Source organism: Muntiacus reevesi, chromosome 11 (assembly GCF_963930625.1).
Source record: "Muntiacus reevesi chromosome 11, mMunRee1.1, whole genome shotgun sequence".
NCBI classification, from domain to species: domain Eukaryota; kingdom Metazoa; phylum Chordata; class Mammalia; order Artiodactyla; family Cervidae; genus Muntiacus; species Muntiacus reevesi.
In genome coordinates, this window is record NC_089259.1 from 71,246,243 (window position 1) to 71,534,600 (window position 288,358).

At 41.9% G+C, this 288,358-nt stretch overlaps 2 protein-coding genes across 5 annotated transcripts; both read left to right on the forward strand.

Moving 5' to 3' along the window:
• Nucleotides 1-12,916: 12,916 nt before the first annotated feature.
• MBNL2 (muscleblind like splicing regulator 2) lies at nucleotides 12,917-177,300 on the forward strand. 4 transcript variants are annotated; one of them, XM_065902263.1, is made up of 9 exons: nucleotides 12,917-13,139; nucleotides 62,696-63,473; nucleotides 121,876-122,040; nucleotides 130,653-130,853; nucleotides 133,561-133,824; nucleotides 139,410-139,463; nucleotides 140,105-140,258; nucleotides 149,149-149,243; nucleotides 174,475-177,300. In XM_065902263.1, the coding sequence occupies exons 2-9, from the start codon at nucleotides 63,300-63,302 to the stop codon at nucleotides 174,487-174,489; spliced, it is 1,122 nt and encodes a 373-aa protein (XP_065758335.1). In that variant the 5' UTR covers nucleotides 12,917-13,139; nucleotides 62,696-63,299; the 3' UTR covers nucleotides 174,490-177,300. The 4 variants fall into 4 exon arrangements, with proteins under 4 accessions (XP_065758335.1, XP_065758334.1, XP_065758337.1 ...); XM_065902262.1 differs by lacking the exon at nucleotides 149,149-149,243 and having other exon boundaries at nucleotides 12,918-13,139; XM_065902265.1 differs by lacking the exon at nucleotides 139,410-139,463 and having other exon boundaries at nucleotides 12,919-13,139.
• A 49,455-nt stretch (nucleotides 177,301-226,755) lies between these two features.
• RAP2A (RAP2A, member of RAS oncogene family) lies at nucleotides 226,756-268,067 on the forward strand. The gene is made up of 2 exons (XM_065902201.1): nucleotides 226,756-227,338; nucleotides 263,421-268,067. The coding sequence occupies exons 1-2, from the start codon at nucleotides 227,025-227,027 to the stop codon at nucleotides 263,656-263,658; spliced, it is 552 nt and encodes a 183-aa protein (XP_065758273.1). The 5' UTR covers nucleotides 226,756-227,024; the 3' UTR covers nucleotides 263,659-268,067.
• Nucleotides 268,068-288,358: the final 20,291 nt, after the last annotated feature.

Sequence of the window (288,358 nt, forward strand, 5' to 3'; positions counted from 1 at the left end):
TACAGAAGAGTAGGAAAAAGTCAGAGGAGAAACACAAAGATTATCTAAAATTGGCAAATCTGTGACCAGCCCCATTGGCATCTACCACTCCAATCTTAATCTAAAGAGGTTATCTAGATAGACATGTACAGTTGAGCAGGTTGTGTACTGCCTAACTCCAGTGGAGCATGTATTTTATGTGTTCTGCAGTCACCTGAATAACGCCCTGGAATAACACCCTGAAAATTTGCCACGCATAACCTCTCTAGTCATATACAGTGGTCCTGGCCATTTACCTCAGGGACTAAGTAAACTAACTGAAAATGTGTGCTTACAAAATACTTGTTTGATCTGTCAAGCTGTATCTGGTTCGTCCACTAAGCAGTTCTTAAAGTCTTGGGGCAGTAAAATCAAACAGGCCACCCAAGCAGCTAAAAACATATAAGATATGAATTCAGAATACCATAAAGAAATGATTCAAGTAATTTAATTATGCATTTTAAAATTAAACCTCTGTGTTTTCTTTAGAACATTCAGGAAGTTCTCTGTATTTCCATGTTTCTAAAACAAGCCTTTTCCTCTTTATTTTCCTCTTCATGAACAAGAGAACTCACCAAAATTTCACTTGCCACCTCTCTGCTAAAACATGGCAATTGAGTCTGAATCTTTGCTCAAGTTTTAGGATTAGACTATGTCTAGGGTATTTGTGCCACTGAAGGGCCTACATTCTACACAAAATCTGGGTTCACCACCCACCTAGCTTCTTTAGAGACTCAGAGTGAAGCCTTCGTCCTCTGGTGCCTCAGTTTCTCTACTTGTAAAATGAATGTAAATAAAGTGGACTCCCAGATTGAGTATAAGTATGAAGTAATGTTATTGTAAAGCACTTTTCAAAAGAGAGTATATGAGTGCTTAATAATAATCTTTCCACTATTAAAGACATAAAGATAAATTAGACAGCCCATTTTTCCTCCTCTGAGAACAACAATAAGATTCATATTGGGGTGTCAGTTAGTTTAATTAGGGCAACGAGTACTTATTAGTTGATTCAGTATGAAAAACACATTCTAATTGCCCATTTGGTGAAGCTTACATTTCTAGAAGGTCGGAAATTTTTTGTTTTGCTGTTTTCAATATTAAGAAATCCTTTCAAAGGGAAATGTTGATTTCCAACCAAAAGGCAATTTCTTCATTATACTTAAACATGAAATCTTGAGAATACAGTTTTTAAAAGTGTGGTGCAAATTATTAGCTCAGCAATGTTATGTAACTCCAAGTATATATAAAGCAAAGTTATAAGTGCTTAATTATGTTAAAAATAACTTTAAGATTAAAATAGATTAAAAATATCATCTGTGCTTCTTAGTCAGGGATCCAGCAAATGGAGAACTTTTGAAATTACTTTTGGAACACGACAGTTAATGTGTGATGAGAGCTTATGAAGGAAGTCTTTGTGTTTGTAGCAGAGCTTGTGGTTTTGAAAGCTGAGAGCCTAGGTTAGCCAAAGTGTCATATGTATGTGGATAGTTTTCTATTCATTGATAGCAAATTTCTCCGGTCGATATATACAAATGTGTATTACTGCAAATAACATAACTTAAACAATCTCACACAACTGTGAATTTTGAAAAGTTATTTATTTTGAGACCACAGTCAGTATTTAAACTTCTAAGTGGAGGAGTTTCAGACCAGTATCTGGTACAAGAAGGATTTCTTGTTCTTGTAATTCAGCCAGTTAGGTGTCTGGAATTTTTGTGTATTGAGAAGGTCATGGGGAAGGGCCTGGGGAGGGATGCAGGGAATTCGGGTCCAAGTAGTCTATAGTATTCAGTTCAGTCCAGTTCAGTCGCTCAGTCGTGTCCGACTCTTTGCGACCCCATGAACTGCAGCATGCCAGGCCTCCCTGTCCATCACCAACTCCTGGAGTCCACCCAAACCCATGTCTATTGATAGATTACCTATACCCAGTGTATAGTATGACCCCCTGTAATAATCCTCAAGGAAATTTTGAGGAAGTACAAACTTCTAGAGGTTAAAATTTCTTCTGCTTTAATAAAAGTCAAGCATTGTGTTTCTGTTTCCTTGTCTTCAAATAAGGGGCTAGAATCTAGATGCATAGTAAGATATCTTTCAGCCCTAGGCTCCACGATTGTAATCTCACGATAATCGCCTCAGGGTCTGGGCTGCTTTGCAAAATAAAATAATTACATTTGTAAGTGATCAGGCTTGTTGGCTAGGCTGGCCATCCGATGGGCTGGGGGCACAGAGAGGGAGTGCGTGGGCTTCAGCTCAGGTGGAGAGATACAAGGAGGCAGGCAAAGTCGTGGCAAAAATTGGAGTGAGTCGAAAAGGAACTGTTCTCATTTTGTTTGGTTGTAGAAAGGAGACCGGCTTAAGAGAGTTCAGGATTATGACTCAGTGAATATTTAACTATGGTGATTTCTTCCTTTCTCATCAAGCCTTTTCAATGCAAAGATCTATAAAGCGTTGGGATTTAAAGGTTTAAGATTTTAGAGAAAGAACACAGTGACATGAGACCAGAATGATGCGAGGTGATGACATCGGCATCAGAATTCTGTTGCTAAGGTGAACCTGTTTTTCTCTCTGATTCAGAAGGAAGGCTAAATAATTGCCCATTTCTGGTAAAAGAAAAAAAAAAATCTACCCATGGCATGATCCCTTTCCTGTAGCAGATAAAACAAAGCCAGATACTTTCTTTTTGGACAAATTATTTTTTTGAACAAAGATAAAATTTTTATTACAAAAGATGTCACATGGCCTTTGAAGAAAATTCAGAACACTTTATATAAGTTTGAAATTTTAATGATTGAGAATATACAGAGAGGATTGAGAATATACAGAGAATATACAGAATGGATTATCTGCATGAGATGATGATTTGATGAATCAGCCTAAATTTAGTGAAAGGGCAAACAAGGAAACATTTAGAAGCCAAAAGAAAGATCTGTTCCCCTTCTGATGGTTAACAGAGGGAAGGCAGCGAGGGGAGTCCTGGGTTGGAAGTCAGAAAAACAGAAGCCAGTGGAATGGACTGATTTGAATAATGGATTATGACATTAGTAAGGAGAGAACAGGGGGTACAGTGGTAAAGAATATGCCTGCAAGTGAAGGAGACACAGGAGACATGGGTTCAACCCCTGGGTCAGGAAGATCCCATGGAGGAGGCAACCCACTCCAGTATTTTTGCCTGAAAAATCCCATGGACGGAGGAGCCTGGCGGGTTATAGTCCATGGGGTCTCAAAGAGTTGGACATGATTGAGCGACTCAACAACAGAAACAGCAAGGAAGAAAACAGGACAGAGCTGAGAAAAACTACGAAGAAGGAAGGGGTGGGATTCACTGACAAACTGGAGGCCAGAGCACTTGAACACAGAAGTCCCTCCCACGGGGAGGTCTTCCAGAGTGCTCTCTGGAGTTTGCATCTTCGGCTTGGAACAGGCTCCTCCAGCAGCCCATGACACACTCCCTCACCTCCGCAAATGTCAGCTCAAAGGGCACTGTGTCAAGAAGGCCTGTCCTGCCTACTCATTGTAAGGTTGCCTGGTCCCCCGTACAGTGTCCTACTTTTCCTTCTTTTCTTTTTTAAACACTTGACACCTTCTCATTTACTGTATGATTTTTTTTTCTCTGTCACACTTAGAGCCAGCATGCACTAGGGGCAAAGAAAATGAACTCTGAAGCCAGCCTCCTTGGGAGAGATGGGCTCCACCAGTGTGTAGCTGTGTGGCCCCAGAAAGGTTCCTTCACTGTGCAGGTGACTTTTCTCCTCTGTAAAATAAGGCTGGGATAGGAATGGCATGTATTTCACAGTGCTGTACACAACACATAGTAATTACTATGTAAATATTTAATAAATTGTCTCCACCCCTTTGGAGGGCTTTCCAGGTGGTGCTAGTGGTAAAAAATTTACCTGCCAACGCAGGTAGACATAAGAAATGTGGGTTCGATCCCTGGGTCAGGAAGATCCTCTGGTGGAGGGCATGGCAACCCACTCCAGTATTCTTGCCTGGGGAATCCCATGGACAGAGGCCGCAGTCTATAGGGTGACTCAGAGTCAAACACGATTAAGTGACCTCTCATGCAGCACGGACCCTCTCCGAAACCCCCAAGACTACGGGAACTTCTGAGAAACACTTGTCATGAGTGGTATTTGATGGAGGGAAGAGATGAAGAACTCATTTTCCAGAACTTGGTGTTTTCATTGAAACATAGAATTTAGATACAGTTATGATTTGGAAGGATATTTCTCCACACAGGTCTCTATAGAACCACCAAGGACCCTCTGCTGGCCAGAAAAACCTGGGCAAATGGTCTCCAAGGTTTGAACAAGAGGGACAGCTGTGAACACATGGTCTATCCAAGATGTCCTGGAGCCACGGGGATGTCCAGGTAACGTGGTCCCAAAGAATGAGCAGCAAGTTAGCCCTGGGGACATGTTGGTCTCAAGTTGGTCACACGTTGCTAGCAAAGTTGAGGACCTCCATAGAGTAGGAAGATCTGGCATCTGATAAAAGATGTTGGGGACTCCCTGGTGATTCAGTAGATAAAGAATCCAACTGCCAATGTGGGAGATGCAGGTTCGATTCCTGTGTCAAGAAGATCTCCTGGAGGAGGAAATGGCAACCCACTCCAGTATTCTTACCTGAGAAATCCCATGGACAGAGGACCCTGGGTGAGCTGCAGTCCATGGGGTCACAAAGATCCGGACATGACATTGCTGGGTAGCACAAGGTTTCACCGGCAGCCACTGGTCTTGAGTCAACCCTGGTTTGCACTAATGACCCTTGGAAGGCCCCCAGGAAGTGCCGCTCCAACCTTGCTGGTTGTGTCTCATGCACAATTTCCTACTCGCATTTCAGGCCTCTCATGTTTTATTCATTTATCTAATGGATATTTATCATCAGCTCCACATCAAGTACTATGATAGGCACTTGGACTATACTAATGAACAAAACTGGAAAAGCTCCCTGCCCACTACATCCTAGTGGAGGAAATGGACAATAAACAATAAATATCAAGTAGATTATATATGACGGCGAAGTGGCAGGTGCTATGGAAAAGAAAGGGAAGGAGAACCAAGTAAGTAGATGTCCTTCCATCCAGTTCTTATTAAACCCCAGTCCAGCTTGATTCCTCACTCAGAAGATGGGTAGGAGTAATGGATGGGAGATTCTTTCAGGCAACCCAACAGGGGAGCCTGCCAGCCCCCTCTGGAATTTCAGGTCTGGAGGATTCTTCTCTCTGACAGGCACGCCACTTGGCTACAAGAAGGTAGAGACAAGGTCTAAGGATACTCACCCTTTCTTCTAACTGAAGGGTCAAGTTATGGTGGACACAACAGGAAGTGGAAGGGAAGCATGGTGATCTCACAGCCGGCCTGGAAGAACCATGGGGATGAGCTGCAAAAGACGTGTGTGGTCTTAATAAAGAGAGATTATAGGAAAAAGACTCATTGTTCCTTCCTCTTTCCATTTGTTTTCCGAATTCATCATTTTGAAAGGCAACTGGTCACTATCAAGTTCTCCCCATGAACAGCTGGGAGCATCAGTATCCTCTTTGATCCAACACGTTCTACTCTCTTTGACCCACAAGCAGCTGAAATTCTGAGGACCATAAGGTTCACCCACTCCTTAGAAGTTTGTTTTTAAAGCCCTCAGTTTCAGAAATGGACATGACCTGACCGTGTCTCTGCAACTATTAATGTCCTTGAACCTCAGGACAAGAAGCCTGATACAGCTGCCATACCAGAAGGAAAAAAAAAAAAACCCATGGGGACAGGTGATGTTGGCCAACCTATCTCAACTCTTGCTTTAGTGCCATGGTTCCCAAATTGAACCACGAGTCACCCTGGGAGATTGCAGTGAACACAGGGCCTTCCATGGGATATTTCATATTTCCAGGGGAAACACAGAAATATTTAACATTTGTCAGATACTGTGCCAACTATTAATTCAAGGTAATTCAATTCCAATGATAGAATCACACTTCATTCCTTTCAATGATATCATATATCTTTGCAAAGTTAGACTTTTAGCACTTGCTAAGAAGAAAAGCAAGTACCACACAAAAGTCAATATGGAGCAGGAAACCAGAGCAGGGCTTTTCAATCTTATTGCAAGCTTTGAGAAATGTAGGTAGTGCCCAAAAGGCACTCACATTTCATTAATAACTAATTAGGGTTATTCAAGAATGAAATAAAAATATTGTTTTTTCTTTCAAACTTTTTATAGCAACTTTTCAATCAGCTAAAAATTTGTGAAAACCTAAACACTAAGTTGTTAGAACCTAGTTAATAAATAGAACAATTAGATGTTTCTTTGGCCTAGCAGCACAGTGAAAAAAATACTGCCACAAACCAAGAAAGGTTGGAAATCTCTACTCCATAACCACGTGGACTCCTCAATGAAATCTTGCTAGAATTCTAGAAACTAAAGATGATGATAATAATAGCAGTAGTAATAAGAGTTGTAGTTAACATATATGAAGCATTTATGTGCAATGTTCTATGCAAAGGATTTCTCAGACAGTATTTCATTTACATGCTTTAGGCAATTCATGTTTTTTTAACCCAGAAGTGTTAGTTTTAATTTTTCCCAGAGTCTACTGCTCCTGGAGCTACAGAGAAAATGTAGGAACCAGTTGAATTTTTTGTAATAAATTTAATTGAAAACACTATAATTTTTTTCTAACAATTATAAAACAAAGTCTCTATCTCTTGCTGCATTTTCAACAACCTGCATATTAAAAAAAAAAACCTATCCATTTCTTCTAATTATGCAACTTTTTCTCCAGATTCATAAATAAAAATCCATCAACCAAAATTAATTCAGCACTACTCCATGCTAGGCAGTATAGAGGATACAACATGACTTAAATGCATGGTCTGTGTCCTCAAACGACTTCTAACAGGATTTATACATAAAACTGTGCTTAGTCATTCTATTGTGTCCAACTCGTTGTGACCCCATGGACTGTGGCCCGCTGGGCTGCTCTGTCCATGGAATTCTCCAGGCAAGAATACTGGAGTGGGTTCCCATGCCCCCCTCCAGGGGATCTTCCCGATCCGGGGGTTGAACCCAGGTCTCCTGCACTGCAGGAGAACTTAACCATCTGAGCTACCAGAGAAGCCTGTGGATACTGGAGTGGGTAGCCTACCAGAGGAAAATAAAAGCCGTATCTACAAAGGACCAAGTAGGGAAGTATAGAGTAGAAATATTACACTGAGAGAGGAATGTGCCCTGAGGTTGAATTGTCATGGACCTGGCCCATCTGCAAGTTGTCATCCTGTCTCATTTCTCTTTTGCTATAAACAAACTTCTCCTTTCTAGCCATCTCTTCCGGAAACTCAACACTTGCACCTGTTCTAGGACACCTATCCATTTCCACTCGAAGGAAGGCTTTGTTTCTATGGAAATCACCTCCATTTTGCACATCATCAAAGATTAATTTTCCTCTTGCCTGTAAGCTTGCTAACTCTGATGTATCAACAAAGAAGATGATTATAACTACATGGCTTTTTTTGCTTTTATAATATTTCAACTTTCCCTTATTTAGAGAAATATTTTTTAATATATAGATCAAATCCATTGCCTCTATCATTATCTTTTTTTTTTTTTTTTTGCCTGAGCCCTGAATTTGCCTTTGCCACTTTATTACTAGTGCTATTTTCAAGTTTGGGCACACCAGGTGGCTCAGTGGTAAAGAATACACCAGTGCAGGAGAGTCAGCAGATGCAGGTTCGATCCCTGGGTCAGGGAAATCCCCTGGAAGAGGAAATGGCAACCCACTCTAGTATTCTTGCCTGGAAAATTCCATGGACAGAGGAGACTGGGGGGCTACAGTCCAGGGAGTCACAGAGCGTTGGACACGACTTAGCAACTGAGCACTTTTAAGTTTATCCGTTTAACCATTACACAGCACTCAGGCTCCTCTGTCCATAGGATTCTCCAGGCAAGAATACTGGAGTGGGTTGCCATGCCCTCCTCCAGGGAATCTTCCTGACCCAGGGATTGAACCCACGTCTCTTATGTCTCCTGCATTGGCAGGGGTGTCCTTTACTACTAATGCCACCTGGGAAGCCCTCAACCACTTAATAACTATTAATAAATGTCTGTTATATCACTACATATTCTAGGTATTGGGATAAACTAATGAGTAAGAAAGACATGGTCACATCTCTCTTGGAGACTAGTGAGGTACATAAACAAGTAAGACCTATTTAATTGCTAATTGATGTGGTAATTGCTATAAAGAAAAAAATATCAAATTGTCAGGGACGTTACAGGGGTCAGGAAAGGCTTCCTGGGAGAGGTGATGAGTACATTAAATGTTTCTGGATGGAAATGCATTTGATAAAAGTAAATGAAATAAAAGATGTTTCACGCAGAAGAAATCCAGGCTCTAAATTAAAGAGGGAAGGGGCTTCCCTGATGGTCCAGTGCTTAAGAGTCCACACTTTCACTGCAGGACATGCAGGTTTGATTCCTGGTCTGAGTATTAAGATCCTTCATGACATGGGGCAAGGCCATAAAAAGGGGGAGGGGACGTAACACAGTCTAGGGAATAAAACTAACATTTACTAGATGTGAATAGGAGGGAAGTGAGTTCTGGAGGAGTGTTGAGAGAATCTATTCAAGTCTTAGTCATTTCATCTGAAGGTAATAGGCAGTCATTGACTGACTGTGCAGTAATGTCATGATTCAATTTGTGTTTTTAAAAGATTAGTTTTGTTGTGGTGTTGTGAATAAAGTGAGAAGTGAGGGGCTAGACTGGAGGCAGAGAGGTGAAGAATAGACAAAAAGTGATGGGGATTTAAATCAGGCACAAAGCAGAGGAGGAGGAGAAAAAGGAAAAAAAAACCCAGAAGTCCAGCTTGGATCTGCAGTACATTGTATTGATCAGTTCATTCATTCCACACACATTTCTTATTGAGGCTCTCCTCTTCTGCGCCAGGCACACTCTAGCTTAGATGCTGGAGAGGCAGTGATGACTCTGACACTGACAAGCTGGTTGAGAAGACAGAGCTTAAGCAATTAACCAAAGAAATGGATCACCATGTCCTGTAAAAAGTGCTATAAGGTGAACAAGACCTATAAAGTCTTGCTACTCAAAGAATAGTCCATGGACCAGCAGCCGCAGCAGCATCACCTGGGAGCTTGTTAGCAATGCTTAGCATCTACCTAAAAACTACTGAACTAGAATGTGCATGTTAACAAGATCCCTGGGGGGGATTTACATGCGTATTAAATTTGAGAAGCACTGCTCTAGAGCGAGAGAAAACAACAGGTGGACCTGAGCTCATCTTGGGGGTTGGGGAAGGGTTCCCTGAAGAACTGGCCTCTGGTTAGGCTGGAGAGGTAGGCAAGAGCTGGATAGCTCAAGACCTTGTGGGCCATTTTGAGAACTGTCACCTCTTCCTAAGAGCAACTCAAAAGGGTTCAAAGGTTAGATTAGTCAGTCCAAGCGGCCGTAACCAAATACCATGCAGACTGGTAGCTTAAACAACATAAATTAATTTTCTCACAGTACTAAAGGCTGGAAGTCTGAAGTCAGCATGCCAGCATGGTTGGGTTCTGGTGAGAGCTCTCTTTCTGACAGCCTTCTTGTTGTATTCTCAGTTGGCTGAGAGAGAGAGAAAGCAGAAAAATCTCTCTCTTTGATGTCTTTTCTTATGAGGACACTAATCCCATCATGTAGGCCCCATCCTCATGACCTAAGTGAAAGAAAGTGTTAGTTGCTCAGTTGTATCCAACTCTTTGAGATCCCATGGACTGCAGCCAGCCTTGCTCCTCTGTCCATGGAATTCTCCAGGCAAGAATACTAGAGTGGTTTGCCATTCCCTTCTCCAGGGGCTCTTCCAGACCCAGGGATTGAGCCTGGGTCTCCTGCATTGCAGGCAAATTCTTTACCATCTTAGCCACCAAGGAAGCCCCATGACCAAATTACCACCCAAAGGCCTCATCAGCAAATGCCATCACACTGGGGCTTAGGGCTTCAATATATGAATTTTGGGGGTGGGGACACGGTTCAGCTTGTAGTAAAGGTTTTTAAGCAAAGGAATATGGAGTAGTCAGAATTCAATTTTTAAATTGTTATTATTCTAGCTGATGTGCAGAAAAGGGATTGAAGGGATTAAGAATATATGCAGAACACCTGCTAAGAGGCTATTTCAGTAGTCATGATGAAGAACACTGCGAGTTGGGACAAAGCTGCACAGGTGGAGATGGAGCAGAGTGAAACATTTCAAAATATTTAGGTGCTAAACTTGACCATTAGGCTGAAGCTCCAATATTTTGGCCACCCGATGTGAAGAACTGACTCATTGGAAAAGACCCTGATGCTGGGAAAGATTGAAGGCAGGAGGAGAAGGGGACGACAGAGGATACCATAGTTGGATGGCATCACCAACTCAGTGGACACGAGTTTGAGCAAGCTCCGGGAGTTGATGATGGACAGGGAAGCCTGGAGTGCTGCAGTCCATGGGATCGCAAAGAGTCGGACACGACTGAGCAACAGAACTGACTGACTGAAACTCGACAAGCTTTGATGATAGATTTCATATAATGCCTGGGGAGAGGAGGGTCAAGAATGACTGCCAGATTCTTGGCTGGTACACTTGGATGGACATATCAATTCTTGAGATACAAATTATGAATTCAGCAAGTTTGTGCATGGCATCTTGCTACATGCAATGAACAATATAGAAATTAAGATAAGAAGAACCATCGGTTAGTGTTTATCATCCATCAGCCATGGTATAGACACTTTACATACAGTAACTTAATTAATATACTATCAAGCCAAGCCTTCTGAGATGGGAACGTCAGCTCTTCACTAAGGGTTAAATGGTCTGGTACAGCAAACATCGCAGATTGCTTTTACAGGAGAGCATCAGAGAAGACAATGTGAGCAAGGAAGCCATCAGAAAAGAAAGAGGATTCAAGCAGAGATCTAAAGGTTGGGGGAGATTTTGTTGAGTGAAGCTCTGGGGAGTCAGGTCTATAGATGGGTTCTAGGAGCCAGGAGACTCAGGCATGACTCCACCAGAAAGTACTTAGAAAAACAGCTCAGAAAAATTTGGGTAGAAAGGAGGGCCCAGATTATGAAGGACTTTGAAAGTCAGTCATTTGGATTTTATAGAGAGAAGACTTGACTAGGAAAGGAACAAGACACTACATGACTTTGGAAAACCTGTCTGGCAACTGGGGAGTGTGAACATGGGTAGGCTTGAATCTCAGAAGCCAGCTTATTAGCATTTGTATTAGCTGGATAATAGGTCAGAGTTGTGAACTAGCTAGAAGGAAAAAATCATCCAGATTTAGTTTCACTGCATGCAAATAGAAAATGAGTCAAAGAAGACTAAAATTTCAGGATTGGAATCAAGGGAAAGGTAGTTTTACAATCATAATCAGAGGGGGGTCAGGAAGCAGATATCCATAAACCTGAGATATTCCATTTACATGAAGCATGATACTAAGGATATTTAAAAATAGTGGTTTAGCTATTCAACCACAGAGATCATTAAAATTTTCAGAAAAATTATAGTAGATGATAGCCTGCAAGTTATGTTTATGATGGATTTACACTGGGATGAAATGATAAATATAAGATTCGAGGGGAATAAAGTATGGTATTCTATTACAAGAAACAGCCTACAAGCCATTATGAAATATTGTGATTTTTAAATGAAATTGGTAAAATCGAAAGAAACCATTACATTCCACTCCAACTGTCACTTCATCACAGATGCAGCGAACAATCACTTATAAACAATAGTGCCAAGGATTCAACCTTTCAGATGAATGGGGCTTTGTTCCTGCCTTGGACTAGCTTTGTAATCATAACACAGGTTTTCCAAAAAATTCAAAATGTTGTGTTTAGCGGAAGGAAATGTACACTTTTTGTGTTTTCTAAACACCATACATATATGTGTGTGTGTGTGTGTGTGTGTGTATCAAAACAGTAACACTGACTGGGGAAAATAAATAACATTTACCAACCTTTCTGTTCCTTTCTTGCTTTATCTCAGGGAACTTCAGCACCTCCACATTATCCTTTGTGGGGTCGCACCTGATGGTGACCCTAGGATCTCGGGACAAGTGTGTTCAACAGCAAACAGCCTCTGGTTAATGGCTGCTTCATTAATGACAATATGGACCAATGCACGGTATTTATCAAGTGGTACCTGAGGAACCTTAGAGTCAGGTGAGGGCACACCTAATCCTCTCAGGGGGGCCTGCCAAGGGTGAAGCAGAGATATCAACTCTATTGTTCAGAATTTCTCAACTGAAGGCCCCCAGGAGTCTGAAAACTTAGAGAAAAGGTATATGGGCTCCAGTAATTAAGCACTGCCCTAACAGATGTTATACAGGAAAACTGTGTGCGGGACACAAGCCTGTTTTGAATTGTGACCATGCACTTGGGTTAACTCGTTCCTCCTCAAGAGTGAAAATCAGATGCAAATGTTTTGCAAGGTGTATTCATTTCCACAGCAGACACGGAATTGTTTGCCTTTAAAAAAAAATAGATAGATAGATAGATGCTTTGTCCAATGGGATAACGACTTCAGTTTCATGCACAACCTGGAGGTCTCCTGAATCTGGCCGAGTTTTGTGTTTTCCGAAGTCTTCGCAGTGCCACCGCGGGCTCTGGGCTGGCTAGGCTTAGAGGGTGTTCTCGGGGAGCTGCCCCCTCTCTGCTCTGCCAATGACGTGCCACTTTGCCTCGGGGCTCTGACTGCCTTCCTCCGAGAGGGAAATTCCTCTTTCATCAGTATGGATGCACTGTTTTCACACACCGCAAGTGCAGTGTTGCTGTGTCCGTCGTCCAATGAGCGCCCGGTTCAGACGAGCAGCGCTGACGAGCTGGCTGGCGATTGGCTGCCCGCGGCGGGGCGGGGCTTGTCGGAAGGAAGGGCTGCAGCTTACAGCAACAGAGTTTAGACTGTCTTTGCTTCATCATCTGAAGGCAAAATTTTCCAGATACGGCAGACGGCTCCCAGAGTACAATCAGCAGGGAATGAGAACTATTTACATGGAAATTTCTTCCCCAGGATGCAGCGAAGAAACCGCGGCCGCTTGATTCTACCAGATGTTCCTGGGGTTACTGTAACAGAGAAGCAGAGCCAGAGCTAAACAAGGTAGGGAAATCGTCCCCCCGCCTCTCCTTTTTTTTCCCCCCTGAATGTTTGAAGAGTTTGCTGCAGTATGCTGCATTCCGTGTGTGTTGCTTCAGGAAGCCAGGGAAACCGGGTTCCACTAATTCAAACGAAATACTTGCAGGGGGGGACCCTGGAGTTTTACGTAACGTTTTGATTTGGAAAAAAAAAAAGAAATGGCCAAGCGTGAATCTCTGCCGCCTGTTTGGGGTGAAGCATAAAATGAGTTTTTATTTCAAAGAATAGAACCATTGATTACTCAACAGAAACCATTTGAATTCTTGGGGGCATTCTTATTTTCTGGTTCTAGAAAAAAATATTTTCAGACTGCCATAGTTAGCTCCCGAATAAATAAAGTTTACGTTGATCCTGCGATTTGAAACCGGGCTCGTGATTAAGGGGGTGGGGGGGGGGGCGGGAATACTTCCTGGTAAAGAATTATCGATGAAATGTTTTTTAAAGAAAAAAATACATCGACTTAGGGGATATTAGGGACCTACCTAGCTCTCCAATGCCATGGCTTTTAATTGAGTTTCAAAAGCACATTTTTAACAAGCCAGCTAGAGGTAGCTTTCTGACAAGTTTTCGATACTGTAGTTCAATGTTTACATTTCTTTTTCTGGCATGTCTGAGCCTTTGTTTCCAGCTTAAAAGTGGAACCATTATATTCAAAAGTAAAGCTGGGTTAATAATGCTTACTGCAATTATCTGATCTTTATGCATTTTTAATGAGAACACACAGCCAGCAGAATAATTTAATGAGGGCAGGCTAGCTTTTTAAAGCTGTGTTTTCACTGTGCCGAACCATATCAACTTTCTTGCCGAGAAGCAGCAGTGAGAAATGATGGAGAAGATTTATTTTTAACACACTTGGCCCAAGAGAAGGAAAGGATATATTTGTTAAAGAATTCTTTCTGCCCTTTTCCGTTTTAAATTTCTGCCAGGCATGAGGAAACTGTGCTTTTTTGTTAGGCCTCGGAAGCATATGTTTACAATAAATGTGTAACATTTTTAGAATAGTTAGCAAGCACTGAAGCGAAGAAAAGGAAAAAATTTGACTTGCCTAACCACTACTACCATGGTGAATGTTCTTTAAGAAACACCGCTGGCCTTTGAAAAAGACAAAGGTTAAGTGGAAAGATATTTGTTGACCGAATAGTATGTGCATTGCGAGGATAATAAAGTAGTAATAATAATAATAATAAAGAGGTTCTTAGAGCCTCTAAATAAGATGAAGTTTCTTCAGCCAGCTTGTCTGTTTTGTAAGGAGCAGTGGAAGTCCTCATTTAAATAAGGGCAATGCCACGTAGATTCTTCTAGACCCACTGTTTTTACTTTCAAGGAGAAGTGCAGGACACTCGCCCAGAACTTCTGACGTCATCTCCCAACTATTTTCTGCTGTGTGCTCTTTTATTCCAGCTCGTGGAGAGGAATATTTCTTTATGTCCTGGCTAGGAGCGTTCGGACTCTTCCTTGGCAGGTCTTGAGTTATGTCTTCATTTTCCCGTCCTTTCTGAAATCCTGAACCGATTCTCCAGCAGAAATAGGGCATCTCCTCCTACCTGCCTGCTCACGTCGGGCAGGTCGTTTGTCGGCAGGGCTCTGGCTGTGGCGGGGAGTGGACCGGCTCTGCTTCAGGCCTCGGTCCCCTCAGCTCAGCCTGTCTCTTGGCACCTGGGCGGACACCACCACCCAGGGGCCCCGTTGCCAGCTTCCCCCGGGGCCTCTCTTTAGGACCCAGGCTATGCCACCAAATTCACGGCTGGCAGTGATGGGGGGATCGGCTCCTCTGGTAGAAAGATCACCATGCGGTAGTGTCGATGGACCCAGGGAAGGGCGGTCCGGTGCAGCAGGCGCTTCGCCCCATGTCACAAGTGGCAGCCTTGGTTACAGCGATCCAGGGACGGTTCGTTTCTAATAGGGAGCCTTTCGGGGAAAGAATTTCCATTAGAACAGCCTGGAGTTCTGGGGAGTTCCCAGCCCTAGTTTGCACCCTCTTTAGGACTGCTTGGGTTGTATAGCCTCTAACAAGCACCCATCTCGTTTTTTTCTCTCCCTTAATAGAATTGATTAATACTTGCTAGACTTCCCTTTATACTTCTAGCATTTTGAGAGACCTTGACCTTGCATCCAAAAAAAAAAAGTTGTTTGTCTCTTGACACAGTGAGCTAGTTAAAAGGGATAAAACCACCCTATGAATGAAACTGTGGAAAATGCCTTACGGTGTTAAGATACAGAGTCATGGTTACAGAGCCCTTCACTCTACTTCACGTTCACGTAAAATTTTCTAGGGATATTCATCCTCAGACCACGACATAATTTCCAAGAAAATCAGAGCAGCGCTTGTGTGCGTGTTCTCATTTGATCTTGTGCAATATTACTAGAAGCTGTGCAGACCAGATCCTTTCAGACACAGGCCTTGTAGTACCCAAAGCATTTAGTGCTCTTTTTGCTTTGACTTGGGTAGGAAATGTGTGCAAGTGGAGTAAGAGAAAATGAGAGGAGGGGAGAAAAATACGCTTGTGAAATCTACTGGTTGTGTAGCGTCCCTGGTTAACAGCCTGCCTTCTGCCTGCTAGTTGTTTTAATTTGCTGTTGCTATGGTAAAAACAAATCAATATCACATGGCTACCAGCCAGTCCCGCTCGGGGCGTGCCATAGAGACTGGAGATCAGGTACTCACGATTCCAAGCAAGAACTGGGAGGAGAGGTTTTAGGTTCTGGGTTAAAGAGAATTCCTTATGGGGGACCGATGAGGCTCATGCTTGCGTGTGTTCTCTTCCTTTCTTCCGGCCGATAACAAGAAAAGATGGGTATTGTATGTCAACTGGACTAAAAAAAAAAAAAAAAAAGGAAAGGCATACTGGTTTGTTTACATTTTCCAAAATGACAAAACATGTCATCAACTTAGAAGGAGGTGGCTCCCGTGGGAAGTGGTAAAGGATGCTGATTGCTGAGGAGGTGGGACACCTTCAGGGCATGTTGGTTGTGAAAACGGAGTCTGGGGTCTTGAGCAGCTCCAGGTACAGCGCAGAAGAGCCGGTGGGTCACAAGCCATTGCGGTTGCCGTATCAGGCAGAGAAAGCCGCCTCCTCTGGGGAGCAGGTGGGCGGTGTTGGGTGGGTGAGGGGTGTTGTGGAAAGGTGGGAGGTGGGAGGCACCAACCGATGTCAGCCTGTAGCCGAGTCCCCAGAAAGCTGGATGTCCAGGGCAGAAGCTGGAGGGCAGAGCAGCACACACAGGGGCCCGGACACTGACCTCGTGTAAAACCTGCCTGAGCCCCAACCTGAAGGCCCAGCAAAGAAAGAGAAGTGGCTGTGAAGATGTCACGTGCCTGGCCATCCTTTCTGAAATGAACCAGTGGGCACAGATGTGCATGTGTGGAACAGGAAACTTGGTTCTCCATGCTCTGCTTTCTTGCAGAAGAAAGAGGCAGGAAGACTTGGTGGGTCTTTGTAAATTAGTTGCAATACTGTTTTTTTTCTCTCCAATAGTGTTAAACATAGTTGTTTCTTATGTTTGTTTTTTGTTGAATTTTTTTTTTTTTAATATGTGCAAACGGTTACTTGTAGCTGTGATGATATTCATGGTGAGAAGCCCAGGGTGGCGTCATGGCTGGTCTGCGTCAGGCGTGTGCCTCCATAGCTCAGCATTGTTGAGTGGAAGCTGGGCCCGGCTCTGTTGCTGAGAGTGAACACAGGTGTGAAAGAAACAGGGTGTCTTCTGTGAGCAGGAGCCACATTGCTGATGGTTAAGTTTTTGGCTGGCTTGCTCCCTTCAATATGGCAGAAATGCTTGATAATAAAAATGGACCCACCGATGTTACCTTAGCGCACAAAGAATGCATTGTCTCCGAGATCCTGGGTCGGTGTGTTCCATCAATCAGTCAACAAGTGTTTATTAAACACCTCTTGGCTCTTCTGGCTTTTGCTGTTTGGTTAGAACAAGTCAATTACCTAATACCTGCCTCTGAGTATGTGCAAAATATAGGACAGAAAGAAGCGATGCAAAATTGTAAGTTTCAAAGACTTTAATAATAACTTTATTGGGTAATGTTAATTTCACATTGTTAACCATCAGACGTTAATTGTAGGTTTTGAGACAGTTTTGGTGTTTGGGGGAGGATTAAGAGAAGGAATTTTGAGTTTTAAATATCTATCTGTAATTTCTTCACTTCTGCTGTATTTCTCAGCATAATATTGTTTAAATACAAGATGAGGAACAGGCATACTAGAATGCTGCCATCCAAATCCAAAATAGTAGGCCACTGAGAGCGATCGCCCAAGTCTCAGCAAGCTGAGAGTCAGCCCCGAAACGACTCGGGAACATGGGCTCATCATCTGAAAGCCTCAACCGTCAATCAGCCAGAGGAAATCCTAGCCCCTCTCCCACACTCCTGAGCCTCAGGGTGGCTGAGATCTCACTGTCCCCATACCAGCCAGGAAACCTGATTCCTGATCCTGGAGAGTTAAAATTCCACACCCCCCACCCTGTCCTTTTTTAAAAGCACAGGTACTTTAAAAAAAAAAAAAAATCAATTTCTTTTTTTAAACACAAAATTTTGGTTTGGTTTTGTTTTTCACCCTAACATCAAAATTAATGTAAATTCTCTGGGCACTGAAAAGCTGCGAGGGAAGGAACCCAGTTTGGGAAGAGCTCAGAGAAGACAGTGTAAGTGAGCCTCAAGAATTCTTTTTAGCAATGGGTCCTGGCAGGTACATAGACAGGTTCTGAGGTCTAGGAACATCGAGGCAAGCTGGATGCCGCAGAAAAACTTTGGGGCAGCGCAAGTGAAAGTGAAAGTTGCTCAGTCATGTCCGACTCTTTGTGACCCCATGGAATTCGCCATACCAGAATACTGAAGTGGGTAGCCTTTCCCTTCTCCAGGGGACCTTCCTAGCCCAGGGATCAAACCCAGGTCTCCCGCATTGAAGCGGATTCTTTACCAGCTGAGCCACAAGGAAGGTCCAAGAACCCTGGAGTGGGTAGCCTGTCCCTTCTCCAGCTGATCTTCCCGACCCCAGGAATCGAACCAGGGTCTCCTGCATTGCAGGTGGATTCTTTACCAACTCAGCCACTTCAGAGGATAGCAGGAAGAATCAGGAGACACCAAAGAGAGTAAAGGTCCCCGGGCCTGAGCAGTGTGCAGCCCATTCTCACTGGGAAACAAGACATTTACAAACAAGATAAAAATAGTTCTCAGTCTTGTCCGACTCCTTGCAACCCCATAGACTGTAGCCCACCAGGCTCCTCTGTCCATGGGATTTCCCAGGCAAGAGGATTGAAGTGGGTTGCCATTTTCTTCTCTAGGGGAATCTTTCCGACCCAGAGATCAAACCCGCATCTCCTGCCTTTCCTTCATTGGATTCTTTAGCACCGAGCCACACAGATCAGCACACAGATGCCTTCAGAAGAATGGTTAGCCTATGTACCTGTCCGTACCTTCTACGAAGGTCTTTCACAGACTTTATCTCAATTGACAGTTCCAATCTAGGTTTAGAAACTGGGAGCCTAAAATTAGAGCACTCCTGTGGGGACATGCTAGGTAAAGCTCCTGGCGGAGATGAGTTATAAACCGGATTTTTAAAACTTTTATTCACTGATTTTTTTTTTCAGTGCTTAATTGATTTGAATTTTGAAGAACAGGAAAAACTTACAAGTGCCCCTGGAACATGTGTGCACGTCTCTCTCTCGTGTCCTCAGATGCTTTCATGGACAAGGGCATTTATAACTAGTACAGTAGGCAGCCAGGTGCGGCCACGGAACAGGAGGGGCGGATGGTTGGCTTCGCTTTCCCAGCTCTGGCTGCTCAGAAGGCATTAGGGAACAAAACCGTACCCTGGCTGCATGCCCCAACCCAGCCACACAGTCGCAGCGTGAGCCTGGCTGCGACTGGCAGGAAGGTGTTCTAGGACATAAAATTCACAAAATCATTGTCAGTGGCTTACAGGTCAGAGAAGAACCAAAGTCGGCCATGAAAGCAAAATTCAAAGTACTCCATTTTCCTGTGAGAGCATCTCATTGAGTTCTCTTAAGCCTGTTAAAGGGGTGGGGGCAGAAATTAATATTTTAGTGGCAAGTGTTATAAGCTGTTTTACACACGTATCTTGTGTATTTTGAACCTTAAAGGACGTCCATGAATTAATGTTATCCCCACCAAGTTAGGGCTTCCCTAACTTTCCTAACTGGTGGTGCTGGTAGGAACCCACCTGCCAAGGCAGGAGATGTAAGAGATGTGTATTTGGCCCCTGGGCCGGGAAGATCCCCTGGAGGAGGAAATGGCAACCCACCCAGGATTCTTGCCTGGAGAATCCCCATGGACAGAGGAGCCTGGCGGGCTACAGTCCATGGGGTTGCAGAGTCAGACACAGCTGAAGTGATTTGGCACGCAGGCACAAACTGCAAAGTTAACGCTGACCAGTAGAAGTTCCGAAAGGTTCTGTAACACGCCGGTGATCCCACAGCTAGCATTTGGTGGAACCAAGATTTAAACTCAGACCTGATCATACCTCCGAGTCCTATAGAGAGACAGCACTATGTTTTTTCATCTGAGCAGTTAAGATTGAGAAGATAAAAATAATCTGCAGAAAGAAATGAAAGCTCAAGGTGAAAGGAGGAGGTTTATTATTTTAGAAATCTCAGATATACTTTACATAGTTTACATTATGATACCTAGATAATAGGTATGATAATGCTAGCAGTATCTTACGTCACATATCATTTCTGTTTTTATCCTTATCATATATCTTTTAATGGCCTTTTGTCCCCATCTTATAAATTCAAAACCAAATTTGCATTTTCAGTTAATTAATTGAGGTTAAGCCATGTGTTAAAAATCTCACTAACCAAAAATGCAAAAGTTGATCCTCAAAACTATGGGGATCTGTGCAAATGATATTTAATGAGATAAAATAGTCTTTAAATGAAATTACACTGCAGTCTGACTTGGAGTTTTCTTGCAGTGGATGTTGTGATGTGGACTAGAGCCCAACCCAAGCAATTTTGGGGAAGATAGTATGTTTTTAATTAAGATACGGAATTGTTTTCAAAAATCTATAAATTTCTGGCATCTCAAATGCAAGCTCCAATTAATCAACTAAAAAGTATTGGTGAAGTGTATATTGTATCAGTGATTTACTACTTATAATTTAAAATTTTGGGGGAGTTCAGGAAGGTAGAACTGCTTTGGGGCTGGAGAAGTAGATGAGACTTCAAGGTGAAGAGATATGTCCTCTGGCTCTGAATAGATGTGCTTTGTCTAGATCAGTGTTTCTAAAATGGGATGTCTACACCCCAAGCCTAGGGTCAGATCATTCCTTCGGTGAGGAAAGGAAACAGTTGAACTTAACATCTTATATATTATTTAGCTCATCCTTTTAAAATGTCAATTTCCTTGTATGTTTCATAATGTATGTAACATATTAGTATTATTATGCAAGTATAACATTTAAAAATAAGTAGATAACCTTATAGTGGTTGTTCCTGCACAGAAAGTATTTTTCTGATGGGATGGCATGCTTGGGTGCTAAGTCGTTCAATCATGTCCGACTCTTTGTGACCCCATGGACTGTAGCCCGCCAGGCTCCTGTGTCCATGGAATTCTGCAGGCAAGAATACTGGAATGGGTTGCCATGCCTCCCTGCAGGGGATCTTCCCAACCCAGGGGGGATCAAACCCACGTCTCTATGTCTCCTGCACTGGCAGGTAGGTTCTTTTCCACTAGCACCACCAGCGGTATGAGATCCAAAAAGTTTGGGGAGGGCAGTAGTCAGAATTAGAGAAAGGAAGATTATCTCAAGGAGGAACAGCTTGATGTGAGGGCCAGTGTAGAACTGAACTTTGAAGAACAGGGATTAAATATTGGGGAGTAGGGGAAATAAGTTTATTTTTTGACTGACTTTTATTGGAGTGTAGCTACTTTACAATGTTGTATTTCTGCTGTGCAGCAAAGTGAATCCGCTGTGTGTATACACATATGCACTCTTTTTTAGATTTCCTTTCCACTGGGGTCAACGCAGAGCATTGAATAGAGTTCCCTGTGCTATGCTGTAGGTTCTCATTAGTTGTCTACTTTATACGTAGTATCAACAGTATGTATATGTCAATCCCAATCTTACAATTCCTCTCACCCAGAAATTAGTTTAGATGGAGTCAGAGAAAATCAGAATATGAAGAACTACAGAGCCCTGTGGTGACTCAGACAGTAAAGAATTTACCTGCAATGCAGGAGACCTGGAAAGGGAATGGCAACCCACTTCCAGTAGTCTTGCCTGGAGAATTCCATGGACATAGGAGCCTGGTGGGCTGCAGTCCATGAGGTCACAAGAGAGTTGGACACAACTGAGTGACTAACATTTTCACTTTCACTTTTCAAAGAGCCATGTGGAGGAGTTTCATTTTTGTTAACATCATATCTAATGCTTTATATGGATTGAGCTTGTGAGATCAGGTCAGAGGTTAGAAAATTTGTAACAAGTGATGCCACCGGCCAGAAGACTTCTGCAATATTTCAGATGTCATGTGGGAAAGGAGTTGGATTAGAACGGCAGTGGGAGAATGGAGGAGAAAGGGCAAATCTGAAAGGTGTCTTGAAAGATAGCAGAGACTGGTGAGAACTTAGAAGAGCCAAAACGATGTTGGAGTTTCTGGCAGGAGAAATATCCGTGGATCCCAACAGAAAGTGGAGATAGGTGGGAAAGGGGACCGGTCAGTGGGAATGGGGTCAAGAGAGGGAGAGAGGATGAGTTTTGAGTCCTGATCATGGTGTTTTAGCTAATGATGGGTCACCCACGTGGGTCATCCATAGACATCTGACAACATAAAATGGAGAAAAGCTTAGGCACCAGGCTGCAAATGTAAACTTAGACACACCCGTGTGGAAGCCATCGTGGAGGCCAGGAGTGCTTACCACGTCCAAGAAGAAGGGAGCGTCAGTGGAGGCAGGCCGATGACCAAGGATGAGCCTTGGGGAGACTGCCAGGGCCCAGAAGAGAGCAAGAGGTAGCAAAGAACCACGAAAACAAGTACCCACAAAGGAGCAAAACTGTCTATCAGAAATGAGTAACTGAGACGGTTAAGCACATACCTGGTAAACACGGCTCCCGGCACATTGTCCTGCCGTGGATTCCCTCTCTGACGCGAGTGCTCAGGCCATGGCCCTCCTGGAGGCAGATATCAGCTCACTGCCATGGTGAGAGCAATAGAACACCAGATGGGTAAAGAGAATCTCCTCCTATGTATGTATATATATATATATATACACACACATATATATATGCACACACATACATATACACACATATTTATATATCTCATATCACATATATATCATATATATCTCATATATATCATCCTCTGCCACCCTCTTCTCACCCTTGCCTTCAATCTTTCCCAGCATCAGGGTCTTTTCCAATGACTCAGCTCTTCACATTGGGATGAGATGGTTAGACAGCATCAGTGACTCAATGGACATGAATTTGAGCAAATTCGGGGAGAGAGTGAAGGACAGGGAAGCCTAGCGTGCTGCAGTCCATGGGGTTGCAAAGAGTCATACACGAGTTAACAACTGAGCAACAAAAACAACACACACACACACACGCACATACACTTGAATATTTAGAGTGAGTCTTCACTAATAATCAAAAGAAATCATTTAAAACTGACAATTATCAACATGCATGCATCTGTATCTCAAAATATACATTTTGAGGGTCTAATTGGTTAGGACAGTCATTCCAGAGTGATTGGAGGTACCGCTGGACACTAGGCTCCCTGTCGTTGAAGACCCAGGGTCCATTCATTCCCAGCTCCGAGGTCTCAGTTGAATCAGCTGTAAGGACTGCCTTGAAAAAACTGAGAAGGTACCCACGTGCCTACCATGAGAAAATCAGAGCGTCACTCCTCAGACCGTCATGTGCACACCACTTCCCTGGGAATCTAAGTGAAATGGTATAGAGTCTGATCCAGTCGATCCAGAGTGGGGTTTGAGATGCTGCCTGCCTAACAAACTCCGAGGTGAGGAAGATGACCCTCATGGCTCGTCCGGAAGGCTCTATAGCACTTTGCTGGCATGAACATCGATGGTGGTGGATTTCTGAGTCTGAGATGGTTTTTGTGGAGCCTCTGCAGGGCTGAGGGCCGGGACTTGCCTCCTCCACACAGGAGACCTTTCCAGGCTGCCCGGGCTCAGACTGGAGCTAAGGTTGAGCCTGTCCCACGAGGCTGGCCACAACGCTGCTATGGTCCAGGCTCTGAAGGTGGACCTTCGGCGTTTCCAGCATCTTTGTGGTCACAGCAGCCGATGTCTGTGGATGGCCCCCATGCCCGCAATGGCTGTCTCTTCTTTGTGGACACAGACTTTCACCAGTTCCCTAGGAGACTTACTCACAGCCTCCAGGGAAGGCTGGTTTGTCTGTTTACATGTCTGCTCCAGAGATATTTTTTTTTTCCTACCAAATATCCATGTTCAAAATCAGCCATAGACTTTTCCCTCTTGATGGTGGTCAGAGCCAGAGCCTGCAGGCCCGACGGCCTCAGTGGATCAGTCTGGGGACCCCTGACCAACTCAGCATTTCCCTTAAGATAATGCTGGTTCTTCCTCCAAAGAACAGGAAGAGTGTAGAGGAAGTGTTATGTGCAGTTAACATTTAAAAAAATGCTAGTTCTGAAGTTGTGTGCAATGAGTAAAGACATTAAGTGAGATGGCAGCTGTCTTAGATGGTGGCTTCAGTGAACATCCAGGCCTGATCATGGACAATCTGAGGTCTTGTTTCATGTCCGTCTTTCTTTCCTGCCCTTGAGGGCTTCATTTTTCTGTTTGTTCAGCCTGGGGCCTCCTCTTTCCTGGGCCAGGAGTCCTGCTAACCTGATTTAGAGGAAGTCTGCCCTGCCCAACTGCCCATTTAGTCCACACACAGATGGCCAGTACTTTTATGCATTTTTAATTTACCCAATAACATTTGAAGGCCGAAAGGCACCAAGTTTTTATTGAGTTTATTGAGTGCCTACTATATGCCAAGCCCTCTGCTGAGAGCTTTATGTGCATCAAGTCAGTTAAACCTTTTTATGAAGAGAATGAAGTCCCAGGAGGCTGTGTGCTTTGCCAAGGTCACACATGAACAAGCGACAGAGCAAGGCTGAGAGTCCAGCTGGCGCATCTCCAAACACCCAGACCTTTTCCAACGGCACTTCCTCGGGGGGTAGCAACAAAAAAGGGATTTGCTTTAGAAAAACTTCTCTCACGTTTGCATGAACTGTTAGCAGAATTCACTAAACGGTTAAGTAACACGCAAACAGGCAAGTCCTGGCAGGCTGCTCCAGCATGAGTTTAGCGTTAGCCGTGAATCAAGTCCTCACGGAGGACCTGGGAAATCACCCAGGACACTGGAGCATCGTCTCCGTGACACGCTGTGAAGAGTGGACCTCTTCCTCACCCCGAGTTTTCGCCATGTCTGAGTGCGCACGTGCAGAGGAAGAAGCTTAAGACCTTGGCCGAGGTGTCCTCCAGACGCTGTCAGTGGATAACGTGCAGTGGTGAGGTCTGTACAGAAGTGAGGTGATTTGTGTTGTTGTGGTTTTACCACCCAGACTTTGCTGTTGTTGAGTCGCCAAGTCACGTCCGACTCTTTGCGACCCCATGGACGTTCCTCACCATCTCCCGGAGTTCACCCAAGTTCATGTCCCTTGAATCAGTGATGCTCTGAGGACCTGGAAGACCCTTTGCCTTTCCATCAGTGTCTCCGTTTCCAGGCAGGGCTGTTCCACTCACGTGGGTCACGCATTCTCCAACAAGGATGCGTGGTCCTCTCTGGCTGCATCCCCTGACCATCCTCACGTACCAGGCTCTCCTGTCTTGCTCTGCAGGCTCCTGAGCTGACCCGTGGCCTCTTCTCTCTGCCAGGGTTGTACCTGGCATCCCTACTAAATGGCATACGGAGGCCCCACGTCTCTAGGGTTCTGGTCACACCTGGCTCTCACCTGGGGGAAAGGATGGTTTATTTACCGCCTCAGGAAGCCCATCATTTGAACCCTGCAGTATCAGCTTCCTGGCAGCCACCACAAAGACCATCCCCTCAGGAAACAAAACAAGCCCTATCTCCAGAGTTTCCTTGTTTCTTTTCTTCAAAGTCCCCTGTTGCAACTAAGCTGCAATTAAGAGGCAGGATCAAAGGGACTGGCGGCCTCTGGGGCTGTGGGACCCATGCAGAGCTTTGCCCTTTTTTAACTCTTTGCTTTCTGTGACCTGCTCCTTCCACCGTGTCTTTGTTCCCCTGGGTGTTCAGGTATCAGAAGGGGGAGCCGAAGGGAGACGGGTGAGAGTCGGTGGAGCAGCTTTGCACACCTTCCCCGATTCTGAGGGCCACACAGCTGACAGAACCCCAAGCGTCAGATGAAAGCAGTGGGGTGCCCCGTTGGAAGGAGTTGGTGGGGTTCCTGTCTACCCTCCACCACGGTGCTGCCCGGCAGTTTCTAACTGCGGCCCGTCCGTCTCGATGATCACGACCCCATGATGCGTGCAGACCACAGCCTTTCAGTATTAAATCCTTCCCTGTGCTGAGATGCGAGGTGACTCCCCAAGCCCTCCACTGCTCAGCCCGTGTTCAGGCCTTTGGGATGCCCCCCCGAGAATCAAATACCCCGTCAGCGGGTGAGCCCCTTCATGTAGCTTCCTCCGATAGGAGCGCTTAGCGCCGCCGGTCATTTTCAGGAAGTGATACTTTTCTTTATGCAACCTAAGACCCGCAGTTTTTCTGGCAGCTTTGTCGTATTGGTGAGCCTTATCGCTGCTGTACTTGAACCTTGAACCAGCTGTAGGGGAGAGAAAGGGGTGAGGTTCTCCCTGTTCCCTCAGCTCTGTTCAGGCCTGAGTGCAGTGGGGAAAAACTGATGGATAGGGGCAGGATGGGGGAGGGACAGCCAGCTTCCCCGATGGCATGGAACGATTGAAAATTGACTTCCGTTCCGATGGGGGGCTTTAGGCACTCCTGAAATAGCAGGCGAGTTCCTGGGCATTGACCTGCAAAACTACCCATAGAATGATTGATAAATATAGATAAGAGATAGATGATAGATTTAGATTAATATAGAGATAACACACTCATATTATCTATATAATACATCACATCTGTTAATCTAGATGGGGCTTCCCTGGTGGCTCAGATGGTAAAGAATTCGCCTGCAGTACCGGAGACTGAGGTTTGATCACTGGGACGGGATGATCTCCTGGAAAAGGAAATGACAACCCACTCTGGTTTTCTTGCCTGGAGAATCCCATGAACAAAGGAGTCTGGTGGGCTACAGTCCATGGGGTCGCAAAGAGTAGGACACGACTGAGCAACTAAGCGCGCACACACACACACACACACACACACATTGATCTAGATATAGATTAATAAAGATACAGATACAGATAGATATAGATTTAGGGTAATATATGTAGATCGATGGTTATAGATATAGATTAATAATTATATACACAGAAGAGATAGGTAGATAAAAATATAGATAAATGTATATACAAATAGCTACAGATATAGATTAGTGTATATATATAGATAGATAGGTCTAGATTGATGGATAGATGACAGAGTGATAGATACACAGCTTGAACACCACACTGAGGCCCTTTTCAGAGGTAAAGTACCTGGTTTGGGCTTGTGCTGTGCTGTGTTTGTCTGGCCCAACAGAAAGGTGATCATTTTAGCAGTGGCCCCGAGCCCTCCCAAGTTTCTCTGCAGCTCCCAGCACAGTCCTTAGCAGCTTAGACACACACTCAGCCTTCGGTAGATGCCAAGGTCACCGAAGGAACTAATTAATCCCAGCTCCCGTCGACAGCAGGCTGCACTAACCCGCCCTCCTTCCTCGAGCAGGAGAAAGCGGGAAGGATTTACTCCCTCCATTCTGCCCAGGCCTACTCAGGGCCGCCCTGAGCAAATAAAGAGAAGGGGGGAGGTTGGCAAACCGTTTTCCCAATGAGCTGACCAGGCTTCATCTAGAGAAAGCCCAGAGAGGGCCTGTTCTAAGACTTTAAGACTTGAGGGGAGATAAGCCCGCCAGTTTTTCTTAGGAAAATTCCCAGGTTGATATTTAACCTGAAGGTCCCTGGGTTCCTACTCCATCACAACGCTGCTTTTTTTTTTTTAAACTACTAGTTTCACTAATGTCCTTTAAACTCAGCCAACCGTCTTCGCTGCACTGAAAATTTGCCTTTTTAATTGAAACTGCAAATTTTCCAGCTGACCACGAGGGAACCTGAAATTTGTTCCCCCTCAGGGTGAAGCTGACGTTGTATAACCCAGACCACACTAAATAATTGATCAGAGAAATTCATTGAGGGGAGGGGTGATTTTTGGCAACACCGATGGGCCAACCGCTCAAAATGGGAGGCTGGGGAAGGTTGCGATTCAGACATCGGGGATCCACGAGTTAATATCCATCCCCTTAGCCAGATACATGTTGGGTCTTGAGTTAATTGTTCTGCGGCTGCGGATTTTTATTTGAAGTTCTGATCCTTTCCTTTAGCGCAGAAAGTCACCGAGAAGCTCTGACATGGCCCGCGTGCTTTATCAGGTCAGCAGTCCATGGTCAGTGGGTCCTCCCAGGCCCCCCGAAGCTTCCAGCACAGGACGGGCATCAGTCTGGAGTTAGTCTCCCCTTACACAGTTTGGCAGAACCAGCAAATCCTGGAGTTAGGTTTGTGACACTCTCCATCTTGTTCTCTGGTTCAAAACCAGAAAAAAAAAAATCAAAACCATATGTGCAATACAGTATCAGGCTTCCAGTGAACATTGTGCTAGGAAATAATGATCGGAGACCCAGCCACGAATCCGAAGGCTTGGGAAGGGGGAGCCGACCTGCCCCAGCAGGTAGGGACGGGCGATGCTGCGTGCTTCCTTTCTCAAAATGGCACGTCGCTGGAAGGCGTCCAGCCTCTAATGGGGAAAGCAGAGAGGCTTCATCTACTGACTTATTTCCCTCCTTCACATCTTCCTTCTTCCCCTCACATTTTCAGGATTGAAAATTAGAAACACTTTTCTCCTACACACAAAATTACTCCCTCACACACACTTTTTTTTTTTTCTGCTTTGAAATGGCAATTGCTGCCAGAAAAGGTCTCTCTCTCTCTCTCTCCCCCTTTTAAAGTATTTTTAAAGTATTTATTTATTTGGCTGAACCAGGTCTTAATTGCAACACGTGGGTTCTTTAATCTTCATTGCAGCACGTGGGACCTTTTTAGTTGCGGCATGTGGGATCTGGTTCCCTGACCAGGAAACGGACCTGGTCCCCCTGCACTGGGAGAGTGGAGTCTTAGCCACTGCATGGCTAGGGAAGTTCCCAGAAAAAGGTTTCTCAAAAAACACATGCTCTCCTGGCCAGAACAGTTGAAGGGTTGACTTCAGCTGTAGCCAGCTCGTTAGACATGACTAGCGAGGGAGAAGGCTCACCCTTTGTGGAAAGCAAGATATGACGGAAAGGGAAGCCAAAGGTATATCCAGGGTCCTGCTAGGAGTTATTGCCCAATCTGGGTGTGCATTATCCAATGTGCTCAGCTGATGGAAATCCAGCGAGCTGGACACTTAGGATAAGGGGTGAGGCCTTTTGGTCTTTCCTGCCTTTAGGAAGAAAGTTTTAAATGTAGCTGGTTGTCTGGCACTGTTCTAAAGGGAGAACTAGTCGGAAGGTTCCCCTATTTCCTTCTTTTATTTCCACTCGACGTCTCCCCACCTTGGGCTTCCCTGGTGACTCAGATGGTAAAGAATCTGCCTGCAATGCAGGAGATCCGGGTTTGATCCCCGGGTCGGGAAGATCCCCTGGAGAAGGGAATGGCAACCCACTCCAGTATTCTTGCCTGGAGAATCCCATGGACAGAGGAGCCTGGTGGGCTACAGTCCATAGGTTTGCAAAGAGTCGGACATGACTGAGCAACTAACACACACTCCCCACCTTACCTCTTTCTCTCCTAAACTTCTGAACTTCCGAGATGGGGCTCCGTCTCCACCAATAACAAGAACCGTGAAGCCATATAATATCTTACTCCTTGGCCAGTGGAAGTTAATGCTTCAAATACAAACTTGAAATCATCAGTGAATAATAACGATGATAATCATGATGGAAATCGTAATCATAAGGCCACTTTGTCATGGTGCACATTGTTACGTGCACTTTTCTCTCCCTGTTTTTGCTTTGTTTACAAACACATGAAAGTTTTGCTTCAAGGACTTTTTGAAAAATCTTATTTGTTAGTCAAGATTAGTGGAAGAAAGGGACACCCTGGGGACCCCAGATGAAAGTGCCCTTTGCCCTTTCAAGGGAGTGCAGGTCTCAAAAGATAAATAAGGGTGGCTGAGAGTAGCCAGGATCCAGAGCTTGCGAATTGTTAACATGAGTCGGAATCCTGGGTTCCCTTACTTAATTAGAATGAACAGGAGTTACCAGGTCACTTGGAACTTTGATCTCCTGGTTGGCATAAATCAAGATCACCATGCCGCATCTCGGGGCTTTTGTGACGACCTGGTGAAACAAGGTAATCGGAAGTACCCTGCACAGCGTGAAAGCCCCAGTGTCAGGGGGAGAGAGAGGATTGCTGTTAATTTAGTCTTCACCTGTTTGGCCAGGGCACATGTATTCTATTGAGTGAAATTTTCTTGGTAACAGAAAAATCTGCAGAGAAAAAGAATGCTGTGTGTAAGGTCAAGGTCTTTGGTGTTCCTCATTTCCTTTTTTCTCATGGAATTTATGCTCTAGAATAACAGATAAGATATATAAGTAAATCTTCACGGTGAAGGTAATCCGTGCCTCATGGGAGGTATAAGGTGCCTTCCCAGGAGATTAGCTGTTGCCCACGTGAGTCAGGGAAGGCTTCCTGGAGGAGACAGCCTCTGATGGGCATATGAAGGAAGGGCCAGACCGCGGGTGCATGCATTCGAGGAGCACCCAGGCCGGTGTCCACAGAGCAGGGGGCAGAGTCCAGGAAGTACTCACAGGGGCACAGCTGAAATGTTTGAAGGACCCTGAATGCCATACTATGGATTCTGAACTTTATTCAGAGTGTGAACCGTTTGTGAGCAGGTGAGTGATGGGGTGAGACCCTGCTTGAGGGGGATTGTTCTGTGAGCATAGCTTAGAGCCAACACTACGGGCACCCCAGCGTCATGGAGGCACGAGCTGGAGTGGTGGCAGTGAGACTTGGTGGGAGGTGATGCCCAGAATCAGGGGCAGCATCCTAAGATGGTGGGGAGGACTCACGGAAGCCGAGGGAGAAGCAAGGACTCTGTGAACTGGGTTGCAGGAACCTTCATGATGCCAGTGAGAACCCCGCAGAAGGAGTGGGGAGGGAAGGAGATGGTTCTGGATCATCGGAAGATTGAAGTGAGGCTGCAGTGTTCTCGTGGAAGCGTCGGTCATGGAGTGCAGAGCTCCGTGTCATTTGGGACTCATCCACAGAGGAGCCGTACCTGGGCTCATAAAAGGAGTTGAGATCCCATAAGGAAGCAAGTGTGATCTAGAAGGTGGGTGACAGCACAGGCTTAGGGAATGCTTACAGTTGAGGGGATTTCCTAGACACACTCCCACAGGCAAAGAAATCCAACATGAAGACCATTTCAGAGGACAGGTGCTTTTTGGGACAGGTGTGTGGGCCTCTGGACATCTCCAGCTGCCTTTAGGTCTGTGAGAAGAGATTGGGATGTTCACTCTGCCCAAAAATAATGCTAATCAGTGATAACAGTGATAGCAAGGCTTCCTTGGTGGCTCAGACAGTAAAGAATCTGCCTGCAGTGCAGGAGACCCTGGTTTGATCCCTGGGTTGGGAAGATCCCCTGGAAAATGGGATAGCTACCCACTTCAGCATTCTTGCCTGAAGAATCCCATGGACGGAGGAGCCTGGCAGGCTCCAGTCCATAGGCACAAAGTCAGACATGACTGAGTGACTAACTCAACACAATGATAACAGTATGAATGTGTATCACTGTTCATCATCCTGAGACCAGACGATAATGGAAGATAATGCCAGATCCTAAACAAAGTTCAGGAAAGATGAGTACTGAGGCAGATGTCACAAGAGGCATTTTTGGAGCGTGGTGACCGGGCAGCTGATCAGCAAGGAACCAGAAGAGCGGAAAGTTAAAACATCCAGGGAGGGGGTGTGGGGAATTTAGAGCAGCCAAAGGAGAGATGAAGTAAGCAGAGGGGAAACAGGGTTAAGATAAGAGGGTCTCTGTTCGCAGGAAAGTGGGCTGGGCAGGCGATGGCACCTGGTGTGCCTTGAAGCCAGACGAGGCTGCAGTGGATAGACAGGCTGAGACTGCCAGGGAGTAATAGTGTTTGAAAATGTGTAGAAACAGGTCTGATCCTGCTGTAACAGGAAAGGGGGAAATCATCAGATATGTTTGAAGGAAGGTAGGTATAAGCTGAGGTTTAAATGCTTCTCCAGGGAGACTCTGAGAGACCTTTGCCTTGAAATGAATCTTTCTCTATTCAAAGCAACCATCATGGGGTGATGCCAACACACTGCATCGATCCCCAACTATTAATTAAAGATGAGCCTTGCATCATTGAAGGCTTAACTAAAATACAGTGACAGCCACTGCTTTCTAAAGTGCCCCGCCGATGTTCTTTGTTGTTCCTTTGTTATTTAGTCGTTCTTCTTAGCTGTTCCCTTTATCTCACTGGGTTCAGCAAACAGATAATTCATGGGCCTAACACTCTTTTTCAAGATCACAGTCTGTCAGTAGAGATGGTCACATGTGAAGTATTTTTAAAGCCTCCTTATTTGAGCAACCTCCATGCAGTTGAAACCCATGTCTGGTAAGAAGTAGGTGTTCAATAAATGTTTGTGGGACATGATTCAGTGAAATATTTTTTAACTGAGACAGTCCTTTCTAGAGATGATTATTAACCGTGAGTCATACTTACAGAAATGCATAGTCCATCATCCACCCAAATATACCCAGAAGTTTCTGTCACAGACGCAGAGAGAATTCATCCCCTGCCCCCCGCCACCAGATTGTGTACATTTGTATGAAATTGTGTTTTAGTACTGAAGAGGGGCCAGCTAAACCTCGACCCCTTCAGCCAGAGCTCTTTTTTTTTTTTTCATTTAAACATCAGAGAAGAAGTATTGCTGATGAAGGCAACAGAGAGATATCAAGGGTGAGATGCATCAACCAGGGAGTTATCTGGAGCGCCCTAACTTTTAAAATAAGTCTCAGTTGCTTAATTGCTGTAGGACAGAGCCTTCTGATTACATTCAGCTGCACAGAATGTACAGCACGTCTCACAAAATGGATTGGCCTATTTATTCGCCCTTGAGGGCCACTTGAAAACTAAGTCAAAGATAAACATGCCCACAGTCCAGGCCAGAATGAGCTCTTGTAGCCATTGGGACAAGGTCAGATTTCTGTAACCACATGGACTGCCCCACCCAGCTCTGTCCATAGGAGAAGAAAGAGGTTGTTCTTTCCGAGTGCATCTCAAAATCCCTTACTGGTTACTCCAAACGCTGGTTTCACCGGCTGCACAGACTCTTGGGAAGCTTGTTAAAAGAACAGATAACAGATTCCTAGGCCTCAGCCTCTGAGATTCCAACTTGAGACATCCTGGGTTGGGACCCAGGAATCAGCATTTATTGCAAGACCACAGAGTGATTTGTACACAAATGAGAGAGAGAGACCTCCTGGCCCAAAGGTTAAGAGAGAATTCAAGCCCTGCGTTCATATTCTGGCTAGACCACAGACTAAATGCACAACTTCAGGCAAATTAAAAAATGTGTTTGAATATGTTTTCTCATCTTTGAAATGAAGGTAGTCATTTCCACTTCTCGGGATGATGGGTAGAGCTATAGATTACACAAATAGATAACTGGGTTTATTCTCTACTGCACAGAATAAACACTCAGTACAGAATATTTGGGTATATTTCTCTGGGTGAACATAAAGCTAGAGGGGACTAATCTCCAGTTAATGCTACGGACCCTCTATACAATTCCGGAAAGAGTAGGGCTTCACCATGATTTTTTCTTCAGTTTCTCCAAGTCTTGATATCACTCACCAGGAGTTAGTTCACTGTTTTCTCAGCAAAATGCAAGAAGGCTTTATATTCTACAAAATAATACTATACCAGACTTTTGGAGAAGACTTATATTTGGTAGGGATGATAAGACACTGGAGCATGTTACCGTGGACTAAAGGAATGTTTTTGCTTTGAAAATGGGAGGACTAGGCCACTTTCGAGAACTTTCATACTGTGAAGCTCTCAGCCCAGCTCCTGATCACCTGTGCCTTGAGATGTTTCGGCAAAGATAAAAGTGATTCTGTCCCCACTCAGGCTGCTGTTAGGTCATTCAGACAGAAGGTAACTGGCCCACATGGGGACCAAAGTCCTGATCTTACACTTTTGGAATGAATGAATGAGCAAATGAATTTCCTCTGAGACCCAGATATACACCCAACAGCTGCCAGTCCATTTTGGTCCTCTGGTCCCTGAGGAAAGGATGGTCCTTTGTTGCTTGGAGAATAAATAAGCAGAGATTTCTCCAAGGTGTTTCCTGCAACCACACACTCCTTCCTTCCTGGATGTAGTGACCCAGTTGCCTGTGTTGGAAGGCTCAGTGTCACATGTCCAGTTTTTTTCCCACCGAGAAGCCATCAACAGCAGAAGTATTTTCACAAGTTAGGTGCTTGCTGGCGCTCCAGGTCATGAGATCTGGGTCACACACAGACAGGAGGAGAGAAGTGTGGAGCTGAGTCCATTTGATCTATACACAGGGAGCAATCACAGAAAAGTGAAAAAGAAATTTTAAAAGTGGGGGTGGAATGCAGAGAGAAATTTATGATACTCTGGGATAGAAAGTCTCAGTTTCAGCTCAGGATATCTACAAATCTTCCAGTTCATTGTGAATCATTTTCAAGAGGCTCATTCTCTCTACTTAGAGCATACTGATTAAAAGCCAACTGTGTGCCTGTCCGCAGATGCTTCAGAAAGCAAGCAAAACAAAGATGATTGATAGCCAGCAGTCGCACTGAGGTGTTAAGACACACACATGCATACACATCTTGAACACACACACACGAGCGCACAATGGAGAATCTGACTGTAACTCTGTTTGGATTAAGGGCCCCAGGCACTTACTGCTTAATCTGTGGAGGGAAAAGCCATCAGAGTTAGACCAACTGGGCCTGACTCCAATTGGAGGGACCCCGGGTTGAGAAGGATGCCTGGATTTAGATAACTTCGAAGGAGAGCGGAAGACGTCCCATATCAAAGGAAATGGTTCAAACAAAAGCCAATAGGAGGAAATGAGCTCTCATTGTGTGTACACATGGGGCTCCACAGAAAGGAAACTGCCTGATTCAGGACACTTCCGACGCCTCCTGAAGCTGCGAGGAAAGACGTGTGTTCCCACAGCCCGGAGGAGGTGTCTCTCAACCCAGGGCTGGCCACAGTGAAAAATGGGTAGGACTTTCGATTACAAAACGTATCCTTGGAAGCCTAGACAGTATTTTCCTATGCTTCTATGGATGTTTGTAGATAAGAAAACCTAGGGAGCAGGCACATGGGTAAAGCTCATTCACTGTTCAGGGTCCATCAGCCATCTGAGACATAGCCTCTGCCTTGCAGGGCCACCTCCTTTCCACAAGGCCGCTGTTGTCTCCCTGGGGTGGATCAGGCCAACTGGGATGAGGTTCCTAGATCAGTTCAGGCCCCTCTGTTAGACAGTAGTAGCATCAGCAGTCTTGCAGCCTGCTGTCATCCATCTGAACTACAGTCCTGACCATGAGCTTTTGATTTCACAGGATACAGTGTGGTCCTGTCTGGTGCTTGTTCTGGGCCCCATGGGGAACATAGATGTATATATGACATTCCCAGTACTCAGGGACTTTAGTGTCCCGAAGAGGATCAGTCATTCTAGTAAACAATAAGAAATAGGAATTTCCCTGGTCCCTGGAGACCCTGAAGTAGGGGTGGAGTGGGGCACCTAAGAATTGTTTAAAAGGCATGGAATGAGCAGGACTTGTTTTTTTTTTTTTCACCTTTGTGTTATTTGATTGACACTTTGAGTACAGTCAAGCTTGAGTCCGTGAGATACTACTGTAAGAGGCATGTATTACTCAGTCATCCTCTGAAAGTGGTGCTGGTGGAATGAGAAATGACAGAAGACTTAAGTAGGGCTCCATGCCCAGCGCCCGGCCAGTCCCTCTCCCCCAGGCTGAGAGGATGCGCTCCTCTGGAGGGGTCGCCATTGGCCTCCACCTCAACCCCCAGAGCTTTAGCACAAGCTCAGGCAGCCTCTGCTCCATCTTCCCCCACGTGACTGTCTGCAGCCGTGGCCAGGAAGCAGGTGCAGACAGTGGATGTGGGAGAGAAAGTGGATCACAGGCCAGTGCTCCTTGAATACATCAGGTTTCACTGCACCTTAGGCAGATGGATTTCCAGTTCACTGTGGAGAACGGAAAATTAAGCCCTTAAATTTCCTTAGCAATTGCTCTCTACCCCTCGGGTCCTTTATTTCTTTGGTCCGTCCATCAGTCAGCAGACCCCAGGTGAGCACCCAGATGCTGTTCTGGGTGCTGGGCTAGAAAGAGGTGTTAGCCTGGCACCTGGGCTCAGGTGGCTCATGTTCTAACTGGATTCAACATAAAGGTCAACATCAAGGACAAGAGGACTCAGGTTAGCGGGGGGTACAGTGGGCAGGAAGAGTGTCTTTCTGGGGCAGTGGGGGTGGGGGAACAGGGCCGGGAAGGACTTCCCAAGAAGAGACATTTGAATGGGGGCCTTGTAGGAAGCATCCAATGACAGCCAGCGAAGAAGGGGGAGAAGGCTGTCACCATCTCCTCATTATGAGCTCCTTCTAATTAGTGGCTTCTGAGGCTTATCAAGGCTCATCTAGATACTAAAACTAATAGGCAGTGAGGTTTTTGTTTCATTTTGCCTCTTTCCTCCTACCTTCCAAGGGGAAAAACACATGAATTAAACAGTTATTTTGCCAGCAAATAGTATAATATGGATGCACCGAAATAAGGCTGTTTTATTCAGCATGGATAGGGCTAAATATTTAGGGAAAATTTTTGTCCTGCAGCCTAGATCTTGTTTTGTTATCATTTGTCAGAAGCAGCAGGGGAAAGAGTTGAAGTGAAGCTTCTCTACAGATACCTACTTGTTCTCCACACACCGTCAAAAATGCAAGAAAAGAAACCGCACCCTTCTGCTCCATTGTGGTGTAGACTCTCTCTTGCCCTCCCGGCTGGCCCAAAATGACAAAATAAAAAAAAACACAGTCCATCTCACATGACATTGGATAATGCTGGTTTCAAAATTCCTCATAGTTTAAAGGCCTTAGCGTTACAGGGTTAGGTCCTAGAAATGCTTGTAAAATTCCAATGCGATTCTTCAGTTGTGTTTGCTTTCTTTCAAATATTACCACACGCCCCAAGAAAAACCGCACTCGTGAAAATAGATGCAGCAAATTTAAGTTTACTCGTGTTTCAAACAGGCTGATTTTTTTCTTTTTTAATCCTGAATAAACACAGGCTATCATTTTAAGAGCAACAAATTGAGAGAGAAAGAGAGAAAAAGAGGCCAGAACCCAGTAATACTGCTGAGTAGATCCTGATCAGACAGGGGAACACGCCGTCTGGTAAGGAAAATATGGAAACGAAACAGAGACAAGTCAACTTAAATTCAGGTTGATCCCACCAGCCATTGAAGTTCACTGAGAACCGTGAAACTTTGGCTTTTTCGTGTATTAACAGCGCTTTTGTGCCTTTGTTTTACCATGTAGACCAGCTGATAATGTGCCTTGCTCCTCACTGACTTTGCAATCTCATTCTTTGCCACAGATATAATGGCCTGTTTGTTTTGCCACTGATGCACACTGGCCAAAGAATCAGACATTTGTTTTGCAGTGCTTGTTTTGAAGAAATCAGCTCTCGGTACATCTTCCCACTGCCCTTAAAAACAGAAGCTTATCTGGGTGACAGGCACCCCAGGTAGCCTTCCATTTATCCACTACTATAGAAAATGAAATTGAAACATAATAAAAATTCATTTCAATCTAATGACTGAAGAGCCCGAATTAGAGACCACTCATAAAGATGTACACTTTTCTTAATTATAACGACATAACAGCAGTGTGAACCGGCCAAGACTATTTTATCTCATAATGACTCTTAAGAAGCTCTTATTAATGAAGAGATAAGAGTGATTTATAAGTAGTATTCCGGGTATTTACATCTAAATGAATAAATGAATGGTAACGAAATGCCTGAGAAGTTTGTGCTCGCAAGTAGGGTAAATACTCCCATTAGAATTACATGAAGACGGTTCATTTATTCGGCAAGCACGCACCCTCTGCCCTTGTTTTTCACAAGTGGTTCAAAGGTAACCTTTAGCCTAGTCTGGGGGTGGCTTCAGCTCACAAGGGAACTCTGATCGGCCGGTGGTGGCTGCCTGCCTGGAAACTTGTTTTGAGAAATTTTCGAGTGCCAAGTGTAGGCTCACAGGGGAAAAGCACTGGTATCAATTGGTCATGCCTGCCATGGATGAGGACGGTGGGGAGAGGAGGCCTGAATGACATCCATTTGCTAGTCTGGCATAGGCCCTTCCAAGGTGTTGCAAAGTTGGAATCCTCACAACCATCCTCTCCGGATTAGACCGCAAGAAGATCGTAGCTTGCATGCCGCAGGTAATACTAACTTTCTGGGTGTCTCCAAAATCCAGCACTTGAAAGTTCTTTCTACAAGGGTGGTATCCATGGAACCGTCCTAACTCAATCAAACCCTAAGGGAAAAATTAAGTTGCCTTGACTAAAGGTAGCTATATAAAATGCACTTTTGTTTTTTCTAAGCTTGAGGAAACAAAATGATTTTACAACTCTCCTTTTCTCTCCTTGCTCCTGAAAGTGATATTGGGTGAGCCAGGGCGGTGGGGGTGGAGGCTGTTAATGCGAATAAGCCCTGTGAGATGGGATTCTGATGTGTTGTTATAGTTTAATTTGTAGTCATTTCTCTCTCTGTTTTTGAAAGAAAGTGAACAAGTGCTTATGTCCCTCCACTAAAACAAATCGGGAATTCAGGGCCAGATCCACAGAGCAGCACAATTTTCTTTGATTTCTAGGTTAAATAACAGATAATGAATAGAGCAGAAGAAGGGAACTAACTCTTTTAAAGCTCTTGCTATGTTCTAGGCACTTTGACAATTACTTTCAAAACATTAATTTTTTTTTTCTAATTTAATGTGCCCTGAGAGAGATGTATAATACTTCCTTATTTTACAGATTTAAAAAAAAAAAAACCTGAGGTTTAGAGCATTTAGACTGTTAGTTCAATATGGAACTTAAATTGCAACCAGCCTCTAAAACTGGCTGAAATTTCTGTTTGGAGTTCAAAGTTTAAACATAACCACTTATCCCAACTTTCAAACAGGACTTTGGCAGTGATATTTCAGGCATTGACTAATAAGAATTTTAGAGCTTTAGCATTTTGAGAGCCCTCAATCAATGTTGGTTACTATTATTTCTCTTTATCTGCCTATACATACACATATTCATATATATACATATATATTCATGGGCCAATGCCTGTTGAACTTCAAATGTTTATGGCGAACCACTTTGCCTCATTATTTCAAAAAGAAAAATGTGAATGCCTACTCTTTATGTTAGAAAATGATCTAAACCTCGAAAGGGGAAATTTTTATAGGAGGAAAAGACTGTAAAGTATACAATAAAATCAGCAGTGTGTATAAGGAACCAGAATATCATCCTGACATTTTATACAGTATGTAAATTGCACTTCTAATCCAGGGGAAGTCTGCTTTGAGTTAAGCACTCTGAATAAACTCCTGTTTCTAAAATTCTCTTTCTCTATCTTCTGGTGGGAGGGGGTAGCGGGGTTGGCGGTAGAGAGAGGTTTTTTTTTTTTTTTTTAATCTGAGAAGGCTTTTTATTAATTTCTTTTGCTGAATTTTTGACCCTGTAAAGAAAAAGAGAGCTATTGTACTGAACCACACCACAGGACAGGCTCTCCCCCAGACGGGATTTTTTCCTTCCTGCTGAAGGACACAGATACCAGCTTTATGAGCTGGTTACAGTCAGCTTTATCGCAAAGCCAGTAGATTTTCTTAATATACTTATTGCTGTTCTGTAAATAGCACGGGGGCAGTCGTGAATCCAAATACTTATGGGGTCACAATGAGACTGATATTTGATAATCTGGGGAAGACAGTGTTGAGTAGCCTAAATAATGAAACTCGTAATTGGAAATCTTTCTTTTTGTGCAGGCTGACAGTCTCCAAACCAACCTTTTGAGTACCTATTGTCCACGTCTGAAATTTAATGAGATAGTGCATGCTGGAAGCACTTTATTCACTAGATAAAATTCTATGTAAATGACAGCTGATGATATTAATGAGAATAATTATATTGAGGCTTTTCACTAAGACATGAAGAGAGCTTTAAGATTGCCCACCATGTCTTTTTTAAAAAGATGATTCATTAAAGACTGCCGTCTGCTTTATTCTGTTTTTTATGTTCACCAATACTAGGAGGAACAGGAACCTGAATCCTGGCTATATGTTAATACAGAAGCCATCAGAGAACACGCTATTTGTTTTTCCTTTAAAATAGTTTGCTGCCCTGATTTTTAAAATTCCAAATTGTCTTTTGATTGGATTGTCTTTTGAAAGAGGGACCAGGAAAAGAGATTCATTCTAAGGTCCAGGACAGAAAACCTCTAGCTTTTCATTCTAGAAGAACGTGACTATGGTTATTCTCAGAGCTCTTAAGGAAGGCATCATTTCTCTTGTATCTGTTTCTCGTTGATCAGTTGAAGTTAATGATACATTTTGGGATATGCATCTGTGAATTCAAATATAGAGTATCGTGGATTTTGAGGCAGTGGTGTTGCTTATATGAAAAATGTTTAGAACTCTAGATGTTTCCTTCAGTTCATTCATAAAGTCAGATAGCTTTAAAAAGCAATTAACAATGCCCCCCTATATTTTAATCATGTTTTGATTTAGTGGCATTATTTTTGTTTTAAATAGTTTATAAGCAGTTTAATATTTTGGATCTGCTGACCGATTGCTCTGCTTGTAACTGTTATCCCCAAACCTAGGTGGACCCATACCTAGGACACATTTAGTTTCAATCAAAACATATATCGCAAATCCTTCATCACACTTTCTCAACCTAAAATATTCTATCATCAGACAGTCTTGTTCTAGTTTTAATGTTGCACTGGAAACAAGGTTTCTTGGCAAATATTTCTTCCCATATTTATTACTCCTGGATTTAACGTGTAATTATTTATTCTTTGCATAACAATTTACTCCCCATAACATTTCGTAGTCATGTTTGACACTCCTGAACATGGTTGAATAGCTTAGTTGATTAAAGCGTGAGATGGTGATTATGGGTCCCTGATACCGCAGACTCATGTTTCATTCCAAACCTTAGCCAGTCCTTCTAAAAATGCATGCTCCAAGTCCCCAAAGAGACCAAACCGTAGCCCAATATCTTTAGCCATTTGAAGCACAAAAACAATCTCTGCGTTTACTGCTGCTATTAAGAAAAGTAAAATTCAGATACCTTTTGTTTTCCTTAGAAACCCCTCTCTTTTTATCTAAAATCCTATCGAATCAAAAGAGGTAGTGAGACAGTGGAGCCATAGCCTAAATGTCATGCTTAAACTGTCTCATTTGGTGCCTTAGTGGTTAATTTTCCATTAGTTATGTCTTATTATTAGAAGTAATAACCAGCAGTTTTATAATGTAACATTTTTATTCCCAAGTTCTATGAAAAGTGCTATGCAAATTTTACTATTATTGGAAAGCTGCAATTTGCAAGCCATTGTCACTCTGTTCTTTCTTCCCTTTAGTCTCTTTTCTTAAGAGTTGGCCAGCCCCTCTACCACCACCCACTCACTGTGAGTTTGAATTATTCAAATTAACATCAAGTTGTTGAAATACTAAACTGTATTTTACCTTGTGACTTGTTTTTCAGTAACACTGATTATTATAATTTCTGCTGATCAACTTGGACAACAGACTACGATATATGATATGCTTATTATCTCATCTAACTGAGCAAAGTTCACAATCATGAAAGTATGACCAGACTTAGCAAAAGAATGTAATTTCCCGATCTTGCTACTTTCTAGCATTTGAGGCTGTTCAGGCTGGGAAGCGTACCTGCAGCTTATACATGATTGTCCCTAGATTTTCATAACATTTGACCTATTGTTCAGGAAGTGAGATGTTGGCAAGCATAAAAGCCCAGGGGGCATTTTTAGAATTTTTGTCTTACAATATTTTTTGTTTTGTTTTCTGGTAATAGAACATTTGCTTCCTAAAGAAAAAATATAAAATATTTATATCACACGAGAAGTGTTTGGATCTGATATTCTGCATGGTTAGAAAACATGGTTATTAAGAGCTGCTTAATGTCCGATGATATGACGATACCATCATTTATTTAGCATTTCCTCTCACTTAACATTTGCGTTGTTTAAGCAAACTAATTGTTTGTTCTCATAAATCATGCAGTGATTAACATCCTAATACATAAATATTTAATCCCAATGCCTGATTTTTTTCCTTCAGAATCTAGCTCTAGTGGTATTCCTGGGAACTGCTGTAGTTTTTGATCCAGTATATATTTGAGAATATTTTTCACTTTCTGGCAGGAACTAGGATATGATTGAGTGTATTTATTTGGAGTAATACATTTTTCACTGAAAATTCAGTAGAGATGTTTCTATTGACTTTTATTAGTGTTTTATACTGCCCAAGAGAAGTCAGAAGCCAATGAGTTCATTTGTAGCTAACTCTTTTGGGGGGGCAGAAAGGCTAATAATTTTAGAAATCTCCCTTTATCTCCATAATTGCTAGGATGTTCACAGGCCTCGAGCACCAAATTCTCTTTGGATCTTCTTTCTCAGTTCCTTTCTGAACTTCCCAAGGCTTTGTTACCTGTACCTTTTAAGTATCGCTCCTATTTCGTTTCTTCCTCTCTGTCTCTAAGGCATTAGTAGTTCTTAGGTTGTATCGCTCCTATTTCGTTTCTTCCTCTCTGTCTCTAAGGCATTAGTAGTTCTTAGGTTGGATCTTTGTTTTCCAGCCTCCATAGCTGTCACTAGCTTTCTGATCATTTTCGTTTTCCTCTTTCAGCATGTTGTATGAATACGTCTGGTGTATCCTCCACCTCATTCATTGACCCATTTTGTACACTGACAGAACTCTTCAGTACATAAAATTAGGTTTTTGGGTTTTTTTTAATCTGCTATTGAAATGTTGGTTTACTCAGATTCCTTTCTTACGTCAACCAACTACTATTTTTATTTCTGGATAGCTCTCAGTCCCTCTTAAGTTCAGTCTGTTGTCTTTTCTTCCCATCTTTCCTTTTTTAGTTCATATGTCCATGAAGAAAGCATGAATTTTACTCAGCTTTACTGAAAACACAAAGCAAGATGGTATCTTAATATTTCTCACTTTTTTATGATAAATCTTGAGCGTTCCGTCTTGGTCTTCTTTTTAGTGTGAAAAATCTTTCGATTGGTCTCGTGTTGGATCTTCCTTACAAGTCTAGTTTTTTTGCTTTTTTTTTTTTTTAATTCATTTATTCATCTTGAATGAAGTCTGCTCAGGCTTGGTCAGAGGGTGCCGGGTAGGGATATGTCATCTCTGCTCAGTTTCTTGTTATGGGGGTTACTTCTGTCTACCCAACTTTGCCATATACTCAGCCTGTATGCGAAGTATCCAACCTGGCCAGGCCGCACTGCTGTTGCTGTTTCTTTGACTCAAGGGTCAGATCATTGACCTGTTGTTTTTTGGTTTAATATAACTCCTGGGCAAAAGCTGGGTGTTTTCAGTATAACTAGTGGTAGCACAGACTTCAAAACATGTGGCTGATACACTTTCCTTGTTTCTAACCCTGCTGAAAGTTTTCTCTTTCCCCATTTCTTAAATCAACCTTTAGTTATTTTACTAAGGATTTTGTGGGAGACGTTAGATAACTACTTGTGCTCAAGTTGACACTGAACCAGAAGCTTCACGTCACCACCGATTGAAACCATAAAAGATCAAGCTTTTTGTTGTTCTTTTTTGTTTTCTTTGTATACATTGTTTTTTAATTCTTCAAAAGATATGCCTGCCTGTTATTGCGGAATGATTTACCTATATTTTCTTTTGCCGTTTTGTGGATTATCTTTTTTAATCAAATCAACATAGAATTTATTTTGAGGGATGGTACGAGTTTACAAATTAATTTTTTCTCTTCAATTTTTCTAAACCTTTTTCAATACGAATAAGGCATCTTTTCCCATGTGCAGCACTTAGCTTGAATCTTGAGTTCTTGGTGAACTGGGGTCTCTCTCAAGATACTTTTAGTCAATTTCATTGATTTAGCTATCTATTCCTTCATTAGTAACAAACTGTTCTGATTGTTTTAGATTAATAGCATATGTATCTATCTACTTGTGCCAATTCCACATACTGTGATTCTTTTTCAGAAATTTCTCTTCTGTCATCTATTTCTTCTTCAGATAAATTTCAAAATCACTTTTTAAGTTCTTTCCCATAATCATAATAACCTCTTCCAGCAACAAAAAATCCTTTTAATATTTTATTAAAATCATGTTGAATCTATAATTTTGTAAGATCTAATATTCTTAAATGATAAGAACACTAATCTAGAAATCTCTCTCAGTTTTATTCACTTATTACTTTATATCTCCAGATAGTTTGTTAATTTTTATATCTGTCTAAAACATTTTCAGTTAGCATTATTCTCATTTGTTTTATGTAGCTATTATAAATGATATACTTTACTTTTATGTATTCTATGTGATTATTGCTGTGCTGGAGAACAAGAAGACTATTGGTTCCATTTAACTCTATTTAGTTATCTCATTTCTGGCAGCTCAACAGAACTCACTTTTTCCTAGTGAGAATTAAATTTAATTCTCTTGGATTTTCTAGGTACATAATCATATCATCTGAAGATAATGACAACATTTTCTCTTCTTTTCCAATAGTTATGCCATATATTCCTGTTACATATTAGGGTATCGGCTGCACTGTTTCCTGACTGTTTGAAAATTTTGAACAACTGATCTTCTGAAACTTCTTAAAAGCAAAGAGTTAGTGACAGATGTTTCTCTTTATTTTATATCCTGCTATGAATGCAGGCTTCCCCAGAGAATTTTCAACTAATAATGCAACCAGCAGTAGATATTTCATCTTACTAACTGAAAGTTCAGACCCTTACACATCTCATAAATATTAGTTTTGATGTATTAAAAACACAGTTCAGGCTAGTATATTTAGACTATAAAAGGCACAAAAGTTTCCTGCTTTATAGAAAATATAACTGATATATGCATTTAAAATAAAGAGAATTATGTTTTTTGTTTTGTCCCATTTATCCATCTATTCATTTATCTACTCAACAGATATTTATTGAATCTTGTAATTAAAGAAAAGAAATGAAAACTACTCATCCCAACCATAGGGAATCTCAGCTTAGACTTATTAGGGGTGTATAGTTCTGTTCATAGTAGTGTACCCTCAAAAGTTCATGACTTGATTAAATGATATCAAGTGGAAACAATAAGTTCATGTTATATTCTAAAGATTCCTTATGAGTTAAAACTTCATGTTTTTGAGATAGAAACACCTCTGACACCTGAGTAAAAGCTACCATCACTTGTGGATCTTGTTCCTTTGTTACCAAGGAAAGTAAATGTATTCCAAGTTTACTAGTTTTCACTCTCATTAGAAGAAATCCTTAAGCTAACCCTCCCTTTAAGGAATAATGATGCACAAAAATTTTCTTTTTACAATTACATTGTACTTGTTTTTATACTTATTACAGAAATTATCAGATAGTGTTTTTTTAAGAAGTTTACATTCTAGAAAATGTGCTAGATTTTTTTCTTAGGGGTTTTCCAATACAGTTTTTTCAAGCATATAGAATTTTGGTTGATAAATGTTGCTGAGTAAGAAGCATTTAGATATCTAGATTAAAATGTTGTAACACTGAATCATTTCTAAATATGTTAACATTTATGATTTCCCTTTGAAAAATAAATCACAATTCACACCTAGAAATCTGAAAAGAAAATTCCAATTTTTGAAGCATGATGGAGGATTTTGTTACATTATGATTGGAAAGGAAGGCATTTAGCAAATATCAGGAGTAAGTAGCTAATGAAAATTTTGGTTAAAAAAGTTTAAGATAAAAACTAACATTATTAACTTACTATAACTTATCTCTATAATAGCCTCTGAAAAACATATGCCTCTATTTTGAAAATACTTTTTCAGTCTAAACATTTGATTTAAACTTGCATTTTGACTTCTTTTGACCTTAAACCTAGTCCCCCATTCTATCATGTTTAATTCTTATACGTGTGGGGATATAAAATGATCTGCAATTCCAAATCTGCGTTTTCATTACCATATTATTCTTAGTCATAATGTAAATTCCTAAGAAAAATAGTTAATTTGTTGGATTTCTTAAAGTAAGATTGTCTCTTGTCCAAGTGAGCAAATTGCAATGGAAATGCAATGGACACCACTTTTCAGCGACATGAACAGTCCAAGTGCTTTTGACCGGCTCTGATGTAGTATATTCATTGGTACATTAGATTGCCCAGCCCCAAAGGTATCACTAAGTCCAGAGTACACCCCCATGATCATTTTAGGCAGGTGAATGGCCTGAAGAAGCATTCTTTTCTTTGAGGAGTGTTAGTGATTCAGATGAAATCTTTAGCTGCAATGAACTTTGTGTTCCTGCTGCAGTTAACAAACCAAACCCCACTGGATCACAGGTCCCTAAAGATTGCTCTCACTACTAGGCAAGAAACACAGTCCCTAGATGTTAAAAGTAGAAGCATCAGCCCAGGAGACCCTGTCCTTCAGTATTTCTCAAGTTTTTCCATTGAGGCATCATGATAGCAGAGGAGAGAGGAGTTGGTCTCCTGAGGCTTAGAAGGACTGACAGAACAGGTCTCCTTACTTATTTGAAGTCTTCTAAATCTTGTCTTCTCTGTGTGTATGTGTTAGTTGCTCAGTCATGTCAACTCTTTGCAACCCGACTGCCTGTGGCCCACCAGGCTCCTCTGTCTGTTGGATTTTCCAGGCAAGAATATTGGAGTTGATAGCCATTCCCTTCTCCAGGGGATCTTCCCAACCCAAGGATTGAACCCGAGTCTCCTGCATTGCAGGCAGATTCTTTACCATCTGAGCCACCAGGGAAGCCTGTATATGTATGTTCTAATATTTAAAAATAACTTTAAATGACTCACCCCTTTTACCCCCAAACTTTTAAAGTAAAATCAATGTTTCCATAAACTATACTACGTGTTTACTTTGGCCTCGTAACTGCCCACACCCCAGTTTGCAAAGCACTGCTTGGTCGTTTTTTTATGACTGAGTAAACTCACCCCCAAGTCTCCTGGCTCACATGTCACTGTGCAAAAGCTCTTCTGACTCCCAGCCCTACCCATTTTCTAACAATTAGGCAATTAGGCTACTCCCAAAGGGCAGGCAAGTACATTTCAGAGACTCTTTTTAGACTTTTCCAGTTTGCAAAAAGAGATGCTGGTTGCCCTTTCCTTCTAGAAACTGCCTGGAACCTGATGAACTAGCTGTGTTTTGGGTGGGTAATGAGGAGAGCTGAGCTAATTATCCATAGTTGGTCCATACTCTACCCAAGGGCTTGTGCATTCAATCACTCCATCTTCTTTCTGACGCATGGTAAGCAGAGTGCTTCTCTTTCTGAAGGTCACCTTTGGGTAACCTAAAGCATCCACTTAAGTAAGAGGGCTTCCCAGGTGGTGCCAGCCGTAAAGAAGCCGCCTGCCAATGCAGGAGCCTCAGGAGATGCAGGTTCGATTCCTGGGTCGGGAAGATCCCCTGGAGCAGGGCATGGCAACCCACTCCAGTATTCTTGCCTGGAGAATCCCATGGACTGAGGAGCCTGATGGGCTACATGCAGTCCATGAGGTTGCAAAGAGTCGGACAGAACTGGAGCGACTTAGCAGCAGCAGCAGTAGCAGCAAGACAAGCGAGAGGGAACCCTTAAAACTGCTGGCCTGGGGCCAGGGATCTTTTTTATCAGCTTTCTTTGGACATATCGGAACTACCGTTTGAGAAGCTAGATGAGACCTGGGAGTAGCTGTTAGAACTGACGAGGAGTTATAGGGCCAGGCCCAGGGAAGAGCCTGGAGCCAAGCCTAATAAACGTTTGCTGCTGCTGAGTCATTCTTCCTGGGAAAAGCGGTGCAGACAGGCTCATCCCTGGCCGGTGCTGCAGGAGTGCCACTGGCCTTCACCGAAGTTTCCGGCATCAGTGGCCATCTTCCCACCATCGCTCAGGAAGGACCCTGGGAATGAAATCCTGACACTGGTGTCCTGCACTCAGTCTTCCAAATGATTTCATGGACAGCTGATCAGTAGAGTCTTGGCAACAAAGGAACGGGGCAAAGGAAGTCTGCATTTTAAAGACTGGCTCAAGGGCACGTGGTTGTGTAAGCTGTAATGTCTTCGACTCTCAGCATCGTGGATTTGGGTAAACCATCCGTGTCTGCCTTAGATGCACACTGATGTTCAGTCCTGAGAAAGACATTCTGATTGCTGCCAGGAAGACCCATTGCAATAAGCAAAACCCCATTTACATCTACACATAAAGTTTTATTGTCATCATAAAAATTATTTCCAATTTCATCTCTGTTAGAAAGAGACTGCATTAGGAAAATAATATTTTAATTGTAAAAGCTTTACTTTGTGGTCAAGTTGCTTTTTTATGCATAGTGTTAATGACCAAAAAAAAAAGATTTTGGGTACTGGAATAGGCAAAGACTGTTAAGTGGGTAGTCATGGGATGATCTGCATATCAGAGAAGGTATTATTCAGACTCCACCTTTTTTTTTTCTCTCTCTTATTTTATCTTGTCACATTTGGTTTGATTCAAAGCCATTGGTTCTCTTTGAGAAGGAGGTCAGACTGGTTTCAGGAATAACCAGCGTTAGAAGAGCATTTGAAGCATGCACATGGGAATGCAGGTGATAAAATCATTTTGAAAAATAATGAACAGGTAACTTGAGAGCTTGTCGTGAGGGTGGTATCACAGGTTATACCAGGTTATTAATTTTCCGACTCAGCAGTACACCTCTTAAAAAAACACCTAAAGGGAAATGGATCTGTTTTGGAAAGAAATGCAAGGGCAGAGAAGAACTGAGGAACTGACGGAAGTCCACAGCTTGGGTAGAGCTGGGAAAGCAAACTGCTGCTGCTGCTGCTAAGTCCCTTCAGTCGTGTCCGACGCTGTGCGACCCCACAGACGGCAGCCCCCCAGGCTCCACCGTCCCTGGGATTCTCCAGGCAAGGACGCTGGAGTGGGTTGCCATTTCCTTCTCTAATGCATGAAAGTGAAAAGTGAAAGTGAAGTTGCTCAGTCGTGGCTCCTCCCTCCATGGGATTTTCCAGGCAAGAGTACTGGAGTGGGGTGCCATTGCCTTCTCCAAAAGCAAAACTACTTACATTTAAATAAAAACTGTATGTCTGGAAAATAATGTGCAAAATATGTAGTTAAGAGAGCAATGATTAGTGTTCGTACGTTGAAACAGATGCCTAAGGAGTTCTTGGTTCACCTACAAAATACCGAAGCACCCACCCTGTCTGGTGTTTGCTTGCTCGTTTGTCGAATGACTGAGCGACCACCACGTTGGCAAGCGAGCATAGAGCCTTGCAAGGTGTGGTCCTAAGGTTTGGCGGTTTGCTCCTCCATTCCCAGGAAGGTAGGAGAGCCTTTGTCAGCTCCTCAGTCTCCCCTTCCATAAAATGGGAAGAAGCACGCTTGCCACCCCAGAAGTTGCCCGTGACTGGGAGCGGTTCAGCACGTGACCTGTTTTTTTCTGGCCCCGCTTCCCCGTGGCACTCCTCCGAGTGGTGGCCCGCTGTTGCCATGGTGACACAGCACAGGGTGACGTTGCTTAGGAATAATGACAACTGGCGGCAGCGGGGAAGCAGAGCCACAGTGGTGATTAGCCTCCAAGGAGTGCCCTGTCTGGGCGGAGCGCAGCAGAAGGAGGAAGGATGGCTTTAACAAGTCGTGGGCGATGCCACCTCCCTCCAGCAATTAGCAGTTGTCACCCCTGATAATGCCTGGCCTCAGCATGCCGGACATTTTTATAGAATATCCCTTTGGTTGCCAGATTTGTCCATTTTTTTGTATTACTCAGAACCCCAGGTTGTAAGTGCAGTAAGTATTTGTTGTCCATTTCAATTCTAGCAGTTAGCTCAATTTCCTGAAAGATAAGAGGAGCTGTTGACTCCCACCGTCTTTTGTCGCCTGCTTTGAACTTGGGACTTGAGTCTTGCCTTATCAATGGCGACTTTGAAAAGTGTGGCAGGAAATTGATTTTTTTTTTTTAAACTTCTGCGGTGAGTGAAATGACAACAAAATTAAAATCTTATTTGAATAGATTGATCTCTCCCTGATCCTGAATTCCTGGGTTTGGTTGTTCAGCTGAAATCAAATGGTGCTCTGCAGGGAAAAGTTTTGGGGGGTTAAATAGTGATGAGATACCATCACCTGCATGCCTGACCCTGCTGGTATCTTTCCCACAGGGCTCAAAAAAAAAAGAGTAGCATTCTGCATCCTTCTGGGGCCTTCTGAACCCTAGGAACATCCAATCCAGATAACCCCTGTGTCTGGTTCTGTGATTGTGTTCCCCGAAGTTAGTGGGATGTGATTGGAAGTGAAAAGAAGTCGGTGGGCTGGGAGGATCTTCCCAGCAGAACCTCCCTGGGATATATTCAACACCAGCTTGCAAATATCACAAAGAATGGGCAACTAGCAATGGCCATTACTTAAGGGGACCATTACTGCTGTCTCTAGTTTGCCTTCAGAGATGCGTTTACCCCCAGGGTATCCTCTGTTGATGGTCCCTGCATGTATGCTAAGTTGCATCAGTCGTGTCCAACTCTTTGCAACTCCATGGATTGTAGCCTGCTAGGCTCCTCTGTGCATGGGATTCTCCAGGCAAGAATACTGGAGTGGCTTGCTGTGCCCTCCTCCGGGGGATCTTCCAAACCCAGGGAATGAACCTGTGTCCCTTAAGTGTCTCCTTCACTTTTAGGCAAGTTCTTTTCCACAAGCACTACCTGGGAAGCTCCATGTGCCTCAAAAACTGGGCCTTCACCTGCTGGAAATACCAGGGTCTCTTGGAGCCCAGTCTTACCAAGAAATAAATTCACTTCCACTTGTAGCAATCTTTTTTTTTTTTTTTTTTGCTGAGAGCCTTCAGGAACCAGTAGTGCTCCCATTCAGAAAGTTCCAGACCCCTCCTTGAGGTCTGAGAGCAGAGCAGCTCCCACCAACACACCGTGAAGGCAGGCCTGGGAGTGTTGCTGAGTTCCCGGTGCATGGTAGCACTCTACATGCTGTTCTTGTGGAAGAGAAGACATGAAGAAGAAGACCTAAACCTCTGGGATCCCGAGACCTAGAACTGTGTGCTTTCCGCCTGGGACTGCAGTGTTTAACACCTGCTCCTTCCTGGGTGCTGAGTACAGAGCCTGCACAGAGCCCCCTTGAATCTGAACTCTGGTGCAGGAACACAACGAGCTCCCCAAAGACCCCCTCTTCCCCTCTATTCTCCCCTCCCCACCTTTCCCCACCCCTCCACCAACACACACACACGCCATTGCTCCTGTTAGATCCCTGGGCTCAAACGGCCAGCTAACAAATCTAGGCCAAACCCAGCCGGGCTGATAAGATTTCCAGAAGAGGTCCTAAAAATACATTTCTCCTTAAATCAGCCTTGCCAATCATTGTGCAATCACAGAACGTTAAGGGCAGAAGTGGCCTGAGAAATTGTTGCGCCCTCTCGTTTTTAAAGCTAAGAAATCAGAGTCCCAGAGAGCTAACAGCGAGAACAACTGTGGTTGAGGGATGTTTCAAATCACATCATGAAGATGGAACAAAGCAAGCCATACAGGCGGTACAAACTGTGAGCTGCGTCGTCTGTTCTTACTTATTTGTCTATTCAGCCTTTCACTTATTCAGCAAATATTTATTGTGTACTTGCCCGGTCCTGAAGTTTTGATGTTGCCCTAGCTGGCAGGGATACAGACAGACCCTGCCCTCAGAGACCTCACATTGTGCTTGGGGGAGAGCTTGAGCAGATAGGTAAGTAAATATGTTGAGTGTCAGACAAGGAACAGGACTTTGGAAGGGCATAAAGCAGGGTGAGCTGGAGTGAGGGGGTAGGACTGGTGCAGTATCACACCAGGAACTTGGCGGCATCCTGTCTCTGCTCCTGCTCTCCGGTTGCCGAGGGCAGTGGAGATATCATGTATTTCAGAACAAGTTCACGCTGTTGCACTCAAGTGGTGCTTCCTGGGCTTTATCTCTCTGCCCTTGGGGGACATCTCAAGCCCTACCTCAGCCTGTCTCAGCCTGTACCACATCTCTTCACGGACTGAGATATAGGGGCCACAGCAAGAACTACCGCACTCCATCTGCCTGCCCTCCACCCGGAGACCAGCCTGCTGCCCTTGCTCCCTGCTTCCCTTTGCCTCAGTCTCAGAGCCTCCCACTCCACCCTGGCCAGTGCCCAAGTCTCTCCTCCTCCTTTGGGTGCCTCTTCTGGCCCACACCCCCATCCTGCCGTTTTTCCATGCTCCCGTTGTGTTTCTTCTCTTTCCACTCAGAAGAGGAAGGAAACGGGGGAGAGTGGTGGAGAAGCAGGTTCTTGCCTCTCTGCTGGGGCTCCACAGAGGATGGCCTTACGATGCTGTGAGCAGATCTCAGATTCACAAAGGTCGCTTCCCCAGGAGCCCACAGGTGATCAAGGGCCATCTGCCCACTGTGCACCAGAGTCCAGAGCTCTCCTGGCTGCTCCATGATGTTCTTGCAGCCCCAGGTACTCTGGGGAGCCCCAGACACTGAGCACCTCGTTTCCCAGCACCCCCCTCCTCCCGTGCTAAACTGCTACCTGCAGAGTAAGCGGTGACATCCACCACCACCAGTTATCCACATACCCTTGATCTCACGGCACTGAACATTTTTGACTGCTCAGTCCACCCTGAAACTGCATGTCTCTCCCGGCACCTGGATATAACACTATTCAGAAAACCCTTTGTCTTTTTGTTACTCTTTTCTTCTGGTTTCACCTGCTCCTCTTCTTTCTCTCATCTTTAAATAACTGAACAAAGTGTCTTTGACCCTGTCCAAATCTTTCTTTTTTCTCTCCTACATATATGCGTGCGCTAAGTCGGTTCAGTCATGTCCAACTCTTTGAGACCTCATGGACTGTAACCCGCCAGGCTTCTCTGTCTGTGGGGGTCTCCAGGCAAGAATACTGGAGTGGGTTGCCATTTTCTTCTCCAGGGGATCTTCCTGACTCAGAGATTGAACCTGTGTCTCTTACGTTTCCTGCATTGGCAGGTGGGTTCTTTACCACTAGCACCACCTGGGAAGCCCCTCCTAGATTATACACACAGATGTAAATATCGTTATAAGTATTTCTCTTTTCTCTCTCATTTTAGCCATTCTGTGGTGTTAGCTATCATTTCTATGAATAGTAATTCCAGCTATATACACATGACCACGACCTCTATGCCCCGGTTTCCAATATGCCTCCTCTCCCTGACGTCCTTCCTCCTGGGCAGGGCATTTTGAAGTCCTGGGACCCGCATTTTGAAGTCCTCTTTGACAGTTCCCTTCCCTGTATTGCTCACTCCCAATCCCGCAGGCTCCTCTGTCCATGGAATTCTCCAGACAAGAATACTGCAGCCATTCCCTCCTGCAGGGGATCTTCCCGACCCAGTGATTTTCCTGTGTCTCCTGTACTGGCAGGAAGATTCTCTCCCACTGGTATAACTTTGGGCCTGAATTGTTCCTTTTCTCCTGGACCCTTGCTCAAATCACCAGCCAACTTCACCAGCTGTGAACTCTTCTAATTCTAATGCATCCTAAGTGATCCTCCAGCTGGGGATTTGTCTAGATCTCAAGCGCTCCCCAATATCTACATTACTAATGATCCTGATATTTTATAATGCAGTCTACTTCGTCAGACCTACTCAGCACTACCATCAGTGGAGATAGCACTGCCCCCTATAGAGAACCTTGGAAATTTAAAGGAGCATTATTCCCTCATCGTTCTGATGACCAGGCAACATCTCCGGAATGTAATGGGTGGAAGTAATGGATTTTGACATCTTGCAATGGATATGACTCTGTGGGATTGAAAAGCTAGTCTGTATCTAGTGAGTGCTGAGTGTACAGCTGGACATTCACATAAGTAAAAATGCTATTCTGGGCAATCTGGGTCAAGATCTTAACTCTGTTTCACATATTTGCACGAGTGTTTTTTTCTAATTGATTTTTTATTTTTTGGACAGTCGATAGAACTGAATTTTTCGAGAATGCAACTATGTAAATTGGGGCAAGATCGTTCTTGAACTTGTTAGGAACTTTGACAGGAATTGTTTGGCATTCTGAAAAGCCACATCACCTGTCACACCTACGTCAGTTTGCATTTGTGTGCCCATCACACAAGATAAGTCGTGGATATCCACCACTTCATTTTGTTTTCTAATATACTTGTGTCTAAGCTTGGACATTCTAAAACACACATTTATTTTACAAATAGCTTTGTTGCTGTTCAGTCGCTAAGTCGTGTCCGACTCTTTGAGGCTCCGTGGACTGCAGCACGCCAGGCTCCTCTGTCCTCCACTGTCTCTTGGAGTCTGCTCAAATTCGTGTCCATTGAGTCAGTGATGCTATCTAACCATCTCATCCTCCGTGGCCCCCTTCTCCTTTTGCCTTCAATCTTTCCCAGCATCAGAGTCTTTTCCAGTGAGTCAGCTCCTCGAATCAGGTGGCCAAAGTACTGGAGCTTCAGCTTCAGCAACAGTCTTTCCAATGAATGTTCAGAGTTGATTTCCTTTAGGATTGATTGGTTTGATCTTCTTGCAGTCCACGGGACTCTCAAGAATCTTCTCTACTTTTTTTGATATTTAGTTGTGTTTCAGTTATGACAATATATTGATTTTTCTTAAATGTGTGTATGTTGGTTAGATTATGTATGATTTTCATCTGTTGGTAACAAAAGTTATGTTACGAAAATTTTGTTCAAAAGGCATTGTACATGTACAGGCAGATGAACGAGGCTTTCGGCTGGTAATTACAGAAAGAGAAAGAAAAGGAAAAGGGTCAAGTGAAAAGCAGTCCGGGCCACCAGAGGCAGGAAATGGAAGTTCTGACAAAGGATTCCGTGGCTTTCAGGCCTAGATGGCTGGGTAATTAAACGGACTGCACCCACTGGGTCCTGGACTTCCAGGAAACCGGTAAGTGCTGTCAGTCTTAACTGGTATCTAATACAATTGCTTTTATTCTAATAAGAGTAGCTCCTAACTGAATTATAAATGTTTAGATAGAATACACAGGCACAGCTAAAAAAAAAACCCCATAATTTGAATACAAATATGTGTTGAGTCTGTTCTATCTAGCTGTAGTTTCAGGAGTATATTTAGAAGTCTCTCATTTTCTAACTGAAGAGGGGATTTTTTTCTCTGCCCATTCCTGGAAATGACAGTGAAAATGGGCTGGAAATGTTTGTGCAGGAAAAGGAACTCTGGATTTTATGAAGTTTTCACTTGTACTGTAAGATACCAGGTCCAAGACGAAACTTTTTAGTGGGGAATTTCTCCTTTTATTTCTGTTATTATGAAACGTTGGCTTATCTGACTTACTGCATGACCTTGGGTGCCCCAGTGTTTAATTTCCCCCATAGAAGTGGATTTGAAAGTATGTTCAAAAGAACAAGTATCATATGAAATGAAGACATCACTGGTAGCCCTGCTTGGAATGAACGAGGGTTTGGGGTTAGTTTTTGAAGATCATCCATCAAAGGGTTGTCTAACATTCTCTGAAGGACTTCTTACTTTGCACCAACATCATGGAAAGAGGCTCTACATTCTTTAAGCTACAGTTCATTTGCTTTGCAAAAATGTATAACAGTGACTAGGAGTCCTTTCCACCAGTGTGTGTGTATGTGTGTATGTAGGAACACAGATGTAAGGTAAGTTGATATATCTTATCTAGCGCTGATAAGCGTTAGACACCAAACAGAGAGTCATTAAAATATACTAGTAATTATACTTTGGTTGCAGTACATCCATTTATGGTTTACTGTTGAGCCACCTGGGAAGCCACATATATACTGCTAATTATATTTTGGTTACAGTACATCCATTTATGGTTTACGTATTGGTTGGCCAAAGAGTTCATTTGATGTTAATGGAAAAACCCAAATGAACTTTTTGGCCAGTCCAGTGTTTTCAATCCCCATGATTCCAAACAAGGAAACCAAAGCTCAGAGAGCTTAGGTGACATTTCACAGCTATTCAGAGAAGCAGAGGAGCAACTGACTGGAATCCAGGGTAGAAAATTTCATTCTTACCCACGTGTGTGTTTAGTCACTAAGTCGTCCCCGACTGTGACTTCATGGATTGCAGCATGCCAGGCTGCCCTGTCCTTCACTGTCTCCTGGAGTTTGCTCAGCTTCATGTCCACCGAGTCAGTGATGCTATACAACCATCTCATTCTCTGTCGTCCCCTTCTCTTCCTGCCTTCAATCTTTCCCAGCATCAGAGTCTTTTCCAGTGAGTCAGCTCTTCACATCAGGTGGCCAAAATATTAGAGCTTCAGCTTCAGCATCAGTCCCTCCAGGGAACAGTCAGGGTTGCTTCCCTTTAGGATTGACTGGTTCTTACCCATAATCTGTGCCAGAGTTTCAAAGCACATTTCATTTACATTTCCAATATATTTTTTAAAAATCTTAAAGGTGTCTGGAAACAACAGTCTTTTTAAGGACAATCACTTTGGCTGCTGGCTTCACTCTTTTTCTTGGAAAAGTCAGCAAGGTTCTATACGGCTTTGGCAGTTGGGACTGCGATGGTTTCTGTATTTTTATTGGTCATCTGTGGTTCCCGTAGGAAGGAACCTCTTCTCAGGGCCTGTGATTAGGGTGGGATTACACCACTCCTGGAGGTCAAGTGGCTCTTAGCCCAGTGCTTCGGATGGCGCTGCCCTGGGTCTCTCTCCAGCCCGGGTGTCTTCATCTCCCACTCAGGATGCGCTGAGTCAAGGACCAAGGGAGTGCACACGTGGAGAGCTATTTTAAATTAAGCTCCAGAAATAGAGGTGGGGATGTTCAGATTTCAAGCCACTCACAGGAAGGAAAAAAAAATCATTCTTTTAAATGATGTATTTTAAGAATTTAAAGATTAAAAATAGGAAATCCTCAAGATTTTCTCCACATTAAAATTTAGGAAACTCTAGGAGACATGGTTTCTTTATTGTAATTAGATTTATGCAAAATGAAATTAAAGGCATCCCATAAATTACTTAATGGATAATGAGTCCTTGACTGTCTGACTCAGAAATCGGTTTGTTTTGCAAGGATCCTTTAATCAGCTCCCTAGGAGGCCGTTGTCTGGCAGACAGCTGAAATACCTTAGATGACCAAGAGCCAGCTGGAGGGGTTGTATGCCACACAACTATTTTCCTTGAGGCGGTCTTACGTTTTGATCAATCTCAGGCTCAAGATCGGACATGATGAATGTGTTTCCCTTCAGAAACGTACAAACTGGCTATAAAGTGTTGGTGAGGCGAGGACACCTGGGGTCCTCAGCCTGAGCTTGTCTGAGGGATGTGGCCTGGGGGGAGTTCGCCAGGGTCGGGGAGGAAAGGACCTAAACTCTCCCAGTGACATCATGACATCACAGAGCAGCTCTAAGAAGCCAACGTGAGCAGCGAATTCTTGCCTACAGTCAAAAGTCACAGCTTTCTGAAAAATCTAACACCTACAAGAGTTTTCAATATGTTTTGAAAAATGAAGTGTCGTGTAAGTGAAGACCCTAAAAAGAGCTTAGGATTCTTCAGTGCCATTGAACAGCAAGTCCACTGGCATTTCAGGAAATACTACAGAACCTTCTTGCAGTATTTTTGAACTTCAGTCTTGCCTTTTCTTTGAAGATGGGTCCAGCAGTGATGGTCCATGTTCATCATGTCTGGTGCTGTCTAGAGAAGGTGGCCCCTCTGTAAAGAGTTCTGGCCTTATGGGACTTGGGACCCAGCTGTTGGTCACCAAGGACCGCCAGCGCCCTAAGACGGCCCTCTCTCAGACAAGGGTCCTGGAAACAAAACTCTGTTTATCCCCACCAAAGGCCTTCTTCATCCTGAACAAAACCCGCAAGCTGTGAGATAGTCTATTTTTCAAATTCTCATAGAATCGCATCGTATCTGGGGCAGATCTCCCAAGTGTTTGCTGTGTCATCTAGTTTTATTTTGTTTTGACTGATCAGAAACACAGCCACTGGGAGAAGCCCTCAGCCAGCCCTCCTGAAATTGCTTGTGTGGGAATCAGTGACCCCAGGACCTGGCCATTAACTCAGGGCAGACATCCGGGTTCCCTCAGAACCCAGAGGATGGCAAGAAATGCTTACCCCGGTGGTTCTCCAACTTGAGAGCACTTCAGAGTTAGTCCTGGAAGGCTGCTTAAAACAGAGATTGGTGGGCCCCACACCCAGGACTTCTGATTCAGGGCCTCAGGGCTGAGACCCAGGGATCTACATTTCTAGCAAGTTCCCAGAGGCTGCTGGGACTGCTGGCCCATGTACTACACTTTGAAAACCTTTGGGCTAAGGATTCAGGGTTTTGAAGCTCAAATAATTTATCCCTGGGGCATCTTCTCACCTTCACCCTCAACTTACTTGGCAGCAGCAGGGTAAGCCCGTGGCACTTGCTGGAATTTTCCTACAGGATAATACTGGCATTCTCTATTCAGAGCCTTATTCCTTTAGGTTAGAATTTGGTCCATGTGTTACTCACTCAGTCGTGTCTGATTCTTTGTGACCCCGTGGACTGTAGCCCTCCAGGCTCCTCAGTCCATGGAATTCTCCAGGCAAGAATACTGGAGTGGGTTGCTATGCCCTTCTCCAGGTGGTCTTCCAGACGCAGGGATCAGACCCAGTTCTCCTGCATTGAGGGCAGACTCCTTACTGTCAGCCACCCAGGGAGTCCAACTTTGGTCCATATTAAAGTGCAAATGGACCAGTATGAAGACCAGGGGTTTATCTGACAACGATTTGTTGAGCGTGTTCTATATATCAGGCACGGAACTGAACTCTGGGGATTTGAAAATAGTAGTCTGCTGTCTCAGATGGTAATGCGGGAGCCCTGGGTCTGATCCCTGGGTCAGGAAGATCCCCTGGAGAAGGGCATGACAACCCACTCCATGTTCTTGCCTGGAGAATCCCATGGACAGAGGAGCCTGGCGGGCTACAGTCCATGGGGTCACAGAGAGACAGAACTGAAGTGACCCAGCACACATGCGCAGCTTCTCCACAGACACCTTTTAACAGGGGCCCCTCTGGGCAGATGAACTGGAAGATGCCACTCCCCCCAACTTTCCCCTCATCCAGGGCGCTGGGAGCTCAGTCCGAAGCTGTGTTCTCACCAAGCCCTCAGGCCACCTAGCTTCCCGTCACTGCGACCCCGGGGATGGGGTGGGGGCCCTCGTCACACCCAGGGTGACTGCTGGGCCCTGGAAGTGTCTCCTTCAGTTCTGGGTTAGCAGGGGCTGGAGGAAGACAGCAGGCTCAGGCCTTTGTAGTGACACCGTGGGATCTGTGCTTGGGGGAAGCGTCTCTGGGGCTTCCCTTCGGCTGCAGACTGAAGGCGACCTGAGACACGAGGGGCGCTCTGGGTACGCGGCCCCGGGCGAGCGCCCCCTGCAGGCAGTTCTGTGATCTCCACGGCACCGCCTTGCTCTCAGAAGCTACACCTGGAGCAGATCCACCCCAGGCAGGACCCGGGTCATTGATAGAGAACCACTGCAGAGAGGAAGCTTGGGGGAGTGGATTTCTTCAATAAATATTGATAGAGTAGCTTCTCCTTTCATCACCGTGCGTTGGGTCAGCACTTTACTGTTCACAAAGTGTCTCTATGTTTCTTTTGTAATCAGTCCTTCATGACAGCAACCATGTAAAGTAAGTAGGAACTACCAACATTTTACAGAGGAAGAAACTGGATCACAGAGAAAATTGACTTACCCAAGGTCAGGTGAAGGAGCCTTGGCAATATAAGGACTAGAAGCTGGCTCTTAGGGCAGGGTATTTTCACCATTCCAGAAAGTTCTCTAATAGAAGAAATAAAAAAACCCTTACAACATCAGTAGAACTATAATGCAAACTACATATGTAATTCTGAATTTTTTTGGAGAGGAGTTGAAAGGAAGCAAGTGAGTTTAATTTTAATAATAATATTTAACCTAATTTGTTAATAATATTATCAATTTACCATGTAGTAAATATGAAACAATATTGAGATTTTTCATGTTCTTTTTTTTTTATACTAAAAGTGCTTGAAATTGGTGTGTATTTTATACCTGAGCTTTCCAGGTGGCTCAGCGGTAAAGAATCTGCCTGCAATGCAGGAGCTCCAGATTCAGTCCCTGAGTGGGGAAAATCCCCTAGAGGAAGAAATGGCAGCCCTCTCCAATATTCTTGCCTGAGAAATCCCATGGGCAATTTTATACTTAGAGCACATCTCAATTAGGATGCTGGATTTTTATTGGAAAGATTAATACTTGATCTGTATTTAGATTCTGTGAAATTTACAACTGAAAAGTAGATTCATAGTTGGTCCGAGCATACTGAAAAGTTTTCTAATAAGTATTACTGAGGATCAGTTTTTAAGTTAAACTTACATTAAGAAGAAATAAAAAAATTAAATTTAGTTCCTCAGTGGCACTAGCCACATCTCAAGTGTTCCATAACCATCTGTAGCTAGTGGCTTCTGTATTGAAGAGCGAAGCCCTAACAAGTAACCCTGCCTCGCTGGAGCCTCCAGTCTGGTACACTCGGTATGTAATTTGTTCTGTGTGTTCGTATAGTTTAGTCTTGCCCCTTGGCCACCATGTATCATCCTCGCCCATCATTGCCCATCTCCTTCGGTGGGCTCCCCTGACCTGATTTAAATCTGCTCTCAGTTCCTCATTCCCAGAGCTGCTAGCGGTACCGATTCCTGAAGAGGGAGGTTGCGATGGCCCGAGGGAGGCGGTATCTTTGATAACAGTAGTTCTGGAACTTTTAGGATTGAAACAGAACAAGCTGGGAGAAAGAGCGGATTTACTAACAGTTAGGATAGCAGTATATTTAGTTGCAATCTGATGCACTTTCTGGTACATCTTTGACTTACACTGGACTGGCCATCAGAAACTTGGCTCCTCTGTTTTTAAAAGCAAGTTCATCTTGATAGAGTCTGATGGTCTAAATTCTGATTGGATTTTCACAGTAGAAGGAATGGCACTCTGGTTCTCCCAGGGTGGGGGGTGGGAGCAGGGAATTGTCTTCTTATCTAAAAGTAGGGAACAAAAGCAAAAGCAAGGAACTGTCTTCTTATCTAAAAGTAGCGAAAGTGTACCCCATTCACTGGACTGGATTAAGAGCATTGTTCCGGTGTGGTTTTCAGGAATACTTGAGTAATTATTCATTGGTACTTGAATACATATTTGCCTGTCTCTTTTCCTCCATGTGAAGGGTTGGCCAAGACTGTATGGCTTTGAGGAAGAGAATCTATCTCTTGCATCTTTGTTGTTCTGTGACCCCAGTAAACCCAGGTCCTCAGGACTCAGGGACGCTGTAAAATATTTTGCAAGTATCAACTCCATCTATCCAGCCCCTCACTGTGTCTCCAACATTATTGGTGCCTCAGCTCCACTGAACACACCGGCAGAAATGTTTCCTTGTCCATCACTTCACTCGTCCTTTGTTCTCATGGGGGTTAGAGGTGGGGGTTGAGTTAAGGGTGCAGGTCCAGGCTGGTCGGTGAAACCTGACCTAGAGTCAGCTTGGTTATTAAACTCATCTTCTTAAACTCTTGAAGTTAAGATGGTTGAATGTTAGCTTCTGGGAACACAGTGCTGCCAAACAGACAAGCAGGAGCCTGTCAGGCCCCTCAAATATTTCACAATTGGAAGTTAGGAATGTGTCACAGCTTCCCAGGTTGCCGATGTCCTTCAATGCACATACAGTTATATCTCATTCAAACACTTCTGCTGACAAGTAAGAGAAGGATTGTGATGAAGAAGCATCCCCCCCCCCCCCACCGTCCCAGGAGATGTCCCACTAAATATTAATAAACGATCCACAATCAGATAAGCTTGGCAGATGCCATTGCAGGCCCTCCCCCCATCAGAGACATTCAAGGCTGAAAAAAGCCCTATTGCAGGTAAGCCTTGTTCAGCTTGGTTTACCTGGAGTTAACTAAACCTAATTGACGGCCAGACCTACTTTTTCAGGGAACACTTGTGAACCACTCAAGGCTTATTGCTCTCTGAACTTATTTGGTGTATGATGATTTTAAATAACCTACTTCCAGCCTCCATTAAGTTTTTAGTTATACATTTTTTAAAAGGACATCAAGACTAAGGAAATAAGTAAGGTAGCCTGTGGCATATTCAATATATGAAAATGACCAACTTCTGTTATTTAGTCTTTCATTCATGGTTGCACTCAATATTAAATTTTTTAATGTTTTTATAATTTCATAATCCTTAGAGATATTAAAAGAAACTAAATGGGTTGATTTTAGAAGTCTGAATTGACCAGTCATATTTTTGTGGTAGGTCTGTGATTCAACTCCAGCATTCTGCAGAACCAAACATTTTTAAGTTGTGACTCTGCTAAAAACAAAACTGCCCTAAAGTAAAATGAACTTGCATTCATTCACTTAGTCCGTGAGTCAGTCGTCAGCTAAATTGCTCGATAAATATTTTTTGAGGACCTAATAGCCCTGATCTAAGGCACTAGGGAAACGGAAATGAAAAACACGAGCAGGGAAGAAAGCAACATTACCATCAACCGAGTATTAAAAGTGGAGGGAAAGTATGAGAGATCTGAGAATAATCTCAGGAGGGGTCTACCTATCCCTGTCTAAGCTCAAACCTCTGTAAACTGGAAAGGACGTATAGGGTGAGGAGTGCACACTTCACCCAGAATGACAATATCCGTATTATATAGAAGAGACACATCCCAAATAATTGTTTATAGCATTTTCAACAGTAAAATCAATGGCCTAAATGTGAAATTAATTGGAAGCCACGGTTCTAATACACTGTTTTGGCGATTAAGCACATTAGATTGAATTGTCTCAGAATGTCTAATTATTGTGTCTGCCACACTCATCTGTTTGAGTCATCCCTAACTTTTGGACTGCTGCCTGGATCATTTCTGCAATACGGTTGCAGTTTCGTATTCTTCTCTCTCTCTCTTTTAATGCATAACTTCTCTTGCTATATTCAAAGCTCAAAGCTCTAAACTGCACTTTTGCAAATTCGAGATAAGAGCTAAATAGTTTGTTCAAGTGTTGAGTCCATTGAGTTGGGGTGTGAGTTGATTTTATTTTTTAATTGAGAAATGTTTTATAGTATAGGATAGTTGATTCACCACTTATTTATGTTTTGCAGCTTCAAGATTTAAAAGTGCCTGTGTGAAGTCACTTCTGCTGGAAACCAAGTCCGGGAGCTTTTAGTTCAAATCTTGTTTTTTCTGTCAAATATACATTACCCTGACCTTACGAGTGGATGAAGATACCTCAACTGTCTGACTTTGCCAATTGCTTGATTTCAGAATTTTAAACGGTGGAAGGAAAAAGAAATCCTGCTAAGATCTGAACATCTCAGTGGCTTATTTTCCAGCATCGTCAATAGCTGTGAGTGTCAGGACTAAATATTCTCCCAAGGAGTGCCATGATATTGGGGTCACTTTATTAAAAACAGTTTTGTCTGCGAAACGATCAGGAGACTCGGACGTTTGCAGTCAGAGATGACAGTGAGCACGCTTTTATTGCGGCCCGCAGTCTTCCAGTGGGGCATCTTGATTGATGAGTGACTGCCTGCCGATAAATTCTCTCTGCACTCTGTTTCCTGGATTGGACTTCATTAAGCAATTTATCACTCACCTTCAGACTTACATGTGGAATTTTTCACAACAATAGTTTTGGAATCATTGGAACTTGGGTTGATTTCGTCATTTAACAGGGAGGAACAGGATCCCAGTCATTTCCTCATCATGGCTTTGAATGTTGCCCCCGTCAGAGATACAAAATGGCTGACCTTAGAGGTCTGCAGACAGTTCCAGAGAGGAACCTGCTCCCGCTCCGATGAGGAATGCAAATTCGCCCACCCCCCCAAAAGCTGCCAGGTTGAAAATGGAAGAGTAATTGCCTGCTTTGATTCCCTAAAGGTAAGAGAATACGTTTTAGGTAGCCACATCAATGCCACATTGGACTGTCAAAAGGAACGCTTTTCATTGTATTTCTACCAAAGTCTAACAATCGATTTTCAATCCTGTTTTTCTTATTTGTGGGGATTATTGGGAGATTTGCACTCAGATTTTTTTCAAGTCAGGCATATATAAATTTTTTACAGGTCCATGTTTAAATTAAAAATACATGATGGTGTATTTTTGGTCTGGCATGACATTCATGTACTCAAGAGTTTTAAATCAAAGTCTGGCTTGTGACAACTGAAGATAAATATTTTATTAACGTTTGATCTTCTGGAGGTTATATAAAGGTGAAGAAATTGAATGTGTCACTTTTATGTGCCAGTTACTCTGATTCACCTCTTGAAGAATTTCTACTCTTGTGGTTTTCTTTCTTGACCAAGGGCTTCCTAAAATACTTCTTAAGAGGTTCTTCACTCTCTTTGGAAATTTGCCATGGCTAACAGGAATTATTAAATACATACTCAGTACTCCTTGAGAACCTACCATGTGTAGGTTAACACATAGCACATCAGAGAAGAAATGAATGTGCTTCAGGTTGGTATCCTTGAGCCCACTGTCTGGTAGGGAAAATACAACAAATGGCTCTAATGCAAGACAGAAAGGGTATGTGCTTAGTCGCTTAGTCGTGTCCAACTCTTTGTGACCCCATGGACTGTAGCCCGCCAGGCTCCTTTGACCAAGGGATTCTCCAGGCAAGAATACTGGAGTGGGTTGCCATGCCCTCCTCCAGGGCATCTCCCCAACCCAGGGGTCAAACTCAGGTCTCCCACATTGTAGGCAGATTCTTTAACATCTGAGCCACTAGGGAAGCCCAAGATAGAAAGGGCCATGTGCCCCAAGAGAAGGATAGAAAGCAGACTTCTGTGATAGAAAGCAGATTCCTAGAAGGGACAGCTGGCTTCCACCTGATTGTTTGAGAAATATTTTTGGAGGCTGTGGCACCTGAGTTGTATACCAAGTTGGGTAGAGATTAGACTTGAAGAAATGGGAGAATTATAGTGAAAGATCTCATTGAAGAAAATGGGGATGACTTAACCCGTAATTCTTTGAGGTGGATTTTTTCCCTAAAATTATGGATCCTATCAATCCCTGACTGTCTAGGATAGTTCTAACATAATCGTGATATTGTTTTCAATGATATAGGTAGGATACATAGCTAAAAAAAATAGAGCTTAAATTTTACATCTCTGAAGAACTTCATATAAATAAGCTTTTCAAACAATAAAAAAAAAAAGTTGATCCATGCTCTTGATACATAATTTGGGAAATCATAGTGCTATGAGTTTACGAAATAGTGACCTTAGCCTATTTTGGGGTATTGAAGGGACTGGGTATGTTTCTTGCGAAAATTTCTTCTTAAAGTAAAAAAAGAAACTATGTCTTGTTTGACTTACAAATAAAAATTGAAATATAAGACTTCAAATCATATTTTAATGGGAAAATTTGTGTATACTAAAAGCAGAATTTATAGCTCAATAGAATAAAATTAAAATTTGAAAAAATTAGATATGCAGTTTACCTCAATAACTACCCCTCTTTTCTTCCTTTTTTATCTCTCAAAGCTTATTAGTTTAGACTTTAAAATTATAACTCATTTTGTCTACATAGAATTGAATAGATGGGCGATAAATCATAATTCATATAGACTGCAACAGCATGAGCACATTTTTATATTAGTATGTATTTTGCTTGTAGTCAAAAAAGTAAGTAAAGTATGTATTCACTTCTGTGATTACCACAAATGACAGCATTCTCTGTAAAAAGCAGTGTAGATTAAAAACTAGAATGTAAGAACTTTAAGATATGGAGTCAGGTCAGAAATGAGAAATTCATTTTCCAGGTCATCCCCAAGTCCTTTGTTTTATTAAGCCAACCCTTTTTTGGTTGGATATTTACTATTAAACTGAGGTTTTAGTAATTTCTTAAAACTTTTAATTCTTTTAACTAGTTAGGGAAGTATGCCTGACCTGTTAAGGCTCAGTATTTTTTGACTATCAACAGCTCAACTCCCAGATTGTTATACATCAATATCTTACTGGAGATTCCCCAAGATCACAATTGTTTGAGAATTCCCACCCATGAGAAAGAATTGAGAACAGTTATGTTTAGAATAAAAATGTAGATCAAACTGTGAGAATGTTGAATACTATTCAGAAAGAAACTTTGAAGATCATTTTCAGAAGTGTCTAGTAAAACCGTTTCCAAGTGTGGAAGCAGAGTTGTATATTGCCTCAAGTTATTAGTTTCCTTTCAGAATTGTAAATTTTTAGTTTATTTAATTTGAGTGCAGTGTTATAGACTTGTGACATTGTCAAACTGTAAACAATGTGGAAAGACCCCACAGGCACAGGAGTAAGACGAACCTGAGTCTACCTGCTCAACCACTTCTCAGCCTTTGGTGGGTCATTTATCACCTCTTAGCTTTGTTGTCTCATCAGTAAAATGAGAAAATTCACCAGGAACATTGGCTGAAGAATTTACAGTGCCCAGCACCATGCTGGCCTGTTCACCTTGAAAGGCGGCTGTAAGGAGTACAAGTCCTTACAACAGGAACAGGTAAATAAAAGAGACGCTCAAAAATAGCTAAAATGACAGATGATGATGGTGATCATAATGAAGCTAATTTAATTTTATTTCGTGTATTAAAAAAGGTGACTCTGCAGCAGTAGAACCAGCCTAGGGTAGAAAGAAGGGCAGAGTTTTGAAGTCAAGACAGGCCAGGACTTGAAGAAACCCTGGAAGGGACACGGGCTAATTATATCATTTGAGACAAGTTATTTTACCTCCTTGACTTCAGTGTCATCCTATTTTAAATTGCTACGATAATTCCTACTTCATAAGGCTACTGCAAAGACCAACTGGCCTAAAATATACCTGTTGCCCAGCACAAGCCGGATGTGGTAAGGACTAGTGATATTAGTGTCTTTCCCTTCCTAATAAAGTATCATATAGTATGGACCTTGAATTTAATGCCTGGCTTTACAAGCAAAACGTGGCCAACTCTTAAAGCATCCAGTTCTTAATGTGTCCAAACTTCATCTATTGTAATAATACCTCAGTGTTGCAAATTAGTCATGAGGTTAAAAGAAATCAAGTTTGAGGCAGACATCATTTTTGTTGTTGTTATTTATTGCAAGATATCTTCTGCAAACACTGTAGGGTACTTTTATTCATAAAAGTAGGGAAAAAAAGAATGTGTTGGCTTATATAGGTACAAGTTAATTTGTGAGCCTTAGATACTCCTTTTTTGGTTTTGTTGTGAGTTAAATTTGTATATGTGACCAAACTTCCATAAATACATCTGAAACAAATTTGTGGGTGTTTGGAAAAGAGATTTGCTGAGGTCTTTGTCAAAAGAGGTGTACGTATATAGACGTTATTATAACAGAGATTTTGTAAAACGTACAGAGTTCTCACAGTGACATTTGTAATTTATTCACGACTGTTACCACGCTTTGTTTTATGTGAAACCACTGGACATGCAAGCATTTGTGATTTTTTTAAAGTTACAGTGTTATTGTGAACAATGGAACTGCTTAAATCTTTTACAGAAGGCCAGAACATTCCAGAAGACCCTTGCATCCCTGGAGCCTAGAATGGTGTCTCATACCCTGTGAAAGTGAAGTGAAAGTCTCAGTCATGTCCGACTCTTTGCAACCCCATGGACTATAAAGTCCATGGAATTCTCCAGACCAGAATACTGGAAGGGGTAGCCTTTCCCTTCTCCAGGGGATCTTGCCAACCCAGGGATCGAACCCAGGTCTCCCACATTGCAGGTGGATTCCTTACCAGCTGAGCCACAAGGGAAGCCCCCTCATGCACTGTAAATGCTCACTAGTGGTAGAGTACGTTCATCAGGAAAATTCTCAAGCCTCTCAGATAGGGCGGCTGCATGTGGTTGCCTAGGGCACGCTGTACAGTAGGGGCATTCTCATCACAGTGAGATGGGCACCCTCGGGAGTTGTGCAGTGCACGACCTGTGCAACCATGCGCTGTGGCTCTCTTCTTCGCATCCCAATAGATTTCAAACTCAGCGGGCTCTGCAAGAGTTGAAGACACAGACTGACTCCTGAAGTACGATACAATGCTGGAAAATTGACAGGACAGTTATTTCACTTTCTCTGAAACTGCATGTGATGCAAAAGCCACTTGTTTTTACTCTCCTATTCTATGGGATGTTGGCTCAAAGTTGGCTGATGACAAGTAAAATTTTAGTCTCTAGAGTTACGGATGAAAAATTTAAAAATTAGAAGTGGTAGATATGTGACAATTTTGGACAAGTTTTTTAAAATATCCCCCCAAAGGCATCAAAATATGTCACTGGCCTCAACCTTAACCTCACATTTTTGAATTACCACTGAGTGCTTCAGTTCAGTTACTCAGTCGTGTCCAACTCTTTGCAACCGCATGGACTACAGCACGCCAGGCCTCCCTGTCCATCACCAACACCCGGAGCTTGCTCAAACTCATGTCCATCGAGTCGGTGGATGGACATCAACCATCTCATCCTCTGTCGTTCCCTTCTCCTCCTGCCTTTAATCTTTCCCAACATCAGGGTCTTTTCCAGTGAGTCAGTTTTTCGCATCAGGTGGCCAAAGTATTGGAGCTTCAGCTTCAGCATCAGTCCTTCCAATGAATATTCAGGACTGATTTCCTCTATGATTCAGTATGATTTCCTTTACAACTGGGCTCTTAACAGAGGCTAATTCCTTGAAGAAATTGCTTGAGTATTTTGTAAATTATATGCCTCATTTTGGCCTGATTTAGAAATATAATCTCAGGTAATTATTTCATTATCAATGGAAATCACTGTCGTCCTAGAGAGCCCGTCAGCCAGGCATTTTTCATGCAATTACCTATTCTTTCCAACAACTCTGGAAGGTAAATATTACTCAGGTAACCATTACTAATGTGGATACAGATTCAAACATATAAGTTGCTCTCCTATACCTTATAAATGGTGGAGCAGGGATCTGATTCCAGGTGTGACTCCAGAACTACTGTCATCTCTTCCCTCTTCCTAATTCCACTGTAAGGACAGAATTATTATTCTGTAAGAATAATCATCGATGTAATTAATTCTAAAGCTCCATAGCTTAGTAATATTTATGTTTAACAAGTCTAGCATATTGAAGTGTAAAAAAACACTCCAAAATAGAAGCCCCCAGGAATGAACCTATTTAGGTTCTTGAATATTAAATATATTTTTAAAGTGAGAAACTGCGAGAGAATGCAAGGCACATGTTGTATTTGTTTTTGCATCTGCACACAAATATTATATCATCACTTACGAGGTCTCAGTAACAAAAATGGTTTGGATTCAAGGTGTTGGAGTGTGTGTGTGCCCCCGTGATTCTGAAGTACATGCTTTCAGATATATGATGTGAGAAGGTGCAGGACAGCTTTGCTCTTTAAGAATTCTTGGATCCGCTGATTAGACTTCTCTCTTTTGAGAGATCGGTTTCCTGACCATGGCTTCCACTCTCTCCTGTAAATCAACCACTTCCTGTTTGTGTCCTCGCTCGACACCATTCAGACCTGCATACATAGTTTACCCCTCTGAGTACGTATCCCAGTACACACGGTAAGCTTCCTAAAGGCTAGACTGTGTCTCATCTCTGTGCCCCAACACCTAATGTGGCGTCACAGCAGAAATCCAACCATGACCACTCAAAGAATGCATAAACCAACAAAGAGTCCTCACAGCTTTTCAAAAGGGATTTATTGCTGATCATCAGTGCATTTCGGATCCAGCACTGCTCTCTGCATGAGCGTTCACCCTTTTCTTTTTCATTTTGCGAGCCTGGTCAGCCTCTCCTTGGAATTCTCTCCTACTCTTTCCCCCACGGTATACTCTTAGTTCTTTCACCACTCTAACCTACCTGTCTATTCTGCCTTTAATTCCACCTCGTCCTCCTCTTGCTCCCTAAGGTAGATGCTCTCCAAGACCCAGTGTTGGTCCTTCCTAGGTCAAGTCCAGTGATCTGTTCTGAAAGGGGAGGTGCAAATGAAAGTGTTAGTTGCTCAGATGTGTCCGACTCTTTGCGACCCTATTGACTGTAGTCCACCAGGCTCTTCTGTCCATGGAATTCTCCAGGCAAGGATACTGGTAGGAGATGCCATGCCCTCCTCCAGGGGACCTTCCCCACCCAGGGATCGAACCCAGGTCTCCTGGATTGCAGGCAGATTCTTTATCATCTGAGCTACCAGGGAAACCCTCTGAAAGGGGACCTGCCCTCAAATATTTAGTTCCCACCTCTGTACTGATCAGTCCCAATTCTGGGTTTGTGCTCTTTCCTTGCCAACTTTGAGACTCCGAATTCCTACTGAACACTTCACATGAATGGTTCATTGTCTCCTACAGTTCAGGATATTTAAATCCACATTCTTCACCCTGTCCCCACCCTGATCCATCACCCACTCCATCCCCATGCCTTGTTCCCCAGATGCAAAATCTTAGTTTGATCCTCACCGTCATGCTAAGCACCCTTAGTGTTGGGTTTTTTTTTCTCCTTGTCCTGATAGTGGGAAGCGTGCATCTTTCATAAGTAATCAAGACTATGGAATCTTTACCCAGAAAAGTGGTCATACCCTGAGACTATTGGCACACAATCTCAAGATTGCAAAGGTTTCATGTTTACCTCTAAAAACTTTCTGTGGACTGTGAGTTAAGGAAGTCTGTCATTCACAGAGAAGTCTGACACATTAAAGTGGGCACAAGAAGACCAGAGGACCATTAAAGATAGTTTTTAATTGTTTCCCAAATTTTCCTAGAGCCAAGATTAGCACCAAATTCTTCCTAATGCGCAAGATATTCTCTGCTCAGGATGGATATACTTTCAGCTTTCCAGGACAAGAGGAGGACCATTACTTCCTGTCTAAGAGCAGATGGAATGAGCTTTGGTACCTTCAGTGAGCAAGGGAATGAGGATTCTCAAGCTCTGCAGCATCTGCCTAAATGTCTTACTTAGGGCCCGCACACCTGCGGCATTTATTTTATGGGTGATGCCACTTTCCTGGGACACAGCTGCTACCTAACAGTTTACAATGATGAATCAGACAAGATCGCCTCCGTGTTAGTTTCCTAGGGCTGTGATTATGAAATACCACCAACTGGGTGGCTTAAAACCACAGAAATGCATCCATCATCTCCTAGTTCTAGGGGCTGGAAGTTTGATCAAGGTGTTTGTTGGACCGTGTTCCTTCTGAAACTCCTACAAGAGCAGCCTTCCTTGCCTCTTCTGGTTTCTTATAGCGTGTGCCGCCCTTGCCTTATGACTGCGTAACTCTGATCTCTGCCCTTGCCTGCAGATGTTTGTCTTCCTGTGTGTCTGTCTTTGTATCATCTTCCCTCTGAGTCTGTGTCCAAATTTCCCCTTCTTACAAGGGCATGAGTTATATTAAGGTAGGGCCACTCCCCACCTCCAGTATGACCTCATCTTATCTAATTACTTCTGCAGTGACTCTGTTTTCAAATCGAGTCACAGTCTGAGGGACAGAGATTTAAGATTTCAAAATATCTTTTGGCAAGGGGTGGAGGGGGACAACATGAGGCAATCCACAACAATAACATCTAAACATCAGAAATCAAGTACCACGGTCTAATTCAATGAGTCCAAACTGGATTTCGGAGTCCATCTCCACACACTGCCCTGGATGGCCTCTAGCCAGCATCGGAGCTAGCAAAAGAGAGGAGGCTTAAAAAAAACTCCAGTTTTTGATGTTGAGTAAGAGGAGGCCTGATGATAAATTGTCACTCAGTGATTATAACATTCTGTGTTTAAGCATGAAAGAATAGATAAAAATAATTCACAGAGAAAAATGGCAAAACTTCTCTAAAAATAAAACTAATGAAATAAAATACCAATTGTAACCTTAATTATATTTCTTAATAATTACATTTGTTTATTTACTCACTTTGCCTTGGGCAGTGATGGTAACTTCTGTTAGTCCGTGTGGCAGTTCTTGGGAAACCATTTCTCTACATTTATGATAATAAATAATTTGTTTCATATTCTGTTTTTCTGAAGATGGAAATAGCATTTTGTCAGTACCCTTCTTCCATGCAAGCTCCTGCTTTTATTTTCCGATGTTTTAATACAACGACAAACTAGGAAGCAAAGAGCTTAGGTAAAAGTCCTGGCCTGAGAAACTGTATTGGTTCTAAATTACGACATTGCTGCATGCAAGCTTACATCATTTCACCTCCCTGGGTTTCAGGTGATTCATCAGTGAACATTCACTAATTCATTCATTTGTTCATTCATTCCCTCTAAACAAAAGGTACAAAGTCAAGATCTGTAGGAATCAGCAAGTAATATGAGTGAGTGATTCAGCACTCTCTGTTGGGGAGACCTAGGCTCACTGGAGACAGCAGGAAATTAGCCTAAGAGCACATCACCCCTCTAAAGATGCCAGCAGCCACCCAGCCACAGACAGCTGTTGCCTGCCTTTTGAGAATCCTGGGGATTTAAAAAAACGAACAAAAGAAGCAGGGATACAAGTTTTGATGTGAAGTTTCCCAGTTTCTAAATCTTGGCAACCAATTAAAATATCTTTAAACCCTGAAGTTCAAATAGAACACACCTACCGGATGGATTCAGCCTAAAGTCTGCCACATTTAGCCTCTAAAATAAACAAGTATTGATCCTGCGACAGACGCCGCTAAACACTGGGAGTAGAACAGCATATGCAGATTCTTCCATCGATAGAGCTAATTGAGGGTGGAGTGAATTTATAAACTGCTCTTCGTCATCCTTGAAAGACTGTTTTCACACCGCTTCGGTGATTCACTCTCTGGTTTTCCCCTTACCTCACTGGCCTCCCCTCTGTCTCTCTTCCTAAGTCACCCTCCTCCTCCGGACCTCGAAGTGCTGGCGTCTCTCCAGGCTTCGTCCTCAGGCGTCTTCTCGACGTTTGCTCACATCCATGGTGGGCACCTTAATCTTCTGAACACATTCTTGCCTCGGGGACTCTGGGCTTTCTGCCCATCTACCCCAAAACTGGACTTCCCTCAATGACCTCATCCTACCCAAAGACTGTAAACATTTCCTATATGCTGAAATTTTAAAATTTCTGTCTCTAGCCTTGATTTCTCCTCTGTCTAGGCTCATACATCCGATTGCCAACCTGCCACCTCTACCTGGATATTCAAGTGACTTCTCAAGATTAATATATCCACTAATAAGTCTTGAGTCCCCCCCTTCGGTCTTCTGTTCCCATGATACCTGTTCTCAGTAGATGGTACCATTTATTCAATTGATCAAAGTAAACATCTTAAAACTCGGCTGGAATCTTCTGTTACCATTACCACCATGTCCAATCTTTCTCTCTGTTATATCGGCAAGTCCTAGTCTCTCTGCCCTCAAAAGACATCCTAGATCTGAGCACTTTTCAGCACTTCTGTGATGACCGCCTTGGCGCAAACTACCATTATGTTTCAAATGGATTGTTATAATAGTCAACCGTAGCCTTCACTTTGCCATTCCTTACTCTGCTGACTCAACAGTCATGTCACTCTCTTGCTTAAAACTTTTCAGTAGCTGTCCATTTCATTGATGAAACCCAAAGGGCTTTCCCTAAAGCCCCATGTGGTCTGGCCCTCAGCTGCATTCCTGGCCCCACTTTCCCCCACTTTCCACTGGCTGTTCCCTCTATCTGGAATGCTCTCCCCACAGGTAACTACAAGCCTCAGTTCTTCACTTTGGTCCAGACTTTGCTTAAATAGCACACATCCCTCCACAAAAGCAAACTCAGAACTTGTCCTTAAGGGATGTTATCTGCCTATATATCTCTTTCTTAACCATCTCCACTGCTGGAAGGTAATGCTGTAAGGCTAGGGTCTTCATTGCTCTATCATTGTACCTGGCAGCGTCTGGGTGCTCATTCATATTTACAAAAGAATTAAGTATATCTTTGGGCTTCCCTGGTGACTCAGTGATAAAGAACCCACTTGCCAATGCAGGAGGCGTAGGTTTGATCCCTGGGTCAGAAAGATTCCCTGGAGAAGGACATGGTAACCCACTCCAGTATTCTTGCCTGGGAAATCCCATGGACAGAGGAGTCTGGTGGTCTACAGTCCATGGGGTCACAAAAGAGTCGAACATGATTTAGTGGCTAAACAACAAATATATCCTTAAATCTTTAAAATACCACTTAAAAATACTTGAAAACACTTTAAAGTGTTTTTAAAAAAACACTTTGAAATACCACTGTTTTCCCCACAAAATTCCGATAAGTCTTTTGGCTACCTATTGCTCATTTTTTCCCATTAATCTACAGACAGAAAACCCTTCATGGTTAAAGGTTTTGTACAAACAGGTTCTTTGATTTACAAGCCAAAAGGTGTTTCTGGACCCTGTGCATAGTTTTGACTGCCTTGATAGGCAGGTCACATGGAGACGTGCCCACAAGTGTCCGTTAAGAGCTATTTAAATTCCCGGAGTGGCCTGTTTGGCCCCTGTGAGCAGCTAACTCATCAGTTCCCCAAAGCCTGGCTGTAGAATGATGCTGGTACTGGACAACATTTTCCCTAGTCTGCTATAAAATCAGGACATTGAAATACATTTGTGTATTGTTTTGTTTTGTTTTTATTGTGATGAGAACATGACAGGAGATCTACCCTCTTAACACATTTTGGGGGGGACTGTGCCGTATGACTTGTGGGATTTTACTTCCCTGAATAGGGATTGAACCTTCAACCCCTGCATTAGAAGCATGGTGCCTTAACCACTGGTCCGCCAGGGAAATCCATTACCACATTTTAAAATGCATAATGCGGTGTTGCTGTCTACAGGTACAGTGTTGTAATGCAGATCTCTAGAATTTATTCATCTAACATACCGAAACTGTATAAATACATTTTTTTCATGAAGATAAATTCTTTAAAGGTTTCTTTTTATTCTGATTGTTTGCTTCTTTTTTTTTCCTCTTATTATCATAGTATCCCTTTCTTTTCTAAAACGATTGTCAATAGATGTGTGTTGTTTTCCTTTTTTCCTTAATGGCCTTACTCAGCCAAAAAAAAAAAACAAAAAACTGGGCAGCTCTATGTCAGTTTCCCTCTCTTCTTATGACATATTACTGCCCAACAAAATTCATAAAAATCTATATTATTTGGTCTGAAATTCCCACCATTAGACTCACTCCTTTGAGTCACACACAGGAAAGGCTTTGTCATTAGAAAGTTTCCATTGAGTCCACGTTCCCTGAGAGGACCCTGGAACTTCCTGGAACTTTTGTGTTAGCAAATGAAGCCAGCTTGATCTATCAAATAAGCTCATTTTCATTCTGGGGGAGGAAAAGAGCCTGACCCAGAGACTTTGAGACCTAGGACATATTTGCTTCATTGTACAAGAGCAAGTCCCCAGGAAGTCAAAAACAGCTAGCATTCAGCGTCAAGGTCTAATCCACAGCGGGGGGGCTCACCCCAGGGGGCTGGGGAGACCAGGGTTACTCTGGGGGAGCTTCACCAATAATGAACTTCACCTGTTTTACAATTTCCCCATGAACTTATCTGCTAATACTAAATAGCGTATTCTTTCCACTTGGTTTGGTTCAATTTCCTCTGGCTCAAAGATTACAGTCTAGCATGTATTACTCTTTCGAGGCACTGCTATGACCAACAAGGATAAAACTGATAGAGGACAGATTCTCCCTGAGCACCCGCCCTTGGGATTCAGGGAGTAAGTGGATGCTGACATGTTTATTTGTGATCAACCTTGCCCAGCCATCCTGCCTGACCAGCCAGCATCCTGGGGATTTGACTGATGAGACCGTCTTCTTCAGACTGAGGTCATATACCCATAATGAATATTAAGCCCTGTAAGAAGATGAGATACTGCCAGGAGAAAGAGGAAGAGAAAATGACTCAGGGCTTTAACCTGGTTAAAGCAAAACAAAACGACTGAGTCAATCTACTTCAGGCATGTTTATGTGTTTCATTTAGATTGCTATTATCGTACTGGAGCATTTCATATTCTTTTGAAAGTCATTGCTTATCATTTTTGATTGAACGTGATATGGACACTAAGGTCCATCAGTAATCAGTCTTAATATGAAAACTTATTTGCTGAAAAGTAGAAAACAGTTAATATAGGCTTCTTAAAAATGCCCATCTGGTCCACATCTCAAATCTCATTTGGAAGAATTTTCAAGCGCTCTCAGCCCTTAGTAAAATCATTAATAATGACACTGAAGATATCATTTCCACACCTGCTATGAAACGAAGCACTGACCCAGATGCTCAGGATCTAAAATTAATCAGTAGCAGCTTCATTTGAGTAATTTAATTCACATTGCTTCTCTTCCATTCCCATTGGGCGCTGGGTTGTTAATGGAAACAGTGATACTGGAAAATTTTGGATAGCCAAATTCTTAATGAAGGATTCCAGTAGATCCAGACATTCTGAGTGGTATAGAGAGGTGAGGCAAAGGAAATTTCACGTCCTAAAGAACTTCAATATCTTTATCCATTTATTTCTTCTACGAATAGTCACTGAGACACTCCTAAGCACCAGACACTCTGTTTGGTACCAAAAAAAAGAACACAAGAACTTTGTTCCAGTGGAACTTACAGTCAAGTGGAGGAAACGGTGGCCAGTGGAAAGTAAACAAACTCATCACATCTTCACAGTTTATCAGAACTGTTATTCATTCATGAAAAGCTGAATGCCCAGAGAATGCAGGCATTGGGCCAGGCGTTGGCATACAGCACTTCATAAAAGCAGACAACTGTCTTGACCCCATGGGGTTTTCAGTCCAATGCAAGTGACCAGATGGGGGTAAAAACACTTCCCCACCCAAAAAAAAATAGCTATTTTCAAGTTGTGTAAAGTCGTAAAAAGGAAATACAAGGAATGAGGATAGAAAGCAATGTGTCTGAAAGAAAGTGAGGTTGCTCAGTCGTGTCCGAGTCTTTGCGACCCCATGGACTGTAGCCTACCCGGTTCCTCCCTCCGTCCATGGGATTTTCCAGGCAAGATCACTGGAGTGGTTTGCCATTTCTTTCTCCAGAAGATCTTCCCGATCCAGGGGTTAAATCCAGGTCTCCCACACTGTAGGCAGACGCTTTACCATCTGAGCCACCAGGGAAGTCCTGTGTCGGAAGAAGAATTTAAACAGAAAAGATGGCCTGGGATGTTTTCCCAGGAGGGGCTTTCTGAGCGGAGATCTGAAAGGTGAGAAGGAGGCGGCCGTGAGAAGAGCTTCCCCAGCGCAGAGAAAAAGAGTAGTCCTAAAGCCTGGAGAGAAAAGCACTTGGCCGGCTTCTGGAAACCAGAGGCCAGGGTGACTGAGACAAGGAATAGGAGAGCCACTGTGCAGGACTGGATTTGATGCTCAGTGCTGAGACTTGAGCAAGAGGATGTCTTGCCTCACGGGAAGGCCCGCTGCCTGGAGAAGGAGTTGCTGGAAGGGGCTGGGCTAGAAGCTCGGAAAGAAAAGTTTTGCATCTTAATACTGTCCAGAGATCGCCACCAATGCCGCCCGGGGTGGATGGGAGCAGTGGAGACGGAGAAGAGTGTGTAGATTTAAAGTGTGTTTTGGAGGTAGGTCCTACTGGGAAAGTTGCATCTTCACAGTTTATTCTTTAACAATTGTCTTTTTATTTGGGGCTGTGCCGGGTCTTCATGGCTGCATGGACTTTTCTCTAGTTGTGGCGATCCGGGGCTTCTCTCTAGTTGTGTGCGGGCTTCTGCTAGCAGTGGCTTCTCTTGTTGCAGGGCACATGTGCAGTAGAAGTGGCACATGAGCTCAGCTGCTCCAAGGCATGTGGGATCTTCCCAGACCAGGGATCGAACCTGTGTCTCCCGCACTGGGAGGCGGCTTCTTTACCACTGAGCCACCAGGGAGAATGCTGGAGTGGGTAGCCATTTCCTTCTCCAAGGCCTCTTCCTGACCCAGGAATCAAACCCAGGTCTCCTGCATTGCAGGCAGATTCTTTACAGACTGAGCTACAAGGAAAGCCCAGGGAAGCCCCAGGACAGCTTATTGAAAGGGTCAATTAATATGCATCCTTGCTTCATTTGTTCCTGCCTTATGGTTCCTGGGCCTGGTGGTTTGGAGTGGGATGTTAGCCTTTTCTCTTGAGAGCGCATTTCTCCTGGTCCTGTTCGCCCTGTTGGCCATTTCATTCTTAGTGTTTTCTCTCTGTGTGGTCACTCAGGAGCTGGGTGGGATCCAGACCTCCAGGGAGAAGTTGGTTTCTTATCTGAGCAAATGCACTGCTTTGCAGAATCAGACTGCTTATCTCAAAATCCCTTCTAAATGTGTCTTGTATAATTGAAGTTCCTATTACTTTTGGTTTTCTTAGAGTCACGTCTTGAGATTGGCTTGAATCTCATGAACTTTTCCTTAGCTGTTTTACACAGAAAGTTATATTGGATCATTGTTTTTTTCAGCATTAGTTTTTATTTCCCATTTCAATCCTAAATTTAAAAACCTAGAGTTTTCTTTCAGTTTAGTTCAGTTACTCAGTCATGTCGGACTCTTTGCGACCCCATGGACTGCAGCACACCAGGCCTCCCTGTCCATCACCAACTCCTGGAGCTTATTTAAACTCATGTCCATAGAGTCGGTGATGCCATCCAAGCATCTCATCCTCTGTCATCCCCTACTTCTCCTGCCTTCAATCTTTCCCAGCATCAGGGTCTTTTCCAATGAGTCAGTTCTTTGCATCAGTGGAAGAACTGATGGCCAAAGTATTGGAGCTTCAGCTTCAGCATCAGTCCTTCCAGTGAATATTCAGGACTGTGGGGTTTAAGCCCAGTTCTTTAACTACATTGCAGAAAGTGTTCCCAAGATCCAAATTTCCTTTTTCAGAGTGCCTTATGTCTCTCAAATTTCTGAAATCTCTAATTGAAGTAAAAGTAAGTTTTTGATAAGTGGCTCATTTTCATCTTTATTTACTTATAGGTTTTCTTCTCATTAATTGCTTTAATTTATATTTTTCTCAGATAATTTTTAATTTTACTCATTTTCAACTTAATCATTAATTCATGTTACTGTTATAAATCTTAATGTTTTATTATTAAATAATTTAAATAAGTTTATTTATAAACGTTACATTTTTTCCTTCTAGTTTTTTCTTTAATTAAATTTGCAAGATTTTCCAGAAATTTATCTGTATCATGCTCTTGGTTTAAGCTATCAGTTCTACAAAAGATATGCTTTATTTTTTTCTTTCTGCTTCGTTGTTTTCCTTCTCACGCATGCATGCCAACTCAGTTCAGTTGTGTCCGACCCTTTGTGACCCTGTGAACTGTAGCCTACCAGGCTCCTCTGTCCATGGGATTCTCCAGGCAAGAATAATGGAGTGGGTTGCCTTGCCCTTCTCCAGGGGATCTTCCCAACCCAGGGATTGAACCCACATCTCTTAATTCTCCTGCATTGGCAGGCAGGTTCTTTACCACTAGCACCACCTGGGAAGACCTTTCCTTCTCACTAGCTTTCCTTCATTTTTTTTCTCTGAATTCCCATGTTGAATGTTTTGTTCTTGTCTCTCAGTTCTTTTCTTTAAAAAGCATTTAGAGCTGTGTCTACTACATAAAATAGCTTTGGCTGAATCTTATAGGTTTTTGGTCAATAATGTTCTCACATTTGTTATCTTCTAGTTTGCTTATTAACTCAGGTATTTTTTATGTGGCTATTTCCAAAATGTCCAAGTAGTTTGGGTTTTTTTTTCCTTTAAAGTTCCAATATGAATTTCTTATAATATTTTATTATTAAGGTAATGGAGTTGTGCAAGTTTTACTTTAAAAACATGCTGAAATATCTTACTGTCCAGATCATGATCAATGTTTTATAAGATGCATTTCCTGTTCTTAGGTGCAAAGTTATATAAAGTCATGGATAATTATAGAAACATTAAATAATTCCTTGTGTCCTTAATTGCTTATTTTTGTCTCTGGGACCTACCAGAGAGTTATGCAGTTTTGAAATTTTAATGTGACTCATGTGATTCCTTATATTTCTAAGAACTTTTGCTTTTCATGGACTGACACTGTGTTATTTTGTGCCTAGAGTTTCTGACTCATGGCTTTTTTATGTTTCTACTTGTATCAATATGCAGTTGTCGAATTTATTTTGTGTTCAAATCTTGCTTTTTTCTTTCATACTTTCCAAGTATAACTTGTCACTCTTATTTTTATTATATCTCATCTCATGTAAGCATCCTTTCTTTAATTTGATTTTAATTTGAATAAATTTTGAAACCGTACCTGTCTTTAATATTAAAAAAGAAGCCTAGGAACTTCCTTGGTGACCCAGTGGTTAAGACTCTGCAGTTCCATTACAGGGGACATGGGTTTAATCCCAGGTCAGGGAACTAAGCCACATGCTGTGGCATATGGCCAAAAAATGTATTTAAAAATAATTTAAAAATAAAACTTTGAAAGCCTATGTGGCTATCTAAGGAACCCCTTCATCCTATTCTGAAATCCTTATCAGGACCTATAGTGTCCTCACTTTGGACTTTGTCAGATCATAGAGTTGTACCAAGAGAGATAGAACTCATTTATGTCTGGTGTTTCAGATGGGCTGGAAACACAGGAAATGATAGACCTCCTGGCCGTATTTCTGTAATGTCATCTTGTGGATTACCATTGAACATCTCCAAGGATCAAGTTTGATGAAGGTGGAGAAGTCCAGCATGGGCCATGAACTCTATCACTTACACCTGGTAGCCGCCATAACTCAGTGTGGAGGAAGCTTCTTTCAAAAGAAAAAGACTTTAATCTCCCTAATCTTAAACTTTCCCACCTACACTCATACAATGTCTATCTACTCTTTGTCTCTAACTGCTTCAGTTACCTCTAAAACCCCTCATCAATCAATCCATGACCCTGTTTAATATTGTGCCATATTCCTTGGGAGTTCTTGCCCTGAGAGATTTTATAAAATACCTGAGACAAAAAGGCATGTAGAAGTAACAATTAAGTGTCAAACTATTTAGTACTGATTATTAGAGGAAGAGGCTTCTTTGAAAAAGAGAGAGAGTCATTGGCAGTAATAGGCTTCCCTGGTGGCTCAGATGGAAAAGAATCGACCTGTGTTTGATCCCTGGGTCAGGAAGATGCCCTGGAGGGGAGAATGGCTACCCACTCCAGTATTCTGAAGATTTCCATGGACAGAGGAGCCTGGCATGCTAGTCTGTGGGGTCGCAAAGAGTCGGACACAACTGAGTAACTAACACTTTCATTTCAGGTGGCCAAAATGTGTAATAGCCAATCCTAGTTAGTCCCTGTTTAAAACATGATGGTACCATTGAGAGGGGAGAGCAGCCAGGATATGAAATAAGGAAGAGCTCTTTATAGGTTAGGTAGAATTAGCTCAAAGGGATGACTGATCCTCATGTGTGTACCCCACACCATGGCTCCCAACTGCTTTTCCCTTGGGAACTTTCAGAGGCACCTGTTCAGTAGGTCTGGGTATGGATCCCAAGAATCTATTTTTGGAAGCTCTCCAGTGATTCATATGCATGGCCAAATTTAGAAAATATTACTTTAAATGAGCTCATCCCACACTCTGAAACTGTTTGTTCTGCTGCTGCATAAATCTGTTAAGCATCCCTGAAGGTCTTAAAGTTCCCATTAGTCTTGCAAGGTTCCGATAAGGTACAAATGCCATGATTTCTCACCGGTAGCATTTTCCAAGTCAGGATTAAAAAAAAAAAAAAATCAGGCACTTTTTCATACCCTTGATGAATACTCTTATTCTTGTGCCAATTTTAATTGCTGTGTTCAGCAACACAATGGCCTGTAAATCATTAGTCATAACTGTAAACTATAAAACAACTGCAGCCAATCCTAGTTAGTCCCAGTTTAACACATTATGGTGCTATTGAGAGGTGAGAGCAGCCAGGATGTGAAATAATGGGGATGAATAAGGGAATGAATCTGGATACATTAACTCTGCAGAAGAAAGATTCAAAGACATGCTGCTGCTGCTGCTGCTAAGTCGCTTCAGTCGTGTCCGACTCTGTGTGACCCCCATAGACGGCTGCCCATCAGGCTCCACCGTCCCTGGGATTCTCCAGGCAAGAACACTGGAGTGGGTTGCCATTTCTTTCTCCAAAGCATGAAAGTGAAAACTAAAAGTGAAGTCGCTCAGTTGCGTCCGACTCTTAGCAACCCCATGGACTGCAGCCTACCAGGCTCCTCTGTCCATGGGATTTTCCAGGCGAGAGTACTGGAGTGGGGTGCCATTGCCTTCTCTGCAAAGACATGCTAGCCTTCTTCAAATAGCAGAGTTAGCATGTTGAAGAGGAAGTATACTTGCTCTATGTATGTAAGGAGTGGAACCAATGTGTGAGGATGTGAGGAATGGAACCAATGTGTGAGGATGCAAGGAGTGGAACCAATGTGTGAGAATGTAAGGAGTAGAACCAATGTGTAAGGTCTGTGGAAGAAAGGTCTTTGTTCAATATGAGGAAAAAATTAATAAACACACCTGGTAGGATAAAAGTTCCCAGCTCCAGAACTTCTCAAATAACGCCAGCCTGGGATTTGTATTGTTGTTCGTATTTAATCACTCTGCCATGTCCACACAACTCTTTGCAACCCCAAGGACTGTAACCCACCAGGCTCCTCTGTCCATGGGATTTCCCAGACAAGAATACTTGAGTGGGTTGCCGTTTCCTTTTGCAGGGGGTCTTCCCAACCCAGGGATCGAACTCGCATCTCCTGCATTGGCAGGAGGATTCTTTACCTCTGAGCCACAGGGAAGGACATGGGTTTTGTACTGTGTCCTTTAAAAAGTTCTTTCTATGCCTGAGTTACTCTGAGAGAGTCCCATGCTGAACTAATTATTAAAATGGCCACGCTTAGCAAGAGAAATTTTCCCCAGTGTCAGTGTTAGATTATTTGGTTGCCTAACAACCAGTAAATATCTATGATGCAGTGGAAAATCAATAGTTTGTGTGTCTGAATTGATTGTATAGTTCCTAACACCACACTTGGTTCATCTCATTGATGATAAGTATTCCCATTACAGTTTGTTATGTATCAAAATGGTATAGAACTGCAACCTGCTCTGTTCTAATTTTTATCAAACATGAGCCAACTCCCCAACTTAACCATAATGTACACAATAGAAATAGATGTTGCATTCAGGTAGGAGTTGACAGGAGTGGTGAGAACAGAATAATTTAAGGATCTGTAAAACTGTTACATAAAGTCAAAGCTAGTAGTGTCTCTAGTGTGATGGTAGAAGTTTAATCATGAACTCTTCATCGCTGGAATTCTGTGGATTTTTCATAACTGACTAATGCCACCGTTTAAGGTATAGAATACATTTTAAATATTGATACACAACATGATTTAATTATTTAATCATAGCTTTCCATCCATCCAGTCTCCTAGGAAACCAACAAAATATATCTGGATAGTTTAAAAGTTTGATCTCGTTTATAAAGGGCTGCTTTACATTATAAGAACCCAAGAACTGTTATTTGTCAAACTTGCACATTAAACATCTGCCAAGATATCTTATTAGGTTTTCTGAGCAATAATGTCTCGGTACAAAATAAACCATGGAAGCTTGTCAGATTCTATCCATACTAAATAACTGAGATGCTCATTTTCCCTCCTTTGTTTGATCTCTCAAGCCCAAATCATAATTTTAAAAAGTGATTGATATGGATTAATTTCACTTTCTCCCTGAAAGATTCAGAATTGCTTTAGGTAACTTTTTATTAGCCAGTCCAGGACATTTTTACAACAATATAATTAATAGCATTTTTAATGAAAATGATGGCATATTAATTGGCAATTTTTGGATGACTGTGCTTCCTAATTACTTATTAACCTTTAAATCAGATATACACAAGGGAGAAGAGCAAGATTCATGTCTTTGAGTATCTGAAAGCTTTTTTTCAAGGTGCTTTTTATAAAAAGAATTCAAAAGAACTGTTTTTTCCCCCAGAGGAAACTCAAAATTATATCAGGAGCTAAGTGTGGTATGATGCTTAAAAATACATTAATATGCCGGAGAAGTTTTCAGTGTATCTATTCGTGACACTTCAGTGAATCATCATTAATAGAAGCGTGGTTTAATAAGATAGTAAAAACTATGCCATCAGTTTTCCTTTATCATTTAAATTTGGAGGTGGTTGCAAAAGGTGCTGGAAAGTGGAAAAATACTATTATTAGTTGAAATGGTCTATTTGAATATTTCCATATATATATATGTATGTACTGAAAAATGAGAAAGACCAGACCTACAGAAGATTTCCCCAGGTCTTTTGCCCCAAACATCAAGCCTGACTTCGTGAAGCCAAATTAGGCTTTTAGATAAGACGTGGTCTGAACTTATCTCATTGTCATTTAAATGGTAGGGCTATTGAAATAAACATAAACTAGATGAAGAGACAAGTAAGTGGACCTCGGAAGGCAAGAGTCCCATTTCATCTAATATGATGGGAGAGATCATTTTTTCTGCAGACCTGCTTTCTTGGAGCTTCTGTTTGGCCTTCCTGTCTATCTAGCACTGTTCAGTGACTGCTGGTATTTGAAGGTCAAAGTTGCTTTTCACTTCTTCTGCAGATTCGTTCTGTACCTGTGCCTTACCTCTTGTTGACTTTTGCCCTGTTGACTTTTCTACACTCTCTGTCTCTGCCTTAATGCATTCATCAGATGTATTTGTGAAAGTCTGCTCTTTGGCATGGAGGATCCAGCAGCAAAGATGCTCATAATACGTGCCAGGGTGTGTGCTCTGGAAGTACACTGTGGGCTGGCCAACTGGGACTGGAGGTTGGGAGAGATCAGACCTGACCAGGAGCATGGAGCTGGTGGTGGTGGGCAAGAAGGCAGGACACACCAACTCTGAATCTTCCTTCTCTGACTCAATGTTTCCTCACTCCTGCCCCCACCTGCCTGGTTTCATGTCTCCATCTTCCATGTCTCCCTGTTGGATCACTGTCTGCTTAAAGAGTAGACCCTATGAGAACCATCCATCAAGCCATAATGCAGCAATAGAGAGTAAAACAACTACCGAAGGCCCTGCTGCAGGGAGAAGGCTGCAGGCTGAGAATTCTCCTTCAATGCCTTGCCTCTCAACTACAAAAGGTCTGGTGCAAATGAAGTTATACCTGGCTGGACTTGCATTCCAAAGAAGAGATAACTGCCAAAAAACAAGACGTAAAGACAAAATACTAGACTAGAGAGAGAGCAGCAATAAATACATACGGGCACTCAAAGTAAATAAGTGGATAGAAAAATAAACTGAATGTTTCTTGAAAGGGAAAAGGCAGACTCATGAAAGAAAATAGTAACAATCATAGCTGTCATTTGCTGAGCGTACGCTATACATCGTTGACTGTACCAGCCACTTTCGATATATGTAATTCTTAAATTTACTATATGTAAATCTAGAAGGCAGATTCTTTTTTCAATTAATTTATTTATTTTAATTGGAGGCTAATTACTTTACAATATTGTAGTGGTTTTTGCCATACATTGACATGAATCAGCCATGGGTGTACCTGAACCCCCCTCCCATCTGCCTCCCCATCCCATCCCTCAGGGTCGTCCCAGTGCACCAGCCCTGAGCACTTGTCTCATGCATCCAACCTGGACTGGTGATCTGTTTCACATATGGTAATATGCACGTTTCAGTGCTATTCTCTCAAATCATCCCACCCTTGCTAGAAGGCAGATTCTTAAAGCAAGTCCTAGAATAGTCTTTTGCCAAAGTATGAGCTTAGTAACCATTAAATAAATGAATAGATCAGTATTTCTCTTTGCTTGGTGTCTGTCTCTCTCCCCTCCCCCACCTCCAGAAGGTAAGTTCCTTGAGAGCAGGAACCTCCTTTTGCCTTCTTCTTTACCCTAAGCTCCTAGAATGGAGGCTGGCATTTGGTAGTTACTCAATAAATATGCCTCTTGTAAAGCACGAGGAAACTCAGATTTAGCACGATTCTGTATTTTATGCAAAATCACACACCAAAATGCGACGATTTGGGACTTGCTCCCAAGTCAACCCATGCTTTTCTTCCCTCCATGTCATGCCAATCTGGCCTTTCCTCCTGCACAGTTAACTCTGATTCTCTCAAGCCTGCTTATATCCCAGAAAGTTTTCTGTCTACAATTCACCAGGAAGGTCTTGTTGAAAGGACTTAGCACAATAGCATATATGGTGAATATTTAGCATTATACCTGTTATGGGCTTCCTTGGTGGTTCCGTCAGTAAAGAATCTGCCTGCAATGCGGGAGACCTGGGTTCAGCCCCTTGGTCGGGAAGATCCCCTGGAGGAGGACATGGCAACCCACTCCAGTATTCTTGCCTGGAGAAGCCCCGTGAACAGAGGAGCCTGGTGGGCTACGGTGCATGGGGTCACAAAGAATCCAACACGACTGAAGGGACTTAGCACACACACAGCAGGAAAGCGATGGGATGTTAAAAATTGTGGGATTAGGACTGACAACCACAGTGATGGTTGGAACAGTACAAGTGGCTCAGAATTTCACCGAGTGTGATCACTGATGGGTTTTCTTGATAGCTTATCATACTAGACTCCAGCTACTTTCATCTTTGTTTGTTCTAGGCATCTTTTTATCCTTTCTGTAATAATCTTTCTCCCAATTTTTTCCCCATTAGCTGGGCAAAATTGAAGATTGCTAGTACTGACAAAGTTATAGAGAATTATACACTCTCATATGCTATGGAAGTATAAATTTCGTATGGAAGTGTAAATTTATATGGAATTATGGAATTTCATATGAAGTATAAATTTCATATGCTATGGAAGTATAAATTAGCTTAGACTTTTAAGAGTACAATTTGGAAAAATAAATTGTATTCTTAAATGTTTATAGCATTCAACTCAAGAATCCCATTTCTAGATTTATATTAAGAGAAATATTTATGTATGTGAACAGAGAAGCATGTTTAAGAGTATTCATGTTAGTAGTATTAATAATAGTGAAAAGTAAAAACAACCGCTAAACTAGCCAATAGGGTAATCCAGGAAGGAAGTTGGTTAAACAGACTGTGGATCTCTGCTGCTGCTGCTGCTAAGTCATTTCAGTCGTGTCTGACTCGGTGCGACCCCATAGATGGCAGCCCACCAGGCTCCTCCATCCCTGGGATTCTCCAGGCAAGAATACTGAAGTGGGTTGCCATTTCCTACTCCAGTGCATGCATGCACATGCTAAGTCGCCTCAGTCGTGTCTGACTCTGTGCGACCCTATGGACAGCAGCCCACCAGGCTCCTCCATCCCCAGGATTCTCCAGGCAAGAATACTGGAGTGGGCTGCCATTTCTTTCTCCTACATCTGACATTTCAAAACTAAGGTGAAACTACTTTGTCTATCATCAATATCAAACACATACACATCTGAATTGGAAAAATCTCCAAAACATATTATTTAGTAGGAAAAAAGGCTATAACTGCAATATTTTATATGCTATTATCTAGTTGTACTTAAAATGCACTCCAAGAGATATATTTCTAAAAGTGCATATATAAGGCACCTATTATATATAATATTATGTATTATATCACATGTTATATGTGATATTCATGTTATAATATGTAATATCTATACACAGTATGTTATAGTGTTTTATAGACATATATATATATACACATGCTGCAGTTGGATTGCTTCAGCTAAGCTATAATAAGAGACCCAACAATCATGTGGCTTTTAACCACATGGCGTAGACCAATGGACAAGAAACATTTCTCTCTCATACAGAATGTAATGAGTATTCCACAGTCATCAGAGCTAGGGGTCCTTCCATGTCATGGCTCTGCCATTTTCAAGCCTTAGAGTCTTAGCATCTGCATAAGCAGGGATGGATCACTACAACATCCAAGTTCCAATCAGTCTTAAGGGAGGGGAGGAAATATGAAAGAAGCCTACATATTGTCTCAAGGATCCCAACTTGGAGGTAACACCCATCGCTTCCACTCACCATCTACTGGTGAAAACTTGGCCAGACATCTACCTCTTATAGCAAAGGAGGTTGGATGTGCAGCCCTGGCTAGAAGACCACACACACAACCACAGATTATTACAGTGGAAGTAGGAGGAAATAGATTTTGCCCACCAGCTAGCTGTCGCCTCCACCATGTAGAGCGCATAATACAGATAGAAAACAAAGAGGAATATGGAGTTTCGCTCTCAAGTGAGCATGGGGCAGCGTTTCAAAGGAAACTTCTGCTTTGTTGACATTCTTTGAATTGTTTAATGTGAGTAGAAGAGATTATGACTGCCTGGCAGCTGGGAACAGGGTCAGTTGGCTAATTTCCTGTCTAACCCTGAGTGGGTTATGGCTCCACGCAGCTCCCTTGACCTCCTGCCTGACCTCTCGTGTGCTAAGTCATTTCAGTCCTGTCCAACTCTGTGTGACCCTATGGAGTGTAGCCCACCAGGCTCCTCTGTCCTCGGGGTTTTCCAGGCAAGAATACTGAAGTGGGTTGCCATTTTCTTCTCCAGGGGATCTTCCCGACCCAGGGTTGGAACCCAGGTCTCCTATGTCTCTTGCATTTCAGGCGGGTTCTGTACCACTAGCGTCACCTGCCACTTTCATAACTCTGGCCAAATTGCCTTTCTCTCCATCTTACGGTAACTTGACCCCATTGTCCCTCCACGCTAACCACCATTGAAATGCTTCCAAAATATGGATGTTCAACACCTACTGGATTATCATTTATTAAAAAGACAGGTCACCACTGACCTTCATCCTTGCACTGGGATTTTCTCCTTTGCTCTGTAACTCTCACAGATATATTGAGCATTTTTAATAATCCAGTAGAAAGTTGGAGTGATGAGACAGAATTTTCACTGACACTGGCCCTCCCCTTCAGGAAAGTCCGTCTAGCTGACTAAACAAGACATCAGTGTCTGGGCTGATGAGTACCAGTGGCAGTTGATGTGCCTGAGTTAGTGGTGCAGCCATTAAAGTAAGAAGGACTTCAGAATGATGGCTGGGAAAGGAAGTTTAACTGACGATTCTTCAATGAGATGAGACTGGAATCGGGCCCCAGGCACATGTGATGTTTGTCTAGACATAAAACCATTCACATATATTAGGCAAATAGAGTGAAAGTTTATTGACACCTACAACATGCTGTGTACAGTGCAGGCATTTTGCATTCATTGTTGCATTTATCCTACCTTAACGTTATATCGTTAAGGTTCAGTTCAGTTCAGTCGCTCAGTTGTGTCTGACTCTTTGCGACCCCATGAATCGCAGCATGCCAGGCCTCCGTGTCCGTCACCAACTCCCGGAGTTTACTCAGACTCATGCCCATCGAGTTGGTGATACCATCCAACCATCTCATCCTCTGTCATCCCCTTCTCCTCCTGCCCCTAACCCCTCCCAGCATCAGGGTCTTTTCCAAATGAGTCAGCTCTTCGCATGAGGTGGCCAAAGTACTGGAGTTTCAGCTTCATCATCAGTCCTTCCAGTGAACACCCAGGACGGATCTCCTTTAGGATGAACTGGTTGGATCTCCTTGCAGTCCGTAGACACTCTAATTTTACAGATAAGAAAACTGAAGCAAAGAGTTTTTGTTGTTCGGTGGCTAAGTCATGTCTGACTCTTTGTGACCCTGTGGACCATAGCCCACCAGGCTCCTCTGTCCATGGGATTCTCCAGGCAAGGAGACTGGAGTGGGTTGCCATGCCCTTCTCCAAAGAGATCTTATATTAATGATTCAGGATCCTGGAGCTAGTAAGTGCAGGAGGCGGGATTTGGGTCTAGACACCTCTATTTTCTGGATAGATCTAGGTCTTTCTATGGTTTCTAATTACCTCACTGTGTGAGCATTTCAGGCGTTTCAGGACGAAAGTGTGTTAGTCACTCAAATGTGTCAGACTCTTCACCACCCCTTGGACTGTAGCCCGCCAGGCTCCTCTGTCCATGGGATTTCTCAGGCAAGAATACTGGAGTGAGTTGCTGTTTCCTTCTCCAGGAGATCTCCCTGATCCAGGGATTGAACCCTGTCTCCTGCATTTGCAGGCATATTCTTTACCTTCTGATCCACCAGGGAGGCCCTCAGGAGGAAAAGCAGAGGCGATGGCCTGGAATGGGGCTGAGTGTGGTCTGTGGAGGTACCGGAAGGGCGCAGGCTGAGGGGCACGATGTCAGCTCAGATGCTCTGGAGGTTGAAGTCACTCTGGGGTCTGAGCCCTCTGCCCGGTGAGGGAGGATCGAGTTACTTGTGGGAAGCGCTGGATCTCGCTTCACTTGGCATCGAGTTCTCCCCCAGCCCCGGGGAAGGAAGCTCTAAAAGTCAGCCCAGCATCACTGGCCAATTCAACAACTTCACCAGGTTAGAAAGGGGGCTCCATTGGCAGAAAACACCCCCAGCCTGTGTGAGTTCGTCAACAGCAAACGGTGATGAGCTCTATGTTGCTCCAGGTCACTTGTGGTCCCTAGAAGTGAGGCTGGGCGGGGTCTTCCCGCCTCTTCGAGGGCTCAAGGGCGCTAAGCTGCACTCGCTCCTCTCCGATTTCTTCTGTTGGACCTTCCCCAATTCTTCAAGAGGTGACTACAGTGCACAGTCACATGGCTGAGAGGCCATGCCCTTGAGATGCCGCCAGATCTCTGCCGCGGTTCCTCAGCCCAGCCTCGGACCTGTCTCTCCCAGGTACCACACCCATCTCCACCAGCTCCTTCCTCCTGACACCCCTCTCAGCTGGAAAGCCTAAACAAAAGTCCCCTCTCTGGGCCATTCCCCATCTTTCATCCTCTGACCCAAGTCGTGTGTGTGTGTGTGAGTCACTCAGTTGCGTCCAACTCTGCAGCCCGCCAGGCCCCCTGACCCTGGGATTCTCCAGGCCAGAATACTGGAGTGGGTAGCCATGGACAACTTCTAAAGGTTATTTAAAGAGCTTGCCTGCAGGAATGCCTCTTTATTCTCGTCAGTCAAATGGGAGGAAAAGAATCTCTATGAATTGGATAAGGCCGGGGGTCCTGTACTCTGGAGGGTCTGAATGCCCAACAGAGCAGTGCATTAGTTCAGTTCAGTTCAGTTGCTCAGTCATGTCCGACTCTTTGTGACCCATGGACTGCAGCAAGTCAGGCCTCCCTGTCCATTACCAATTCTGAGTTTACTTAAATTCATGTCCACTGAGTCAGTGATGCCACCCAGCCATCTCATCCTCTGTCATCCCCTTCTTCTCCTGCCCTCAATCTTTCCCAGCATCAGGGTCTTTTCAAATGAGTCAGCTCTTCGCATCAGGTGGCCAGAGTATTCGAACTTCAGCTGCAACATGAGTCCTTCCAATGAATATTCAGAACTGATTTCCTTTAGGATGAACGGGTTGGATCTCCTTGCAGTCCAAGGGACTCTCAAGAGTCTTCTCCAACACCACAGTTCAAAAGCATCAATTCATCAGTGCTCAGTTTTCTTTATAGTCCAACTCTCATCCACACATGACCACTGGAAAAACCTTAGCTTTGACAAGACGGACCTTTGTTGGCAAAGTAATGATGGCAAGAGTAAACGTCGACATTTTAGGAGCAGTGCATACTTTTTTCTAAATGTTAAACGGAGCATTTTGGTTGTGGGTTGAGATCAGGTGGGGACAGCTTTGGAGTTCCTTAAGCTGGAGGCGAGAGAATAGGATAAAGTTGAAGTTTGCGATGTGTGATCGGGTGATGGCATGTAAGACTAATTTCAAGTGAAAAGGAGACTGTATTTTTATAAATTGGACAATAATTGCTTTCCAATCTGTGTACAGTTTCTGCTGTACAACAGAGCGAATCAGCTATAAGTAGACATGGGTCCCCTCCCTCTCGAGCCTCCCTCCCACCCTCCCCATCCCACCCTCCCCATCCCACCCCAGGTCATCACAGAGTACCGAGCTGGGCTTCCTATGAGTACAGAGGATTTCCATATGTCCAGCACCATGCTGAGCTCTTTAAAACTGCTATTTCACTTAATCCTCACTACCAACCCAATTGATTTTTGCCCATTTCATGGGTATGGCAACCGAAGCTTTGAGAGTTTGGTTTTTCCCGTGGCTGGTATGTGGCAGAGCCGAGTCTGATGCTTAGAACTTTAGTCCAAATACAACAGGTGCAGAAATGTCACCAGAGCAAAGACGGGGTGCCCCCAGGAGGCTGGCATGAGTCCTTAATTTCTCACGGCTGGGACTCTGTTGGCTTGAGGGATAGAGCGGAAAGGGAGCTGGAGGGCATCACAGAACAGTCTGGCAGGCTGAGAGTAAACTCGGAACGAGGTCTGGGGAGAGGGGACCCTGAGTGAGTGCCCTGAGTGCCCAGCACCTGCAGGAGGTTATGTCAGCCAGCTCCACAATCACTCTCTGAAGGAGATCTTATTTCATCCCTCTTGTGGCTGAGGAGACGGGTTCAGAGGTTTGCGATAACAGCCCCCTGAGTGGCAGAGGAGGGATTTGAACCAGGACCTTTGGGATCACAGTCCTGCAACTCATTGCACTGTCTCAAATGTGCTTTCAAGCTGGAGGCCTGGGCTTGGGGAAAAAGGGCCAGACGACTCCCAGAAACAGGGAATTGTTGGGAAAAAGAACATGCGAGAGGGCGCAGGGTGACCAGGTTTGCTGCGGGTGAGGTGGCAGGAGTCTGCTGGGTTAGCACTGTCTTGAGCATCTGGAGACTGGAGCTGGTGAAGCCAGTTAGGTGGCAGAAGTCACGTGGCTGATGCCAGCTCCTCAAGCTGGAAGCAGAGTGAGAAGAGGAGGGACCAGGAGAGACCCTGAGAGTGAGTGTTAGTCCCTCAGTTGTGTCCAGCCCCGTGGACGGTAGCCCGCCAGGCTCCCCCATGTGCATGGGGAGCCATTGCCATTTCCTTCTCCAGAGGATCTTCCCAAACCTGGGATCGAACCCAAGTCTCCAGCATCGCAGGCAGATTCTTTACCATCTGAGCCACCAAGGAAGCCCAGGATAGACCCTAGGCACCACCAAAAGAGGCGGAAAAGGGACAGTTGGCAGGGGAAGGAAAATAAAAGAGTGCTGTGGTCACAGACTCAGCATGGAGGACGTGCAGAGAAAGTTCCAGTCCAAGGGCACCACAGCCAGCCAGCCCACTCTAACCTGCCCAGGCTGCTGCCAGGATATTTTGAATCGCGTCAGATTTATTAAGAATATATTAAATTCCATTAGATCCCGTAACCGCAGAGGACGGTGAGGTGTCTACTCTCTCAGGCACCACTGCTTTGGGTGGCAAAGCGCCCTGTTTGTACAGTGGCTCCATCTAACCGGTTCTTGTTTTCTGAAAAAGTATTTGCTGAACACTTGCCTTACATAAACAGGTAGAAAAATAATAATAGTGTATACTCCCTCAGAACATTATAGGAACGGCTAGGCTCCCACTTAATGAGGTTTGGAAACGACATAGCAATTTCGATGTCCTGTCAAGCTTGTTAAATTGCGATTCTACCAGGATTTTACATCGAGCCAGAACCAGCACGTCCCAGGGTATAAATTAGACATAATTGGATATGCACCGATTCTTTCAGGTCACTGGGATAGAATTTAATGCTATAATTGAATAAATGATACTGTTGTGACCTGAAAAGCCCTCTCCCAAAACGTCTAGCCCACTCTCTGGAATCAGCTGAGGAAGCTGAATCCACTGTGTGACTTTATCTGTGTTTTAAAAACCTAGCCCCACATCTGAAGAATGGCTTCAATTCAGACCTATTATATTTTCAACTGCCGTGTGCTAAGTCGCTTCAGACTCTGTGCAACCCTATGGACTGTAGCCTGTCAGGCTCCTCTGTCCATGGGATTCTCCAAGCAAGAATACTGGAGTGGGTAGCCATGCCCTCCTCCAGGGGATCCTCTCGATTTAGGGATTGAATGCATCTCTTGCGTTGGCAGGCTGGTTCTTTACAACTGGCGCCACCTGGGAAACCCATGTTTTCAATTGAGGAGGCAGGAGTTTGCATTTCTGAAAAGTTCTCTGGGACTTCTTAGGCAGTCCAGTGGTTAAGACTTTGTGCTTCCACTGCCGGGGTCACAAGTTTGATCCCCACTCGGGGAACTAAGATCCCACATGCTGCACTGTGAGGCCAAAATAAAATAATATATTTTTTTTAAGTGAAAAAGTTCTCTGATTAATTCTGTTGGAAAGTCATATTTAGAAAGCGCTGCTCTGTTACTCAGAGAGGAAAGGTTTGTCACATATTTTATTTGCCTAATCTATGTAGGGGTTGACCTAGGATGCTAAGTAGAGAGGTGTTTATTTGCTCATTGCCTGTATCAACTGTGATTTTAAATTTATATTAAAAAAATGTACATACCATTTTCTATAGGTCCAAACATATAAATGTATATAACATATGGGCTTCCCTGGTGGCTCAGATGGTGAAGATTCTGCTTGCAATGCAGGAAACCCAGGTTCGATCCCTGGATTGGGAAGATCCCCTAGAGAAGGAAAAGGCAACCTCCTCCAGTATTCTTGTCTGGAAAATCCCATGACAGAGGAGGCTATCAGGCTACACAGTACATGAGTTTCCAAAGAGTCAGACACAACTGAGCGACTAACAAACATATAAAAACAGATGTACTTTTAAGTTTTTTTTCTTGTTCTGTGGCTTCCAATTTCTGCGTTTAATACTCTTTGATTGATCTTAAACTTTTTTTTTTCTTTTGGCCACACCTCGTGGCATGCAGAACTTCCCAGACCAGGGATTGAACCTGAGACCCCTGCAGAGGAAGCAGGGAGTCTTAATCACTGCACCACAAGGAAAGCACCATGCTGTTTAATTTTGAATTTAATAATATTTGCTATTGTCCTATATGTTATCCAAATTCGCAAATATACTCTGACGTGGAGCAGGAGTGTCAGGAGCTGACAAGTGACAGATTTCACACTGTATCAGAGTAGACCTCTGGGACTTCCCTGGTGGTTCATTGGTGAAGGATCCACCTGCCAGTGCAGGACACGTCGGTTCAATCCCTGGCCCAGGAACTAGGATCCTACATACTGTGGGATAGTTAAGCCCGTGAGCCACAGCAAAGACCCAGCACAGCCAAAACAAACCAACAAAGCAGAAGAGCTCTGAAGGCGTGGTTTTGGATCCCAGAACTCCACTGAGAAGCTAGATGACCTTAAGCAAATTATTTACAAAATAGCAATAATAATGCCAGCATCTAGTCTACACAGCTCATGGAATTTTCATAAAAATCAGCTGGTGTGATAAAAGTGGCAGTGCCTTTTAAACTATTAAATGGTTACAAATATGACATGTTACCATGTAGAATTAAAATAACGACTCCTCTATTGTTACCTCCAGGACAGTCCCCAAGGAGAGGAAAAGTGAGAGGGATTCCAGCTGTGATAGTTTAGAGAAGCTCTGTTTGATTTTTCTGTCTGATTTATATATTGGTTTTCTGCAGAAGACTTCATTGGAAATCTGCTGCTTAAAAAGGAGGAGTTGAAAGTCACTATTCTGTGGTCTATTGGGCTTTCTGCCCATATTCTTCCTTCTTTAATTGTGAGCCTACCCTTAAGCAAGTAACTGATTATTATCACCTTCACAGACATTTTTGAAAGGTAAAATTCTAGTTAGGTTCCTTCCTTGACTTCTTCTCAGTAGTTTTGTTTAAATTCTTGAGTTGAATGGTTAAAATCGGGTTTTTAGATGAATGACTATTATTCCCAAATTTTGTTTCTACTGTCCCTGTGCATAATTACAAAATTACTATAATAGGAAAACTCCTTCTTAACTAATTACAGTCTACTACTTGGAAGTAAGAGTGAATGCGGAGACTTGACCAGGTATCAGGCAACGTGAGCAAATCAGAAAACTGATCAGTCCCCAGGGCTCAGTTGATATTTGGTGGATATAATTTGAGGTTAACCTGAGAATTTAGCGGTAAAGAATTCTGCCAGTGCAGGAGACCACCCTGAGGAGGAGATGGCACCCCACTCCAGTATTCTTGTCTGGAGAATCCCATGGACAGAGGAGCCTGGCGGGTTGCAGTCGTGGTTTTGCAAAGAGTCGGGTATGTTAGTGACTCATGAACCATAACCTCTTAAAAGCCTACATCAGTACCTCAGAAATCCCAAATCATGTATTTTCAGGCTTTCTATATATTTTTATCAGATTCTTATGGTGGATGTCTCAGGAAAAGTTCAGACATTTGACAGGAAGTTACTCCAAAGTAATTAACCTTTCTAAGAGGAACCGAACAAGCCAGAATGAGGAGAAGGGACAGAAAAGGGATAGAACAAATGCATTCACACACACATACATACACTGGTTAAGGGAAAACAAACCAAAACCAAAACAGGACTCCAGCGGGGCTTTCTCTGCCCCGAGCATGGAGGGCATTGCCCGTAGCCTACGTGGGCAGCTTCCACTGCTAGTCTGCACGTGGTCCCAGAGGAAGGTGGGAAAAGAGAGATTTTCCATGACATTAAACATCATTTATCTCCTCTTTCCCCAGCACTTCTGACCTACTAATCTGCTAGGATGTTTCAGATGAAAGAATCGTCCAACTTGACTTCTCACCACTTCCCAACCCTTGTTCACTGCATTGCAATCTGATTTGTGTTCCCAAAGCTCCACCAAAGTTGGTTATTGATCACCAATAACTATGGAATTGCCATATTCAGTGATCACTTTTGCAACTCTTTAAAAAAAATTTTTTTTTATTAAATATTTTAATTTATTTATTCATTTTAACTGTGCCGGGTCTGAGTTGTGGCACACAGGATCTTCGATCTTCTTTGTGGCATGCAAACTCTCAGTTGTGGCAATGTGGGGTCTAGTTCCCTGACCAGGGATCCAACCCAGGCCCCCTGCATTGGGAACTCGGAGTCTTAGCCCACTGAACCAGCAAGGAAGTTCCACTTTTCAACTTTTGATTTTACCTGGCCTCTCCTTAGTACGTGACATTGCCATGCGCTCTACTTTCTCTCCCAGTACCACTCTTCTTCCATTTCCCGAAGGCCCATATTTGTGGACTCTTTAATTCCCATCTGAGACCATACTGATGATGGTCTCTTCCTGTCACCTCTGTAACTTCAATGGCACATATTATATTACACTGTGATGATTTGTTGACACTATTGAGAGGCTGGCCCTAGGCCACCAGTGTGACTACCTTGGCACATAAATTGGAAACACGTCCTTGATGATCCTTATTTAACTTGTTCCCTCTGAACAAGGAACAAAACAGCAAATGCTTCTAGAAAAACCTGAAGGGATTCCCAGCACCAGAAAGGAAGGGGGAAAAATAAATGTCCTACTTAGTAGCTCATTTTCCACATTGAAAAGGAAAAAAAAAAAAAAACACATACATGGGAAGTAGAGAGCCTTTGGACATTGGTCTCCTGGGGCTCAGTGGAGTCTGATGTTGGTTGCCAAGCAACAAGAACAAGGATCAAGGACTTTGAGTTCTCGGCAAGGTGGGAAACATATTTGGATGGATTCTCAACAGGATGTCTGGAATTTGTAGGGAGGCTCAGCCTTGGTTAGCTCCTCAGCATTCATGAGGTCCTCCAGCATGCCTAGTCCTTCATATGCTTGATTCTTGTTCTCAACATAACATCTTACTCATTTATTTTGCTATGCATGCTCCTTTTATCTCCCTAGTTAAATTGAAAAACTCTTTTGAGGGATAGAAAGGAAGCCTAAATCCTATGGTCTCACCTTCCAGCATCTAGTGTGAATTATCTTCTATAAAACTATATTGGGTGATTATTCAACCTACCATCCTAGTTAGTTGTCAAAGATCCTTCTTTCATTTTTCTTAGTGGACACAAGTTTACTGACACTTGTAGAGGCGAACTTTGCCTGTCAACTTTTAACTTCCATTGATTTTTCCATGGAGTGTGCCAAAACCTTAAATTGATTCCAGTTGCTCAAAAAAGATGTATATTTTTCTTCTGCACGTTTTAAGGAAAAAAACATTTGAGCGTGTTTTCCCTAGACTAAACCAAAATCAGATAGTTTTTCCAGGAACATATGAATGAACACCAAAGTGGTTACTTTGGAAGCAGACATGCCGTTATATAGGATTTCAGGAGAACTCAAGTAATTCCATATTTCACATGACTCCAGGTAAAAGAAAAAAAAAAAAACTTAGCTGGCAGCAGGAAAGGGGAAAATAAATCCTAAAGCTCTTTTGTGCAGATTTGTGGTGCAGAAACTGAAAAAATTTGATTCAAAAGAAATAGGGCAAATTATATTAGGGAATATGAATTGCCTTTAGACAAAAGAATATTCATGGATTTTTGCTGTTTATAGATAAAATAGCTCTCTTTCTCCATCACAGACTCACCACATCTTGGATATGTAAAGGACTTTGGGGAATTAAATTATTTTCCACACAGTGCCAAGGCAGTGACTCCTTGAGGGCAAGGATCACATTTTCTGCTTCCTCTTCAAAAATGTCCACAGTGCTGAGTCAAGAGCTGTGCGCTCCGTTCCCTTAAATAACAGGCGATGATGTGGGTACTGCTGAATCACAGCTGTGGGGGGTGAAGAGAACAGTCTCATCTTTGCTTTCTGGATTCGTCTTTCTCTTTGACAACGGCCCATTTTGAGCCACAGAGCTATTATAATAATAGGGATCACGTCTCTGGGATTTTTGCCTGTGCCACTCATTCAGATGTCATTCGAAGAGCTAGCCTGGTGCTTTTGTTGCCTGGTGGGCCATGACCAGCTGCCCTAACAGCCTGCAGGCCCGCACTTCACAGAGAACCTAGCCCATGGACCTGTCCATTCAGAAACTGTTGCTCGGGTCTTACCTTTGGATCACCGCGGTGCTGACACTGACAATGACTCCACACCAGTACCCCTCTCAGAGTTGTCTAGGAAGCCCCGCCAGCTGTCACGTAGGGTAATTAACACATCCCTCTACAATTATGCATGCTGGTAGAAGAATTTCAAACATTTGGCCACATAACAAATCCATCCCCTCCGTTAGAGAAAGGTCATTGCTCTGGCCATCTGGATATTTACTTTTCTTTAGAAATGAACTTCATGGAATTTTCTGTTGGGAGGGCAAAATGATGAGGACGAATGGGAATTTCCTAGTAAAAATAATCTCTCATTCAACACTGGCCATGCCCACATACTAGCAATCTTAGATTTTACATCCAACCTTTATTTATCCCGATATTAGCATGCATCATGCCTTAGTCTGCACACTGCTACAGAAGAGCTGTCTTTGATGACCTTGACATGTTACTATTGGTCTCTGTAGCATAGTACATATCTCTTTTACCATCCACATGTACCAGCAACCACTTTGGGGAAAGTTGAGAAAGAAAAGACACTGGGAGGAATGCAAGGATAGATAAGTCCTGCCATTAAGAGAGATACGGGTTAGCAGGAGGGAACACACAAGTGACTGTAGTAAAAGGGTCAATCCTTAACTGCCAGAAAGATACATGAAATGAATCCCTGCAGGAGTAGAAGACATGTCTGAGGAGGGGCTCATTGGAAAAGATCCTGATGCTGGGAAAGATTGAAGGCAAAAGGAGAAGGGGGCAGCAGTGGATGAGATGGTTAGATAACATCACTGACTCAGGGGACATGAATCTGAGCAAACTCTGGGAGATAGTGGAGGACAGAGGAGCCTGGTATGCTGCAGTCCATGAGGTTGTAGAGTTGGACACGACTTAGCGACTGAACAACAACAATAAGTAGGCTCAGTGGAGAAGAGGGCACCTGAGATGGGCCTGGGAGGTGGGGGAAGAGATCTTTTGAGGCAGAAATAACTGCAGGAGCGAGTTTAGAGGGAGGAGAGAGTGGAGTATTTGGAATCTGAGGGTCCTGCTAGTTGGACTGCTTCGTAGAGGAATATGGGCCATGTCAGGAGATGAAATAACAATGATATGTCCAAATGGGGTCCAAGGAGAAGTGGAATGCCACAGTGAGGAATTCAGAATTAATTTGGCACATCAGGACCATGAAGGATTTTGAGCACAGAGACGAAAACTTAGAAAGATGACCTTTGTGAATGTTCCAGGTTGAATTGCATCCTCGCTCCACTGCCTCTACCCCGTCCCACCTCCCGCCCCTGCCCAAGTCCTGTGTTGATGTCCAACCCCCCCTCCTTGTCTCTGAATGTGGTCTTGTTTAGAGAGAGGGTCGTTATAGCTGTGATCTGGTGAAAGCAAGGTCATTATTGTTCAGTTGCCAAGTCATGTCTGATTCTTTGGACTTCAGCACACCAGGCCTCCCTGTCCCTTACCATCTCCCAGAGTTTGCCCAAGTTCATGTCCATTGAATCAGTGAAACCATCCAACCATCTCATCCTCTGTCACCCTCTTCTTCCTCATTAGGTCATTAGGGTGGGGCTCTAATCCAACGCAACTAGTGTTCTTATTGAAAGGGGGAAATTTGGACACAGAAATGTACCTACAGGGAAGACAGTGCAAGAGACACAGGGAGAAGATGCCGTCTACAAACCAAGGAGGGAGGCCTGGAACAGATCCTCCCCTTGAACCTTTTGCAGGAGCATGGCCCTGCTGATACCTTGGCTTCGGACTTCTGGCCTCTGGAACTGAGGCAATCAGTGTCTGTGGTGTGAGCTTCCCCACTAGCCGTTTGTTAATGCAGTGCCTAGCAAACTGGGCTTCCCTCGTAGCTCAGTTGGTAAAGAATCCACCTGTGATGCAGGAGACCCCAGTTCGATTCCTGGGTCGGGAAGATCTGTTGGAGAAGGGAAAGGTTACCCACTCCAGTCTTCTTGGGCTTCCCTGTGGCTCAGCTGATAAAGAATCTGCCTGCAACTGGGGAGACCTGGGTTCAATCCCTGGGTTGGGAAGATCCCCTGGAGAAGGGAAAGGCTACCCACTCCAGTATTCTGGCCTGGAGAATTCCATGGGCAAAGAGTCAGACATGACTGAGCGACTTTCACTTTCAGCAAACTAGCATGGCGACGGTGGATGCGATGGGCTGGAGCGGGCAGAATCTGGGCTCTCGGAATGAAATACATGTGCCTCATAGGGCCTGGTGGCATGGGGAATGGTGGCAGAAGGAAGAGAGAGCAATGGAAAATGTCATGGAGAGAGATGCTCCTGACTGAGCCCCTGGCAGGAATGTCAAGGTGTAATCTACGGCCAATAGGCGGCTCCTTGCTCTTTTTCCAGGGTTCACATTGAGCAGGAGAAGACCTGGGTTCCAATTAGTCCTGGCTTCAGCACCAGTGACTTCTGTGACCCCAGACCAGTCATGTTCTCTCTCTAGCCCAGGGTCTTTACTGTAAAAGGAGGAGATCACACTAGATCATCTCACAGATTCTAGATCCCAAGACTTTGTATTTTATGATGCTAATTACACAAAGTTTTATGTTCAGATACAATAAAGACACGTTTGTGTGTATATGTGAGTGAGCTTTATAACCAACCTGTTTCTAAAAGGAACTGGAGGAAACTTTCAGAATTCAGCCGTCATTGTTTTTAAAAGGGGCAACAAAATAGAAGATCGATTCAGAGGAAACGATCACAGGTCACCTGAGATGAACTCATTACTGGATTTGGACTTAAGCTCCGAGTTTCCTGGCAGTTGAGGCAACAAGAAAAAACATCTGCTCATTGTCTGATAAAAATCAGTGTAATGTGATTAGTTCTTGTGGAAAAGATCTAGATGATGCTGAGTGCTCAGCTATGATTACACTTTTAAATACTGCTGATTCAAGATACATTAAGCCTTGCAAAAATCCATACTCTTTAATCCAATAATTTCATGTAACCTGAAGAAATAAAAACAGGGCAAAGAGGATGACTGTGTGAAAATGCTTGTCACAAAATTATTTATGAAAGTGCAAGATTGTAAGGAATCAAAATGAGAGAAATAGTTAATTTAATTTTACCCCCTTTCAGGGTATTATAATGTAGCCACCGAAAACAAGACTCCCCAGCAGCAGAAAGAAACAAACATGCTGATGACAGACTCAGTGAGAATAATCAGATGAAATTATTTGTTCACCAAGATTATAACTGTATTACAATATGGAAAACATCAAAAAGTAGTCCTCAAGCAGGAACAATTATGATAGAATGGTGCTCTTAATAGTTATCCCCCCCCACCATTTCCCAAATTTGTAATAATGTTTACAACTAAATTTAGAAGAACAAGCCAACTCACTAACTTAAGCTTTACTTTCTAGATGTTCTATAAGGGATTTTAGTTTTTTAGTTCAAAAGAAAGGAAACGTTTTCAGAAATGCAAAAATAGCCAACTGAAATTGTCTTGCTTGCAAAAAGCTGCTAATCGATTTCTTGAAATATCTTTTGTTTTTTTAGAAATGATTCTTTTTTTAACAGGTGTGGCTGTTAAAGGTCACACAGAAGCTCTCCTTGTTGGTTTCTGAGGTTACTGGAAAGCTGGTGGAATTAAGCACGTGCTGAGATGCTGGTAGGGAGCTAGTGATGGATTAAAATCCAACAATCCTCCACCTGTGGCACCTTCTAGGCCCCCACACCTTGGTAAAGTCCCTTCCAGTGAGTTCTCAGGCACCAATATTACTTATTTTGCATAACCTGCCCCATTATTCATTACAAATCATTCTTCTCTGTGCTAGTCTTGATCTTGTTATTATTTCCTCGAAATAAGGAAAGGAGCTTCTACCTGGTACCGATTTGAATGAAAACAACTAATTATGATCAAAAACTAGTTCTTAGTGTTGAATTGAAACCCTGAGAAGTTTTAAATTTTCAAAACCCTACGGCATGTGAAAACAATCTAGAAGTGAATCATTGCCGGCAATAACCTGAAAAATTGATTCACAAAAGAAAATATAGATGTATATGTCACCCGACAGTCCAGCCTTTGTTAAAGCACTTCCAAACACAGAAGGAAAAAAAAAGCAATTGAATGTAATAAATCGAATTAATAGAATGAAAAGGGGAAAAGATGCATCACTTCAGCTGATGCAAAAAAGCATTTGATAAAGTCCAACACCCTCTCATGATAAGTAAGTTTCTCTTCTCCTTGCAACACTCCTCCCATACTTTAAGTCTCTTTTCTAGGTTCTTTTCCTAATTTATGTTTTTCTCACTAGTTTCTGTCTGCTGTTTTCTTTTACTCGAGCAGATCATTTCACACTGAAGTTTAAATGATTTTAAGGTTGTTCTCATTGTAAAAGGCCTGGGCCAGAAAGAACAGGAAATACCTCCAAGAAATGAGTCTGTAGTAACAAGGCTTAGCGATTCAGAAGACCCATGGAGCCTTGTTTGCATTGGTCTTGTTCACTCTGACACCACTGAGTTAAGAACTAAAATGTCAGTAGCCCGCAATTTACATTCATTTATTACTTATCATTTACTACTTCTAGGTTTTTGAAGAATTAAAATTCCTTTGTTAACACTGAAAAATTTTATCTGAGCCTCTGGGCTCATAATGTTTCTATTATCTAATAAGGGAGAACACACCTTACAAAAGTTACTATAAATTCAGTGAACTATTGTATGTTTCAGTCTGTATTTTATTGCTGACAACAGCACTGTATGACCTTGGAGACTGTAATACCATATTTACAGGCCACTGTTCACATGTTCTACAGGCAGTGTTTGGGAACACATGCATCCATGTCCCCCTGGCCCAAGCTCCTCCCCCTGGCCCAAGCTCCTCCCACTCCCCAGGGGAGCACCAGTGCTCTCCAGAGAGGCACAGATAGTTTCAGAGTAAAGTTTGTTTCAGAAAATTCTTAGAAGGAATCGCATGTATATATGCCAAAAAGAAGTAAAGTCTCCCATACCTTGGGCTCCCAGTGGTGCACTCGAAGTTCTAAAGCTCCAATGACTTTTAGCATCCTGACATTTGCTAGGGTGAAGGAAGGTCCAATGTGTTCACTTTAAATCCCCAAAATAGAAACTGAGCTGTCAGTTTGATTATTCTGAGGCCGATTTTCCCTGCTTTCCTCCTTTTCCATTCATCTAGGTGCACTCCTGCCCTCTCACCACACGTTATTAGGTCCGGCGCCCTCACAGAAAGCAAAGCAGGAGAATCTCGGCCAGCGTCCTCTTTGTGAGATACTCCTCAAAGTACAAATTTTTTAAATCTGACTGAGCAGTGGCTGCAATACTTTGGCCACCTGATGCAAAGAGCAGACTCATTAGAAAAGACCCTGATGCTCGGAAGGATTGAGGGCAGGAGGAGAAGGGGGAGACAGAGGATGAGATGGTTGGATGGCATCATCAAACTCAATGGATACGAGTTTGAACAAACTCCGGGAGATGGTGAAGGGCAGGGAAACCTGGCGTGCTGCAGTCCATGGGGTTGCAAAGGGTCGGACATGACTGAGAGCCTGGACAGCAACAATTGACCAGTAGGGTGAAACTGGGGAAATAAGACAAGGATTCCTTTATATTGTCAGCTGTAAGTCTGACCAGGAGTTTGCCAGGCTCTGTCCTGAAGACCCTTCTCCCTTTGCTGCTCTTTGAGGTGCATCTGAAGTTGCTGGTGGATGGTTTTATCCCCTCAGCACAGCTCCAAGAGCCAGGAGACCGCCTGATCCACTCCCAGCTGTCTGGATTTTAAGACTGAGAGGGAGGGTGCAGAGATTGCCACCCATCTCCTTTGGAGGAACGGAGTGGGAAAGGTTCAGGGGCTGGCATGCTGGAAAGAGGGTCTCCACCCCCCACCCCACACACACACCCCCTCGGCCCTGCGGTACTTTAGCCTTCCTCCTTCCCCCAGCCTCTGGCCTGCTCCCTGGTCACGAGGGCAGTGCTAAATGGAGCTCGGTATGAGATCAGCAGTATTTAGCGATTGGAAGTCTGACATAATGCACCTTCTCATAATTTATTAAAGTTGCTAATACATTTGAAAAATCTGTGAAGAACATGGAAAAACCTCTGGGTAATATCGTCCAGTGCATTAACCCTCCATTGATTCTGCACCTCAGTCAGAGTAAGAGCCAAAGCCCCGCTGAGGCGCCTGGTCACCCGGCGCTGGTCACCTCGCCCTCCCCACCTCTCCCGTCTCAGGGACGGCTCTTCCGGCGGCGCTCTCTGCTCCAGCCGCACTGCCTCGGTGGCCGTTCTAGAGTACTCCGGCGCACTTCCGCTGTGGGCCGCTGCACTTCCTGTCTGCTCTTCCCAGAGTCCACCAGGCTTCTTCCCCTGCCTCTGTCAGGCCTCAGCTGGACTCTGTTCGCTGAGCCCTCTTTCCGTCCCTCTTAATAAAAACTGCCGAGTTCCGCAGCCACGCACTTCCTGTCTCCCTTAGACTGATTTTTCTCCATGGCACTTAACCCCACCACACTCACTATATACGGTATTGGCCAAAAAGTTCTTCTGCGTTTAAGTTTTTGGCCTGCCCGATGTTTTACTTCTCTGTCTTCTTTAGTGCCTGTCTTCCCCCCCATTAAACGTAAGCTCCATGGGGGTAGGAACTTTTGCCTGTTTTTTTTCCTTATTCTCTGTCCAGTGCTGAGAACAGAGGAAAGTGAAAGTTGCTCAGTCCTGTCCAACTCTTTGCGACCCCATGGACTATGCAGTCCATGGAATTCTCCAGGCCAGAATACTGGAGTGGGTAGACTTTCCCTTCTCCAGGGGATCTTCCCAACCCAGGGATTGAACCCAGGTCTCCCACATTGCAGGCGGATTCTTTGCCAGCTGAGCCACAGGGGAAGCCCGAGAACAGAGGAGATGCTCATGAAATACAAAGTGAGTGAATGAATGCCTGGAAATGGTAGTGAATTCTGTCTAGGAACGTGACACACACATTAGTCTGAAACTATAGATTGCTATGGGCTTCCTTTGTGGCGCTAGTGGTAAAGAATCCCGCCTGCCAATGCAGGAGACCTAAGAGATGCGAGTTTGATTCCTGGGTCACAAAGATCCCATGGAAGAGGGCATGGCAACGACTCCAGTGTTCTTGCCTAGACAGTCGCGTAGACAGAGGAGGCTGGCAGGCTACAGTCGAAGGGGTTGCAAAGAGTCGGACACAGCTGAAGTGACTTAGCACCACGTGCACATAGATTGATGTATGCATAACCCATGTATCTCCCGGACATCCAGGTGCCTCACCTGCAGATTTTGCAGGCTTGTGCGTTCCCCAAACATGGGGGTCCCTGAGGCTGTTACCGCTGCCTCCTTCTGCCCTAAGACCCAGAGATGTACTGGCAGCAGCCGACTCGGGTTGCTCCCCTCAATTATTAATGTATTAAAATTCAACTATATATTTTTAAATGTATTCAATCACCTTAATTGGATTTGTAAGAATGCATGATTTATGAAACACTACATGGATCCTTTCAGCTACTATTACAATCAAATATTATTCATTACTACATTTTCTTCCCTTTCTTCTCTTCATGTGTCTAGAGTTTCTTAAAGTTAGAAGCAATTTATTTTTCATCTTTTGTATCCACTTGGGTCTAATACAGTACCGCGCATAGCATAGGAATTAATCGTTTATATTCTCAGAGCATAGGGAGTTTTGGCAGAGCCAGGTTTGGATTGGTTCAAACTTTGGATCTTCCCCTTACTCGCTGTGTGGCCTTGGAAAGGTTGCTTAACTTCTCTGAGCCTTGGTTTCCACATCTGAAAAATGGGAATTAAAAATAAGATTTACCTCTAGCAATTTATAATAAACACTAACAGGATGTTCCTGTGAAGCACTTAGCACCATGCTTGGTGCATTGTGAACATTCAGTAGATGTCACTTGTGTAAGTAGACGAACATGTGAACTTGTGAAAGAAGCACAGTGATTAAGAGCAGTGGCTCAGGAATCATATTGTTTGAATCCTGTTTCTTCCTCTGGCTCCTTTTATGACCTGGGACAAGATGGTTAACCTTACCAGGTCTCAGTTCTCTCATGCATCAGGTGGAGATATTAACAGTACCTCCCTTTCTGATAGGTTTGCCTGAGACAGTGCTGGTGTAACCCTTAGCACAGTACTAGCATGAATTTAATAATAAGTAGTCAATAATAACAATAATATCAGTATTTACTTGTACTCAATAAATGTTACCAAGTATTGCTACCATATATATAGTTGTCTTAAAAAAAAATACTGGACTCTAATAATGGATGGATTCAGTTTACAAATAAACCTGACCAGCAATTGCTGGACTGTGAAGAGCTTAAGTGTCTAACCAATAGTCGTGCATGGATGTGAGAGTTGGACCATTCATTAAGAAGACTGAGTGCTGAAGAATTGATGCTTTTGAATGTGGTGCTGGAGAAGATTCTTAAGAGTCCATTGGACAGTAAGGGATCAAACCAGTCAATCCTAAAGAAAATCATCCCTGAATATTGATTCGAAGAGCTGATGCTAAAGCTTTGGCCACCTGATGCAGAGAGCTGACTCATTAGAAAAGACTCTCATGCTGGGAATGATTGAGGGCAGGAGGAGAAGGGGGCGACAGAGGATGAGATGGTTGGATGGCATCACTGACTCAATGGACATGAGTTTGAGCAAACTCTGGAGATAGTGAAGCAGAAGGAAGCCTGGCGTGCTGCAGTCCATGGAGTGGCAAAGAGCTGGACACAACTGAGCGACTGAACAACAGCAAAGTGTCCAACAAGCTCAAGAACCCACAAACAGGGAGCACTGGGGTTTGCTGAGGGACAACACTCCTTTCACAGTCTTAAGGAGGAGAGGAAGTAATGTCATATTTCAGTGTTTGGCTGGATGATCTGATCAGAGGGGCTCCAGAGTCTGGGGTTAGTTAGTTCTGCCCCCCTGGACCAAAGAGATGCTGACAGTGAGCCCCAGGGCTCAGTCTGCCCTCCTCCGTACGTCCTGGGGAAATATTCAGCAGCAGGACATCTGAGAAAAATGGGCAGACTGTCCAATGAGGGTGGGTGACAGAGAAGACAAGTCCAGGTTGTTGACTCTTGGTGGGTCTGTAGGTGGGCAGCAGCTATCCCCCAGTGGGGCAGAGCTGGGCAGACCCTGTCCCTGCACCCCGTCCTCTTCCAAAATCGCCTGGTGCGTCAAAGTGCCTGTGGAGGTGGCCCTGCTTCGCAGGAACACATACCAACCTTTTCAAAAGCAACTTCAAAATGCTGGCCAAATTTACACATTTTCTTTGACTTCCCTCCTGCTTGACTGTGCGATCCTCCCCTCCTCCATCTGCCACCTTCGTGCAATTTTAATATCAAGGACAATTTTTATCAAGTCTTTCTCTGTAATCAGGATATAAAAATGATCCCAACATTTCTCTTTGAAAATGGATCTTCAGAGACTCAGTAGGCCTTTATGCATGACTAATAAGTTCTTCAGTGAAACATTTTGTCTTTTACTAAAATAAATCTCTCCTCTTAAATCTTCCATGTGAAAAATCTGACAGCATTTAAGCCGACGAGTTTCATTTGCAGAAAATCATTGTACTTGTTCAGGACTTGGGAGTTGTTGTAGTTTGTCTTTGGTCAGACAAGGGGATCTGGTTACCACAGTTCATGAAAAAAATCAGAATGCCTGTTCACAGACCAAATCCTTGTGTCAGAAGATAGCACAGTGTTTTCCTTTGTATCGTCTCCAATCTCATGGGAAAAAACCCATCATCTGGCATTTCTTATAGGTGACTGTATTTGTTTCAAGGGCTGCGGCAACAATCGCCACAAGCCAGGTGACTTAGAATAATAGGAATTCATTCTCTCACAGTTCGGGAAGCTGGAAGTCTGAAATGAGGTGTCAGCAGGGCCATACTTCCTTTAAAGGTCAAGGGAAGGAGCTGTTGCAGGCCTCTCTTCCAGCTTCTGGCAGCCTCTGAAGTTCCTTGGGTTAGAGATGGCCATCTTTTCCCTGTGTCTCTTTACACTGTCTGTCCCTGTGTCTGAATTTCCCCTTTTTATAAGGACACCAGTCATGTTGGATTAAAGCCCACCTCGATGACCTCATCTTTATCTAATCACTTCTGTAAAGACTGTCTCCAAGTAAGGTCACATTCCAAGGAACTGAGGCTTAAGACATCAACCTCTCTCTCCAGGAAGACCCAATTCAACCTGTAACAGCCATCCAATGTCATCTCCCTAACATCCTTTATCATACGAGGTGCCCACACTGTTCTGAATGAATCTTTTCCTTGTTACCCCATAGCTTCCCCCACGGACAGCAAGGGGCAGGAGAGGGCATGTGTTTCAGTAATGAGGGCCTAGAATTTAGCCTGGTTGACTTTAACAACATGGCCTTGGAAAATGTCTTCAAACCTCTGGGAGCCTCGTTTTCCTTCCCTTTAAATTGAAATAATATATTGCGAGAATGTTGTGAAGCTGTAATAAGCCATTGTGTGTGAAGAATGCTTTTTAAGATGTAATAGGAATGTTGTGCCGGATTTCAAGTTTCTTAAAAACGGCTCTTCAGAGGGGCCACAGCACAGACTGCAGGGTGGCCTGGGTCAGGTGCCCCCTCTGCCACTGACTCCTTGCAAGACTGGGATGTGGCTTCCGCCTCTCTGGGCCTCCCTCTTCTCCCATAAAGTGAGCCTATTAACAGTCCCTCTGCTAAGCGCTTGTATTGGAGGTTCGAGTGTGATTTACCAAAAGCACTCAGAAACTGCCGGTACATGATACGTGTACTATTATATAAGGCTTAGCTATTTTTATGGAGGGGAGGATCACATCTCAGTACCCTGTGTGCGGTTCCATCCCAGTTTCTGGCCGTGAGCAGAGGCACCGCAGCATTTGCTGAATGAATGAAGGAACGGAGACCCTCGGCTCCTGCCTTCGGGAGACCCTCACCTCCGCCCTTTCATGTGTCTCAGCTGACCCTCCCCCAGGTGGCCAGGCCCACCCCCCACCCCCATCCTGGGTGTCCTCCTGCGGCCGCTCAGTTTGCAGGTCAGTCCCCAGGCAGCAGGTAATCCACACCAGCCTGAAGAGGAACGTGCTTCTCTGTGTTACTAAAAATGAATGCACCCTGAAAAGGACACTCTGCCCTTCCCTCTCCTTCCAGTGCTTCTTCAGCTGATTGGCCCTGTTTTCCTGGTCGTTTTCCCCATCGTCCTCCCTTGCCTGCCCACTCCTTCCCAATGCTCCATCCATACCTTAACCCTCCCTTCTCCTGCCTCCTCCTGGAAGCCTTCCCAGCTTGACACCAACAGTCCATTACTCTGGCTTGTCACAAATATATTTATGATCAGGCGTGATATGCAAAGTATTTTAATATAAACACCTCCCAGAACAGTGACCAATCAGAATGCCCCAGAGCTGGGTCAGGGAGGCGCCCTCCCTGCTGTGTGATCCTGCTGTGTCAGATTTACTTCTTTGATTCCTGAGATTCAGGAGGGGACCTGGTAGGATCTGCAAGAAGGGACTAGAATGACCAGAGAAGTGGAGAAAACACCTGACATTTAACAGGCTTGGGACAGTGGCTCTTTTTGCAGAGAGACAGAAGTATATCCACCAAATGCCAACCTTTAAGGCTGGTTGTCTACCTGTGTCCAAATTCCAGGAGATTCCCCACATGGTTTTCAGTCAGACTGAGAGAGAATCTGCAGTAACAGAAGGGGTATAATAAAGTTTGCATCTTTGGCTAGATTTCACTTATTTGGAAAATGACCAGTTTCTGATCATACTTTTTAACTGACAATAATCAAAATCATAGCCTGTGTTTCCTAAGCATTTTCTTTGCTTTGGGTGCTGTGTGAAAGCCTTTATCAGCCTTCGGGAGTTTGACCCCCACAGAGCGGTTGTGAGTTAGTCTGGTGGTGGTGGTTTAGTCGCTAAGTCATGTCTGACTCTTGTGACCCCATGGTTGTAGCCTTCCAGGCTCCTCTGTCCATGGGATTCTCCAGGCAAAACTACTGGAGTGGGTTGCCATTTCCTTCTCCAGGGGATCTTCCCCACCCAGGGATTGAACCTGGGTCTCCTGCATTGCAGGCAGACTCTTTACCAACTGAGCTACAGGGAAGTCCCTGTGAGTTAGTCTGGCTTGTTTTAATTTTCCAAATTGCCAACCCTTACCCTCCTCCCCCACCTCCCTCCACATGTATCAACTAGATAATCTGACAAAGATCTCAGTCTAAACGTGATCTGTCCATTCCTCTAGGGTCATCCCGGCCCCTGAAGTAGGCATTTTCCCACAATCTGTTTCCAGCACCTTGAATCCCCCCCCGCCGCCCCCTATCTTGGCATTGCTCACTCTGTGCTCCGACTGCCCGTTTAATATTTACAGGGCTCGGCAGGTGATGGGGCTCGGTAAGATTTGCTGGCTGAAAGACAAGAGAAGTCATCTGATAAGATGCATCAAGTGCCTACCATGTGAGGGTCCCTGTATTGAGAGGCATAACACGTAGACCAGGGTACTTCCCTGGAGGCCAGTGGTTAAGACTTGGCCTTCCAATGCAGGGGGTGCAGTTCAAGCCCTGGTTTGGGAGCTTAAGACTCCATATGCCTGTGGCCAAAAAAACAAAACATGAAAGAGAAGCAATATTGTAACAAATTCAATGAAGACTTTAAAAATGGTTCACAAAAATAAAAAAGACATAGATGAGGAAGGCCTGTCCTCTCCCGCAGGAAACATCCTAATGTTGTGATATTAACAATTTCACAGAGCTTCTGTTTCTCCCACAGCCGTGGCCATGCACGCAGGGATGAATGTGATGTCAGAAAACTAGACGCTATGAAGTCAAACAGTAACTAGACTAGTTCTGTATTATGTTCATACATCATCACCATCCACGCTGACTAATGTTCCTCTGTGACTCAGAAGACATCGATCTTCTAGCTAAGTAAAATAGTTTTCGAATGAAGCATCTGATGCCTGGAAATTAGTTTCCTTACATAACTTGAAAAATGGAGGGACTGTTTTTGGTCTCACTGATTTCTCTTACCTGGAACATTTTCAGTTAACATTTAAAGTTAACAAGACAGAGAATCCTTACCAGTTAAGACCGAGCTTGGCCCCAGCATCAAAATGACAAACAGCTCTTTCCAATTCTAAGACACAAGAGTATGAAAATTTAAACTGCCCAGGCTCAAGGGCAGAGAAAAGGATAGAAATCTAGAAGAAAAACAGTGAAAAAGGCTTCTTCACATTATTGGAGAATCAAGGGAAGGAGACATGCTCACTACGTTTTAAAGCATATATAAAAAAATTATCTTGAGGCTTAACATTAATAAATTAATTGATTAATTATTTAAATTTCTCAGGCAGCCGGATTCATTTTTAGAAAAAGATTGAAGCATGCTTTGAAATGGAAAATTACAAACAATTCACCCTCTTTGCCTCTCCTCCCCACTTAATGAATTTTTATGTTTCATCTATTTTAAATGGTCACAAATTAGGTCTTTTTTTTTTTTTAATTATTTATTTACTTAATTTATTTGGCTGCGCTGGATCTTAGTTGCGGCATGTGGGATCTAGTTCCCTGACCAGGCATAGAACCCAGCCCCCTGCATGCGGAGCGTGGAGTCTTAGCCCCTGGACCACAGGAAGTCCCTACAGATTAGGTCTTAACCACACAGCAGTGCTTAAAGGAACAGGGCAGTCACCTTGGCATGACTGTAAGGAATCACAGATCTGCTCCCGGAGTACTGGCTGCCCTAAATGCAGATCGAGAGAGGGCCGCCTCCAAGCATCTGCAGCTCCCTGTAAGGAAGAGAGAGCACCAGCCTTGGGGAAGAGCACTCGGCCTCCGCTCCATAGTCCGGGGAAGGCAGTGGAATGATATGCTGTGCCCTCTCATATGGTTTTCTGGGGAGAAATGCAAATGAAACCACAGTTCCCACTGTGAGCTGTGCCATCCATCTACACAACCTGATTCATGCTTTTCCTTATCCCCTCCTAAACTCACCAGCTTCCCTGGTGGCTCAGTGGTAAAGAATCCGCCAGCCAAGGCAGGAGATGCAGGTTCAATCCCTGGGTAAGGAAGATCCCCTGCAGAAGGAAATGGCAACCCGCTCCAGTATTCTTGCCTGGAGAATCCCATGGACAGAGGAGCCTGGTGGGCTCCTGTCCATAGGATCACAAAGAGGTGGACATGACTGAAGTGACTTAGCATTCAAGAAAACGGCACACAAACTCACAGCTGTGTAGCGATTGGTGGTGGGTGAAATCTAAGGCATTGCTAACTGCCCGTCAGCATCCCTGATTTTCCTTAGTTTGTGCATCTGACTGCCTCTCCAGTCTTCTTTTATAACATCCTACATTTTCTCCATCCCTTGGAAGCAAAAGAGAAAAAGGAACACACCCTAGAAAAATCTGTAAACATCCCCTTTATATCTGTCTTTAATAATAGGGCCTCCCTGATAGCTCAGCTGGTAAAGAATCTGCCTGCAATGTGAGAGACCTGGGTTCGATCCCTGGGTTGGGAAGATCCCCTGGAGAAGAGAAAAGCTACCCACTCCAGGATTCTGGCCTGGAGAATTCCATGGACTAAGTCCGTGGGGTTGCAAAGAGTCAGACACGATGGAGTGACTTTCACTTTCAATCAGTATAATATTTTATGCTATTTGCCAAAAGAGTATAGCATACATAGACTATAAAAGATGAATTACAATATAAATTGGACTAAATTCCTAATAAGCAGAAAGTTCTTATTATAAATTCACCCATAATATTGATGAGATGGGCAATTGTTCATTTTGATGAGACTTCTGGTTATCATTTGCTTGTAGGCATTCCCTGAATCTATAATTTCCTCTAATTCTGATGACCTTATGTGGCTTGTATTTTATTTGCTGTATTATGTAGTTGGAGCTAATGATACAAGGAGCTCATGTAGTTCAATTAGTTTATTTAAATTCAAAAGAAGCCTGAAAGCGTAATCTGTCACTTGCCTTAGAGCAGAGCAATTTCAGTCTCATAGTTAATGTTAGGAATTAAGCCCCGTAGTAAATAACCATTTTATTCCCCTATGCTTTGTCTTGCCCATATCTTTCTGGAAATGTGCTGGAGAAGGAAGAGAAGGTTCAGGCCAAATATTAAACTCAACCTTTGCTCCTGACTTAGACCCAGAAAAACGATGAACCTATAGAAATCTTCTCGAACAAAAGCCTTTGTATTTTTTCACTTTCAAAAACTTTGAGAGATTTTGAAACTAGGTAAACTGAGTCTGTGAGCATCTGATACACCCAGTCAGTTTAGTCACTGAGAAAATATCTGCTAAGCAACTTGGATTTCCCAGGTGGTTCACCAGTAAAAAAATCTGCTTGTCAATACAGGAGACGTGGGTTCAATCCCTAGGTTGAAAAGATCCCCTGGAGAAGGAAATGGCAACCCACTCCAGTATTCTTGCCTGGGAATCCCATGAACAGAGGAGCCTGGTGGGCTACAGCCCACGGGGGTCACAAAGAGTCAGACACTCCTGAGCACAGCTAAGCAGCTTACATCACAGGGACCTCAGCAGTGGTCTCTTTGAATTTTCCACTTCCAAGCTGTGTACACTGTAGGTACTTAATCAGTCCTCCAATTGATTTTGACTCAGTTTTCCACTTCTGCTGATGCATTTCATGCCTGGTCTATCATATAGACTTCTCACAATTCTCAGAACTTATTGGGACTGTTGCCAACAGAAGTCTCTGGTATCCCTTTTTACTGTAACTGTTCTTTATGTGGCTTTCTCCTTTTACCAGATTAGGAACATTCCACAGGGAAATAGATACAGAGTTGACAACATGTAGCAAATTATGGTTTTTTGCAGAGCAACTGTGGCTGTCTCTCAAGCTCTCACAAACATCGGAAGGGGTTCAGATGTGGGAACATGATCACACCCCCATTTGACAGATGAGAAAACTGAGGCACAGACTATTATATATTGTGTGTAAAATTCAGTTTAACCATCTTGGGATGAAGCCACAACCAGAACTGTGGATTTTCCCACTATGATGCATAGCCACTTTAAACTAGATTAGTCATGCCATGTTAATCAGCCCTGACAAGTTTCAGCAGGAAAGATATTATAGAAAATCAGATCTGAGGTTCTTCTAAAGAGAGAGAGAGAAGAAGAATTGGCACTAATTGTGAGAATACGAATAATAAAAGTGTTAAATAGCTTGGTAGACAGACCAGAGGGAAGCACCATGATAGAGAGACTGAACTAGTATCAGAAAAGTTTTTTTAATACCAGGTATTTCATCTGCTCTGCAGAGAAGGTGTTAGTAATAATGAGGTGGAGGATGATAATAAAAACTTAACAGAGGGCTTACTATGTGCTAGGAACTGTTCAGACACTGTATATGCATTAAATGTTAATCTTTACCCAAGTCTAGGAAGTGGGAGCTATTGTTATCCCCATTTTACAGATGTAAATGGAGACCCCAGGGTCCCATGGAAAGAACAGCAGAACTGGATTTTGAGCTCACATAGTCCAGGTCCAATATTTCGCAGGTGGCTTAGTGGTAAAGAATTTGCCCGCCACTGCAGGAGATCCAGGTTCGATCCCTGGGTTGGGAAGATCCCCTGGAGGAGGGCATGGCAACCCACTCTAGTATTCTTGCCCGGAGAATCCCATGGACAGAGGAGCCTGGCAGGCTACAGTCCAAGGGGTCGCAAAGAGCAAAGAGTCGGACACAACTGAGTGACTGAGCATACAAAAACTTTAGGCCCAGGGACTGTTCCCTTCACCCCTGGTGCAAACTGCTTCTCCAGGAACGAGCCCAAGACAGAGCCGGCTTCAGGAACGTGGCTCCAGGACAAGAGGATCTGCCACGGCCTCAGGATTTCACTAAATTGTTTTCCCTCATGTGGAAGGTGAGGGAATCTGAGAGGTTCTTCCCTGGCTTCCACGGGATCCCAAGCAGGCCCCTGGACTCCAAATGTCCCCGCAGGCCACTTTGGGAGCGCGCGCCGTCTGCCCCCAATCTTGAAATGACGTGAAGTGAAGTGGCTCAGTCGTGTCTGACTCTTTGTAACCCCATGGACTGTAGCCTACCAGGCTCCTCCATCCATGGAGTTTTTCAGGCAAGAGTACTGGAGGGGGTTGCCATTTGCTTCTCTAGGGTTTCTTCCCAACCCAGGGATTGAACCTGGGTCTCCCGCCCTGCAGGCAGACGCTTTACTATCTGAGCCACCAAGGAAGCCCCCAATCTTAGTGTCAAATTTTCCTTCCACAGCCTGGCCGGGTCCCTTGAAAACATCACGTGCTGAAAGCAGTGAGCAGCCAAAACTCAACTGGAAAAGGTGAAATTCAGTGGATCAGGCTGTGACCCTGGCCCTCAACTGGCATTATCTCCCAAAGGGGCCCTTTTAGAGTCTGCTGATAATAGCATGGCTCACACTAAGAAACAATTTCAAATTATCCTGAGTGATACAGCCAGGGCCTATTGTCAGTGTGAATTGTAGATCATATAACATCCATTGCTTTTCCCATGGAAAACTAATGGGATATAGTTTTCTGTTAGCAATCCCTATGGGCAAAACTCCTACTGTTAATCCCTGTAACAATCTCCTAATTAATCTGTTTTCTTTTTTGCTTCCATATTTTAACTGACTTTTTCAATTAAGAGCATACGAGGAAAAGATTCTGAAACTTGTTTTTAAATAAGCAATTAGAAAACCTCCTTTTCCAATTATGCCTTTTCTTTCTCGCACCAACCTGATTCTGAAATCTTCTCTCAGCCAAAGCCATTTATTCTCTCCCACGTCGTGTCATATAATGACCGTGTAATTCTGAGAGCTCAGATCTGTTGTTCTGCCAAGTACATGTTATAGTTATTTAACATTTTTCCTCATCCTGTTGAGAGTCAACATGGGTATTCTGTATTAGAATCTTTCATGGTCGCTTATTTTAATAAACTTAATTCAGCTTGAAATTCTTATTTGCTTCTAGCCATTCTCCCTAAACTAAGTTTTCCTGGAGTAGAGAGTATTTTGGGAGGTAGAATGAAGTGTACAAAAATCCTATGTAAACTATGTCCAAATTCTGTTATTGTTTTTAAATAAGTGGATTTCAAACAATGTAAACCATTAAATTAGATATAGAAATCTAATAATCAGGATAAGATTTTACTGTTGCTGTTGTTGTTCAGTTGCTAAGTCCTATCTGACTCTTTTGTGACCCCGTATCCCTCCAGGCTCCTCTGTCCATGGGATTTACCAGGCAAGAATACTGAAATGGGTAACCATTTCCTTCTCTAGGGGATCTTCCCGACCCAGTAATCGAACCTGCATCTCCTGCCTTGATTGGCAGGCAAATTCCTTACTGCTGAGCCACCAGGGAAGCCCAAGATTTCATACACAGCATAAAACGTAAATCTGATCTGACTCTCCTGTTTCAAAATTTCAGTGGCAATCAAGTTCATAGCCCTTAACTTGACTCCCAGAGTTCATTGTTATCTGGTTCTAGTCGACTTCTTCCTGTTTTCTCTCTTAACATCCTCTCCACTGCAGCCCACACCCCGTTCTGTGACACAGCCTTGAGAAACTTCATGAAGGTCCCAGATGGTTCATCCCCCTAGCACATCCTCTTCCTCTTTCTCTCATTTTGTATTCTCCCCCTACACACACACACACACACACACACACACACACACACACACACACACACACACACACACACACACACACACACACACACACACACACACACACACACACACTCCAGCCCCCATTCACTCCCTTGCCAAGCTCCTTCTTATCCTTCAGGTCTCAACTGAAATACAACGTCACTTCTTCAGAGCCCTCGCTTGCCACCCATCTCCATTCTAATGCTCTCCCTCCATCTTCTCTCAGCCTTCTCCAGAATCTGGTCCATAATTTGTAATTAAACACTTGTCTGTGTCGCTGTTTAGCTAGTATCTGTCTTCACCACTGGATTGCATGCAGGCTTCCGGAAGGGAGGCAGCAGATCCTATGTTTTTCTCATCTTTTAATTAACTAGCCCTTCGCTCAGTGCCTGACACAGAGCAATAAATATTTGTGGAATGAAGGAAGGAATGAGACCCTAGCCTGGAAATATAGCACGAACAAACGTGAATGTGATTCCAGACCACCTGTCGTTTCTGTAGTTGGTGGGTCCCACCTGGAGCGAGTGGAGTCCTCTGGGGATACCATCTCCACATTAGACCCTGACGTGGGGCCATCGGCCTGGACTCCTCCAGGGCTCCTGTTTTCCAGTTCTAGAAGGTTCTTCACAAGGAATCCGGGATGGCACTCTGCTACTGCATCCCACAGAAGCTGCGCCTGTCCTCGTCTGCAGAGACTGGGTCTTACCTCTCTTATCTCTCTGCAAACGGTGTTTAACCAGGAGAGGAAGAGTTAAAATAAAACAAGAAACAATCCTGGCAGTCACAGGAAGATTTTTTCAGGACATTTTTCATCTTCATTTCTTGGACCAACATTGAGAGACACTATTTTTGACAGTTTTGTTTTGTTTCAGTGATATACAAAGATGCTTTACATTTCTGCTCACTGCCCCCTCTCGCACTCGGGTATGACAACTTGCTTTGATAATCAGCAGTTTTTGTGCGATGATGCGTATCCTGACAAGCCTTACTCCTTAACAAAAACTTCCTTACAAGTTGTTTACTGTGTCAAATAGCTTGTTCTATTTTGACAGTAGCTTTTCCTTTAGGACTTACAGAGTCCTGTAGGATCCCTTACTAAAATTTTGCTGCCTGGAGTTTTCCTGATCTTGAATTTGTATGCCTCAGACATCCATGCTATGATACCCTTCAAAATATTGATATTAATATTAGATCAAACTCTTATTCAGGGCCCTCTCTTCAAATATGGGTTCTGGAAGAAATATCCTATAGAATTGGATATCTTAAATATAAGATACTTAAATAAGTATAATTAAGTAACCTTTATCATGTTTTCAAATGAAAAGTTAGTCTATAGAAGAACCAAAAAGCCAATCAAAATATAACTAAAGTAGTTTTACACTTAATGTAAAGATGTGAAAAAGTGTTAGTCACTCAGTTGTGTATGACTCTTTGCGACCCCATGGACTGTAGCCCGCCAGACTTCTCTGTCCATGGAATTCTCCAGGCAAGAATACTGGAGTGGGTTGCCATTCCCTTCTCCAGGGGATCTTCCTGACCAGGGATCAAACCCAGGTCTCTAGCATTGCAGGCAGATTCTTTACCGTCTGAGCCACCGGGGACTGTAAAGAAAATGATAGACAAGTGTTTTTTCTTTCTTTGGCAATACTGACAACACTTCCTCAGTGCTTACTACCTGACAAGCATTTCTCAGCGCCTTGTAGCTGTACTATTAATAACTCATCTAATCCTACAACAGTCCTTAGAGGAAAATACGGTAATTATTTTCGTTGTACAGATGGAAACATGATACACAAGAAGTTCAAGTAACTTGCTCAAAGTTGCAAAGGTAGCAAAAAGCACAGCCAATTTATGTGCCCAGGCTTCTGCCTTCAGAGCCTGGGGGCTTAACCACTCCTCTCGCCCCCTTCCAATGGACAGAGCCAGGCACATCAGCTTTTTCCACTCCCAAATCTTCCTATGTATTCTATTATATTTTAAATCGTGTTAAGTAGCCTCTCATTCTGCAAAGGATAATGCTAGATTTTTACCCTCCCTGGATGTTACCTATTGCTAATAAACAGGTTGACTTTGTGATGTAACTGAGTCAGGTAAATGTCGATTCAGAATCCGGCCCTACCACCCACCAATTATAATACCCTTGGAAAGTGTCTTGATCTTTCTGAGCCCATTAGCTATTTTGTAACATAGTGATCATTACAGCTATTATAAGGAGAAAATGAGATAACCCTGTATAAACTGTCTGGCACATGGGTAATCAGTAATATTCCTCACTCCAAGCGTATAAGTAAGAATAGTAGGAAATTGTATTAATTCTCATGGAAAAGAAGGTTCCATCAATAAATTACTAATTCAGTGTTGTGAATCATGTTCCATTCCCTGGAAATAGTTTATACAGTTCCTTAAGAGTCCCAGTTGTATCAAGAGATAAGAGCATTTACAAGAAAATAGTGCTTTTCCAGGCTAATCAAAATTTTTGCCTGCAACTGCAAAGCATTGCATTAGAAGTGATGTGGTGGTTTCAGTCGCTAAATCATGGCCAGCTCTTTGCAACCCCATGGACTGTAGCCCTCCAGGCTCCTCTCTCCATGGAATTTCCCAGGCAAGAATACTGGAGTGGGTTGCCATTTCCTTCTCCAGGGGATCTTTCCAATCCAGAAATCAAACCCACATCTCCTACACGTCTCCTGCATTGAAGGTGGATTCTCTACCGCTAAGCCATCGGGGAAGCCCCTTACATTAGAAGACTAGTGATCAAATCGACCATTATATGAACTAGCAAAATAAAATAGCCAGACTGGTAGACGTCAGAATGTTTCACAAATTCTAACTCTGTTCTATGGAACTCTGCTTTCCCAAATCCCCTCATGAAGCTCATTGTATGTTTGTGCGTATAAACCCATATGTACATCTTGTATACCTGAACCTTTCTGGGTGTCATCTCCCTAGTGAACTGACTGTGTTTAAAGAGAGTTTGAATTGAGGTTGTCTGGGGGCAACTTACCCTCTATACAAGAAACGTCACTCTAGTTCTCCCCAACCCCTACTAGTGGGCAGTGGCTACATCCCTATATCCCATGACCACCTCCCACCATAGGTGGTGTGAATGTATTTGGATACCTGACACGAGGCAGCCAATCCAAAGGCTGGTCACACACCTCTGTTGACGGAGCTGGCCTAATCTGAATGTGTTCTTGGAGATTTGATTGTAGCAAACCCTGAGACTAAGGCCATTGTCAAGGGAGGACAGAAAGAGAAGTAAAATAAGAGATGCCTGAGGCAAATTGGCAGGGCTGGAGGGACCCCAGGACATCATAAAACAATGAGCAGAGCAGAGTTATGATTAAATCTTCATCTTAAATTTCTGTGGAGAGAAGTAGATGGAGAGATACCAAGACTGCTTTGATTCGGATTATTTTAAGTTGTGGGTCCCGTTTGCCTGTAGTTTCACATTTGACCTTTCAATACTGCACCCAAGTTGTCTATTTCAGAAACTTCCCTGGTGGTCCAGTGGATAAGAATCTACCTTCCAATGCACGGGACACGGGTTCAATCCCTAATCTGGTAACTAAGATTCCCCCGTGCCTCGGGGGTAACTAAGCCTATGAGCTGCAACCCAGCACAGCCAAAACAAACAAACAAAAAAGTGTGTCTATTGCATACATTAGGAAGCCGATGAAGCATCCACAATATGAACTTGAGCCTAAGGAGACACGCCAGCCTTGCCCATGGGTATAGAATTCCTTTAGCAGAAATGTGACCTATTCCTTCTGGTGTCCCAGGACCTGCCTCAGTGTCCGCCCTGCAGCGGGAGGCACAGTTTCTGATGCTGCGAACACTAGGGCCTCGGGACAGCACGGACTGATGAGCTCAGACCGCCAGGACTAGACCAGATCTCGTCTGCCCTTCTCCACGGCAGCGCTGGGAGGTTCACACTTGGGAAGGAACCCGCGCTGCCAAACGCACAGCTAAAACAAGCGGGAGGCAGAGGGAGAACTCCAGATGTTTAGAATTAGGATGACTATAAACAAATTTGTTTCTCCAGATCCACCCAGCTCGCTTTTTAAAATTACTTTTATATCTGGTAAACAAACTCATATTCTCTTTTCTTGGTTGCAAATAGACTAATTCTTCAAGGAATGACAATTCTCATACTGGTTAACACAGTTTGTTATTCTTTCTCCAGAAATTGCATCATTCACGCATCAACATGATTCAATCGGTAGTTTGGAAAAGGTGGGAATTCAGTATAAACATTAATTACCATTTGCAGTCACTCTTCAAAGACTGGCTTTAGGCACACCTGTCACCTAATTAATTTTATTTTTCACTTTGCCAACTTTAACATCCCAACGTTACTTTCATTGTACACACTTCACTACGTTAAAACATGACATTAAATGTTATGTAACTGTCACGGAAGCTGGGCAGGGACACGGGCAGCAGCATTCATGTAGCAAGCTGATCTGTCGCAGGTGATCATCTGAGTTCACCTGTGCATCAGTTAAGAAATGTTCACTCCTAGACTAATACTCCTTCCATCACTCAAATCAGGGATGTCTTCAGCCAACCTGAAGCACACACTTCAAGTAATCAGATGTGCTGATTACTATCCCACAGCATAAATGTGGCACATAAGTATTCACATATTGTCATCATGCCAGCATGCACATTTAGCAAGTTCAAAACTTCCTTTTGATAAGTCACAATAAATGTGCTCCTCTGATCACCCTCCACACTGCTTAGAAGGGTCTGACTTGACTCTCTCCAGTCACGTTTCCTTAGGGTCTTTTGTCGGAGTTAGCATCCATTCAAAACAACAGTAACATCTCAGGAAGCTTCTCTGTTCAACAGGTTTGAGCAAGGTTGACGATCGGCTAATGCCCGATCCAGTCCCCTGTGTTCCAACTCTGATGTATTGTTCCAACACATCTGCTCTCGCACACACATAGATACACACCTTCGCATAGATGAAGTGATTGTGAAATGGTTGACGAGTTGAAAGCTACTTCTAACCGTGCTAAAACTAAGACTCCTTTTTTTCCCCCCCCAGGGCCGTTGTTCAAGAGAGAACTGCAAGTATCTTCACCCTCCCACACACTTAAAAACTCAACTAGAAATTAATGGGAGGAACAATTTGATCCAGCAAAAAACTGCAGCAGCCATGCTTGCCCAACAGATGCAATTTATGTTTCCAGGAACCCCACTCCATCCCGTGGTGAGTACACTGAAGCTAACGAGGACAGGCTTGCTGATGCAAGCGTCGGTACGGGCAATGTACCAACTGTTGACCTAAAATGGCCTCTGTCTACTTTGTCTCTTTGGCTACAATTAAAGCAAATAGCTTTGAAGCTAAATAGATGCTGAAAAGAGGGTTTTTTAGATTATCCAAATGGGAAAAAAAATGCACGAGGAAACCGTAGGCAAAGGCAATTTCTCATCGATAGCCGGAAAAATCTGTGTCGCTCCAGCTCTTTCTCACCAGTCACCTCCATATTTGAGCTATTTTAGAAGGAAAATAGTTCTCCATTGAGAGTATGAATCGATGATCTATGCAAAGAGGAGCTTTTGATGCCTAAAACATGTTTAGCAAGGCAACAGATTATTTCGTTTCAATGGTGTCATTTGAAGGAAGGGGAAAAATGAAACCAGAGAAGTTAATGGATTTACCCAATGTCCTGCAGTTAATCAGTTGTGGAGCTGGGCCTAGACCCCAGACATCTTGACCAGGGTGCTTTCTGCTGTCTGCTCCCCCCTTCACCCCGGGCCTGAAAGAAGCCTGAACCAGGATGCCTCAGCCACCCACACCTCCTGTCTCAGAGGCCTGCAGAGGGTGAGACAGCCGTGGTGAGGACTGTAAGATTAAATGCCAAGGGAGTTCAGCCTATAAATATGTATTGTGTAATATTTTCTCCCTGATTTCACAGTGTTTGAAAGTATTTCCTTAAAGGTCTGGAAATTGCTTTAGGAATGAGGCCCTGAGGGAAAGGAGTGCATTTTTTTTTTTTTTTTTTTTTTGCCTTTAGTGAAGTTCGTTCACATTTGTAAATTATTTGTCAAAAACAAGCTAATATTAAAAAAAAAAAAAACCCAAAGCCAGTGAAGTGAGTGAAATTTGCTCTTTTTTTTAAAAATAAGTACAAACACAAAAGACGATTGTTTAAAAATCAGTCTTTATTGTATGAAAATTCTATTGTTACTGAAAGCTGTTAAATGCAAAAAGGATAGCTACCAGGGAGTTGTATTTTCTTATTGTGTGTCTGTGAGATGAGACAGGAAGGTGGGGGCAGTCCAGGAGGAGGGGAGAGGAGCTGGGTAGGTGGTTGGCAATCCTGCTTGTCTCCAGGTTTCTACCCAAGAGTAGTGAGTGGCACCAAGTGGCCAGGAACCAGCTCTGCCCAGACTGAAAAAAGTGCAGGTGCAGGTGTGAAGGACCCTCAGATAAATAAGCTACAGTCCTGGAGGGGTAGGCAGACTCAGGGGAAAGGCAAAGCAAGGTTCAGGCCCAGGGAACTAGATTTCAGATGAGTCAGGAAAGGCTGGTTGGAGGAAATCCCGAATAAGAACATCTTAGGGCTTCCCTGGTGGCCCAGCAAGTAAAGAATCTCTCTGCCAATGCAGGAGATGCAGGTTCCATCCCTGGGTTGGGAAGATCCCGTGGAGAAGAAAATGGGAACCTACTCCTATATTCTTGCCTGGAGAAAGCTCATGGACAGAGGAACCTGGCGGGCTACAGCCCAGGGGGTTGCAAAGAGTCAGACACGACTAAGCAACTGAGCATACACATAGGCATTTAGTGGATCTATTTAAAACCACTCACAAGTATATTTTATGGTTTCTTTGTTGATACACACATATAAATTATTTTATTAAATTACCTAAATGCTAAAATAATTTAGTTATACATATTAAATAATGTCTATGGGAACAAATTGAGAACCACCTAGGTCAACACAGTAGCAATGCATTATATCTCACTCATTTTAATCATTCACTTCTTATTTATTTAGAATCTGTAAGGATTGACCCTGGTGCTCAAAAATGGCCTGTTAATAAGGAATTCCATCCCTGTTCTAAACTGTTAATTGAATTTTCTTTGAAAGTTATGTTTCCATACTGTCTCATATATTAATTAGAGGACAATAATCACGATTACTCTGTGAGAAAGAAGTATTGCGTTTAAATATTTTAAGAGAGGTTTTTAAATCACAAGAAAAATTAGGACGCAAAAATGTAATAAGCTTAAAAGTCATTGACTCTACAAACAAGTAATTTCAGAGTCACAGGAATGAATTAGTGACAGTGGAATAGGTCCTGGAAACTTCCAAGGAAATAGTGTCTTTGCTAATGTGGTTGAGTTGGGCGTCTTGAGATGGGGACATTCTCCAGGATTAAATGCAATCACAGGCATCCTTATAGGAGAGGCAGAGGGAGAGTTAACTCACACACAGAAGAGGAGAAAAGCAATGTGCTCATGGAGGCCGAGACTGGAGTGATGGAGCCACAAACCAAGGAACGCCAGCAGCCACCAGAAGCTGGAAGAGTCAAGGGGCTGATTCCTCTTCCCTGGAGCCTCCAGAGGAACACAGTCTTGCCAGAACCTTGATTTTGTCCCAGTGCAACTGGTTTCAGACTTACGGCCTCCAGAACTCTGAAAGAATAAATGCGTGTTGTGTAAGCCACCAGGTTGGTGGGAATCTGTTAGACCAGCCTCGGGAAACTAATACATGCAGAAATTGCTCAAGACAAAGAAATTGCTAAACAGAGTCACAAGTGCCACTCTATTTTTAGGTTTCCTTCTAGGGTAAGCTTCTCTAAAGAGCTCTGGATGCTTTTTTCACACCCTTTATCTTCCATCTGCCCTGAAATCTCTCATCTGCTGAAATCTCTCACCAGTGGCCTCCATATTGCTAAACAAGTAGTCACTGACGCTTTCATTGTTCTTTCGACCTCTTGGTTGACAGGCAATCAGCCTCTCCTTAGTAGCATGTGACCCATCTCCTTTGGAGAGCACCCATTCTCTCTGGGACGCACCCCTTCCTCTCTGATCACGCCTTCCTTCACTGTCTCCTTTGCTGGTTCTTTTCCTCTGTTCTATTCGGGCTTCCCTGATAGCTCAGTTGGTAAAGAATCTGCCTGCAATGCAGGAGACCCCGGTTTGATTTCCGGGGTCTGGAAGATCTGCTGGAGAAGGGATAGGCTACCCACTCCAGTATTCTTGGGCTTTTCTTGTGGCTCAGCTGGTAAAGAATCCGCCTGCAATGCGGGAGACCTGGGTTCTATCCCTGGGTTGGGAAGATCCCCTGGAGAAGGGAAAGGCTACCCACTTCAGTATTCTGCCCTGGAGAATTCCATGGACTATCCCCATGGGGTTGCAAAGAGTCGGACACAACTGAGCGACTTTCATCTTCCTCTCTTCTATATTGAGGCTGCTATACACTGATATTCCCAGTGCTGGCCGCCTCTATCACTTACCTGCTCCATGGTCTCATCGATTGCTGTGACTGTGGGTCATCTCCAGGCTGAGAACTACCAAAGGCATGTTCCCAATCCAGACGTCTCCTCTGAGCTCCAGGTTTAGCTACCCAACCTCCTACTGGACTCCCCTTCAGGTTTTTCACAGGAACTTGACATGCTTAAGACCAATTTTTCATTCTACTACCTTCTCATCTCAGTAAGTGTAGCCAGCAGTTTCAAACCGAAACCAAACAGGTTCTCTCACATCCGGTTCATCAGCAGGTCCTATCATATGCCCTCAAGCCCACCTTCCTCTCCTTCTGCGGCACCCTCATCTTAGCTGCCATCAACCTTTCTTTCAAAATATTTTCTAGGCTTTACCCTCCTTGTGGTGTTTGTTCAGTCACTCAGCTGTGTCCAGCTCTTTGCGATCCCATGGACTATAGCCCACCTGGCTCCTCTGTCCATGGGATTCTCCAGGCCAGAATACTGGAGTGGGTTGCCATTTCCTTCTCCAGGGCATCTTCCCAACCCAGGGATCGAACCCATGTCTCCTGCATTGCAGGTGGATTCTTTACCGCTGAGCCACAATTTGCTTTATTCCAATGTGCAGAGCAACCAGGGGAATCTTTTAAACACATAAATGGTATAACGTCACTCCCTTACTTAAAACCTTCAATGCTTTTCCGTTTCACTGGAGACAGAGTCTAAATGTGTAACCTTGATTTTATGGACAGTGTCATCTGCGGTCAAGTCCCTACCCAACTCACTGCATCAGAGGCCACTCTTCCTGTGTCCACTGAGACCAAACCACACTTTCAGCTCTCTGAACACACGGAGTTCCTGTTTGCTTAAAGGCCCTTACTTTTGCTGGAAGCTTCCTACTGATCTTCACATTTTAACGTCATCATATTCATAAGGACTCCAACTCTATCGGCTGCAACCCACCGCCAATCTCTATCTCTAGCCTCTATCTTCTGTCCATCTCAGAAATGAGACCTCTTCATTTCTGCTTATCCATAAAATGTTCTTTCTTTGTTCTTCCCCATTAGGGTTTAAGTTCAATCAATGAAGACACCGTGTTCTGGCACCATATCTGTACCAGCAATGAATATTTATTGAATGAATGACAATGCAAACGGTTCTTTCCTCTTATAACTCTTCTGGCTCAAATTCATTATGTCTGCAAAGTCTCATTCACCTTTCCTCCGAGCAGTTTTTCCTTCCCCAGTTCCTAATGGGGTATGACAGCAGTTCTTCCTCTCCTTTCCGTTCGGCCCCACCCCTCGACTCCCACACACACATCACATATACACTCACAATAAAGTGGCAAGTGGGTGGCTTTAGTAGGACAGAGATTAGGAGCCTGTGCAATCCAGTCCTTAGTGGCAAGATCTTGCACTGAGCATCCTGCCCTCCAGAGATGCTTCTGGGAGGAAAGGGAGAAGCTTAAGAGATGCCATGTTTTAGGCCTTTCCATTTAAGTACCAAATACCTATCCTTTGAAGTCAGAGCTTTCTAAATGCATGAGCTCTCATGTTCTTGTTTTAAAAAGGCGATCGACCACATTTTAGAGCCATGAGCTACGTCAGGCCTCTTAGTCAGTCCTCCCCAGCCCTGATCCTTTCAAGCCACTACAAAATATCCAAGTGCATGTGTGTGTGCGTGTGTGTGTGTGTGTGTGTGTGTGTGTGTGTGTGTGTGTGTGTGTGTGATCTTTGAGGCCACATCTACTACTGTAAGTTACAGAGAAAGAAGAGTGGAGAGTGAGAAGCCAGGGAGAGAAACACAGGCTCTCAGGGTGAAATTCAGAGGGAAGATGGCAAGACCTGCATTTCGGACGTGATTTTCTTCTAGAAGACTTCCTGCATCTCTTGTCCTCTGGCCTCGCTGCAGTTGGTGCTGGGAGGTGATGAGGACCAAATGGATCTCAGACCACCTGGCAACAGCCCCCCTCCAGGAACCACGGGGCCAGCTCTCCCGGCCCTGGCGGTTGGGCTCCCAAGAGTCCCCTGAAGATGCTGCCTTACTAGCTACCAGCTCAGACCCGAATCCAGACATCACCCTCCACTCTACCTCGAGACTTTCGCTCGAATCCAGGATCTGAGACCCACTTTCCCAGGCAGGCGGCTGTTCAGAGCAGCTCCAACCTCCTGTCTGCAGGAGGCCCTGGGCTGACCGTGGACGTGGCTCCCCACCAAGGCTCACTCTGTACGCTTATGTCTTAAGGACAGCTCGTGGTGGTTTGTTTTTTTCTTTTTTTCCCCTTCTTCTGTTTGATGAAATTACCAACAAAATCTAGTAAGGGCAGAGGAGTCAGAACAGCCCCGGACTGGGAGCCAGGAGTCCGGGGCGCTTTGCCTCGACTCCACCTTGCAGCACTGACCTTGGGTAATCCATGCAGCCTCTGGTCTAAATTGCTCTCACCTGTAAGGCTGTGCGGTTCTCGCCGCCAGGCTCGCTTCTCGCAGGTGTTGAGGAGATTAAAGCAGACACGGTGTGTGCAGACGCTTTTGAGAACAGCCCAACCTTAACAGATGTAAAGTATTACTGTCACTAATAATAACAACAACAATAATAATATAGTGCCCATCTCTGAAAAGCATTGTAACTATTTTTTTTTACTTTTCAACTTCAATGAAAAACACTCTTGATGAAAAAATATTTCATTGACTCTATCTTCATAAAGTCTATGAACTTTTAACTTTCACATGAAAGAAAACATATACTTTCCCAGTCTATATTCAAAATAGAGACAATGTGTGCCTTCACTTAATAAGATTTTATACCTCTATTGTTATATTGCTATGCTAATTACATTCCTATTATAGAATCAATGGATAATTTTGGGGGGGACTTTATTAATACTAACTTTTACACTACTAATATTAGCTGCTATTTTTGAAGTCCAACTATGGGAAGTAAGAGAGAAATAACATCTTGCTCAGCCTAACTCTTTAAGCTAAGTAGTTTTACTTCCCTTCTGCAGAAAAGCTCAGGGTAAAACTTTCCTGCCTAGGGTAAAAATGAATAACTGGCCAACCTCAGGATTTTGAATTAATGTCTCCCTTTGTCTCATATTTGTGTTTTTACTTTTAAATAATACTCTCCGTGAACTCTATTACAGCTATGCATCAGTAGAACAAACTGCAACATTCCTTTTTGATCATTAAATTAGATGAAAAAGTAACATATTTGAGAACCAAAATTTAGCTAATTGCAAGAGATTTGTTGATATCCAAAAAAGTTTGGGGAAATGAGTTTTGAGGTTCTGACAGCCCATGATACAACATGAATTTCTGTCACCATGCTCATCTGGGCTTCAAATGATCTACAAGGGAGGGATATTGGGAATTTGATTCAATAGAAAGTCAAAAATGGAGATGTGGGGGAGGGCTTTTTTCTTAATGTTTATTTTGATCATTAGTCTTTGACTTAATTACACAACTAGTACTAGGTTTTCTTAATATTTATTTTCACTCATTTATGACAGTGGTCCTCAAACTGGGCCGCACATCAAATCATGTAATAAAATTTTTAATGCAAATTTCAAGACGCCCCCCTCAACCCAGATCTGTTAAGTCAGAATTTGTGATATCTCTATCTATGAAATTCCCCCCAGGCATTTCTGATCTAGCTGGTTCTTTGAATCACTGGTCTTTTTTGTGATTTATGACCTTTCAGAATTGATTCTCTTAAATCTTAACATTATTTCGTCCTTATACCATTTAAATCACTTGGCTTCTTTTCAACGGTACTGAATTATAAAAGCTACAGTTACTGAAAACCACAGCGTTCTATAATTATGACTCAAATGGGTTGAAAATGGAAAACATACACATATAAAATTTTGTAGAAAGTCAAGGAGGAAAAAAACCCTAGCTGCCATCAATTTCCCATGTTGAGACCTCATGTTGCAACTTTCTCCCAAAGTGAATTTTATGTCGGAGCCATAAAGATCTAAGAGCCCCTCCCGGGAATGCTGGCAGCAGCTCTCACAGGCCATTAGAATCACCTCTTCCATCCCTCCCCACCCCCACCACTTCAGTAAAGACTTTCAGCCTCTCTAAGAGCTCCCCGCGCAAACTATCAATAATTCACTGTTTTCTAACATGATCATTTGTAAGAGATATTTTTCTGTTACTGCTGTCAACAAAAAACCTGTTTAATACGCACAGATTATTATTTTCCCCATATGTTCCACAACTCAGAGCTATAAATAGACAACAAGAATGTTACCCACAATATACAAATAGAGAAGGAGCATGACATGGCCAACGGCATTGTTCAATATTAGAAAACTGCGTTAACGTGTAATTGCAAATGTCTGAAAACTGGTCCCAAAAATGAATAGGTTAAAAGTCATCCGATAACAAAAACAAACCAACAAAATGATACGGTCCCAAATCAGTGCAAAATTTATTCTAAGAAAAATCTTTATCTAGCATCTTGAATTTTTAACATCAGCTCCTTTAAAGTGAAGCCAAGTTTGTTCTTCTCTTAAACGTGCGTTATCTCCTTTCTGAAAGGCGTACTTTCAGGTGAAGCTTTTGAAAACCATCATCCCATCCACCCTCTAGTATATTTCATCTTATCCCTGGACAAAGAGGACAGTGATAAAGACGTTTTAATAGGGTACTCTATGTCTTTATCACTGCCGCGTTCACTTTGTGACCTAGGAAACCAAAGCAACTTTTAATGGCCAACAGAAAAGTTCAGCTTTTCCATGCGTCCTCTCGGGAAAAGAAGACCAGATCTATACATACTTGAGCTAGAGCAAGAAATAACAGGTCTATGTGAAAACTGCCTATGAATTTGGGGATTTTACATGCTAGTGATAGAATATGGAGGCATACTGGTAAGTCTGAGCAAAATAAAATACCAAATAATCCCCAGTTCTTGAGAGTGTACAAACTTGATCAGTCTGAAAATCAGTCTATATTCATGGTGTTTGTTTTTTCTTCTCCCTTTGAGAGACATGTAGAACACATCAAAGATCATGAGTTAGCATTCCGTAAATTTTACTGCCCTCATGTTGTAACACTCACTAGTGTGGAATGATGAGCCACTGGAATGGAATAACCATTTTCTTTTCTTGAGAACACTTTCATGGGAATAAAAGTTTAACCCGGTTCCTGTAGTTAGGTTTCTATGACATTCTCCTTTGTGTTTATATGGTTTGGGAAAGAGAGGGTCTATATAGTTTCGTTTTTATTAAGCACGAAACAGAGAGGCTTAATGAATTTTCACAGTTCAGCACTGATTTTTGCAACTAACACAAAGTGTCTTATATGCAGTGAGTAAATGTCGTTGGTGATTTTTTAAAGTTTTATTCTAAAGACATCTTTGTCCTGTGTTATCTTCCTTTAACAGCCCACTTTTCCTGTAGGTCCCGCAATAGGGACAAATACGGCGATTAGCTTTGCTCCTTACTTAGCACCTGTAACCCCTGGAGTTGGGTTAGTCCCAACGGAAATTCTACCCACCACACCTGTTATTGTTCCCGGAAGTCCACCCGTCACTGTCCCGGGCTCAACTGCAACTCAGAAACTTCTCAGGACTGACAAACTGGAGGTACTTCGATTATATTTATGTTTTGAGATGCCTTTGGGGGTAGCAGTGTACTTCTATGGAAGTGAATGCTTGTAAGGAACCAATTCAGTCTTGCAAAACAGCCACACACACAGATTCACCTAAAAGTCACACATTTCATAATTCTACTGTTTGAATTGAAGGCCGAGTATAAAGGAAATTAGTCTGTGGGAAAAGAATAAGTTCAATACAAATAAAAATTGATTGTGTGGAATGTATATTCAGAGGCAAAATATGCAACAACCAATGGAAGGCTGAATCAATCACTATGCAGGTCACGGGGTTCCAGCTGTGTCAGGCGTAAACCTTTGCTGGATCCTGGAGAGGTCTGGGAATGAGCAGGTTAGGAAGCCAGCAGCCAGGACAAAGGGGACACTCCGGACAGAGGTGGGAGGAAGTAGGACAATGACTACAGACCAACTGGAGTGATCATATTTCAGTACTTTAAGAACTAGTGTGGCTGCTCCAGCATGCTCCAGCCGGTTGTATGTAGGTAAGCACAGGGAACTAGAGCCTGGGAGAGTCTAATTATTGATTTGAGTTATTTTCTTTCACCGATATTCAAGTCTTCTAGAAAAGCCAAGAAAACATATTTATAAAACGTAATTCTTAAGTCAGGAGTCAAACCAGCTCACCTGGGTTTAACTTTACTGGGTTAAATTTCTTTTTAATCAGGGCATCCATTTATCTTAACTTCTGTATGCTCTGATATTTAATAGAGCCTTTTATATGGAGTATAAAGAATCTGATAGATTTTTCAAAGGGCTCCTTTAATTCAATCACCAATTATAGTTAGGTGATACGTATGTAAGATTAGGGTATATAGTGTGCTTTATCTTGGGATCGTTTGAGAATGTTCTTTCAATGTGTGTTTGTTTAAATATTTACTCAATAAATCTTGAAAGTGATAAAAATGTTGCCTGATATCAGCTTCCATCTGAAGTATATGGATCCCCAAATGAAAAGACTATAAACTCCCGTGCTACTGTTTTGATCCAGCCTACCCCTGTGAATTTTGAACAGACCTTTCACAGGACTGGAAAAGTGTTTGGGGCGCCACCTGGTGGACCTGTGAAGCTTTCGTGTTCAGTACGTGACTCTACGGTTTAGAAAACAAATTAAATCAGTCGAGCTGGGAACAAGTTGTCCTTCCCAACAGGATTGGCAGACAAAGACATATGTAAAAATGATTCACGAGGACTTTAGCAAAGCAGCTTGCAATTCATTTCAAAGCAGGAATGAGGTCGGCTGCACACAGAGCCCCTAGGTAAATAAATGCTCGACACCCAATGCAGCCTCGGCCTCGAGTCATTCCACTTACTTACATGGGGATGCTTACTCACAATCTGTGGGAACAGCTTAGTAATTTTTCCTTTGTACATTTTATGAGCTAAAGATGGAATGTTGGATAATATCCAAAGTAGAAGGAAACAGTTAATAATTTTGTGATTTATCTGCTTGGCCTTCAAACTTGCCTGGCCACTGGTCAGTGAAACTGTATTTCCCAAGTACCTTTGACTCTCACAAGGCTTCCAGTGTCATGTCAGTGACCTTTCCTATAAGTCACTAGTGATCAAGATGAGAACCGCCACGTAAGCACATCACCATGTAGACCCTGAGAAGAAAAGAAGTTACCATTTCACAAATAATTTTTCTCTGATACAGATATTTATAAATATAACTGTTATATGTTTCTTTCTTGTGTTATTTCATGTTATTGATATTTAGGGCAAGATTAAGAATACTCTTTAAATCCCAAGGAAAATTTTCTTCATACAGTTAACTCTTGATCCATGGGAATCCTCAGAGGATGGAGCATTTTAGTTACTAGAGATTTCAGGATAATTAAGGACTGAAGAATAAGAAAAAGAAACAATACATCAACACTTCAAAATCTATTCTACTTACTTCCCCCCTGCCCCGCCCCTCCGCTTTATCTCTTCCCATATTTCTCTCCTTTTCATCTTTTCTTTATTGTCAAAAATAATAATGTGACTTAAATGAAAATTTGGGTGTCTTGGGTATTGTAGTTCTTGTAATCCATGATTAGAAGCCCACCTTATCTTTGTAGAGCAGGAGAGATTTAGGGGAAAATGGGAGTATTCACATTCACCCAGCCCCCACTTCCCATCCTCAGGAAGGAGAAACAAGTTTGTCAGATCTCCTTAATTCCTTTTGGAATTGTGCAGCCATGACCTTGTGGCATGATCTTTGGTGAAATAATCCCTCCATGCAAAAAACCCCGCAACTTCCCAGAGTTGTCATGGTAGAAGGAGATGTAGTTATATACAGAAGACCACATTTTACACATATATACGTGTGTGTGTAAATGTGTATATATATATATAATCTCCGGATTAGTATATATATAACATATATTCTTTCCTTCCTTCCCTTCTGTATAAAATAAACATAAATAAATAAAACCCAAGAACAATGGGGGCCTTGTTGATTTTTCTCTGCTAACTTAGCTAAGGTGTAGATTTTGACTTACTTGCTCAATACAGATTCTCACCCCAGAAAACAGGGCGAAGCAAAACTGGAGTGATCACAGTTTGCCCGGGATGCCAGTGACTTGGGTTCTGGATAATCGAATGTTGGTTGGAAAGGGCACAAAAGCCAACATTCAAAGAAAGGAACGCATCTACTTTTTGAGTTACCGCATCGTGTGCTCTCCCCCGCGCCCCAGGTCTGCAGGGAGTTCCAGCGAGGGAACTGTGCCCGGGGAGAGACCGACTGCCGCTTTGCACACCCCGCCGACAGCACCATGGTCGACACAAACGACAACACCGTAACCGTTTGTATGGATTACATAAAGGGGCGTTGCATGAGGGAGAAATGCAAATATTTTCACCCTCCTGCACACTTGCAGGCCAAAATCAAAGCTGCGCAGCACCAAGCCAACCAGGCCGCGGTGGCCGCCCAGGCAGCCGCGGCCGCGGCCACAGTCATGGTAAGTGGGGCGCGCGCGCCGCGCACCTTCCCCGAAGCCCGCGCGCCCGCGCGCCCGGAGCCGCGCCCTCCGCGCGGGCACGCGCGCGCGCCTCGCCGCCGGGAGCGGGGCCGGCTGGCGCCCCCGCTGCTCCGCTGCCTCCGTCCTGTCGTGGCGCCCCGCCCCGCCCGTTTCGTTTCCGTTCTGTTCCGTTCCTCCCTCCTTCCCTTCGCAGCACAATAAGTAAATCCCTCGGGCGGGCGCAGGGAAGCCGGGGGCGGGTGCGAGGGCCCCTTCCCCAAACCCAGCGCGCCTCTCAGAGCGCGCACGCGGGCGGGACCCGGCTGGAAGGACCAGCGAGGCGGCCCGGAGCCGGGGAGAGAGGATGGACCCGGGCCGGGAGCCCCTGCCCCCATTTTTTTGCTCCCTACTTCTTGTTACTTATTACAAAGGCCATGCTGCAAACTCGCTCTTTCCCTAAAAGAAAATTTATGCACAACATCAAGTCATGAAACAGATGAAGATGGAGCTGAATGCATGGTGCTTTGAAAAATAAGAATAATAAGAGGCCTGGAAGCTAGCCCCAAGTTCCTGAGTCACTGTCCCGTCTCTTAGACACAGGCCTCCCCAGCACCCCTGGGAGCTTGTTACAGCTCGACTCAGGCCCCGCCCCAGACCTTTGGGATCAGGATTTGACTTTGCAAACATCCCCAGGTGGACTGTATACATAGTAACGTTTGAGAAGCACCTGCCTAGAACACGTTGTCGTTGCTCGGTAGCTAAGTCGTGTCCGACTCTTTGCAACCCCGTGGACTGCACTAGCCGGGCTTCTGTTGTCTGCGATTACCTGAGGGCACGTGAAAGTTTCCAAGGGCAGTCACTTCCCCCAGATTTATATTATTGGTTTGGGTGTGGCCTGGGCAAGGCCCTTTTAAGCGCCATCACACTGGCTTCTAGAATTCATCTGTTGTGGTGTGAGCTCTCTGGCTTGACGTCTGTGTTTTAATGTATGATAGACACTGGATCACCCGCGAGACCGGGCTTTCATCGGGCACTTGCTGGAAGGAGTAAATAAATTAGGCAGTTTTCCTTGCCCTCAGGGAGCTTGACGTTCAGTTAGTGACAGGGATAACGATCCTCCATGACGTGATGGAAATGCATCATGAGGTCCTGCTTCTGGAACTACAAAAAAATCAGTCCTTATTCCTTGGTACTAATAGTGACCTTTAGCGCGGAGCGCTGAATTTATCTGAGTTATCTGAGCCTTGATTTATCTGCCTGTTACCTAGAAGTGGGTTTCCCTGGTGGCTCAGAGGGTAAAGAATCTGCCTGCGATGCAGGAGGCCTGGGTTCGATCCCTGGGTGGGGAAGATCCCCTGGAGAAGGGAGTGGTAACCCATTCCAGTCTTCTTGCCTGGAGAAGTCCATAGACAGAGGAGCCTGGTGGGCTACAGTCTGTGGGGTTGCAAAGAGTCGGATAAGAGTGAGCAACTAACAACACACACTCCCTGGAAGTAGCAGTCCTAACATCTACAATCAGTATGTTCTTGAATCATGGAAGGAGCAGTGTACCTAGAATAAGTCAGTGGTAGATGACCTGGGTTGGTGGAGATGAGAGAAGAAATGGCCGTTACGTTTACGCACACAGCCCGATTTCTTTAAATTAGGACGCTGTGTGCCCTTCTTTGGTGCAGTTTCCCATCCTTCTCATCAAGATGCACAAAGGTGTTAGAGTGGATGTCAGTAGGTTTGGTTGCCATAGTTTCCTCCATTGTTACACTGTGCCTGATTTGGAGTTCTGATATTTCAGGTGGTCTTGCAGCATCCTCAAAGACAACCCAAAGGAATGTAGATTCAGAACAAAAAGCATCAGGTTCTTTCTGACAATGACGTGAAACTTACTGAATCTGCAGTGTCTTTTGAAAGTTAGAGGCTCATTTGAAACCAGTTGCAGTTGGGTGAAGTCAAAGTCTTCTTACTCTAGTAACAAGATTACTCAGCACTATGAAGGAAAAACAATTATTTTATTTCTTTAAGAGAATGAATGGGAGCGATGATTGCAGCCAGAAGATATTAGTATTCCATTCACCTGGGTTCCATGTCTGAGCTCCAAGAATTTCTGTAGTGTAGTTTTTATTGTTGTCCAGGAATTTCTGCTGCTTTTGATTAATTGGACCCTGAAAATGAATTCAAAGCTTTGAGTCTAGAAAAAGAGGCATCTTTTTCCTTTAGAGCCTTATACTTGTACAATACCTCTTAAAACATGGGCATCGTCCTCACCAGAATTTTTCAAATGTGAAAATAAGTCAGAGCTTCTCTTTGTGATTTTAACACAAAGGGTATCTTAACACAAAGGGTATCTGGTCTTCAAGACAACAGTGTTTTTACACACACACACACACACACCCCAAAATGGGGCTGCACCAGAAGGTACTTATTTTGTAAAAGGAAACAAGACCAGCTGCCATCAGCTAGTCAGGAAAACATGTTCAGGAACTTTGCATTCCATCCTACTTGTCCATATCCCTTTCTTCTGCATTGAAGTGGCAGCTCTGGTTACTGTCGTCCACATTTCTTGACTCCTCAGGTTTGGTCTTTACCTTGAAGGCCTGGCACTTGGTTCGCTTGCCTTGCCTTGAAGTTGGCTTGCTCCTTGATCCAGAAAATCAAACACCTCGCTGCATGCACACACGCTATAGAGAAGGCTTGGAGAGGGGACAGAGGATCAGAAATGTTGGTGAGGCCAGCTAGAATGGATGTTCAGTAACTGGCCCATAGTAGGGGCTCAGTTAAAGATAATCTGGTTCTCTGCATAGGTGTCTAAGGAAGCTCCCAGGGCACACTGGCCTTGGGGATCTCCAAGGTCTGCTCTAAGCCTGAAGATCTTTCAATATAGGTAAACATACGGCTGCAGTCACATATTATCCTCTAAAACACAACATCTGTGTACTACAAAGGCACATTATAACATGATTATTCACCCATACAGTTTTTAAAATACATTCCACACACGTCCCTCAAAGCGTGAGACATGCAAGATATTTATATATCCACTCCAGGAGCTGCATGTTTCCTTGAAAAGACAAGATATTTGCATCTAGTGAAGATAAACTCAAGCGAGTGGTAGAGAGAGATGCTGTCAGTGTCCAGCTTACTTCAGAGCTCTCAGCTTCTTTAAATTCCTAGTTTATTATAATTTCTGTGGAAATTACATTTCATCAAATGAGGATTGGAAAAAAGAGAATATTAACCTTTCAGGTGATTATCCTAGGGAGAAATACTTAATATCTCTTTTTCTACCTGGAGACTTCGTTAAATGATCTTTTGTTAAAAATTTTGTTCATAAGCACCAGCCTTTGGAGACATAATCACTCTCCCATTAGCATATCAGAAAAGATCAACCCAAGAGTAGGTGTGTTCTTCATCTCCCAAGGATTGAAAAAGTGAAGCAAGAATGGAATCCAGAAAGTCCAGGCCAAAATGATTTTGAGTTTAACCATCCAGTTAATAGGCTTCCCTGTGGCTCAGACAGTAAAGAATCTGCCTGCATTGTGGGAGACCCAGGTTCGATCCCTGCATTGGGAAGACCCCCTGGAGAAGGGAACGGCAACCCACTCCAATATTCTTGCCCAGAGAACCCCATGGACAGAGGAACCTGGGGCCGCAGAGTCCAACACAACTGAGTGATTGACACTTTCACTTTGTTTCATCCAGTTCATGTTGTTAAATGCACTCTATGAGAACAGGCTATGTAGCCTTATGTAGTTAATATAGGCTAATGTAAGCAAAAAAAATTTTTTTCATTAACTAGCAATGTAAAAATATATTGGAATGAAAGATTTTAAATACAAGTGGTGTCATGAAAGTTACATCATGGCAAACTGACATTGGAGGAAAGAATACTCAAAGCTTTCTTGTTCTGAATCTTGTTGGTTTTTTCAGATGTTCACAGTTCTGCCTATAGAATGGTGATTTTCTCTGTGATGGCCTCTATCCAGACTGCCTTCCAAAACATCTTTTCCACTGGCCATTCTAAACCTCTGTTCTCCCTACAGCCCTTTCCACTTTATTTCTAGTTTTTCCCCCAACTCACCCTTAGCCCTTTATCTCCTGTCACTTTCATATTTTTAATCCTGAAACATCAAATGATGAAGAACAGCTCTTTATTGGCCAAGGAAAATGTCATTCATTGTTCCCATTTTAAGGGTTAGATGATATCCCATTTTCTTCCAAATGCCATAGTTGCAGCTCAGAGCTTTAGAATAAAACATTTTGTATTTGTTATACAAACCTTGGGGATTTACCTATTGTGCTAAACATAGAAAAGGGGTATTTCATTTCTTTTTTTTTTTTTTTTTTGCATTGGAGCTATCCCTTTGATTTTATTTTCATAGAATTCCATCATAAAATTTTTAGATTTCTTACAACAATTATCAAGGAACAGGAAGATTTTCTCATCATGGTCTAAATCAATCACTATTTATTATTATTTCAGCTGTTTAAATGAAACTATCTGCCCAAAGGATGGTTATAAGTTATAAAGATATTATCTTACTTATACTCCAAGCAGTTCATTGCTATTTTTTAGCTGTTTTTGCTATTTTTAGCTATTGTACCTGTTCTAGCCAAGCGTTCCACCTCTCATTAAGTGGGTTGGTCACTGATTATAGTTAAAAGTACGAATAGAATTATTTGATAAAATTATTTTGATACCCGAGGACACCAAATACCCTTCAAAGGGTATTTTCTTAGTGTAATCCCGGTAAGTCGTTTGCCATAAATTGAATTAAAATTTCAAATGTGGTAGAAAACAGAATGGAAGATAAGTTAGTCATTAGAAACCATACGGTGGAATGAAATGGAAATTTGAGAAACCTACTCTTCAAATTCAAAACTTGTTATGTTTGGAAGCTTATTGCATATTGCCAGATCCACACTAGCAGAGTGAAGAGAAAAATTGAGACAATTATCCGCATAATTCAGACAAAAAATTAAGATCCAAACCCAAACCGTTTTGCCTAAATAATCTTGTGTTTGAATATTTTTTTGCCTGAATTGTTTGTCTCAGTTTGCCACTTCATTTTGTTAGGCTAGATCATCATTACAACTTACTTTTATAAAAGTTAAAGACATATTTTGTTTTCAACTCGGATCTTATACATAGTACATTCATTATTTTATATTTGAAAACTAACTTATCAGAAGTTCTTCAATCCTGTGGCCCTTGAAAGTTTTGCATTTTTTTCTGAAGCAATATAAAAATGCTTATGGTGTGTATGCAAGCTGCTGTTTTAATTAACTTTCCTGAATTTCAAACATCTATATTTTACTCTCTTATATGCTTTTAACTAAGGTATAGTAGATGCATTTTTGCTTCGATACTAATTTAAGGTGTAATATTCATTTCTTTAGAGAACATTTTTGTTGTTGTGCATGCCTAGTGTTTTGTACGTTGTATATTGCATTCAGAATATTTTTTTCCTTCTCACCTATCCACAATGCAATGCCGTTCCCATGATGCACCTCTGCTTGCTGTTTACCTGTATGTTAATTCGCTTGAATCCCATTGGCCCACTGCCATCATGTGCTCGCTGCCTGTTATTAAGACTCAGTCGACTGCCAAAGCAATGAAGCGACCTCTCGAAGCATCTGTAGACCTGGTACTTTGACCTTTCACCTTTCGCTTTGCATGTAGCTTTTCAGAGAACCATCGAGATTTGTATTACTTGTAAAATATCGGTTGCAAAGAATCATTATGTTTAATTAATGAGAGAAATTCAATAAGGTGTTTAGCCATCTCATTGTCATATGTAATATGTGGAATAAATTAATCCTAACAAATTTTAATACCTTTTCCAAAAGAGTGAAGCAAATTTAAATTACTTGGCTCGTAAAAAAAATGCTCACGATAATCCTCATTAACCTTTAAATTCAAGAAATTGCCATTTTTAGTTAAAGAATAGGTATTAATATTAATAACACAAATGCTTCCTCCCCCTCCCCCCCTTAGAATAGTTTAACTCATTTTAAAAGCTGGAGTCATTTTTCGCTGTTGTTGCTTGATAGTTTTTCTTTTCCTTAGTTAAGATGCTACTGTTTTGGGGTTACGGAAGTCATGCTTTCGCTCTCAATAACAAGTCCTCACTCATTCGACATTGCCGCTGTTTACATTAAGGTGCATGGCAGAGGCATCTCCTTAGCTGTCCTTTTTTAAGCGTGTGTGGCGGTGGATGATCTCTGTGGACACGGAAGGTGTGTTTGCGCTGAGTCACACATGTCTTGTCCGATCCTTCGCTCGTAGGCCTTCCCTCCGGGTGCTCTCCATCCTTTACCAAAGAGGCAAGCGCTTGAGAAGAGCGGCGGCGCCGGCGGCGTGTTCAGCCCCAGCGTGCTGCAGTACCAGCAGGCCCTGAGCAGCGCGCAGCTGCAGCAGCACGCCGCCTTCATCCCGACAGGTGCGTGCCTGACCGCCCAGCCCTGTGTCCGTGTGCCCTCGGTCATGTGCTTTCTCTCTCATTCCTTCAAGCTGTTTGGTGGCATCTAGTGTGCTTTCTCAGAGGTACGATCAACACAGCCTGAGACTTGCCATTGTCCTAGCTATCTAGCTAACCTACCTCGCTTGGGACGATAGCTCCAGACGGTTAGGATTCTAAAGCCAAATATTCTGTAGAGTCGAGTGACCGACTGAACCCATGAGAAGCAAATAGCACGTAGGGCTTTGGGTTTCTCGTGTTTACACAAACTGTGTAAAACTGTTTATGTAAAGAAGACCTCTTAGGTGTGACAATTGAAATTTGTCATTAACCCTGAATGACCTAAAAATAGCAATTCCAGTAAATACTAACCTTTTTTTCTATTCCTATTCAGAGCACTAAAAAATCAAAAGACAAAAAAACAAAATGAGGCTATTCAAATTAAAGCAATCCTCTACTCATATTTTTACATCCATTCTATCTCTTTTGCCATCCTTCTCAACTTCCACCAAGTTCACAAATAGAGAGACCTCTTGTCCTCAGTTTCTAAGCCAATGCCTGATAATAGCAGGTGCTAAGGTGCTTTAACTGTCATTCTACTAAGAAATGAATTCCATTAATCATAGACTCTTGAAGGTTAAAGGATTCTTAGTGATCTCCGCATCCAATTGATTGTTTTACAGATGAGAAAGCTGAGGCCCCCTAAATGTGAAGTGACTTCCCAAGGTGGCAGGACTAATAAGAAAAAGACCTAGAACCCAGTTACCCTGAGACCAGGTTGATTTACATGACATGACACCAGCCAGCCTCCATATGTGGAGGCCAGAGTCCTCTTTTGGAGTCTGGAGTAAAACATCAGATAAAAGTGAAGAAGCAAAAATACAATACATGCCAACCCTCCTCCATATTTTTACCCACCTCCCTGACCACAGACCTATATACATATACAAACACAGTCACCATAAATGGCTGGGGTTTTGACCTTTTAATCTGAGCTAAACGCAGGGATAATATTTGCAAAATAAACTTTGCTAGAGGATCAAAAAAAAAATTTTTTTTTAAAGAACCAGGTCACTTAAGCTTTAGTGAGTAGACTGTCCTTTGAATTCTTAATTTGAAGTCAAAATTTTCATCCCATGATAGTGACTTAAAGGTCAATATAGATGAATAACAATTTTATCCTAAAGAAGCATACTGATCCCAACCCACTTGGGTGGACTTTTCAGGTTTCTTACCCATTTTCTCAAATACTGTAGCATGTCTGGAATTAACATAGGAGGGAGTTGAATAAATATTTCTATCCTATTCTGCATATAAAATCTATACTTTGAAATGAATTATTGTTAAGAATATTTAGACTGTAGTAAAAATATCAACTGTGTGAGTAAAGTCGTTCTTAGCGTACAGTTTTCTTAGTTTAGTTCTCTTAACATAAATAGACTCACAGACCTACAGTGAGCCTCTAAATCAGTCATTATCAGGGCTTCACTCTTGTCCGATCACAGCCTTAATTGGTGACGTTTCAGTACAGTTGTAGCGCTGCAGTGATACTACTTGTAATCCACTGGATGTAACATGTTTATAAAATAATTACTAGAAGGTAAACTTTTCTTGAGGTTCTGTGTGGTTTCTCCAAGGGTCTTATTTTATAGATCTCATCACTAGATGTTTTAAGGGAGAAAAAAAATGTGGAAGAATATACTGGGGGGGAAAACAGAAAAAGGCAAGTCTGTTTCTGAAGACTGGTTAGTGATACCACCACCATTTTCTGGGAATGCCTCTGAAACCCTGGAGCTAAGCCGTGCAAAAGACTGAAGGCCTCGAACCCATACTTCACTCTTCCTCTTTTTGTCAAATCACTGGAGGAATTCTCACTTAAAAATATTTCACCTGGAAGCCACGTAAAGACCGCCAAAGCAAGAACAAATAACATCCCCTTTTTGCCGTGGCCTGATTAGAGTGGTGAGGCCCTTGTGCAGAGGGCCCAGTGCTGCGTGGGTGCTGTGGTTGTGCCCTTCTGCCCTCTGCTGGACTCTTTAAGAACTGTTCCAGCGTGTCCAGCAGCCCTCCATTGAGAGAGCTTTGGGAGCCGAACAGTGGGTCCTAGCCCACTTAATTCTGTGCTTTAGAAGTATTTCCATCTGTAACATGACATAAATGTAGTGAACAGACATGTGGATCTCATGCTCTGAAGTGTATTTCAACTTCTGTGAAGTTTTCACATGTTCCTTTTAAATGATGAAAAAATAATTTTATTAAAAGGATTTTAGCATAGTCCTGGGCTTCCCAGGTGGCTCAGTGGTAAAGAATCCGCCTCCCGGTGCAAGAGAGGCAGGAAATTCGGGTTCGAGCTCTGGGTTGGGAAGATCCTCTGGAGGAGGAAATGGCAACCCACTCCAGTATTCTTGCCTGGAAAATTCCATGGACAGAGGAGCCTGGCGATTTATAGTCCATGGAGTCTCAAAGAGTCGGATACGACTGAGTGCACGTGCAAACACACACACACACACAGAAACACAAACACACAGCATAGTCCGTCCCCCAGTTAATTCCATAACAGAAAATTAGTGTTTATTTTCCTCTAGTTTTTATTTCAGCTTTCTTTCTCATAGGCCACGTTTGTAGCCTAATTTAAGATGATAATGATGATAATCAGTCTTTGTTAATCATTGTTGTTTTAAATCCTGCAAATTAAATGATGATGCTCAAAACTTTTTTTGATGATGCTCAAAAAATTTTTTTAAACTTGGTAAATGAAGGGCTCATTACTTTTAAACTAACTGATTTTTCTATAAATACATTAGCAATTATCATAAAGATGAAACAAAAACTGTTTATGTTCTCCTGGAAGTTAGGCTTTATTGAAAGGTCATTCGCAATGAAGTTTTTAATATACTGCTAAAATTCTCCCATTGATACAATGAGACTTTGAATTTTAGGAACTCTGCCTTCAGGCTGGGGAGATACTAATATAAAATATTATGCAAAATATGAGATTCTTCCCCAAACCCATGCTAATATAATTATCACTGTGGTTGATGCCCTAGCACATTTGCAGTGGGTGGGATTTTTCCTTTTTGATAGGAATTATTTTAATCTAGTGGTTATACTTTTTTCTTTGCTCTGTTAGGAAAGTGACAAAAACCACACACACTTACAAAAATAGTAGCATGATAATTCTTGGCATTTCTCTGACAGGTTTATTCTGAGTTCCTGTAAGTGTTCTTATCACATGACTCTTCAGGATAGTTCTGCCAGTGGCAGGCATTAATTATTTGCATTTTGCAGATGGGAAAACTGAGGCTGTGCGTATGCTGCCAAGTGGGATATATGATTCATGGAAGTGTCCCGATAATCCTACCCAGAGATTCTAGACTTGAAATATTTGTGCAACTGAAGCAGAAAATGTTTGAGAAGTCTTTGTTGATAGAATTAATGCCTTAGTGAAATGCTTCTACCAGTCGGAACAGAGATGGCCCACTGACTCCCTCATTGACTTATTTCATTAAGTTGGAAATACAGAGTAAGCAGAACAGGGAGGTGCTAGCGCAGATCTTCCCTAATGATCAGAAACCATACTCTTACATAAGCTTATCACACATCTTCATGAAAGATCGGTCAGTGTTTAGTGGAAGCGCTATGTATATAACCACAACAGAATGTATTTATCCTATTTAATTCAGCAAGCTGTTCTTGAACACATGGTCTGTTCTGGGTTCCAAAGGAGTAGGAGCATACAAAGGAGTTCAGAACAAGGCAAAAGTCAAATATCATGCAAAGCACCTCAGGGGATTTGAGAGTGAAGAAGGAGACAATGTCTTTGGCTATCAGATCTGCAGTAGGTGGTGGTGACTGACGACGACGTGGAGCAAGAAAGGCTCGCTTTGGAAAGAAAGACTTTCCGAAGGAGGAAAATTTTTCTTAGGACTTTGAGAGGAAAATTCTACCAGAGCATCCCAGGCAGGGGGAAGAGCATGGGTTGGGAAGAGTGCATTTGAGGAATAACAAACTGTCCATTGTTTCTCTAGTGTGACGTACTGGAGAGGCTGTGTTGGTGGGTGGAGGATGACAGTGGGGTGAAAAGGCAGAGATGGGGCTTAGAAAGAACATCAGGAGAAGAATCTGACATTGAGTAAGATAGCCACACACTGCAAAAATTATGTGTTTCAAATATTCATATCAGGCTTCCCTGGTGGCTCAGCTGGTAAAGAATCCGCCTGCAATGCGGGAGACCTGGGTTTGATCCCTGGGTTGGGAAGATCCCCTGGAGAAGGGAACGGCTACCCACTCAAGTATTCTGGCCTGGAGAATTCCATGGACTGTATAGTCCATGGGGTCACAAAGAGTCAGATATGACTGAGCGGCTTTCACAATGTTTGAATCACTTTTGGCCCCATAGAGATGCTCATCACGTTAATTTGGTTGAGCGTTTCAATCACATCCTGAACTGAGGCCAAAAGATAGCCGCCACCCCCGCCCTCTCCCCAGCCCAGCCCAGTGTGGCTGCAGGAGCTGCTGTTGATGGTTTGCAACCCCGAGACATTTGTGTGTGTTCCAGGGAAGCCCATCCATGTTGGAATGTGAAAGAATAGCGTGAAATTTCTAAAGGAGTAACTTTGAATCCAGCCATAGTTGACTTAGTTGACTTTGAAATCATTCACAAACTGAATTTTAGGAACAAGTTGCTCCCAACACACTCTCACTGGTAGATGAGAACATTCACTCAATTAACTGACTACCTACTATGTACCCCATAGATGCAGACAGACACAAACCCTGCCCTCCAGAGTTTACAGTGGAAGAGGAGAGGTGGATTTCAATGAGTAGCCATATAAATGTATAATCAGAAATTTTATGAGTATAATGAATGAAAAAGTAAAGAGTTGAATAAGGTTTAAAATGGAAACTGATTTCAGTGGCATGTGAAGAGAGGTAAAAGAACAAGTGAACAGTTTTTGGAAGAGACAACATATACCTTAAGACTTGAAAATGGGGTAAAGATGATTTTAGGCAGAGGGCTTGGGAGAAGCCCAAAGGCAGGCCAAACGTGATGAATTTGGTTCAGAGAAATGAGAGGCTAATCTGTCTGGAGCTTGGTGCCTGGGGGAGAGGCGTATAAGATGAGCTGAGCAGACAGACAGAGACTAGACCATGGGAAGCTTTATCCTAAAAGCAATGAGAAGGCGGTGAATCATGTGCAGCAGAGACGTGAACAGACCTCTACTGGGGAAGGTTTACTCCACCAGCAGAATGGAGCCTGGACTAAATGGGGGTGAGAATGGATGCAGGAGGATCAGCTAGGGTGTTACTGCATATCCGAGCCCAGATGTCATGGTGATCAGGCTGAGAAGTGGCAGTGGAGATGGACCAACAGACAAACAGAAGGTGCATTTTAGAAGCAGAGTTGCTCTGTCTGATTGGTGAGTGGACCAGGGAATTTCACAAAGGAAAGTGATATCCAAAAGAGCTTTCAGTTTAGGCTATAGCTACTTTATGGAGAGTGATGTGTCCCATCTAGCATGTCTGGAGGTGCAGAAACAGTTGCTGTGGGAAGTGCTTGAGTGTATTAAATTTGAGATGCTTGTGAGATCTCCGAAGTAAAAAGGCTGGATAAGCAGTTAGATGGAATGACCTGGAGCTCAGAGGAACAATCTGGGAGGGATACATACATTTGGAAACCTTGAACTTGTAGATTATATTTAAATCCTACACTGAATGATACCATGGAATGAATGATATACTAGAAGAAAAGTGTAGAGTAGATGAAAAGGAATCAGTCTGAGCCCTAAAAACTCTAGTGTAAAGACAGAGTGTGTGTGTGTCTGTATGTGTGTGTTTGTGTGTGTGTCTGTGTCTTCAGAAAATCAAGAGAAAGAGAAAAGAGTGGTTTATTACAGAGCAGCCAAGTGCTAAATGTTACCATGACTCAGGAAGTTAGATGAAGATGGAAGTGCTCCAACTGACTGCAGAAATACGGAGTTCTTTGATGACTCAGCAGTTTGAGTGGAGAGGTGAAAATGAAAGTCAAACTGGAGAGGACTGAAGAATAGATGAAAGTGGATGTGTAGGTAACTTTCCAGAAGTTTGATTGTGAAGAAAGTTAGAAAGGTAGGGCTGGAGAAAGCTAGGGTGTCATGAACAGGATTTGGAGATGCTTGTATGTGTGTTTCCATTTGGATATATTAGCACATGTTTGCTGAAGAATCCAGGAGGAGCCCAGTTAAATAGCCTCTTCTTCTGACTAGTTATTAATATTGGCCTGATCAAAATACAGATCAGGCCAAAAGTCTCCCTCAGGTGTGATCAGTTCAGCAGAGAGAATAAAGACCTACACATCTCAGAGTCTTTATCTAGTGTCTCAGAAGGCAGTTGTAAAACCCTAAGTGGGTATACCTACTTTGATTAAAAACTACTTCTCTGGCCACATGACACCCAATCTTCAGTTATGTAAATCCTTACATTACCTTGATTTTCAAGGAGCTGAACCAGAAGTAGATGATTCTTTTCAATACCATTCTTTTATTGGTATTCCACAACATGCGTTATATTCATGGTCAGTTTTCTGATTCAAGTGTATTAATAAGACCATCCACAGGTTAAGACAGCTATTCCCAGGGAAGGATTGAAATCTACCCCCTCCTCCCTCCTTTCTACCCACCTAGACACCAACTTGAGGTTTCCCAGGAGTTTCGTCAAAGGTGCCCCTCAGGGATCAGGTTGTAGCAACCATAACAAACCCCCTAACCCCAGTCCCGTCCCAGCCCCAGTTCTGCAGTTCTGCCTCTGCAGAAGGCAAGACTTGTCTCTGCCTAAGCAGTGCTTAGTTTTATTGGAAGCCACTGCTCCTTTATCATAATGAATCTCATAACAGAAAATAGGTCACACATATCCTGGTCAGCCTGTCAGGGGAACCTCTTCCTACATTGAGGGCTTTCAAGCAGCAATCTAAAATTCACCCGACCCACAACCCTTTGATTTGGAGGGTACAGAATCTTAATTACCGTTTTTATTTTCATATTGTCATTGACACAAAACATTTTACAATCACACAAGCAAACTCTTGATGCAATAAGGTCAGCGTGATCTAGTGAATACCAAACCTGACCTGGATTTTAGGAATAGATTTCTATTTCTAGCCTTACCCTTGACTCCCACGATGCATGACCTTGGAGTAGTTACTATGCCTCAGATTTTTCATCTGTAAAATACCCACTTCCTGCCTCGGAGGAGGAACTGGAGAATGTCTGTTAAGATACCGTGAGGTCTTAGAGAAAGGAGACCGCCGCATGATCACATGTCATTCTTATTAGAATCATGTCGATGGAGATGAATCCATAGTGTGAAAAGCAGTGAAGACTGTCGGCTTGAAATAAGTCAGATATGTCTGTGTCCGCACTGAAAATGTGAATGACTCTACAAGACTGTGTTAACTAACCCTACTTATTTCTGGTTGTGCTTCAATCTCACTTTGAATGTTAACTCTAAACCGCTAACCTGTTTCTTTCCCTTTATTCACTTTTTTCCCACCTACCATTGCATGACATGCAGGGTCAGTTTTGTGCATGACTCCCGCTACCAGTATTGGTAGGTTCCAACCTTTTTTATTTGTCTTTTGTAGTTTGTACAATACCTGCACGTGACCGAGATTGATTTCAGAGATGGTAGAGATGCTGTAGGAACTGGTAGATCTGAAGGCTTATTTGGCTTTAGAGTTAACGTGTAGGTTTTAAAATGTACTCATAGACTTAAGAAAATGACCGTTTTAATATGACTAGAGCAACCACTACAAGACATGAAACCACAAGTACGAGTCTGCTTTTTAATGATCTGTATTTTGTTTCTATTTAGAGTTGATATGGTTTTAGTGTAAGGGGGAGAAAAAGCTTACCTTATCAGAGAGGCAGGCTAATTTCATCAATGTTTTAAAGTTTCATGTGGTGTGCCTTTATCTCCTCTTTGCTGTGTGTTAGAGTTATCAGAGTTTCCCAGAAGTACTTATTTTAAAAGATTATAAATGGATGTATTTTGAAAACAAATGTCACAACTGCCTTGCTTTACTATACTTTTTGATTTTGTGTTGATTTATTTGTAATGAGTATCTGTACCTTACTATTCCCGTAGATGTTAACTTTTAATAATACAAAGATAAGTTATCCCCACACTTCCCAAAGCCTTGGTTTAAAAATCTGTCTTCAGGACACATGGATTAGTTCCATTTACAGTAAAGAACAGTAAACATTGGTAAAATTTGCCTGTCTATTTCACAGTGACTGTGTTAGAATTTACATCAAGGCCGTAATTTTTGCTTCACTGTTTATGGACCCAAATAAACCACAATCCCCAGTAATTCCAGTTCAAACAGGCAGCCCCAAATTGACGCCCAAATTTCAATTTAACTGCAATTCATGCCAAGAAAATTCTGACTTGCCAAATTAGGCCTACATATTGAGGTTTCGATGTTTTAGAATGATGATTAAAAAATGAATATCATAGACTCTTACTTCATTTTGACATTACATTTTGCATTTTTAGAAGCACCCTTTATTATAGGCACCATAGGCTGTGAATTGGGAATGATCTATTGCTAGAAGTAAAAATGTTTGTAAATACATCAACCAAAGTAATGTGCTTTGGCCTTTCTGGGAATCACTGATTGTGTTTTAAAACTTCCTTTAATTGTACTTGTAATAAGCTATTTTCCCTTTTTTATTTCTCTCCCATGCTTCCTTGCTTTGCATTGTGATTGCATGCCATCTGCTGGTTTAACCCATGATGGCTTGCTGCTCTGATATTCACCATGCCAAAATACCACTTCTATTACCATAATGCTACACCCTCCTGTTCATTGCTCCCATGGTTCCCCTCCTGAAAGTACCCATGATGCACAGCGCTACGTCAGCCACTGTCTCTGCAGCAACAACTCCTGCAACAAGTGTCCCCTTCGCAGCAACAGCCACAGCCAATCAGGTTTGCTCCTTTTAAAGCTTTCTTTCACAAATCCCGAACTCTAAATGAGTGCTGATATTTAAAAAAAAAATTCTCGGTGAGAATTTTTTTTTCATGTTTATCCATCAAATTTTATTTTTTTGATTAGTTTACAGCCAGCATTTATGGACAGGTTGCACTTATTTAGAGTTAACATTTACTGCAAATAATGATGTAGCTATGTTTTGTGTTGCACTGTTTGTTTTCGTACCTAATATTGTGTAATTAACCTGACAGGCTTACATTCCTTTTAGTACAGCATTATGTATCCAGTGGTTTGTGAATTGTCACAGAAAAAAAGAAAAAGAGAGAGAGAAAAGCATGCCTGGGGGTGCTTCAAAACTGGCTGTCTTTGGATTCAGTTCATTCAGACCCTGTTATTTGTTGTAGAGGAAAAGAAACATTCTCCTCTCAGGAAAGCCTCCCTTTTTTCCTCAGTGTCAAATCTGAGGGCTGAATGATTCTGGTTGACATTTCACCTTGGTCTTACGTGCTCCTCACACTCACTTGGTTCCCAAGTGAGAGCCAGACGGTACTGGAAGCAGAGTACTGCCCACCGAGTTCACAAAGGCTGGATGTAACCGAGAAAGGGGCGTTTAGTTCTCTTGGTCTAATGCATGTGCCAATAAGACCGTGGATGGACTGTTTCTCAGTAAGGGCCAGTTGGCTGTTTCCTGTCATCACGGGCTGACTGTAACCCTAACCCCAGCCAACCAACTTGCAAACGTGTGCGCTCAGGGTGCCAGGAGAGGAGTATGAGCGTCAACTCTCGCTTGCCCGGAAAAAACACACACACACACACACACACACACACACACACACACACACACGCACACTTGATTGCGCATGCGCTCCCTTCACAGACGAGCTGTTTTGATTTTGTTCTTAGTATAGTCTTTTGGTTTTTTGTTTTGTTTTGTTTTTAACAAAATCGACTGTACTGATAAAAGACGACAAGAATTATCGGAGGAAGGGGAGGGAAGGTCCCAGGGAATGGAAGAAATTGGGAAAAATCATGTCTGGGTATAAATGGCAGATTCCAAACTCTATTCTGCAGGCGGGAAGGGCTGATTCACACTTCCTTCCTTGTTCAAGTTAATAAGCATTGCCAGAGCTGCAGGTCTCATCACTGGAAAGATAGGTGTGAGTGCCCTTGAATGAAGAAACGAAGGCAAAATCTGTGAGCTCCCCCCGAGTCCTTTGAACGGTGATAGAGCAGAAAAGAACAAAGGCGGGAGGGCAGAGAGGCCAGGTGGACACTCAGGCAATGCCAGCTAGTGACAGCGCTTCAGCTCATCACTCACCGCCTCGACAAGCCAGCTTCCCTCTAGGAGAGCCAGCTCGGCTTCCAAACAGATGTAACAGAGAAATCACATCAGTTTCTTAGCTGGAGGATTTTTTTTCAAACGATAGGATAGGAGAAGGGAGAGACAGTGTGTGTCCTTCCATTATTAGGTTCAAAGCTCCTCTTTTCACTTGGTCCTTCTGAATAGGGGAACTGGAAATGTTTCTTTTATGTCTAAATCTAGCCTTCTTGAGCTATGTTTTTGTGATTTTTGACAGAAGTTTTGCTGTAAGGTCCATTCCTAAGAAAACAAGTTTAAAGTGGATTACAGTTTTGGTTACAGTGGAATTTAACTTTATATTTTTATGGCAAGTTAAGCGCTTTTCATACAGAGAGCTCTTTCTTGGGAATGGAAAGGAAATAAAAATAAAGAAATACTTTGGAGTTTTAGGTTATGTCCCTTTATTATGATAAATTCTTGATCTTGTATCATAAATATTTTTGCAACCTAGTGGTTTTTTTGGCCCCGTTTGGTAGAAAAGTACTGAGAGATCACATGCCTATGTGTAAGCTTATGTATTTGTGTAGGGAGGAGGCGTAAGCTGTTCAGAAACTAAAATATACCACTTTTCAGCACAGTGTGACTGGTAAAGGAACTAATTAGTTAACTTCAATTAAGTCCAAAAAACTAAAATTGCAGGTGTACTTTATAGTAGCTTCAAGAATCCTAGATTCTGTGCTTTGCAGTTTATCAGGTATAATCATTGCTGGACTTCAGTGATGACAAAGAGAAATCCTTTAGTGGCTCTCGATGAAGTTCTTCTTTCATAAGAACGTAACAGAAAAAGAACTAGTAGTAAACATAAATTCTCAGATATGATACTCTTAAACTATTTTCAACAAGTTTCAAGGAGCGGAGCCACTACAAAAGAACTTGAAAATTCTTTTAGTGCCTAGGAATTCAGAACTCAGAGAGATTTCTAATGACTATGAAATGGCAAGTTTTCGTCTTATTAAGATTTCACCCTTTAAGCTTACATTGAATCATATGGATGTGAATTATGTGTCATTTAAACAAAATGAATCTTGTTTCCTCACTTGTGAAAGGAAGATGAGAACTGGATGGCCGCTGAGGTCCCTTCCAGCTCTTGAGCTTCAGCACATCTATGGTTCCTTAACTGCCATGCTAGGCCCAAAGCATGAGATGATAGAGGTAACCATTCCATTCTCCAGGGGAATCTCTGTGTCAGGGAAGATTCTTCCTTCTCTTCACTGAGTCATCTGTTCTTAACACAAAAAATGTGGGCTTACCTGGTGGCTCAGATGGTAAAGAATCTGCCTGCAATGCAGGAGATCCAGGTTCTGTCCTTGGGTTGGGAAGATCCCCTAGAGAAGGAAATGGCAACCCACTCCAGTATTCTTGCCTGGAGAATCCCATGGACAGAGGAGCCTGGTGGGCTACAGTCCAGGGGGTTGCAAAGACTCAGACACAACTGAGCGATGTAAACATGTGGTAGGGTTTTCACAGTATTCTAGTTCATTGGACCAACTGTCAGTTCAAATAGTTCAACTCTCGTAGGTATGTGTAATTAGATACAAGTCATTCATAGAAGAAGAGAGACCAGAACACCCCATGACGGCTCCTCCAGCCCAGAGTTCCTTTATATGTCACCCCATGGCTAGTCAAGATGAACCAACAGATTTATAAATTCTACCCTCAGGGCTTAATCAGGATGCCAGCAGTGAAAGTTTTAACTGAACTTAGACTTGCAGTTTCAAGTTAAATGACAACAAAACCCAAATACTTTGGGGAAACAAAGAATACTGTTTTGGTTATTTAGCTCTGGGAGTAGATATAAGAACAAAAGTACAATAAGCAAATTTACCGATAGCTATCTCCTGTTTCAGTTAAGTTCTTTGGGCCTTAATATACAAGTTATACCTAATAATAATATTATATACAAATTATGTAGATGTCCAAGACACTATTCTAAATGATTTCTCATATAATACATTTAATATTATATCATATTTTATATCATGTGAGAAAGAATACATATGTATAGGATACACACAGCCTTACTATCAGTTCAGTTCAGTTCAGTTGCTCAGTCTTACTATAGTGTTATGAGCATTGTTGTCTCTATAAAATTATCTCATTTTCTAGATGGTAGACCTGAAACCAAGGTTAACTACCTTAGTCAGAGTTAAACATCTAATAAATTGTCTTGCTAGAAATGTGCTCTTAACCAGCTTGCTATACTGCCTCTCTCTATAATTACAAATGAATGAAAATCACTTATTCCGAAGATAAAACTATCTCTAAAGTGAAACTCAATAACAGCAAGCTCTGTTGCTTTAGGGAAAAATGAAGGAGTTCTGCTAATGCAGCTCAAACCGAGGTGAATTCCAAGTTCGGGAGATGAACTGAATCTGAGCAGAGCTTCAAGCTAATTATGTAATAGCCAGGTCACATTTAGAAACTATATACAAGTTAATGTATATTAATTGTGATATAGAACTATTGATTAATAGACTATGTAATATTATACCCAGTGAGTAGACTGAAAATTATGAATAATTTCTGTGCAAGTAAGATGAGAACTAAGATGAGAAGTGGAAAGGAATTAGTCATTAGTCCTGGTGAAGCAGATTCAGGGGCTGCTTTTGTGTGAATCACGGCCCTGGTCTTTAACCCCAGCCTCTGCTGCTCATCTCATAAGTAGCATGGTGAAAAGGGAAATCAGAAATGAAAATGAAGGTACAATATAAGCCATTTAGTTTCAGTCCACTAACAGAAGGTCAGAATGTATAAATCTATAGACGCCTGTATTGACGCCAATTTAATCTCAGAGTGTTCAGTAAAAGAGGCAAGGTCCACAGTGTAGTAGATGGATTATCTCTTTTTTTTTTCATATTATAAGAAATTTTATTAATAAAATGAGAGTAGAGATTGATATCCCTCCCTGGAATTATTGTGGTATTCTGTTGTGTCATTACATGCTGCCAAAGACTGAAGGGGGCGGCAGAGGGTGAGATGGTTAGATAGCATCACCTACTCAATGGATGTGAGTTTGAGCAAACTCTGGGAGAGAGTGGAGGACAGAGGAGCCTGGCATGCTGCAGTCCACGGGGTTGCAAAGAGTCAGACCCGACTGAGTGGCTGAACGACAGCAACATCATCCTGTCGTTGCTTTACTATTAATATTTTTCTACTTCAAAAAATACATTCTGTTTCAAAAGGGGAGAAAATAATTTCCAAGTAAATATATTTTAAATCTTAGTTTCTTCATTTATATATGGAGATTATTCAACTTACCTAATGACATCCTTGAAGGCCCAATTATATTCTGAGTCTTTCCCTGAATGCCTGCAGCTAGAATTTCTTTTCCTACCCTCTGAATTCCACAAGGACTTGATCGACATGTCCCTTAAAGCGTCATCATTAGATAGATGGAATGACAGCACAGATGCGCAAAGATGGGGAAGTGTAAAGCTTCGTACAGAAAAACTAACAATCCAGTTGGTCAGAGCACCGGTGTCTGGGAGCGGGACAGCAGAGGTTTGACGTGGACTGTGCAAGACTTTAAATGCCGATTCCGAGGTAAAGGGCCCGGCCTTTACTTGGCCATTGAAAGTTTTTAAGCAGGAAAGTGAGAGGATGCAACTCCAAGAAGAGCAAGTAGATGGATTCGAGGCAGGAGAGTCTGTGGAGCCTAGGGAGAGGCTCCCACAAGACCTAAACTGGGACAGTGGCAGCTGGCAAGAGGCCGACTTTGTCCTGCCTCTGCCTGTTACGTGGAAACCCAGTGGCTCAGTAGTAAAGAATCTGCCTGCAATGCAGGGGACTTGCAGGAGATGTGGGTTTGATCCTTGGGTTGGGAAGATCCCCTGGAAAGGGAAATGGCAACCCACTCCAGTATTCTTGCCTGGAGAATCCCATGGACAGGAGAGCCTGGTGGGCTACGGTCCATGGGGTCACAAAGAGTCAGCCACAGAGAAATGTAAGAACAATCTCAAGCTATGGCAAAACCTGGTCAAATAAATGTCACACGGCAGAAAAAGAGATTGGGGCTGACAGGAAAGGTTACCTGCAGGAAGTTGCTTTTCTGTAGGAAAACCTGAATTCAAGGACAGCAGTTGGGTGGATTCCCTGGTCAAATGCCTCTAGGGTGCTGGCTCCTAACCTATGGTTCCCCACCCCTAACCTGCGTGAGACCTCCCAGGCCTTATTCAAAAGAAAGAGTCCCTTCAGATCTGGGGTGAATATGTATTGTCTGTGTGTCCACAGTTAGAGCTGTACAGACATGTAGGGAAATGATTCATCTAATTCATTCTGGTCATGGGTCCATGCTAGGAAGATGAATTCTTACATATTGGATAATAGGAATATTTTAATGGAGCACCCCATGCACTGCTTTTAAAGCTGGTGAAATCAAATTATATTTCTGGCAAGATGTTAGTAACACTAATCAAATCTCCAAAAAGTGCTGGTTGGTGTTTAAAATTAGGACCTTGAGGTCTCATCACATCTTCTGAATTCTCCTCCAAAGATTAAATCCATTCAGCTGGAAGCTGGCCTTAGGAAGAGTTTGTTCAAAATTAGTTAATAACATATTATGCATTCCTACAGCAGAAACTAACAGAACATTGTAAAGAAATTATATTCCAATTAAAAAATAATAATAATAAAATGATACATACATTCCTATCCCTTCATTTGTTAGGATATTTCAGATGTCAGAAAATCCCCATTGTGCAAACATGCCTGATAATGTTTAGTATATATAATAATCAATTGCAACCATATCTTACCAGACAAAATAATTACATGCAACCAGATACATATATTATGCTTTATCAGGAATGCTACAAAGTACTAAAGAGAGATGAGAAAAGTTTAAGAGCATCAGAGTTTACTTACTTCTCACATATAAATGTGAACACAACTTCTAAGCTATTTGTGTACAGAGTCTTGAATATCGATATACAGAGTTATAGTAAATCACCCTATCCTAACTAAGAAATCTAGAAAGGTCAGGTCATGTTTTACTTAATCTCTCGTCTCAGAAAGTTTTATACAACATCTATTATTCAAAGCCATCTGTTAGGACTATATTCAGACAAATGTAGGAGGCATCAAACATTCCCCACTGTTCCCCACTTGACCCATTTGGAGCCTGTGTTTTTTTCACAAGAAAAATCTGGGTTCTGCAAGGCCCCAGTGTGGGCGAAGTAGACCCCCATCAGCTCCCTCCCCTGAGCCACACAGCAGGGTCACCAGCCTCCCTGTCTGGGTGATCCAGCTGGGACTCACTCCTTTCTCGCCGTTGGCTGGGTCCCGAGAACAGATGAGAGGAAGCCCCTGGGCCCCAAGTATGTTGTGCCCCCAAAAGGCCTGGACAGCAGCTGTCTAGATCCAGCCCTTGTGAAATAACGCTGGGGCCGGAACACCCGTCTCAGCATCATGATGCTGCTAAAGGTGTGTGTGGCCCCTTCTCTAACTTTTTGCTGACGTTCTAACTGTGGAGGAGGGCTCAGTTTCAGTAATGGATTGGGATGCCTCAAATGAAGAAGAATTGCCATACGAGATAATTTGCAGGGAGAGGGAGTGATTGTGTGTGTGTGTGTGTGTGTGTGTGTGTGTGTGTGTGTGAAGACAACAGGGTGGGGGAGAGAGGAGGAGAGAGAGGGAGACTGATCGCTGTGTATCTCTTCAAGTCAAAGAGCAAAACAATAAAAATGGCGGCATTTTGCCTTCATTTAACGCCACTAGTTAAAGCTGCTTGATAATTAGAGCCTGAATTCCATGCCGCAAAGTGCCTGGGGCACTGGAATCCAGACTTGCCGTGTGTGCGTGCTAAGTCCCCAAGTTGTGTCTGACTCTTTGCGACCCCATGGTCTGTAGCCCATCAGGCTCCCCTTTCCGTGGGATTCTCCAGGCAAGAATTCTGGAGTGGGTTGCCATTCCCTTCTCCAGAGAACTTCTTGACCCAGGGATCAAACCCACATCTCCTGCATTGGCAAGCAGATTCTTTACACTAACACCACCTGGAAAGCCCTCCAAACTTGCTAGTCTGGTCCAAAAAAAAAAAAAAATGCCTGAGGTGCAGGGAAGGAGAGGTGGGAAGGCTGCTCCGTATGTCTTAGGGGGAGCTGGGTCTATGAGAGCCATATAGAGGCAGATTTTGTTTAAGAAATCAGAAAATAAGGGGAAAAGAAGACCTTTTATTTTCCTGCCTGAGAAGCAGCCGCTTTGCAGAACTACCATGAGATTTAATTAATATATTATGTATTTGCAGATTCTCCAAGGAAAGGCTAAGTTATATAAGTGTTGTGATCTAGTACATTTTCATTTTTCATGAATAATTTACACCTCATGGTGAGAAACTTGGGCAGGATTCTTTTGTATATAGCACCTAAAGACATCATATCAGTTCCAATTTCGTGCAGCTGAAGAGAAAAATGTCAAGGGTTCTTATGTGGAACTTGACTGCATGGTGGATCATCCTACTCTTATTCTACCTCAAATCCCATCCTCTTTTGCATTTTGATGGAATTTGGGGGGCAATCTTTTCAGATTGAAAAGTCATATTCCCAGTAGTACTTCGGCTTTTGTTGACCATCCTAAAAGTATGCTCATTTTTCTAACTGTAGGTTTTCTCTTTTGGGATAAATACACAGTTCATCCCAGAGGTGTGTTTCCTTCCAGCTGTAGCTGTGTAAAGGAAGAGAGGCGAGGTGCAGTGCAGGAATTTGGATCCATTGCCAAGGGTTGAAAGATGAATGGGGTCTCGTCCTTAATACAAGTTGCTGTGGACAGAGTCAGTTTTTTGATTTATAGGTATTTCTCTTCCCAAGTTCTGCCACTGCTGCCTGCCTGCCCACACTTCTACCTGCTTGTCTGGGGAAGTTGTCAGCCTTGCTGTGTGGGTGGATGGAGAGGAGAGATCCTTCCAGTCTCCCAATACAGAGCTAGCCTGAGTATCACTCCACTTCTGGATGTCACGCCTCCACGAGTCAGGGACAAACTGGCATTAGGTGCGGCCTTTTAGACTTCCTAGCGTTCCCTCTGGGCCACATTGCTGGAGGCAGTGTTTCCCAAGGTCAGACCTGTCTGAGTCTGCTGAACATGCTGGAGACACCAGTGTGGCAAAGTGCTAATGGTCCCTAGGAGTTTACTGCCTAGTCAGATGTGAAGCAGTCAGTGTCATAAAGGGAAATCATCAAGTCCTCGAATTAAAAAAAATAAACTGCATGGCAGAACTTTTCTCCTAAAGTAGGGAGGTGGGTCTTGGAGGATGTGTAGGAATTAGATAAGGAGCAGATGAGCTGTCCCTTAGAGTGAAATGTCAGGGGTAGAGCTAGGGGTGAGCTAAGGGGCAAGGAGGGCTAGCATTATAAACGTACCAGCTTCAGGCTTTACATGTGTCCTCATCTTTAGCCCTACCAGATGGGTTCTGTTCTTCCTCTTTAACGTGGGAAGACATCAAGGCTCAGATTTTGCTGTGACTCTAATCAGCAGAAGGGCCTCCCTTTGACCTCAAGACTCTCTAAGGTCAGCGCTTTCCCTCATCCTGTCTTCTTCCCCAAGCCTGGGGTTTCAGAAGCAGTCTCAGTCTTTCCCCACAATAGACGCAGACAGAGCAGCTCTTACTGTGTCAGGTCTGAAGCAGGGGGTGGTATGGCTGAGGCCCTGCATGCAGCGAGTGAGGGGGTGGAGAGGCAGCACACACAGGCAGGACTGGCAAATCCATGGAGCAGTGAGGAGGGGTCAGGGCACAGAGGGCATTGAATGGCAGGCTGAGAGCAGGGCCGCAGAGCGCTAAAGGGGGCTCTGCAAGCCCCCATCTACTGGACGTGAGTGGGAGGTGTGAGCTGGGGTAGGCTGCAGGTTAACTGGTGAGAAAGCTGCTCCATTGATGAAGTGATGAACTGGGATGGGGAGAAGGATCCTTTTCTCATGTGTGGGGAAGGATGAATGCAGTCATCCCTTCGTATCTGTGGGGCATTGGTTCCGGGACCCCAAATGATACCAAAATCCACGGATGCCCAAGTCTCATATAAAATGGTGCATTTGCATATAACCTAAGCACATCCTCTCTTAGACTTTAAATCATCTCTGCATTACCTAATGCAACATAAATGCTATGTAAGTAGATGCCAGTGCACAACAAATTCAAGTTTTGCCTTTTGGAACTTTATGATTTCTTTTTTTTTCAAATATTTTCTATCCATGGTTGGTTGAATCTGTGAGCGCAGAGTCCATGGATATGAAGGAGTACACGTGCTCAGTGCCCAGTCATGCCCCACTCTTTGTGACCCCATGGACTGGAGCCCACCAGGCTCCTGTGTCCATGGGATTCTCCAGGCAAGAATACTGGAGTCGGTTGCCATGCCCTCCTCCAGGGGATCTTCCCCACCCAGGGATCAAACCCAAGTCTCCTGCATCACAGGTGGATTCTTTACCACTGTGCCACCGGGGAAGCCCATGGAGGAGGACAGACTGTAACTGAGAAAGTCAGGAACATTCAGGGAGGCATTTTGATCCTTTCTCTTCCCAGTGACTCTTTCCAGTTTCTGAGTATCTGTGGATTCAACTTTCTGGTCCCTGCCACATCAACCTTCTAAAAGGCATCTCTCCCCAAGATTCACATAAAAAGAGTGGTTCCCGTTGACACTTGCTCACTTTTATTTGTGCTAGTGTAGTAGTGTTGGTCGTTCAGTTGTGTCCAACTCTTTGCGACCACATGGACTGTAGCCTGCCAGGCTCCTCTGTCCATGGGGTTCTGCAAGCAAGAATGCTGGAGTGGGTTGCCATTCCCTTCTCCAGGGTTGATTTGCGCTATAAAGCACAAATGTGCTGACTGGTATTTTCTGCCATTGGTTTATGAAAAACTATAGCTCATCTAACATTTAGACTCCATCATGCCTCGACATCATGTATAATATGCTGGCACTTTGGGTCTGTTTTAACACCAGGTGGTGAAATGATGCTATCATCACCCTCCCCTTGCTCAGAGTTTGTGTCAATGAGCTTCCTGTAATCAAGCACAGAGGCTCTTCACTGTTCACTGCAGTACATTTCTGGAAGCAGCATCATTAAGCTGAACGTTGTAAAATGTCACCGGTTTTCCCAAAGTCACTGTCACCTCAGGCATTGCAGGTCTGACCTAAGACCTGCATCAACTGTATCAAAGCAATGAAAGGCGTTAAGTCCTATGAGCAACCTGACCACAACCAGGCCATCCTTCTACAGTTAATAGAAAAAGGGAATGATGAGGCAAGTTACATTGTAATTCGGAGCAAGTCCCCAGATCAGCAAGGCGGCTTATCCAAGTCCCATAAATAATAAGAGAACCATGACTGGGACTCGATTGTCCCTGTCCTGCTTAGGGTAATATTTTTTCCCATTTGCCACACTGTCTTCCTGAGAAAGTGCTTTAAATGATCATTAAAGGAGCCCCAATGGGTTTCCCTGGTGGCTCAGTGGGTAAAAATAATCTGCCTGCAGTGCAGTAGACACAGGAGACAAGGGTTCGATACCTGGGTTAGGAAGATCCTGGAGAAGGAAATGGCAACTCACTCCAGCATTCTCACCTGAAAAATTCCACGGACAGAGGGGCCTAGCGGGCTGCAGTCCATGGGGTCGCAAAGGATTGGACGCAGCTGAGGGACGGAGCTCGCACAAAGGGGCCCCAGAGTACTCTGGAGCATGCACACAGCCCAGAGGTGGCCCAGGCATCTGCTAGTAAGTGCCTACCGAGTGCCAGACACTGCGCTAAGCTTTTGTATGAAGCATCCTCATTAAAACCCCCACATGGCCCTGCAAGGGAATATTCTTATCCCCAGTATATAGATTTAAAAAAACTGCAGTTTTGAGAAGCGTGTTCAAGATCATCTCTTAAGTGGCAAAACCAGATACACAACCTTCCGTAAGCTCCTAAGCTTCCATTTTAAAATGAGGGAAAGGACCTGGAATGGTTAGACGACTCATTCAAGGTCACATAAGGGATTAGAAGCTGAGAAGCCCAGACTTGGTCCTCTCTCTGTCCCTCAAACCACAATCCAGCATGAATATGCCACCTGTACCTTTTTTTTTGAACAATCAATAGATTTGCTTCCTCCTTAAAATTTAGAAAGGTTTTGGAGGAATCAAAAAGATTAAACTCGATTCCTTCTTTTTCTGCAAATGTCATCTCCAGTAATAATTTCATAACTTTTCCATTAGTCGTTCTTTTCAGTATTTGTCATTGTTAGCCCAAAATATTGGAAAGGACCAGAGAACCGCTTTAGTTATGAAGATTCAAGAGAAAAGGAATTGCTTGAGTCAGTTCCAATTGTTCATCCTTTTCTTTTCTTTTCTTTGCTCTTCTCTGACCCCTGTAATATTAAGGTTGTTCTTGAACAAGGAAAGAAGTTAAAATAGGGTAATCTAAGTAGTTTGTGAAGAATGAGAAGAATACTCCATTGTACTCCTTTGCCTTGGAAAACTGTGTAAAGAATTGCTTTCTTTTTTTATTTCACATGAGTTCATAACCTGAGTTCTCTTCTTTTTACTGCCATGTATGTGGACCTGTATCAGAACAGGTGAAGGTTTAAAAATTGAAGAATGATGTTTATTAGACAAGACTGGGTGTGCAGAAGTATCCATAAATAGTGGTCTGCTCTAAACACAGTGATCTAAGAAATATTATTAAGTACTGTACCTTGTCTAAAGAGTCATATCTGTGATTTTTGGCTTAGCCTAAGAAACTACCTGATGGCTCAGAGGGTAAAGAGTCTGCCTGCAATGCAGGAAAGCTGGGCTCAATCCCTGGGTCCAATCCCTGGGTCTGATCCCTGGGTCAGGAAGATCCCCTGGAGAAGAAAATGGCAACCTACTCCAGTATTCTTGCCTGGAGAATCCCCATGGACAGAGGAGCCTGGTGGGCTGTAATAGTCCATGGGGTCACAAAGAGTCAGACATGACTGAGTGACTGCATTATTTATTATTAAGAAACTAAAATAGGTGAAATATTACCAGATGATAACAGAGCATTATGTGCTTACCACCACCAAGCACTTGTTAATTATATGAGGCTCACAGCAGTTTATGTTAGGGACAACGTTTGAATTCCATTACAGAGATGAAGAGTGCTAAGAGTAAAAGATGTGGAATCACTTACCCATGGTAATACACATATCAGATCCAGAAACTGGGTTTGAACTGGATTTAAATTTAGAGAGTTTAAAGAGTGCCTGTCATGGGATGTAACTTTCTGTTGCAGTAGACATTGATCATTGTATGCACTGGATATTGATGCTTTTATAATAAAAGATTTTAGTTTGAAAAATGATTAATATGAATGACAGTCGAGACTTTCATGAACAATAAAGAAATTCAGCCTATATTTAGTTGTCAGTGACAAGTCAAGATATACGTACACAATAAGGGATGTGTATTTGACATTTAGAAAACCCTAATCTCATCAAAATCAAGTTTATTATCAACACATATGGAGTGTCATACAGACCATGTAATGTTTAAATGCACAAAATTATTATTTGAAGGCCTATTTAAATAGAAGCTGAAACCAAATTTTGTTTCGGATTATGAATCTTAAATAGACCAACGGAAGGAAGCCAGGGTGTATCAACAACCACTATTACATATCAGACACTTTATATACATTATTTAATTTAATATTCAGGAGAACTCTGTGAAGTGTCTTATCCATTTCTCAGAGGGGAGAAAACTTTAAATAATAATTTGCTTAAGATTCAAGCAGGTTGGCAGTGGCCAGACAATTTGAGAACTCAGGCTCACCAACCTCCAAACCCTGTTCTCTTGTGTCTGCACTATATTTGAATTAGATGGGAGCTTATGGTCAATGTAGAACTGGGATGAAGTTCTTTATATGGTTCCCTTAAAAACTGTTAACTAAAGAATCCACCTGCCAATGCAGGAGACGCGGGTTCAGTCCCTGAGTTGGGAAGATCGTCTGGACAAGGAAATGGCAACCCACTCCAGTATCCTTGCCTGGGAAATCCCGTGGACAGAGGAGCCTGGCGGGCTACAGTCCATAGTGTCACCAACAGCCGGCCACAACTGAGCACGCACTGTCTGTACTTAGTTTAACTACTGGTTTACAAAGTTTTAACCATTTAAGAAGAAAGTTTCAGTGGAAGCAAGCCTTTTAAATCTCAGTTCAAGATATGGTTTGAAAATATTGTTAGTTGATGAGATCAACAAGGAAATTCACATTTCAGTCCAGTAAACACAGCTTAGAAAGCAGATGAATGAAGACAACTCACTGTTCTCCATGTGGTGAACTGGCAAGAAACTTCTGCAAAGAGTCAGCCAGGAGGAGTCCTTTCATTTAAGACTTTCTCTCTCTCTCTCTTTAAAACAACAATAATTTTAAAAGAGATACTGCTTTTCTCCACTGTTTCCATGAAGCCTTACCTTCACATAAATCTCAGATTAAACAAACATCACTACCTAAGAATGAATATTTTGGGCAGCCTGGAGGGGCAACTATGAAAGGAGTGACTCGAGGTTAATTTGTTGTTGTTTCTTGTTTAGTCACTAAGTCATGTCCAACTCTTTCCAACCCTGTGGACTGTAGCCCGCCAGGCTCCTCTGTTCATGGCATTTCCCACGCAGGAATACTGGGGTGGCTTGTCATTTCCTCCAGGGAATCTTCCTGACTCAGGGGTCGAACCTGCATGGGCAGGCAGATTCTTTACCACTGAGCCACCAAGGAAGCCCAGAGGTTAATTTGGTTGTAGGTAAAGTCATAGAGCTAAATTTCAAAGTGAGCCAAGGAATTTATGATGATTCAGATTCCATTTTTGAAACCCAAAATGGGGAGGATAAAAAGAAAGGTGGGAGGGAAAGAAGGAAGACAGGTTAAGTACTGGCAAGAAAGGGCAATGGGGTTAGTGTTTGATGGGTACCGAGTTTCGGTTTGGAATGATGGTAAATTCTGGAGATAGGTGGTGGTGAGATGCACAATAGTGTGAGTGAACTTAATGCCACTGAACTATACTCTTAAAAATGGTTAAAGTGGCACATTTTACGCTCTGCCTGTTTTACCGTAATATTTTAAATTGGGCAAAGGATTCGAATAGAATTTCTCCAAAGAAGAAAGAATTAGGATTGGAAAGAGAGATACCTAATTATACTTAGGTTTTTGTTTTATTAAATCCATACTCTTTTCATATTAAAAATTCCTTCTTGTTCTGTACTTTCCTATAAGAGTTCTGTTTCCATGAAACAGGTAACTGTGTGCAAATGCGCTCAGTTCTTCCTCAGTGAACCATGCATGTTAGAAACTGGGTCTACTCCGAGGCTCTAACGGAGCCCACTGTTAACTCAGTGCCATGCATCTTCATGATTTTCCTCAACAGATGTTTATAAAGAGCCTACTATGTGTCATGTGAAATTCAGAACTCTGGGAACATAGCAATAAACAAGTCTCTGTTCTCATGGCTTTTAGCACCATCAAGCAGACAGGCAATAAACCAACATGTACGCAATGACAATCAAAGTAATTATCATATCGTAAGAATCATCCCAAAAAGTAGAGATGCTGAAAGGATGGGCCTAACCACTGAGCTTTGAGGGAAGATGGTTAGTAATAAAGAAATGAGAGAGAATGCAACTTGCTTGCTTTCTACCTTTTCTTTCTTTGGCTTCCATTTTGCCATCTTTTATACGAGGATATTTGGGACACTATCTGAGGAGTTATTAGAGAGGACAGATGGCAACCTGGTTAACTACCCACCACTCCAGAGGTGCCAGTGTGGTACAAGCAGAGTGGGAAACTCAGGCCCAGAATGGTCACAGAGCTGGCTGATGGCACAAACAAGCCTCCCAAATTTCCACTCCTGGGCCCTCTTTGACTTTTCCTTTGCATCATTATTTTATACTCATTGGGTGGTTTTGTTCCTCTCTCTCTCTCTCTCTCTCTGACACACATCCTCAAACACACGGGCCAAGAACTAAAAAGGAGGAAAGCAAAACGAGACTGATTTTTCTGGAAATTTTGTTGGATGGCGGTGTCATCCTACCAGTTCAAGAAATGTGTAAGATGATTAAGTACACAAAGACAGATTTTGTGTCCTGGACGTAACATTCATCTTAGCCTTCTTTTTAACTGAATCCCAGCATTTGGTTTCTTTTTCTGCCTTTCATGTCTTAAAAGCCAGTTCTTAGCAGGCTGAATTATACATTCTGCTACACTGTTAAGATGAATACTTCGGCCAAAATGTGCCCAGGATTCTAAGTCCAACATAATGGTAGTGGATACAAAAGCAGGGCATTGAGCAGGACTGGGGATTCGATGTTGAATCCAATGGGATCTTGTTTCTGTGATTTTTCTTGGCCTGGTTCTTTGGTGTATTACTGGGAGCAAAACCCCATATTGAAAAGAACAGGTTTAAATGAATGCTTTTGAAATTCCTTTTCAGTTGCTGCATAAACTGGGTTTTAAAGATATAAGAAAAGTTTTCTTGGATTCTGCCTTCATGTCCAGAGGTCACTTTCACTGAAATAGCTTCAGATGTGGGCAGCCTGACTAGTCTCAGATAGCCTTGTTTGCTCCACATCTCAAAGCACATATTCTAAATATAATATTCTTGGGAAAATATTTTATATCATAAATATTTTACAGTAAATTTATCTCTTACAATTTTTTTCTATAATATTTTAGAATATTTTTATATAGTGTCACATAACTACTATATATTATTTCTTGATATAGTAGAAGAATTTAGCCTTCCTTAATATGCAGACAGCCCCTAATTTTAAAAATGTTTGTTCAAAATTTCTTTTGCCACCTGGTTTGGAACTCGAGTAATTTTCCTGTAGAGACAGTGACGGACTTGATGGCTGGCTGACAGTAGTTTACTTCACTCATGACCTTTCTCAAGGATAATACTGTGCTAACAGCATGGAAGAGGCCAAATACCATATTATGGATGTTTCCACGTCTTTAGGATTCAGGAAAGATGCCAAAAGCATATGCTTAGCCAAAACTTCCAGACGGTGTGTGATAGTAAAGTCCTTCACCTTCTCCACCAGCTGAGGATAGAAGAACCGTAATCTGTGGTTCAGTGGTTGGGTGATTGGAATGTTCACTGGGGAAGGCATCTGGAGTAGGAATGGGATATACCACGTGGAGCCAAGATTTCCAGGAGACCAATAGGAAGATATAAGCTGGGACCTGGTCCTAGGTGGCCCCGGAAGCATTCAGAGCACCCTCTTTATTTGACTTGGGTGCTATACTTGGTTTGATGACTACTTTTTTCCTGACTTTCATGTGGCCCTTCCAGTCTAGCATTTTGTTTTATTTTGACCTTCTCTGCAGACACGGCCTCACAGCCCCTCTCTTTGTGAATGAGCACAGAACACTCTTGAATGTTATCTTCTTTTCAGCACTTCTGTAGCATCAGGGGAAGCACACGGAGTAAAAAGCCTCCTCTCAGGTGCTTTCCCCTTCTTATTCCTATATATCACTCTGGAGAAAAAGTCACCTTTGCATGATGTATGGATTTTTCAGATAATCTGAGGTGTAGATTCCCCTCTTCCCATGAAAGCAGAAGTGGTCCTCAGAATTCCCTCAACTGGTTCTGGGGTGGAGGAGGGGATCGTGTATTTCAGGCAACAAGAGCCTGGGTTTTTCCAGGCAGCATGGACTCATGCAAGGAGTAGAATCTTACTCAATTCAAGAATTTCCATATTTGTACTGTATCCGGACAATACCCAATTGTCAGTGTGGACCCTGGTCAGTCTTCTTCATAAGGCCAGTGTTATTGCCTTCTATGAAGAAACTCAAATAGTAATATTTTAAATGATTTTTAGAAAGTATAAACGAAAAAACTTTTTGTTCAAATATCATAGAGTAGAAAATACTAGACAGTCATGAGTCATCAACAAAACAATATGTCGTTGAAAAGAGAGGAATTAGAGTTTGGGGTGTAAACTTTATATTAATGACAGAGGACAAAGCAAGAATCCTGACTAAACTATTCTTTAAGTTCTGCTAAATATTGTGGGCCTTCCAACTAACCTCAGGTTGCTCGTCTCAATAGTGAAACTGGTTGTCATATTTGAGAGTTTTCTCCCACAAGTCCAGTCTGTGCCTTTTCTGTATAAATAAAAATCCATTTGGAAAATAAGTCAAATATGGCAGAAAACACTGTCCATCCACCAACCCAGGACAATATTCCCCTCAAATAGTGAACTTGACAGGTTTTCAAAGTGTCTTCTCATATACCACTCATTCTCTTTGAACATTGGATACACTTAAAGTTTACAGATAGTCATGACATAGGTCGGCGTTCTTGAAAGTGTTCATTCATGAACATGTATCATGAGAATTACTCTGATAACATCGGTCCACCGAGAGACCAGAGGCGTTTGCTTTTGACTTCAGTAATTCATAGTTCGGCCATCCATCGTAATCCACTCTGCAATTAGATACAGAGTTCTTTGGCAGCCGGAAATGTACAGATGTCTGTCTGCTTTTGTATGGTTCGCCTCAACCAAAATACAAAAGTTTCACCTCTCAGACAAAAGCAGGGAAATTTCAGGCAGTAGAGGATGCCGTGGAGAAGACGTGGAGGGCTAGGGAGAGGATGGAGAGCATATTAAACAGTTCAGGGCCTGGAGGAAGGGGGAGGCCAGTGGAGAGCAGCGAGGAGGAACATGAGTGACCAAACAGCAAACCTGTGAATAAAGACAAGGATACCGGGATGGTGAATAACAGGCAGGCTTCCTTAGCTTGGCAAGATTTTTAGGAAATTCCATTCCGTTTTCTGTCTTTAGCTTAATAATAAGTTTTGTTTAAGGAGACAGTGAAACATCCCTTTCTTTAATTACTTTCTGAGGAAACAGGGCCTTGTAACCATGGAAAAGGGCTTCCCTGGTGGCTCAATGGTATAGAATCTGGCTGCTAATGCCGGAGATGTGGGTTCAGTCCTTGGGTCAGGAAGATCCCCTGGAGAAGGACATGACAACCCACTCCAGTATTCTTGCCAGGAAATTGCATGAACAGAGGAGCCTGGTGGGCTACAGCCCATGGGGTCGAAAAAGAGTCAGACACAACTTAGCCACTAAACAATGCCATGCCTGGGAAAAGACTTCTAAGAACTCTGCCAGGTCTAGAATTTTTCCTCAGGATGGCATTTTTGTTAACCTGCCAGGTCTAGAATTTTTCCTCAGGATGGCATTTTTGTTAACCTGCCATGTTTCCATCCTCTGAGTGATTCTGCCCCAGCCTGGAATATCTGTCCTTTTATCTAGAGAGAACACGGGTTAAGTGGATGGGGATGGATGTTTCCTTTTCTTGGATATTCTTAAATTCTTAGCTTCTCTGAAAGAGTAAGAGATATAGATTGTCCAAGGGGTACTTTTCCTACATCCATTGTTACCTCTCACTTGTGAGGGGTCTGTTGGTCTTCTGTCAATGCCAACATTGTGGCATTATGTCCTCAGTAAATTCTTATTTATTCAGCCATCCATGCAACCGAGAGTTAAAAAGTACATGCTATGTGGCCAGCCCCACGAGGAATCTGAAGAGGAATGAGACACTGACCCTGACCTTGTGAAACTTGATCATGAACCTAGTTTATGCAACACCCCTGGTTAGGAGTGTCCACCTGAGCTCTTGTACTAGTGGTATCCAGATCCATTAGGATTCCTTTAGATTTCAGCAAGGCCACACAAATATTTGATAAGGTATGTGTTATCTGCCTCTCCAGACTCAACATTACAAAGACCGTATTGAATGTTTAGTTAAAACATTCATTAGTCTTCTTTTCTAATTGTTTTTCATGGTTTGGGTCCCTTGAAACAGTTGGTCTTTTCACTGAAATGTTTATTCCCATCATTTAAGTCAAGCAGTAAGAGTTCTTACTGAACTTAATATTGAGCTAACATTTTAAAGGATAACTCATCTGACATCTCTGAACGTCTGCCATGAACCCATTTACATAAGAAGTGTGAACACGTCTAGAAGTCTTCTGGAAGCCTACAATTTCCAAAATTATTTATATGTACATTTCCAAAATTATTTATATGTACATTTCCTGGAGATCGACCACAAGGTAGAAAACTCAGAATGTATTAATACTTGACGCCTCTGAAGCACTGAGTTTATATGGTGGTTTGTCTTCCTGGAACCCTCTTGCATAAGTGCTAGTTAGTTCAGCTGTTGAGATCGTGCTGGCCCTGCATTCAGATTCAGTGTTTCAGCCTCTGCACAGACTGTTTTGCCTTCCATTGAGTGCATTTTCTGGTCAGCTCTTTTTCAAGCACACACCAAAGTTAGGGGCCCATGAGTGACTCAGTCTGAATCCATCATCATCTGAGAAAAGACAAGGCAATGTGTGTACTTCATGTCTAGTGAATCAGTCAAGGGAGAGGCAGTCATTTCTTCTTAGGTAGAGGGTGCCAGTTGGTCAATCACCCAGCTCCTTTGGGTGAAAGAAAACTGTCTGAAAGTTGCAAGATTAACTCCCTGTCAGACCTGCAGTCTCGATCCTGCCCACCATCACCACTGCCGCCTCCCTGCATGATGCCTGCAGCCTTGGCTGCTGTCCAGCTCAGGAAGCTAGCAATCCAGGCTTAGCAGATATCTCCTCCGGAAAAGTAAGGCTCAGGCTTCCCTGGTGGTCCAGTGGTTGGGAATCTGCCTGCCGATGCAAGGGACGCAGGTTCGATCCCTGGTCTGGGAGGATCCCACATGCCTCGGGGCAACTAAGCCCTCTTGCCCTAGAGCCTGTGCTCCTCAACAAGAGAAGCCACTGCGATAAGAAACCCAAGCACTGCAACTAGAAAGTAGCCCCCACTCGCCCAAACTAGAGAAAGCACACATTGCAGCAGCGAAGACCCAGTGGGGCCAAAATTTAATTAATTAAAAGAAAGTAAGGAAGGCTCAAGTAAAACACAAACTGGTAGCTCATAGCTGAATTCAGCCCGAAGATACAGCTAACCCATACAGAGTTGTTTCCACAGTGTGGATCAGTGACTGAATTTCTAGCTGCTTCTGGCAAATGGAAAGGCCAGGCTATCTATAGAGTTCAGGTTTCTGCAGGTGACAGTTGGCTGGAGCTGAGTAGCTGCCGCTCCATTCCTTCTAGGCAGGCGCCCTTCCATCTGCTACACTTCCCAGCTGACCTACCCACTTATGCACACTTCCTGCCCGGCCCGCGCAGGCTCCGCGTAGGCTGTCTTCAGGCAATGCCCAACCCAGTCCTCTTTGCAGTGAGCTTGACTGCCATTACACTGGGGCATCCCAGATGGCTCAGATGGTAAAGAATCCACCTGCAGTGCAGGAGACCCGGGTTCAATCCCTGGGCTGGGATAATCTCCTGGAGAAGGGAAGGGCAACTCACTCCAGTCTTCTTGCCTGGAGAATTCCCATGGACGGAGGAGCCATTACACTACAAGTCAATGGTAGGCGCTTCACTGGGGATGCAGTGTTATTATCAAACGGCTCCTCATAACACATTTGGTGGGAAAATAACCCTTATGATGTTCTTTGGGTCCATTCATATTTTGTCTTCAATAAATAAAACTGAGACTAATTGTGTACTGGGCTCATATAGGAATATATTTAAGGATGTGGATTAAGCCGAATCATTCTGTTCTTAAATCTGACCACCTGGAGGAGATGCTCTTTGCTGCAGCCAACTCATAGTTTTGCTTTGCAGACAGTCTTGGTACAACTAGGGGGTCCACTGAAGATTTATGAATGCAGTCATGATTTGAGATCATGTGTCTTTGTTTTAAAAAATAGAATCACCAATTTTGTGGACATCAGCTATTCTCATTTTTGTGTGTCCTCCTTTTAGTGGAAAAAAAGAAACTGAAAATAATGCTTTCAGTTCAAGACTTTGACCATGAAAAATTAGCTAAAATCTTATTTTAATAGTGTAATCCTCTTCTTCATCATGATTCTGTTATAGAAAATAATACTTACTTGAGGGTCTAGTCTATCAGATTTGTTCAATATGAAGTGAAGTGAAGTTGTTCATCTTGTCCGATTCTTTGTGACCCCGTGAACTGTAGCCTACCAGGCTTCTCTGTCCGTGAGATTTTCCAGGCAAGAGTACTGGAGTGGGTTGCCATTTCCTTCTCCAGGGATCTTCCTGACCCAGGGGTCGAACCCAGGTCTCCTGCATTGTAGGCAGGTGCTTTTAACGTCTGATTCGATTCCTTTTTCCTATCATGTAGCTTGCCAGGGCTCCTTGGAAGCTGGAGCAGTGGAACTCTGATTGGGTGGGGGCTCCAATCACATAAGCAGACATGTTTGTAGCATCTGTCCAGAGGAGGCCTGGGTAGGATATGGTTGACCACCCAGGCAAGGAAGGCCTGGTAGGCTTGGGGGCGTCCAGCAGCTCGCAAGTCCATCAGCAACTTCTACGCATCTGGTTCCTGCAGACTAGTCACTGCTGCCTCCCATCCAGCCTTCCAGGCTCTGCCCACTCCAGGCCCCACCCCATGGCCTCACCTCTCCCTGGTTCCCAAACTCCCGGGGGTTCTGAGCATCTCCTCTGGCACCATCAGGGGTGTAGACCTGCTCCTTGGAATCACTGCTTCTCCTGGTCCCACTGCAGACTATCACTATACCCTGGAGGGGACTCCCATGCCAGGGAGCAGGATGAGCTAGCTACCATCTCTAAGCTCATGCGGGTTTGTGCAAGTACTTGGTACATCAGGCAAGCTAGCTAACACTGCTCATGCTGCCTCTCCCATGTCTGCCAAATAGTGACCTAAATAACTCTTCAGACTCCGACAGAAATTTCTCAGGACCTCCTGGAAAATCAGGGGAGTATTTGTTAAAATGAAAACCAAGACAATAAGGATGCTTCAGGGAGGGGACTTTTAGGAGACCCAGCATGGTAGCTGTTTCCCGGACTTACACAAATGCTGGCAGACCCCAGGGGAGTTTCCGACTGCCTTTTCCAAAAAAACACCTGAGCCTTGGTGTCTGGAGGTTGAGGAAGGAACTCTGGGTGTCAGCCTCGGGTCTGACGAGTGCAGGGCAGGAAGGACGCCACTGAGAGCCGGTCTGTGGAGGTCACTTTCGAGAACTGTGGTTTAATTAAACTTTTTTTTTTTTAATGGACCAGCTCAGGATTAGGGCTTGTCAGTATCGAATTCGATGTTCCCAGGACCACATATAAGCCTGCTCTTTTAGGAATATATGCCTTGTGCCTAGATATATTGAAATATTCAGGCACCTCCTGAAGCTTTTGGTCCCCTTGGCTGTTGAAATTACAATGGAGGCTGACGTTTTCATGCATAGAACATAGCTTGTATGTTTGTATAGAATTGGTGTGCAGACTCTCCAAGGAGAGACAGCGGAAAACACACAAAATTCCCTATTCATCCTATGTTTAAATTACGGGTTTTTGGTGTGAATTTAAAGTACAGTCTAAGGAAAAGCCGTATGAAAACCTAAGCAGAAGAGCCCTCTTGCCCTCAAAACAGCTCCTCCACACCCTTCCTCCTTGACACACGCCCACTGGGCCCTCCGCTTCCTCCCAGAGGTCTCTTCCAGTGGAGACTGTCCTCCCCTCCCTGTGGGTCCTGAGACCTGTAATGTCTGTGCCTTCTAGTATCAGAAGCAGCGATCAAACATTCAGGAGTCCAGAAGAGGCTCTCAGCTGGTATCTGGTCCCCATCTGGATTCCTGAATGTATTTCACCCCAGAGTACACTTCACTCAGACTGTACCAAGCTCTATTTCTCAGAAAAGAAATTTAATAATCCAATGGTATTTTTGTAGAAAAAGGCTACCACCAAAAAAATGAAACACCCAAAGCTTTCCTTCCTTCTAAGATCAAATCTCTTAAGCTTCTGGAAACTCACAGCTGCTAGGGGCATAATTCATTTTTTAATTCCACACATACGGTTCAAGCTAGCCTAAGACTTAGACCAGGCTATGGTCAGAGTTTTCTGGCCAAAATGCCAGGAGGCACCGCTTAGAGGTCAGTAGTGCCTGATAAAGACATTTAATTTATGTGTCTTTATCCACATAATGGATTGTGCGTAGGCTGGGGCAGAGGGGGAAAGCAGTCTGGGTAAGCCCAGTTTCAAGGTTGACTTCTAGTTCAGTTAGACTGGGTGGTTTGACATGTCCGTCAAGTTCAAGTCCAAAGCATCATTGTAACTACCTTCTATAATTATAGATTTGCCCATTCCTGGACTCTCTGTTAGATACTTTTTCTTCCTAGGTGGTTAGGAATTTTCATTCTATATGGCATTTTCATTTCAGTTAGTAAGCAAGAATGTGAATACATTCTAAAGCATATATTATTCTATTTTAATGTAAGAAACTGAATATTTGTTTTTCATAAATATTTTAGAGAGACTTTGCTAAAGTAAAATGAAAAAGAAAAAAACAGGACATGATCTCATGTCCTGGGGCACATTCTTATTTGGAAACCTTACAGACAGGATGGAAGCTAAGGGATAAAATAGACTAATTCCTATTTAACACTCAAATATCTAAATCTAAAAATGAAATTATAACCATCTGAAGAATTTGAATATTGGCTATAGGCAACGACTATTCAAAGATACTATGATAATATATACATATAAATCATATCATTATTTATATTCATATATGAGTACATGAGATATTTTTTTCTCAATTAATTTTAAATTCCTAGAACTTTCTGAAAAACAAAAAAATGGTCTTATCCAAAGTTTTGAGTTTTCATTTAGTATAAGTATTTAACATACACAAATTCTTCCTCTATTTTTATCAGTTTATACATATCTTATATTCTCAGCAGCAGTAGTATATTGTCATAAAATAAATCTCTTACTTATTTCATGGGAGAAATTATTTAAGTGTATGTACTAAAACTGTTTTATATTAACTGAAGAAATACCCACTTAGAGTGAAAAAAAAATCCATGTTATAAATTCTAACATAATGGGGTAAGAAATTGTAGAAATGAGGCTTTTATTGGGAATCGAATCCCAGTGTGTAGGAACAGTGACTGACCTTGACCATGAAGAATTTTTACTGGTTAGTTCATAAACAGAGACTCTTGGCTTTTTAATAAATTTTTGTTTATTAATTGCACAAAGTTGGGTCAAAGCATTGCACAAAAAATAAATATTTTTGTTAAAATGTGTCAGAAGCCTGGCTTTTAAGCTTGACACTTAGTTGAGTGGGTCTCACAGGACAAGCTCCCTGTCCTTTGCGGAGTTTTAGAGTTGGAAATGAACTCAGATCAAACTCCAAGAGCCATGGTTTGCATTTAGTTTAGTTTTATCTGTGCTCCAGGAATTATTGACTGTTGTAATTGCTTTATTAGAATGTTATCTCTTGTTTCTTTAATATGGGACATTTAAAGTTCAGGAGCTCCTGAACTTGAAACTTGTTGTGATTGTATCTTGGGAACAAAACTACTTTCAATGGGAATATATGTTTGAGTGATAAATGCCAAGTTAATAGATAAATGTTACTTAATTTATTACACATTTTTAAATATATATACTTAATCTTTGCAGATAACATTTTGTGTACAAACTAATTCATTGATTAGCCTTCCTGATCATATTAATGAATATTAATTGAATGATAATTGAATATATAATTAGGAGATACAAAGACAAAACTAAAAAAGGAAATTAAGATCTAAACACACTGCATGCCAACGTGTACGCAGTCACAGTTTTACAGAAAATGCTGTGCATTTGAATCACCTTTCTTGACAGTGGCTGCATAGCATCAGTGTCTAAATATTTTCAGCATGAAGGGTGGGGATTATGCAAAATTATAATTGCATCAGAATTATGAGAAATGGCAGAAAATTCCTATTTTTAAATGTCTGTTTTCAAAGAGTAAGACTTAAACTAGCTCTCTTCTCTCAAGAAGGAGGTCTAAATCACACTTGTCTTTTTCTTTAACAGATAATTCTGAAATAATCAGCAGAAACGGAATGGAATGCCAAGAATCTGCATTGAGAATAACTAAACATTGTTACTGTACATACTATCCTGTTCCCTCCTCAATAGAATTGCCACAAACTGCATGCTAAATAAAGATTTAGTTCTTCTGGACAGACCACAACTCTAAGAAGCTAGTGCTGCTACATCATATATGAGTATTAAATATGGTATGCTTAGTATATTCCAACCTAAGATAGTTAACTACCTGAGACCAGCTGTGATGTTAAAGGACATAAAGGATAAAGTTTACTTTTAAAGGGTTTCTAAACATAGTTTCTGTCCTAGGAATATTGTCTTATCTCCATAACTATAGCTGATGCAGAAAGTCCAACCAATTTATTCATTTCGACTCAGAATATTTCAAAGTTAGCAATAAGCAATTAGCATTAGTTTAAAAAAAAAGAAAGAAAAAAAAAAAAAACCACCTATTCCAGGGGCAGGTTCAATTCTAACTGCAATTACTCACTTACTGTCATTTCATTTTGACCACTGGATCAGAGCTGTGTTTCACTTCTTGACAACACGAATGCTGCAGCAAAGATGAGAAGTGAAGTAAAACCGTTACCTGTCCTGCAGGTCTAAAATTTGAATGGAAATTCAAGCACAAGTACTGGGGACACATCGAAGTGTGGTATTTGGTTTGCCTGGAGACGCCGCATTGAATCATGTGATTCTAGAATAACATTAATAGATTGAAAAAGAAACTGTACGGTGTGAGTTTCATACCTAACCAAACAAAGTCTTGAAGGTATTATTTTACAAGTATATTTTTAAAGTTGTTTTATAAGAGAGACTTTGTAGAAGTGCCTAGATTTTGCCAGACTTCATCCAGCTTGACAAGCATGAGAGGCCCATGCCAACAGTCTAACCGAAGGGATCAGTCTTTCCAACTCACCATCCGGTTGCCTGTTACCGAATAACTCTTCTAAACTAAAAACCTAGACAAACAAGGAAGCTGTAGGTGGGGAGATCTGTATAATATTCTAATTTAAGTAAGTTTGAGTTTAGTCACTGAAAATTTGACTGTGACTTTAATCTAAATTACTACGTAAACAGCAAGTAGATAGTTTCACTTTTTAAAAACTCCATTACTGTTTTGCATTTCAAAAGTTGGATTAAAGGGTTGTAACTGACTACAGCATGGAAAAAAAAAATAAGTTCTTTTAATTCTTTCACCTTAAAGCATATTTTATGTCTCAAAAGTATAAAAAACTTTAATACAAGTACATACATATTATATATACACATACATATATATACTATATATGGATGAAACATATTTTAATGTTGTTTACTTTTTTAAATACTTGGTTGATCTTCAAGGTAATAGCGATACAATTAAATTTTGTTCAGAAAGTTTGTTTTAAAGTTTATTTTAAGCACTATCGTACCAAATATTTCATATTTCACATTTTATATGTTGCACATAGCCTATACAGTACCTACATAGTTTTTAAATTATTGTTTAAAAAACAAAACAGCTGTTATAAATGACTATTATGTGTAACTGTTTAAAACATCCATTTTCTTTGTGAACATATTAGTGATTGAAGTATTTTGACTTTTGAGATTGAATGTAAAATATTTTAAATTTTGGCATCACCGCCTGTTCTGAAAACTAGATGCACCAACCATATCATTTTTGTTTGAGAAAAAAAAGAAATCTGCCATTTCAATTAATATTGATCAGAGTCTAATGACTATTTATCTTATATCGTAGATTTGATAACCCTATCAAAAAAAATCACATTCTAAGTATAATCTTACATAGTGCTTGTATTGTTGCATTTGTTTTAATTTGTGGAAAAGTATTGTATCTAACTTGTATTTCTTTGGTAGTTTCATCTTTATGTATTATTGATATTTGTAATTTTCTCAACTATAACAATGTAGTTATGCTACAACTTGCCTAAAACATTCAAACTTATTTTCTTTTTTCTTTTTTTCTTTGTAATTCACTTAAACTCATTGAAAACGTAGTATACATTACTAAACATAAATTATGGGAATCACTGAAATATTTTTGTAGTAGACTAATTGTTGTTACATTGTCTTTCTTTTTTTTTTCTTTTGTTTCATGGTTTTGATTTTTAAAATTATTAGCACACAACAATTTCCAACCCTTTAACAACGGAACATCAAAAATATCACCTATATCCCTAAGCAAATATAGAAGACTGTATTTTTACTATGATATCCACTTTTCCAGAATTGTGATTATAATATGCAAAGAGTCATAAATATGCCATTTACAATAAGGAGGAGGCAAGGCAAATGCATAGATGTACAAATATATGTACAACAGATTTTGCTTTTTATTTATTTATAATGTAATTTTATAGAATAATTCTGGGATTTGAGAGGATCTAAAACTATTTTTCTGTATAAATATTATTTGCCAAAAGTTTGTTTATATTCAGAAGTCTGACTATGATGAATAAATCTTAAATGCTTTGTTTAATTACAAAAACAAAATCACCAATACCAAGACATGAAGATAGCAACTCAACAAATACTGTAGTTAAGAACTGAACTCGTCACTTGTATGGGAACCACATTTCACTCTTTTGTTTTCAGGATGTAACAGCACTTCACCTAAATATTCTTTGAGCCATATCACTGGTAACATTTCTACTAAACCTCTCCATAACACTTAAAGAATTCCCTCATTCATTACCTTACAGTGTAAACAGGAGTCTAATTTGTATCAATTCTATGTTTTGGTTGTAATATTCAGTTCACTCACCCAATATACAACCAATGAAATAAAAGAAGCATTTAAAAGGATTTCTGGTCTTCCTCCATTTTTTTTTTTTTTGTTGAGACAGATTAATAATTAGCCAAACAAAATGGTTTTCACATTCACACAGATAATGTTTGGTAACTTCAAAGAAGAGCAGGCTTTTGATTTGGTTTGGGGTTTTTTTTTTTTTTTTTTTTTTTTCTGGCTTTTTAATAGTAGGAAACACAATTTACAAGGATCATTTGGGAAGTAGTTCTAGTATTCTTTGAAATTAGAAATAAAAATAAATCCCACCACTCTGCCCCCTACTGTAGAATTCTGCCTGAATATGAAGAGATGTGAACGTCAGTAACCAAACGGGGAACAAAAGATCAGTTAATTAACAGACAAGAAAGTGCCCATTAATCCATGAGACAGGCTTCAGGTGAGAGCCCAGTTGAGCGCCTTGTCTTAGACCCCAGGCTGCAGAGAGGCCGAATGATGAGTCCTGTTCCTCGGGGCCATCCTGGCCCCAGGTAGACCAAGGCGCGCGCTGGAGCTGAGCAGCACACCTGTGGACAGGTGTTCAGCAAAGCCACGCCTCCCGAGAGGTGCTGGGCACCTTCTCAGCCTTCTCCTTTCTCTGTCCTTTGAGGCCCATGATATTTCTTCAGGAAGGCGGGAAGGGTCCTTGTCATGCAGGGGTTGGCAGAAGTCACCCCCTCAATGAGCCAAGGCAGGAATGGGGAGACAAGATTTTCTTCAGGGCAGATTTAAAGCTTCAGGCCTTCTGAGTGCTTATGAGACCCCTCATGAGTAGAAAACACAAACATTCAGCAGACCAGGCATATTACAAATAAAGGCACTTGTATTTTTAAACAGTGTCATCAGGAATTCCAAGGGGGAAAATATTTGCATACTTTTGCGGATGTTTAAAAAACTGGCTCTATGTTTGGATGAGCAATGACTTAAAAGATGGGGACTTCTTTGTTGGTCCAGTGGCTGAGACTTCGCCTTCCAATGCAGGGGGTATGGGTTCGATCCCCGGTCAGGGAGGTAAGATTTCACATGCCTCATAGCCAAAAAACCAAAACATAAAACAGAAGCAATATTGTAGCAAATTCAATGAAGACTTTAAAAATGGTCCACATCAAAAAAAAAAAAACCTTAAAAAAGCTGTTATCATATCAGTCACTTGACAAGACAACATTCTCTGTTAATAGTAAGTTCAAGGTGCCAAGCTTCAAGAACAAGTTATTTTAAGTGAAAAATCTAAGACGAACTGTACCCAAAATTGTTCACACCTGGTTGATGAAGTATAATTTTCATGAGTAGACTGACTTTTTCTGGTACTACATCAAAATCAAAAGAGAAATTTCAACCTGAGAGGATGAAACTAATTTCTATCTTCAGCATAGAAAATGTTAAAATATAAACTAATTCTATAATTATCTGGAAGGTATCTTAATTTGGGCAGCCCCCACCTAAAAACTTTCACACTCACAAATATATTCTGTTTATTATTAGTCACAGATCTTTTGCAACACTTTAAAGCTTTGGGGGGCAGTCAGGCAAACCAAGATACAGTTCAACATTCTGAAATACATGAGAAGGAAATTCTGGCATAAAGAGTGAGTTCTCCACTCCCCCCCCCCACCCAAATAGAGTCTTGGAAATATTAGATTACCATTGCTGTTGGACTGGGTTATCGCCGTTGAAATGACTGAGTTATTGTGAATCAGAATGATTCATGCTAGATGGATGCAGTAATAACTTCCCTCCATGCTTTTGGTGGGAGATGGGTTAGCAGGATGGGGAAAGGGTGGAGCTGAGAATATTCCCCAGGGACTAGCTTATGTGTCAAGGGCTAAGGAAAATAGTCCACATAGATTTCTATTAAACGTATAGAGACCCACCCTAATCACTGAGAAATACTAATCTAAGTTCTAACGACTGCAGAGATTCTTAATCAAGATCCGTAGAGGTTCTGCTGTGACAAGTAACCTGATTCTAGACAACACTGCCTTTCCATGTCTGCCCTCAGGATGACTAGATCCACAGCTTAGTTGAAAACCTCTGTCCCGGTGATTTCAATTGCATAACCAACAGTCATATGACCTCACTTCCTCCCACTGCTTCAGCAATTTTGGGAAAAAAAAAAATGATGGCTCAGCCGTCTGAGGGGTCGTTGTGGGTGCTCAGTGTAAGCGTCGTGTACGCTAGCTGGCCCATGACGTGTGCTCAGACAGTCATGTCTGACTCTTTGCGACCTCATGGACTGGAGCCCACCAGGCTCCTCTGTCCAAGGGATTTCCCAGGCAGGAATACTGGAGTGGGTTGCCATTTCCTCCTCCAGGGGATCTTCCCTCCCAGGGATCAAACCCGTGTCTCTTGCGCCTTCTGCGTTGCACGCGGACTCTTTACCACTAGTGCCACCGAAGAAGCCCTTATGTCTTAGGTGTTACTTGGAATATACTTTAATAAAACCATTTCAGACCTCCCCTCCAAATTTGGTGAAAACCATGTAGTTGTTCTCATGAAATCAGGTATAATCAGAAAGTAACTTTGTTGTGTTCAAATATACTTGACATAATCCTTAGCATTAAGAAGGAACTATTACATCTGTAGCATACATGAGAAAACAAGACATAAAAATTAAATGACTCTTTTGAGATCACACAGAGCAGCAGAATTCTCAATCCCTGGCTTGCCCTAACTCTACAGTCGTGTTGACATGAGCTTTATTTGTGGCAAATGTTCAGGCCCAAAATTCAGAAAAGAACTCAGAGCAAAGCTTTCATCCAGGTTCAAGGTGAAGCCATCATCAGAATCCTTTAATAGGATTTATAAACAGGTTTTCTTCCCTATCACGAGAATACTATTTATGAAATATTCTGTCGCTCTGAGCTGCACAGTGCTATTCTAAGTTTAGGACAGAACTTAATTCTTTATTAGGACCAGAAGCCACTGAAAGGGATGTGACATTGCCCCATCTCTCCAGTGTTATTCAGTTTTTTAAATTAAACTTCAATATGAAATTGAAATAAAAATATTGAAAGCCATTGAATTTTCCCCGATTTTTCCCAATAAGGGTATGTCCCATTAATGTCCCATTAATTCCTGATGAAGTGGTCCCCAAAAAGATGTAGCATGACTCTCTGGATAAAAACCACATATGGATCACATGTCCCTAAAATCCAATTGTGTCCACAGAGTCGCTCCTTTCTCTGATGTCTTTACTCTGATGGATTTTTTTCAGGAGTCTGGATTAACAAAGAGAGATGTTTGCTTACCAACACTCATGGGAAAATGTAAACGATCTGAATTAGGGGAATCTAATTTTTCTTTTGCTAAAGAAAGAAGTGAAAATGTTAGTTGCTCAGTCATGTCCGACTCTGTGCAACTCCATGGACCCTGTCCGTGGAATTCTCCAAGCAAGAATACTGAAGTGGCTAACTATTCCCTTTCTCCAGGGGATCTTCCCGAACCAGGGATCCAAACCCGGGTCTTCTACATTGCAGGCAGATTCTTGAGCATCTGAGCCACTGGGAGCAACTTTCTTTTAAAAGAAAGGAAAAAACAAAACAGCAACGAAGTGTCCTCATTGCTGGGCTCTCCCTCTAAGGAGCGCTGCAGTGCAGACACAGGTGGAAACTCACTTAAATATAAAACCTGTGGCTTACAGAGAAAGGAAGAAAAGTATACGCCAAGTAGCATGGCAGCGTCAGGAACCTGGGTCATATTCTCTAAATGGTGGTGTAGTGAAAATTGGCCAGTCGTGTAGACTCTTTGTGACCCCATAGACTACATGGTCCATGAAATTCTTTAGGCCAGAATACTGGAGTAGGTAGCGTTTCCCTTCTCCAGGGGATCTTCCCAACCCAGGGATCCAACCCAGGTCTCCCATATTGTTGGCAGATTCTTTACCAGCTGAGCCACAAGGGAAGCCCAAGAATACTGGACTGGGTAGCCTATCCCTTCTCCAGCAGATCTTCCTGCCCCAGGAATCAAACCAGAGTCTACTGTATTGCAGGTGGATTCTTTACCAACTGAGCTAAATACAATGAGTAAATTGATGGGCTATATATATGGAGGTAACAAACATAGCACAGAAGAAATAGATACTCACCAGTCTCACAACACATTTCTATGGAGAGCAACCTAAACACATTATTATCCATTAACACTTCCCTGGTGGCTCAGACAATAAAGAATCTGGTTGCAGGGCAGGACACCTGGGTTCAGTGCCTGGGTCGAGAGGATCCTCTGGAGACAGGAATGAAACCCACTCCAGTATTCTTGCCTGGAGAATCCCATGGACGGAGGAGCTTGGGCTGCAGTCCATGGGTTTCTCAGAGTCAGACAGGACTGAGCGACTAAACTTTCACATCTGTAAACACAAGGTTGAAGATTTTCCAGGTCTGCAGAAAGGAGTGGTCAGTGTCTGCGTTTCCCAGTAGTCTGGTGGTTGAGAGCAAACTTCACGGCGTCACTGCCTGAGTTCGACTCCCAACTCTGCTTTTAACAGCGTCTAAGCGTTAATGTTTTTCATCAGAAAGCTGGGTCTGACAGGATCTCCCTCAACCAGGCATTATGACGACTCAATGAAAGGATGTGCTCTGACCATGGAGAACAGAGTCTGACACAGAGCAAATTCTCACTGAATGTTAGTAACCATTCTTAGAATAATACTAAAGTCAGCTCCTGGGTTTCCCTATCAGCATTTATGTCCTCATTTTATCCGAACGCCTCTTGGCCACTAAGAGGCACCTCTTCTATGTCCTCGATGACAATATGTCAAAAGCTGACAGGCAAATTATAGGGGCTTTATAATAACTAACAATGAGCCGCACTGTCTCTGGGGAAGCCTACAATTATTTCAGTTCAGTGAGTGCTCACTGTGCCCTGACTAAGTCCTGCTAAGCTGTTCAAGGAACACGAACCGGAGGAAGGCCAGTTTCTACCCTCAAGAAGCTTTCTGTGGAACAAAAGAGGAAAAATCAACCTGCAAACAGGCTAGAGAGTGCTATAGTCTTCCTAAGTCTGCTTTAAGAAAGCCCTCCACAGAGAGTGACTTACAACAGCAGAGATGAATTCTCTCCAGTTCTCCAGGCTGAAGTCTGAAGTCACGGAGCTGGCAGGGCTGAGATCCCTTGGCGGCTCTGGAGAGATTCGATCCCCTCCTCTCCCAGCGTTCGGTGCAACATACATGAGAGCTCAGTCGCATCCAACTCTTTGCGACCCCATGGACTGTAGCCCATCAGGCTCCTCTGTCCACGGCAAGAATACTGGAGTGGGTTGCCATGCCCTCCTCCAGGGGATCTTCCCAACCCAGGGATCGAATCAGCATCTCCTGCATCTCCTGCATTGCAAGTGGATTCTTTACTGCTGAGCCAGCGGGGAGGCCCCCAGCTTCTGGTGGTGGCCTCTCCTTGGTGTTCCTTGGCTCACAGTTGTATAACTCCAGTTGCTGTCTCCATCATCCCAGGGCCTTTCCCTTGGGTGTCTATCTTCACATTATCTTCTTATAAAGTCACCAATCATCTTGGATTAGGGCACCACCCCAGTGACCTCATCTTGACTTGATGCTACTGGCAAAGACCCTAGTTTCAGGCCGCAACTGTCGGCCTTCTGGAATTGCATTGACTAAAGAGAACTGCCTTGTCTGAAGTCTCGCCCCCTCCCCAAGCAGGGCCCTTGACCAGTGGATTGACACAGGAGTGTAAAGGCCCCCAGCTTTGCCCAACGCAGGGCAAATACTGCAACTGGATCCAAAGCCCCCAGGGGTGTAGGCCGAGGCCTCTGTTGAGACCGTGTCACAGCCCAACCTCTCCCTTCGCCCATTTGTGCCTCCTTCCCTTCCACATGGATAGGAATCCCTGCCTCTGAGTCTGCTTCTCAGAAAATCCAGGCTCTGGCAGAAAGGCACCACTATCATATGCTAAGTCCATTATTCAAGCATTGGAGTTCCTTTTAAGCAAGAACTATATTCAACGTCATAAATTGATTCTTTTAAATAAAGACAATTATTTGCCTATGCAAGTGTCTCGCCTGAGAGAGTACTGAATTAATCATCTAAGAAAAAGAAGAAGAAAAAAGTCAACAGTGAAGTATTTTTTATTGTGGATTCCCAAAATGGCAAATTTTCACACACTTTCAGAGGAAACATAGCTTTTATTTTTTAAGCCACCATAGAAAGTCATGTTTCACTTGATCTAACTAAATTTTTACTCTTCCTCTTTTGTATTCCTGAGCTCTTTGTCAGTATTTCCTTGAAAAGAAGCCAGGAAAAAAAGAAAAAAAGATCAAAGTGGTTCTTATGGAAGCCAAAGACCTTCATATTAGGTTGAAACAAAGCATATTCAGTGCGCATTCAGTAAATACGATTCTGGAGCCAGATTTGGCTGTAAAACACAAGAGTATAAAACTCCAGAAAGTGACCCGCACCACCCGTCAGAGTCATTTCAAAATAGCCAAAGCGATTCCTCTCCATCAATCATGACATTTACAAGTTGAAGGGGGTCACACTCAGGAATTAATGCAATTGATCTGCACTATTGACCAAGGTGCCCATTAAGACAGCAGGGAGTAATTAAGAAACACACACACATAATCAATGTTGAGATGATCTCAACTCCTCCAAGAGTCATCAATATGTTTTGAACAAAAGCCACATATTTGGTGGTTTTGCTCCAGTAGAAATCTATACAAAAATCAATTGACATAGTTAGTGCATGAGTTGATGACTAGCTGCGGACACTGGGACTCATTTTCATATTTTCTACCCACATGCACCACTGCAGGAGCTAGGGAAATGAGTCAGTCTGGGAGCCCTTTGCTCCTTGGTCTGGGCTAACCGCAGCAAGCCCTGTGATGTGTGAAGGGCCTACAGCATGGCAGTGAAGAGTGCAACACCAGTAGCCAAGCTGACACTGCATTGCGCGTGTGTGCTCAGCAGTATCCCACTCTTTGTGACCCTGTGGACTGTAGCCCGCCAGGCTCCTCTGTCCATGGAGTTTCCCAGGCAAGAATCCTGGAGTGGGTTACCTTGCCTACTCCAGGGGATCTTCCTGACGCAGGGATCGAACCTCATCTCTTGTGTCTCCTGCACAGGCAGTGGATTCTTTACCACTGCGCCATCTGGGAAGCCCAGTTCAAATCCTGACTCACCGCTCTCTGTGTGATCACAGGCAGGTGAGTGAACCTCTAGTTCCTCCTTCCTTCTCTGTGAAAAAGAGCTGATTAATAATAGTGTTTACCACATAAGGTAGTTGTAAGAATTGGGTTAACATACACCAAACTCTTAGAACTGTTCCTAGAACATAAAAGTATTAACTATCTTTGAAAACATAAATCAAACTTTGAAAGGTTTGCCATTTAAAAGGAATTACTCTCTATGAATCATTTTTCCAGGAGGACCATCTGTCAGCCCTGCTCTTAGAAAGGTTAATTGGGGTTGCTGAGAGATGAAGAATTGATGCTTTTGAGCTGTGGTGTTGGAGAAGACTCTTGAGAGTCCCTTGAACTGCAAGGAGATCAGCCCAGTCCGTCCTAAAGGAAATCAGTCCTGAATATTCATTGGAAGAACTGATGCTGAAGCGGAAACGCCAATACCTGATGTGAAGAACTGACTCATTGGAAAAGACCCTGATGCTGGGAAAGATTGAAGGCAGGAGAAGGGGATGACAGAGGATGAGATGGTTGGATGGCATCACCGACTCGATGTACATGAGTTGCAAGCTCTGGGAGGTGGTGATGGACAGGGAAGTCAAGCGTGCTGCAGTCCATGGGGTCGCAAAGAGTCAGACACGACTGAGAGACTGAACTGAACTGAACTGGTTGCCTCTCAGTGGAATTGGGTAAAGCAGTGGCTAGTCATCAGACACTAGCTGAACTCAGCAGATAAGTCATATTTTTTACATCTTGTGGACCTCCCAGACTTCCATTTCTGGGGGCAATAAATAGAATAAATACAATGAATGAGCCCCTGGGGAAAAATAGACAGCTGGATAAAATATTTAAAACTTCTCTTCATATGCACTGAGGAGATATCAAGAAAGTAAAAAATGCTCAGAGATTTTTTTTTTAATGGGAATATTTTAATGTGAGCAAGCACCAAATCCATTCTTTGCCTGGTGGCACATGCCCAGCTCTAAGCGGCATGGGAGATCAAAAGCTAGACTGGACCCATCCCAGGAAGTATGGGCCTGCAGCAGGGACCCCAAGACCTACATGGTCAGCAGGGCTGATTCCGGTTTGCTTGCTCACCTAGGGTGACTGATAAAAAATATCCGGTAATCCATATAAAGAATACTGTTAGTATAATATTTTAAAAATCAAAACTAATGGAGGAAAAGTCCACAATAACAACATATCAAAATTGTGAACAAGGCTGCGTGTCTTTGTTGGCTTGACCTACTACTCTGCACAGGGGGAGCTGACCTTTCCCATCGGCTTGCACGTGGCCTCTGGGTTAGACACCAGCCTGACGTCAGACTAGGCCACGCAGGGCTTTCTATGTATTCTGGTGTTTCAGCTGTTGATCTTTCATTAACTTTTTTCACTTGGTCCACAACAGAAGAAAATACTTTGAAAAGTGCATATATTTTATGTATGAGAACAAGTTCTGAAAAGTACACATTTTTCGTTTTGCTTCAGCCTCCAAAATGGCTCTACAGGGTATTCCTATTTGGCTATGTTAGAATGATTGAAAATAAAACCAGCGGACCAGTGGGGCTAATGGAGGCAATAATAATGACAAGCCATGTTCCAAGCTATATATGTATGTGTGTATGTATTTACATATATATATAAATGTATATTTCAGATTTACCTGAAATACACATATATCTGAAATATACATATATCTGTAAAAACATGGTCATGAAAACAATATTTTCCCTAATTATACATTTACTACTCCATTTACCATTCTAGTCTATATACTTTTTTTAAAGTCCTGGTCAATAATCATGAAATTATTTTCACAACTCACTGTTTCAAAGACACTGTTCCAAGTTAACCACTAAGGGTAACCACAATGAGTACAACTATCAAATGGGGGGAAAAAAATCACCAATCCAAAAGAAGGTGGGGAAAGGGAAATAAAAAGAAACTGAAAAAAAAGAAAATAAATAGAAATCACACAACCAGACAGGAAAATAAATGCAAATATCATTATTGACAATAAATATAAACAGACTGAATTCTCTGCTATATCTTTGCCAGGCTGGATTTTTTTTAAAGAACCCTAAGTATGTGATGTTTACAATAAGCATTTCTAAAATATAAGTACACAGAAAGTTGGAAAGTCAGAGTATGAAAGAGGAGAAACTAGAAAAAACTAACCAAAAGAAACCAGGTATAACCACATTAATACCAGACAAAGTAAATTTTAAAGACAAGAGCCAATACTAGAGAATTTAAAAGGCTATGTCAAATGATCAGATCATAAAGAAAATCAATTCTATATGTGTATACACATAAAACATAAATGCAAAACATCAAACAAAAATTGAATATAAGCAAAAATTAATAGAACTCTGAGATCCTCATCATAGAAAATTTATACATCTGCTTAGTAATTGACCAAGCAAAATCAAGTACATGAGGAGACAATTGAAATATTTAAAGATCATATCAACATGCTTGACCTAATAAGCATAGAACTCAAAAAAAATGAATACGCATTACTTTCTTGCACATAGGAAACATTTTTTAAAATTCACTCTGTGCCAGGCCATTAATGCAAACCTCAATAATAAATCACAAATAATGCATATCCAATCACACTTTCCTGGTTTAAAAAATGCAATTGTTAGAAATTAATATAAAGTAACTGGAAACTCTACTTGTTTAGTAATTTTAAAACAGTGCTCTGAATGAAAGAACAATGGAAATTTAAAATATTGAACTGAACAATAATGAAATATATACAAACTTTAAAGATGCAAATAAAATGATGAATGAAAATGTACAACTTAAATATTTACATTAGGAAAGAAAGGCTCAAAACTAATAAATTAACATCTTCAATAAGAAGTTAGTTTAAAAAAAGTAGTGTAAGTCCCAAGAAAGTATAAAGAAAAGAATAAATGTAAGAGAAATTTTCCTCAAAATAGAAACTAAATAGATAATATTGAGAATCTACTTCTTAAAGTGGATTTATTAATTTTGAGCCTCAGCTAAAATTATGGTGAATATCACTCACAAAACAGATGTATTGGCACATTATCAGGTTAATGAAGAAACACATTTCCCCAAAGATATAAATATATCATTAAATAAAATAACTTCCATTTATGATTTTTAAAAAATCTCTTGACACATTAGTAGTAATAGGGAATTTCCATATCCTGAAAAAGGATATACATACAAAATCATACCAGGAATGCAATTAATGGCAAAATATTAAAAGAACACCCTTGGGTATCAGGAGCAAGGCAACTTGCAAACCTTTGCTACTTTGATTCAGAATTGTACAGGTCTTAGTACTGTAATCCAAAAAAGAAGAAAACCTATAAAAAATAGGAAAGAAATCAAACAAAGCTCATTATTCATTATATAATTTTAACTAACAAATGATGCTAATTTTAGCAAGCATGTGTGCATGCATTCTCAGCTGCTAAGTCATGTCTGACTGACTGTTTGAGACCCCATGGACTGTACCCCACCAGGCTCCTCTGTCCATGGAATTCTCCAGGCAAGAATGCTGGACTGGGTTGCCATTCTCTTCTCCAGAGGATCTTCCCTACCCAGGGATTGAACCTGTGTCTCCTGCATTGGCAGGTGGATTTTTTTTTACCACTGAGCCACCAGGGAAGCCACAATTTTTATGTGGAAAACACTAAAGAATCAACAGATAAATATTTAGATTAATAGATGTGCTTACCGACTTGCTGGAATTAGAATTACCATGCATTCATTAAGATAATCATATTCATTGTAATACAACTGAGATACAACTCAGTGGCTTAAAAAAATAAAAACTGTGTCTCATCATGTAAAGCTAATTTAATTGGAGCAGGTGAGAGATGGGGTTCCATGCTACCTGGAGACCCAGCTGATAGAGATGCCACCCTATTCAACATGTGGTTTCCCAAGGCTTTCTGGCATTCACATCCAGCACCTTAGAAGGAAGGGATAGGGGGCCACAGAGGAAGATTCTATGGGCCAGACCTCAATGTGGGATACAGCATGGCTACCCCCATTCCATCTTTCAGAGATCAGTCACATGGCTGCACCTACATAGAAGGGAGGCCAAGAACATGTGGGTCTAGGGAGAAAGGGAAACACCTTTAATGATAACCAAAGTGGTCTCTGCTGCACAACAAATAAAAATTGTATAACTGGGCAGAACAGCAATTCAAAAATACATTTTTAAGCAAGATGCCAGTTACAAAAGATGGATAAAGACTTTTTGAGAAAATTTTTCAACTTTTTTTGAAAGACTTTAATAAACAGGGATATTTCATGTACACAAATAAGTTGTTACTTCTTCCTATAGTAATCTACAACTGTAAAACCATCCGATCAAAATACTAACATTGGCCTTTCAGCCGCTGAAGAGCTGGGCAGATGGCTCGGAGAAGGACGTCGGATGTCATTGTCCTCTCAGCTTTTCAGTCTTCCCCCGAAGCCCCTCAATAAAACGGTTTGATTCCAAAAAAAAACAAAAAACAAAAAACAAAACAAAATACTAACATTGTTTATGGTAACTGACAAACTGATTCTAAAATGTATATTGAAAAACAAAGGATTAAAAATGGCAGAACATTCACAAAGGAGAATAAGGAAATAAGGGAAAGGACTTTTAGAATCCACATCAGAACTGTTATAAAACTGCAGCAACTAAGATAGGAACTGATGAAATGTCAAACAAGGTAGACCAATGGAATAAACAGAAAGGCCAGGAACAGTCCACACATATAAGAAGCTTTGACTCATGACAATGACAGAGGACTTGGAAAATCAGTGTGAGAAGGAAAACTATGCAATAAATGGTACTTGAATATCTGGTTATCCAATGGATGAAAAAAATTTTTAATTGGATCTCTACCTCCCACCATACATGAAAGTTACTAATTCCAACTCAAGACTTAATATAAAGGGAAAATCTACAAATTTTTAAGAAGACGATGCATAAGAATATATCTACTAGATATATTAAATATTTTAAAGCTCAAAATCATAAAGGAAAAAGATCAATAAATTTAACTCTTTAAAATTAAGAACTTCTATTTATCAAGTGGATCAATAAGAAAGATACAAGTAAGTTATCCAATATACATATTATAAGAGACAAAAAATTAATAGCAGTAAAGGATTCCTATAATTCAATATGAAACAAAGACAACAACTCACTACAAAAATGAGCAAAAGACATGAACAGACATTTCACAGAAGAAGAAATATAAATGGCCCAAATACATGTGAAAAAATTTCCACTGCATCAATAATTTGGAGAAATGCAATCTAAAAACACAAGATACCATTTCACACCTGTCACGTCAATAAAAAATTTAAAATAGAACAAGACAGATTCTCATACAGTGTTGAGAATTTAAACTGGTATCGTCATCAATTCAGAAAACGATTTGGTATTCCTAGTAGTTGGTAAAGGCCTGAGCATAAAGGTCTAAGCCCCAACTTACCAGTGAAAGCAGCTACCAGGGATGATGATAAAAAACGGACAGAATTTGCCTGGTATGAGATATGAATTAATCCCACTAGTGTCAAAGTTTAATGTCTTCAAATATGGTATGAGATGCCGCATGATGGTTAAATGAGTAGCTATGAAATCAGATTGCCCGGGTTTAAAGCTTGACTCTGGCCACTTATTAACTGTGACCTTTGTTAAGACCCTTAACCTCTCTGTGCCTCAGTTTTACCATCTCTAAATTGGGACAATAAGCTTGAGGAGTCAGTGAATGCTATTGTAATTACTAATTCCTTTAGATGTTACCCTGGATACAGGGATGAATGTGTAAGAGGATGGGGCTGGTGGTCCAGACTGGGGCAGTTCCTGCTGAAAACACTGGTTACCCATCTTTGGGGTTTACTGTCTCCTCAAGACTGTTCTTTAGGTGCGGTCTCAGGTGAAGACCAAGTTTGGTAACTCCTCATATTTCTCAGCTAGAATGAAGCATGTTTCTAACAATTTCATGCAAACCACAAAAAACCACACAAATTCCATGTCTAGTTTCCAGGCATAAATGAAGAAAATGAAGTTGCTGCTATTTTAAAAGCTAATTACTGGTAAAATACTTCCATATTCACATTTCCTGTGAAATAAAGGTCTCTGCCAGGCAGAGCTATTCAGTAACACTTTTGTTCCAAGCAGGGGTTTTCCTTTGGTACAGAACATGCTGTACCCTACTCAGAAAATGTCTGATTTAGTTCTGAAGGGGAGACCGTGAAAGCATATAATTTTTCATTACAAACATTTACACATTTAAAAATATCTATCCCATCTCACTAAAGAGATATGGATGTTGTTGGTGAGTTCTTTCATTTTTGAAAATTTTATGATAAGTAAATGAAATAAAACATACAGAGATGCCTAGTTTAGTGTCTGGAATTGTAACAGTAAGCAAAGAAATTTGACCACAAACAAGCTACACTCGGAACACAAGTTTTAAGAGGCCTTCACATCAAATTTCAGCTTCTTTGGAAGAATGATCTTTAGAAATATTTTCAGGGATTCAGTATTTTCAATTTTGAGCATTTTCCTATATGTATACTATCGGTTCTTCTCAAAAAGCTATATTAGTTAGAGAATAAGGAAGAATATAAAGAAAAAATCATTTTGAGCTTTTTGCTTCTTAATGATTGAAGTCAATACAATTCCAAATTGTGTAGGATTCAGACCATGTACCTGGTGCTGTCCACATACTAGAAAGTACTTCACAGAGTTGAATATTTTGAGTTTGAGCTCAGAATTCTGCAGTTCCCCATGTCAGTTTATCTAGAAAACTGCATATATTTTTGAATGCCTCCAAATGACTTGGTATAAGTAGAAAACAGGGGGGTTCCCTGGTCGCTCAGTCGTAAAGAATCTGCCTGCTAATGCAGGAGACACAGATTTGATCCCTGATTCGGGAAGATTCCATGGGCTGAGGAGCAACTAAGCCCAAGTGCAACAACTACTGAGCCTGGGCCCTGAAGCCTGGAAGCCGCAACTACCAAGTTCACAGGCCGTGACTACCGAACGCCCGTGTCCCCTGGAGTCTGAGCTCCACAACAAGAGAAGCCACCGCAATGACAAGCCTGCACACCACAACTATGGTAGCGCCTGCTCTCTGCAACTAGAGAAAAGCCCACGCAGCAACAAAGGCCCAGCACAGCCAAAAATTTAATAAACAATTTTAAAATTATTCCAAAAAAAGAGAAGAAAACATTCTTCCCTTCCAGTTAAAAAAAAAAGTGGAAAGAATAGCCTTCACTTGTCATCTCCAGTTCCTCACCTCTGATTTGCTCTTTTCATTTTAGAAAAGCATTATGCAAAATTTAGGCCATAAAAAGGCACACGGAGCAAAACAAGCAATGACCAGGTATTGGGTTGGCCAAAAAGTTTATTCGGATTTGGAGCAAAACAACCAATGGCCAGGTATTGGGTTGGCCAAAAAGTTTATTCAGATTTTCTGCAAGAAGCTAAGGCAAAATCCAAACAAACTATTTGGCCAACCCACTACCTACCTTGAAGCCTGATAAATAACCTTATTGACAACACAGATGAACACTGCTCCATCACGTAAGTCTCCCTCCTGAACTTGAACTATACTATTCCCACGCATCTCCACAATTTTATCATGTATGTATCCTTAAACCATATGGAGTATTTTTTGAGTTTTTCAACTTTGTGTAAATAGTGTCATAGAGTATGTATTCTCATGCATCTGGCTTTACTCATTCAGCCTTATGTGTGAGAATTATCTATGCACATACTCAGCTTACGTTCACTCATTTTCACTGCTATATGATGTTCCACTGTATAAACACACCGCAGTTTAAGTCCTGATTTTGTGCGTGTATGTGCACACTCGGTTGTGTCAACTCTGTGGCCTCATGGAACTGTAACCTGGCAGGTTCCTCTGTCCATGGCTTCTCCAGGCAAGAATACTGGAGTGGGTTGCCATTTCCTACTCCAGGGGCTCTTCTCAACCCAGGGAGCAAACTCGAGCCTCTTACATCTCCTGCAATGGCAGGCACGTTCTTCACCACTAGCACCACCTGGGAAGCCCCCAGGTTTAGTGAATACTGGCTATAGTCATTTACTACTGCAAATGGACATTAGTTGTCTCCATTTCTATGTGTCAAATCTTCTGTAACTTTTGGTAATGTCAATTTGCATTTTTCTGCCAGTCTGCTCTCCTTTGTGACCTAACTTGCATTTCTCCGATTGGTACTGCTAGTACAGTAAGTCTCTTTCTTGTAAGTTTCTCGCCACTTCAATTTTCTGAAAATTGTTCTACATACCTATCTTATTGAGCGGGAGGTTTTTTAAATTTTTAACACAGCCAAATTTATTAAGGCCTTTTCTTAGGGGTTTAATCATTTGTCCTAAACCTGAGCCCATAAAGATATTTTTGCATATTTTCTTCTATAATAATTTTGCCTTTCAAATTCCTCTGGTGAGAATTGATTTTTGTATACAGAGACCCAATTTTCGTATGTTTTTCCCTTGAGCAGAACGGAACACCCCAGCCCCGTTTATTGAGTCAAGTACACTTTCCCCATTGGTGTGCAGTGCCAACTCAGGCCTAGGTTAATTTTCTACATGTGTGTGTTCCCTACTTCTTCCTTCTGTGTTCAGTTCTTTTCAGTTAAAGTGAATCCCTTAGAAGTTTCCGTTGGAAGAGTTGGTAGGTGGTTATCTTCCTTAGAAATGCATAAAACTATATTTGCCTTTTCCTGAATGACATTTAAGTGAATATGCAATGTAATTGCCCCAAACATTTTGAAAATATCCCATTGTCTTCTGTTCTCTATGATAACAGAGATCCTACAACTGTCCATATGAATTGCTTCTTTACGCATAATCTGTCTTACCTCTTGTAGCTTTATATATTTTCCTCTTTACCTTTGATGTCCTGTACTTTTCATATAATGCTTCTAGATGCAGATTCGTTGCATTTGTCTTAGTTGAACTTCTGCATGTCTTTTCAAACTTTGGGTTCTTTTTGAACTTTAAAATGTCTTTAAAAATTCTTTTTAATATTGCTTTTCCACCATGCTCTTAAATTCCTCCTTCTGGAATTTCTACTAGCTTTAAATTGAAGCTTCTCATTTCATCTTCCATGTCTCTTCATTTCATCTTCCACGTTTCCTATCTATTTCTCTGTTCTGCATTCTGTGTGGTTTCATCAGGAATATTTAACAATTCATTAATTTTCTCTTCATCTGCATCTACTCAGTTGTTTAATCTGTTGACTTTTATTTTAACAACATTGTCTTTCATTGCTTAAAATGTCTGCATGCTCCTTTTTTTCAAATCTGGATGCTCTTTCTCCCCCCCAAAATGTCCAGTTCTTGAGGTGAGAACTCTATTCCTTCTTGTATCCCTTGGAACATTTTAAACATTCCTAAGTGGGAGCGCCCACAGTCTATTGTTCTATGGTCTTGAAGCTTCTGCCCTTGGCTTTCTTATTTTCATATTCTATGTGCTGACCTTTGGTAAATCCATTCAGTTCCTTGTTATAAGCTGTAATATACTAATGACCATCACATCTAGGCCAGATATATCTTCTGAGCTCGAATCTCATGTGCTTTCTTCCCAGTGCTTGTATATGCCCCTAAAAATTTTCACAGATACTTCAACCTCAGCCTATCCAAATGAGTTCACGACTGGCGTCATAAACGTCTGTGTTTTCTTTCACATTCCCCATTCTTTTTGTTTTTTAACATTTTAATTTATTTACTTTTAACCCAAGGATAATTGCTCTACAATATTGCGTTGGTTTCTGCCATACATCAACGTGAATCAGCTATAGGTATACATACGTCCTCGCCCTCTTGAATCTCCGTCCCACCCCATCCCGCCCCTCTAGGTTGTCACAGAGTCTTCATTCTTTTGAGTGGCACTTTCCTCTTTCTGTTCAGGCACTGAAGCCAGAAACCTGGGTAATATTGCAAATCTGCCCGTTTTCTCCACTCTTACAATCCAATCAACAATACATGGAATGTTTAGTCGCTTAGTCATGTCTGACTCTGCAACTCCGTGGATCATAGCCTGCCAGGCTCCTCTGTCCACGGAATTTCCCAGGCAAGAATACTGGAGTGGTTTGCCATTTCCTTCTCAGAGTATCTTCCCGACCCAGGGATCAAACCCTCGTCTCCTGGGTCTCCTGCATTGTGGGCAAATTCTTTACCCACTGAACCACTTAAGAAGCCAAATCAATGATAACCTCTGCATATTCTACCCCTTTGACAAATCTCATGTCCATCCTCGCTTCTCCATTTCTACTATGATGACCTGAGTTCATTTCCTGGTCACTCCCTCTGGGACGCTACAATAGTGGTCCAGGTGATCTTCCAACTCTACTTTGGTCCTGTCAGATTTTTAAAATGATCCCAGACAAGAAATATATCAAGATTTTCTTTTTATTTCTCTTATTATTGTTGAACCATGAAATCACCAAAAAGATCTTCAAAATATTGTGTGCTCATTTCTGGTCTGAGATGACAACTGAATTGCAGCCTAAGAGTCAGCCTTTGTCAACTTTACAGTAATAGTAAATATATAAAGGACTCGGGGCAGGAGGGGACAAAGACTGTCACATATCCTATTGATAAGACTATGGGAGGAAATGCCAACAACGTTGGAGGAAATCTGCAAAGCTGAAATGAACTTCAAAATCCATGGGTGACCCTGAGTCATGCTTTGAGTCCTGAAAAAGAGGTCATGCAGACCTGCAAGGCAGAGGAAAAAGGCATTGTTCCTCCTCCATTGGCTCTCTTGAGGCTGGAGGATCCAAAGTCACTCTCAACCAGGACACCAGGCAACCAGCCTCTTTTGTAGATAATACATTTTGATGCAACCTGAGTATCGTTTACCCACACCCCCTTCCAACCAACAAAGCCCATGTACCTGTCTCAGTTAGGTTAGAGTCAGAAACCCCTAGAGACCAAATGTAAGACCTAAGAAATTGGGCTGATCTCCCCACCCTTGGCTTATCTCTCACTGTCTCATCAGAATAGAAATTCAGCTCTCTGAAATCATTCTAAACTAAAACTTATAGAAACTCTGATAAAGGTAACCTTTCCTGAACAGACACTATCCATAAAGTTCTAACTGGCTTGCATAACATTTAAAGCCTACTCTACAGATTCAATCTACATTTATCATCTTAATTCTTATGTTACTTCTAAACATTGAGAACTCCAGATCCATAGTATTATCAAAGATTTCTGAAACATTTCCAGCACTCTCCTACCTTCTTGTCTAGGTTCCCCTTTTTCCTTCTGCCTAAAAGACCCTCTCTTCTCTCTTTAAGCTCACTGAAATTGTCTCATTATTAAAAATCCATCTTCAAGGTGCAAATTTCTTCACAAAGCCTTCCCCAAATCCCTAAACTGGAATTAATCTCTCCCTCTCCTATGTTCCCATAGAATTTTCCTTGTACTCTTATTATAATACTTATCATTGTCTGCCTTATACAGCTAGCTCAGTTTTGCTTCTCCCATTGGACTGTGAATCTTTCTTAATCAGCTAACATATATCATAGTGTCTTCCGTATCATAGCTTTGCAGCAAATATGTATTGAATTAACTGAAGATCAGACGAAAATGAACTTTCACAAAGAGCTTCTCACTCAGGTCTCAATTTTTACTACTCAACTTTATATTGATCTTTAAAACAATAGCTGAGATTTGTCACAAAGCCAAGCAGCAAGCTGAAAAGGAACTAAATCTTGAATTTCCTTTACAGTGTTAAAGAGGAAACCCAAAGGTGATACCTTCCCTGACAAAGGAAAGCGGAACTAAAGGCCACAAGGGGGGTTTGGGGGTCATGGAACTAAAGGAAGTCCTGTTTTCTAATCTCCATAAGATGGTGGGTTTGCTGATCTCTCCTGTCTCACTAGAGAATAAAATATGTCATGGAAGACCTGAAGATGTTACAATAGTGGGAAAAGCAGGAATGATGTGACAATGAGTAGCCGAGATGTTCAGTAGATCCATATCAATTTCTCGTCTTCCCTTCTTCCAAACAAATGACAAATATACAGTCATTGCTAATTTTAAAGCCTTTTAGGTATTTCTCACACAATAATGAATCAACCACCCAAACATCTTTCATCGTTACGTCCAAATTAGCCAGACACTTTAACTGTGAAGTTTGCAGTCATCCTGGAGCTAGAGGGCTATGGAGAACTTGCCGCTTTGTATGGGCCGCAAGAAATTCAAAACCCATAATGGTTTTGAAAGGCATAGAAGCTGTGCTTTGGGTTCCTCTTCTCACCAAATCCAAAAGCACACTTGCTCTTGCTTTTCAATCATTTATTCAAAACATTAATCAAGTTCTTGCTATGTTCTAAGCACCATGCTAAAAACTAGTGGCAAAGTGATGAGAAATAGCAAGCATGACCCATGGCCTCATGGAACTTACTTTCCCTTAGAGGAGACAGATATCAACAAAACAATTCCATGAAATGACTGCTGTGAAACAAGGCCTGGTGATACGTTTATGAGACAAAGGAATCTGAGTTACTCTGGAGAATTACAGTTTCTCTAGAAAGGGATTTTACACTGAAGTTTGAAGGTTGAATAGGAGTTTAATAGGAAGAGTGCAGGGAGGAGAAGAAAAGAGAATGTTCTTGGCAGAGTGAAGCAGGGCATACAAAGGCCTTGCTGCCTGAGAAAAGACATTTGTGAGATAAAAATGACTTTAAAGGGAGCTTCCCTGGTGGCTCAGTGGTAAAGAATCTGCCTGCCAATGCAGGAAACACAGGTTCGATCCCTGATCTGAGATGGTCTCACAAGCCACGAGGTCACTAAGCCCGTACACCACAACTACTGAAGCCCGCACTCTGCAAAAGAAACCACTGCAATGGGAAGCCTGCGCTGTGCTCCGCAACTAGAGAAAGCCTGCATGCAGCAGCAAGGACCCAGCGCCGCCAAAAGTTAGAAAAATAAACAAATAAATGAAATTATTTTTTTTAAAATAGCTCTAAAGCTAACGTGGTGACTACATCACATCATTCTTTCTGTCTGCCATACTACCTTCTGCCCAAGTTCATGGGATTCTACAGAAAGGTTCTGTTTAATAAAAGTTAACAGTGTAGCAGTGTGGAAGCTTAAAATTGCAGGCTGTTTTAAAAAGTTGAATGAAAAGCGTGTCATCATATGGGGGAGGGGGGAGATGTGAATACCTGAGTGTGTCCAGAGACTTCTGAATTGTTTCTTTTTAATTTTTGTGACCCATCCTCCTTCTGCTTCCTCTCTGAGCTCAGATGACTGTCACAGGGTCCAAGTTTTCCTTTCCGTTATTCTGCATTTTCCCCTTCAAATGAAGGACAGTCCTACAAAAACCAACTCAGAGAGGATTTCATTATCCTTTCCTGGGCAGTCACTGGACTTACTAACTAAGCTAACTGCACAACTCCATTGCACTTTGTTTAAAGCTCCTGGGATAGAAACCAACATTTTTTTTTTTTTTTAATTAACAGATAAGAGGAAGCTGATTGGTTTTGTACATCTAAGAGCTCATTTCTTAAAATTTCCAAAATTTGTTTCACTGATTCAGAATGACTCTTGAAGCCATATGTTAATTCAGTGTTTTTACCTACTGGCCAGCATGTTCTGATTTCTGCCTTGTTAGGGGCAATACATTAATCTCCTCCCACAATCCTGACATATAGGATTGGCACAGCATTTATTAATTGACCTTTCACTTAAATTGGTTTTCTTTTTACCTTCACCACATCCAACATCTTGGACTGACCATATCTGTGTTTTTAACACAGTGTAAAATGGGGTCAAGCTGCTACTTCCTGAGCTGCGTTCAATAAATAAAACTAATAGCTGAGATTGATTACCCATTTAGATAGCAAACTACAAAACCCAAGATGGATTGTGTAATTTGCAGCTCTATGACATGTATTAAATTTCCAGACATGAGATAAATAATTCATGTAAATAACCAAGAGAGGATAACCAAGAATGAAGTTGTATGGTTCTCCTTTCACAGCAGGCGAAATAAATGACAAATTTAATGACAAAGTTCATTAACTTTTGACTTAGGTTCTCCTATAAGTGTATTTTAACTAACCACCACCTAACTGAAACCATGTATAGATTAAGGAAATTCTGTGATCTGTCCTTATTTAGAGGCTTTCTTAATTGGACGTCTAGACCCCTCCAAAAGTAATCTCTTAGCCTACACGTTTCTTGCTGTTGTTTAGCTGCTAAGTCATGTCTGACTCTTTTGCATGGACTATATGCACTATATATATGGACTATAGCCCACCAGTCTCCTCTGCCCGTGTGATTTCCCAGGCAAAAATACTGGAGTGGGTTGCCATTCCCTCCTCCAGGGGATCTTTCTGACCCAGGGATCAAACCTGCATCTCCTGCATGGCAGGTGGATTCTTTACCTCTGAGCCCACTCTGAATTCTACCACCTTGTGATTTAGGTAATTACATCCCTCAGATAACGATTGGAGCGAAAAAGAAAAAAAAAAAAGCAAGTATAAAGGATATGAGTGCTAAATTCTTCTTTGTTGGTGCCAGGAGAGTAGAACCTGGTGGATAAAATGTGAAATGAGTGTTGAATTTTGTTTATACTTGCCCATGTTTAAATTGGTAAGCTGAACATAATCACTTAACCCCTAAGATTTCATAATTTGCAAGATAAGGATAAATAGTCCACTCTATAAGATGGTTTCATGGCTTAATTAGATTTGAGGAAGCCAATATAATCCTCATATCCTCCCAGAGAGATGTATAAATAAGGGATGATGTGATGTTCAGAGCCTTTAGTGAAGAGGCTCTGCCACTGGGATATTCCAGCCTGGGATGAGAGAGTGGCTACATTTGTAAACTGTCAAAAATAGCATGTGAGACAAGGCAGTGTGGATCCCTAGCCTTCAGGGATGAGAACATAAGCACGTCTGGGTACTCTGTAGCTCAGAGAGTGCTTACTGCTGGTGCTCATACTGGACACTGCTTTCGTCAGTGAAGTCCTTCTAAAGTGTCTACAGACAGCAGAACAGGTTTTTCTGGAATATTCTAAAGATGAAGAGGATTCTGCTTTCCAAGTGTTTTTTGTAATGGGAGCTATAAGCAACTAACTTGACTTTCACTCTTTAGAAGAATCATTACTGTTACTATCATTCCCATTTTACAGATGAGAAAAGCACAGAGGAGAGTTCAGTGGTCCGTCCAGGACAACAGAGATGGGGGGGACACAAACGAGGCTCAGCTTGAGCTCACTCTGTGCCCTACTATTTAAGAAGCAAAGAGACAGAGTCTGGAATCTTCTTTTGTGTTGACTTTGTTCTTCTCATAGGATCCAAAGTTGGCAAATCTTCATCAAGGATGATAGTTTGAATTTTAGGAATTCCTGAGGCTTTGTATAAAAGTACAGGTATACTAGGGTTTCCCTAGGGCTCAGTGGTAAAGAATCTGCCTGCAATGCAGGAGACACGGGCTTGATCCCTGCATCAGGAAGATCCCCTGCAGGAGGAAATGGTGACCCACTCCAGTATTCATGCCTGGAGAATCCCATGGAGAGAGGAGCCTGGTGAGCTACAGTTTATGGGGTTGCAAAGAGTCAGATACAATTAAGCAACTAAAAGTACTGGCATACTCTCAGTTCTGGGTATAAATTCTCTGCAGTAACCCCTTTTACTTTGAATATAATTACTTGGGTTGCCAGGTCTCTCCAGGCATTGCATTGAGCTACCATAATCAAGGAGTCCCTCACTACATATAATAACAAACAAGTCTTTGAAAATTTTCTGGGAAAGTTAGAAATGAGTGAGGAGGTAACATTTTGAATACATTCAGATTAAAGCAGAGGCTTCATATTGTCTCAACGAGAGAGGAGTTTAGGGGAGTTGATTCTGTCTTTGACAAACTTTCATCAGGTTTTGTAGCCACAATAATACCAGGAGCTCTTCTCTCGGCCCAGGGACAGAGTCGCCCTTTTGTAAGCTCCAGCCCTACCCCCTTCCACATGAAATTTGGCACTAGCATCTTCAAGGAAAAGCTGACTTTTCTTAGGGATTTTTTTTTTCTTTTTTGCCCGCAACTGTTGGTGTTCCCAGGCTGCTGACTTCTCCCACACTCAGTCTGGGACACACGAGACAAAAAGGAAACCCGTGGAACTCACACTTGTGTCAGTCCTTGGACCTCAAGGCTCCTGGTGAATTGCCTTTTTCTATCTTTCATAGGTTTATGTTTTACATATCCTGTCCTTATAGCTTATATAACCATATATAAGCTATATTTGGAGAAACAGAGAAAAATATATACCTACTACATCTTTCCAGAAATGACGGTCTCCTTAACTTGCCTTTGTGTGTATATATGTTCAAATACATATAACATAACATTTGCTGTGTTAACCATTTTTATGTGCATGGTTCAGGGACATTAATTACTTTCACAAAATTGTGCAACCATCACCACCACCCATCTCCAAAATTTTTTCATACTCCAAAGAGAACCTCTGTATCCATTAAATAATAATTCTTTATTCTCTCCTTCCCCTAAACTCTGGTCACCTCTAGCCTACTTTTCATGTCTATGTATTTGCCTATTCTAGGTTATTTCATGTAAATGGAACCATATCATATTTGTCCTTTTGTGTCTGGTTTATTTCACTTAGCTTAATGTTTTAAGATTCATCCTTTTTTTTTTTTTTTTTTTTTTTGGTATTGGGGAAAAAAAGGTCCATCCATTTTTAATGTGTGTCACAATTTTATTCTTTGTCATGGTTGAGTAATATTCCACTGTGTTCTGTTTATTCATTTATCTGCCAATCAACACTTGGGCTGTCTCCTAACCTGCATTTTTTGACAAGATAGTGCTGAGGACAGGGCAGAAGAGGGCAGGGGAAGTGTGTGAAAATCTCACCTTGGTTTGCCCTAGTTCCTCCTCTCGGTCCTATCAGAGGCAGCAGGAAAGAGAAAGGCCTGACTCTTAAGATGCAAGTCCCAGCATCCCGAAACAGTCTTCAGCCTGCCTTCCTCTAGGAAGCCTATGAACTTACGTGGTGGGCAAAGCTGTGCTCACTTCCTTTGATAACCTTCCAATATGTATTCATTCACAATGCAAGCTGATGTTTTTGAACACCAAGAAAGAAAAGAATGTTGTTAATCTCTGCATATCCCACTGCTCTGGGCCTCATCAGTCCCCACCGGAGCACAGTCCTAGGTGGACTGCCCAGCGCTGTCACCCAGCCCCAGAGAACCAGCCAACGGAACCTGCAGGAAATGCGGGATGGGAAAACCCTGCCCAAGGCGGAGCGTGTGTGCTTAAGGAAACAGAATGCTTTTACACCAGTTTACGTTTTGTGGGAAGACACAATTAAGGTGCTAAGTACAATAACTAAGGTAACCAAGTAGAAAACTTGTTTAAACTCTGTACAACCTAAGAAACTGAGAAGAGTGTGACTCACCGGTAGGAATGCTGACACGGCAAGGGGGAGCCTGTATCTCTGTCCTGACTGTGCTCCAGGCCCAGGAGGGTGGCGCTGATGCTGGTGTGACTTCTTGGGGGTGACCACCACAGTCCTACTCAAAAGCGAACACTCCACAGGCACCACTTTGAATTTCCCACAAATCCTACCTGACCTACTATGCTATTCCTGGTAAAACAAATAATCTCAATTATTCTCCAAAGTTTAAAATTTTCAGTCTCACTGGCATCAGAGTTTAAGGTTTGTGCCTTTTATTCCAGATAGTAGATATTTAAGAGTAGGAGACCATTTTGCTATGTTTTCCCAAATAGCCTGGCCTATTGTGATGGACTCTGAGATTTTAGATCCTGGCTCTAGTTTCCATCACCAATTCTGCTGATGCTACACATTAGACATGGCATGCTGGGAGATCTGAAAATCAGGAGACGTCAAATCCTCTTTATACAAAAATCTGGAAACTAAGCTGATGGATCCTTGGTCTTATTCCAAAAACTTATAAATCTTGGGTAAAATATATCAGATATAATTACACCAAAGTCAAAATGGGAAGATGGAATTGGAAATCACTGGCTACAGAAACAGTAAAGGAATTGAAACCCAGAGTAGAAAGTAGGAAATGAGGCTTAGGCTATCCACAGGGCTATCAGCTCCTGATAGAAGTCCAGGTCCTGAGAATGAAGGCAGATTGGGGTTTTATCACTCACGTGTTTCCCATAGCTTCCATCTCAGTCAGGAAGAGAGCTGAGATAAAGCCGAGGACCTTAAGGAACTACCTTAAGAACTAGAAATTGGCCAAAAATCTACTAAGTCTAGATCCTTTTCCAAAATAATTGTATTCCAAGCTTTAGGTTCAACTGAAAAAGATCTGAGGAAAATATTTCTTGGCACCAGGAAATTCAGAATCTTTACCAAGCAATGATACTTTTGACCCTTGTCTAAGTCACATATTTGTTTAACTAGAATTAATTGAGACAATGAGGGTAAAATCAAGTTGTCAAGTTCTGTTTCTGATGCATATTAGGTGAATTACTATCAACATCCATGTTGTCTGTCCTCATTAATATCACTGTTAAAATTCTCTAAATGCGGATCATCAACACTCCACACTAGATTTCTTATCAATAAATTATAGGAGTGGGCTCCTGCAAAAACAGAGTTTACAAGAGGTGCAGGTAGGGTTCAGGCGAAACTAGTTTATTACTCATCAAACTGTTCTGCCTCATCAATAAAATGATTAAGAGCAATTCAACACTGTTTCAGAGTTTATTGATCGAAGCCTTTGATTTCACTGCCAGAAGCCCTGTGTGGGAAAACTTATCTGCAACCCTACCAAAAATCTGTGAATCATGGCATTGCGGCCGGTCCATGATAGATGGCTCAACAATGACCATGAATGAGATCTGCTGAGTGGGAGCAGTGCAGTGCTGATGAAGGGACTGTGGGCTTGTCTCAAACACCATTCTTCCCTTGTAAACACTTCTATAGTCTACATGTACTGTACTAAATTTCTTTTATGGAAACCTTTCTCTTCTCCACTTTAAATGGAGACCTTGACTTCTATTTTCCAATATTATCTTAACTACAACATAGTAACGATAGTTCATATTATTGACTATAAACTAGGCCTTGTGCCATGTGATTTATATACATTACTCACTCACTGTTTGCATAGAGAATATAGAGACTGTGTTAGCCTAAGCAGCCTTCCCAAGGTCATATATTGAGAAGGTGAGAAAAGATATTTTGGCCCAGGTATGTTTGACTCTGATAATGCATATAATTATAGATGTGCTTTTATCTATTGTAAATATTGCCTCTAACAGTAAATGCCAATATTGAGAATATAAAGGTCCATTAGTAGTCCACATTAACTATATATATATATATATATTCAGTAATGACACTAAGAAGTAATAATGTTAGCTAGGTGATTATCATTGCTACCATCATCACTATGTTAAAATTAAGTCACTCAGAAACTGAATACAAAAGTCAAGTGTAGGGTGATTATATCATCCAGTTTGCCTATGGCAGCCCCAATTTATGTTTGGTGGTCTAGCTTTATTATTAACAGCACTCCTTTTTATAGTGGCTAAGATGGTAAAGAATCTTCCTGCAATGTGGGAGACCCAGGTTCAATCCCTGGGTCAGGAAGATCCAAAGGAGAAGGGAATGGCAACCCACTCCAGTATTCTTGCCTGGAGAATTCCATGGATATAGAAGCCTGGCAGGCTACACTCCATGGGGTCGCAAAGAGTTGGACACGACTGACCGACTAACACTACTATCTTACCCTCGAAAGGGTTTATATTTAGATGACGAATGGTATGGTCTAGGAGTAGCACATCCAAACTGATCTAAAAGTTAAATATGAAGCTATTTTAGAGACAATGGAGGTTGACAAGTGTGACCTAGGCTACAATCCAGAAGCTGTATATGCCCTTCACTGATGGCTGGGAAATAAGGAATTCCCTGTATCTACAAGAGATGCTACAACTGTGTTCTGGGTGAGCCAGGTGCTGTCTGACAGCAGAACTAGATAATTCCATATCACTTTTTAGTTTTTCCAAAGGACAAGTTACATTACCTACACAAACAAATGGTAAGTCGAAGCAGAACACCTCCTCTGTATGAACAGTTGCAGGAAATACTCAGCTCCTCCTGGTTTATCCACATGTAGAGAGCTGGCACCCGGCTCTCTGACTGGGTCTGGGACATAAACTGCAACCAGGCTTCAACTTGCATGACCTGGTTATTGCCTGGAGCCTTTGTGCTGAGTTTTGTTATTAATGCAAAAATAACATGCACGAGAGACAATATTTCCATTACAGAAGGAACACACTATTTTCTCCAGGGAATATACTCGGACCTTCCAACTAACCAACATGTCGCAGCTCCAAGAGTCATTGTCACAAGCTGTATGCAATTAGGCTCTGAGGAGTGCTTGGGCCACAACATGTAATTAATGCTGACAAATTGACAGCAGAATGCTGTTCATTTCCAATGTCAACCTAATTGAGGCTTAAGGGAACATATCCTAATGGAATAATCTTGTCTTTGTCAGCAGTCTTCGGGTTATAAATAATAGAAACCCCTTGCCAATGCAGGAGACGCGGGTTCGATCCCTGGGTGGGAAAGATCCCCTGAAGGAGGAAATGTCAACTCACTCCAGTATTCTTGCCTGGAGTATCCCATGAACAGAGGAACCTGGCAGGCTACAGTCCATGGGGTCGCCAAGAGTCAGACACGACTGAGCATGCACACACGCACTCATGATATTGACTTAAAGGAAAGGAAAATTTAGTAGAAGCTTGGAGTGGGAGAAATATCTGACAAGACAATGGCAGGAAATGTGACTGGTCCTCTTGTAAGCAGGAACCTGAATGAGCTGTCACCTCTGGAACTTAGGGGGCCATGGCTACTTTTTCTCTCTTTTTATAAATTTGCTTCATTCTTTGGCTTTTCTCCAAAGATTAGCATTCTCTGCTATTTGTATATAAAGCCCAAAAAAGGCCTCCTCAGTGTAGTTTTCCATCCCTTCTTAGTTCAAGTGCCCAGCTATGGACTCTAATTCTAAAGTCCCAGGAGAAAACAAATCCGACTGCCACTAAGCTAGACGTGGTGTGTCCACCAGCTTCAAGCACAGAACTCCTGTGCTATAAACATGGGTCCTTGGGAACCTGGCTTGAATGAATATTCCCAAAGGAGCATATGAATGGATACAAAATGGTCATCTGCATTTTTACTGTCTCTCTTTAATACCAAGGAAACTTGCTTTTGATTTTTCCCAAATACATTCAGAAATAAGTTGGGCTTATGGGCATGCAGAAACATGATGCTCTGTGTAGGTAGTAATGCCTTTTTAGCACACTCAGCAGTGCCTCTGAAAACTTCTGTACAGAGGATCAGGTTGTGTAATTCATGAGCGTTATCCCAAGGGCCCAAACCAAGGCACTCACTGTGGACTCACAATGAGGAGTCTGATGTTAATTATTCTCTATCCTGTCTGCTGTCATATGGCTATTCTATTAATTTTTTATTTTAATACACCTCAAGGTTGTGGGATCTTAGTTCCCCAACCAGGGATTGAACCAGCACCCTCGGCAGTGAAAGAGCCAGAATCCTAATCATTGTACTGCCAGGGCACTCCCCACCTGGCTATTCTAGTCTGAGCCTCTACAGGGTTTCTGTGCCCACCACCACCTCTGAGCTCTCCCATCCTGTTTACACCAGACTTTGGGCTGGAAAAAAAGAGGGGGTCTTGAATACGGGGATTAAAATCATAATAAATATTTCCTTAGGCAGCTTGTCCAAGTCCTACTATTCAGACGTCCTTGGTTTCTAAGCAACGAGAAAAGATCCTGAAATTTTAAGGAACGCAGACAAGACTATATTAAAGGCTGCTTAAGTTTTTATAAATGGTCCTAATATTTTTTTAAACCTGATGATTATCTTTGAAAACACATTTGCTTTGGTGATTTGTTTAATAATTGTTGTTTATTTTTCTTCTTACCTAATTAGAATTGTGTTATTGAAATGGAACAGGACCCTATGGCCCTTGCCCCACTCCACAACCCCCCCATCACGTTCTCTGCCTGCCTTTTGTCTGTGGAAAACTTTAGTCACAGAATAAGTTTAATCAGAGAAAGGAGAACATGTAGAAACAAAAGAAAACAGTCAAAGGAGACCAAATAATAATAATGTAGTCATTACAAGTAGTCAAGGACCTTTAGTTCTTTCTCAAGGGCTACAGACAATATTCTGAGCCATATCCCACACTAAAACCAGGTGGAAGAAGTTAACTACGTGATGACCAGACAGTACAACATAAGCTGCTGCAATTCAGAGAACTGGCCTCAAAGAAATGGCAACTAACCAACCCTGGAACTGAAGATTAACTGTATCTAAAACAATCAAGATGATGCCAGTCAGACCACCAATGACCAATCTGAAGATCACCGTCAGAGCTGGCTGTGCTGTTTCTGCATGTAGCCCCCTCCCTCTATCTATAAAAGCTCTCACCCCCTGCTTGTCAGGGGGGAAGTCGGCCTTTGGACAGATGTCCATCCTACTCCCCAGATACCAGCATCTGAATTAAAGCAAACTTTCCTTTCCACCTAGCTGGCCTGTTTATTGGCTTTTGAGTGGCGAGCAGCCTGACCCCTACCTTGCAGTAACATTACTAGCTACTTTTTATTGAAACAGAACTTGATGTGATTCCTTTAAGAATGAATTTACATACAGTGAGACAGAAAACGGGAGCATTTCTGTAATTTCCACTATATTATCAGATCCAGAGATTGTATGTGTTTTAGTACTGAGATTTAGTTAGAAAATTAGCAAATGATTACCTAAAAGATATGGCTCAGTTGTGAGTCTTGTGAATTAAGCCTATGTTACTGCTTTTTGAAGAATTACATTGTTTAAAAATTTTGACTGTTATGATTTTATCTGGTTAGGGTTTAAGTTCAAAATTTTAAAACACCATCTTTTCATAGAGAGAATAATATAAAAATCCAATAATTTGGAGCTTGATCATATTTTAACTATTGGGGGCAGGAGGAGAAGGGGACGACAGAGGATGAGATGGCTGGATGGCATCACCAACTCGATGGACATGAGTTTGAGTAAACTCCGGGAGTTGGTAATGGACAGAGAGACCTGGCGTGCTGCGATTCATGGGGTCACAAAGAGTCAGACACGACTGAGCGACTGAACTGAACTGAACTGAATATTTCATATTTAATCCAATCCAATCAGCATTTATTAAATATATACTATTGACCAGCCAAAGCAGTATAAGGATCAGAAAGACGGAGAAAAAAATTATAGCTTCTCTGCCTTTCTCTCCCCTGCTCCAAACATGCATGAGTCCACATACTAGCTGAGAAGGCAGATGGAGATAAAGCAAATACAATACAAGAGAGTTGGCAGTATATATCAAAAGGAAAGCATGGAGTGTTTGGCAAATCTAGAAAGAGAGATTAATTCTCATTTGGGGAGCACCTGGGGAGGAGGAATTTAGACTAGGTTCTGGATTTGGGGTATGTAATCTACTTATTCAATACCCTCAGAAGTAATTTTCAGGATCACCATGTAAAGTATGATTTTTACTTAATTTTTTTTAAAGAGGTTAGGCTTTATTTCATTACCAAATTCTTATTTTTTTTTTTTTATTTTGGCCATGCCAGATGACATGCAGGATCTTAATTCCCCTACCAGGCATCAAACACGGGTCCCCTGCAGTGGAAGCTCAGAGTCCTAACCACTGGGCCACTAAGGGAGTCCTGAGTTTTAGTTTAGAAAATGCAAAATGAATATTGTTACATTAATTTTCATCATGAAGGCATGACAGAATTTTGTTCAACATGTATAGTATTTCCAATAGACACATGCCCGCCCACCCTTCTGTCCCCTAGATTCTTAGTTGGTGAGACTTGAGTAGGAGCTGTGCACACCTCCTTCCCAACACGCACTTGCACAGATACGTACACACACACAGGAAGCAGACAAAGTGTGAATGCCATGATGAAAGCTTTTATAGAGACGTATTCCAGTGTGAAACACAGCTTCTATAAATACTTTTTTTGGACAGATAATGTTAAGGTTTCTCGGACAGATCTCATTTGACTCCTGGATTTAGAAGATTTATCACTATAGTTCATTTTTATTTAAGGTTTTCTGATATATAGTTATGAAATGTACTTCAGTCCTTTTCTGAAACTGAGTGAAGTGGGAAAACAAAATAGGAAGATGACCTGAATGACCTGAGTATTCTCTATTTCCACTTTTGGAAAGCCAAGGTAATTGAGGAGTACTCATTACTTAAGACTGACTCCCATACACATGTGATTCGCCAAACCATGGTTAAATGTCTTCCTGAACTTCAGCCCCACCCCAACCCCATCAGTCTCAGGTATCCAGACAGAAAATCCCCAGGCTTACAACAGTCTACACCCATAATATCCAGGTGGCATTGAGCTCTTTGAAACTTTGCAATTTCAGTATAAAAATCTTAGTAACATATGCTATTGATCAGTTTCCTTTCTCAATAATCTTAAGTGGATTTCTTTCTTTTGCACTCCATCATCAGAACCTGACAACACCATAAGCTGCTCATTTTAGCTCCTTTTTAGCTTGTCAGGGCGTAGTGCAGAACTGACTTATTCAGTTTCATTCCTGGAGCTAATTGTTGTTCATACGACCTAAGAATGTCCACAGATTAATATTTCTCAAATAATTTATATATGTAAACCTTTTCATTGGAAACATGAGTTTGCATGATACACAGCCAAAATCTTTATTAGAAACAAAGAAAAAAAAAAACTATAAATGGCAGAGACCAGTCTCCAACAAGATGGAATCAGGGCAACTTGCATTATAGGATGGTTTAACCTCTTTCACTTACCCAGTATGCCAAGGAAAATGAAATGGCTTAACACCCTCTGAAGTGTCTTTCTGAGCCTTTCTCACTCAAAAGTAGACTGGAATCAATTTTGCAGTCGGTGCTATTGCACAGAGGTAGGCTTTTCACTAAGTAAACAAGATTACTTTTTCAACTAGTGCAGCCATTTGAATGTGGTTCACTGAGTGCTAATATTTTGAGGAGCTGTGTGAGAAGCATTAATAAGGATAATAATAAAAAGAGGCTATACTGGTCTGCAAAACGATGCTAAGTTTTGAGGCAATAGCCCTGAAGAGTGGGATGAATAACTCTCCTTGACATGAGAACTGACTGACTGCTGAGAAGAATTGAATGAACCTTCCACTGTGACTCTCATCTGCTTTCCCCAAGGTGCCCCAAATCACTGTTGAACACAACAGAGTGAGAAGCAGCAGAAAAATTGATGGAATCAGGTGAAGGATGCAAACTCCTATACAGAAAATTCTCATACTTGCTTGAAAATAACACAGTATTGGAATCAAATTTGAGAATCTAGTCATTGTTAAAGCTGGCATTGTTCATGTCAAACCACATGAAGAGATTAATCTTCTCATTTACAAAAAATAACATATGATTCAAAATACTGTGAAATCCCATGAACTGCTTACAATTATTCTGGGCACACACTCATGCCATGATTTATGCACTGACTTAACATTTCTTTCTATTTTATTCTCCTTGTTTTCTTTTCCTGTCAAATAAGCATAGCTGAAAGTCCTAAAGTTTATAGGATGGTACTGCAATTTAACTACATATCTGCCACTTACATTATGACAGAAAAAAAAAAAAGGCTTTACATCAAAAGACCAAAACCCTAAGTGGAGAATTTCAGGCGCAATCAGCTGATATAAGAGGTGATTTTTCAAATCTTTCCTGGCATTTCTACCTTCACACTCATAGACTGATGCCTATCTTGCTTGTTGTAGACTTCCTCTTTTTGAGCTGGAAGTTTCTTTGTGGGACAAAGCCAGCTTTAGAGAAATATTTGTATTTCCCTCTCCTTGATATTGAGAAAATCTTTATTCCTTTCCTCTGTTTTCATCCTCTCTGTATGTTAAATACAGGATTTTCAGAAGCATAGTTAGAGCTCAGTTCTTCATTACGATTTGCAAATGTCATGCATGTACTGAATGTGTGTGTGTGTGTTCAGGCCCTCATTCGTATCTGACTCTTTGCAATCCCATGGACTATAAACTGCCAGTCTACTCTGTTCATGGGATTTTTTTGCAAGCAAGAGTACTGGAGTTGGTTGCCATTTCCTCTTCCAGGGTATCCTCCCAACCCAGGAGTCAAACCCGAATCTCCTGCATTGGCAGGCAGATTCTTTACCACTGAGCCACCTGGGAAGCCCTGGTGTGCTGACATTCAAATGAACGAAAACACTGTCCAGTCCCAGCAGAGGGAACACTGCACTAATGTGTTATGGATGCTAAGACACAAGTCTGCTCAGGGTTACACTGGGGGTCATGAGCCGTGAGTGGTAAATTCTATCTCCAGCATCCTTTTCTACATGAACCGACTAACCTCTGACAAACAAATATTTCACCTACTGTATAAAAAGATAGAATACCGTAACCCCCAGCAAGAAACTAGCAGTTGTTCTTAACTTCAAATGGAAAAAGTGATTTTGGGAAATTATGTTCTAACTCAAAAGTCATCAGGTTAACCACACATTTGTCACAAGTGTGACAAGAATTGTGAAACTCACAAACTCAACATAAACCAAAAAAAAAAAAAGATGTCAGAAAATAGACTACACACGGAAATGTATCCTAAGTAATCCTATACCTACACTTCTGGGAGCCACTTTTCCAAAGCAAAGCCTAGTCTTTAACCTTATAGCTAGTTTATATACAAAAATATCTACTCCTGCTTTATTGAAGGCCAAAGCCTTTGACTGTGTGGATCACAATAAACTGTGGAAAATTCTCAAAGAGATGGGAATACCAGACTACCTGACCTGCCTCTTGAGAAAGCTGTAGGCAGGTCAGGAAGCAACAGTCAGAACTGGACATGGAACAACAGACTGGTTCCAAATAGGAAAAGGAGTACATCAAGGCTGTATATTGTCACCCTGCTTATTTAACTTATATGCAGAGTACATCATGAGAAACGCTGGGTTGGAGGAAGCACAAGATGGAATCAAAATTGCCAGGAGAAATATCAATAACCTCAGATATGCAGATGACACCACCCTTATGGCAGAAAGTGAAGAAGAACTAAAGAGCCTCTTGATGAAAGTGAAAGAGGAGAGTGAAAAATTGGGTTAAAACTTAACATTCAGAAAACTAAGATCATGGCATCTGGTCCCATCACTTCATGGCAAATAGATGGGGAAACAGTGGCTGACTTTATTTTTTTGGACTCCAAAATCACTGCAGATGGTGACTGCAGCCATGAAATTAAAAGACGCTTGCTCCCTGGAAGGAAAGTTATGGCCAACCTAGACAGCATAGTAAAAAGCAGAGACATTACTTTGCCAACAAAGGTCCATCTAGTCAAGGCTGTGATTTTTCCAGTATTCATGTGTGGATGTGAAAGTTGGGCTGTAAACAAAGCTGAGCACTGAAGAACTGATGCTTTTGAATTGTCGTGTTGGAGAAGACTATTGAGAGTTCCTTGGACTGTAAGGAGATCCAATCAGTCCATCCTAAAGGAGATCAGTCCTGAATATTCATTGGAAGGACTAATGCTGAAGTTGAAACTCCAATACTTAGGCCACCTGATGCAAAGAACCAACTCATTGGAAAAGACCCTGATGCTTGGAAAGACTGAAGGCAGTAAGAGAAGGGGACGACAGAGGATGAGATGCTTGGATGGCATCACCGACTCAATAGACATGAGTTTGGGTAAACTCTGGGAGTTGGTGATGGACAGGGAGGTCCATGGGGTTGCAAAGAGTCAGACACAACTGAGCGACTGAACTGAACCAAACTGATACACACATATGATAAAGAAAAGTCACCTTTTATTCCCAGCATAGCACATTGCACACAGTAGATGGTATTCAATGTTAATCTTAAAAACACCAAACAGCATCATATAAGTCATAAGAATTTGTTTTCTTCTGTAACAGTTATTTTCTTTATTCTCTTGACCTTTGGAATTTTTAAAATTCTATTTTGATCTAAATTTAATTTATAACTTATAAAGTTATAACTTTAAAAGTTGTAATTTGTTTATCTGAATTCCTTTCAGTTATTCAAGCGTGTGTGCATGCTAAGTCGCTTCAGTCAAGTCTGACACTTTGAGACCCTATGGACTATAGCCCACCAGGGTCCTCTGTCCATGGGATTCTCCAGGCAAGAGTACTGGAGTGGGTTGCCATGCCCTTCTCCAGTGGATCTTCCCAATGCAGGGATCGAACTTGGACCTCTTATGTCTTCTACATTGACAGGCAGGTTCTTTACTACTAGCGCCATCAGGGAAGCATTTGCTTTGTCCTAGTCACTGATCTAGGTACCCAGGATTACGATGACTGAGAGAGAACTCTGCTAGCTTAGAGCCTAGCAGAGTAAACAAACAACCAGCAAATAATCAAAATAACAGTCAGGTAGTGATGATGAGTTATAAAAAATAAAACAGTAATCTAAAAGTATGTTCTACAAAAGTAAACAAGTGGGACTAATTAAGCTAAAAAGCTTTTGCACAGCAAAGGAAACTATAAACAAGGTGAAAGGACAACCCTCAGAACAGGACAAAATAACAGCAAATGAAACAACTAACAAAGGACTAATTTCCAAAGTATACAAGCAACTCATACAACTCAATACTGGGAAAACAAACAATCAAATCCCAATCAATCCCAATCAAAAAGTGGGAAAAAGACCTAAGCAGACATTTCTCCAAAGAAGACATACAGATGGCTAACAAACATATGAAAAGATGCTCAACATCACTCATTACTAGGGAAATGCACATCAAAGCTACAATGAGATATCACCGGATACCAATCAGAACAGCCATCATCAAAAAGTCTACAAACAATAAATGCTGGAAAGGGTGTGGAGGAAAGGAAACCCTCTTGCATTGTTGGTGAAAATGCAAACTGATCCAGCCACTATGGAAGACGGTGTGGAGATTCCTTAAAAAACTAGGAATAAAGCCACCATATGACCCGGCAATCCCAGTCCTAGGCACACACCATGAGGAAACCAAAATTGGAAAAGACACATGTATCCTAATGTTCATTGCAGCACTATTTACAATAGTTAGAACATGGAAGCAACCTAGATGTCCATCGACAGATGAATGGATAAGGAAGCTGTGGTACATATACACAATGGAATATTAGCCATAAGAAGTAACTCATTTGAGTCAGTTCTAATAAGGTGGACGAACCTAGAGCCTATTATACAGAGTGAAGTAAGTCAGAAAGAGAAAGATAAATATCGTATACTAACACATATATATGGAATGTGGAAAGATGGTACTGATGAATTTACTTGCAGGGCAACAATGGAGGAACCGACATAGAGAACAGAATTATGGATACGGGGGGAGTGGAGGAGGGAGTGGGTGAGCTGTATGGAGAGAGTAACATGGAAACTTCCATTACCATACGTAAAATAGATAGCCAATGGGAATTTGCATTCTGTCTCAGGGAACTCAAACAGGGGCCTCTGTATCAACCTAGAGGGGTGGGATGGGGAGGGAGATGGGAGGGGGGTTCAAGAGGGAGGGGCCATATGTATACCTGTGGCTGATTCATGTTGATGTTTGACAGAAAACAACAAAATTCTGTAAAGCAATCATCCTTCAATTTAAAAATAAATAAATTTTTTTTAAAAAGAAGAAAAAAAAAAGCAATGTACAATGGACAGGAGCCATGTATGTATCGCTAGTGGTAAAGAACCCACCAGCCTATGCAGGAGACAAGAGATTCAGGTTCGATCCCTGGGTGGAGGAGGGCATGGCAACCCACTCCAGTATTCTAGCTTGGAGAATCCTGTGAACAGAGGAGCCCGGCAGGCTGCAGTTCATAGGGCCTCACAGAGTCAGACACAACTGAAGCAGCTGAGCATGCAAACACACATCTTGATTATACATTGAAATGATAATATTTTTAACAGATTTGGTTAAATAAAGTATGCTATAATTATTAAATTTACCTGTTTTTTTTTTACTAATCTGCTTCATTGTCTTACCCTATCAGACTATTGCACTCCATGGGAGAAAGACACTGAATCAACTTTATTCACTGCTGTATCTCTAGCATCTAAAACAGTGCCTGTATTCTAGTTCACACTAAATAGAGATCTGTTGAATGAATACTGTCTTATGGAACTACTTCTTCCTGGCGCTTGAGTGTGGGTGCCGAAGACATCAGTTCTAAAGCCCGTTTTCAGGGCCTTGTGTATTGCTCCTCTTAAATTTGAGGTTAAGGAAAGTCTCTTCCTTCAATTTTTATATGTTCTTCTCCTTTAGGTGCATCTTTTGTAAACTGCATAAAAATGGATCTTTTTTTCTCCTTTTAACTGGTGAGTTTAGTTTTTTTAAAAATTACTGATACCTCAGATTGTATTCTGAATATCTTTAGTTCAGTTCAGTTCATTTCAGTCACTCAGTCGTGTTTGACTCTTTGTGACCTCATGGACTGCAGCACGCCAGGCCTCCCTGTCCATCACCAACTCCCGAAGTTTACCCAAATTCATCTCCATTGAGTTGGTGATACCACCCTACCATCTCAGCCTCTGTCATCCCCTTCTCCTCCTGCCTTTAATCTTTCCCAGCATCAGGGTCTTTTCAAATGAGTCAACTCTTCACATCAGGTGGCCAAAGTATTGGAGCTTCAGTTTCAGCATTAGTCCTTCCAATGAATATTCAGGACTGATCTCCTTTAGGATGGACTGGTTGGATCCCCTTGCAGTCCAAGGGACTCTCAAGAGTCTTCTCCAACACCACAGTTCAAAAGCATCAATTCTTCGGCACTCAGTTGTCTTTATAGTCCAACTCTCACATCCATAAATGACTACTACAAAAACTATAGCCTTGACTAGATGGATCTTTGTTGGCAAAGTAATGTCTCTGCTTTTTACTATGCTGTCTAGGTTGGCCATAACTTTCCTTCCAGGGAGCAAGCGTCTTTAAATTTTGTGGCTGCAGTCACCATCTGCAGTGATTTTGGAGTCCAAAAAAATAAAGTCTGACACTGTTTCCATTGTTTCCCCATCTATTTGCCGTGAAGTGATGGGACCAGATGCCATAGTCTTAGTTTTCTGAATGTTGAGCTTTAAGTCAACTTTTTCACTCTCCTCTTTTACTTTCATCAAGAGGCACTTTAGTTTTTCTTCACTATCTGCCATAACGGTGGTGTTATCTGCATATCTGAGGTTATTGATAATCTCTCCCAGCAATCTTGATTCCAGCTTGTGCTTCATCCAGTCCAGTGTTTCTCATGATGTACTCTGCATTAAGTTAAATAAACAGGGTGACAATATACAGCCTGACATACTCCTTTTCCTATTTGGAACCAGTTTGTTGTTCCATGTCCAGTTCTAACTGTTGCTTCCTGACCTGTATACGGATTTCTCAAGAGGCATTTCTCCAGTGGTCCAATATTCCCATCTCTTTCAGAATTTTCCACAGTTTGTGATGATCCACACAAAGACTTTTGTATAGTCAATAAAGCAGAAACAGATGTTTTCCTGGAACTCTCTTGCTTTTTCAGTGATCCAGTGGATGTTGGCAATTTGATCTCTGGTTCCTCTGCCTTTTCTAAAACCAGCTTGAACATCTGGAAGTTCATGGTTCACGTATTGTTGAAGCCTGGCTTGGAGAATCTTGAGCATTACTTTACTAGCATGTGAGATGAGTGCAATTGTGCAGTAGTTTGAACATTCTTTGGCATTGCCTTTCTTTGGGATTGGAATGAAAACTGACCTTTTCCAGTCCTGTGGCCACTGCTAGTTTTCCAAATTTGCTGGCATATTCAGTGCAGCGCTTTCACAGCATCATCTTTCAGGATTTGAAATAGCTCAACTGGAATTCCATCACCTCCATTATCTTTGTTTGTAGTGATGCTTTCTAAGGCCCACTTGATTTCACATTCCTGGATGTCTGGCTCTAGGTGAGTGATCACACCATTGTGATTATCTGGGTCATGAAGATCTTTTTTGTATAGTTCTTCTGTGTATTCTTGCCACATCTTCTTAATATCTTCTCCTTCTGTTAGGTCCACGCCATTTCTGTCCTTTATTGAGCCCATCTTTGCATGAAATGTTCCCTTGGTATCTCTAATTTTCTGGAAGAGATCTCTAGTCTTTCCCATTCTATTGCTTTCCTCTATTTCTTTGCACTGATCACTGAGGAAGGCTTTCTTATCTCTCCTTGCTATTCTTAGAACTCTGCATTCAAATGGGTATATCTTTCCTTTTCTCCTTTTTTTCAGTATTTTTAAAAGTCTTTTATTTTTAATACTTCCAACATTATTCTTTTTTTTTTCTTGTGAATACTTGCTATTACTTTATATATAATATCCCCCTTAATAAAACAAGAACACCTCTGGCACATTCTCAGACTTCTTGGTATAGGCTCATCATGCTGATATTATCTAGAGTTTTAATTCTGAAAATTTATGGATGTATTTTCTCTTGGATATTTCTTTCATCTTAGGTATTTTTAAAGACAACTGATTTTACTAAAATATTTGATCATCTTTTCTTCAACATTTCATGCAGTATCAGCACCTTTTCCTCAAGTATTCTTATACTGTTTCCAATGTGGGTCTCTGTGCTGCAATATTCCTGAGGTCTTCTACACCTGAGATTATTTGTAGCCTATTCTCATATCTGAATGGCACCTTGAAATGAAAGTATTAGTCTCTTCATGGACTGTAGCCCTCCAGGCTCATCGGGCCACGAAATTCTCCAGGCAAGAATACTGGAGTGGGTAGCCATTCCCTTCTCCAGGGGATCTTCCCAACCCAGGGATTGAACCACCAGTGAAGCCCTGAATGCACCTTGGCTGAATATAAACTTTGGTTTCTAAATTCTTTCCCTTGAATATGTTGAAAATCTTATTCTATTGTTCTTCTTGCTTCTTGTGCTATTGAAACATCTGATGTTAATTTTTCATACTGTAAATTTTTAGAATTTTCTCTTTGTCTTGGATATCTCAAATTTCCCTATAACCTGTGTAGGTATGGGTTTTCTATAACATTCTCCTTTGATACTTTATGGATCCTTCTAGCTGAAGTCTTTTATTTGTTCATCCATCCATTCATTCATTTATTGAAAATTAAACACTTTACCTAAGAAGTCATCTCTTTATTTTTCCTTCTCTTTCTTTTGAGGATTATCTGCATGCTGCCACTTCCACATCTGCTCCCCATTATCTGTTGGCTTTCCCCTTTTCTATTTCTTCATACTCCCTTCTTTCTTTGTGGAGATGACCTCAATCTGATCTTCCAGTGCATTCACATAATTGTATCTGTTCTGCTATCTCATCCCATTTCTCTTGTTCTTTATTTCAACTACTACATATATTATTTGCAATATGTCCAAACTGGTTCCTTTTTGTCTGTTTCTTTGTTTTCATACAGCTAACATTATCCCTTATGTTTTTTAGGCTTACTTTAAATTTTTGGTCCACTCTAATGTTTATGCTTTTGCTGGAAACTATGACTACTATTTTCTTTGTCTTTTGAAACAACCATACTTATCAAAATATCTTCTTTGCACACGCAGTCATTTTCCTCTGGAAATGTGTGCAAAAACAGGCCTAGGATGACCCACTGGCCTGAAGGGGTTTTCTGGGATGCTAGATTAAAACCAGGACAGAAAGGTAAACAAGGATCAGTTCACTAGACTCCAGTCTGAGTCACGCCAAGTTGCTCAGGGGGTGAGAGTAAATGGACTCCATGGTGAAGAATCCCAGACCCCAATCAATCGCTTCTTAGATCAAGAATTCACTTCTACTTTCCCAGAGAGAAACAACCTCAGGAGAAGCAGTCATTAGGCTGTAATTCACCAGCCCAAGGGAGTTAGAGAAGGAGGTGTTAGTGGGCAATTGCCCTAAGTTGGTTAGAACCTAAGGAGTTTCTTAACTTCTCAGAAGTGCAGGGCAGGACTTCCCTGGTGGTCCAGAGGTTAAGAACCCGCCTGCCATTGCAGGGGACAGGACTTCCATCCCAGGTCTGGGGAGATCACACAGCCACGGAGCAACTAGGTCTGTGCGCCACAACTACTGAAGCCCGTTCACTCCAGGGTCCATGCTCCACAACCAGAGAAGCCACGGCAATGAGAAGCCCGCACACAACTGGAGAGAAGCCCCCGCTCTCCGAAACTAGAGAAAGCCCGTGAGCAGCAACGAAGATCCAGTGCAGCCAAAATTAAATAAATAAAGAATAAGCACAGGACTTCTACATAGCCTCGTCTTCTTGAGTCCTTCTGGACTAGAGCTCAGAGTCACAATACAGGTGAGGATGGGCGCTGATTTCCCCAAGGCAATGCTGACAGAGAAGCACTGGCAGATTTACAACAGTTCTTTTCCTATTTTACTCTTCCACAAGGTGGCTGGCTGCTGACTGCTCCAGGCCTACACCACCACTACCCTCTTTTAGTCCCAAACAATCAGAAAAATAAAAAAAATCCTCATGACTGGCTTTTCCCATAGTCTTTTCACTGGATGGTGTTTCACCCTCCACAATACTCTAGCGATCTAGGAGGAAAGAGCATCTTCACTTTACATGGCTTAACATCTTCATTTTACATATGAGCACAGTTGCTCCTAATTAGTTTTAAAATTTTTACTAAAAACAAAATACATCTTGGATTTATGGGAAAGGTCTTTGAAAATGCAAATCTCAATAAATATTAGTTACATTATTATGAGTAACATCAAGATACTCATATGTCTACTATAGCTTAATTTTTTAAAATATTCCTAGATTTGTATAGAAGATAGGATAAAAATTACTAGAACTGTATTTGACTAAAAACCAAATAATAGCTGACAAATTTCTGATTTTTAATACAGGTATTTATCGCTGTTGCTATACTATTACATTTGGCAAATCTTTTTTTTTTTAATTTCCAAAATGTATCACTAAGCTGTAATTTATTACTCCTTAACAGATCCAACCAGTCCATCCTAAAGGAAATCAGTCTTGAATATTCATTGGAAGGACTGATGCTGAAGCTGAAACTCCAATACTTTGGCCACCTGATGTGAAGAGTTGACTCATTTGAAAAGACCCTGATGCTGGGAAAGATTGAGGGCAGGAGGAGAAGGGTATGGCCGAGGATGAGATAGGTGGATGGCATCACCAACTCAATGGATATGGGTTTGGGTGAACTCCGGGAGTTGATGATGGACAGGAAGGCCTAGTGTGCTGCGGTTCATGGGGTCGCAAAGAGTCGGACACGACTGAGCAACTGAACTGAACTGAACTAACAGCTTTTTTATTGAAGTTTTTTTTTTCTCCCTATGGCAAAAAGGTACTGTACAGAAAACATTTTAAATTACATTATCTACCAGAAAGACTTACCTTTATATATTACTGGTCTGTTGAAATTTTTTTCAATCAACTTCCATTCATTTTTACATAATAGCTACCATGAAAAAATAACTCTAAGTAAAAATTATTTTCCAACCTATCTTCCATCTTCATCTTTTGCTTCACTTCATTTTTTGTTGCTTCTATCTGTGAAAGTGTGAATCCCTTCTTCATGATGTCCTCAAGTCCATTATTACCTCCTATGACAATTTCTTCATGGCACCCACATTATAAATTATTCATTATTTTGAATAATGCCTTAATTCACCCATTCCTGTCCATTTTATTGATAATTCACTGATTTCTAAGATGTCGATGTTCACTCTTGTCAGCTCTTGCTTGACTAAATCCAATATACCTTGATTCTGGACCTAATCTTCTAGGTTCCTATGAAATACTGTTCTTTACAGCATTGGACTTTACTTTCACCACCAGACACATCCACAATGGAGCATCGTTTCCATGTTGGCCCAGCCAATTCATTCTTTCTGGAGCTATTGTAATTGCCCTCTGCTCTTCCCCAGTAGCATATTGGAAACCTGATCTGGGGGGCTCATTTTCCGGTGTCATATCTTTTTGCTTTTTCATACTGTTATGGGGTTCTCGTGGCAAGAATAGTGGTGTGGTTTGCCATTCCCTTTTCCAGTGGACCATGTTTTGTCAGAACTCTTCACTGTGAACCATCTGTGTTGGATGACTCTGCACAGCATGGCTCATAGCTTCATTGAAGGCAAGCTCCTTCATCACAACAAGGCTGTGGTCCATGAAGGGGTAGGCACCTTTGTACTCTTCTACTTTTTCTTCTGGATCTTTTTTTTTATATAGTATTTTTGTATGTGTTATAATCTTGCTTTGACACTTCTGATTCTTTTCCTTGAGAGCTGTCACTAGAATGGTGTTGCTATAGAAAAGTAAGGGATCAAGTAATCCTGTATTACCCTTCATTTCCCTCCACCTCATTCCTGCTTTCTTCTTTTGTTCTTTAGGTTGTCACTTCCTCCAAAATATGGCTTCATGTTAATTTTCTCAGACAGCTTTCCTTGACTAAATCCCCTCCAGGTTATTACATTTTTCTTGACCTCTAGCAATTCATGTATAAATGATACATAATAGTACCATGTACTTGAAAAATGTTTTTGTAGTTTTATTCAATTATTTAGTTAGGTATTTTCTAATCTTATTATTTATTATATCCATTGTAATTCCAGATTTTCCCCTCCTTATTAGCATTAATTATAACCATTAATGTAATAAGTTAAATGTGTAATCAGCTGCCTAATGCATGCCTCTTCTGTTTATAGTATCTATACCTCCTTCTAGAATGCAAGCTCTTTCGGTTGTCTATTGTTATATCCTCAGAGCCTAGAATAATATGCATAATAAGTGCACAATAAATATTATAATGTCTTTGAAATACCATCCAGGACATTAGTAGAAGGAAAGTGCTTATGGGTGTTTGTTAATCTTTTTAAACATATTTTTGTCTCAAATCCCTTTGTGTTACAGTTGAGATGTATCTGACTGCAAGATACAGAAAACCTAACAAACTAAAAAACATAAATGAAAGAACTAGCTGTTTACTTAGCTATGGTCCAAAAGAGGGCATTTACAGTATAGGTTTGACATTTTGATGTTGTCATCAGGATTAGGCTCTTCCCATCTTTCTTCTTAGCCATTCAAAGCATCACAGCCCAAAGATGGTGGCCATATACTCACATTTCAACGCGCAAAGCAGAAAACAAGTGATGTCAAAAATGGGGAATGTCCACTTAGTCTTGTCAGAATCCCATAAATCCCCCAGTCCAGCATCCTTCTCCCCAGACCAACAGCAGTGCGTACTTCTGAACTATTAGTAACTGTATACAGGGGGGAAGGTGCTACCTTCAATGATCAATCCTGATTCATCCCCCTCACCTTTTTTTTTTGTTTGTTTTTTCAAAAGTAAAGGAAAACTGCAGGGTTTGTAAGCAACATTGTGCCTGGTCTTCTATGCTCAATAAATTACGCTAGAGTTATGTTCCTCGGGGCTTCCCTCCTGGCTCAGTGGTAAAGAATTCACTTGTCAATGCAGGAGACTCACGAGACATGGGTTTCATCCCTGGGTTGGGAAGATCCCCTGGAAGAGAAAATGGCAATCCATCCCAGGATTCTTGTCTGGATAATCCCATGGACAGAAGGGCCTGATGGACTACAGTTCCCAAGGCTGCAATGAGTCAGACATGACTGACCACACAGGCACATATGTTCCTCTGGACCTTCAATCTCTTAAGATTCTTCAAGGTTTTTCTTTCTTTTTTCCTTTCCCTTATATTTTAATCATTAAGCCTTTCCTTCAGGTTTTTTTTTTCCTCTGCTTAAAATTGCCTATTGAAAAATTTCTCAACAAAAAGGTTTTTTTCACTGATTTGTTTACATACTCAATTTCTGCATTTATGCATTCTAATTCTTTGCTAAAGTACTGAGACATATTTTCAAAAGAGACACACATTTATTTTGCCCCTTCCTTTTCACTCTTTATGAATATTTTTTATTCTAACCTATACTGGAGCCTGGAAGGCCAAGAAAATGTCTTCGGCTCTCTTTAAAACTGCCGGGTGCATTTCATAGGTTCTAGATGTATTTGATTTGTCCTTCACCTTTATGGCTAGTCAGGGATACATTGGCTTTTATAGAAAACAATAGAAATCAGGGTCTTATAGCCAAGAAGCTCTGGTCATTTAAAAATGCCCTCTCACTTGTTTACATTAAATTCATTGCATACTCGCTTCTTGCTATTGCCAGAAAGTCCTAGAACACAGAGTATTCCCCACTTCATTCCACCTTTTCCAACATCTTTCACAGAAGCAAAGAAAGGAGCTGGGTTTCCATGGTAACAGAAGTGTGACAGTTGAGGGTATATGGGCATAGGTGAGATAACTCTCAGATTCAGTGAGGAGAGGAGAAATGAAGTTTCTCTCTCTCTCTCTCTCTCTCTCTCTCTCTCTCTCTTTCTCCCAGCAGTGCACTTCTGAAGCTAAAGAGATCCTAAAGTGTCAGTGTACACTATTAAGTTTTCACTAGCATACAGATTTACCACTCTTGGGGAAAATTCAATTTCCTTTTATCTCATTTTTATTTTGTTTTCCACGAACAAATGAATGGAGATATTTTATTTCTAAAATCACTACCAGAATAGATAGATCATGCTAGCATAGCAATCAACACGATTAAGGAATCAGAAGATACACACCCAATTCCCACCCAAATCTTCAAAATTTTCTCCACATTTCAACATCCTTTCTTACAGCAGCTAATTCTTCAACCAGCATTTCACACTGAGCCTCAAATCAGGTCATGACCAAGACAGAATAAATAAGAAAATATGCTCCTACTTAACATGTTTGTCTGAGTGATTAAAAATCTATCTTTATGGCAACACTGAGAATGAAAACTGAGACCTGTCACTGTGAGAAATATAAATGAGGTACGACTACTCCAAGAGCCACAGTCTCTACACTTCTCCTCATCCAGAAAGTCCACATTGATGAAAGAGCAGGGAAAATAACCTAAGAAATGTCCCCCCAAACTTCTCCTCTCTCTCTAAGGCTAAGAGGAGTAAATGGGCACTCCATTCACTATTTTTGTGTGTGTGACAACTTCTAACAGACGCATTCCAGGTCATAGCTTCTCAACACCTGGGGACCTAAGAAATGAAAACAGTAGCTTAAGGGTACATTCTGGACCCACAATCCCAATGCAAACTTATTTATGTGCTTATTTATTATTTTCACTGCACCAGGTCTTAGTTGCAGCAGGAAGGATCTTTATTTCAACATGCAGGATCTTTAAGCTGTGACATGTGGACTCTTAGCTGAGGTATGTGAACTCTTAGTGGCAACATGGGAGATCTAGTTCCCTGACCAAGGATTAATGGAGAAGGAAATGGCAACCTACTCCTGTATTCTTGCCTGGAGAATCCCATGCACAGAGGAGCCTGGCAGGCCATTGTCCATGGGGTTGCAGAGAGTCGGACATGACTGAAGCACACACCACCAGGGTTAAAGCCAGGCCTCTTGCATTGTGAGTGCAGAGTCTTAGCCACAGGACCACCAAACAAGTCCCTCAATGCAAATTTCTCAACAACAACCCAAAAGTTGCTGGACTTTTACTCCTTGCAAAGTGAATGGTTTTCCAGTTCCATTGTAACAGAAGGTACTACACAGGAAGTAAAGAACTATACAAAGAGAGAAAGTTTGATGTTTCTTGGCTCTATTTTAAACCCCAACATATCTAGGGACTTATTAACACAATACTCAAGTTGGATATTAAAAGAGACAGTATGTCTTTTCTGTGAAAGAAGTATAGATCTTACAAACAAACTACAAAGAGCATGTAAGTTTTACACAATATATTAAAAGTCTAAAAAGCTAGTTGTACACTGTACGCACCTACAAAATCATCTTGAAACATGCCTGCCAAAAAAGCTTAGATGTGAAGCTTTACTTCAAACCCATGTGAGCTCTTAATTTTAATTCACCTAGTCATATTACCAGTTTAAGATGGGATAACAGATCCTCTTTGGTTTCAATTCTCTTAAAACTTTCCTCTTGATTCTTCTTGATTAGTTCTTTTGCAATCTACCCTCACTGTTGATTCTGGTGACTCAAATGTAACTCTCATATTTTGATATGTAATCAAGAAATAATGACTCATTTATATATTACTACATATTTTGACAGGACACTTCCCTGCAATTCTTGTAAGCAAAAACTTGAGGTGTTATACTATACCAAGGTAATGCAACAGTAGGCTATCCATTTTAAGATGACAAAGCGGTACAGCTGTTAGGACATTGCAAAATTTGAGTACATCTTTATAGTAGTTCAATAATTGATGAAAAAAAGATTTTAAAAGAATATCTGTTTTATTGATTAACACAGACCAAAACCCTCTCTACAAGATGACATTGTGGGGACCAGAAAGGGTGAAGAAGCATGCAATGATCAAACCAGGTTGTGGTTGTTGTTTAGTCGCTAAGCTGTGTCTGACTCCTTTTGCAATCCCATGGCCTATAGCTCATCAGGCTCCTTTGTCCATGAGATTTTTCAAGCAAGAATACTGGAGTGGTTGCCGTTTCCTTATTCAGGGGATCTTCCCGACCCAGGGATTGAACTCAGTCTCCTGTGTGAATCGTGTCGCCTGTATTGCTAAGGGATTCTTTACTACTGGAAGCCCCAGATCAAACCCTAAAAATATACAAATTTGTAATTCCCAAGAAACATGTACTAGTAATGGATGGGTGTAGACTGGTTAGAGAAGGACATAGTTTAAGAACGGTAAACCCAATAAGCAGTTATTGCAAAATACAATCCAGGAATATTTAGCGACATAAGTTCTCCTAAATTTGACTTTATGGATGGGAGAAAATGTGTAATTAAGAGAAGAGTAAGTAGCAAAAGTGAGTTGCTAAAAACATTTTAGGAGGCACGCCTGGAGAACCCATGCAACCGCTGCTGTATGTCTCCCTAACGATCAGAAATTTTCTCATCCTAAATACAAGATACTGTTATCTCGATTCACCCCACGATTTAGCCCACATCCCTCAGCACTATTTCTGTGTGCATCATTTAGGCAGAATGCCACGGAGACAACATTAAAGCGAAATTCATCACTCTCGCCTACAGTTCATCTCTATCCTTCGCCAGAGTAGGGTGCTGCGACCGCCACCTCAATCAATGACCCCACCCAAGCCCCACCAACTCGCCCGGGTCTCCATACTACCGTCTGGGTTGGCAAGAGAATCGCGATTTCTGATTGGCTCAGAGCAAGTCTCCGTCATGCGTGAGCTCACCTACCATTGGCTGGCAGAGCACGCTCAGGCGCAAAGGCCCATCCTGGCCACGCAGTTGGCGATGGGAAGGCGGAGCCTGCAACTGGACTTTTCCCCCCACTGGCTGATGGTGGCAACGTGGTATAAGGCGGCTCTCCATTGGCCGAGAGTGGCACCACGGGGTCCACAGAGGTGGGCTGGTTGGCTGAGGTGGGCCCCCTAGCTTCCTACTAGGTTGTCCCGGCTGGCTGTTGCTATGAGGTGTCCCCGGGGTTTGGGGCTGTGCTTAGGGCTCCGCTCTCCCGGTTTTCCAAGCGCCCGTGGTGACAGGGCGTGGGAAGAGCTCGACTCTCTCTCAAGCCAAGAAATGGGCGGGGCTGGGGAAGGAGGGCGGGACCCCCGGCGATGTCACCGGGCGTGGGCCCCGACTACCGCGGCCTCACTGCCTCGGGCAGTGAGCTCCCTGGGGCCTCTCGCGTCTCCCTGAGTGTCCTAAGGCGTAAAATAAAAGCTTCCTTTCGTGGTGTGCCTGCTCCTCCCTAAAACAAAGAGCCTTCTCCTTATCTTTATAAAAACAAGTCCCTCAGGAATGCTGACGGACCGGGTGGTGTCCAGCCAGGCCCTCGTGCCAGGGTCGCCGTTTGGGCCCTGCCGGTGTCTCTCTTCTCACTCCCGCCTAAGGTTAAATCTCGGAGCCTGCTCTGGCCCCTCCAACAGCCTGTCTCCGCCAAAGTCTTGAACGTGGCCTGTTCAGGTAGAAACCTCCCATCGCCGGGTGGAGAACTGCGCATGCTCAGTACGCCCCCTACCCGCTGGGTTCGACGGGGTGGGGTGTTGTCGGGTGGCCCAGGTGGTTGTTTATCTAAGCCTCCCGGGAGCGCGCGCGCGGCCGGTCGCCTAGGCGACGTGGGCGCAGGGGCGGGGCTTTTCGCCGCCGGCCCCGCCCCCCGGACCGCCGGGCCCCGCCCCCCCGGCAGCGCTGCGGCTCGGGCTCGGGCTCGGGCGCGCGCTCCGCCGCCGGGAAGAGCAGCGGCGGCGGCGGCGGCGGCGGCGGGCGGGGAGCTGGGCGTGGAGGCGCGAGGGGCGGGGCGGGGCGGCCGGGCGGGCGGCACTGCGGGCCCGCGGTTCGGCGGCTCGGGCGTCTCCTTAGCTCCCGCTCCCCGCTCGCCTTCAGTGCCTGCTGCCGCCCGCGGGGCCGCCTTGCCACCCGGCTCGGCCCCTATGCCCAGGGTTGCACTTGCCTCCGCCGGCGCCCGGGGGGCCGCGGCGGCCGTGAGGTGGGGGCGGCCGCGGGAGGCGGCGGGGCCGGCCGCCGGCGCAGGGTCCGGGCGCGCAGCGAGGCGGGCGTAGGTCTATGTCGCGGGCGGAGGCGGCGGCGGCGGCCGCGGAGGGACGATGCGCGAGTACAAAGTGGTGGTGCTGGGCTCGGGCGGGGTCGGCAAATCCGCCCTGACTGTGCAGTTCGTAACCGGCACCTTCATCGAGAAATACGACCCCACCATCGAGGACTTCTACCGCAAGGAGATCGAGGTGGACTCGTCGCCGTCGGTCCTGGAGATCCTGGACACGGCGGGCACCGAGCAGTTCGCGTCCATGCGGGACCTGTACATCAAGAACGGCCAGGGCTTCATCCTCGTCTACAGCCTCGTCAACCAGCAGAGCTTCCAGGACATCAAGCCCATGCGGGACCAGATCATCCGAGTAAAGCGGTGAGAGGGCCGGGGCCGCGGGCAGGGGCTTCCCCGGTGGGGGGGCCGGCAGCCCCCCTCTTCGGGGATCAGAACTCCCTCCCGCGTGCTCTGGGGTGGCCGTGGGCTGGAGGAACTGTCTTGGGAGACGGCTCTAGGATCATAACGCTTTATCATATATTTTTTTTTTACCAGCATCATCCTCATCCTCTTGAATCTCAAATTTGAGTGCTTTGTTTCACAACTCAAATTTGGCATGCCACAAGCCCAGCTCTTTGTCTCTTGAATGTTACTAGTAGTGCTTGTGCAGAACCCCCAAAGCAAAGAAAGTTTAAATCTCGCAGAGGGGAGAGGGACGGGTTGGTTTCTGCTGGGAAGAGCAGCTGTGCAAGTATAGTGGAGACATTTTCAGATTCAACAACAAAAAGACCTTTGCAGTTAGTTGACAGCAAAAATTGCCCACACATACGTGGTAAACATGTCAAGTCCGAAGGAAAAAGACCTTTCTCATTTCATAGAAGACTGAAGGGTGCCAAGGCGTTTTAACAAAAATGAACTGTGCAATTAAGATGAAACTTGAAAGACAGATTTGAAGACTTGGCCCAGTGGGATCGAGAAAGTATATTAGTATACAGAGGCATAAATATACCATTCACATTAAAGAATGTAACAACTTTTCCCCCCTTTTTTTAGTCTAGCTGCCTTATTCATCTCAAAAACAGAAAGAAACGGGGGAGGGGGAGGCATTCCTGGAAATAAAGCAAGTTTCTTCAAAGGTGTGACTCAAATATTAGCTAATGTAAAGTTAATGCAAATAAGCACTTTCCTAATAGGAACTCTTTTTCTCTAAAGTGTGCATTTTGAAAATATGGCTGGTAGCTTAAATGGCTTATGATATTTGTATTCTCTTAAACTGATTATATTTTTTCCTATAATTTCAAGAATCAGAAATGCAATGTCTCAGTTCCTAGTTTTAGCAGATTTTTCTAATTACTGTTTAAGTGCACGTTACTGTTTTGTTTTATTCTTCTTATTAATAATTGCTAATAATTTTGATCTAGCGTAATTTTGTTTTTCTTACCCGATTCTACCTATAACCTTAAATTAATAGACATTGGCTGAAAGCTAGTTGTAAGTGTACTGTAGACGTAATCTCATTTTTAGCCAAGTTGAATCAACTCATTTTGAAAGAGCAAATACCAAGTCATGTGCCCTCAGGGGTTGTTCAAAAATTCATTACAAGAAGTAGATTTTTGATGCCACATATAAGATCAAAGGGGAAGCCCTCTCCTGAAGCCCCTCCTCCTTAACTCATTGAATATGCACTTTAATAGGTAAAATAAAGTTATGTATATTACTTCTTCCATTAAATTTCAAACTAGAATAAAGTGAATATTTTTACGGTCTCTGATGATGTTCTAAGATCTGTAAATCTGATAGCTTTTTTTTCTCTTCAGTATCATTTTCTTAAAGTTAATTGCTATAGTTAACATAGAAATACTTTTGGTGTTAAAGTATGTGATATTAAGAGGCTACATTTAAGTGACTCAAATCTTTAGCACTTCCCCCTTACTATTAACAACAACAACCACCACAACAAAAAATCCCTATAGAACAGGGCAATCAAACACATTGCCACATGTCAATCTTACATATATCACATTAAAGTAAATGACCCAACTGCTCCACTCTTTGTATTTACATATATACAGATAATACATACATCGATAAAATCACATGCCCAGTGCAAACTTCTTGACAGGAGCCTAGGGGACAGAATAGGGCAAAATGTCATTGGATAGTATAGTTCACATTATTTTGTAGTTTCTTTTGGTATATTTGAGATCACCAATAATGAGTTAGTCTGAACTTAGTGTACTGGAACAATTTATTTGTTTGCAGTATGACCCAGGAAGAAAAAACATAAAACTCTACTTGCCCTGATGTCATTGTACTCACTCGTCTCAGTTCCTGATGTAAAAGATTGAAAAAATCAGCTGACATGGAGTTCATAAGCTCAAGATAATTGTCCGTAAGAACCACTTGGGCCCATCTGTGTCCTGATATTTTTTTTACCTCACCCTAACCTCATTATCTGGCCTCCCAGCCTATAGCATATTTTAAACAATATTGAAAGGAAGGATTGTGTATTTTATGTATGTTATAATACAGTACATATTATGCTAAAGCAGGCATTCAGTGTATTGATTCTTTAACTTTTCCCACTTAAACAATAAAATGTGATTTTCAAATAAGTGCATTTTTTATTCTTTTTGAGGATCAGTTTTTAAGCAGTTGCTGTAGGAAGTATTTGTAGTTGTTCTTTCCCCTCTGCCAGTTAGCTGCTTTACATATTACACACAACAGTTGTTTAAGGATGTTTAATATCACCATAATGCTGATGACATAAGTGAAATGTAGAGAGGGTTGATATTTTTTGCCAAAAACTAGTCACTGGTGGAGAGGATATTTAAACCAAACCTGCATGAATCCATGTACTCTTCTCTTCCTCTGCACCAGGCTGCCTTTGAACTTGGCATTTACTGACAAATTCAATTATGCAGCCTTTGGTCTACGGCAGTACTATTCAATTCAAATATAATTGTGGGCCACATGTGTAGTTTTGAAATATCTAATAGCTGAATTTTTTTTTAATGTGAAGCAGGTAAAATTAATTTTAATAATATAGTTTATTTAACCCACTCTAAAATACTGTTACGTCAACATGTAATCAGTATTCAAAAATTGAGGTATTTTCATCATTTTCTTTTGCATACTAAATTTTCAAAACTTGGGGTTCTGTTTATACTTACTGCACATCTCAGTATTTATAGAGTATTATAGCTGTATTTCAGTTGCTCGGCAGCCACACGTGGCTCCAAGGCTAACATATGGGACAGTGCAGGTCTAAGGTGTAAATATTTTGGGGAAATGCTGGCTTCTTTAAGCCCCAGCTTCCATGTTGTGAATTAAGAGTATGGCATGCACCTCTCAAAGAATCTGCCTGCAGTGCTGGAGACCCAGGTTCGATCCCTAGGTCAGGAAGATCCCCTGGAGAAGGAAATGGCAACCCACTCCAGTATTTCTGCCTGGAGAATCCCATGCACAGAGGAGCCTGGTGGGCTACAGTCCATGGGGTCGCAAAGAGTTGGACACGACTGAGCGACTGACACACACGGACGTGCACCTCTCAGAGTCTTTGTCATATTAAATGAGGTGATAGGTTTTAAGGTGCCCGGCGCAATACCTTGAACATAAAAATGGCAGCTGTTACTTAACTTTGTCTCCTTGTCTGCTTAAATGTTATTTTAGAGGAAATAAATCTGTGGCTGCATTTTGAAATTCATTACCTAGTGTAGACTAGTGAAGTGTTAGTCACGCAGTCATGTCTGACTCTGCGTGCCCATAGATTATAGCCCCCCAGGCTCCTGTGTCCATGGGATCTCCCAGACAAGAATATTGGAGTGGGGAGCCGTTCCCTTCTCCAGGGGAATCAACCTGACCCAGGGATTGAACCCAGGTATCCTGCCATTGCAGACAGATTCTTTACCATCTGAGCCACCAGGGAAGCCCAAGATGATACTAAAAAAAGCAATCATGATGAAAACAATCCTTGGAAAAATTTTGTTGGTATTCTTTTAAGATATATTCGCTTATTAAGGATCTTGCGGGAAAGGCCACAGAATGAACATGTAACTTTTACTGTAGCATCCATGCATGGGCAACAGTGAAATGGAGCATGTCGCTGGATTGTTCTTGCATGGAGTGTTGCTTCTAGAAAACATAAAACAGGCCCCCACTCCCTTAAGTGTCTATCAGTCAGTTCAGTTTAGTCGCTCAGTTGTGTCCAACTCTTTGCAACCCCATGGACTGCAGCACACCAGGCTTCCCCATTCATCACCACCTCCTGGAGCCTACTCAAACTCATATCCATTGCATCGGTGATGCCATCCAACTATCTCATCCTCTGTCGTCTCCTCCTCCTGCCTTCAAGCTTTCCCAGCATCAGGGCCTTTTCCAATGAGTCAGTTCTTCGCATCAGGTAGCCAAAGTATTGGAGTTTCAGCTTCAGCATCAGTCCTTGCAATGAATATTCAGGACTGATTTCCTTTAGGATGGACTGGCTGGATCTCCTTGCAGTCCAAGGGACTCTCAAGAGTCTTCTCCAACACCCAAAAGCATCAATTCTTCTGTGCTCAGCTTTCTTTATAGTCCAACTCTCACATCCATACATGACTACTGGAAACAAAGTAGTCATAGGTTCATAGGTTCATGGATATCCATACACAGATTTCCCACGCCCCATCTGAAAGGAGAGTATTCCTATGGAACCTTTCCTAAGCCACAATGGCATAAAGCAAATAAGCGGTTACCTTAGGACATATCACGCTTACAGATACACACAAAAAAAATCTAGGTAAAGCTGAGATGCGCATAGACACAGTTCAAAGCCGTGGCAGCTTGATGCTGAGATGCTGAGCGTGGTTCCTGGGGAGGGAGCTGGGGGTGCCTCTCTCCCCAGTGGGGTAGTGCTACTTCTCATCTGCTCACAGCAAACCAAATGCTGAACGCCATTTTCATTTTTCACGTTTAAAAGCAAAATTCATCTGATTTCTTTTGGTTATCAAAACCAGGTATTAACAGAGGTCTTTTGTAAAAGCAAAGTGGTATAAAGCAACTTTGGAAAATCACAGAGTATTTGGAAAGTAGGTGCGCAAGTTCCTATCCAAGCCTAGCAGGCCAACTAAATGGTGGTTTTTATAAATTCCCATGCTTTGCTTTCATTGAAATTGACTTTGAATGAGATCAAATGCATAGGGAAGAGTGACAGGGATATAGAATGTATTTCAGTTGAAATAAAACTCAAATTCTTTCTAGTGTCCTGGTTGCTTGTCCCATTCTCCCCAGGGTAAGCTGTGGTCCTGACTTGAAGTATTTTGGAACATGCTGTTGATGGCCTGTCGTAGGATAAAGCCCAGAAATCCTCACCATGACCAGGCTCAGCATGCTCTTGTCCATCCCGGCCTTTCCAGCTTCCCCTCTGGCAACCTTCCTCGCCCCTTGCATTCGAGCACCCAGACCTCCTTTTAGTTCCTTTTAGTTCCTCGAAATTGCCTATCTTCTGGGCATTCCTTCTACATGTAGAAATCACCTGCCTTTTGCCGAGTTAAATCCTCCTCTTGGTTGCTATAGTTTTTTAGTCACTGAGTCATATCCGACACTTTGCAACCCTATGGACTGTAGCCCTCCAGGCTCCACTGTCCATGGGATTTCCCAGGCAAAAATACTGGAGTGGGTTGCCATTTCCTCCTCCAGGGGATCTTCCTGACCCAGGGATCAAACCTGCATCTCCTGGTAGCTCAGACAGTACAAGAGTCTGCCTGCAGTGCAGGAGACCCGGGTTCGATCCCTGGGTCAGGAAGACCCCCTGGAGGAGGAAATGGCTACCCACTCCAATATTCTTGCCAGGAGAATTCCAAAGATAGAGGAACCTGGCAGACTACAGTCCATGGGGTAGCAAAGAGTCAGACTTGATTGAGTGACTAACACACACATAATAGATTTCCTCCTCAGGGAAGCCTTCCTCATCTTCCCCAAATTGAATTTACTCCTTCCCATCTTCCCACACTATACTGACTTCATGCCCCGCCCCTTCCCTCAACCACGCGTGTTTCAGACATCAGTGGCACCCTGTGCTTCCCCTCTTGTGGTAGTGCTCATCAAAGTTTAAATATTTGGGTAATACTTAAGTACAATCAGTCTTTCTTATTAAACTCTAATCCCATGTGGCTAGTGCAGCCCCTGGCACTTAGGAAACAATCAAGAAAAATATGTTGAAAAAATCAGTCTTCAAATAAGAATTGCTTTAGTGGCCTCAGTTTCCCCAAGCATTTTAATTTTACAGATAGAGGAGGTGATTCTTTAAAGCCCATTTTGTAGCTGGAGTAGACAGTCTCCCTTCAACTCTTAACATTCTAGGAGAATACTTCTATCTACGTAGGGCAACCAGAGAAGAGGTAGTTTAATAAGAACCTTAAAGAATTAGGAACATGATGTCATCCAGATGGAGAACTTGGCATGGGAAATGCTCAGCGGATGTTTTGTTCAGGTGCTCAGTCATGTCCCACTTTTTGCGACCCCATGAGCTGCAGCACTCCAGGCTTCCCTGTCCTTCAACATCTTCCCATGGTTTGCTCAAACTCATGTCCATTGAATTGGCAATGCCATACAACCATCCCATCTTCTGTCATCCCCTTCTGCCTTCATTCTTCCCCAGCATCAGGGTCTTTTCCAGTGAGTCAACTCTTTGCATCAGATGGCCAAAGTATTGGAGCTTCAGCTTCAGCATCAGTCCTTCCAATGAATATTCAGGACTGATTTCCTTTAGGATTGGCTGGTTTGATGTCCTTGCAGTCCAAGGGACTCTCAAGAGTTCTCCAGCACCACAGTTCAAAAGCACCAATTTTTAGGTACTCAGCCTTCTTTATTGTCCAGCTCTCACACTCATCCATGTCTACTGGAAAAACCATAGCTTTGACTAGATGGACCTTTGTTGATAAAGATGGACCTTTGTTGATAAAGTAATCTCTCTGCTTTTTAATACGCTGTCTAGGCGTGTCATAACTTTCCTTCCAAGGAACAAGCATGTTTTAATTTTATGGCTATAGTCACAGTCCACAGTGATTTTGGAGCCCAAGAAAATAAAGTCTGTCTCTGTTTCCATTTTCCCCCATCTATTTGCCATGAAGTGCTGGGACCAGATGCCATGATCTTGGTTTTTTGAATGTTGAGTTTTATGACAGCTTTTTCACTCTCCTATTTCACCTTCATCAAGAGGCTTTTTAGTTCCTCTTTGTTGACTGTTAAATAGACCAGATTAGCTAAACCAGGAATTTATATAAAGTGTGAGAGGAGGTAAGGCTAAATATTAATATGCAAAGCTGAATTACAGAAGGTTAAAGACTTTCGGACTTGATCTTGTAGTCAAGGAGCACGATCAGGATTGTTGCTGAAATGGTGATATGGTGATGGTATGATAGATGGCTTAGTGATAATAGACCAGAATCAGAAGGAAGAGTTGTGAGATACTGTCAGAATCTCATATAAAGATTCTGAGTGAGCATGGTGTCTATCAGAACAGAAAGGAAAGAATGGATGCAAACGATGTGAAGAACGAATTAATCAAACTTAGTGGGAGAGACGAGGGAAAGGTCAAAAGTAACCTTGACATTCTGAACATGAGCCAATAGGCCTAGGGAGGAATAGCTGGGGGAGATGTTTTCACCTTTGGAGATGGTGATCATCCAGATAAATGCATCTAATAAGCAATTAGGATATTGGAATAAAGCCTGAAAAGTCAGTTTATGTATGAATACAGAGACTCGAGATCATCTTCATAATTCAGATTTGGAGAGCAGATGAAACCTTCTGGATAGAGTATAGAGAGACAGAAGTGGATGGCCGATAATAGAAAATAGAAATGTATATGACCAAGGATAGAACTTGAGAATTGCAAGATACCTAGAGGAGACTTTTTTAGGTTAGGAGAAATGGCATGTTTTAAGACTGGGAAGAAGATTGGGGAAAGGGGTGGTTAATGTTTACTACCCAAGTGAGTGAGTGACTTTTTTATGTTTTTTTAACCGTATTTATATTTCTCTATCATTTGAGTGATCACTTTTAAGTGACCAGCTGGTTGTTTGCACTTTTTCTTTTCACAGCAAGTTGCCAAAAAGCCTGCTCTAAGGTAGAGATGGATTGCCAATTGCTAACGCATAGATCTTGACCCGCAGTAATTTGGCGCACAGAGCTAAAACCAGGAAATACATCCAGTGCTGTTTGTCCCGATAAATGATTTCTGGAATCTGCCACCAACTCCTTCTTCCCCAAACACTACCTTGCCCCGTTTGATCCCCCTGAAAACCAAAATTGTAATTGAGAGCTCCTCCAAGGTACAGAGCCTAATAGCTATGAGTCATCTTTTTACAGCCCAGATTTTTTTTTTTCCCCTGAAAGGGGAACTTGGTTTCGCTGCAATGTAAAATTAGAGTAAATTACAGTACAGTCAGGTTCTTTTTACCATCCCAGGATTAGAATTTTTTTAGTTCACTTTGTAGATGATGTCCCTCCAGCTCAGCTTTCTGGGAATACCTCTGTGTAGTTAGCACGATAAGGGAAAAAGTAGTTTGCTATGAATCTTAAAGAATCAGCAGCTTGTGACCTACAAATCTTAATCTAGTTAAGGTTTTGTAATCATTATATCAATAAAATCTCTAATCAGGGGAATCATTACAGTTTCTTTTTAAAGGTAGGGAGGGCAAAAAGAATTTAGCCAGCTAGCCATGCCACTGTACACAGACAAAAGATATAAGCCCTCCCCAAATGGATAAATCCTCTGGCAAATGGAACAAATGGATGATTCAAAAGGCAATTTGACCAGCCACTGAAATGAGAAGTATTCAGGCAGGTAGAGGACACTGACCTTCTATCTCTTCTTTGGGAAAAAGTCAATAATTGATAAACATTAAGGAGTAGGAACTAATAAAATATGTCTGGATGATAAAACCAACAGGAAAAGCTAACACAGTTGGAATCTTTTTAAGTTTTCCAATAACACTACACTTGAGTGGTCTAATTGTATGCCATCTTTTCAGAAATTATATATGGCACATTAAGGTATATACATTAGATATTTCTATATATTTCTAAGCAGTGATCTTTATATAATACTAGGTATACCACACTTAAGGAAGTTTTTTCCAAGGATAATTTTTACTTTATATGGTTTCTCTCTTAGCCATCGTCTTTAGAACCTGAACCCCTGGGGAAAGAAGTGAGGGTCCCATTCTAGAGTTTCCTCTGGCTCTGTTTGGACTTCCCCCCTTTCTCTCCATCTGTTCTTACCTACTGTTTCCTCATGTACTTATGTTTTTCTGGTCTATAATATAAAAGGAATTCTATGTACTATGTATTTGCAGGGAGAAATATTTGAGTTTCAATATGAGTAGACTTTAACCCAAGATAAAACTGTTGGAGACAGAATAATTGCAGAAATAAAAATGAAGAGAGTGTATTTCTGTAGGAAATATATTATGAAATATTAATGGTGTGCAGAAATATACCATGTATATATTTGCCTTTTTATTTGTAACTTGGACAGTTGTGAAAGTGAAACTCAGTCAGTTGCGTCCGACTCTTTGCGACCCCATGGCCTGTACAGTCCATGTAATTCTCCAGGCCAGAATATTAGAGTGGGTAGCCTTTCCCTTCTCCAGGGGATCTTCCCAACCCACGGACCAAACCCAGGTCTTGTGCATTGCAGGCGGACTTTTTACCACTGAGCCATAAGGGAAGCCCAAGAAGACTGGAGCGGGTAGCCCATCCCTTCTCCAGCGGATCTTCCCGACCCAGGAATTAAACCAGGGTCTCCTGCATTGTAGGCCGATCCTTTACCAACTGAGCTATCAGGGAAGCCTTTTGACCGCTGTGATTCATTTAATTAAAAATCATTCTCAGTCTGAGAGAAAAATTTCTTAAACACACTTTTTTCAATGATATCAATAATGACAATGCTGTGATTTTAGACATCTGCATTTCAGTAAAGTATATAAGTAAAATATATTGATAAGATTTAAGGTTATACACCATGTCAAAATCTTAGAAGGTTTAATCTTTAAGGTTATCAAAGTATATGTTTTAATTTATTTTGATAACCTTAAAGATTAAACCTTCTAAGATTTTGACATGGTGTATACTACTGAATGGGCTTCCCTGCTGGCTCAGATGGTAAAGAATTCACCTGCAGTGTGGGACACCTGGGTTCCATCCCTGGGTTGGGAAGATCCCCTGGAGAAGGGCATGGCAACCCACTCCAATATTCTTGCCTAGAGAATTCCATGGACAGAGGAGCCTGGTGGGCTGCAGTCCATGGGGTGCAAAGAGTCAGATATGACTGAGCAACTCACACACACACACACACACACACACACACACACACACACACACAGTACTAAATACTGTTTAAATTATACTTAGAAAAGATTGAAACCTCTTTGGAAACATCTGACCTAATATTTCAACTACTTCACCTTTTATTCTTGTAGGAAAACTCTAATAAAAAACAGACACCTATATTAGCCTGATTTTTAATAAATTTCAGTTTAAATTAAAGGTCACCGCTATGAAATAAGATTCTTTTTTTCCAGCATGTGAGTCAGAATAAGGTTATTGGTTATCTGAATCAAATGTCAGCAGCGTGTTATATTGAAGATATGGTTTGGAAGGTCCAGTAACAGAACAGCATTGGAATTCTTTGCAGTTTGATGTATTTCATTACTTAATGTTGGAAATGAACTTATCACACATTGCTGAACTCTATCTGAATAAGCTATTTAAAACAGATTGCAGCATGTGAATAAAGTATACTTGTAAATTACACATTCTTTAAATCAAAATGCTGAAATGTATTCACTGGCCACATTGGATAGATTGTTGGATTTATTTTTGTTTTGAAAACAAGTCAGATTGGTATTTTATGGGGAAGTATGCTGATTAATTATTTTGTGGGTTTTTACAGTTTATTCTTATTGAGACAATTGATGTATACGTTGTGATAATTGTAGGGTTTTTTCACTCAATAAAATTACCCAGGACAAAAACATTGTAAAGCTTTAACTTAAAATATTTAGAAGTTATTTCTCATAAAATGTAATGATTTGATATACATATATACTGCAAAATGATCACCACAGTATGTTTAGTTAACATCTGTCACCACACCTAGTTAGAACTTGTGTGTGTGTGTGCTGATAGCTTTCATGGTTTACTCTCTTAACAACTTTCAAATACCCAATACAGTATTGTTACCATGCTGTACCTTACCTCCCCAGGACTTACTTATTAGTTATTTTATAACTGGTAGCGTATACCTTTTTTTTTTTTAACCACCTTCACCCGTTTACCACCCTCCATCTGTTCTCTGTATCTTTGAGTTCAGTTTTGTGGTTTATTTGTTTCTCTTAAGATTCTCTATATAAGTGAAATTATACAGTATCTGTCTTTTTCTGTCTGACTTATTTCACTTCACAGGATACCCCTAAGTTCTATCCCATATTGTCTCAAATTGCAGGATTTCCTTTTGTTTTTTTATTTTCTTATGGTTTAGTAATTCTCTGTTTTGCGTATATACCACATTTTCTTTATCAGCCTGTCCCTCGGTGGATACTTAGGTTGCTCCCATGTCTTGGCTCTTGTAAATAATGTGGCAGTGAATTTGAGGGCACATGTATCTCTTTGAAATAGTGATTTTGTTTTCTTCAGATGTAAATATCCAAATGTGGCATCTCTAGATCATATGATAGTTCTATTTTTAATGTTTTGAGGATCTTCCATACTGTTCTCCATGGTGGCTGTGCCAATTTACATCCCTGCCCACGGTGCACAGGGTTTTTGTCTTCTCCACATTCTCAACACTTGTTCTTTGTGTTCTGGGTGACAGTCACTCTAACAGGTGATGATCTCATTGTGACTTTGAGATGTCCTTCCCTGACTAGCAGTGTTGAGCACCTTTATGTGTACTTGTTGCTCATCTGTATGTCTCCTTCAGAAAAATGTCTGTTCAGATCCTCTTCACATTTTTTAATTGGATTTTTTTTTCTATTGAGTTGTATGAGTCCCCTTTATATTTTAGGTATTAACCCCTTATAAAGTGTGTGATTTGTAAATGTTTTCTTCCTCTCTATAGATTGCCTTTTCATTGGGTTGATGGTTTCATTTGCTGTGCAGAAGCTTTTTAGCTCTTTTTTTATTTGTTTTGTTGCCTTTGCTTTTTATGTCAAATCCAAAAACTTATTACCAAGACCAGTGTCAAGCAGCTTACCACCCTGTGTTTTCTTCTAGGAGTATTTATGGTTTTAGATTTTGTGTTTAAATCTTTAAATCCGTTTTGAGTTGGTTTTTGTTTCTGGTGCGAGATAATATTCCAGTTCCATTTTTCTGCATGCAGCTGTCCAATTTTCCCAGCACCAGTTCTGGAAGAAACTACTCGTTCCCCATTGTATATGCTTGGCTGCTTTGCTGTGGAGTAGTTGATCGTATATGTATGGGCATTCTTTAGTCTGTCCCATTGATATATTAATATATGTCTGTTTTTATGTTGGTACCATACTGTTTTGATTTCCATAGCTTTGTAATATAGTTTGGAATCAGGAAGTGTGATGGCCCCTGCTTGGTTCTTCTTTCTCAAGATTCCTTTGGCTATTTGAGGCCTTCTGTAATTCCATACAATTTTAGAATTATTTATTATATTTATGTGGAAAAGGCCTTTGGAGTTTTGATAGAGATTGAATTGAATCTGTAGACTGCTTTGGGTAATACGGACATTTTAACAATAATCATCTAGGCCTTGAGTACAGAACAATCTTAGATTTTCCTTCATTTTCTCTCATCAATGTCTTTTTTTTTGTTGTTATTATCTGTCAAAAAGAATATTTTTTTAAAAACTATCTACTTCTTTGTATTTAGTCAGCAATGAGGGGCTTTTACATTTTATTAAATCATGGCACTCAGATATACATTTTATAGTGCACATACAGACATAAATACATGTAACTGAAACCAAAATTTCATGAAACAATAGTTACACTTGCTGTGTTGCTATTATTATAGTTTCTGTATGATTCTTTTCTTACTTCATTGTTTATAAGTGTTCCTCTTGATCCACTAAATTGATCTCATCACAAACAATTTGAAAACTGCTATTGTGGAAATTTTTTCTCTAAGAAAAATAAATGGAACTATCTCTTTCATAGTTCAAAACAACTTTTATCTTCTCTTCCCACCTTTCCATTTTCCAACAATGCTGTATAAATGCTGTAAAAGTGAAATAAATTTCCCAACTTGAGTTAGTAAATGCAGCCTCTGTTAGGGAAAAAGAAACCATTTAGTCAAGGATCAAAAAGATACAGAAAGTGTATCTTTTGAGGAAGCATTTATTACTGTTTGTTGGGCAGATTACAATTACGAGGACTTGTTTCTTAAGTAGGTTTGTTCGTCCTGATAAGGCGGGATAGCTCCTGCCCTGTGCAGTGTAGAACAGAGAACGGACGCTGCAGTCGGATTCCAACCGGAGTGCGTGTTCATTAGCACAACACGTTGCTGGGGAGACTGATCTTTATAAGAGGCTTGCTGCATCTCTCCAAGATGATATTGATTCAGCTCTGCCTTTACGACAGTAAAAAGAGATGCAGATGACCATAATTATAGCTATCTTAAAATTACTTTGTAAAATTACCCCAGAGAAACATTATAAACCTTTACTTAAAACACTTAGGAGTGTTGTTTTTCATGTTTTTCTTGGAGCAGCCCTTAAAAATTAATAATTCAAATGTGGAAATCCTACATCCTGTTAATAATTCAGTACATCTTAATATTTTCTTCTTACCAGATGTCTTTACATCTTTCTGCAAATGAAGCCTTAGAGTGTTTTTCTCACATTTTGGGTGGAAATTTTTATTTTGTTCTTAATTCTAAATACATGCGTCCTTAGGTTTCCAATGAACATAACAAATATACTGTATTTATTGTAGTTCTAATTCAGTTTTTAATTTTATCGTACATAATGATCTGATTTTACCTATGAAGACCCATAATGGTTAATCTGGTTAAAGCTGAGCTTCAGTACTTACTAGTTATGAGGAGCAAGTTAGCATTCTCTGCATCTCAACCTCCTCATCTGGAATATAGGTATAATATAATAATTGATGAGGTAATGAATGTAAATTTTCTTTGCCTTGGTTCAGTTGCTCAGTTGTGTCTGACTCTTTGTGACCCCATGGACTGCAGCACTTCAGGCTTCCCTGTCCATCACCAACTCCCAGAGTTGCTCAAACTCATGTCCATCGAGTCAGTGATGCCATCTAACCATCTCATCCTCTGTCGTCCCCTTCTCCTCCCGCCTTCAATCTTTCCCAGCATCATGGTCTTTTCCATTGAGTCAGTTCTTTACATCAGGTGGCCAAAGTATTGGAGCTTCAGCTTTAGCATCAGTCCTTCCATTGAATATTCAGGACTGATTTCCTATAGAATTCTTTGCATAGTAACCCTAAAATATCAATAATAATGTTTCACCAAAGATCACAGAAATAGAAATGTGAGCCAAATATTTTCCAACTTTATAAAATCAGTGTACTGCCACGTGATTTCTCAGGCATTAGACTCAGTTGCCTTCCTATGTGTAGATAAATTATATAGCTTATCTAGTATTGCATTTCGCTTTTTCCATTGCTTTCTCCTCCGTGGGCTTCCCTGGTGGCTCAGAGGTAAAGAATATGCCTGCAATGCAGGAACTACAGGAGACACAGGTTCAGTCCCTGGGTCAGGAAGATCCCCTGGAGAAGGGCGTGGCAACCCACTCCAGTATTCTTACCTGGAGAATCCCATGGACAGAGGAGCCTGATGGGCTACAGTCCATGGGGTCGCAAAGTCGGACATGACCGAAGCGGCTTAGCACATGGCACAATCTAGAATTGCATTTCCATTTTTCCGCTGCTTTCTCCTCCGTGTCTGAAGTGCTCATCCAGTGTGTGTTACAGACCTTACAGGCCTGAGTGCTTTGTGTGTTCGCCTTCCACAAGACTCTGTTGCCTGTAGATAGTGACAGTATGATTTTGGGCTCACAAAGAATTTTGATTCTTTTTTATTTTTTTAATGTGTGTTTGTCCCTCAGTCGTGTCCGACTCTTTGGAGCCTGCCAGGCTCCTCTGTCCATGGAATTCTCCAGGCAGGAATACTGGAGTGGGTTGCCATTTCCTTCTCCATTTTTTTTAGTACATATATGTAAAATATAAAAATATTTCACAGGAAATGATCAGATATATAGAAAGTATTTGTTAAATAACATTTCTTTTTTAAAAAGTTGACGATGATAATAGACTTTGTGTGAAAGCCAAAACTGCGCATGAGGTAGAAATAATTTTAATAGTGTTTATGGCTAGTTATATATATAACTACATCTGTATATATGTATATATAGAGAGAGAGAAAGAAGGAGGGGAGCAATGGAGGGAAATATGTTGACAGAGCTTTTTAATAAATTGATTCTAGAAGTCTTGTCTTTGCATAAAAGTCATCACTGTCAACATCAAATACTATGGTTTAAAGCATTTTATTTGCATAACATTGCCCTGGGCGTTATGCAGAATAAGTACAAGATTCTATCTTCGTCCATCTGGTGTGTCAACATGTACTACAAATGAATATATGTTTGACAGTGTTGAGTTTATTATATATGGAGAGAGAGACAGAATACATTTTTTTTTTTTGGAACAATTTTATTTCTAAGTTTTAAAGCATTATTCCACCAAAGACATTGCTTTTACTAGACCACTTTTCTAAGGAAGCTTTTGGGGGGTACAACATTTTTCCCCCCTCCTATTTTATTGAGCTGTAACTCACCCACAGCACTATATAAGTTTAAAGTGTACAGCATAATGATTTGACTCATGTACATCATGAGATGATTATCACAGGAGGTTTAGTGAACATTCATCATCTCATACAGATGCAACATTAAAGAAATAGGAAAAAAAGATTTTTTTTCCTTGTGATGACTCTTAGAATTTACTCTCTTAACAACTTTCATTGGTAACATACAGCAGTGTTAATTATATTTAATCATGTTGTACATTATATCCTTAGAACTTATTTACTTAGAACTGGAAATTTGTGCATTTTGACCCCTTCATCCAGTTCCTCCCCCAACCCCCATACACCCCTGCCTCTGGTAACCACAAATCTATTCTCTTTTTCTGTGAGTTTGTTTTTTTGTTTTTGAAGCCTGCAACAAATAATTGGCCTTCAACGCTATGTGGGTTCCTGGTGCACAACACAGTGATTCGATATTTCTACATGTTGCAAAATGATCACCATGATAAGTCCTGTTACCATCTGTCATCATACAAAGATTTTACATTATTATTGATGCTATTCCCATGTACAGATGTATACTGTATATTTCATACTTCTGAATCATTCATTTTGTAACTAGAAGTCTGTGCCTCTTATTCCCCCTCACCTATTTCTCTCACCTTTTCTAAAGATGCATTCTGACTCAAAAATTTCTCTCTAAGACTAATATCAACAATTGTGTATTTGCTTTATTTAGTACATCTTAATCCTCCCTGGAAATGAAATCTTAAAACTTTCTGTCTGTATTTGGTTGTTGAATGGTTTGAGCAGAATTGTTATCTTAGAAAGCATTAAAAAAGCAAACTGATTTATGGATAATTGAGAGAAAATAGAGTCGGTTAGCTAGTACCCAGGGAAGATCGCTGGGGGATAAGCTAAAGATAAAAGTTCATTTAAAAATAAAAGTTCGTTATCAGGGATAGTTTAATATAGATTGAGAAACAAAGGATAAGCTTTATCGTCATATCAGGTTGTTTTTGTTTTTTGGTCTTTGCATTTAGTAAAACTGAAGTTTCCAAATATGCTATATATATAACTATTTTCATTCAGTCTCTAATTAAGTCGTGTCCGACTCGGTGAGACCCCATAAACTGTGGCCTGCCAGGATCCTCTGTCCATGGGATTTCCCGGCACCAGGCAAGAATACTGGAGTGGGTTGCCATTTCTTCCTCCAAAACCGTACTGAGATATAATCTCCTCCTCACCCAGACGACCCACGTATACTCAGAATGCTTTCTCTTCTGCTTTGTGAGCCAAACAAACTTTGCCCATCAGTCCTGTTGGCATAATGAGGGGCTCGGTGTGCTCACAAGTGCATGCTACATGGACACTAACTAGAAAGTTAAGGTGATTTTTTAAGTTTTATTTTAGAGGAGCTAGAGATGAGAAAATAACATCTCGATGATGTATCAGTTTACGCATAATACTAATGACACAGAACTTTTTTCAGTGGCCTTACATTAAAGAGCTGTAATGCCTACATAAACTCCACCTGTTCTTGCTCTCAAATGGCCATTAACCAGTTTGGCATACTGCTGTCTTCAGAGGGGAAGGACGTAAACACTGTTGGGTGACAGGTAGGATGCCTCCCAGAGCTACATACATTTGAAAAGACCACTCTTGGTATTTATTCCTCAGGCTATCCTGAACACATCATCTGGTTTTACTAAATGAAACAGTTGGACATTTTACGGAGGAAGGACTATTTGGGGAAGGCGAGTGGTTCTGTTGCTCCCATGAGCACATGCTGTCGAAATCACAAATCCTAAAGTTTTTGGAGGGGAAGGGGACAACAGAGGATGAGATGGTTGGATGACTCAATGGACATGAGTTTGAGTAAGCTCTGGGAATTGGACATCTGGGAGATGGACAGGGAGGCCTGGCATGGCGCGGTCCATGGAGTCACAAAGAGTCGGACACTACTGAGCGACTGAACCGAACTGAACTGAAAGTTTTTGTAGGCCATACTGATTGGCTTCTAACAATCCCATAAATATTTTCCTTTGAGTGAGTACCACCACTTTCATCTGTTCCCTTTTCTCCAAAGGTGACCTGATGTCTTTTTACCTGGGACAGTTCAGGTTTATGCCTGTTGCCTTGGCACATTTGTTTACGGTGTCCCTTTCCATCTCAAAAGCGTCTCTTGGCAGTAAATTATATAGTCCCTCTAGACTCTTACCTTAAGTTCCCTGTTTTTAGAATCATGACAATTGCAGCCCGGTTTTTTACATGTATTTTTGAAATACCCAGTCTGTATAAACAGTCTCTTTCTTTGACTTGGCCACCATCCTTCTGTGTTATATTTCTTAACTTGGGGCAGCAGATCCTCATGACCTGGAAATTCAGTTTAAAGAATGACATCTTCTTTACAAAACATGCTAGACTAAAGATGGCTGTGGATTGTTGGACACGACTCCCAGAAAGAGGTGGGATGTATTTCCCCTCCCCCTTAATCTGGGCTGGCCCGTAACTACTTTGACCAAGAAAGATGGCGGAAGTGATGCTAAGCAAGTTTGGGGCCTAGTCTCTATAAGGACTATGCACCTTCCACCATGGTCTTTTGGAGCCTTGAGCTGCCATGTGAGAAGTCCAGCTGCCCTGAAAAGGCCCTGAGACTGTGTGGAGAGAGAGAGGGAGCTGTCCGTCCAACTCTGTCCACCGATGTGCCAGGCCTAGGGTGCAGCCAGCATTGACTGTCCGCCCAGCCCAGCCCTAGCTGAGCATCACCGAGTGAGCCCAGTCAGTACCACATGGAGCAGAAGAATCACCCAGCTAAACTCGGCCCAGATTCCTGACTCAGACCACCACGAAATCCAGTAAAAAGGTTATATTAAGCCATTAGTTTCGGGGTAGTTTTTTATACAGCAATAGTTATCTGAAACAGTAAAACATTTTTAGATGAACATGTTGATATTTTAGAAATTATTTTGATAAAAGAGCACTACTGATCCTTTGGATTTCTCTGTGACAATCTTTAAAGAATATTTAGGATGAGTGATAAGTGAATGGATGAATGTATTTTAGCTATTAAAAGGTGGCAAAGTGATGCAGGCACTCACCCTTTGCCTTCACATTTTATCTGCCCTGTGTCATTTTACTGTTCTTACCCACATGTGACTGACTACACTTTGAAGATCATACTTAATTTTATTAGATTATAACATATTAGAGTTTAGTTTCAGCAGAGAAATCTAAGTCTTCGTGTATATGCTTTGCACCTGCTTGTAATAATAATAGTCTTACTGCCCCTTCCCCTGTACTCTGCCCACAGTGTATATTGTTTATAAAAGTAGTTGACATACACCATCTAATCTGTGTTAAAAATAAAAGCTTCTTCCATGTATTTATTTGGTGGTAGTCTGCTTCAATTTTGATATCTAGCACTTGGTACAAAGAAAGCATTTAGTAAATATTTGTTGAATTATAAATAAATGTTCCTTTAGTTCATTACATTATGGATTTTGACCATTTTTCTTCCAAATATCTGGAGAGCCTTTATGCTGCAAATCAGTTTTAAGCATTTTGGCATCTAATGGAAAGCACGATAAAGGATAAAGAAAAATAAAGCATTCTAGATAAAGTACACCCAAAATGCTTTCTGAGCCTGGGGACCATGGATATAGCTTTCCTGGTGGCTCAGTGGTGAAGAATCTGCCTGCCAGTGCAGGAGACGCAGGTTTGATCCCTGGTCAGGAAGATCCCCTGGAGAAGGGAATGGCTACCCACTCCAGTGTTCTTGCCTGGAGAATCCCATGGACAGAGGAGCCTGGTGGGCTACAGTCCGTGGGGTTGCAAGGAGTCGGACACGACAGAGCGACTAAAACGATAGCAGCCATGGATGTGTTTGCATGGTTTCTGTGACATTTTCACTAGGGGCTCCATGTGAAAGCTGTCATATTTGCAGATCATCACTTCATTAAGTCATCCTGTTTTGTAAGACTGTAAGTGTCAAGAATTGATTCCAGTACTGGAGAAACAGCTACATAAAAACATTCCTGGCCCTTGCTTTCCTGAGGTCCCTGATCTAACTTCAAAGGTGGCACCGCTGCTTTAAGACAGAAACGAGACCTCGGTTCTCCTCCTTCTCTTCAGTTCTGTTCCATTTTCTTTTTTATTATCCCACATTGTTCTGTAAGACTTCAGAGCCATGGTTCAGCCTACGGCCATACCACCCTGAGCACGTCCGATCTTGTCAGAGCTGTGGTTCATATCTAGTGACTTGACTCAGCAGTGTTTGAAGCAAGAAGATGAATCGAGTAAGGAAAGATACTTCTGTTTGGAGAAGATGGTAAACGGTCAGCTTTTGGTGTTAGAGGCAATTTGATAGTAGTAGTAGACTAATTTGATATTAGTATCTATCCTGTTGTTCTCACATTGTTCCCACAAGAGCTAATGGCCTTTATTGTAGAAGACCATCCTGCCAGGGAATGGGAGCTGGAGATAAGAAATAAGATACTATGGAACAATTTTTGTACTTTTTTACAGCTATATCACCACAATTAAAATTCTAAAACTGACTTACTAACAGATGGTTGGAGAGAACTTAGAAAAGAATAATTAGCATTTTGTAGTATTTTACAGTATCCATAATACTTCAATGGATAATTCATGTAAACTGCTTAGCACAGTGTCTGGCACCTACTAAGCCCTCTACGGATGCTGAGCTATTATTAGTAAAGTCATCACCGTCTTCTTCCATACTGTAATACCTAAGGATCAGTTATGTTTGTTTCACAAATAAAGAACAGGAGGGGAATTCGCTTGGCAATCCAGTGGTTGGACTCTGAGCTTCCCGTGCAGAGGGTGCGGGCTCAATGCCTGGTCAGGGAACTAAGATCCCACATGCCACATGGCACAGCCAAATTTTAAGGGAAAAAAAAGAGGGGGAAACGGAGGCTGAGAGAGATCACATGACATGTCTTAGGGAGCACAGTGGGGACTTTTTGTAGGTACCCTAAATATGCATCCAGTTCTCTTCCCATGGTGGACTCCATCACGATTTTAGCCAGTGACCAAGCCATGGTTGACCTTGAGTGTTAGCCTTTATCTAGTGGTTGTAATTGTTGTTCTTTAGTTGCTAAGTCATATCCAACTCTTTGCGACCCCATGGACTGTAGCCCGCCAGGCTCCTCTGTCCATGGGATTTCGCAGGCAAGCAAACTGGAGTGGGGTGCCATTTCCTTCTACAAGGGATCATCCCGATGCAGGGATTGAACCCACATCTCCTGCATTGGCAGGCAGGTTCTTTACCACTGAGCCACCGGGGAAGCCCCAGTGGTTGTAGAGCCTCCATTTATTTTTCTAAGGTAGCGATTTGCGGGGATGGGGCGAGGACCGTGTGCAGGGTTGTAGGATAACTGTTGTGGACATGGCATAGAGGATAGAATAGCGGGGCAAGAAATTGGAGGTAGGACCAGTTAGGAGACTTGCATAGCTCAGGCTTGAGTTGCTTTGGAAATTAAAGGAGTTTTGTAGCAGGAATGAAAATGAAGGGACCAGCTTTCTCACATGCAATAATTCTCACCTTGCCTGTCCCCTGTAATCAGTACTGTTCCAGACCTGTTGTTACAGCCTCTCATCTCAAACTTGATTACTTTAGAGACTCTTGAAGACTTTTGCTGACCATCCTTTCTCCCTCGTTCCCACAGTGACCTCTTATAACCATTTCTAACTTCTTTTACTTCGCTGTTGGGTTGAACCCTGCCAGCATACCCATAGCTCATCATTCTCCATTGACTGCTCTTGGGCACCATAATCTCTGCCAATAATGAGGGTCTCCAGTTCCTTTCTTCACTGTGCGTTTGTTTTGTTTTGCCTCTGACATCTGTCACCTGTTACTTCTCCCAGTTCAAATGAAAAATCCTTTTTAATGGACATCACCAGTAAAACTTACGCCCAGTTGAACCAACCAGTTGCAACCTGCCGTGCCTAATTGATGCACTCATTCCCTGAGCTGTTTATTGCTGAGAGAAGAAAAGCTCATTCTGCTGGTCTGATAACCTGAACTTTCTAGAGATTCAGCGTGTTTCTGTTTTTTAGTTTTATTTGGTGCTGTTTATATTTAGTGACTTGGATATAAATATTTGAAGATCTTACTACAACAGTAGGAAAGTACCCCAGGGAAAAACACTCTTCTGTTCATAATTTAAAAGTTTCTTAAAAAGTCTTAGCTCTACCTAGCTTTGATGCATCTTTAAATGTTCTTCAGTCAGAGGTAACTTTTTAAAAAATACTTGTAACTGAACTTTAACTGTGTACCAGAAGCATATGAATTTCCATTTGCCAACATTTTTGCCAAGAATGCTGAAATGAGGGGATGCTGAAAAGAAATATCCTATAATTTGACATAAACATAGATAACAGTTCAAATAACTTGCGTATTTCTGAGTAGTTGACTCAATTTAGTCTTTTCAACTACAATAGTTGGACCTGTTTTTTAATGCAGAGGTTTTAGATTTCAACTGTCATTAAAGATAAAATGCAAGTTTTATGTCTGAAGATCTTTGTTTCTTGATGATACTTCTGTGTTCTTCGAATATGTGCCCATGCTTGAATTGTCCCTGCTGTTTAAATTATCTAAGAAGATGCTTACTTTGTTGACAGATTAGTTGATGACTGAATATACATTAAAATGCAGGTTGAAATTTAGTTACACATTAAAGTACCAAATGTGAACCAGTAGCTGCTCTTCTCTGCCTTATTTTGGATATCTTGGATATTGTGCTTTAAAAAAAATAATAATAATGGTTTATTCAGATATTTGCACATGTAGTTTCTAAATAACAAGATTTAAGGCTTCCAGTTGCAAACACTTCCCCACATAAGACACATATCTGGGGTGGAGCATTTTCATATCTAATAGATAAAAAGCCAGGTTGAATGTAGTCATAGTTATATTTTGTTTCTAACATGAATAGTTGGAGTTCTCTGGCTTACTGTGACATCTTGCTATGCCCGAGAAGAATTGTAGTCAGATGGATGCAATTTATAGATCCAATAGTGAAGAAAATGTTCAGAGTTTTCATCGTTTTTATTTCTAAAAGCATTTACTTTGGTATAGTATTCCTTATGCTTTCAGTCTTCAGCCAGCTTTGAATATAAAATAAATAGCATAGGACAGAATTTTAGAATAGATTTGCAATATTTAGCTGAGCAGTAAACTAACTGATCCACTTAATCATGTACTGGACTTCCCTGGTGGCTGTGCCTACAATGCGGGAGACCCGGGTTCTATCCCTGGGTGGGGAAGATCCTCTGGAGAAGGAAATGGCAACCCACTCCAGTACTCTTGCCTGGAAAATCCCATGGGAGAAGCCTGGTGGGCTACAGTCCATGGGGTCGCAAAGAGTCAGACACAACTGAGCGACTTTACTTCACTACTTCACTTGTGCAACTTACACTCATTACCAACATGCATGCTTGCTCAGTTGGCCTTGAAGGTTATTTTACTATTCATATTTCAGTGAGGAAATCATTTAGATATTTATTGATGTTTTTTGTTTCAATTTCTTTCTTTAATTGAGGTATAACTTTTATGTGGTAAAACATAGAAGATCAGACAGCTAGACGTATACTCCAGGTAGCCAAATCCTGCATAAAGATGTGGGACAAACCTTTCAAACAACACAGCACTTTCCCTCATGTTTCATGCCTGTTACTTCCATGCTCGAAGACCAACACAGATTAGTTTTGTTTATTTTTAGGCTTCTGAAAGTGAAAGTGTTAGTCGCTCAGTTGTGTCTGACTCTTTGCAACCACATGGACTGTAACCCACCAGGCTCCTCTGTCTATGGCATTCTCAAGGCAAGAATACTAGAGTGGATTGCCATTTCCTTCTCCAGGGGATCTTCCTGACCCGAGGATCAAACCGGAGTCTCATCATTCAGCATCCTCATTGTGAGACTCATCCATGTCACTCATAGCAGTAGCTAATTCTTCATTGAGGTACAGTAGTTCCTTGTGTGGATATCCCATGATTTCATTGTTTATTCTGCTGACGGGCACTTGGGCAGTTTTGAGATCAGGGCTATCATGAGTAACACTACTGTGAACACTCTAGTACATATTGTTTGGTGCATATATGTACACTGTCCCTTGGTGAACAGCTCGGAGCAGAATTATTGGGTCATAAATGCATAATAGATACAGCTGACCCTTGGACAATGTGGGGCGAACTGTGCGGGTCCACGTACATGCAGACATTTTTCAGTGGTAACTCCTGCAGTGCCGCACAGTCCATGGTTTGCTGAAGCCCGAGCTGTGACCACGGATACAGAGGGCCAGCTGTAAGCTATGTGTAGATTATCCCCGAGTTGTTGAAGGGTCAACTGTACTAACAAATGATTCTCCGAAACAGTTGTGCTGATTTCCTCTTCTCCCAATAAGAGTTGTTCCACTTGCTGGCCAACATTTGATATTATCAGCCTTTTACAATTTTAGCTTATCTGATAAGAGTTGAGTGGTACCTCATTTTGATTTTATTTTTTATTTCTCTGGTATATAATGATAAACACCTTTCTCTATGCTTAGTGACTGTTGGCATATCCTCTTTGTAAAACAACTTATTCACATGTTTGGTCCACTTAAAACTTGTATTGTCTTTTTCTTAAATTTTGTAGAAATTGTTTATACATTTTGGATTGAAGTTCTTTTTCAGATACATGTATTGCAGGTACCTTTTCCTCACCTTTGCCTTACCTGTTCACTTGCTTAATAGTTTTTTTTAAAGAACATAAATTCTTAATTTTAGTTTATTAAGCTTGCATTTTTATGTTTAGTTCTTTTCTGTGTCCTAGTTAATATATCTTTCTCCACTCCAAGGTTATGAAGATTCTTCTTCCATGTTTATTTCTAGAAGGTATATTGACTTTTATTCTGTGATTCATCTCTAATTTGTATGAAAGGTGTGAGACACAGAGAGTCAAGGTTTTTCTTTTGTCCCCCCATGTATGGCTATCCAGTTGACCTAGTGCTGTTTATTTAAAAGACCATTTCCCCAAAAAGTTATAGATGGACCTTTGTCATAAATCATGAGATAAAGCTACACTTAAAAGCAGTAGTTTACCTATGAATCATTTACTGATTTCTCTGTCATCCAACCATTACCTGCTGTCTTCTTCAGCCAGTCCATTATCATGTCTTTGTTGATGCTGCCTCCAAAATGTATTTTAAATTTTATTTCTTTCCACTGTCATCACCATCATTCCAGTTCAAGCCATCACTGATGCCTTGAACACAGCAGTCATCTCCTGTCTTCCTTCTACTTCTGTGCCCCTAAAGAACATTTTCTGTGTATTAGCCATACTGATCTCTTAACACATAAACCTCCTCACTTCCCTGCTAAAAGACCTTCAGTCACTTTCTCCTGTTCTTAGAAGAGCGGTCATAGGTCCTTCTTCAGTCATCCCTCATGCTTTTCTTCCCCTTGCTCTTTATGCTGTAACTGTGCCAGTCTCCTCTTTGTTCCCTGAATAAAGTTGGCACTTTTCTACTGCCTTTCCTTTATATTTTCTTCTGGTTAAAATGTTTGATGCCTCGTTGTTGTTTTTTTCCTGCATCTGACTCAACTCTCAATCTTCAGGTTTCAGCTTAGAATTCATCTCCCTAGAGATGCCTTCTTTGATCCCCTCATGTAATACTGGCCTACCCAAGTTACTATATGTTAATCAATATTGACTTTCTTTGAAACAGATATCACAGTCTTTAGTGATATTGGTTGCTTGTTTATAGTGTTTCTGTCAACTTGAGCATAAACTCTAAGGATTTCATTTGTCTTATATCCACAGTCCCTCACACAATGCCTAGTAGATACTCAGAGAAATAAATTAATGAAAACCTATGAAGCCCAAATTCTTAATGACATCAGTTCAGTTCAGTTCAGTCACTCAGTCATGTCCAACTCTTTGTGACCCCATGAACCACAGCACACCAGGCCTCCCTGTCCATCACCAACTCCCAGAGTCAACCCAAACCCATGTCCATCGACTTGATGATGCCATCCAACCATCTCATCCTCTGTCGTCCCCTTCTCCTCCTGCCCTCAATCTTTCCCAGCATCAGGGTCTTTTCCAGTGAGTCAGCTCTTCGCATCAGGTGGCCAAAGTATTAGAGTTTCAGCTTCAACATCAGTCCTTCCAGTGAACACCCAGAAATGATCTCCTTTAGGATGGACTGGTTGGATCTTGCAGTCCAAGGGAATCTGAAGAGTCTTCTCCAACACCACAGTTCAAAAGCATCAATTCTTCGGTGCTCAGCTTTCTTTATTGTCCAACTCTCACATCCCTACATGACCACTGGAAAAACTATAGCCTTGACTAGACAGACCTTTGTTGGCAAAGTAATGTCTCTGCTTTTTAATATGCTGTCTAGGTTGGTCATAACTTTCCTTCCAAGGAGTAAGCGTCTTTTAATTTCATGGCTGCAGTCACCACCTGCAGTGATTTTGGAGCCCAGAAAAATAAAGTCAGCCACTTTTTCCACTGTTTCCCCATCTATCTGCCATGAAGAGATGGGACCAGATGCCATGATCTTAGTTTTCTGAATGTTGAGCTTTAAGCCAACTTTTTCACTCTCCTCTTTCACTTTCATCAAGAAGTTCTTTAGTTCTTCACTTTCTGCCGTAAGGGGGGTGTCATCTGCATATGTAAATATAAGAGTTCAGACTAAAGAGCTATTTATAAAAGTAAGGGGGGGTTTTGAAAGATGAAATCTGACCTAAGCTTTGAATGGTTCTTAGGATTTGATTGGTAGGGACCATTATCTTTAGAGAATTATCATGAACAGGCAGACAGAATTTAGAATGGGAGATTCTCTTTATCAAGCTGTAGGAGATAAAGTTGAATTAGATAATGAAGAACTAGAGGTTAGATATCTGAAGAAGTGAAACGGAGAGGTTTAGAGATGATATCATCAGTGCTTTACCCTCTGAAAAGAGGGGCATGAGTGACATCACATAGGTAAATTGTTCCAAGGTATTGGTGCATTTCATCCAAGTTTCTCTTTCAGGAGCATATTCTTTTCCATGTCTGTAGGGTGTGTAGTAAGCTTCCTCTTTCTGGTATTGTTAACTTGTGTCAACTTTTTTTCTTGATCAGTCTGGATAAAAGTTTACTGATTTTATTGGTCTTCTTCAGAGAACTAGAGTTTTAGTTATGTTGATTTTTTCCTATACTGTTTTTCTGTTTTCTTGTTCTTTTATTTTTGTGGTTGTTGTCCAGTCACTTAAGTTGTGTCAGGTTCTTCGCAACCTCATGGACTGCAGCACTCCAGGCTTCTCTGTCCTTCACCATCTCCTGACGTTTGCTCAAACTTAAGTCCATTGAGTCGGTGATGCCATCCAACCATCTCATCCTCTGCCATCCCCTTCTTCTCCTGCCCTCAGTCTTTCCCAGCATCAGGGTCTTTTTCCAGTGAGTCGGCTCTTCACCTCAGGTGAACAAAAGTATTGGAGCTTCATCTTCAGCATCAGTCCTTTCAATGAATATTCAGAACTAATTTTCTTTAGGATTGACTGGTTGGACCTCCTTGCTGTCAAAAGGACTCTCAAGAATCTTCTCTAGCACCACAATTAAAGAGCATCAGTTCTTTAGCACTCAGCCTTCTTTATGGCCCAACTCTCACATCTTTTATTTTTGTCCTTTAGTATTTCTTCCTTCTGCTTAATTTGGATTTATTTTGTGCTTTTTCTCTTAGTTTCTTAAGGTAGTAGCATAGATCACTGATTTGAGGCATATAAATATTTAGTGCTATAATTTCCCTCTCTGCATTGCTTTAACTGCATCCCACAGATTTTGTTATGTTTTATTTTCATTCACTTAAATTTTTTCTAATTTTTTAATGATATCTTCTTTGGCCCATGGATTATTTAGAAGTATATGGTTCAGTTTCTCAGTATCTGGAGATTTTTCTAGGTGTCTTTCGTTACTGATTTCTAGTTTAATTTCATTATGATCTGAGAACATATTTTGTATCATTTCAGCTCTTTTACATTTGTTACAGTTTTTATAGCCAAAAATATGGTCTTGAGTGAACATTCCAGGTGCACTTGACAAGAATATGTATTCTACTTTTATGAAGTAGAGTATTCTATAAATATTAATTAGGTAAAGTTGGTTGCTATCCTTCTGCACTGCTACACTACAACTAGTAGTTCTCCCAGTTTGGGTCATCTTCCTAGCAAAGTGGGCAGAGAAAAGAGAAGGGAAAAAACTAGAGCTTTCTGTCATCCTCTTTGGACCTTAAGAAGCCCTGTTTTCAATTCCTCTACCCAGAAATTTCTCATGAAGTCTTAGCTGTTGGCATGGCCCACCACCCCAGCTCTGCTAGGGGACCCATTGTAGGTGAGCTTTGAAAGGACAAGCAAGGAAAAAGGGAGGCTTTCCCACCCACGCACACCTTCCAGCTCACAGGCATCCCTTCACTTGACCTTCTGGGTAGAATGAATTTCTCCCAGAGTTCTGACTGTGTGCATACCACTGAGTGCCCACTCCACGCAAAGAGAAAAAACCAGGAAACTCAACCTCATGGGTCTTCTCTCCAGGAATTGGCCCCCCACCCCAATCGGCCTGTTTTTCTCTTTACATTTCAGAGTTGTTTGGTAGTTACTTTTTGTATCCTGTCATGAGTTTTCACTTGTGATCAGTGGGATATAAAGACTTTAGTGAACTTAAGCCCCCTTGGTTGCCCTAGTCCTCCAGTATAGCTTTCTTTTTTAAAGACTTTATTTCTTTAGAGTAGTTTAAGGTTCACAGCACAATTGAGACGATGCAGAGATTTCCTGTATAGCCCTTGACCCCACACATGTATAGCCTCTCCCATTAGCACCATCCCCCACTGGACTGGGGAAAGGGAAGAGAAGGTGAAAGTCACTCAGTCATGTCTGATTCTTTGCGACCCCTATGGACTATACAGTCCATGGAATTCTCCAGGCCAGAATACTGGAGTGGGTAGCCTTTCCCTTCTCCAAAGGGTCTTCCGAACCCAGGGATCAAACCCAGGTCTCTCACATTGAAAGCAGATTCTTTACCAGCAGAGCCACAAGGGAAGCCCAAGAATACTGGAGTGGCTAGCCTATCCCTTCTCCAGCGGATCTTCCTGACCCAGGAATCGAACCAGGGTCTCCTGCATTGCAGGCAGATTTCTTTACCAGCTGAGCTATGACGTTGGTTGAATTGATGAATCTACACTGACTTGCCGTAATCACCCAGCGGTTTACCTTCGTACACTCCTGGTGTTGTATGTTGTGTGCATGTGTCAGTTGCTCGGTCGTGTCCAACTCTTTGCAACTTGATGGATTGTAGCCTGCCAGGCTCCTCTGTCCATGGGATTCTCTAGGCAAGAATACTAGAGTGGGTTGCCATTTTCGTCCTTCCGGGGGATCTTTCTGACCCAGGGATTGAACCTGCATCTCTTGTGTCTCCCACATTACAGGCCGATTCGTTACCTGCTGAGCCATCAGAGAAGCCCTGTACGTTGTGTGAATTTGGGCAAATGTCTAATAGCATGTATTCATCATGATGGTATAATGAAGAGTATTTTCACTGTCTTAAAAATCCTTTGTATTCCATCCATTCTGCCCTTCCTCCCCACCCTATCAACCCCTGGCAACCACTGATCTTTTAACTTGTCTCTAGAATTCTGCATTTTCCAAAATGTCATGCAGTTGAAACCATGCTGTATGTGGCCATTGCAGATTGGTTTCTTTCACTTAATAATGTGCATTTAAATTTCCTATTTTTTTCATGAGTCATTAGGTTATTTCTTGTTAACACCAATGATACTTCACTGTCTGGATATACCAGTTTGTTTATCCATTCACCTGCTGAAGGATATGTTGGTTGCTTCCAAGTTTGGGCAGTTATGAATAAAGCTGTTGTATACATCTATAGGCAGGTTTTATATATTTGTTAGTACTTGGTTTGGGGAGCTAAATACCAGGGATTGCTGGTTTGTATGCTAAGGATATGTGTCGTTTTCTAAGAAATCACTAAAACTGTCTTCCAGGTGGCTGTACCATTTTGCATTCCCACCAGGAATGAATGAAAGTTCCTGTTGCTCCATGTCCTCGCTAGCATTTGGGGTTGTCAGTGTTCTAGATTGTGGCCATTCCAGTAGGTGTGTAGTGTCTCTATTTTAATTTCTCTGACAAAATATGATGTGCAGCATCCCTTTACATGCTTATTTGCCCATCTGTCTACCTTCCTTGTTGAGGTGTATCTTAAGGTCCTTGGCCCATTTTTTAATCGGGTTGTTTGTTGCCTGTTGAGTTTTAAGATTCCCTTGTATATGCTGGATAACAGCCCTTTATCAGATGCCTTTTGCCAAGTATTTTCTCTCCCAAATGGCTTTTTAACACAACATTCAAAGCACCCGAGTTGCACTGTCATGACCAATTGATGCCTCACCATTACACTGTTCTTCTGATACAGTGTCAGCTCTTAATTTCTATAAAAACAGATTATTTTCATTTGTATCATCATGGAGTAGCCCTGAATGCCTTGTATATCTTTCTGGTGTCATTACAGCCCTTACTTAATTTTTAGATTACATTTACAAATTTCTCTCTCTTCTTCTTCAGTATGCATGCAGTCTGAAACCAAGAGACAGTCACAGCAAGAAATTTGGGTTTCCTTTTATTATTCAAGCTAAGTTACCAGAAATTCCCTTTTAAGATGAAATATTTAGTCACCTCAAGACGAGTCAGTTTAGAGGAAGAAGGAAGCCTTACTTAGCTTAAACGTTTTCTACCTTAATAAGAAGTATTGATGTTTTTATGCTACCGGGCTGTGGTTGGGGCCTTCAACTCCCAGCCATAAAACCATTCTCTTTGTCCAGAACTGCCATAATACTTCCCTGAAAGATTAAAAATACCCATCCCAAGGGTGGGGAAACAGGCACCCTTGACCTAAGCTCTACTGGCTATAGTATAAATTTCTGGATGTCAGTCAAGATTGCATGTGTGAGCACAGTAGTCTGAACTAATCTAGAAATGTGTGTGTGGTTGTTTTTTTTTTTTTTTTCTGGTTCAAAGGGTATGCCGTGCACACATGCACACAACACAGACTATGCACACTTTTGAGAAAGAAGCTCCACGTCTAGGTGTGGTTCATCAGTTTGCTATGGGTTAATGAAAACATGAGTGGAGGGGAACGCTTCAGGAACAGATGGGGAAAGGGCAATTAGTTACGGTACTTTTATTATCACACAGACGCTATAAAATGGAGTACTCTTTAACCATTAACATGATGTACACCACTTATTGGTATACAGAGTCCAAGATAATAAGTGAAAATAGAAGTAACTAAATAAAACAGGTATGATCGCCTTTCCGAAAAATCTACATTTACATAGATATGTATAAGAAAATAGCCTGAAACGATACACACCAAAGTAGTTATAGCAATCATTCTCATGGAGGTGAGATGAAGAATGTTTTTTTGTTTTCCTCTTTACCTATTTAAATATTACCATGGACTTTAAAAAATCATTTTGTGTTATTTAATTTGAGCAGGGAGGTGGGGAAGGAAACCTGTGAGAAAAGATTTCTGTGTTCTCAGCGGTCACAGGAAGGATGAGGTGTTACAGGTCACAGCTCATTAGATAGGGATAAACTTCTTAGCACCAACTTTTTAACACTCACACCTAACAGGGCTGACAGGACAAAATGGGTTGCCCGAGATGTGAGTTCCGCATCACTAAAGATGTTCAGATATAACCCATTTGGTGGGGTTGTCATGGAAATGACTAAAGCATCAGGTGTTCTGACATTTTACCTTGAGACTCTTGGTAGGTGAGATTTTTCACAATGGGTAGAAGGTTGAACAAGGGAACCTTGTAAGTAAAACTCTCTCTGATTCTCATTTCTGAGTTCAAAGAGAATTGTATTTCAGCCTGCTTAATGGAAAAGTGACTAAGGAAATATCAGCGTGTTGAAATTCATGCGCGAGCCTAGCCTCTTCGCCCTCCAAAAGACGTCAAAGGAACTGAGTGTGGTGGCATCTGTCCACAACCTATCATTGGTGAATCAACGAAGGGAAAGGGAACTGATCCTGGACTTGCCGCAGTATAAAACCATGAACTATACGCATCCAGTGCTATTTGGGGTCACACAGTAACAGATCAGGTCAGTGATTCCTAAACCCTGCCGATCCTCACAATTATTCTTCAGAACTTAGACCCAGCTTTAAGTAGGCTTCTTAGGCCCAACCCCACAAATTCAGATTCAGGAACCCAGGATTTGGGCCTGGGAATCTTGGTGATCAGCCGAGTTTAGACACAACCAGAATGAAATACACGTACACGTATACCCCTATCAGGACAGTTACGTAAAGACCATTGATAAACATCAGATGCTCCTGAACCATTCAGGTGTACAAAGCTGCCTCGTGTGGAGAAGCCCAGCAGTGCTCTACAGCTAAGTGATACTCAAGCCAGTGTTTCTGATGTTTCAGTCAATGCATTAAGTAGAGCTGCTCAAAAGAACTAGCTCTGTTTATCAATACATTATGTAACCATGCTTATGAATACTGTAAACAACAGGGACATTCATGTTAATAAAACCAGTGTTAGTTCTCAGACTATAAACAAAAGTAAAGCGGTTTCAGCTGCAGAAGCCACTGTATGACCCTGGTCGTGCTCTCAAAGGAAATACCAAGGAAGATACGCTCAAGTTGATGAGAAACCAGCTGATGCCTGAGATGTGGATACAGCGGTACCCTGCTCACGATCGCATCAACAGTAACACGTAAATGAAGTGTTTGGGGGATTTTGCATCTTCAATTTTATTCCCAAGTGATATGTTTATTAATAGAAACGGGGGGCAGAAATCAAGACAGCTCACCAAACTATGGTAAATAAAGAGCATGAGATGAAAATACTAATTATCACTGCTAACCAAGCACCCAGTCTTCCTAAATGATCTAGTCGATCTCATCACAGAGGTCACGTTTGTCTTCTGAGGCCACTTTCGCCAACAGGTTCCAAAGTTCATTTGTTCCGAGTGAACAAGTTTCCTACACCAGGCTTTCTGACTGCTGGAGTCGGGGAGGTGATACAGAGGGACCCCACGGGCCCTTTGCTCTTCTTCCCACCAGCTTTTATGCTGCCTGGTCCGCATCCTGCCTGGAGTGCTCTCCCCCAGACACCTGCTCGGCAGACTCCCTCACTCCCTTCATGTCTTGCTCACCTGCCACCACCCCAGTAAGGCCTTCCCTGCTCACCTGTGCTCCCAGCCCACTCCCTGTTCTGCAATTTTTTTTTTTCCATCGCACGTAACACCATTTAGTAAACCAATAATTTACTTATTTACTTGGGTTTATTATCGACCACTGTCTTCTCTGCTAGACTCTATGGCAGAGGTTTGTTCGCTGATGTATCTTAAGTGCCTCAAAAAGCATCTAGCACAAAAATAGGCCTCTATCAAATAAACACTTGTTAAATGGATGAATAAATATCTAATACATGGACTGAAAGTGAAAGTGTTAGTCGCTCAGTCGTGTCCAACTCTTTGCAACCCCATGGACTGTATCCCCCCAGGTTCCTCTGTTCATGGGATTCTCCAGGCAAGAATACTGAAGTGAGTAGCCATTCCCTTCTCCAGGGGATCTTCCTGACCCAGGGATCGAACCCAGCATCTCCTGCACTGCAGGCAGATTCTTTACCAGCTGAGCCATAAGAGGTACACTTAATTATTATATGTGAGGCTCCTAGAAGATGTGCAAAACTCTTGGGTCCTATGTTCAGAACTCTCAGTATGATCAGAGAGCAAAATCACCGCTGATATACAGTAAATGCCTTTAAAGTCCTTCGATAAAAATTAGAGTTGTCCAGATCCATTTCCTGAGAAATAGTAATATCCAAATCTTAGATTTATCCTTGATAATGCTGCTGTTCAGTCGCAAAGTCATGTCCCACTATTTGTGCCCTCATGGACTGCAGCACGCCAGGCTTCCCTGTCCATCACCCTCTCCCAGAGTTTGCTCAAACTCACGTCCATCAAGTTGGTGATGCCCTCCAACCATCTCATCCTCTGTCATCCCCTTCTCCCAGCTTCAATCTTTCCCAGCATCAGAGTCTTTTCCAATGGGTCAGTTCTTTGCATCAGGTGACGAAAGTATTAGAGCTTCAGCTTCAGCATCAGTCCTTCCAGTGAATATTCAGGGTTGATTTCCTTTAGAATGGACTGGTTTGACCTCCTTGCTGTCCAAGTGACTCTGAAGAGTCTTCTCCAGCATCACAGTTCAAAAGCATCAATTCTTCGGCGCTCAGCCTTATTTATGGTCCAACTCTCACATCCATACATGACTACTGGAAAAACCATAGCTTTGACTGTACGGACCTTTGTCAGCAAAGTGTTATCTCTGCTTTTTAATACGCTGTCTAGGTTTGTCATAGCTTTTCTTCCAAGGAGTAAGAGTCTTTTAATTTCATGGCTGCACTTATTTTGAAGTTGTGTGTTTCAGATTGCTAAGGAACACACTGCCTAGAGCGTGCCCTCTTGTTGAGACCATTGTCAGTGTGATCTTGTGTCAAAGGGGAAAAAATGAGACTGTTGGGAATACAGTTTGCTTTATAAATTAGAGTGAGCAGAGAGAACCATCTTGCCAGGAAGATGAAGCTGTGAAAGTATTATTGCTAGCATTAACTGCCCGCCTGTTGCTCTGTTTCCTGAATGATAAAAACGCTGCCCAAATCCTGCCTTAGTAAATCCTGACTATGTGTAGTTCTCTAACGGATTAGCTGTGTCTAGTCACATTTGTTAACACTCCTGTGCAGTTTTGCAGTTTGCTTCCTTGATAAATTAGAGATACATTCTGCTTGGAGGAGAAAGTACAGACACACATATTGATTTATACTGAAATCACAAAAAGCCTTTGAAACGATGTATAAAGTAAAAATGTATTAGCAACATTGCTTAGGACAAACATAAACACAAGTAGTAAATAAATTTGCACAGTGGCACCATTTTTTACACCATGAATAACCATTGTAGAGAGAATCATCTTTAGGTACAAAATGATTTATGACCTCTTTTCTTTGTTCTTTTCATAGTTCTGTTGTCTGTTAGCATTTTCCAAGCATCGTGACTTATAGACACCTTATCTTAGTCTATCTGGCTCCTATAACAAGAATACCACAAACTGCATGGCTTAAACAACAAATTTATTCCTCATATTTCTTGAGGCTGGGGAGTCCAAGGTCAAGGCTCTGGAAGATCCAGTGTCTGGTGAGGGCCCACTTCCCTAGGATCATCTTTTCACTCTGTCTGTACGTGGCTATAAAGGCAATGGTGATCTCTGGGGTCTCTTGTACAAGGACATAAATCCCATCCATGACCCAGTCCCTTCCCAAAGTCCCGACCTCCTAAATACCATCCCATGGGGGATTAGGTTTCAACATCCAAATTTCAGGGAACATACATTTAGTCTATAGCACGGTGATTCTAGTCAGGAAGGAAAAGAAGAGATAACATCAAACAGAGCTAATGATTGGAATGTTTAAGTCCTTGTCAGGCCGAAAAGAACAGTAATTATCTTTCAACAGGCTAATCTATGACAGTTTGTATAAAGGGATAGAGCGTAGTTGTATTTGGTGAGTTCCATCCTAGTGAGTTCTGCTAGCTTGTTTCTTACTTAGGAATGATTAGAACGTGATCAGTTTTGTATACTTTCATTGTTTTTTAGTTGCTCAGTCATGTCTGGCTCTTTGCGCCCCACGAACTGTAGCCTACCAGGCTCCTCTGTCCATGGGACTTTTCAGGCAAGAATACTCAAATGAGTTGTCATGTCCTTCTCCAGGGGTTCTTCCCGACCCAGGGATTGAACCCGTGTCTCCTGCATTGGAGGCAGGTTCTTTACCACTGAGCCACCTGGGAAGCCCTTGTATACTTTTAGAACACAGTAAAATTTATAAAATTACAAATTATGTGTTTAGTCACTAGAGGTATTACCTCATCATCTGAAATTCTGCATAAGCATCCCTTATAATGAACAAAGTTTACATTAATCCATCTAAGGGGAATATTCGGAGATTCTGACAATAATTTTCCAAGTATATCTGGGAAAATAAATTGATTTTAAAAGATATGTAATTGATTAAAACATCATTTTGAACAACCCATTTGTGATCTACTATGAGAGCTGCCTTCTGGTCAATGTCAAACCAACTGGAGCAGATAATTTTTCATGCAGCTAAGGAGAATATCTGTAGTACCAGTTCAGTTCGGTGGCTCAGTCGTGTCCGACTCTGCCACCCCATGGACTGCAGCATGCCAGGCCTCCCTGTCCGTTACCAGCTCCCGGAGTTTACCCAAACTCACATCCATCGAGTCAGTGATGCCATCCAACCATGTCATCCTCTGTCGTCCCCTCTCCTCCTGCCTTCAATCTGTCGCAGCATCAGGGTCTTTTCCAGTGAGTCAGCTCTCCGCATCAGGTGGCCAAAGTATTGGAGCTTCAGCTTTAACATCAGTCCTTCCCATGAATATTCAGGACTGATTTCCTCTAGGATGGACTGTTTGAATCTCCTTGCTGTCCAAGGGAGTCTGTAGTACCATATTGTGAAAAAAGAGAAAATCCACTTTACCTGTCACCTCTGTGCTAACGTCTGCAACCCCTGTGTGTCCGCGTCTGTTCTCTCGTAGGTACGAGAAAGTGCCGGTCATCTTGGTGGGGAACAAAGTCGACCTGGAAAGTGAGAGAGAGGTGTCCTCCAACGAAGGCCGGGCGCTCGCCGAGGAGTGGGGCTGCCCCTTCATGGAGACGTCGGCCAAGAGTAAAACCATGGTGGACGAACTCTTCGCCGAGATCGTCAGGCAGATGAACTATGCCGCCCAGCCCGACAAGGACGACCCGTGCTGTTCCGCGTGTAACATACAATAGCACTGACACGTGGCTGCCCGCCCGCCTCCCACCCACCGAGGCGACACCAGCCTCGCCTCCCCGACCGCGGAGCCTGCAGGGTGTGCGGTGTGCACCTCCAGTGGAGCAGCAGATCATCCTTCAGAGCCCAGCGGCGATTGTCAGCTGGGAGCTCTGAGTCACCTTGGGGTCCAGTAACTCCAGTCTTCACCGTCTCCTCCAGGCACCTGCAACTTCAGGCGTCGTGGTCCAGGCGATCCGCAGGGCGACCTCCTTCAAAAGCTGTGATGGTATTGTCACTTGAGTTGACAGAAGCAACTGTGGTCGTCGTTAAAAGTAATCACGGGAGAGAAACCGGAAGAATTCCTGTGACCGCTTAACCATTAAAATATTTTGTCTTCTTTAAAAAAAAAAATAGATGAGTCAAGGAGAAATATTTTCCTACCAGAGTACTGAATTTCAGGAACTGAGATAGTGCTTCTAACCAATATATCGCATCAAGGAAGATAATAGCAGCTGACCTGCCGGCAGCATTCCAGGGAGAGATTCTTCGCTCAGCTGACTCACTCCTGTTTTTCAAAGTCGATGCTTAATTGTAGATGTTATCCTAATTTGTGACACGGAACTAACTCACGCACCAGTCTCTGATAGAGCCAGAGTCAGCACAGGTTGGGTAAAAATACAGCCTGGTGTTACAATGTGTTATCACCTCCTTTGCCCAGAAAGTGGAGACTCTCATAAGGGTCTGAGTCAGATTAAAACCCCAGACCCACCCCTCTGTTCACCTAGCAGGGATGGTCTTTGTTACTTTACTGAACAAGAAGGAAGCAACTGTGTTGGAAAGAGATTGCCTCGCCTTACTAATGAGAAGCGTTCCAGTAGATGACTAGTACCATCGCGTAAGGAAAATGAAGCCATGTTGCATCCACATGTTCCCGTTCGCAGAAACTTCGCAGGGCAGTACAAATATCTTGCATTTTTACGTTCGTTAAAGCAGCAAATTCCTTCTTGCCTTTAAGGGCTATGGTTGTGGTGTGATTCTTGGCTAACCTGCTTTCGAAATCAAGTTTTCTATAGCAGAGCTTTATTGCAGGCATTAAAAAAAAAAAAAAAAAAAAAAAAAATTGAATAACCATGTGAAATAATTGGGGCTTAAAAGTAGAACAGAAATTATAGAGTGGAAGGTAAGAGATGAAAAAAAAAAAACCCTTTAATTTTCCTGGAGAATTCTATAAAGATTTTCTTACAACAATTTGCCCTGATTACTGAAGTGGCAAATAAAGCTAGAGTGAATATTTTGTCTTGAAAAGGTGCTCAAGTCCTGACATTTTTGGTTTTTATAGCCGCCAAGTATTTATCATTTGCATGACTAATGGCACAGGAAAAACGTATTCATAAGTTTTACAATCAAGCGCAGAAGGGTTTTCACCCACCTTCAGAGTTATAAAATGCTGAAGAGAGTATTTTGAGCTGATCCTCTGGAGATGAATTTGGCCTTCAGAACTGCAATATCACTGAGCCTGTGATCTGCATACCGCCCCATATTTCTTGTTGGTTTCACACTCTTGTGCAAGTAACCTCGGGTCTTAACGTGTGTTACTGAGTGAAGAATGTGTGTTTGCGTGTGCATGTGTGTTTAATGTTATGAAGAATTTGGCACAAGTCAGAGATAATTGCCTATACTGAGAATCTGTCCTGCAGAATACCATGTATCAAAAACATTTTTTTTAAGTTTTTTTTTTTTTTATACATTCTTGAGATCATTGCTAGCCCGCCCCCTGAGTGTTTAGTAAACTGATGTTAAGGTTGGAGGAGAGAAAAAAGGTGGATAGTACTTTTCATAAATGAGAAGACAGATGTGTGGGTAAAACCAGGCATGGTTGTCAAAAGTCTTTGAATTGTGAATATTTGCATTCTTCAATATAATTTTTTGAATAATTCCCAATTATGAAGCACCTTTTATAGGCCAGAAAGTTCTAACCAATTTTACTGCATCAAATTTGGTCATGTAAAAGGTGATTTGACTCAATCATGTAGACAAGTCAGTGATTCAAGAAGTATGATTTTTATCAACTGAAAGAGAAATATTTGTTAGTGCACTGTTTGAGTTTTGAAGCCTCTAACTTCTCAGAATGATTCTGGTTTTTAAAATTCCATATTTAGTAGAAATTTATGGCAAGTAAGATTACATATAAAAACATCTATGAAGATTTTACAGTTTTACCTTGTGGATTGCTATGCAGACAAGAAAAATAAGTTAAATAATGTGAAAGGTATGGCAGGATATAAGGTGGAAAAGATTATCTAAAAATTTGGGTTTAGTTAGATGTGTTTATGTCAGACAATAAGGTGGCTTTTTTTTTTTACTGTAAAGATGTTAATAGCTGATATGGCTGCCTGATCAGTGTTTCCACCCAGCCTTGCGTATTTAGTGACAAAGCATCAAATATATCCAGAAACTTGGAAACCCTCGTGTGCTCTTACTGTTGGTGTTTCATCTGGTATGAAAATAACTCCGCTTGAATGAATGTGTTTGTTGAGATGTTAATACAGAGCTTAAGAACAGGAAGATGAAATTTGTTGGCACATGAATTAATAGTTGGTGACCTTGTGTCACTGTTTATTTTATGCCCTGATCAGAATAGCAACTAGATAAGTGAAAGTTTTTCTAACATGCCTTAAAAATGTTATGGTTTGATCCAAAGACCCACTTTTTCTTTAGCTACTATGATAAGGTTTTCTTCCTTTTTTTTTTCCTTTGTTTTGTCTTGTTTTACTTTTATACAAAGGCAGCATTTTTTTGTTGTTGTTCTATGTTGCAACTTTTTTTTTTTTTTGGTTCTCTTAAGCTGTGATAGTGATGGTGACTGATGCCTTTCTTTTTGTTCAACTCATACAAAACAAGCCAGCATCTGATCAAAAGTATTACATAAAATCTTCCTTAAACTATTGAAAGGTGCTTTGATGATTTTTCTTCTTTGGTTTGTAGAATTAGGACTGAAATTTTTACTCTAATCGCTACAGTTGCCATCACTTTTCTGTGGTCAAACTACTGATATTTGCTTTTCTGTATAAAGAAATGTTGCCTAAGGATGTCTACTGTTTGTTTTCAGGAGTTGTCCAGTGGGAATATTGCCTATATGTATGAATATGAAAGTGCTTATTTCGCTTGTTGCCATTGGGTTTTTGTTTGTTTGTTTTGTAGTTTTTTTGTTCTCAGTAATCCTGTGTTAGCACTTGGGTAAGCTTTAATTGTCTCCTTAGCCAATCAAATGTTAAAGACTATGGGGGTCTTTTTTTTTTTTTTTTAATTAACGCGTCATTGTGCATCTCTTAAATCTTGATCAGGGTTTCAAGAATGACTGCAGTGGGTTTTGGAAACAGACTTATCCTTATTGATTTGGGGTTTCCCAGAGATAAATATAGTTCACAGTTAATTGTTGAGCTCTAATACAACTGACCATTTAAAATTGAACAACAGTTTATTGTTTTGTAACAATGTCAGTTGTTAAACCTTGACCTTTCAGTTAAAACATGAATTGTAGTTATAACTCAATGCAAATTCAACAGTTGTATTTGGAGTTAAATTATTTTAACAAATAAATTTATTTAATGAAATTGCCTCTGGATTTTTTGTTGTTGTTGCTTTGTACATATTCATGGGTGAAATGTATTTCTTTAAAAATGAAAAAACTGCTGTAGAATTCTATTTACAGAAATGGTCAAGCTAATTGAGAATTCATCATATTAAAAAGGAAGATTAGTAGATCATTTTCATAGCTTTTAAAAATTAAAACATATTAAGATTTTTAAATTAGTGATTTTAGATATAAATGCTATTTTATATTTTTGATGATAGCTGGCTAATTTGAAGTCTCAACGGCATTCATGTTCACAGAATTGTTCTAGATAATTAACATTAATTAGCAGTTGCTTTGTGGCCCTGCTGGTATCACAAAAACGTATCAGTGTCCTTCCAGTGATGGCTTGGGGGGGTGTCTCTTTGTTTAGGTCTTGTGGATTTTTAAGGTATCAGAGGCTGGAGGTTGCTCTTTAGTAGGGCTATAGGGCCTGCTTGTTCTATATAGGGCCCTGTGAATGTTGACAGATGCTGTTAATTATATACAGCCTTCAGCTGCTCTGATAAGGAGCCCATTCATTCCCTAAGCCAATTTAAACTGTGCCTTTTGGTCATGTTGCCTTCAAACTGTGTTGAAATTTCCTGGCAACATTCCACCAGTTTAGAAGCCTCATTGTTTTGGAATAGAAGAATAATTTGAATGAATATAACAGAGGCACTGTAGGCAGAATCTCAAATATTTAAAGGAAAATGTGTCTATATTTTAGTATAATAAACAAATACCTACTGGTTGGCTTCATAATCTCATTTGAAGCATTTGTAAAGTATTCAAGGCTATCACATTCTGCTTTCAATTAGGAGAATTTCTTTGTGACTGTGAAATAAAATTTTGAAATTCTTACACACTGTACTGTTTATTGATTGTTAGAGGTTCATGAATAAAAATATAAAAAGCTGAAGAGAAAAGTGCTACCGATTGGTCTGACCTCTTGAGACAGGTAAAGCGGAGAAAATTGTCACACACTCCCTTTAAAAAGCTGCTAACCTCTTAATTTGTTTCTCTACAAATAAACTTTATTATGTTATTACGTGAAAAATATATTACATTAAAGGGTGAAAATGTAATCCCTGAAGAAAACACCAAATGTCTTCTTTCATGAGCAATACCCATTTGTTCTAGTGTAGCACACTTTTTTTATGTTCTTTATTTTCTTTTTTTTAATTTATTTATTTTTTAATCGAAGGATAATTGCTTTACAGAATTTTGTTTTCTGTCAAATCTCAACATGAATATCTATGTTTCCAAGTAACTAGGAATAAAACATAGTTACACTTCACTTGTTAAATGGAAAATTTTAACTGGTTTTACATTTTCAATATTAACTTTTTTCCCCTGCTTTTTGCTTTTTTTTCCTTTGAAGTTGTTGTTCAGTCACTAAGTCCCATCCAGCTCTTTGCAACCCCATGGACTGGAGCACACCAGACTTCCCCATCTTTCCCTGTCTCCCAGAGTTTGCTCAAACTCATGTCCATTGAGTCGGTGATGCCATCCAACCATCTCATCCTCTGTCATCCCCTTCTCTTCCTGCCCTCAATCTTTCCCAGCATCAGGGTCTTTTCCAGTGAGCTGGCTCTTCTCATCAGGTGGCCAAAGTATTGGAGCTTCAGCTTCAACATTAGTCCTGACTCCAGTGAATATTCCAGGTTGATTTCTTTTAGGATGGACTGGTTTGACCACCTTGCTGTCCAAGGGACTCTCAAGAGTCTTCTCCAACACCACAGTTCAAAGGCATCAATTCTTTGATGCGCAGCCTTCTCTGAGGCTCTTCCAGGTAACGTGATATGTTATTTCTTAAAATATTTTCTTCAAACAATAGTCCTAATGTTACCTTTCTAAAGATTCCTGCATGATTAATGGAGAAAAAAGTAGAAGACTATCTGCTGGAAATATTCAATATGAAGGCCTATTTATACACACAAATTAGAGGGGAAAACCATTGAAGGAACAATAATGTGATTCAGTTAATGGGAATTTTTATTAAGGATCCTCCCATTTCAAAAACTCAACAATATGAAAGATTTCATTGTTTTATCATATGATTGCAATTTTATATTGACTGTGTTTGGGGTATGCTTTACACTTTACCTTTAAAAAGATCGAATATCAGTGAAATGTACAGAAAGGGAAAAGCCACTCAATTTCCAAATTCGCAAAACAACCATGTTAATATTTGATGTAAACCATTCTAGACATCTTTCTCTGCACATACAGATACACACACATGTGTAAGAAGGATAAATAATTCTATGTTGCTTATAAGAAAACTGGCTCTAAAGCAATAAAAATGGATCACACATGGTCACTGAACTAATAAAAGCGCCAGGGTTGAGATCCAGACTCTTGTAACTTTATTTTTTTTTTTTTTAATTTTTCAGTGGGTTTTGTCATACTATTGATATGAATCAGCCATAGAGTTACATGTATTCCCCATCCCAATCCCCCCTCCCACCTCCCTCTCCACCTGATTCCTCTGGGTCTTCCCAACCCACTAGGCCCGAGCACTTGACTCATGCATCCCACCTGGGCTGGTGATCTGTTTCACCATAGATAATATACATGCTGTTCTTTCGAAACATCCCACCCTCACCTTCTCCCACAGAGTTCAAAAGTCTGTTCTGTACTTCTACGTCTGTTTTTCTGTTTTGCATATAGGGTTATCATTACCATGGAATATTACTCAGCCATTAAACAGACTCTTGTAACTTTAAATCACCTTTTTCCTACTGTTACTTTTTTTATTAAATGGTATCCACTCATTCCAGGCTCATTCATCTGTTCTTCACTGAGGATTACTCCTACACCTAGTATGGCACAAGCATGCAGATAGGCACGTACACATAATCCCTGATATCAAAGACAATTCAATTGTCCTGGTCCCTTCAAGCTGCTCTGACAAAATACCATCGTGCATGCATGCTCAGTTGTGTCCAAATATTTGCGACCTCATGGACTGTAGCCCACCGGGCTCCTGTGTCCATGGGATTTCCCAGGCAAGAATACTAGAGTAGGTTGCTATTTCCTCCTCCGGGTGATCTTCCTGACCTAGCGGTCAAACCACATGCTCTGTGTCTCCTGGATTGGCGGGTGGATTCTTCACCACTGAGCCACCTGGGAAGCCCAAAACACCATCACCTGGATGGCTTACACAACAAACATCTATTTCTCACAGTTTCAGAGATTGCAGAGCCCAGGCTGAAGGCTCAGGCAGACTCAGTGTCCAGAGAGGGTCCTCTTCCAGGTTGTGGATGGCTGACTTTTCCCCGTGTCCTCACACAGAGGACAGAAGGGGGAAGGCATTCCTCCAAGGTCTTCTTCATCAGGGCACTAATCCCATTCATGAGCAGTCCACCCTCATGACCGAGTCACCTCCCAAAAGCCTCCTCATTTCACTGGGGATTAAGTTTCAACACACAAATGTGGAGGGAACAAACATTCGGCCTCTATTACTGGTCTTCTCCTTGCCTTTCCCTTTAGCTCATCATATAAGAATTAACCTACTGGCAAGAATGAATTAACCTGTACCTTGCCTACTTCGGGGCTCCCGTGGTGGCTCGGATGATAAGAATCTGCCTGCAATGCAGGAGACCCAGGTTCAATCCCTGGGTCGAGACGATCCCCTGGGGAAAGGAATGGCTACCCACTCCAGTATTCTTGCCTGGAGAATTCCATGGACAAAGAAGCCTGGCGGGCTATGGCCCATGGGGTCACCAAGAGTCGCACATGACTGACACTTTCACTTTACATCACCTATTTTTACATGCCAGGGCTCTAGCAACCCAGGAGGACCCCGGGTCCTGGGCATAGCCCACAGACACTACAGCTGGCTCCATTCTTTCCAAAGCCAATGCAACCAACCTGAGCTGTTTCATCCTGGGACCTGAGTCTGGATGGATGGCCACACAGCAGGGTTCTGGGGCTCTGCTGCTGGAGCAAGTGTCGCTTTCCCAAGGAAGCCTTCAGGCTGACAACAGGATCTGCAAGGGCCCTCCCTGCTCCTGGAGGTGGGCAGTGGGGGGCTCTGAGGCAACTGAGGGACACAGCAAAACTGAGGGGGCAGAGGCATGTATGTATCCGTACACAGGAGAGTAAAAGTCAGGTCTGTGCCTGCAGTTGGGTATTAGACATTTTTTGGTTTTAGTGAGATTTATGGTTAAAAACATCAGGACTGGGAAGTTCTTCAGACCCTTCTACAAAATGAGTGATTCATACATACTTACAGCAACTGAAATAAATCACTGTTGAGTGGAAACTACTAACACCAAGAAATGATATACTATAAAGAGATAATAGAATTTCTGTGAAGAAAGTCACACACTGTAAGTTAGGAAACCAAAAAAGCGTGAACCAAAGCAGCCAGGGGCCTCATTTATCTGGTCCATAGTCATGTCTGTGTTGTAAGAAAATGAGAAAGTTCTAGCCTGCGTTGGGAGTGCGGAGTCAACCACTGGCCCACCAGGGAAGTTGGAAAGGTTGAGCCTTTAAGTTATAGCTTTAATCCCTCTTGGTTGGTCAAGGTTAATGAAAACGTATTTATGAAATTAATTTAAAAAAATAGTAACTGTTATTCCTTTTTTCTTCTTTGTATAATTGGTTCATAATTATTGACAATGAAGCAGCTTAAATGTCTAATGATGGTTGATTTCTTGTCAATTACTGAATTTACCTGACTGCAGATAAACTGGTTTGGTTTTTAGACTATTCTAACTGCCCATGAAAAGAGATTGTTCTCCTCCCTACAGAGGTTTTCTCCCAGAGAATCTTGGCTGATAAGATCTGGTGGTAGATAATATGAGCCAGAAGAACTGTCTTGATTAAATCAGAAGTATGAACCCTAGAGCATTCCTCTCCTCCATCAGATCACCAAGCCCCAGAGCTTGGTTCTTTCTGCTGCGGAGGAGCAAGTCAGTGTATTAATCAGGATGACCTTTTTACTAAGCCCATTCCAACCAACTTTCCCTAGAAAGTGACAGTATCAGAGGTGACTATAGCACCTTAACCAGATTTAGTTCACAAACCAGTTAATCTACAATGGGTTAATACGGAATTTAGTTTGTCTGCTTTTTTTAAACTGACCTATAACACACGTATATGTGTGTGTGTGTGTGTGTGTGTATGGATGTATGTATGTATGCATATATATATATATATATATATATATATATATATATATATAGCACACACAAAATGCTTGCTCCTTGGAAGGAAAGCTATGACAAACCTAGACATGTATTAAAAAGCAGAGACATCACTTTGTTGACAAAGGTCCATATAGTCAAAGCTATGGTTTTTCTAGTAGTCATATACGGATGTGAGAGTTAGACCATAAAGAAGACTGGGTGCCAAAGAACTGATCCTTTCAAATTGTGGTGCTGGAGAAGACTGCTGAGAGTTCTTTGGACAGCAAGGAGATCAAACCAGTCAATCCCAAAGGAAATCAACTCTAAATATTCATTGAAAGAACTGATGCTGAAAATAAAGCTCTGATACTTTGGCCACCTGATGCAAAGAGCCAACTCATTGGAAAAGACCCTGATGCTGGAAAGATTGAGGGCAGGAGGAGAAGAGGGCAGCAGAGGCTGAGATGGTTGGATGGCATCACCTACTCAATGCACATGAATCTGAGCAAACTCCGGGATTCAATGAAGGACAGGGGGAGCCAGGCATGCTACAGTCCATGGGGTTGCAAAGAGTAAGACACAGCTTAGCGACTGAACAACAACAACAATAACACACATATAGTAAAATGCCCAAAACTAAGTGTACAATTCAGGGAACTTCTACATAAGAAACCACCAACCACATCATAATATAGACTATTTCTGTCCCTCCAAAGGGCTGCTTCATGCTCCTTCTCGGTCAATACCCACACCCTACAGGTCAACATCATTCTGACATCTATCACCATGGGTTAGTTTTGCCAGTTCATGCGCTTCATATAAATTAAATCACACAGTATATGCTCTTTTGTATGTAGACGCTTTTGCTCAGCATGGTATTTGTGAGATTCAGCCATGCTGTTGTTACGTGTAACAGTAGCTTCTTCTTTCTTATCACTGTACAGTATTCCCATGTATGAACTTATACAATCTACAGTTGATGGACATTTGCACTGTTCCCACTTTGGATCTATTATGGAAAAAAATGCTGCTATGAACTTTCCCGTAGATGACTTTTGGTGGGAGACAGACACAAGGCTCACCTCTCCCAGGTAAATATAAAGTCACAGTTGACAGTTTTCTCAGGTTGTACCAGCTCACACCAAAACCAGCAGTGAGTGAGAACTCAAGTTTCAGAGGTCACAGGACAGGCTCGCTGGGAAGCAGACGCTACAACAGAGTGTGGTATGCACGATGTTCATTACGGAGTGCCCTTGGGACCCCAGGTGGCTCCCCAGGCGGCACTAGGGGTAAAGAACCCACCTGCCAATGCAGGAGACTTAAGAGACGTGAATTTATTCTGTGGGTCAGGAAGATCCTCTGGAGGAGGAAATGGTAACCCACTCCAGGAAGATCCTCTGGAGGAGGAAATGGTAACCCACTCCAGTATTCTTGCCTGGAGTATCCCATGGACAGTGAGGCCTAGTGAGCTACAGTCCATAAGGTCACAAAGAGTAGGACACGCCTGAAGTGACTTAGCACACACAGACACACACACACACACACACACACACACACACACACACACGTCCTTGGGATCGGATCCTGCAGACGGCAGCAGTAGGAACCAAGATTGGAGACAGGGAGAGGGAAATTGAGCTGCAATGCAGGGCCAACAACCACCTGGGCTCGGGAGAGTTAGAACGGCCCCGCAGAGTTATCCCGAGTCGGGCCAAGTGACTCATGTCACTCGTGTCAGGTCCTTTGTGCCTTCCGTCCTTCGGTCACTGTGACCTTGGATGAGATGCAGCTGAGACAGTCACAGAGGATTAGGGATGGAGGCTGCCCGTGCCCCAAGCATCCGGGCAACAATCACTCCATTGAAAGGAGATCCAGGCCGTGCCTCGCAGTGTCTACCTACTCCACACACCCACGTGCATACCTAGTGCTGTCAGCGTTTCATTTCAGTCATGCTGGTGGGTGTGTAGAGGAATGCCACTGTGGATTTTACTTTGCATTTCTCTAAGGTCAATAATCATATGCTTATTGACCATTGGTTTTCCTCTTTTATGATGTACCTTTTTGGGGATATTCATCACCTTTTTGTGATGTTCATGTCTTTTCTCCATTGTTTAAACAGGTTGTTTTTCTCTTATATATTCATATTAGGTCTTTGTATTTTATGGATATATATATATATATGTAAACATACTATATATATGTATATACTATATGTATACATACTATATGTATACATGTATACCATATGTATACACACTATATATATACTATATGTATACACATAGTATGTAAACATACTATATATATGTAAACATACATATATATGTAAACATACATATATATATATATGTAAACATACCATCCCAGTGCAAAGTTTGCCTTTTCATACTCTTGTTGGTGTCTTTTGATAAACAAAAGTCCTTAATTTTTTCTCCAAACTTTAAACTTTTTATTTTGTATTGGGATATAGACGATTAACTCCAAGGCCAAATTTGCCTGTTACTACAGGTACTTCTTGGTGGCTCAGATGGTAAAGCATCTGCCTACAAGGCAGGAGACATGGGTTCGATCCCTGGGTTGGGAAGATCCCCTGGAGAAGGAAATGGCAACCCACTCCACTACTCTTGCCTGGAAAAACCCATGGACGGAGGAGCCTGGTAGGCTACAGTCCATGGGTCGCAAAGAGTCAGACACGACTGAGCGACTTCACTTCACTTCACTTCACAGGTACTTCTTGACTTCCTACTTTTGCCTGGAGTAACAGGCAAATTTGGCCTTGGAGTACAGAATGAAGCAGGGCAAAGGCTAACAGAGTTTTGCCAAGAGAACGCACTGGTCATAGCAAACACCCTCTTCCAACAACACAAGAGAAGACTCTACACATGGACATCACCAGATGGCCAACACCAAAATCAGATTGATTATATTCTTTGCAGCCGAAGATGGAGAAGCTCTATACAGTCAGCAAAAACAAGACTGGGAGCTGATTGTGGCTCAGATCATGAACTCCTTATTGCCAAATTCAGACTTAAATTGAAGAAAATAGGGAAAACCACTAGACCATTCAGCTATGACCTAAATCAAATCCCTTACAATTATACAGTGGGAGTGACAAATAGATTCAAGGGATTAGATCTAATAGACAGAGTGCCTGATGAACTATGGATGGAGGTTCGTGACACTGTACATGAGGCAGTGATCAAGACCATTCCCAAGAAAAAGAAATGCAAAAGGCAAAATGCTTGTCTGACGAGGCCTTACAAATAGCTGTGAAAGAAGAGAAGTGAAAAGCAAAGGAGAAAAGGAAAGATATCCCCATTTGAATGCAGAGTTCCAAAGAATAGCAAGGAGAGATAAGAAAGCCTTCCTCAGTGATCAGTGCAAAGAAATAGAGGGAAACAATAGAATGGGAAAGACTAGACATCTCTTCAAGAAAATTAGAGATACCAAGGGAGGATTTCATGCAAAGATGGGCTCAATAAAAGACAGAAATGGTACGGACCTAAAAGAAGGAGAAGATACTAAGAAGATGTGGCAAGAATCCACAGAAGGACTATACAAAAAAGATCTTCACGACCCAAATAATTATGATGGGTGATCACTTACCTAGAGCCAGACATCCTGGAATGTGAAATCAAGTGGGCCTTAGGAAGCATCACTATGAACAAAGCTAGTAGAGATGATGGAATTCCAGTTGAGCTATTTCAAATCCTAAAAGATGATACTGTGAAAGTGCTTCACTCAATATGCCAGCAAATTTGGAAAACTCAGCAGTGGCCACAGGACTGGAAAAGGTCAGTTTTCATTCCAATTCCAAAGAAAGGCAATACCAACGAATGCTCAAACTACTGCACAATTGCGCTCATCTCACACACTAGTAAAGTAATGCTCAAAATTCTCCAAGCCAGGCTTCAACAATACGTGAACCATGAACTTCCAGATGTTCAAACTGGATTTAGAAAAGGCAGAGGAACCAGAGATCAAATTGCCAATATCTGTTGGATCATCAAAAAAGCAAGAGAGTTCCAGAAAAACATCTACTTTTGCTTTACTGACTATGCCAAAACCTTTGACTGTGTGGATCACCACAAACTGTGGAAAATTCTGAAAGAGATGGGAATATCAGATCACTTGCCCTGCCTCCTGAGAAATCTGTATGCAGGTCAAGAAGCAGCAGTTAGACCTGGACATGGAAAAACAGACTGGATCCAAATCAGGAAAGGAGTACATCAAGGTTGTATACTGTCATCCTGCTTACTTAACTTATATGCAGAGTACATCATGAGAAATGCTGGCCTGGATGAAGCACAAGCTGGAATCAAGATTACTGGGAGAAATTATCAATAACCTCAGATAAGAAGATGACACCACTCTTATGGCAGAAAGTGAAGAAGAACCTAAGAGCCTCTTCATGAAAGTGAAAGAGGAGAGTGAAAAAGTTGGCTTAAAGCTCAACATTCAGAAAACGAAGATTATGGCATCTGGTCCCTTCACTTCATGGCAAATAGATGGGGTAACAGTGGAAACAGTGACAGACTTTATTTTGGGGGAGTTCCAAAATCACTGCAGATGGTGACTGCAGCCATAAAATTAAAAAATGCTTGCTCCTTGGAAGAGAAGTCATGACCAACCTAAACAGCATATTAAAAAGCAGAGACATTACTTTGCCAACAAAGGTCTGTCTAGTCAAAGCTATGGTTTTTCCAGTAGTCATGTATGGATGTGAAAGTTGGACTATAAAGAAAGCTGAGCGCCAAAGAATTGATGCTTTTGAACTGTGGTGTTGTAGGTCTTGAGAGCCCCTTGGACTGCAAGGAGATCCAACCAGTCCATCCTGAAGGAAATCAGTCCTGAATATTCATTGGAAGGACTGATGCTGAAGTTGAAACTCCAATACTTTGGCCCCCTGATGTGAAGAACTGACTCATTTGAAAAGACCCTGATGCTGGGAAAGATTGAGGGTGGGAGGACAAGGGGATGACAGAAAATGAGATGGCTGGATGGCATCACCGACTCAATGGACATGAGTTTGAGTAATCTCCAGGAGTTGTTGATGGACAGGGAGGCCTGGTGTGTTGCAGTCCATGGGGTTACAAAGAGTCAGATACAGCTGAGCAACTGAACTGACGATGTGACGTGACGTGAGGGCGCTCAGTCGTGTCCGACTCTTTGCGACCCCATGGACTGTAGCCCACCAGGCTCCTCGGTCCATGGGATTTTCCAGGCATGAATACTGGAGTGGGTTGCCATTTCCTTCTCCAGAGGATCTTCCTGACCCAGGGATCGAACCTCTGTCTCCCACACTGTATGCAGACGCTTTACCGTCTGAGCTACCAGGGAAGCCCAACTGAACTGAACTAATAATCAATTAACAATGTTGTGGAAGTTAAAGGGAAACAGCAAAGGGACTCAGCCATACAGACACATATATTCATCTCCCCCAAATCCTCCTCAGAAGTTCTTAATTTTAATGAAGTTAATGTATCAATCTTTTCTTTTAGAGTTAGTTGTTCTCTGTATTCTTGTAAAGGAATCCTTCCTTACTTCAGTTTGACCTTGACTTTCAGGCCCTCAATAGTATGCTGAGCTGAACTTAACATGGAATGATTATAGAATAATTACTCATACAGAAATTGTTGACCAAAGGGAAATACAGCTACTGTTACTAGTATTCATTATTTTATTTATTTTGGCTGCACCAGGTCTTAGTTGAGACATGTGGGATCTAGTTCCCTGACCAGGGATCAAACCTGGGCCCCCTGCTTTGGGAGCATGCAGTCTTAACCACTATGTCACCAGGGAAGTCCCTGTTTCATATTATTAAACATTTAATTAACAAATTTGGTTCTTGGCCAGTGTTTCCCTAAACATATTTCACCAAGCACTATGTCTGTGGTGAAAAAAAAAAAAAAGAAAAAGAATTCCATGGTCAAGTAAGTTTGGGAAATACCATGTTAAACAAAATTACGCAGGTTCTTTCCTGTAGAATTCCTTGGAATCTTCAATATTCTGATGTACACTAGGCAACTTCAAGAGAGATGGCAGGTACTTTCCATCTCCAAATTACTTGACCACAGAATGCTTTTCCCCCAGAGCATTTCACCCAAGTGCTGTTTCACAGATGACTAATTTAGTAAATATATCTCAAGGCAAAGGATATAATGTCCAACAAAAAAGGGGTCGAAAAATCTGAATCTGAGAGTCCATAGAGATATTTTAAAATATCTCTAAAAATAAGGGAGGAAGGGGAGTAGCCACTTTTTATAGGATACTAATTAATGAAAGTAGAAAGACAGAATTAGAAAATCATCCTCTTGCATCCCCATGTAAAAGCTGATTTGGATTTTGCATGCTCTTTGTAATCCCATGAACTGCAGCCCACCAGGCTCCTCTGTCCATGGGATTCTCCAGGCAATAATACCGGAGTGGGTTGACATGCCCTCCTCCAGGCGATCTTCCTGACCCAGGGATTGAACCTGTGTTTCTTACTTCTCTTGCATTGGCAGGCTTTTTTTTTTTTTTTTTTTTTTCTTTTTTTTTTAACTGCTAGCACCACCTGTGAAGCCCTGCATCATATTAATTATGGGGTGGCAGTCAGACAAGTCCACATCACAGGTATTCCACAAAAATAGGTTTGAATGCAGCAAAAAGGTTTGTTTCAAAAGACAAAAATTGGGGGAGGGGGGACGACACTGTTCTAGATTTAAGGAAAAGAAACAGACATTTTAAAGAAGAGAGGATGCATTTTTCCTGCCTCCTGGTCTTTCATTGTGCAAAGTGAGCCCACAGGCAAAGTTGCATTGCACATGGAGCATCTCCAAAGAAGGGAAATGGGATCCCACTCCTAACAGAGTGCATTCAAATCTGTGTGTGAATCTCGGGAGAAAAAGCCAGCCTTCCCCCTGATCTTGATATTCAAGAACCTCCTCCACTGGGCTTGGACTCCCTTGCTCCTGAGAATCAGTGAGTTGGGTTAAGGTTTTTCCCTTAATGTAAGTGATACTCATAATACTTGCTGCCCAGAGACCCACCTGTTTGTTTGTTTGTAGCCACCTTTAGGGCTGAACAATACAAACTAAAGAAAATCCAGGATACTGTTGCCTGAGGCCAACACCAGAGCAAATAAGGAATTTTGGAGTTCATCCTGTGAGACTGAGTGGGAGGTTTGGGATAGGTATCAGCGGTCCCCTTGAACCAGTTCAGGGTTTCATCACACGCCTCCCTCCACCCTCCCTCTCTTCATCCCTTCCTTTTTGTCTCTTTTGCCACTGCATCTTCCGTGGCCCCAGGTGGCTGGGTTTTCTCCACATCCCAAACACAGACAGTTGCTATTTAAAGCATTCACATTACTTCCTTTGGAGGATGATGCTGGTCTGGTGGTTGCTCTGGTTGCTTTTTTCTAGCAATAAATTAGCTCACTTCAGCCATTTCCCGTGGTGTCAGTCTGTGATTTGCAACTGAAACAAAACAAAGATACAAGAAACTCTTCTCATTCACTCATATCACTAGTATTTATTGTGCATTTCTTTTTTAATTACAAACTTTTTATGTATAACAAATTTCTCGACATTTACCTTAAAGCAGGACAACAGTGATGGTGACCTCTAGGGCCTCCCAAAGCCCCCCATGGCCATGGCCTGGGGCCAGGTGGGAAGGACCGGAAAGGATTCACAGGACTGGCTGGGACACTGGAACCAACTGGGGAACCAGAACAGATGCTTCTTGGACTCAAGCAAAAGGCGTTTCAGAAGTAAATCCTGGCAAGAGTCCGAAATGGAGAAATGTGATAGTAAGAAGTGAAAAAAAAAAAAAAAAAAAACCCTAAAATAATGGCTGGCCTTTTCATCCTGACTTGAAGGAATTCCAAATAGGAGCAAACGAATACATCTTTTCTTCTTGCTTTATTCCATCTGCAGAGCTCCCTTCAAGATGACTGTGTCCTCGTTTCTTCTTCCTACAGAATTTTGTCAGCCTCCGTCCTGAACAAATATTGTCTGATGTATTAGCACATCGGTAGCTTGGAAAAATACAATTAAAGGTAAAATGTACTAGAACTGAATGATACAGATAACCTCGTCATTCACGTTTAATTACATTTGGATGGATTCTTCGTTGCCATGGAAACTCTCTATCCTTAGGAAATTGTGGAGGCAGGGATCTCCTCCAAATTTCACAGTTCTGTATCTTAAAGAAACTTTTTGTTCTGTTTATGAGTTTAGAAGATATTCTGCAACTTTCCATTAGGTAAGCAGGCTAACAGCCAAAGCAGTTAACATAAAAGGCATTGTTTGCTTTTCACCGTTACAAATTTCATTGCTACAAAAATTGCTACAAATTCTTTATGGAACTGTTTTCTTTGCTATCTGTAGATTGGTTGATTCATTACACTTCTAAGTGTCCAATATGGCAGCCACTAGCCATGTTTGCATGTAGCTGTTTAAATTTATGTCAGGTAAAGTTAAATTGAAATATAATTCTTCGGGCTTTCCAGGTGGTTCAGATGGTAAAGCGTCTACCTGCAGTGCAGGAAACCTGGTTTCGATCCCTTGCTCGAGAAGATCCCCTGGAGAAGGAAATGGCAACCCACTCCAGTCTTCTTGCCTGAAGAACTCCATGGATGGAGGAGCCTGATGGGCTACAGTCCATGGGTTGCAAACAGTTGGACATGACTGAGCGACTACCATACATAATTCTTCAGTGGCATTACTAGAATTTCAAGTCCCACTACCCACATTTTAAGGGCTCAATGGCCTTAGGTAGTTAGTGGCTATTTATTAGCATAGATATAGACCATTTCAGTCATCACGGAAAGTTCTATCGAATGGCACTACATTAGAATAAAAATTGCTTGCATCAGACCTATTCAATTTTCTTTGCTCAGAAACAGCAAGAGACTTAAGAACACATATCTGAGGCTGGTTATATGGGTGTGCACCCTGTGTTGTCATAAATGGCCTTGCACTTAAGAAGGACCCTGCTGCTGCTGCTGCTAAGTCGATTCAGTCGTGTTCAACTCTGTGCGACCCCATAGATGGCAGCCCACCAGGCTCCTCTGTTCACGGAATTCTCCAGGCAAGAGTACAGGAGTGGATTGCCATTTCCTTCTCTAAAGAAGGACCCTATGCTTGGCTTAATGCTCTGTTCTCACGATCTTGAAATTCTTAATAATTCTGAACAAAAGACTTCACATTTAGGTACTAGGTTTCTCTCAAATTACGTAGCCAGCCCTGAGTGTATCACATGGAGCTTGGATGCTGAGTTCTTTGTTTCCTTCCCTTGTTCAGGTGCTCAGTTGTGTCTGACTCTTTGAAACCCCGTGGACTGCAGCACGCCAGGCTTCTCTGTCCTTCACCATCTCCTGAAGTTTGCTCAGACTTATGTCCATTGAGTCGGTGATGCCATCCAACCATCTCATTCTCTGCCGTCCCCTTCTCCTCCTGCCCTCAGTCTTTCCCAGCATCAGAGTCTTTTTCCAGCGAGTCGGCTCTTCGCATCAAGTGACCAAAGTATTGGAGCTTCAGCTTCAGCATCAGTCCTTCCGATGAATATTCAGGATTAATTTCCTTTAGGATTGATTGGTTTGATCTCCTTGCCGTCCAAGGGACTCTCAAGATTCTTCTGCAGCATCACAACTTGAAAGCATACAGTTCTTTTTCAACCTCCTTTCCTACAATCTTCAGAGAGTAAGGAAAAACACACGGGATAAAATTTAAGTGCCTGTAGAACTTTAGACCATCTCATCAGAGACCCTCATCAGGGATTCAGTTTAAATAATGTCTGTTCCCAAGAATTCCAAAAGCCTGCAGCTATGTCCTGGCACCTGAAACATTAAAGGAAAATTGAGTTCTCTTTTGAACAGGTGTTTTATAACAAGGATTCTGAGTTGCCCACAGTGGAATTCTTTTCCATTAAACAGCCTTGCCAGAGTTCATGTTTAAGCTTTAGCCTGATTGGTTTTATTCACCATTCATTCAATCTTTTATTCTCACTGTCATTCAGTCAGCAGAGACAAAGCATCTATTATGCACAAGACACGGTTGTAGATCTGAATAAAAAAATTATATTACACAAACCTACTGTTGCCATCTGGTAAATTATGTGCTGCAATTAACCCAGCATTAATGATAGATACAGGAGGACAGTTAAAATCAAATACAAGGCCTGAGTACCATCAGGGGCTTATTAGCTACTATCCATGTTTCCATGGTCACATTAAAACAAGAAGAATAAAGCTAGAATGAATGTAGCCGCAATTCTGACTGATTTCTATATTGTGTTATGAAGGGGAAGGGTTTCTTTCAAACCAAATTTTGGTTAGATTTCTTTTTCAAAATAAGTACAATGTACCTGCCAAAAAAAAAGGGAAAAAATAGTTCAGAAAATAGCAGTGTTAATAATAACAATACAGGAAATACTAAAGTCATTTTCACTTGCTTTGGAAATTCATTACATGAGGTGCTTTTCTGACCATTTTGATTGCTTATTATGTTGACTTAAGCTCACATTCACATTGATGTTGCACTCGGTGAACTTATGTGATTCAAGAGTAGATCAAATGGCAGAGAGAAGACAGTTAGATGATTCAAATGGCCCCCAAAATTTGCAAAGTGAGAGACACTCATGCTGAGAATTGGACTGTCAGTTTAAAATGTACTCTTCTCTCCTTTCTATATCTTGTGGACTTGCAGAAAATCATGCCACGAAAATTGACGAGGAAATAAGGGAAAACAAAATATAAAGTAGAAAAATCAGAAAAAAGTAGAGGTGACATTATTATTCACCATGTGTGCCAGATGGGCATGTACTCCTGCAAGCTGAGCTCTTCCTGTTCCGTTCTGAGCTCCCTGGAAGCCAAAGTAAAAGCCAAAGAGGAAAGTAAAACTGTACAATTCACTGTGTACTTGAGATGAAGATAATCCACTCTGCAGAGGTTCCAGGGGTTCTTGTGAAGCCCTATAAAGGGCTCCCTGTAAGATGAAGCAAATGACACCATCGGCTCCATAATAGGGACTCTTCTGTTGTCAGTCTTATTCCCTGTCACTCCTTTATTCACTTAAATGATTGCTGCTTATAGAATAATTTTCTGGATTTTCAGCAAAGGGGCAGGTTTTAAATATTCCACTCAGACCATTACAGAAAGAGGAAGCGTTTCTGTTTGCTTCATATTTCAGGCACAGTGAAAATACCGTGAGCCTATTTAAATGAGGTGAATGAGGAAAGGACTCATGAGGTGTCTCAGAGTTTAGGGGTCAAGATTATTTTTACAGAAGGACCCTCTTCAGATGTTTCATGATAGGGAGAATGGTGTGGGGTGAAAGCTCAGGAATTAAAAAAAGAAAGAGAAGGAAAGGGGGGCAGGAAGACAGATTAGGGAGCAGAAAGCAGTCCTGAGACATTAGCCCTGTTGGATTTAGCATCCTACACAGTGACGTGTAGGAACGCTGGGTGGAAAGATGCTAGACATTCAATAGGAGCAAAGATGGAGTGCGTGGACACTCTGGGCATGACGTCGAGGTATTATTAAGCCTGTGTGTAATATTTGTGTGTGTGTTTACTTTCTTTCTTATTATCTATATACAATTGACATATAAAACTATGTTAGTTAGGTATGTTTTTAATAAACTTAACTTTTAGAGCACTTTTGGATCCACAGAAAAAAGGAATGAATGTATACAGAGTTCCTATACACACCCTGCCCCCTCCACATGCACAACCTCCCCACTATCAACATCCCCCACCATTATCGTCTGAAGTTCATAATTTACATTAGGGTTCACTCTTGGTATGGTACATCCTGTGAGTTTGGACAAACATGTAATAACAAACTTGCAACAGCATAATGAATGAAAGCTTTTCTTAATTATATTCTAATTGACTATAGTTAGCACTCATTTGTGTTTATCTATATAGCCGATCCCTTCTCCGGCAGATCTTCCCGACCCAGGAATTGAACCGGGGTCTCCTGCACTGCAGGCAGATTCTTTACCAGCTGAGCTACGGGTGTATATATACATACATATACATAAAATCACATATTCTTTATGCACTCATCCACTGATGGAAAAGTCCATCTAGTTTTATCCTCAGGAAGCCCCAGTTCTTTATGGTCATTTGGCTAGACTTGAGTGTGACATTATCAAGAGCTCAGGCTATGAGAACGGCAAGAACCAAGCACTTCTCGTCCTCAACAGAAATCAGTGGGTTCAAGAGGCTTTTTCCTTATTAACTCCACATTTGACTTCCTTTAGTCCTGGTCTGGAACACTATACATTCTAGTGGGAGGTGGAAAGAATATGGGTAATGGAAAATAATGGAGTGTGGGATAAATCTAATTAGGAAAAGCTGATTACAATCTTACCTCAGGAGACTGAGTTGCTTAGGGAAATGAATTAAATTTTAAAGTTAATTAGGCAATAATGTATTGCATCATTTGTTGAAAATCTTCCTAAAAATTATGTGTTCAATTTCAGAGTCAAAGTAGCGGCAAGTTTTGGAACCCATGTACTGTTTCCAAGTCCCCACTAAATTGTTCATGAAAATACTAAAAAGGAAAAATTGACAAAATGGGAAAGTCAAGGTAGGATTTCTACTAAGTGCATTATTTTTGTGAGTTTTATTATACTTTAAAACATACACACACACCCTCACACATGCATCTATACTAACTTAAGGGCAAAATACTAGAAATAATTTCAGTACAGTAAAGGAAAAAAAGCAATATCCTTTCTAATTACCATATCATCAAAATTTAACACTGTTCTAGGAGTTTCCCTAATTCAGTGAAAGATGGAAAAGATAGAAATAAGAAATAGTAGGAATTAAGGGAAGAAAATATTGCAGACACAATTGTCTAGTTGGAAAACCTTAGAAAATCAATTGGAAAACTAAAATTATAACTAAAAACGAACACAAATAAACATACACAAATCAGTGCTGGGCTGTTCTTAGTCACTCAGTCGTGTCCATCTCTTTGCGACCCCACGCACTGGAGCCCACCAGGCTCCTCTGTCCACGGGGATTCTCCAGGCAAGGATACTGGAGTGGGTTCCCATGCCCTCCTCCAGGGCAAATCAATACAAACTACAGTCAATTAAAATACAGTAAAGAAATGCTCCTGGTTATTATGGGACAAACAAGCAAGTAAAAATGCCTTAACAAGAGAGGTGAAGAAGCTGCAGCAGAGGGAACCACAGAATTAAATAAGGCACTTAAGGACATGATGCAGCTGAGGATCTAAAACTATTCAGATGCTATTTTTCTTGAACTTAATGCAACATCAGTCAAACTGCCAATTTTGAGGGAACTGACAAAATCATTGTAAACAGTTCATCTGAAAAATAAATGGGAAGGGAGAAATCAGAACATTATAATAATGTAGAAAACTGTCAGTGGGGTGGATCTTGAGTGCCTGAGCTTAAAGTTCCTGATGAAAAATAAATAAATAAAACTTTGTAGATGTTTCAGAGTCAGACCTGGTTGAAGCTATACCAATTACTACTAGCTGGGTTATCTTAGCCAAAGGGCTAAACTTTTCTAAGACAGAAAATTTCTTCATCTAGAAAATCATTATATATCTAATTTATTTTTATCTAAATATATATTTTTAACATATTAGTGTATTATTTGGGTTTCCCACATGGCGCTAGTGGTTAAGAACCTGGCTGCCAATGCAGGGGATGTAAGAGACACGGGTACGATCCCAGAGTCGGAAGATCTCCTGGAGAAGGCAATGGCAACCCACTCCAGTATTCTTGCCTGGAGAAGCCCATGGACTGTGGGCTCTAGCGGGCTTCCGTCCACAGGGTCACAAAAGAGTCGGACACGACTGAAGCAACTTGGCATGCAGGCAGTATGTTATTTGTTTATAAATATATATTATTATATGAAGTATGATTATAATTAAGAGATCATTTTATCTCTTAGTACAATACCTGCTACATTTTTACTCATTTATATAGACAACGAAACCTTTAGGGAAATGTGTTCCATGAACCAAAAGAGGGTCATTTCTCAAAACTGACAAAGCACATAATTTAGAATGAAGCCATATTATAAATCTTTATGGCTATAATAATACTCACTGCTGGTAATTGTCTGATAAGGTTTCTCCTGGAGTGAAAAATGGTATGAAATTACTGGAAAGTAATCTAACAATACTTCTCAAGAACTTTGAACAGGTTTCTCCTCTTTGACCCAATGATTCTACTTCTAGGAATCTAAGCCAAATGTATTCATTATCTCATCATGAATAACAGTTCAACTGAGAAAATATAAAGTAATATATGCTATATGCACATGAGAATATTTTAACTTATGTATAATTTATGCAAGTAAAGAATTATAAGTGACATGGTAAAATGTTCACAGCAGAATAAAGAATATTTTGATTATCTTTATGCTTTTCTTTTTTTTTCCCTACAATAAGCAATTAGAAATGAAAGTCACTTTAAAACAATTTCATTTTGGAGTATAGTTGATTAACAATGTTGTGTTAGTTGCAGGTATGCAGCAAGTGATTCAGTCATACACATACATGTATCTGTTCTTTTTCAAGTTCTTTTCCCATGTAGGTTATTAAAGAATATCAAGCAGAGTTCTAGCAGTGTGAATACGTCAATCCCCAAAAAAGCATATCTATGAGAACAGTTAGGCTGCTGTAAATCAATAAAGTATAAGATTTAAACTTTCTTTAAATGAAATAAAATATGTAAGTCTACTTCCCTGTATTAGTATTAATTCGCCATTTATATTTTGGTATTGATTTATTTAAAAGCCTTGGAGTTTTTTTTTTTTTTGAAAATACTAATCATTCTATAATACTTATAATATTAAACAGTAGAATTTTAGACCACATATGTTTTAAGGGAAGGACAGAGTACTCCCTGGAATTGTATACATACATGCTTATATTTTAATTACTATTAATAGAGTTACCATTCTTATAATTTTCCTCTTTCTCTTAAAAAATAATTTCAACTTAAAAATGAGGATCACAGTTCTTTGGATTCTGGTTTATGGAGATTCTCTATATACTGAAAATTACAGAGAGCCTCTATTCTGTACTACTGAGGAAATGAACACAGTCCTGGGGACGTGTCAAATCTTGGTGAAAATTCTAATTCACTCCCTTGCTAACTATACATCTTGACTTTGTCCAAATTATTTCACCTCTACCAACTTCAGTGATCGCAACTAAACAATGGGAGACAGTTTTACGAGTTCTTTTGAGATGATTCCTGACACACGTGTGGCTAGGATTAAAAATATAGGCTCTGGCCCAGAGAACTAAAGTGAAGGGACAAAATTTTACATAGAAAAACAGAAAACAGAGTGCAATTTTAAGAGGTGTCGTGTTTAGAAGATTAGAGTGTACTCTGACAGCAGCACAGGAGAAAACCAAGTTGAGGACGGAGTAAAGAAGAACAAATGGCTAACCTGGAATAACAGAGCGCAGGGCGTGTTTGAAGTCAGATTCGCTAGTTTGGCTTCTAGGGCAGGGAGCGGGTCCTACCCGGCCCCACCAGGCTCCTCCGCTTTTCTCCTTTATATAAAGGAGAGTTAGAAAATGAACTTTCTGGTAAGCTGAATATTCTGATTCACTGATACTACAGTAATTACTGTAAGACAGCTTACACATTCCCAGATAGCTACAATCTTTTCATAAAAAGTACTTCACCTGAAACTGCTCTGAGCATAATTGTAGACTGAATCACAGATTGTATCTGAATCTCTGTAGATGCAAACATTAGCGCAAGATCTTACAAGCTGTCCATTTAAACATCATTTATATACACAGCAAATAAAAGTCTGAACTCTATGACTTTCTGTCTGCTTTTCAGTTACTTTTTGAACTGGAGTTTGTGACAAGCGTTATAGCTATGGAAAAAAGAGAAATCACAATACACTGGGAATCTCCTGCATTAGACAAATTGGAGATTTTATGTGGCTGTACATAGAGGACTT

Coding starts and splice junctions, on each gene's coding strand:
- RAP2A (XM_065902201.1), top strand. CDS start 227,025: ATGCGCGAGTACAAAGTGGTGGTGCTGGGCTCGGGCGGGGTCGGCAAA. Junction 227,339..263,420: donor CAGATCATCCGAGTAAAGCG/GTGAGAGGGCCG, acceptor GTTCTCTCGTAG/GTACGAGAAAGTGCCGGTCA.
- MBNL2 (XM_065902262.1), top strand. CDS start 63,300: ATGGCTTTGAATGTTGCCCCCGTCAGAGATACAAAATGGCTGACCTTA. Junction 130,854..133,560: donor TCAGGACTGACAAACTGGAG/GTACTTCGATTA, acceptor CCCGCGCCCCAG/GTCTGCAGGGAGTTCCAGCG. Junction 140,259..174,474: donor CGCCGCCTTCATCCCGACAG/GTGCGTGCCTGA, acceptor TTTCTTTAACAG/ATAATTCTGAAATAATCAGC.